Source organism: Cnephaeus nilssonii (genome assembly GCF_951640355.1).
Source record: "Cnephaeus nilssonii genome assembly, chromosome: 1".
Lineage (NCBI taxonomy): Eukaryota > Metazoa > Chordata > Mammalia > Chiroptera > Vespertilionidae > Cnephaeus > Cnephaeus nilssonii.
The window spans coordinates 48547106-48797723 of NC_137072.1; the positions used below are offsets into that span (position 1 = coordinate 48547106).

General features: G+C 42.0%; 1 protein-coding gene across 4 annotated transcripts; it reads right to left on the minus strand.

Annotated features, from left to right (window-relative positions):
• Positions 1–5331: 5331 nt before the first annotated feature.
• On the minus strand, positions 5332–134462 carry NFKB1 (nuclear factor kappa B subunit 1). Of its 4 annotated transcripts, none has more exons than XM_079774498.1 (24): positions 134352–134462; positions 113583–113628; positions 108542–108617; positions 105288–105325; positions 100745–100843; positions 62011–62159; positions 48228–48391; positions 46332–46490; positions 44536–44640; positions 42441–42532; positions 40427–40565; positions 33767–33910; positions 32384–32473; positions 30233–30418; positions 28947–29088; positions 23871–23985; positions 17262–17463; positions 16583–16752; positions 16145–16247; positions 12888–13012; positions 11428–11494; positions 10938–11110; positions 9736–9916; positions 5332–6193 (listed from the first exon to the last, which is right to left on the minus strand). In XM_079774498.1, exons 2-24 carry the CDS (start codon positions 113619–113621, stop codon positions 6039–6041), a joined length of 2913 nt encoding a protein of 970 aa, XP_079630624.1. In that variant the 5' UTR covers positions 113622–113628; positions 134352–134462; the 3' UTR covers positions 5332–6038. The 4 variants fall into 4 exon arrangements, with proteins under 4 accessions (XP_079630624.1, XP_079630623.1, XP_079630626.1 ...); XM_079774497.1 differs by having other exon boundaries at positions 105288–105328; XM_079774500.1 differs by lacking the exon at positions 113583–113628 and having other exon boundaries at positions 134352–134454.
• Positions 134463–250618: the final 116156 nt, after the last annotated feature.

Here is a 250618-nt window from a genome sequence, read left to right on the forward strand (position 1 = left end):
CATCTGAAAATTGGGAATCAAAGTCCTACCCGTTCTCTGCAGATCACAGATGAACTGGCTTGCCCCTCTCCTATGGGCAGGGTCTCAAGGGCCATGGCCCCTTGCAGACCTTAACCTAGACACCAACAAGCCCGCGGTCCCTTGGAGACTGCAGAGCAGGAGTCCTCCTTGAGTCAGTGCCAGGGCAACAAGTCTTCACTGTAATTCCCCATTTTACCCGGCCTGATACCCTTGGTCATCTCTGAGGATTTCCTTACGAGAAACTGACTTTGTCCTTACAATGTAACTTCCATTCTTAACCCTGGGAAATGAACTTGCCTTTGGAGAGGGCCATTTACCATGATTGCAGACGATTTTCAGAGTAAGTGAGTATTTGCATACCAGTTGGAACTAGCAAGAACCTTCAGGTTCAGCTTCCATCATTCAGGTAAGGAATGTTGATCTGTGCAGAGACTGGAACCTGTTCACCAGAATCACCTCTTTCTTATAATGGGAACAAGCCCTAACTGGTTTGGCTCAGTGGATAGAGCGTCAGCCTGTGGACTCAAGGGTCCCAGGTTCGATTCTAGTCAAGGGCATGTACCTTGGTTGCGGGCACATCCCCAGTAGGCAGCTGATTGATGTTTCTCTCTCATCGATGTTTCTAACTCCCTATCCTTCTCCCTTCCTCTCTGTAAAAAATCAATAAAATATATTTTAAAAAAAATGGGAACAAAAGTAACCCCTGTAGCCTCCCTGCTCTTAGTGTGGCCTGGGACTAAAGCTTTCCCCCAGGGCAATGCGAAAGGAAGTGACTCCTACATGTACTCCTCTATGCTCCTTTGTCCTTCCAGCTTACTAGGACCATAACCTCTAGCAAGACCTTGGGAGCGAAGGGTGGGAGGAAGAGTGACTGTCAGCCTGGATCCCCTCATGACGAAGTGGAAGAGAGACAACCTACCCGCCCTGTTGCTTCCTGCAAGTGTGCTTCATTAGCACATGTTCCACTGGTGTCAGTAGATCCTGCAGTTAAATGGTTTATGTGTGCCTCAGTTTCCTCATCTGTAATATGTAGACAAAATTCTTACTTCACAGGGTTTTTGAATAAGTAATCCTATCTAATAAAGAGGGAATATGCTAATTTACTGTCATGCCCTCACAAAGATGGCGGCGCCCACAGCCACAAGATGGCGGCGTCCAGTCCCCTCAGCCCTACTGGGGCAGCAGGCCTGCAGCACGGCCGGGCCCACCCCCAGGCCGGTCTGGCAGCTCCACGCACTTGCCTCCAGAGTCCCCCAGTTCCCTCAGCCTTCCAGCTGCCCAGGGCTGGCCCAAGGAGCAGGCAAGCCTCAGATGGCAGCTGCCCAGCCACCCAGGGCCGCCTGAGGCTCAGGTAACCAGGCCCAGCTGAGGCTTGCGCTGCTGGCAGTGGCAGCAGCAGAAGTGTGATGGAGGCGTCGCCTTCCCCTGATCGCCGGGTCACCTCCCACCCCTGAGGGCTCCCGGACTGTGAGAGGGGGCAGGCCAGGCTGAGGGACCCCCCGTCCAGTGCATAAATGTTCATGCACCGGGCCTCTAGTATAAAGTAATGAATGATGACCACCCATTGTAGTGCCTCACATGTAACAGACGCTTAAGAAAACTTGTTCTTTGAGGGCTGTTGTGATATTTCAATGAAATAATCATTTTGAAAAGAGATAGTGACATAGAAAAGGTAGTTAATAGAAGTGAGAAGCAGCCCCTATATCCCTCTCATTCTAAGACGCTCCAACAATTTGTGCAACTGGTCACTTGTCCAGGGTAATGGAAGCAGGCTGTTGTAGACATACTGGGATCCATAATAATGGAGAATGACATTCCTTTAATTTTAAACCCCTCCTCAGTGTCTCCCCCAACCCCTAAGCCAACCGACGACCTAGGAAACCAGCGGACAGGAACTTGTTGTCGCTGGGACTGGTGTTTAAACAAGGCAGCAGGCCTGTAGGGAGGGCTGTGTGAGGAGATGTTTTCCCATTGTGGGTGTTTGAACACGATGGCCACAGGGGTGAGTTATGTAGGTGATCTTTGAGATCCTGTCCAGCTCCAAGTTCTGTGATCCTTAAGAAAATAAACAGAATTTCAGTTTCATCTTCTCTTGACTCCTGTGCCTCCCCAAGTCTACGACCTGGGGAAGCACAAATCAGAAGGAAAATTCCATCAAAAGCACAAAATAAGGAGAAAGGGATGAAACCACGGGTGTCCGGTCTCTGAAAAATTCATCGCCTGTTGTTAGGGAAGAAAAGCAGGTCATGTTAATATGTAAGCAACATATGCTTTTAGTAATACTCTCTTTTTGCCTTTCGGTTGGAGTATAAGTTCATCATCTTTGTACAGATTCGTATGGGTTTTCTTCCTCTTTTAAATGCAGCATCTTTTCTTCAAAGGACTTCAGACATCATTAAAGAATAAGCTGCAGAATCAGATAGATCTGGATTTGAACCTTGGGTGAGTTAGTTACTATTTCATTGATGTTTCTTTATTGTAAAGTTGGGGTTTACTATGTACCTGATAAGGTTGTCTTGAGAATATCAGAAATCATTCATGCAAAGGGGGTAGCAATGTCATAAATGCTCAAATCCGCCTGGCTCCTTCCCTCCCTTCCTCCCGCTAAGCTGCAGAAGGGCTGGTCCGTGGGGCTGCACCCCCTGGGGGAGGCCAGGAACATCCACGCCACCTGTGACTCCTGCAGGGCACTCAGATGGGTGAATGAGCAGCAGCAGGGCTTCCTTCTGCCAGAAAAGAAAGACGGCTGATCCTGAAAAAGCCTAGGTTAGGCCTGCAGAGTACGGGGACATCACGAGGAGGCGGAGGTTCTGAGGAAGCTATTTTTAAGTGGCTTCCTGCCGAGAGACTGAGCTTTCAGGGCAGGGTTAGTTCAGCCCATTGCAGCTTTCCACCTGAGCCGGGCGCCTCCTGGCACGCATCCCCATCTGCTGGTACAAAACGAAAAACTCCTGCCTCAGAGGCACAGCTGGCATCACTAGCCTTTTCTTTAGAGCAGCATGCAGAGGCCCAGGTCAGCACTGAGATCTGGGGGCAGGGGGGAGGAAGAGGAAGCTTCTGGAACTGAAGAGAAATGCGGCTTCCTATTGAAAAGGGGGATGTTATTTTTAGTCTCAGCATGAGTTGCTTCGTTGTTCCTCCTGAAGTCAGCTTCTCTTTAAAGTGACCTTCTGGTGGGGGAACTGCCAGGTTAGAGACCTGGAGAGTGGTAACCATCGACTCTGCACCCAGGGCTTAAAACATCAATCATTACTTCATTTACTCATGAGCTCCGGCTGGGCTGAGCAGCCTGACTCGACTTGGGCAAGGTCAGCTGAGGTAGCATGAAGGCTAGTCAGGTGTGACTCAATGGCTGGAGGCTGGAATCGTCTTACTTCTTCCCTGCCTCACACATCTGCTGGTTGAATTTGGCACTGGCTGTGACCTCAGTGAAGGCTGTTGGCTGACACCTCCACGTGGCCACATGGCTCCCTCCGAGCATGGTAACTGGGTTCCAAGAGGGAGTGACTCAGGGGGACTAGGCAGCAGTTGCGTTGCATTTTCCGACCTGAGCTTGGAAATCACTTCTATTCTTGTCACAGGTCCTCCTAGGTTCACAGGGAAGGGGTGGGCCTCCTCCGTCAGCGGGAAGGGTGTCCGCGTCGTCCTGTGAGACAGGGGCCTCATGGTGGCCAGATGGGAAAGGACCACCTGGCACAGAGGAACTGTGGAGGAGTGGAGGCATGGGTTTGTTGGAGAATTAAAGTCAGATCTATTTCTTTTTTTTTAATTTAAAGATACAACTTTCAAAAACTGGAGTAATTAATTGGGATGTATGGAGAAATGGCAGTGTAATAGACAATAGAAGAATTTTAAAAAAACTCATTCATTTGGGACACACTGTAAAATCAACTATTTTACACCATTGAATAGTCTTGCTTAGAAAGGCCTTCTCTGTTTCAAGGTTATTTGTCCATGATTTTTAGCATTTCTAGTATTTCTATGGTTTAATTTCTGATAGACTTGGAAATTATTTGGATGAAAGGAGGAACACAGGAGTTCAGATGGATTTTTTTTTTAACCAAGCAATTTACGAGTTGGAACATCCACTTACTGATTAATCATCTTTTCCTCATTGATTTGAAATTTTACTTTATCGTATACTAAATTCCTATATATTTTGGGGTCTGCTTTTGGACTCAATTATTTTAATCCACTTTCTAATTCTACCAAGGTAATTCTGCAACCCATGAGCTCTGGAGCTAAGCGGACCTGGGTGTAAACTCAGAAGCAGCTTCGCCATTGCCTACTCCAACTCTTGAAGCCTCAATTTCCTTGTCTGCAAACTGAGGGTAACTGCATACCTCATTGGGGTGCTTTCACAAACAATGACTTCACATGCTGTGAACAATTGGTCAGCACTAGCTCCTCGCGTCTGTGCAGGTTGCGTTCTCGGGGAAGCCGGCACAGGCGGAGACCCACGTGCAGGATGTTCATTTGGGAGTGCCCGGGGCTCTACCCTGTGGGAAGGAGGGGAAAAAAGAGTGCCGGGCAGAGGGACGCCTTAAGCTGGGATGCAGACCCGAACAGCACCTCAGCCACCTTGAGGGAGCTCTGGAGGTCCAACGGCCCTTCAACGGTGTCCTGGGTTGGACGGGCTTTCATCCAGCGCGTCGATCAGTGTTATATGGAGCCGCCATGGAAGTGGGTGTGACCTGCGTGACCTCTCCGCAGCTGAGGCCGTCTGCCCAGGGTGCTCCCAGCGGCTGGGCCCACAAGTCCCCTGTGAAAGAGGGATCTTGGTGGCACATCCCCGTGTCCACCACAGCACCTCATGCACTTCTCATTTCTCCGCTCCCTCATTTCCAGTTCTTTGAGCGAAGAGCAGTTCTGCAGAGCGCCGCGCTGCAAGGTTCCTTGTCCAAGGCCCTCTGGGATGCTGCAATTCCAATCCTCTGTGCACCACGAAGGCATGAGAACACCCTGGGGCGTGAGGAGGAGACTCGGGCAGGAGATGGGGAAGGGGAGGGGATCCAGCCCAAATGGAACGAGCCAAGCAAGGATTTAACAAACCCAAAGCTTTCATTGCCAGTTAGCACACTCTTCTTTTGAGAATTTTATTTCTAGATCAAAATATTGACTGTCCAGGGCAGTGGTCGGCAAACTCATTAGTCAACAGAGCGGCAAACCGCGACTTGCGAGCCGCATGTGGCTCGGGAGCCGCAGTTTGCCGACCACTGGTCCAGGGGAATGTGAATGTGAAAATCAGGCTGTGGAATGGTCCTGTGGCTACAAGAACAGTATCTGTCTAGATCCAATAAGACGAGGCCATCCATTTGCTTTTCCTTTTATTATAAAAGTAAAATAAAAAATAGCATTTATAAATCCAACATTTTTTTCTTTTAAAGTATTTGATCTAAAAACATATTTACAATAGCAAAATGCAGAAAAAGGGGGAAAATACCATTTTCAGCACTGATTGTAACCATGTTTAAATATTGACACGTACACGTTCTTTTTCAAATCACAGAGATAAACCACATTAGAAAAAGCAGGAAGCATTTTTTAATTATACACTGACCCTCATTTCAAAACACCCCATTTAAGATATCCTTGATAAAATATTAAGAATTCTCTTAATCCTTAATCTGAAAGCACAACTGTGCCGTGGGCAGCTAGAGAGAACGCCGGGTGGGGACCGTTAGCCTTTCAGTGACAGCGGGCGTGCAGCAGAGGGGCAGCGGCGATGACAGGAAAGCAGCTGGTAAGGCCCACAGGCGCCCCCCCCTCCCAGAGGCACCAGCCCCGCCCAAGGCTGTGGCTGCTAGCTGCTCTCTGCCAGGGAGCCGCACTGACATTCACTCAAGAACCAAAAGAGGCAGCCAGGTTTCTCTCGGAGGCCTGGGGTGAAGTCCAGAACCACCCAGGCCGGCCGGTGTCCCTCCAAGCACCCCGGGTGCACTGTCCCTTCCTTTTTTCGGCAAATCCAACGGAACTGCAGACCTTTGCTGTACAGGGCGTGGGAAACTGCCAGCGGGCTAAATTTTGCCTTCGATAGGTCCTTCCTGCCCGTAATCGTGGGGCATCTTGTGAAGCGTGAGCAGTGAGCTGCCGCCGGTCAGAGAGTCTGTGAAGCTGAGTTTGCGGAAGGACGTCTCCACGCCGCTGTCACAGATGCTGTCGTCGCGCTCGTCTGAGGGGGAACAGCAGGGAGTCACTAGGGTGCAGCTGGGAACCAGGCCAGCCTTTCCTTTCATACCTTTCCTTCCAGCCCAGCTCAGAGTTTCGACCGAAAAGGCATGTGGGCTGTTTTTGCCCATTAGCTTCTACAAGTCACTACATTCCACCTACACCGACGGCTGCCACTGCCGTTCACAGTGGGGTGAGGGGCCAAGAGCACCCAGAGTAATAGAAAGACTGTGAAGATACCAAAACTGTGAAGATACCAAAACTGTGAAGATACCAAAACTAGCCAAATGTTTTCACGTCTCTCTTACAACCTAGTCTCATGTTTATCAGAATCCTTTCTGAATTCTCTTGACTCAATGTGTCCCTTTCTTTCTTAGAAATCAGGTGTATTTTTCCAACCACTGTATTACCTATTTTATAGCCGAAGTAGGGGAAACTGCTGAAACTAAGCAAAATAAATTGGTGAAAGAAGCAGGAACTAAAAATAAGAGTCCCTTTCTGGACCTCATACGCTATTAAGCTCTATACACTGACTCAAAAGAAATTTTGGTAGCAAAAAATAAAGTGATTTTGATGAAAATGAGTCTATACGGGACAATTAGGTCAAAATCTTCTTGTTGAGAAGTGTCTTTATGGATTTGAATGAACAATGTGAATTATTTCCTATACAGAGAGAGTGATCAAAGGAACAGAAGTCTAATATACCTGAATCAAAATGCCCTCTTATATATTAAATTCCAATATTAAAATGAAGACTCTAATGGCAGTGACATGGCTATTGTCTTGTTACTGACGGACTTATCCAATCATCCAATCTTTATTGGGTTTCTCTTATGCGTTGGGAACTGTGAAGTATTTTAATAATAACTACAAATCAAGGGCTTCGTAAGGGCTTTTTCATACATAGTACCCACTCCTTTGTGCGGAAGGAACATCAGGTCATAAGGCAGCAGATGTGGGTTGTTTTCCTGGTGGTGACATTATTCCTGTCTCGACCCCCCTGGAAGGGCCCCCTGACAAGGTGACACGGGTGCCAAAACTGAGTGGCCAGAAGGAGCAAGGCAGGCGAGGCTCTTTGCAGGGAAGGGGAAGAGCAGGTCCCACGGCCCTCAGACTGGGTGGGCTAGTGAGCCAGGGGAGCGCAAGGACAATGGAGCAGCAGGCAGAGGGGTGGGAGGACGGGCAGAGGGCAGCCACGTGTAAAACAGAGAACGGATAAAGAAGGGACTTGCCGCCGAAACCGGTTTGGCTCAGTGGATAGAGAGAGCGTCGGCCTGCGGACTGAAAAGTCCAGGGTTCGATTCCGGTCAAGGGCATGTACCTTGGTTGCGGGCACATCCCCAGTGTGGGGTGTGCAGGAGGCAGCTGATCGATGTTTCTCTCTCATGGATGTTTCTAACTCTCTATCCCTCTCCCTTCCTCTCTGTAAAAAATCAATAAAATATATTAAAAAAAAAAAAGGAAGGGACTTGCCTTTACTGCTCAAAGCCTCCAACAGTGCTAAGCACACAGGATGTGTGCAGTGAAGATTTGTTGAATGGGTGAATGAATTGGAGAGTATACAACAGGAGTACCACAATCTCACTAAGGTTTTAAAAATAGGTTTCTATTGATTTTAGAGAGGAAGGGAGAGGGAGAGAGAAAAACACGGATGTGAGAGAGAAACAGTGATCAGCTGACTCCTGCATGCCCACTCCTGGGGATCGAGCCCCCAACCACGGCATGTGCCCTGACGGGGAATCCAACCCGTGACCTTTTGGTCCATGGGACGACGCTCAATCAACTGAGCCACACCGGCCGGGGCTCTCACTAATTTCTAAAACTCCCTGTTGTGTGAAGAATGGACTGAAGGGAAACGGAAACTGATCAGGAGCTGCCGCAGGAATGGAGACAAGCAGTGACAGGGGACTGGACGAGGGTGGTGGCTGCAGAGAGGAAGAAACGAGATGGCTGGCTGTATGGCGGTTTGGACCAGGGCGCGTTCATAGGAACGCTTAGGCTTTTGTCTGGGCCTCCTGGAGCGTGGCAGTGCTTCTGACTGACATGGCCAATACTCCGTTCAAGTGGGAACAAGTCTCCTGTAAGTAAGGGCAAGTAAGGAGGGCCCAGGACTGGGCTCTGGAGGGCTGTTACTTTAAAGGGGGCGTGCGGAGGAGGCACCGAGGTGTGTGTGCTGTGGGAAAGCCAGGAGGGGAGACTGTGTGAAGCAGGGGGGATGGCCAACTGGCATGTGTGCTGAGAGCAGTGGAGAAGACGAGAAGGACGGTGAGCAGGTGACCAGATGCTGGGCATCATGAGGTGAGCAGACCTGGTGGAGGGGGGATGGGTCCGACTGCAGGGCCAAGGGGAGGAGAGAAGGCGGAAAGAACACCTCTGGGAGGCTCTCCTGAGCAGCTCTGCTGTGTGGCGAGCAGAGGGATTGTAGATAAAGGGGAAGTGGGATACAAGGAGTGCTTTTGTTTTATTTGGACAAATGAGGGAAACCACAGCATGCTTGCTCGGTGATCCAGTGGGAGGGAGAAACCAGGAGTGCAGGGGAAGGGATGCTGGGGGTGGGAAAGAAGAAGCATTAGATGGGTGCTTAGAGAGTGGGAGAATAAAGGGAAATACAGGATTGTCGGGCTGTGAGCGAGTCCATCACGTTACATGTTTTATGTGGCTGACAGGTAGAGCCAAGAGCGATGGGAGATAGGTCTGTGTCCTGAATGTGGGGGAGGTTGAGGGGCTGGGATAGGGGGGGAAATGAGATGTCCTGAGTGGGGGGGAGGCTGAGGGGCTGGGATAGGGGGGAAGATGAGATGTCCTGAGTGTGGGGGAGGTTGAGGGGCTGGGATAGGGGGGGAGATGAGATGTCCTGAGTTGGGGGGAGGCTGAGGGGCTGGGATAGGGGGGGAGATGAGATGTCCTGAGTGTGGGGGAGGCTGAGGGGCTGGGATAGGGGGGGAGATGAGATGTCCTGAGTGGGGGGGAGGCTGAGGGGCTGGGATAGGGGGGGAAATGAGATGTCCTGAGTGGGGGGGAGGCTGAGGGGCTGGGATAGGGGGGGAGATGAGATGTCCTGAGTGTGGGGGAGGTTGAGGGGCTGGGATAGGGGGGGAGATGAGATGTCCTGAGTGGGGGGGAGGCTGAGGGGCTGGGATAGGGGGGGAAATGAGATGTCCTGAGTGGGGGGGGGAGGCTGAGGAGCGGGGGGGGGGGAAGCAGTGCCCGTGCTGTTCCCCTGCATTTCTCTCTCCATCTCTTTTACATTTAAAAGATAAGAGAAATACTATTTACCTTAACCACCCACATGTTGTTTTTAGGATTTGCTGTGAACCTAAGTAACTCACATGTAACTGTGACCATTCCTGGGGACAGCCCTTTACCTGAGCAGTGGTGTCAGGAGGGCAGGAGGGAGAACTGTGAGCCCCGGGCAGGCGGGGAGGAGACAGACACCGGGACAGGATATCCAGGAGATAATGGTGGGGAGGACAGGCTGTATCCCAAGCGACTGAACACACTGGCCTGAGAGGCAGGAGAATATCTCAACTGCTTTGTTCTCTTTACCTATCTGCTGTCTCGTGGAGGCGGGTGAGAGAGGCCGGGAGTGGGCCTGCGCGGCGGTCTTCGCGGGGCCGGGGGCGGCCGTGCCCGCGGTGCAGGAGGCGGCCTGGATCACCTCGATGGCCTCCGTGTAGCCCATCTGTCTCAGGGCCTCCAGCAGCTCTCTTACTGTCCCCCCAGAGACCTGCAGGGGAGAAAGGAAGGAAGGGCATGCTCTTGTGTGAAAACCGGTGCAGGGAACAGCCAGGCGCGGTGAACGCCACACCACACCCCTTCCCTCTCCAAGCTGCTTCCTCCTCCACCAGAGCCAGGTGGTCCTGGAGAGGTCGGCGCAGAGGGCGTCTAAGAAAACGCCGTCTCTGAGTCAAGTTTCCTGTTTCAGCTCAAAGCACTCAGGAAATTACAGAGAAGTGCTTTATAGTATGGGGGGCGGGGGGCAGGGGGAGGGGGAGAGAGGGAGGGGGAGGGATGTGTGTGGGCCGAGGCAGGGAAACCACCTCGAGCTAAGTGTGAGCAGTGTCCCTGTGGAAGCTGAGGCCCTGAAAACCACTGAGAAACAGGAGCTATCAACCCAACTTTCCAAAGAAAATAATTTCTCCCCGTGTTTTTTGATCTTTTAGTTTTAGAAATGAAAACGTCACCAGGTAATGGCTCCACTAGGAGTGGCCTCACAGAAAGCGGATTCCATGTCCTGATACGGGATCAGGCACGCTCTTGGGAGAGGAAAGGCATGAATACTGATTACAGTCTGTTGTGTTTATTTAGGGACATCAGCGTTCTGTGACCATCCTGACACTCTAGGTAGCATTTTCAAAAAATTCCTTTAAAAAGAAATTCATGTTAGAGAGGGGGAGAGAGAGAAGCGTTGGTTTGTTGTTCTATCGATCCATGCATTCATTGGTTGTCTCCTGTAGGTGCCCCGATGGGGATTGAGCCCGCAGCCCTGGCGCATTGGGATGGCGCTGCCACCCACTGAGCTACCTGGCCCAGGCCCTAAGTGTCATTTTTGCATAAAATCTCCAGGTATCTGGAAATAGCGTTCCAGGAAGGAGGGTTTTAAACTTGGCCGGGGCCACCCTCAGGACATGGGTAAGGATGGATTTTCTTCTTTATAATCAAGGGAGAGGGAAGGGGCTGTGCCCAGTAGTGACATCAACAGAGCAAAGTCAAATACACATGGTTAGCAAGGTCAGGCGATGTGTTACCTCGTAATTGTCCATGAGAGTTTTGGAAGGAGCAGGACTCAGCCGGAAGGCGTTATTCAGTATCCCCAGCCCTAATTTCTGCGCCAGGGTGGCCCAGTTTTTGTCTGGATCGGGAAATTCTAGCAACTGGTAGAGCTGCAACTTTGCATCTTCATTCAGCTGCTTCATGTCTCCTGAAGGAAACGGAGAAGAAACACGGCTGTCCGGGCTGAACCGGACACTCTGGAGGGCGGGGTGGCTGCCACACCGCTCACCCTCCAGTGCCCCCTGGAGGCCACCAAGCTCCTTTCCCGGAGAGTCCGAAGAAGCCCCGCTGAGCACCAGCCGCTTGTGCTTCAGCAGATTACAACCGGCTACTCCCTTTCATACCTCCAGGACCTTCTGATTCTGAAATAACCACTGTGCCTTTTACAGAACATCCGGATAACGCCAGCTCTCCCCACCCCCTCCAAGTCACGGTGTGGGGACAGCACTGGCTAAGAGAACTCACCTTGTGCCAGTAAATCATCAGCTGTAAACTCGGGCTCATAGGGTTTCCCATTTAATATGTCAAATACCTGGTGGGAGAAAAACAGGGAACAACTGCACATTAAAGGGACCACAAGGGAATTTTTTTTTTTTTTAATTAAGAACTCAGCGTGTCCTTCTAGGGAGGCTCTGGTACCCTGAAGATGGAAGAGTGGAGAGAGCAGTCAGTGCCATGGCCCAGGGTACGCGGGCCCTTTGGGACTTCGGGGCGGGAGGCTGTTCCACAGGAGCTGTCTGAGAAGGGCTGGAGGACGTAACCCAGCCTCAGAGAGAGCAAGGGCCAAAGGCAGTGCAGGCGGCCACGCCAGCCATGTCGTGGTCAGTCATTGGTCAGTGAGGTCTCCTCTAGAGCTGGGGTGTGGGGGGCTGCCCTTCCTCAGAGCTGTGCAGCTGTGTCCCCTCGCTGACCCCCTCCCTAGGAAAAGGCTTACGAGAAGGAGTTTTATAAACTTGTTCAAACAGAGGTACAGAAATGCTCATAAGGCCTGGTATTAGCCTTCTAGCCTCTACATTCTAACTGAGGGGCCAGAAAAGTCTTAAGTTAAAACTGAAAAAAATCCCACAGCGATAGAGGCCTTTCTGTGTCCTCTGCAGTCACGGGGCTGCTGGCTGCCCCGGGGAAGGAAGGCTTGGGTCACTGAACTGGGTTATCTTTCTGCATTCTGTGGCGAGGCTTCTGGGAAAGCCAGGTGCCGACGTAAAAGGAGAACCGTGTGGTCTCTGCCGGGGCCCTCGGCCCAATCCGCGCGGGCCGCAGGAGCCGTTTTTGGATGTGGAGCAGCGCCTCCCAGAGGAAGCCGATTTCGTTGTGTTGGAGATCTGTGTGCTGCCCACCTCCTCCCTCCGGTTCTTCTCACCGGGCCAGGAGGACCTCATACCTGCTTTTCACCTTCAGGTCTCAGATGAGTGGCGCTTTGAGGAAGGCTTTAAGTCTGTTTACTCTGTTCATATTATTGAACTCCTCAGAAGACTCCCCGGTTTCCTTCTACGTTGGAGAAATCACTTACCAAAGTTCAAGCAAACCATAGCGTTTATTCTAGCTTCAGAAATGAAGACGGAGGCAATCCTGGGGTGAGTTCAGAATGGGTACCTCCTAATGTGAATTTTGTGTTTTCTCTGGTCTAACCTCTCTCACAACTTAACTCGGATCAGATTAGGCATATACTTCACACTCAGAACTCTGCTGACCTAGATCTCTCATGGATAAGCTTTTCAAGATAAGCACACAGATTGTTGTTGGGGGCATACATATCTCCACACAACAAAACCAGCTCTTGATAAGGAGACTTTCTTAAAAAACAAAAGGCAAGGGCTTTGGAGAATAAAAACCCAGGCAGACCCTCTGTTCTTACATTCCTGAACATTCAGCTCCCACCCCCACCCGCCCCCCGGAGCTGCCATAAACACTGGGGCTATACTCACCTGCCAGTTGGTGGCCATATCGAGAGGTGTGGTTCCAGGCACAACCCCTTCATCATCTCCATCCCTTTCCCACGAGTCATCTAGGTCATAGAGAGGCTCAAAGTTCTCCAGCAGGGGATCTGCTCCTGCGAAGTCAAGTTACACAGCATTAAGTAAACCCAGACCTCTTCAACTTCCAACTGCCTGCAGGGGTCAGATTATATACATATATAAAACATTACTTATCTATACCAATAAAAGGGTAATATGCTAATTAGATCGGATATCTTCTGGACGGCCTTTCGGATGTCCTTCTGAATAAAGCCATGGTGGCGGGGCCGAGGCAGAGGCAGTTAGGGGCAATCAGGCCGGCAGGGGAGGGCAGTTAGGGGGTGATCAGGCTGGCAGGCAGAAGCGGTTAGGGGCAATCAGGAAAGCAGGCAGGAGAGCAGTTGGGAGCCAGCAGTCCTGGATTGTGTAAGGGATGTCCGACTGCCTGTTTAGGCCCGATTTCATGCACCGGGCCTCTAATATATATATTTCTACAGAAATATCCAGAGACTGTCTCTTAAATTCTAATTTATTTTGATTGTCAAGGTATCTGATACATCCATGGACACTTTTAAAAAAAAAGACTTGGAATACTCTGACTCTCACACTTAACTCCATAGGATAGACTGAATGATGCATCTTTAATTTAGGAACCAACAAAGGCAGTTTACAGGTGCTTGGGCGCACCCTCAGGATGAGAGTCCTAAAGTTCACAACTATGTGCATGTCTCAACTTCCTCCCCTAGTTGCTCAAAAGAACAAAGACGCTTGCTGTCTAGTGACAACATGTTCAGTTTTATTCTTGGGTACAGCATGCCAGGGCCCTGATCACTGAACAAAAACACCAAAAAACACCTCTGCTAGGATGGATAGTGACTGAAGAATTTACGGCTGATCTTAGAAAATCTAGTCTGTTTCTTAGCCCACAGCAAGAAAACACCAAGAGTAACTCCAAGATTAGAGCTCAAGTTATTTTTCAAAGTCTTAGCAACTCTTTTAAGGAGAGTTTAGCTTAATGTCTCAGGACAGCATTAAGTGAAGCACACCCTTATGGGAGGAGGAACTTGTTTTTATCTTGCTGGGAGAGCATGTGACTTGTGCTAACTGTAATAATAGGGAGTGCTAGATCCAGAGACATAGAAACATGGAACAGACTGTCGAATCTCAGAGGGAAGGCGGGGGTGGGTGTGGGTGTGGGAAGTGATTAACCAAAGAACTGTATGCATATAGGCATAATCCATGGACACAGACAATAGTGTGGTCAAGGCCTGAGGGGGGTGGGGGGGGGGAGCTGGTGAGGGCTAGAATGGGTCCATGGAAAAAAAGGGGACATCTGTAAATACTTTCAATAAAGATTAAAAACATAATAGGGAGTGTCTCATGAGAGTCCAAGGAGAATCTTGATGCTATTTCTTATTTCATTATCCCAGTCCTAGCCTGATGTAAGAGGCAGTGCCATCTGACAATGAAAACAATGGAGAAATTCAGATGAACAATGACAGGACCAAAGACCAGAGGAGCTGAGCTATGTAGCTTCCTTAAGTGACCTTCTTCAGGACTTTGAGCCCAAGACTAAGTTTTTCTTTTTTAAAAATAATTCTTCATTGTTGAAAGTATTATGTGTGTCCCCCTTTTCCCTCTAGACCCCCTCCCACCCCTCCGCCAGCCCCAGGCCCTCACTGCCCCATTGTCTGTGGCCATGGACCATGCATATATGCATACAAAGTTCTTGGTTAATTACCTCCCCCCCCCTACCTTACCCCCTCCCCCACCTTACCCCCTCCCCACACCTTCCCTCTGAGAGTCCACACTCTGTTCCATGCTTCCATATCTCTGGATCCACTCTGTTCAACAGTTTATTTTGTTACTTAGATTCCATATATGAGTGAGATCATGTGATACTTATCTTTCTCTGACTGACTTCTTTCACTTAACATGATACTCTCCAGGTCCAGGACCAGGTTTTTCATCTGAGTTTCCTCATTTATCTACTAAAGACACTGCTCCTTGAAACTCCTCCCATGGGATACTGAGCATTCAAGATAAAGCATTTTTGAAAGGGTTATAGCTTCTTGCCTGAAGGCATTTCTTAAATACAACCACTGACTTACCAAACTAGAAGCTTATTCAAGAGAAAGTTGAACTAGACAAAGAATAGAAAAGGCTGCTGGGATGCTTGCTGCCGAAGCCAGCACATTTATTTGGGATATGATTTTACTTGTCAGAAAAATGTGGTGCCCCAAAGAAATTCCTACATCTTTCTAGACTCAGCTTTTTAAGAAGATATTTAATCTGCTCTGTTTTCTTGAATTAATAAAGCATTTCCTTTCTAAAAATTTTTAATAACCTCTCAAGTAAATCTGAACTATCTGGGCAGATATGAAATACCAATTTCATTAAATAGACTTGGAGATTCTAAGTATTCAAGGTACTAGAGATTCAAGAATGAGCAGGACTAATTTTTCTATACTTCATAGGAGTAGAGGATTAAATGGAATAACACCTGCAGATCCTTGAGACGGTAGGGAGAGAAACATAGTAGGGAGAATAAAGTTTGGAAGTTCAGACTGTCATAGCTCAGTCATAGCTATGTTCAGTCATAGCTCTGCCAGTTACTGGGACCCTGAGACTGAGTTGAAAAAGTTTCTCTAGTCTGTTTCCTCAGCTATAAAATGGGATAATACTGATGGGATTTGTCTCGAGATAGTGCATGTGCAATGCCTAGCACAGTGCCTGGTACAGAGTTAGGTCAATCAATGCTACTAATTTTTAGTGCCTCACACATGATAGTACTCAATATACTATCAATACATGTCCCCTTTGTTTTTTCCTCTTACTTCAACTTCTAAGAGCCCTTTCTTGCAAAAGGAAATCTTTAAATTATTTCTTATACCAATACGTTCCTCCTTCTGGGGACTCCTGATGTGATGATACTGTACTGCTCAGAATTCTAGAAGGAATTAAATTTGTGTTTAAGATCTGTTGTCATGGAAGTCCACTAAACAACCCAAACCCACGACGAACGGGTGCATTAGAGAGTAAAAACTGACACGACGCTCAGGACGAAGCCCAGGATTGCTAGTGCGAACCGCGCTTTGTGGCCGTTACAGTGAGTTGCGCCTTGCAGCAGCAGGTCTGTGGCTTACGGAAGGCGACAGGGCTGCCGGGCTGCAGCTGGGTTTGCATTGCTGACACCATTTTCCACAGCGGCCTGCCGGCGGCCTTACCTGCTGCTTTGAGAAGAGCTGCCATCCGGGTGGAGCCTCTCCCGGCTGCTATGTGCAGGGGTGTCGTTCCATCATAGGTGGTACTGTCTACGTCGGCATCACCCTACAACCCGGCCCACACAGCAAATGGTGAGTTGAAGGTGCGCTCGCCCCCCTGAACCCCCTCCCCCCCCCCCCCGCCCCGGTCTCATGGCTCCTTGAGTTGTATTCCTCGCCCAGGTGCCCTGTGGGGCAGGCTCTGCCGCTGAAATAATCCCCAGTGCGAGCTCCGGGGCGGGGCCCACGGGAATGTCTGAAGCTGCGGCTCTGAAGCCTTGCGTAGACGTGAAGTAAGAGTGGAATGTAGGGAGAAAGGCTGTCACCAGCACCGTTTTTTGAAAAGATTTTCCTAAATCGCCCTTGGCATTTAATGCGAAGGCAAACAAGGGCATCCTTTACCTCCAGGAGCAGACAGCCGGCCAAGGAGATGTTGTCGTGCTCCACAGCCAGGTGCAGCGCGGTGCGGCCCGACTTCTGCTCCTGCGCGTTGACATCCGCCCCTGCGGCCACCAGCAGCAGCAGGCACGGCATGCTGCTGCTCATCACGGCTACGTGGATGGCGTTCAGACCTGCGGCCCGAGCACAGGGACTGTCACGGGGCGGGAAGGCGGTCCCAGGACGGCCCTCCCTGCAGCTGAAGGAAGTGACAAGACTGACCCACAGCGGGGAAGGCTGGCGGGTGGCAGCACGTCTGGTGCTGAGGGAGCCTCTGTTCCGGCCAGTCTTTCCAGGCGCTGTAAGTCAGCTGTGGTACCTGGAAACCCACAGTCTCCTTTTATGGTCTCAGGAGACACCGTGGGCAAATAAACATTCTCGGAGTAAATGATGCTTTCTCCAGTTCACGCCCAGTATTGTCGGGCCTCTGCTCATTCCTTCTCCTGACTAACTCTCCCAAGTCATCTCTGAAGGAATCGGCTCTGGTGAGCAACAGAAGTCCTCACAGAGATAACTCCAGGTGACTAAGGTTAAAAGCACTTCAGGTGCAAATAAAATAATAGCTCACATTTATCAAACACCGACTAACTGTTTAGAACGCAGATAGCGACGGTTATGCCATGATGTGTGAGTTTTCTCTTACCTTCCCCGTTGGGGTGGTTGATCAGTGGAGCTGCCTTCCTGTGCTTGAGTAAAATCCCGAGAATCCTATCCTGTCCTTCTTTGGCAGCAAGGTGCAAAACAGAGTTTCCCAAGCGGTCCAGAAGGCTCAGGTCGGCCCCAGCCCTCAGCAAGTCCTCCACCACAGCCTCCTGCTTGGTGATCACGGCCAAGTGCAAGGGCGTCTGGGAAGTTGGAGAAGGGGCAGGAGATAACACTGTCAGCAGCAAGCACTTATAACCCATGGGCTTGGCAGCCGTGATGGCCGTGGGTCATTTTTCATTCCCAGATCAGCTATCTCCTCACCTTTGCAAAGGAATTACTCCCTGCCCCCTATCATATAGGAATGAAGTATATAAACTGGACTTTTAGCCACGTATTAAGATTATTTTTCCATTTACCATTCTGAATAGCTTTGTTGTTTCTCATTCCAGCTTACTGATTGCTGATCTATTAACTCATTTATTAGTAAATTTAGTATTCTTGAAATTCTAGGATTCTATCTTCAGCTTATAATTCCACATGTTAACAAATCAAATCAAGGCTACAGTTTTACTGAGGTTTAAATGAACCACTCAACAGAAACCAATGAACAAAGGTACTGTTATATTGATATGGGAAATAAATTTGTTAAATTAAAAAATATTGTTCCATGGACTGGCTCCATGAGATCAATCAACAGAACTTTCTAGACCCCATAAAAGGTATCAAAGGATTATCTACTTTATAACTTAGACAACAGCACCACCTCACTAAGAGAGCTCAGATGAACAAACAAGCTGACCTGCTGAAACCTACTAGGCAGGTAAAGAATCCGTGTAAGTCCCCTGCCCATAAGTAGGACCTCAGCGAATGCAAATATTTTGAAAACTGGGTGTTTTAAATATGCATAGGACAAACAGAATCACAAAAGTATCTTTCATAGAACTGAGGTCAGAGAATAGCAATCTATCTACCTACCTACCTACCTACCTACCTACCTACCTATATATTTTAAAAATATATTTTTATTGATTTTAGAGAGAAAGGGGGAGGGAGAGATAGAAACATCAATGATGAGATAGAATCATTGATCTGCTGTCTCCTGAATGCCCCCCACTGGGGATCAAGCTGCAACGTGGGCATGTACCCAGACCGGGAATTGAACTGTGACCTTCTGGTTCATAGGTCAATGTTTAACTGCTGAGCCACATTGGCCGGGCAGCAATATGTTTTTATACAAATCAGTCTATTTCACAGGAGCCTGTGAAATCCAGCCTGTCTAGTGACAATGCACTTAAACTTCCCTCTCAGTAAGCAGCTACTGTAGCAGTGCCAGCTAGAGGTCCTGGCTGGTGTGGGTGCCCACAGCACGTGGGAACTTGGATGGAAGATCTCAGCTGTCTAAGTCTCAGTTACACTGATTAATACAGTAGAAACAGACAGGACATTTTGCCAAATTTCCATCCCCACCCCCCTTTTTTGGGTCTTTTAGGACTATATCATGGCTTGAAATGGAATGATATCCTCAAAACTTTAGGTATGTAGGCTCTTGGCTAAAAGCCTTCCTCTTGAAAAATAAATAAGTAAATAAATAAAAGCTGTTCATTAATCAGAATGCTATTTGGGGAGACGGAAAAAGAAAATAGAATGAAAATAGAAAATCTGAAATGGTAAGATCTTATATCATTCAGAGATTAGGAATTATCTGTAGTATCAATATAATTCTTTTTATCTTTTTATGTTGTGCTATTTTTTTTATTATTGCTTAAAGTATTACAAAAAGTAGTACATATGTCTCCTTTTTCCCCCCATTGACCTTCTCCCGGTCTCCCCTACCAATTCTTTTTCATATCATACAAATTCTTTACCATAAGAGAGGAGTTGTTTTGTTTTTTCAAAGTTTTATCCCATGGTCCCACCAAAAGTTTTCTGTGATATTTCAGGCTCTAGATCTTAAACCCCAGGATTATGTCTTACACCATCACACAATATGGGGACCCAGGAATCACACAATATGGGGACCCATAAACAGAGAAGTTATGCTATGCCTGTTGTCATGTGGACGTATGCAAACATTCCTCGAACCAAGCAGACAAATGCCCCAGCAGCCCAACCCCTGCATGTATGTCTGAGAGATACAAATCCACAGCGGGGCCTGGGTGAGGACACTGATCGCAGTATCGTGTACGGAGGTAGGAAGCAAGAAGCTGGCTAAGTGTCCACTGCTGGGAAACAGGTACATTACAGGTGGAAGATGGACACTATGGGGTTCTCCTCAGGAACTAGAAACAATAAACCAGCTCTGCCCACAGGTGTATGGGTGAGTCCCATAAACAGAGAGGGCAGAAATCTAGGGGCATGTATAGCACAGTCAATTTTGCATTTAAAAAAGACATTCATGAAGAACTATGCGCGCGCGTACACACACACACACACACACACACACACACACACACACACACACGAGTACATGTAAAACTGAAGCCCAAATAAGATCTGTGGATTGTATCTATGTCAGTTTCCTGGTTTTGATACTGAACTATAGTTATGCAAGATGTTACCATTGGGGAAACTGGGTGAAAGGTACATGGGACCTTCCGGTACATTTTTTGCAACCACGTATGAATCTATAATTACATCCAAGTACAAATGAAAGGAAAAGGTTAATGCAGAGCAGGATCCGTATGTATAATATACTATAGACTGTATATGAGAATATACTAAAATATCTACCTATTAGGAATTAAGCTATATAAACTTCCAGTTTTAAAAACAGTCATGGGGATGTAAGTACAGCACAGAGAATATAGTCAAAATCCTATGTAATAGGGTAATAAAAGGGTAATATGCAAATTGACCCTAAGGGTGGAATGACCAGATGACCGCTCGACCAGTCACTATGAGGTGCACTGACCACCTCTCGGTCCCTTTCCCCGGCCAGCAGGCTCCGATTGCCTGATGGAAAATGGGGAACCGAGGGTGGGTGGTGGGGGATGCAGGTGGCGCCAGGCTAAGGCCCCCACCCCACCCATCGCCCCACACACAGAGGGCAACCTGCGGCAGGGTCCGGCCAGCAAGTGGGTGGGAACAGCCAACCTATCGGGCCCATCCCCCGGCGTCAGGCTCTGATCACCTAATGACGAACAGGGAACTGGGGTGGGTGGCAGCAGTGGGCAGGGCCAGCTGTGGGCAGCAGGGGAAGATGGCTCTGATCACAGGCCAGGCCTAGGGACTGTACCCACACATGAATTTAGTGTGCCAGGCCTCTAGTGTTGTAATAACTATGCATAGTGTTAGATGGGTACTAGAATTTTCAGGGTGATCATTTTGTAAATTTATAAATGTCTAATCACTATGTTATACACCTGAATTAGTGTATGTCACTATAATAGCGTATAATAACATATGTCAACTGTAATTGAAAAATGGTGTATAATAGTATATGTCAAGTATAATTGAAAAATAAAAAAAATAAAGCTTATATGTTTATGTAGCTGATACATGAGAAAATACTTACAAACATAATAGTTCTATTTGGGGGTGGGGCTGGGAGGCTTGCATGTTGTCAGGGAGGGCAACTTGGGATTCTCCAAGGAATGTACATCCTTCTGTGCCTTTTTAAAAACTATGAATATATATTATATTTATCATAATTGAAAACATAAAAAATACAGGCACAAAAATCCCCACTAATGTTTTATAGGAACATATGCAAATAAAACAACCCACATCAAACACACTGGAGTGAGAGGAAGGGGGAAGGAAGTAGGGTTGAAAGGGAATAGATTACAGAAGTATTTTCAGAAAAACCTTAGTTCTATGGACTTGGATTATTCTGCGTGTGTCTCTAGAGGGTGGGTGGGGAGAGAGATTTGATCATGACAGATGGCCACAGAAATGTACTAAGATTAGAGAAAGGTATTTTGGGAGAATGTTTAAGACGATTGCCAAATAATCCAAATTACTTAGAGAATTGCTCAATTTCTCATCAAGAATAGTTAATAGAGAACTTTTACAGTAGCTAAGCAAGAGTCCAAAGTCTCAGTGGTTTCTAGCTCTCAAATCGAAGTTGCTGTTGGGTGTGTGTTTGAGATGTAGAAAGCATACAGGGGGTCCAGAATCTTTGCCCACTAACTAAAGTAGTGGGAAGGGAGGGAAAAAATAGGCCTGTATTCTCTCGAGAGTTCCCGAGTCAGAAGGCTCAGAAGTGGGATCGCTAGGTCAAATGGCAGTTCCAATTTTAATTTGAGGAAACTCCATACTGTTTTCCATGGTGGCTGCACCAGTCTGAATTCCTACCAGCAATGCACTTACTGGTAGGGTTCCTTTTTCTCCACACCCTTGCCAGCACTTGTTTGTTGATTTATTGGTAGTAGCCATTCTGGCAGGTGTGAGGTGATAACCTCATTGTCATTTTAATTTGTATCTCTCTGATGGTTAGTGAGGTTGAGCATTTTTTCATGTCACTTAGCCATCTGTATGCCCTCTTTGGAGAAGTGTCTATTCAGGTCCTTTGCCCATTTTATAATTGGATTGTTTGTCTTCCTTTTATTGAGTTGTTTATAGATTTTGGAAATTAACCCTTTATTAGATGTGTCATTGGTGAATATGTTCTTCCATACAGTGGGTTCCCTTCTCATTTTGATGATGATTTCTTTTGCTGTGTAGAAGCTTTTTAGTTTGATGTAGAACGACAGATCTCAGAGGGGAAGGACGAGGAATGGGAAGAGATTATGTGAACTTGTATGGATACATGCCTAGCCCATAGACAAAGACAGTAGTGTGGAGAAAGCCTGGGGCTGGGTGGAGTGGGGCAAAGGAGAGGGGGGATGGGGGACATCTGTAATACTGTCAACAATACAAAATATATATTAAAAAATAAGAAATAAATACAATTTTTTAAAAAAGGCTCAGAAGTGCCACAGGTGGTGGTTTCAGGGTTTTGTCTCTAGCACACTGGAGTCTCAATATATGTAACCAAATGATCGAGTAAGGAGGTTAGCACATAATAAATCCCAACTACGGATGCTATTGTACTGTGTCCTTTGCAGGTCCTATTTATAAACAGAAAAGCAACTCATTCCCTGAATCTGACCTACAGGCAGCGAAGTTCGCAGTCTTTGAAAGGAGGACCGCAAAGTGACAACGTCCGGTACCTAGTGTGACCTGCACAAGTGGATGGCGAAAAGGAACAGGCATTCCAAAGCCTCAGCGAATCAAGCTTTATGGCCAAATGACTTTCCAAATACTAACAACCCTCAAGTGGTATGGAAGATACTGAAGAAGACATCCTTCACATGTAGTGTATCTGAAATTAGACCTCACCCTGGTTATTTTATATCATGAGTCAGTGAGGCATCCCTAGCTTCACTTGTCCTTTGACATGAAGCCCAGCAGCCGAAGAAGCCTTACGCCCAATGGGAACTTGTGGTTTTGCCTTCTCAGGAAACACTTATTCACAGGTAAAAACCCATTGACAGCTACATGTACTAGTAAACATTTTAGTACATTTGCTTTGAGGAAATAAAAAGGATTCATATCATCTGCTTTAAAAATTGACAACTAGCCCTTTATCATGTAAATACTTGTATGTGATCGCTGTCTGTATTTTCAGTGAGAGAGATGCTTGACTCAGGCATCCCAGCACACCATCTAGGCCAAGGACTGGGTAGTCACTGTGGGTTGAGTGAAGGCAGGGAAGAAACAGGACAGCTGAGCAGGGGTGAGACCAACAGACTGGGACAGACCCTGGTGGGGCAGGACAGCATCCAGGGGAGAGCGGTGGGGCAGCCTGGAAAGTGGAAGCCCCCTCACCCCATGCCAGTGCGTCCGTAGGTCCCTTAGCCAGGGAGGCTGGCCCAGGTCTCGGGGCTCCCAGCACCCAGCACCCAGGCTTTGGTTCTGCCCAAGCAGTTTTACTCTTTCCTCGCTGACATGTGCATGCGCTCGGCAGGCAGCCTCAGGAGGCTCCACCTAACCTCTCTCTGCGCTCTGAAGGCCTCTCTAACGGAGTTCCTCATGTGGCTTCTGAGTCCACTTTGAGCTGTCTTTCTGTTTTTGAAAGACATTTTTTCTTCCTCAGGCAGCCTTTTCATCTTTTTGTACTCTGATTGCATCAGCACCTTTTGTTTGATATACATGTAATTTAAGGGTTGTCAAAATGTGTTTCAGCAGACTTCAAAATTCTCGCAAACTATTGGCTTTGCAAACTTAATCTTTTTCAATTTTATTTTTCTTGACAGACGTGATGCATTTATGCTAGGTTCTCCCTCTAAAATGGATGGACTCTTTGATGGCTTCTAAAGTTTAAAGTTCACCTTCCTGCAGCAGCTGCGACCTTTCACTGTGGGGTGATGGCTAGTACACCAGATCAAAGCATCCTAATTCATTAAAGAACATTCCTGAGTGATAGGCTTTGAGGATCTTACCTGCAAAGATGTTTTGTTGTATGTTTCGCTACTGCTAACATTATTAGAAATAACACACACACCACACACACACACACACACACACACACACACACACACACACACGCGCGCGCGTGTGCGCGCGCGCGCACGGATATACAAACCATAGCTTTTTCATTTGAATCCCTGATAGTTCTGCTTACCTGGTAGAGGTCATTCCTCATGTTGATAATGTCATCCAAAACCAAACCAGACGTGACTTCCAGCAGATCCCTCACAAGCTGAGCATGCAGGTGGATGATTGCTAAGTGTAAGACACTGGAACAAAAATATAATGGCAACAATCAGCTAAAATGTAAATGGGAAAAAAAAAGATTTCCAAGATATGATTAGACTTGGAGACTGCATCTGGCTCTCATACCTAGTTTTCTTTAGCTCCCAAATGTTCTGAATCGGTAGCATGTCTGAGTCTGAGGTGGGGTGCTCTTCTGCCTACCCAGGGCTCCTACACTCACTGACGGTGCCTGCCTTGTCTCTGGGGGCTTTCAGGTTTGATACTCCCCTGAGGCGGAAAGGCACCTGGGCTTCGAGGCAGAGAGCTGAGTTCAAATCCCCACTCTGCCCCTGTGCTATGGCTTCAGGGCACTTTCTCCTCTAACTTTCCCTGACAGGTAGACAATGCACGTAAGGTGCCTGAACTTGGATCTGTTCAGAAAATGTAGCTACCTCACCTTGCCCTGCCATCCTGCAAAGTACACTGTGGTGGCTTTTAAGATCTTCTGAAATCCTAAGAGGAAAAAATGAAGTCAGGCTTTTAATGAGTAGAAGACTCTTGAGGCAAACTTTTTAAAAAAATATTTTTATTGATTTCAGAGAGGAAGGGAGAGGGAAAGAGAGATAGAAACATCAATGATGACAATCATTGATCAGCTGCCTCCTGCACGCCCCACATGGGATTGAGCCCACAACCCAGGCATGTGCCCTGACCGGGAATCAAACCGTGACCTCCTGGTCAATAGGTCAATCAATACACAACCTTGCCAAACTTTTGAAGGAACACTCAAATGTGTTTCTCCCTCGCAGATACTCCCTTGGCCTGAAATGGTTTTGCTCCTCTCTTCTCTGCGTGGACGGTGTCTCTCCATCTCATACTCCACTTCAAACCTTACCTCCTTGGAGAAGACTTCCCCAGCTTCCTAGGCAGAGAGAGTTGTCTCCTCTCGAGTTTACCACTTGGCTGCACAACTACAATTTTCTCTACATCGCTCTCCCTCTCCGGCCTCGAAGGCCGGTTCTCTCTGGGTCAGCCTGACAGGCCTGGCACAGCCTTATAGTTTAGGCACTATAATAAGGATGACAGAGGAAACCTAGGAGCTTACATGAACAAGGTAAAAAATGTTGGCAGTTGCCAAGCATCACTCTATTTTCTTTTAATTGTTTAAAAAAACACCTTATTATTAAAATTAATTTGATAACTACTGTTTTGTTTAGAGAATCTATTTACCAGACTGCTAAACACCTGACATACATTATCTCCTTTATCGTAACAACAATCGGACGAGATAGGTAATATTATCCCCATTTTTTAGGTGATGAAACGGAGACTCATAGGTATAACAGAATTCAACCTGGGTCACAGAGCTAGAGTGGTGAAGCTGGGATTTAAGCTCAGGTCAGTCTTGCGCCGACGTCATCTCTTAATCCTGTTTTAGGGGCACGTGCGCATTGCTCTGAAGGGTTGTAGGTGAACACCTAAGAGGATGAATACGCTAGAGTGTGGGCAGACTGATGCAGGGCACACTCAAAGTGTCACACGGTGGCAGTACATCCGTGGTTTGAAGCACCGACTGGATCTGCTCTAATATAAAGATAATAGGTGTCATTTCACCCAGGCCTTTTTCTTAGCAATAGCAAGGGTATCAGCCTTAGGATTGACATTGGCACAGGAGGGCCTCAAAAACTAAGTGTGACTCCATTACTTGGGAGAGATTTTTTCAATGAATGGTTTCAGAGTTTCACTATTGTCTCTTGAAATGAGAGGCTGGAGGGAGACTTCTGAAAAAGGCCTGAAGTCTGACGCAGGCATGATGCACACATACCAAGAAAAAGGCCACACTTCAAAAACGGCCTAAAATTTTCCATGTGCAGCTCAGCACTTCACAGCAGAAGTAACTTCCCCTTCCTCCCCAAATCCTCACACCCTCATGGGAATTTCCCCAATACCAGAAGTTTTTATTACTTTGTGTCTTTATTGTATTTTCTGTGATGACTAATAGCCACAGGATTCAGATTGTTAGCTGCATATGACAAGCTCAGTGAAAACAAGAGACCTAAGCTCTGAAGGCCAAAAGGTATCCCTTGTCTACATTCCTTTGGGGACTCCTCTTTGGTCTCCCCAAGTCTCAGCCCTCTGGCCTCTGGCTCTGTCAAGCCCCTGAGAGCCTGCTTGCATGGGTATGTCTGGGGTCCTCGGAGGGGACCCTAAGTCTTGATTTCCTGCTTGGGCAGGGAAGGCCACCTCCTCAGTGCCTCCATAGATACCCGGAGTCCTGACACGTGTGTCTGCCTGCCCCTCAATGCACCCACTTCAATGCATGCGCCTTGTACCCTTCCCACAATCCTCCTTCTCACACCAGCGGCCTCTTTTTAACTGGTATGTGCTCATCTTTCTTAGGCTCATCAGTTCAGCAGGTCCCTAACAATGTCACTGAAAATGCTGCTGTCCTGCCGTGGCTCACTGCTTTCTCTTGTGGTTATACGCTATTGAGTGCTAATCGGAGAACTTAACCCAGTTGAAAAACATTCTGCTGCTCATGGCATTACACAAAGAAGGGTGCACCGGCTCCTCTCATACTGTATAACAAGGCCAGTGGTTATACCACATCCTTGGTTACGCTGCAAGGAATGAGAACAAAGGTCTCTGAAAACCTGAGATTGGCACTTCCCTAAAGCACTGGGTTCGGTTTTTAAGCGGAGGTTTAAAACGCAGCACTCAGGAGCCCTTTCACAGAAAAGGATTTCACTGTCAACACTATTTTGGGAAGGCTTTAGATAAGGCATTTGATTTGAATCTGAGGGCTGCTGTCTTGTTATTTTTATAGGCTGCTGAGATCATTTTAGAAGTCTTAGTGAGAGGACGAAGAGAACCGTTTTAGAAAGAAGCCAGGTGGCTCTGCAAATACAAGCCCAGTCACAGCAGGAATGGGAGGCATGGTGTTGGGAATGTTAGACTCCCGAGCAATGTGGGTTAGAGCGGTCATGAGCCCGAGCCAGTCACAGACTGGTGACCATTAACAGAGGCAGTAGAGAAGGAACCAGTAACCAGGAAAGAATGACATTTGCGTCTTAATCATTTTGTTGTTATGCTGTCTTTTTTTTTTTTTTTTAAAGACTACAGCACCCAGAATTTCTTGGCTGTCTCCCATCTAACTACTAGCCAGGCCTCACCCTGCTTAAGCTTCCCAGATCAGACAAGATCAGGAGTGCTCAGAGTGGTATGATCATAGGATGTGATGTCTTTATTGGGCTTTCTCTTGAGTAACTATCATTATAAATATACTGTTGGGATAACAAGTGCTTTAGAGATTTGGTAGGACTACATTTTATTATTATATTACTAGAGGTCTGGTGCATGAAATTCGTGCACTGGGGGGTGGTGTCCCTCAGCCCAGCCTGCACCCTCTCCAATCTGGGACCCCTCGGGGGATGTCCGACTGCCAGCAGTTGGACATCCCTGTCACAATCCAGGATTGCTGGCTCCTAACCGCTCACCTGCCTGCCTGCCTGATTGCCTCTAAACGCTTCTGCCTGCCAGCCTGATCACCCCCTAACTGCTCCCCTGCTGGCCTGATCACCCCCTAACTGCTCCCCTGCTGGCCTGATTAACACCTAACTGCTCCCCTGTCGGCCTTATCACCCCCAACTGCCCTCCCCTGCCAGCCTGATCTCACCCCAACTGCCCTCCCCTGCCGGCCTGGTCACCCCCAACTGCCCTCCCCTGCCGGCCTGATGACTCCCAACTGCCCTCCCCTGCTGGCCTGATCTCACCCTCAACGGCCCTCCCCTGTCGACCTGATCTCTTCTCCAACTGCTCTCCCCTGGCAGCCTGATTGCCCCCAACTGCCCTCCTCTGCTGGCCTGATCTTGCCCCCAGCTGAACTTTCCTGCCGGCCTGATTGCCCCTAACTGCCTCTGCCTGCCTGATCACCCCTAACTGCCCTCCCCTGATGGCCTGATCTTGCCCCCAACTGCCCTCCCCTGCAGGCCTGATCTCGCCCCCAACTGCCCTCCTCTGCCAGCCAATTTGGTTATGATTGGTTGTTTTCTATGCTAGTCAGAATCAAAAGCTCTGCCTCCTAGGCAGCCATTGGCTCCTCTCAGTTCACACAGATTTGGTTCTGATTGGTCGGTTTCTAGGCCAGTCAGCGTCAAAAGCTCCACCTTCTAGGCAGCCATTGGCTCCTCACAGTTGACCTAGATTTGGTTCTGATTGGTCAGTTTTTACGCCAGTCAGCGCCTCTGGGCCTATCAACAGGGCCTGATCAGAAAGGCGGGGCTGATCAGCAGCCCTGGTGGAGGCCTGGAGAGAAATGAAGGTGCGGCTGCTGATCAGGCCCGGAAAGAAAGAGAGAGGCAAGTGCTGATCAACAGCTGCCACAGAGGCAGCTGCCTGCTTCTCTCTTTAGGCCTCTCTCTGGGCCTGATTCGCAGCCCCCTCAGCAGTCAGTGCTGGGTCACTGTTCCTGCAGCCATAGCAGTCAGTGCTGGGTCACCAAGGCAACCCAGTGCTGACTGCAGGACTGACTTCTGGTTGGTTGAGCCTCAGGTCATTGCGGATGTGACAGACCCAGGGTTTTTATATATTAGGATTCCAAAGCAAATGATATTAAAGCAAATATTATTACTCTTCATATATATTTACTAATTATTATTCCAAATTTTATTTCCATAAATAAAGCAAGTCTCTTAAAAAAGTACTGCCCCACTCCCCTCCTGATACACACACACACACACACAATTTAGTTTCCTTGTCCAGAATGCTGTACTCTTAGGTGAGTATTCCAGTGATTCTAGAGTCCAGGAGGTGAGAGCCACAGGACAGGAAAAGTGAATTATGCCACTCAACCTTACTGACACATTCTTTTCCTTGAAAGATAGTATTCCAGTTACAGGATCCAGTCATTTTGCTCAATCCTCCTTTTCTCTAGCCAGCATGCATACCTTGATTAGCTTTCTTCCCTGCCCTAAAACAAACCTTGTACACAGAAGTCTGGACTTACCAGTCCCCATTCTCATCCTGCACTGCAGTGAGATGGCGCTGGACAGCCAGCAGCATCTTCACATCTCCTGTCACCGCGTAGTCAAACAGGGCATTGGCATGCCGCTTGGCGAGCTCCAGAGCCTTCTCCAGAAAGAGGTTATCTGCAAGGCAATGACCAAAATCACAACTGAGTTTCCTATACTTGCTCTACAGGTCTGGCATGCTTGAGGTCAAAACCATCAGCACCAATGCTCCTTTCAGTGCTTCTGGGTTGTATTCACCAGAAAAAGCACAGTTGGACACTGGCTCACTGGCACATACAGAGGCTGGTCTGAAAAATCTATCAACAGTTTGTTAGGCAGAAAGAAGTTTAGAGATGTCTGTTATTTAAAGAGGAACAATCAATCTTCAAATGAAGTTGATTGGATTTGGCCATCATTATAAATACTTAATCTCCTGGTGAAATAATCGATCCTCCACTGGACTCCTAAGCAACTCGCTCGTTGGGCAAGTGTCAAAAACCACAGTCCCTGCCATACACAGAGAGATTTTCCAGGAGCCATTGGTGTTTTGTACAGTTTCTTCCTGAAGGTCAGGGAAGGCACATTGTGGCCCGTGGGGGCAAATCCTGGGCGTGGCCTGTTCTTATATGGCCCCTAGTTAAGAAGGGCTTGGTTCATTTTTAAAGGGGTGTAAAAAATGTGATAGAGATCATATGTGGCCCCCAAGTCTAAATATTTACTATCTTTCCCTTTATGAGTATAATCTGGGATGACCTAGAATCCTGACATAGACTCTAATGATCATTGGTTCAAAATACACACAAAAGTACACTGTCCCTCCTAATCCTGATTATTCAACAGGGCATCAGGATAAAAGGACAAGTTCTTATTTTGAGGCAAAGTTCCACTTTAGTATGACAGTCAAGCTAGAATCTAGAGGGGAGAGACTATTAAACTTATAGAAACTACTTGTCTCTATTATCTGTGGTAGAAATGAATTAGGTTCTGTCTCAGATACTCTAAACCTGCATGATTATGACTGGAGAATGCATATGTAAATTTCAGTACTTTATATAGTCAAAGACAACACTGGGAAAACGGACATCCCAGTGTGAGTACAATGACCTGACAGGTGCTTTTCAAAAGGCACACAGGACTCTGGAGAGCACACTGAACTAGACATGGCTATGTCATCTTTACATTAACAAAACAAAAAAAATGTTTTCTGGAAACAACCTTTACACCTCGCACCGACTCATCCCCTCACCCACCATGCCGTGTAATCATCTGCGTGCTCACTTACCCTGAAACCCAGAATTCTCTTTCTTTACTCCCACTGGATACGTCAGAGTACCCTCCTCGTCCCTCTGGCCTGACCCCTTATCTGGTTCTGTGGTTTCAGTGACTTTCCCAGAGAGACGTACAGCCCCTCTGCCATCACTCTCGTCATAACCTTCAGGGTCATTTTTAGATGAGGTGTCCATGATTCCTAAAACAAAAGAAAAAACACCGACTTTTTCTCAATAAGATCTATTTGTTAAATTATAATTCACTATTTCAATGGAGGTCAGATAATTTAAAATTCTTTTTAAAATGGTCATAAGTAACATGCTTTGAAGCTATTTTAAACTCTTCTAAAACATTTTACAGTATAATGATTTGATATTTGCATATATTGCAAAATGATCATTACAATAAATCTAGTTAACATCTGTCAGCATACACAGTTACAAATGTTTTTTTCTTGTGATGAGAACTTTTAAGATGTTAAAACCCATTTTTTTTTTCACTTCTAAAAACTTACATCTCTTCTGTTTATTTTTAAGGGACAAAATGAAATAAAGCTCTTCTGGGAATTGTAGGAAAGTAAAATTTTTAAAGTTCTTTAAAGTAGAGGACTTATTTCTTTCCTATTGCTAATTAACCAAGTAAGTTGTAAAGATGTGATCTCAATTCACATTCTTCAGTGTGGGAGTGACCCAGTGCATCATTTCGGATCCTGCTCTTTCAGGTCCAACTGTGTTGTCTGACAGGCCCAATGATAGAGCACCTATGTTTTATGGGCAGACCTGGTTCAAATCCTGGTTCTGCCACTAACAGATATGTCTTTCAGTGAGTGAATAAACACTTCCCAACCTGTTCTCTGACTGTTAAATGGAGATGCTAATATTTTTCTTACAGAGCAATCATGAAGATTACTTACAACATGTTAAAGCAGCATGCAGAGAAGGGAAGACTTCATTGTATTATGTCTTCAATGGGTGCAGTAGAATAGACATGTAACATAAACTATGAATGCATGGTGTGACAGCTGCTGATTAGGGGAAGCATTTGATGGGAAAAGGCCATCCCTATAAAATTCACAATGTCTACAAAAGTATGTTTGGGGAAAAAACAAAAACAGAATAGCTAAGTTTGATGACTTTTTTTATGTTTGAACTAGAGGTCCGGTGCACAAAATTCATGCACTTGGAGGGGAGGTCCCTCGGCCCAGCCTGTGCCCTCTCGCAGTCCGGGACCCCTTGCTCCTTACCACCCGCCTGCTCACTGCTCCTTAGCGCTGCGGCGGAGGCGAGAGAGGCTCCTGCCACCACCGCTGCGCTCACCAGCCACGAGCCCAGCTTCTGGCTGAGCGGCGCTCCCCCTGTGGGAGCACACTGACCACCAGGGGGCAGCTCCTGCGTTGAGCGTTCTCCCCCTGGTGGTCAATGCACGTCACAGCGGCCGGTCGTTCTGCCATTCAGTTGATTTGCATATTAGGCTTTTATTATATAGGACTATAGGAGGGGGTCCCTCAGCCTGGCCTGCACCTTCTCACAATCCGGGACCACTGGCTCCTAACCGCTCACCTGCCTGCCTGCCCGATCACCCCTAACCACTCTGTTTGCCTGCCTGATCGCCCCTAACCACTTGCCTGCCTGCCTGATCACCCTAACTGCTCTCCTGCCTGCCTAATTGCCCCTAACCGCTTGCCTGCCTGCCTGATTGCCCCTAACTGCTCGCCTGCCTGCTTGATTGCCCCTAACTGCCTTTGCCTTGGCCACCTGCCCGCCGTGTCGGCTTCCTCTGCCTTGGCCCCCACGACTTCATCCGGAAGGTAGTCTGGAAGGACGTCCGGAAGGTTGTTCGGCTGTCTGGTCTAATTAGCATATTACCCTTTTATTATTATAGTCAAATCTCTAGATGTCCCTTTTTAATGTCCTTTTCTTCCCCCCATTCATGCCACTTACAAAGTAAATACATAAGTATAAACATAGCATCAGGAGTAGAATTTTCCTCAGGAAATAAAAATATTTTTGGAAAAGCATCTTCTTAGCTTATTTGCATTCATCATTTTTTTCAAGATGATAATGCTGTTGTGATAAATAATAATAAAAAAGGATAAAAATCCTGTTTGGCATTAAGTTTTTTCTTCCTTCCTTAGTATTAAAAAAAAAAAAAAAGTCTTACTTACCATGCTTCATCCCAGCATTAGATTTGGTGGTTCCAGGGTGGAAGGTAATTCCACTGTATGTTGGAAATCCATAGTGGGGGAAGCCATACCCTGAAATGGCAAGTAAAACAAAGGAGCCCTCATGAGTTATGTTTTTTTTACAAAGACTCAGCAACCTCAATGTCCCCCATCCAGGTGAGCACAGGCTTGGGTGTGGGAGGGCATTTGCCTGACTGACACAGTGCTTCTGTTGAGAGTTAGCAAGAAGCATCATGGGGGTCATGGATGATCAGAGTTCCATTCTGGCAAATTGACACCTGGGCAGGTCAGGCAGTGCCCAGGCTCAGGGCAGCACAGGCTGGAGAAAACCTCCCTCACCCATGCAGGAGAGAGGCTAACGATGAGTGGTCACCACCCAGAGGCAGACTTGCTGACACAGAAGACATGAAAATAGCCTCTGGAGGAGAGCACTGAGCCAAACAAAATACAGAAAAATATACTGACTTCTCAATAGAAGCATGGCTATCTGTTTATTCTCATGCATTTTTGGTAGAAGCATAAACTGGTAAAAGTCTTTGGGAAAGCAGCTGGTCTTAGATGCTATACTCTCTGACCTAGTAATTTTACTTCAAAGAATCTAATCTTTAAAAAAATCTGCAATAAAAAAAAAAGCAATGTGGATAGACGAGTTCAGTATAACATTTTACATAGAAAGAGGTGACAATAGTCAAGAAAGTTATGTTATGGTTTGTTCACCTGACGAACTATTACTGTCATTAAACTGATGCTTAAAAATATCCTTCTGTGAAGTTGATATTACCTTGGGGAAATGCTTATGGAAACCCATTAGAGAAAAGCAGCATAAGGATTCTCTACATATACTCATGATGTGATGATAATAAAGAGATAATACAAGTAAGTGGATTAAAATACAGTGCATAATAAGGATATACACAGCTGTATTTGGGAAAATGCATAAATACAGACTATAATCTAGGAACAGAAAATATTAGAAGTCATACCTTGGATAGTAGGATTTTATGTATTTTGAGACTTTCTATAATTTTCAGTGTTTCCAAAGAATACCCAAACAACTATGACAAAAAAAAAAAAAAAAAAAAGGAAAGAAGAAGAAGAGGGACTATACAAAAATGTTAACAGAGCTCTTTTGGCTAACTGGATTTGGGTGACTTTTTCTTCTTTTTAGAGTTTTTAGTATTATCTACATGTTGTAAAATGCAATGGCACTCCTTTGAAAAAGTTATATTTGTTGGGAAATTGTAATTTAATGTATCACACTCAATAATGTCACTCCACCCACAGATAAGCTGGGAAATATAGAGAAAGAAAATTATCCCCTCTCCTACGTGAAAAAGCTTTAGAAAGGGTAGACCTGGTTTGTACCTGGACCGGTAGTTCCAGCGCCCCCTCCTCCACCGCCACTGCCGTACATGCCTCCACCTCCAGCCCCGGCACCGCCACCACCTCCGAAACTGTCCGAAAAATTGGGCATGAGCTTCTGCCGCTTCCTCTGCACTTCCTCTTTATCTGTCGTTAAAGGAAGAGAAACCAAAGGAGAAAAAAAGTGATGCAGTTCCACTACTAGCCACAGAAAGAATATTGATCCTAATGGTATTTTTAAACATCTTAAAGGGAAACAGAAAGCACCCAAGGAGGAAGAGATGCCAAATTTCAAGAAGCATTATGTTTATTCCAGTGATAAGAAGACTGAGAACCAGCCTGAGAGAGACCACAGAACAGCACACACCCAAATCCCCTCTGCAACAGTCTCTTAGGTCTCCGAGGTCATACAAATTAGTGAGACACTAAATTGTCCATCAAAGATTCAGATACTGAATAAGAAAAACATTACTGAGCGTTTTCACTTGGTCATACAGAACAGCTCTGGCTAACCAGCTAACGTTAATTAGGTATGTCCCATGAGGTAAGTTTTGGGCATACAGAGAAGTAGGATATAATGTCTTTGCTGTCAAGAACCCCCTGATAGGATGTTAAGGCCTCAGGGGGAAAACTTAGAGAGACAGCACTACTATGCGATACATGTTGAACGCATGGTGCAAACCAATGTTCCAGGAGTTCAAGGAAGTGCCAGTGGGCTGGAAAATTCAGAAGAAGTCTCCTAGAATCAACTTTATGTCAGGAGAGGGCAACAGAAGGGTGTTCTGGGAAGAGGATACAGAGGGCGAGTAATGAAGGAAGAGTGTGCACTGTGTATTTACGAGGACAGCAGTAGGGCAGTTTAGCTGAAGTAAAAGTTTAATATGAGGAATTCTTGAGAGACAGCCCTGATTGGGACCACACTGCGGAGCACTCTGAGGGTGAACTGAAGGGGTTTAACTTACAGGCAGGAGAGCCAGCCAATGTTTTTGAACGGGGGAATGATGTGTGGTGCTGGTATTTGGAGGAAATTCATCTGTCACTGGTATATCAGACAAAATAAATGAGTCAAAGTAAGCCCTGACAGGTGTGGTTCGGTTGGTTGGAGCATCGTCTCATACACCAAAAGGTGGCAGGGCACATACCCAGGTTGTGGGTTTGATCCCCAGTCGGGGCATGTGTGGGAGGCAACCGATGGATGTTTCTCTCTCACATTGATGTTTCTCTCTCTCCCTCTTTCTCTCTTCCTTCCTTCCTCTAAAATCAATAATAATAGAGTCAAAGTGAGAGACAGAGACAGTGCAGACATAAGCTGACGGAGACTGTTCCTTGGTTACCATGGTAATGAAAATAGGTGGAGCCCAAAAGTACAATGGAAGAGGGGTCTGTCGCCCTTGGGGCGATGGATGAGATATAGAAGGCTAAAGGTCTGTGACCACTACTGGACTACAGTATAGTGACTGTCCAGGTCTAGGTCCTCGTTAGACCTTCCCCTCATTCCTCATGCAGTTGCTCTATTTTTCTTTCTCTTCTCACTATCAGTGCTTCTCACCAGCCCCACTGCCCCGAGTCCTGGCACTGCCTTTGTGGTCTATTGTTCCATTCTTGTTTCTTCTTTCTGTTTCCCTTTCTCTTCTGTGATTTTCCTACTATTAATTTTTTCCCTCCCTTCTCTCGTTCGGGCTGAAGGAATTAAAAAAAATTTTTTTTTGTTTAAATGGAATAGACAGTCAATATGGTATCCTTTCCCCCCATCATCAGCCAATTGTCCTAGTTCTGATTTTTCAATGTCAGTTGTGGTCTCTGTTTATGTTCAGAAATATCTTCCCTTCTTTCTAATCCTGCAGCTGTTTCCGTCATCTCAGGGTTAGAAAGAATGCTGCTGTTTACTGATGTTCTCCCGATCATCTGAGTGCAGATGAAAGCGGAAGCAGGGGAAAGTAGGGTAGCAAAGTGCACTTAGGAAATCATCGTTTAAAAACTGGTCATGTCCAGGCTTGTGAGGAAGAAAAAAGCCAAGGAGGGTCAACTCTGAAGAAACGGTGCTTCCACAGAAAGAGATGACCCCAAAGTGGAGAAACACCAACGATTTCCTTACCAAACGGTTTGGACAGACTTATCACATTTTCCACCAGTTGTACGATAACTAATCGTTATACTTATTTACTCATCCTATAAACTGTTGCACTCACAGAGAATATTATTTCATTAGGAATATGAACCACGAGAGGGACACAGGCAACTTATTCATCTTTAGAAATAAATGATATCTACTGATGTGCTTCTTAGCACAGAGATCATTTTGTATTTGCTATGTATTTCTTTTGACTTATAAAGCAGATGTCCACTGGTTATATTTCACTCTAAAATTTTAAGGGTCAACTTAAAAAAATATTTACCCTACAGCCACTAAAATTTCAACAACAAGAAATTGATACAGAAAAATTCCATGTGACAAGCTTTTTAATTAAAAAAATCTACAGTCTAAATGTCCATGGAACTGAAGATTACATGAAGATTTTCACACGGGGCTCATGTATCCTTGTGGTCTGCCTTTGACAGTGGCACCACGGGATGCATGATGAGACATCAACCTAGTTCTAGAAGGGAGCTAATTCTAGAAGGGACCTAAGTCTAGAAAGCCACTCACTATAAGCCCTTCTTTTATAGTAGAGGAACCAAAGCTAAGATGATTAAGGGACCTGTTTGAGGTCAGGGCAGAGTGAAGATCAGGTCCAAAGTCTAGTGAGCTTTTCATTTTAGTGAGCTGCTTTTTGTTGGGAAACATAATTTAACATAAACATATAATTTAAAGATTATATTGTTTCTTCCTAATCTCCATCTTTTCAGACTGAAAAGTTACACGGTCTTTCTTTGCTTTTGTATAGCTGTTCCTCACCTATTTTTTGCCCTTGCCAATCATCCATCTCTTGATTATTTTAACTGTCTCCCCTGGACTCAAACATCTCCATGGAGTTTTTATGAAGTACCATGCCAATGACCATAGAGGATGCAGAGTTCAGGGCTGGATGATTCTGAATAATGAGAAGAATATGTTGTATTTCTTTATCTAATCTCCTACGTGATGGCATTCAACAAATTATTAGCCTTTTGGATGAGGTTGGAAGCTTGGATGATCAATCAATAAGTCAGCTCTCAGGTATTTAATGAGCATCTATTATGTGACACATACTATTCTAGATGCTGGAGGTGTAGCAATTAACACGAAAAGCCAAATCTGTGACCCAAAGAGTATTTCTCTTGTTGAAGGTAGGAAGAAGACAACAGACACATAAATTAGTAGAGAAGACAATTTTATATACTGATAAAAATAATGAAGAATATAAATGTAGACTATGAGATAGGGAGTGACTGCAGGGGATGGGGGCAGTGGAAAGTGTGTCCAATGACTTCTGAGAAATGGGTTGCCTAGTTTGGATCATGTTCATACACTTACTCTTATGTGAATTGGCCTGCTATTTTTCTGACTAGTCATATGCCTGGTGTGATTGGTTCTCCTTGTGATTATTTCACTTTGGGATTTTATAATCCAGAAGGTTTTAGAGGCTAAGGTAATTTATCTTCAATATAAAGTTCTTATCTCACAATGACTCAATGTATGTTGGTCCTTCTTTTTGTGGAGCTCAACTGCTAACTCTTATTTTTCTAGATTGTTCTTTTAAAAACAATTTTGTTTTGTTAATTCTCACCTGAGGATATTTTTCCAATGATTCTTAGAGAGAGTGGAAGGAGGGGGAGGGACACACAGAGAGAAACATCAATGTGAGAGAGACACCTTGATTGGTTGCTTCATGCGGTTCCCCAACCAGGGCCGGGGATTGAGCCTGCAACGGAGCTACATGCCCTTGACCGGAACTTAACCTGAGACCCTTCAGTCCGCAGGCCGATGCTCTATCTACTGAGCCAAACCGGCCAGGGCCAGATGGTTCTTCTCTTATTGCTTGTATTGCATGGAGCTTTTAGTCAATGGTAGCCTGGAAGGTAAGTGCTGGAAGCATTTGGGTGGGATTTTGAACTTTCCAGACACCCCATCTATCTCTAAGCCCACCATCATCAGATAGCTCCTACCACGATAGGGTAGCAATGAAAGTAATAGTTTGTGCATGTGCCTCCTGTATCATATTCTTCTGATGCCTATACCACTGGGAAAGGGAGACATGCAGCCTAGAAACCAAGCTCAGCTTTTAATATTTCTAGGCTCATACATATCTGGGTTTCCCCTTTAAACACAATTTTCTGTGTTAGAAAAATTGTCACTATTTTGAAGACATTTCAGGACAAGAAATCTATTTTCTTTTCTCAGAAAGTAAAAATAAAATTTGTCTACTTTTAGAGAGGGATGTTTAAAATTTGACTTTCAAATTTTATGTAGACTGAAGCATTCAGAAGACCCCAGGCAGCTCCTGGGTGGGGAAGTGAAGAACGGCTAGAGAGCTTCCGGGAAAGGTGAAGTGTGCAGAGCCTATCAGGTTTATATACTGGGATCTATGACTTCTGAATTATTCCCTCCCGTCCTACTCAACCAGCATCTGGGTCCTCTTGACACCATCACAGAACTGCCTTTTAAACCCACCTTCTCCTCTCATTCTTTGCACTCATACCTTTAATAATCTCACCATTTCTCACTTGGATTTTTGCATTCCTCTTCTGACTCACTGCTGCCCAGATAGTTTTCCCAGTGTTTATATAAAGAAGTCAGAGCCATCATTCCAAATTCAAACAGGCCAGGCCGTTCCCCTCTCCAGAATCAACACAAAATTCTAAAGTGCAACAAGGTAACTTCCTAGGATCATCTAGGACTTCTGAATTATTCCCTCCCATCCTACTCAGCCAGCATCTGGGTCCTCCTGACACCATCACAGAACTGCCTTTTAAACCCACCTTCTGTTTTGCCAGAGCCTATCAGGTTCATATACTGGGATGGTGCATGGAATTTCATGTGAAGGGAAAGGGCTCCTCTGCTGACAATGTTTTCAAATCACCAGTCACGGAACGCACTATAAATGTGACTCATCACTGGAGAGGTCACAACCTCAGAAAAAGAAACAAGAACTCAGGAAGCATCTAAATGCTCCTGCCACAACATGAAGTCTAGGAAAGGAAAGTCCTCCTTAAAATCACCCATCATGTTACTATCACAGGATCCGACACACACGTGGATCGTTGCTAACTAAGGTGCCTTCGTGATTTCCAACCTCGGCCAGCACCTGGTGCCCTGTGACAATCATGTACTAAACTCCCCCTCGGGCCTCACTTCCCTTTAGTCCAGGGGTTTCCAATTTTGTTTGTGCCGTGGCCCAGTTTGCAGTCTGTGAAGTCTTTGGATCCCTTCTTAGAATCACAGTTTTCAATATGCAAAATACTAGATAGGACCACAACAAAACTATTTATATTAAAGCACATTTCTATCCATTAACCCTTAGGGGTCAGTGGGCACCAGAAAAAGAAATCAAATACCTGCTACACTCATTCCGAGAGCTTTCTCAATACTGAATTTCCCACCCGGCTCTCTCGAGTTCCACTCCTCTCTTTTAACTGGCCTATTAGGAATTTGCAACAACATAACTTCCTAGGACCATCTATGACTTCTGAATTATTCCCTCCCCTCCTACTCAACCAGCATCTGGGTCCTCTTGACACCATCACAGAACTGCCTTTTAAACCCACCTTCCCCTCTCATTCTTTGCTCTCATACCTTTAATAATCTCACCATTTCTCACCATTGGATTTTTGCATTCCTCTTCTGACTCACTGCAGCCCAGATAGTTTTCCCAGTGTTTATATAAAGAAGTCAGGGCCATCATTCCAAATTCAAACTGGCCAGGCCGTTCCCCTCTCCAGAATCAACACAAAATTCTTTAGCTGCCGATCCTAGCCCTTCAGAGCCTGGCCCTGGCCTTCCTGTCCTGCCTTCCTTGGCCTCAGGAGTCCATCTCAGTGCTCATAATGCTCACTTTTCTCTGAACAAATACAAATTGTTTTAGCTCCTCAAGTTTCCGAAGCCTAGGGAACCCTTCCCCTTTTTCCTTTCACACCCAAATACTGAAGGACATCCCCAATTTTAAGGACCTTGAAGAAGGCTTCTTCTGGGTGGCTTTAGAAGCAAGGGCTCTCTTTCTTCAGCAGTCTGTGTGTTTGTGGACGCTTCGCTTTTGGAACTTATAAAAAGAATTAATTCGCATCTTAACTTTTTAAGGGGACTATGCTGTCCCCTCCTTGGTGTGTCTTTCGTGAGGAAAAGAACGGTGCTTTATTCATTTTTATAGTTCTGTACTGCACGGGGGCTGAGTCTTCTAGTCCCCTGCCTGAGGCCTGTGGGTAGAGAGGCTGACTCTCCGACACAGGGAGCCTTATCTTGTCATCTCTGCTGCCTGAACCCTGCATTCCTCAATAAATGATAGCTGCAAATTCTCAAAGGTCCAAATCTCATATAAGCTTGGTGAAGATAACATTATTTTAAAAGGCTGGGCTTAATTCCATGATCCCAACTTAGTATATTAACTTCTCTCTTCTCTAAAAAAATAAGTACCATGGACCCAGGGGACAGTTACTAGGAAGTTGTTGCAAGGAGGTGACTAACTGATATCTGCTAATAAGCTTGTCCTCTTATTGAAACAGGAGCCAGAGTATAGACAACCAAGTTACCTTTGATTTCAGGGTAGTACAGAAAAGGTTTTGGTTCGCTAGTTTCTAAGTCAGATTTCCTCCGAAGTTGGACGAACACGGAGGCTGGTTTGGTAATATTGACGTCTTTATACTTTGGTGTTTTGAAGACGATGGCAAACTGCAGGATACAAAGATCCAAATGTTAGGATGCTACTTATTAAACACATTCCTTATGCACAATGTTTAGTGTACAAAAGAAAATACAGTACCCTAGAGAAAGTTATAAACTCAGAATTCTATACCCATTCATTTTAACTAAATTGCCATTGCAAAACTGAAGCAAGGTTGTGCCGATGTATTATAAATCTTTATTATTTCATTTATCTAATAATTCAGATGTCTTCACTTGTAAATAATCATGTGAAAAAAATACACTGCGTACACCTTCTCCTCTTTTAAATCAGCCTTAAAAGCTTCCAAGATTATTGGTGGCAACATCAGAAAGACTGGTTTTGGGATGAGGGAGATGAGGAAGGTGGTACTATTATCAGCCTACAGGCATATTGATGAAGAGCGGTGACTAAACCCTTCAAGGAAGACATCATCACAGGGTCGGTTTATTTTGAGGTGAGACTGGCCAAGGCTCAGGGTATATGCAGGGCATTCTGAACCACCTCTGGCATTTTTACATTTTTTTTTAAGTTTGACTTTTTTACTATAATATATTCATAGAAATAAAGTTTTTTTAAAAAAATATAAAAAGGTATATAATGGCATACATAGAAATTCCTTCTTGCCATTCCTATCCCCCGTTCAGGCAATTCTTACTGTTTTCTTGCCACCCACTCCCACTCCAGAGGTAAACACAGATAATTTATTAATTTCTTTTGTATTCTTCCAGAGTTTCTTTATGGATGTGCAAACATGAACACAGAATCTTTTAAATACACACTTTGTTTTATATTTATCTTTTAAAATGTTTTAATGTTGTATCTTCGAGATCTTCTCATATTAGTTCATAGAGTACTCATTCTTTTAACTGCATAATATTCCATCACATAGATACAACATTATTTAATTGGCCATTTATTGATGGATATTTGGATAGTGTCCTTTTTTGTGTGTGTGTGAAAACAGTATTCCTTAGTCACTCAGAGTAATCATTAAGGTGGGATTTAGCATTTTCTTTTCTTTTTTAAAATATATTTTTATTGATTACAGAGAGGAAGGGAAAGGGAGAGAGAGATAGACACATCAATGATGAGAGGGAATCATTGATCGGCTGCCTCCTGCACACCCCCTACTGGGGATTGAGCCCACAACCTGGGCATGTGCCCTTGACCGGAATCGAATCCAGGACCCTTCAGTCCACAGGCTGACACTTAATCCGCTGAGCCAAACCAGCTAGGGCGGGATTTAGCATTTTCATCTCTTAGTCATATACACATGATAACATTAGCCTCAACTAGAAGACTCTTCCTTTCAACGCTTTTTATTAGAATACCCTTTCAGCACGCTTCACCATAACTATTCGAGTAGAACACTGCTATGAACTGATTGTGTCCATCTCCCCCAAATTCATATGTCTAATGTAGCTGCACTTGGATATAAGGCATTTTATGGATAAAATTAAGGTTAAATGAGGTTATAGGGGCAGGGCCCTGATTAGTGTCCTTATAAGAAGAGACACCAGAAAGCTTACTCTCTCTACCCTGAGAGGACATATCGAGAAGGCAGACATCTGGAAGCCAGGAAGAGAGCGCTCACCAGAAACCAGCCCTGTCAAATCTTGATCTGGAACTTCTAGCCTCCAGAACTGTGAGAAAATAAATTTCTATTGTTTAATCCACCCTGTCTATGGTGTTTTGTTATAAAACATTTCCCATAAATTTATGGTAGATACCTTTTCTGAACGACCTATAAGAATCTTAAAAATAGTAGTCTTTTATGAAAGTTAAATAAATATTTACAATTTTTCCTTTTTCATATATGGAAACTAAATAGTAAATTTCAACAAGGCAAAAATGTAAACTTATCATCATCATCCACTTACTTGTCTATGAACGTCTGTTGGGGAAAAATCTCCAAATCCTTCCCAGATTCCACCATTTTCCTCCTCTTCATAAAATCGAATCTGGATGTCATCTGCAAACAGGCAGTCAGGTGTATAATTTCACATAGTGTAATTATATTTATAAACATGCTGGGAAAAAGTTGGTTCAAAATTCTACCTACTGTGCACTTAAATTTTTGAAAGTAATTAATATGAAATTGACTTTTTAATAATTTAAAATTTGTACAAATCACTGAATTTTTTATTAGTTACCGTAGTAATGGGCTCCAGGTTTCATTTACAATGACAGATTTACCTATTCAATTTGAGTTTTCTCTTACTCAATCTTTGACCTTCCCACTTCTCCATCTCTAAACCAATCCACTTCTGAGAAAGAGTTAGGATAGTGAGGAATATCAGAATCCTGAAATGTGGTTCAACTCAATAAAGATTTACATAATAATATTTAATTTATATAAATTTATTATATGGCAGACACAGTTCTAAGTGATTTATATATATATATATTAATTGATTTAATCCTCACAATAATTTTGTAGGTGTGCTATTAATATCTTCATTTTGCAGAAGAAAAACTAGGGTCCAGAGAGATTAAGTAATTTGTCCAATGTTGAATAGCAGTAAATGGAGAAACCAGGATTTGAACACAGTATAGTTTAAATATTCTACTATTAAACATTCTCCTATACTGCCTCACTATAATACTTTATTAATCCTTACTGGAAAACTGTTTAAAATATTAAGTTCGTCAAGTCCCTTCAGATTAAATTTAGAATGCCTACATTTCACACTTTAGTCATGGATTTTACTTTTGCAGAAATATGACAGTGTAACTCAGGCTGGCATCTCCCTGGCTTGCCCAGGAATCTGGAAATGTGTATTACTTGACTAGAATGGGTTAAAAAAGGTTGACAACCAGCATAAGCAGAGAAAGTGTAAATTTTTTTTTTGGATAAAGACATATACATTTACCATAAAATCTGATTTATTTTTTCAGACTTTTTACCTCAGAGCATTTAGCCTCAAATGAGAATTTTCTTCTTTTTAAAGCCATAATTCATTTATTTAGGGGCTCTATTTCCAGTTGTGTATATGCTTATTTTAAAAATGCTCCTTACTTTGTAGTGAGCAGATCTTTATTATACTATACTTTCAATCATTTTATTTTAAAAATGAGTCAAGTTTGAGAAAATAATAAAATCTCCGTAAGCTTTTGCTAACTTATTAATCTTATACTATATTTCACACGATTAGTGTCAAGAACCTTTTCTGAAAGTCAAAATTATGAAGGAAATTTGCTCTGAGAATTTCCCTATCATCCTTATTCTTGCTTTTCTTTAGCCCACATCACAATGTTCTGTGAAAGCAGCTGGAGAAGCTCTCTCAGTGTTGCAACAAAGCACTGTAAGATAAACAAAAGAAACAACTTCATACTATGCAAAACTTTAGGGAGACTAGTGGGTCTTCCAGCAAATTAAGCCTAAAATATCACTGGAGGCAAAAATGACAATACAACTTGGGCACATCATGACAAGGCAGATTCTTTGAAAAAGACAATAATGCTGGAAAGCCAGATGGCAGCCGGAAAAGAGGAAGAACAAACATGAGATGGATTGACTCCATAAAAGAAGCCACAGGCATGAATCTCCAGGAGCCAAGCAGGGCTGTTGAGGACAGGATATTGTGGACTCACTCATTCATAGGATGGCTGGGAGTCAGAGCTGACTCAATGGCACAGCATGTAATAGACACAAACATTATTGTGTGTGTGTGTGTGTGTGTGTGTGTGTGTGTGTGTGTGTGTGTGTGTGTTTGAAGCATGGACTATTTCTCATTTCTGTTAGTTTAACTAAGTTCAGATACTAAACTTTGAAGCATAAAAACATTGACATGTCACTGATTACCACCATTTTAGAATTTCTCTTTACTTCTGTTGAAAAATTTTAAATGAATTGGTTGGGTTTAAAAATACAGATACAGTTGGAAGAGGTGAAATGTGTAAATTTTAAAGGGATATCCACTGTCAAAAAGTGACTCACAGACACACTCAAAATATTTCACATCATATATTTACCTTTTTGAACCTTGTCACAGAGAAGATAAATCTCTTCCCCTCCAGTTACGCATCCAGCTGTCCTGTCCATTCGTACAATTTTCAAGTTGGACGCATTGGGGGCTTCTGTCCACAGGAGAAAAACAAAAACCATCCTGGTTTAGCCTCAGCTCCACAAACAACATGGTTTACGGTATCCACATAAGCCAATCTCTTATGAGAGACCCTGCCCTTAGCACAGATTAACCACATGAAAATTAAAATAGATGCTTTCACTCATATTGTTTTAACAAGGATACAAATAAAGCAAAAATGCCTTCTGAAGTCCACAGAGCACTCTTGGGTATAGGTCATTCATTACCACCCAAATAGAGGAGGCCGAGAGGAGCAGTCTCGGTTTCTCCCACTAACGCAGTCAGAGAGACTGAGACAGAAAGAGAGAGCTTTTCTGACGTTCTGGGAGGAACGAAGCCATGGGTTGGTGGAATTTCAATTAAGTCAAGACTTAGCCCAAGCTTATTTCCATGATACTAATATACCATTTATAAGAGTCCTGTAAATTTAGGAGAAACACAATTTTCTTAACCTATCTATTAATTTTTATTCTACAGAAAAGGAAAAATGGAGATGTTATATTTCTTTTCCCCAAACTAAATTAGAATTCTGTGTGGTTAGGGGCAAAAGTTTTGTGTGGTACTGGTATAAAGCTTCCTTTTTTCTTGTTCCCCCAACACCTGCATTTTAAGATGATCTCTGATACAGTCTACATCATTTTATAACTCTTTCACTTCCTTTCAAACTTGTTTAAATTAGAGAAATCAGTTAGTTGTCCTTGGAGCCTGGAGTTTCCTACTTAGACCAAACCCTAGAAACTGTCAATGAGCCAACGTAGTGCACTTGCAGGCTTTCTGGGAATATCCGTTTAATAAATCTCACACATACCAAAAATTTTACTACACAAATTTGTATGGTAAATTTGAAGAGCATTGTAAAACTCTTTAAAAATTCTAGGAACCACAGACTAAAATAGAAATTTGAAGCCACATACTATCTATGCTGCTCACTCAGTTAACCTGAAGTTTCTATCTTTTTAAAAAATATATATTTTTATTGATTTCAGAGAGGAAGGGAGAGGGAGAGAGAGACAGAAACAGCAATGATGAAAGAGAATCACTGATTGGCTGTCTCCTGTACGCTCCCCACTGGGGATCGAGCCCACAACCTGGACACGTGCCCTTGACTGGAATTGAACCCGGGACCCTTGAGTCCGCAGGTCGATGCTCTATCCACTGAGCCAAACCAGCCAGGGCTGAAGTTTCTATCTTGATAAAGCTATCAAGAATGTGAGAATTAGGTGGGTAAGAAAAATAGTTGTCTTTTATTAACTTTTGTTCGGACTCCCAGTGGAAAAAATTAAGATACTTTTCTCATCTAAGAGCACAAACACTATGCCCTCATAGCAAGGCCTTGGTAAGGAATGAGATTTGGCATTACACGTAAAAGACTAAAACGCACATCTGCGAGAGGAGAACTACATTTACTGAGCACCTTTTAACATTTCAACTTTTTTCCTAATTTATCTTTATTGCTGAAAGTATTACAGATGTCTTCTCTCTTCCCCCCTCACCCCCTCCACCCCGACATCAACTTTTTATATCAGATTTTAGTATTCCCATTTTGTAGATGATAAACATGAGGCTCCAAGTAATTAATTACTTGCCCGGGGACTCAGAGCTAGTAAGTAACTGCCCGGGCAGGCTGCAAGTCTGTTCTTGACATTGTACGGAGCAGCCTCCCATGAGGAGTCAAGCACTCACTGCTGTCGTAGATTGCGTCTGATACCACGGGCTCCAGGGGCCTGGTGAAGCTGCCGGTGCTGTCCGGGAGGAAAGCTGTAAACATGAGCCGCACCACGCTGAGGTCCATCTCCTTTGTCTGCTGAAGAGCTGCCTGGCGGATGATCTCCTTTTCCCGATCTAGGACCATCCAGCACAGGGCAAGGGTGAAGCGAGGGCATTTTAGACAGGGTGCTTTTATCAAGCCCCAAAAACATAAGCTTGAAATGAAAATTGTGTTGTTTTAAAGAAATTCTTCATGTTGTTAATAAAATTTTAAAATTTATCCCATATATGTCATCCAAAATTAAAGCCATCAAAAGAAGACCTGCATTTCCTGTGGATTACAGTAAAATCTGTCCTCCATGTAGCAAAGTGCCTCTCCTTTCCTATCTCTCCATGAACTCTCCCTTTTCTCTCTACAGTAAGAGTTGAGGATACAAACAATGTGATGGAATAGAATGTAATAAGCCAACTGTGCATTGGTGGTTTTGTGAAATGTGAAAATTAAGTATCCCCAAACTCTTTGAGCACAGAGACTGTGTTCATTCCACAGTGCCTAGCACCCTCCTTTGCACATAGTAGGTACTCAGAAAGTACTTTTGAAGGAAGTGAACGACTCAACTGCATTTGGCTCCTTCCTTCCCCGCTGATGGAACTTTGATGCTGATGGATATAATCATAATTATCTTATATCATAAAAGGTGATAATTCAGGTGATGAGGACACTCCAAGAGCTATAGATGAAGTGATATGGAATTCCAAAGGAGGGGAGAACCCAGAGGCTTTGGAGAAGAAGAGACATTTGCTCTAAATTTTGAAGGGATGGTAGAACTTGCACTTACGAAGAGGGTGAATAAGGGCATTCAGAAAGGGAAGATTCAAGTATAGGAAGAATGTGGCAAGGCGAGGAAGTGAGAAACCATGGTGCCTTATGGAGTAGTTCAGTTTGACATGAAGGGACATGGTGGGAAATAGAGTTGGGAATGTAGACGGGGCCAGCTCTTGGGAGACACTAAGCAGTGGTGAGATCCATCTGACCACAGGGTGTAAACTGGATTAGAAGTGAGGAGAGACAATGACAGAGCAGCAAAAATGGAGTGAGGAGTGGAGCACGAGAGACAGCACAGCATAGCTGGACCACTAGCTGGACATGCGGCACAGGGTGGAGGAGGAGTCCAAGATGGTGAGAAGGTTTAGAGTCTGGATGTCAGAAGATGGAACACAGTTAGTGGAAAATGATGACTGGATCATCTGAATGTGAGCTCATCTGGCCAGACTAAAAGAGAATATATAAAAGCAGAAATGGTGCAGGTGATGGGGGGACAAGGTTTGGGGTTGAAGGAAAAAAATATGAGTGAAGGCAGGAAAACATAAAATCGTAGCATTTTAATGACAAAGACAATAGTTTATAATGTGCCTGAAGTATCCAAAGAAAGAAAGATTCCTTATGAGTGAGTGAGCTGGGGGAGATAAAAGAGAGGAGTTGTTTTTAAATTAAATCTTGAATAATGAATTGGTTTTGACAGGTTGAAAAGGGAAGGGTGGGTTTAAGGAGAGAAATACACATACAAAGGAATGGAGATGCATGAATGTTCAGGGGGCAGAGGTGGGGGCAGGTGGGACTGAAGATGAGGCTAGAAAGGTGGGTGGGGCCAGACTGGGAGGGCTTTGTTTGCCAGGCTACGGAGGTACAGATTTTATTCTAGAGGTAGGAGGATGTCATCAAAGGTTTCTGAGCAGGAAAAGAGTGGGAGCAGCTTGGGGTACAGATTGAGAGAAAGAGAAACTTGAGGCATACAGATGAGGACATAGTCTACACACAAGAAATAAGAGCCTGAGCTCTCAAAAAAGCAAGGATGGGAGAGTGACACTCACCTGTGAGCTGCCGGTCTCCTCCACCTTCTGCTTGCAAATAGGCAAGATCCGGATGCACCAAAAGTCCGGGATTGTAGCCCCTAATGCACGCATCTGTCATCCGTGCTTCCAGTGTTTCATATACTTTTTTCTTTGTCACATGAAGTATACCTAGGTTTGCAAAGCTGGAGAAAACAATGATAACAACAACAACCCAAGGTTAGGCAGTCAATGACTAGAATATATGGTTTCACTTGAGCATAGAGAATTAAAACACACACACACACACACACAGGTCCTCAATTACTAGGGCCCACACCATAATCAAACACATTAGTATTTCTCCAGAAATATATAAAGTAGACTCACCAAGTGGGGAAATAAAGATTATAACCAGCTGTACCTTCAGAACAGGTTGGGTTTTTCCACTAAACGAGTCTGTGGTAAATTTAGCAAAACCTTTTGGCTTTTAGAGTGTATTAGACTTTCAAATTATGATTCAGGGAGTGGGGTAGACAAGTATAGATAACCTAATAGAAAATTTTACATGAACTCATTTTGAAGTATTTTCTAGGAGAGTTGTATAAAATATTTTAATTCAAATACAATACTAACTTTTCTAACTTTTTCTCAGAATAAGAGGAATATTCTATTTCAAAGAATTTTTTTGTTTGTTGTTTTGGATTATCCTTGAGTTTCTGAATGGGATTTAAAGTCTAAGTCCTGTTTGAGGTCACCCTTCCAGGAATTCCACCTCCTCCTAGGTTATCTATAAGATTGAAATTATTCATTATTACTAGAATGTTTTCTAATTCTACATGGGCTCATGCCTGAAGGTATATCTGTAATCAGGGATGGAGAACCTTTTATCGTGAAGGTTACATGCCTACAGGACAAAATATGTTAATAAGCTAAATAAAGCAATTTAAGGGATTCTAAAGAAAATATATAAAATGCTCCAACCATTTGTTTTTTAAATAAAGTATATGAAAGAAGTATCCTACCTAATAAAATGGCAATATGTAAATTACCATCACTCCGCTACGCCCACGATTGGGCCAGAGGGAGGCGCAGGGGGCGGGACTTGGGGTGGCCGGGGTAGCCGATTGGGCCGGCATCTGCGCCATGGCTGTGCTGTGGCACAGAAGGGGCCTCTGGGGCAGTGAGCTCACGTCCCACCGCGGACCATCAAAAGCGGGGGAGCTGGGTGCCTGTCCGCTCTGGCACTAGGCCTTTCGGAAGGCTTCCGAAAGGCCTGGTGCACCAGCAGACAGGCACCCAGCTCCCCCGCGATTGAAAGCGAAAGCGTGTAGGGGACCCTACACGTGCATGATTCAATCATGCACTTGGCCTCTAGTATTTAATAAATGTAATACAACAAACAAAAAAGCACTTTACTAAGGAGACTCATTCATTCAACAAATATTGACACAACTCTTTATTAGCGTCAGGCAGTGTCCTATTGCTCCTGTCAGCAATAAAGAAATCCCGAGTTTCATAGAATGTATATGCTAGTGCAACAACAGAGAAGAAATGAAGCAAATTTTATAGTGTAATTTAGAAGATAAGTGTTACGAAGAAAAATAAAGTAGGGAACAGAAGAAGTAGTAGAAGGCATGGCACTTTAAAATAGGGAGAGGCCAGAAAGGGCTCATTGAAAAGACGACAACTGAGCAAAGATTTGAAGGAAGTGAAGGGGAAGACATAGATATGTGGAAGAATAGCAAGTGCAAGCACTCTAAAGTAAGGTCATGCCTGGTGTTTTCTAAAAACAATTATGGCAGGGAGGCCAAGGTGGATAGAGCAGTGGTCGGCAAACCGCGGCTCGCGAGCCACATGCGGCTCTTTGGCCCCTTGAGTGTGGCTCTTCCACAAAATACCACGTGTGGGCTTGCACATACAGTGCGATTAAAACTTCGTGGCCCATGCGCAGAAGTCGGTTTTCGGCTCTCAAAAGAAATTTCAATCATTGTACTGTTGATATTTGGCTCTGTTGACTAATGAGTTTGCCGACCACTGGGATAGAGGAAAACGAAGAAGAGGTCAAGGGGTTCAAAGAGGGAAGTGGTGGCACAGATCTTTTAAAGCCTGGTAAGTGTTTGGAAGGTCTTTTGTTTTACTCTGACATTCACCCAAAAAGAAGGAAAAAGGATAAGTACAGAGAAGATAGAAATACATGACAACTGGATTGAATGAAGCAAATAATATAACAATGTGGAAAGACCAGATAAACTATGGTAAGAAAATATAAGAGCGAAGGCAGAATGAGATGAGCCTTCAAACAGAGGCCCACAGATAGAATGAGACACATGTCCAGACAGTGATAGGAAAAAATGGGATAGCTGAGACATAAACAGAAGAAAATATGCTAAGAGAGAATTTAAACTCCTTGAGGGCAGAGATATCCAGTATCTAGAACAATGGATATCTAATAAATATCTATTGAATCAATGAATGCATGAATGAATACAGCACAGAAAAATATACAACATGGCATACTAACATGTATGGAGGCATAGGTAATTTCTCAAAAACCAAATCTCCATTTTTTTGATCCTTATTCCTATAAAGAACATCCAAAACTATGGGAAAACCAGGTACTCCCTAGGTAATGGCAATGGCAAATATCGTCGTAGCACTTTACACTTTATCATCTACAGCAGGCGTCCTCAAACTAAGGCCTGTGGGCCACATGAGGGTGTTTTTGCCGTTTTGTTATTTTACTTCAAAATAAGATATGTGCAGTGTGCATAGGAATTTGTTCATAGTTTTTTTTTTTAAACTATAGTCCGGCCCTCCAACGGTCTGAGGGACAGTGAACTGGCCCCCTGTTTAAAAAGTTTGAGGACCCCTGATCTATAAGGTACTTTTCAGGTATATTATTTTATGTAATCCCTGTAGAAAAGGCAACATCCTTATTATTCATTATGTGAATAGTGAATTTACTCTGGTAATAAATGAAACAATACAGAAGTAAGTCTTCTGCATCAAGTGATGATGGAGTATCAGAGACCAGATTGAACCTTTTACGTTAAACAACAACAACAAAAACACATAAAAAAGTTTTCATACACTGGACAATAGGCAGCACAGGACAGTGATTCTTAAGAAAAGGGAAACAAATACAATGACTCCTGTAATTATGCTGGCTTAAAGCTTTGAGTTTCTAGGCTGCAACACAGGAAGGGGGGCCCCAAACAGGACCCGGTGATCTCCCAGAGTTGAGGAGACAGAGTTAAAAATTTGAGGAGGCCAAGGAGGCTAGAATTCACAGGCAGAGCCCCAGAGAGAAAAGAATCACATACAGAGAGACACTCAGAGGTATACAGGGGCTTCACCTTGAGTGCTCCGCTGAGTACTATCGAGCACGTATGTGAGGAAATGACCCAAGGCTGGGAAAAGAACCACCAGAGAGGAGTAGGCAGACAATTCTTGGAGGACACACAGGGCTGGAATAATTCAAGAAATTTTGAACTACATAAATCATCAGGATGAATATTCAGAAATGCCTTACTAATGGTATCAAATTAACCCTAGAGTAAAGGCTGCTTTGGTTTCCCTAACAAAGCATAAAAGTAAGTCTAGAAAGAATCAAACTGTTCTCAAATTTACCTTTATCCCAATGCTCAAAAATATTTAAAAACACACACACACAAAATCCAGCATGCAATATCCAAGATTCAAAATAAAAAAGCTACCAAGCATGCAAAGAAGTAGGAAAATATAACTCATAATGAGGATAAAAATCAATTAATAGAAACACATATAGAAATGAGAGAGCACACAGAATTTGCAGGCAAGTACACTGAAATAGCTGTTATAGATATGGTCCATACACTCAGTGGTCAAGAAAACAGAAAGCATTATGGAAGATAGAAAAGACACCACAAACAAACATGTAGAGATGAAAACTACAATGTCAAGAGAAGAAAAATACACTAGATAAGATTAAGAACATATTAGACACGACAGATAAAAAGATTAGTGAATATGAGGACATAGTAATAGAACTATTTAAAATTAAACAGGAAAAAAATAAAAAATATTTCTAAAAGAACTGATAATGAGCTGTGACACCATTTGAAATAGCCAAATATACATGTGATTGGTGTTCCAGAGAAGAGGAAAAAGAAGAATTGAAAAAATATTTAAAAAAATAATGGCTGAAAAGTTTTTGACCAGGGATCCAATAATTTTAATAAACCCTAAGGCACTAGATACATGAAGGAAACTACACTAAAGCCCATTATAATAAAATTGCTTAAAACTAATAATGCAGAAAAAATCTGAAAGGCTAATAGAGAAAAAAGGATACACTGTGTGAATAGGGAAAAAAATAAGAATGAGGAGAGATTTCTTGTTGGAAACTAAGGCCAGCCAGAACACCCTAGAGCAGTATATATCAAGGACATGTAAGAAAAACATTGCCAATATAGAATTCTATACTCTTCAAAAATATCTTTGAAAAACAAAGATGAAACAAAGAGTTTAAAGATGTACAACAACTGAAAGAAGTTACCAGTATCAGGTCAGTACTACAGAAAAATTAAAGGAGGGGCTTCAGGTAGAAGAAAATGAACTCAGACGCTTGACTATGAAACAGAATGAAGAACACTGCAAATAGTAAATATATTACATGTTTTCTTATTTAAAATTTCTTTAAAAGATAATTGACTATTTAAAGCAAAAATAAAAACAATATATTGCATCATATGTTTTAGACCAACATGTATTATCCTAATATATAAAAACCCTGGGTCCCTCACATCCACAACGACTGGAGGCTCGACCAACCAGAAGTCAGACCTGCAGTCAGCGCTGGGTTGCTGTGGTGACCCAGCACTGACTGCTGAGGGGACTGCGAATCAGGCCTGGAGAGAGGCCTAAAGAGAGAAGCAGGGTCTGATCTGTAGCCTCCGTGGCAGCTGTTGATCAGCATTTGCCTCTCTCTTTCTCTCTGGGTCTGGCCAGCAGCTGCACCTCCATTTCCCTCCAGGCCTCCACTGGGGCTGCTGATCAGCCCTGCCTTTCTGATCAGGCCCTGTTGATAGCCCCAGAGATGCTGACTGTCATAGAAACTGACCAATCAGAACCAAATCTGGGTGAAGGGGAGCCAATGGCTGCCTACGAGGCAGAGCTTTTGATGCTGACTGGCATAGAAACTGACCAATCAGAACCAAACTGGCCAGCAGAGGAGGGCAGTTGGGGGTGAGATCAGGCTGGCAGGGGAGGGCAGTTAGGGGCAACCAGGTTGGCAGGGGAGGGCAGTTGGGGGCAACCAGGCCGGCAGGGGAAGGCAGTTGGGGGTGAGATCAGGCTGGCAGGGGAGGGCAATTGGGGGTGAGATCAGGTCGGCAGGGGAGGGCAGTTTGGGGCGAGATCAGGCCAGCAGGGGAGGGCAGTTGGATGGAAATTTATTTTGACAAAAAAAAAAAGAAAGTATACTGCTCATATACTATACGTGAAGAGATGTAATGTACTTAAAGTTAGACTATATTAAGTTTATTAGTAAGATGTATACTATAAACTAACTGCTAAAAATACAAAAACTTATAAACCAAATGGGGGTAAAATGAAATCATAACAAATAATTAACCTAAAAGAAGGCAGAAAAAGAGGAACAAAAAACAGATGTGACTATCAGAAAACAAACAACAAGATGGTAAATCTGAACATAGCTATATCAGTAATTGGATTAAATATAAATTATTTAAGTCCCCCAATTAAAAGGTAGTGTCAAATGGAATAAAAAAGTATGACCCAACTATATACTGTTACAGTACATATTTACTTTGAACATAAAGACACAAATAGGTTAAAACTAAAGAATGGAAAAAAATGTTCAAAACTAACATTAATCAAAAGAAAGTTAAACTGCTATATTAGTATCAGTTTAGGTAGATTTTAGAGCAAAGAATATTACCAGGGATAAAAAGGATCAGTTCATAATGAAAAAGGGATCGATTTATTAGGAGGACATAAGAATCCTAAATGTTTATGTATCTAATAAAAGAGATTCACAATATAAGCAGCAAAAATCTTACAGAACTGAAAGAAGAACTAGGTATATCTATAAATATAGTAAGAGATTTCAACACCCTCTCTCAATAATTGATACAACAAATAGGAAGAAAATTAGTAAGGACATGGAAGACTTGAACAACACTATCAAACAACTTGACCTAACTGACATTTATGGAACGTTGATTCAACTTGACTAGGTTAATCATTCTTTTTAAGTACCCAGAATCATTTACCAGGTCAGAACATAGTCTGATCCATAAAACAAGTCTCAATAAATTGAAAAGGATTCAAATCATACCAAGTATTCTCTTATCACAATGGCACTAAACCAGATATCAATAACTGAAAGATTATCTAGACAGGAGTATATTTAAATTAAGGCTGGCTATGTAATAACTGTTGAAGTTGGGTGATGGGTACAAAGAATAGCTCAATTATATTCTTTCTACTTTTTTATGTGTTTGAAAGTTTCTATAATAAAATGTAATAGAAAATGAAGAGCAGACACTATTATTAGCACATGTACCTTAAAAAAATTGAGAATCATAAATGTTAAATACATGGGATGCAAAATGGCACAGCCACTTTGGAAAACAATGTAGCAGTTTCTTATCAACATAAATGCATCCCTAAAATACCACTAAATATTTACCCAAGCCCAAGAGAAATAAAAACTTATGTTCACACTAAAACTGTTTTTGTCATAAAAAAACTAGAAACAAACCAAATGTTTTCAACAGGTGGATTGATAAACAAACTGTGATACACCGATACAGTGCAAAACTATTTAGAAACTAGAAGGAATAAACTACTGATATACACATCAACCTGGAGGAATCTCAAATACATTATGCAAAGTGAAAAGCCAGATTTAAAAATGCTACATGTTGTATGATTCCATTTGTATGTCATTCTGGAAAGACTAAACTATAGGGCTAGAAATCAGATCTCGGGTTGTCAGGGCCTGGAATGGGAGGAGGGGTTGACTCCGAAGGGGCACGCAGAGACTTTGGGGGATGATGGAACTGTTCTATACCTTGACAGTGGTGCATATACGAGTATTTGTCAAAATTCATAGAACTGTTCACTTTAAAGGTTTATATTACAGTCTTTAAATTATACTTCAATAAAACCTGACAAAAATAAAAATAAGAAAGGTTGTGACAGCTAATAAGACCAAGACTACAATCCTGTTTCTTACTCAAAATGCCATGTTCTTCCACACCAGTGGTTTTCAAAGGGAAGTCTCTAGACCAGAGTATCAGCATTACTTAAGAACTTATTAAAATGTAAATTTGGGGGCCCTATCCCAAACCTACTGAATGAGAAACTCTGAGGGTGGGGTTCAGCAACTTGTGTTTTAACAACTCCTCTGGGAGATTCCCAATCACCCTAAAGGTTGAGAACCGCTGCTCTACACTATGCGAGACCAAAGAGATCAGCATCTCTGGGAGTAGGGCTGGCATCAGTATTTTTATAAAGTGACCTAAGGTGCCTTTAATTCGCAGCCAGGTTTGATATCCTCTGCACTGGGCCAGATGTTCTCAGCATCCTCATCAGCTGGGGACTGCTGCTGTCCTCTGGGAAGGTTTGAATCCCAGTGTCATTGGGTTGAGATTCTAAAGTTGCCCCTTTACCTGCCCATAATTCATCTCAGGACTCAAACACTGACTTCAGAGCTCACATAAGATTTGAAAGTAGTCTACATATTTTGGAAATTAATCCCTTAGCAGATATATAATTGGCAAGTATGTTCTCCCATACAGTGGGCTCCCTTTTCATTTTGTTGATGGTTTCTTTTGCTGTGCAGAGCTTTTTATTTTGATGTAGTGCCATTTGTTTATTTTCTCCTTTGTTTCTTTTGCCCTAGAGGTATTGGTAAATATATTGCTACCAGAGATGTCTGATATTTTGCTGCCTATGATTTCTTCTAGGATTTTTATGGTTTTACTAGAGGCCCGGTGCACGAAATTCGTGCACGTGTGTGTGTGTGTGTGTGTGTGTGTGTGTGTGTGTGTGTGTGTCTCAGCCCAACCTGCACCCTCTCCAATCTGGGACCCCTTGGGGGATGTCCGACTGCCTGTTTAGGCCCGATCCTATGGATCGGGCCTAAACAGGCAGTCGGACATCCCTTTCACAATCTAGGACTGCTGGCTCCCAACTACTCGCCTGCCTGCCTTCCTGATTGCCCCTAACTGCTATGCTTGCCAGCCTGATCACCCCCTAACCACTTCCCTGCCAGCCCATGATACCCCGGTCACTGCAAATGCCCTCCCTTGCATATTCCCTCTTTATTAGATAGGGTTTTTTCTTTAGCATATTGGACAGTCCTAACTGTTTTGGCTCAGCGGATGGATGAAGCATTGGCCTGCAGAATCAAGGGTCCCAGGTTCGATTCTGGTCAAGGGCATGTACCTTGGTTGGGGGCACATACCCAGTGGGGAGTGTGCAGGAGGCAGCTGATCAATGTTTCTCTCCCATAGATGTTTCTAGCTCTCTATCCCTTTCCCTTCCTCTCTGTAAAAAATCAATAAAATATATATTATAAAAAAAAGAAACATTTAAGATTCCTCCATATCTGCCTGGCTGGTGTGACTCAATGGTTGGGACCCCAGGCTGCCACTGCTGGCAGGGGATGGGGCCCTGGCCAGGCTGAGACCCCAGCCCAGGCTGCTGCCTCAGCCCAGCCAAGCTGAGACCCCTGCCCAGGCTGCCATCTCAGCCTGGCTGTGGATAGCCCGGTGGGGGTGTGCATCTCCAGCCCAGGCTGCCTTCACTGGCCTGAAGATAGCTTGGTGGGGGTGCACCACCCTGCCGCTGCTGCTGGCTGGGTGATCATGCAGTTGGGTGCCTGGCCCTGCAGGAATGAGACCCCAGCCCAGGCAGCCGCCTCGGCCAGGGATCATGCGGCTTGGGTGCCAGGCCCTGCAGGTCTGAGACCCCAGCCCAAGCTGTCCCCATGGCCAGGGGATCCTGCGGCTTGGGTGTGGGGCCCTGGCGGCCTGAGACCCCCCCAGCCCAAGCCGGCTCGGCTTGCCAGGGATCACTCGTGCGGATTGGGGACATGGCCCTGCCTGGAGGCCTGAGACCCCAGCCCAAGCCAGCGCGGCTTGCGAACCAACGCGCGACTTGGGGGCGAGGCCTGGCGGCCTGAGACCCCCCCAGCCCAAGCCGGCGGCTTGTGAGCCATCGCGCGGCTTGGGGGCGAGGCCTGGCAGCCTGAGACCCCCCAGCCCAAGCCTGTGAGGCTTGCCAGGAATCACTCGCAGGGATTGGGGGCGTGGCCTGGCGGCCTGAGACCCCAGCCCAAGCCAGCGTGGCTTGAGAGCCATCGCGCGGCTTGGGGGCGAGGCCTGGCGGCCTGAGTTCCCCCAGCCCAAACCGGTGTGGCTTGCCAGGGATCACTCGCGCGAATTGGGGACGTGGCCTGGCGGCCTGAGACCCCCAGCCCAAAACAGTGTGGCTTGCGAGCCATCGCACGGCTCGGGGGCGTGGCCTGGCGGCCTGAGATCCCCCAGCCCAAGCTGGCTCGGCTTGCCAGGGATCACTCGCGAGTCTCCACTCCCAGCTCCTCCTGCCAGCGCGATTGGCCAACCCAAGTCCCGCCCCCTCGCCTCCTGCTGGCCCAATCGTGGGCGTAGCGGAGTGATGGTTAATTTGCATACTTCCCTTTTATTATGTAGGATGACTTACATTTAAGTCTTTTATCCATTTTGAGTTAATTTTTGTGTATGCTGTAAGTTGGTGGTCTAGTTTCATTTTTTTGCATGTACCTGTCCAATTGTCCTGAGTCCATTGTATGCTTTTGTCTCCTTTGTCAAATATCAATTGAATGTAATGGCTTGGGTCTATTTCTGAATTCTCTGTTCTGTTTCATTAATCTATATGACTATTCTTATGCCAGTTCTAGGCTGTTTTGATTATAGTGGCTTTGTAGTATAACTTAATATCTGATATTGTGATTCATCCAACTTTGTTCTTATTTCTCAAGATTGCTGTAGCTATTCAGGGTCTTTTTTGGTTCCATGTAAATTTTTGGAGTATTTGTTCTAGCTCTGTGAAATATGCCATTGGTATTTTAATAGGGATTTCATTGATAACAAACAATCCAATTGAAAAATGGGCAAAGCACCTAAATAGACACTTCTCCAAAGTAGACATACAGATGGCCAAGAGACATATGAAAAAATGCTCAAAGTCACTAATCATCAGAAAGATGCAAATTAAAACAACAATGAGGTATCACCTCAAATCTGTCAGAATGGCTATCATTAATAAACCAACAAATGACAAGTGCTGGCAAGGATGTGGAGAAAAGGGAACCCTAATACACTGCTGGTGGGAATGTAGACTGGTGCAGCCACTATGGAAAACAGCATGGAGTTTAAAAGTAATTTGCTTTAGATATTCTGGATATAAATATTTTTGTTGGATTTCCAGTGTAAAGCTTGTCAGTTCCTTGCCATTTTGACATATAATTTCTTTGGCCCACAAGAATTTAAAATTTTTTATATATAAAAAAAGCAGCCTCCAACTCACACCCTAATTTGGAAGTCGGATACTTACAATCTTAGTCCATACTTTGCCTATTTCCTCCAAACACTCCTTTTGTGTGTACTAAGGCTGACCCAGATGAAATTGCCAATAACTGATTGTTTTTGGACCCTCAAAAACAACAATTTAATATGGTCTGCACTAACTCTTTGAGGGAGGCCACATTCCTCTTTTGCATTTAAAAAAATTATATATCTACTTCTAGTGCTTACTAATTGGTATATGCCATAAATTTTAGTTAAAAAAAAAAGACTTCACATCTCTAAATTAGGGTTGTCAGGAAGCAAACGGAGGGTGTGGTGATTATTGGTGAGGATAGTTGCTTAAGGCAAAGTCAAACAACAGTTTCTATTGCCTGAAAATTTCTGAGAACCAAAATGTTGTTGAACCAGATTGTTGATATTCAGGGTCAAAAATATAATACCAAACTAAGATTATATTTATGAGGACCAGCACTAAAGACTAACTAAATAAATGAATAAGAAATATAAAGGCAAAATTAAAGATAACTAAAAAAATTTAAAAGGGCAAATCCTTCAAGTTAAAGCAATCAAACCCATAATCATGAATATTTTAATATAGATAAAATATATTTGAAAATTAAGTTTTACTGAGAACCCCAAAGAAAGGCAATTCTTTTGGTTTTAATAATTTAAAGGTTATTTATCTTCTCAGGGTCCCTTTTAATGTAACTTTTTTGATGTGTTGGATCAGTGCCCTGCTTGTAAATCTACCTTTGGCCTAAGCTATATTATTGAAAACAGGTTATCTTCCATTTCTAGTATTGACAAGTCTAAGGAATAACGCTGGCTATCTTCCTAAATTTCTCTATGTGCTCTTCTTACCTACATGTTAGAACTAAATAATAATCGATGACATACCACAAATACATATGTGGCAAGTCTGCTCAAGTTACACCATAACATTAGCTAAAGTCAGTTTAGTCTAGAATTATGGAGATGTAAAAAGCCTGGAGATGAATTCGGTAGCTCAACACATATTTTAGAAGGCAAGAAATTCAAGTTCTCAAGAAGTCATGCAGATTGTCCCCAGTCCAGTCCAGCCAGGGTGGCTCAGTGGTTGAACATCAAACTATGATCCAGGAGGTAACAGTTTGATTCAGGTCAGGGCACATGCCTTGGGTTGTGGGCTCAATACCCGGTAGGGGGCGTGCAGGAGGCAGCCAACAGATGGTTCTCTTTCATTGATGTTTCTATCTCCCTCTCCCTCTCCCTTCCCCTCTTTATAAAATCAATAAAAACATTTTAAAAAATTATCCCCAGTCCTACTGTTGAGAGTGACAGAAATGAAAAGAGAATTCTGGTTTCCAAACTACTAGCATGATATTTTTTCAACTAAAATGCAACAGGTTCTAACATTGGAAACTTTAGAGGCGGGGGGAGAGGGGGGAGAAATGAATCATGAAGGAAATACTGCATTTTGGGAAACTATTTTAAGCAAAAGTTTCTGTTAAAAATCAAATTACAAAGGGAGTACCAATGTTTTGCAGAACACTGAAAAAGAGGCTACTGAGTCTATTGCAACTCTCAAGTGGCATCTCTGGATTAAATTTCTCAGGGAAATTGTATAGGGTTAGGAAGTCCCACAGCACTGTGACCAGACACCTTGATGACCAAATTTAGGAACTTAGATGGTCAAAATGTTTGTTGAATGAATGAATGAATGCAGTGTGAATGAATGTGTTCTCCCAACCATTGAACCCCACACTCCAGCACTGCAAAAGAGTAAAAGATTTCCTCACTTGCCTTGGAAACGGAATTTACTTCGACTCTGCTGTAGGTCCCCAAATAAATAGCCATTAGTTCCTTCGAGAATCCTGAAAGGTTACTAAACTAAACCACAGAAACACCAAATTACAGACAACATACTGCAAGTTTTATAATAACAAATATTATTAGTAGGGAACTTCATCCATAATTTCCTCTAAAGGACATGATGATCACACAGATTAAACAGGACCAACGAGAATAACACTTCAAACGGACAGCGGCCTATTGGAGTCAATCTGCAGAAACACTAAGTGACCAATTCGTCTGAAACTCTGACAGTCACCCAGCATTTCAAAGCTCTCACAGGTCAGTCAGGAACTGCAAGGCTATTCCAGCCCAGACCATGAACCAACCGTGACACACAACAGGAAACAGGCCAGTCTTTCAGGAGGATGTTGAAACAAGTTTATAGAAAGCACAGGTGAATTTTTCAAATCAATTTAAGCTTCTTCCTCCAATCTAGAGTCCTTTTTTTCCTAACATCAAAAGCATCAGATTTTAGTGCCTTAAAAGAAAGCTCTCTCTCTAGGTTTTTCACACTTGAATATTTTCACAGTCAAACAAAGAAATGCCTCGGAACATGAAAGCTCGGCCTCCCCAATAACAACTGACTTGAAACTTGATCGGAATTCAAAGCCTGAAATGCTACCATCAGCTTAATTACAGTTGACTTAAGCAATTCCTCTCTTTTGAGTGAACAGTCCAGATTAACTGGGATTATATCCCAAACTATTTAAACCAGTATTAGGAAACCCTGAAAAATACTTTAAAAAATTAAATAAAATAAATTTAAAATTTCTTACTGCAATTGGACTGAATTTATTTTAATACTTCTTTCACTGGTTGGTCTGATCGGTTGACCAACCTTAAATGAAGAAGTCACTTGGTATTTACATTTCGTCAAGTCTAATTAATGCCAAAACAAATTTGCATTCCTTGACTTACCTGTGGCACACTCCCTAAGTAGCACAGAACTGAAACAATATTTATCTATCCACTTCATGCTCAAAATGTTCACACTATAAATCCAGAGTCAATACTCCATTAAAGGAATCATCAAGATTATAAAACCATTCATAAAGTGTTGATTTCTGGTATAATTATTCTTTCTAACTTGCTCTTATCTTTATTTCCAGAAAAAAAAATTTTGCTAAAAGTGGCACAAGATCAAGTGGCCATGCAATCTATCAGCCACTTCTGACAGGGAAAGGAGGTGCTATAAGTAATGAGGCCAGGACCACAGGTGCAAACTGGGCTGCCTCAGGGAAACCAGGCATGTGGGTACTGTATGCCTCAGAATCCAAGAGAGGGCACACGTTTTCATTCCCAGCCTTCTGAGGGTCGTGGAAAGACCCCAAATGAAGAGGGCCTTTTCAGTCCAAGTCTTGGGTGCCATGTTCTATCTGCTCTCCATGGCATCGCATCCGCTCACTTACCCGACCACCATGTCCTTGGGTCCAGCAGTCACGGTGCAGATCCCGTCCTCGCAGTGCTTCCCCACCAGGCTGTGTGCATGCAGGTGGATGCTTTTTCCATTTGTGACCAGCTGAACAATAACCTTTGCAGGTCCCATATAGTTGCAGATCTATGTAAGAAGCACATTTTAAAAGTGAGTGCATCAGATGAGTGGATGAAAAAACTGTGGTACATCTACACAATGGAATACTATGCTGCGGTAAAAAAGAAGGAATTCTTACCATTTGCAACAGCATGGATGGAACTGGAGAGCATTATGCTAAGTGAAATAATCCAGTCAGAGAAAGATAAATACCACATGATCTCACTCATTTATGGAATATAATGAACAATATAAACTGATAAACAGGGACAGATCCAGAGACAGAGAAGCATCGATCAGACTGTCAAACCTCAGAGGGAAGGTAGGGGAGGGTGGGGGTAAGGGGGAGAGATCAACCAAAGGACTTGTATGCATGCATATAAGCCTAACCAATGGACACAGACACCAGGGAGGTGAGGGCATGAGTGGGAGGGGGTTAGGGGGTTAGGGGGTTAATAGAGGGATGAGGACACATATGTAATACCTTAATCAAGAAAGAAATTAAAAAAAATAATAAAAGCAAGTCGTATTCTAAAACAAACAAACAAACAAACAAAAAATACCAGATTTCTTGGGGAAAAAAAATAAAAGTGAGTACATCTGACTCTATTGCAGTATAGAAAATGCTTAGGACAAGCCAGTAAGTATAAAAAATAGGCTCTGTTTTTAAAAATATGTGATGAATAAATGATGGGATGGAAATACATCAAAATGCTAATGATGGTTGTTTTGTGTGTGGAGGATCTACTATTTGGTAGCAGACCAAATATAATACAGTCCGTACTGTTGAAGTTGGAACAGCACATCTTTAGGATGCTGTTTAGCCACGAAGCACCCTCTTCCTACTAACCAAGAATACATTTTCATCTGCACCTTCATCACAATTTTCAGTCATGAAAGCTGAGTAAAAGATCTGTCGGAAGGGAACTGGGATTGATGGAGAATGGAAATCACGGGAAGGAGTGATGTGAGCAGGCGCAGTGCATCCAATGTCTCTGCCATGAGATAGGCAGGAGAGTCTTGCCAGGGACCTGGCTCTGAAGGTTGTCAATGGACACCCCAGCTCACAGACTAGGGTTGCAGTGATTGGTTAGGAAACTTGAGCCTGGCACTCTCTGTTATGAGCTCCGATAACTGAGTTACAGATGCCCAGATCATAGTAGTTTTCTTCAATTCAAGTAAGTGCGCTTCCAAGGTGCAAATCCTTATATCTGACACAGATTGCACTCTTATTCCATAAAATCAGGTTTTCCCACTTAAGGTAATTTATCTTTTTCACTGTTATACCATTAAAGTGACAATTCCACTAAAAAGGAAACAGCAAGGGGATGATTACATTTTAAGCAAAGGGAGGTTGGACAACCTTTCTCCTCTAGTTGGTCCTCAGACCCTAGAGCAGACCACAGGTTCCTTCTTTGAGAGAATCCCAAAACTAAACTCATATTAACAGAAAAGACCAATGGCTTTAGTTTTTACTTCCCCAACTCCTATGAATCAGAATCCTGTCATAAATTCAGCCAAACTGTTAGAAATACATTGTAACTCCTCAAAGGGTGACCAGCCATCTTAGTTTGCCCAGAACTGAGAGGGTTTCCCGGCACACAGGACTTTCAGAGCTAAGAGTTGGTCATCCTATCTCCGAAACTCATACTGCCTCTTTTCGAGGAAGTGCATGACCTAAATCCAGGGTCTCTCAACTCTACAATCATTAGAAATATTTTAATCTGCACAAGCAGCCTTGAGCTCAGGTGGGGAAACAAGTGGACAGGAATCCCATCTGGTGAACCTGAGGAAGAACCTACATTTGCCTATAAAATTTCTTGGAAACAGACTTTCAACCAGTCTGCTTCTACTAGCATATCACCGAACAGATGCAGATTTCCTTGATGCAGGATTTCATTAGGATTTTTCAGCATGGCTTCCCCCCGCCCCCCTCCCCCCCGCCCCCACCGCCCCAATCCAATCTCTCATTGCAAGAATTGAGAAGTTGATATGAGCTGGGATTATTCCCCAGGAGGTTTTGGGGGAGAGACTACCCTCTAACCAACAGTGTGGCTCCACTGGAAACCTTAGGGCTTGAACCTTGACTCAGAGCTGCGGCAAGAGTTTGCTTCAGAACCCTCTAACCGGCCTTCCCAAGGACCACGCCACCTGTGGGTGTGGCCTCCCGTCCTCGTAGAGCCAAGCTCATCACAAAAAATATTTACGATTAAGTCAGGTTTTGACCACCTCAAAGCACAAATAAACAATTTCTTAAACAGGCATAGCATTTAAAAAGCCCTCTGGGCATAACACTAATTATGAACTTAATGCTTTACCTTTTATAACAGGCAGAAAGCCTTTGCCCCTTCAGGACAGGACAGGGGATGGAAAGTACTGGGTTTGCTCCAAAGTTGGCTGTTGTCCCTACATACTCCCTGGATCGCTGGGGCCAGTTTTGCGTTTGGTGCTGACATCTGAAGTTGGTCTTTGTTATATGAGGACACACTCCACAGGGGCTTCTTCAGCGGAAAATGAACAGTGGAAGCAGCGCTAGATGGATCATGTAATCCCGCTTTTTAAGTGCACTAAGCACAGAAATGCAACAGTGTAAGGCATGGCGAAATGCTTCACTTGGGTGAAATCAGGCAGGCTTTCCACCAGAGCAGGACAACAGAAGGAATCCAGTGATGAAAGCCCAACCACTTTGGATATCTGGGCCCTTCCATGTCACCACTAGGAAGGAATCAGTCACTGAAGGGAAGAGGTGGGAGGTGTCCCCCAAAAGTACTCACATCTTTTTCTTTCTATGACTTCACGATTAAAGGGTGGCAAGAATGAGGAACTGGGTAGTCTCTGAGGAAAGGTACCTGAAAAATCTGCCGGTGACTAATGCGCTGAGCCATTTGAAAGAGTTCAGGTCGGCATGGCATCATCTGGTTTTTACACAGACCACAGAGCAAGGACAGGGAGGCCCCTGGGTTTTGTGGACTTTCCAAAATACTGACTGAGAAGAAAGCTGAAGTGTGAGACAGAAAACACATGATACTATTTTCAGGTTATATGGTGAACTGGGATGGAGAGGGAGGGTGTGATGTACTTTATAAAATGCCAGGATAGCTGAGAGCTCTTTGCCGTTGATTCCGAAATTCCTTTGTTTTATGGAGAATGTGGGTACTTTTTTCAGCCTCCCTCTTACTTTTTTTGAATAGCAGTTCCCTTGGAAGTTAAGTTTATAGAAAGCAACTGTATCTTCCAGAAAGGTGGAATCATTTTTGAAAGAGTCTGAACATAGCAGGCTCTTAATTAAACACTAATGGCTCAAACACAAGGTAAGTTTTCAGTTACAGACAAGGAGACACAGATGACAACTTGAGTAATCAGCTATCAAGGGGGCATTGTAAGTGCAAGTGCTTGAGGGGCAGACGAGCTGGGTTTAAGGACAGGTCTGTCATTTACTAGCTGTGGCCTTGGGCTGTGTTCAATTCCTCATCTGTAAAATGGGGATAGTAACCGGACCTTACAGGTTTGTTGTGAGGATTAAATACGTTAATGGTTAATGCATGTAAAGTCTTTGGAACACTGACCAGTAAGTAACAATAGTAGACAAGTGTTACCTATTACCTTTTTTACTACTATATTGTACTTCTCTACCCAGAGATCTGTAAATAATACAACTGCCCTGAGATGATGTTTTAAAAAAAATCCTGTCTAAAGGCAGGTGGTTAGTATAAATGACGAATGAAGGCCCCTTTTGTCCCTAGGGTAAATCTTTTTTCCAGAGTGTCATATTTTATTGGGCTTCGTTAATTTTCTAGTCATAATTATGTTACTATAGTAACAGCTGCCCTTCTTGGGGGCGCTCAGGATTCTGTGGCTTCCTTGATGAATTAAACTTTTCTTCCAGGAGCTTCATGACTCAATACCTCCTGATGACCACAGGCTAGATCTGCTTTTTGAGTAAGAAGTAGAAACCAAGGTCTCAGATAATACCAAACTTAGTCAAATCACCTCCTTTCATTTAAAACAACTCTGCCATGCTTTGGCAAAGTACATGACTAAGAGAAGTAGTCTAGAATTTTCTGGGAATCAGAATTCGAAGTGGCTAGTTTGCTTGCTGAGTAAATGTGACCCTGTCACTCTGGCAGAATGTAGAGTCAACATGAAGGTAAGATGTGACACATGAAGTAGTTCTTTTTCTGCGTAGTTTTCCTCATGAAGTGACGATGATGATGGTAATTAAAGAAGAGGAAGAGGACAAAAGCAATGTGGTTAATTCCAAGAGCTCAGAGGCCAGGCTGCTGGGCTCCAATCCATCTGCTGCCAATTATTAGCTGGGTCAACAGGGAAAGATGGTTAACATCTCTGGATATCAGTTTCTCCACCTCTATATGAAAGTAATAACACACTTGGTTTCATAGGATTGTTTTGAAGGATTAAATGAGCTGATACAGTGCTTGGAACCTAATGGGATTAGCAATCTCAAATATCAACTCTCCTATCCTCACTGATAACCAAAATGTGTCCAATTATTCAATGATTATTTATTAAGCCCCTGTATGTTTCATGCCCTGCAGTAAGTCAGGGAATGAAGGGATACAGAGTGAGGGCAAAACAGACACAGCCCCTGTTTTGGGGGGAATTAAAGAGTAGGACGAATAATAATCAGAGAATCTCACAAATAAACGCAAATGCATAACTGTGAAGCGCCGACAAAGGACATACTGTAGGGATCTGACTGGGTCAGGAAGTCTGAGAAAACTTCCTGAAGGAGCAATGAGGGCTGAGCTCTGGAAGAAGGACAGGAGTGGAACGAGGGGAGAGGTGAGTAGGAGCCGAGGGGCTTGGGAGCAGCGTTTGGACAGGAAGAGCAGCACGTGCAAAGGCTCTGTGGTAAGTCTGCTTATTCGTCATACTCGCCACCACTTCTCAGTTTCCTTCAGTGGTTCCTACCCCCTGGGGGTGTCCCTTCCTTCTCTTTTCTACCTAGAACCACCCACTTCTCAAGGGTAAGACCTAATTCTCAGTCTTCCATGACACGCTCCTCACCACTTTAGTCCACAAAACCCCACTTCTGTCCCGTTCTTTGGGACTATCATTAGAGCAGGACAGGAAAACTACAGGCAACTTACTGCGATGAGAAGATGATAAAACCAGGTGGCAACCATAGGGTTCTTGTCTTACCTCCCTTGCTTGTTAAATCCCCAGAGTGCACACATCTGTATGTCCTGACTTACTGTTTTTTTTGGAAGGAAAGGGACCATGTTAACTCAGCCAGTTTTCACACCAGCCCTGTGGATGCCTGTAGTGGTACCCCATTCCACAGCCGAGGAAACTGAGGCACATGAAGACCAAGTGAAGCGCCATCTTTCCTATAACTGGAGTGAGTGGGTGGCCCTTTAAACTCGGGTGTGTCCACCTCCAAAGCCCATTCACATTTTGTATTGTACTGGGTACCACTTGGCTTGATCACTTTTATTCCCCTCTGTCCAGTCTGCCCAATGTTTTGTAGTTCTCCTTTGCCTAGCACAGTGTTGGTACATGACAGCGATTCCTGAAAAACCTGTTTTCTGGGTTTTGCTGGTGTGTGTTGTGAGAAAGAGGTCTCAGAGATTGTTGGGAGGTGGCAGAAGAACACTCTTTCAAGGAACATCACTCCTTCATAAAAAGCATCATGTCACAGACATTATTAAACTACGCATAGATTCTTCTCTGTGAGGCTGCAAGTTAGAATATAATAGGAAGAAGGAGAGGGCGTGGAAGAGAAGAGTGAGGGGGGGATGAGGAGGGAGAAGAAGAAAGTAAAATAGAAGAAAAGAACGTTGTTATAACCTATTTTCTTTCAGTGATAAACAAACAGTCAGATTTTATGGTTTCTCCTATGTTGAGCACCCAGGAAGTACAGAATAACTTTTATTAAACAAGAGAGTACAGAACCATGTCTAACACAGTCTCTGGCGCAGAGCAGGAAGATGCTCAGTAAAGTTAATTCTTTCTTTCTTTCTTTTTTAAAGGCAGGGGATTTCAGGTTGAGCCAACCTGGGGTCAAATGCCAGTTCTTTCTTTTTCCAGCTCAGTGGCCTCTCTGAACCTCACGCCCCACATCTACAACATGGGCCAACCACGTGACCCGGGAAGCAGCAGTCTCTTTCCTTCTCTTTTACGTATGAGCAGCCTGCTTCACCCCTGGCCTCTCGACGACCCTGTGAGGCAGACAGTGCTGGCATGATCACCCCCATGTGGCAGATAAGGAAACAGAAGTTCGGACAGATGAACAAGTGACGTGCCACAAGGTCAGACAGCCATGACACAGAGGACCTTGGGATGGAAGGGAGGTGCTCCCAGCAAGGTGGCACGACAGGAGAATACCTCTGCGACCCACTCACTGCTGACAGAAGTGCTCCCGGATCTCTGCTGGTTCGTTCCCATTCTTTCACCTTGTCTAATGCCCTTACTTCTTCGAACAGCATATACAGTGCAGTTGTTAGGCTGGATGAGAAGGGCAAACTGTGCCATTAAATACAACAAAATGGGCTAAGAGGGTCTCATCAACTAGGCAACGAAGACAAATAAAATCTGTGTGTACGTATAACTCTGCTTTGACAGTTTGAATTTTCTGTCATACTTTGACCTGGAATTACTTTTTTTGTTGATGTTCTATATTCAGTTTCATTACATAAAATATAGCTTTTTATAAATTACGCTTCTTTCAGAAAATCGAGGACCACTGTTGCTACCTCCCAAAATTGCTAGGGACTTGGACCTCAACAGGTGCCATTACCTCATTAATAAACTACAAATAAATCCTTACCCTTTGCATGGCCCAGTTACCCATGGTTGCTAAAGAATATGGGAATGAGTAGATAATTTGTAACTTATGGAGGAGTCATGCTACACATGTTTATTTATAAGCCACTTGTTCGGGACGCTTGGGTTTATGCTTAACAGAAAATAAAGTTTAAAATAGTGGTATTCTGGTACCATTTCTTTTCTACATCTCTTTCCCCCCTTACTACATCTATGCATATTCTCATTTTTTTTTTTCTGAACAAAGCATAAAATAGATATCTAGTCAGACCTCCAAAAGACATCCCAAATTGAGTTTTTGCTCCTAACTACGTTTCCTGTGCGCACCCCTGCCCCACAGCCCTGAGTGATCCCGTTCAAGTCAGGTCATGCCAGTCTCCTTGCTTTGCTCAGTGTCCTCCCAGTGAATGATTAGTACAAGGGGACTCATTATATTATTCTGTGTCTATATGACTAACATCTTCCACGATAAGAAGATAAAGGAAAACAACCCCGCCCTCGCCGGTTTGGCTCAGTGGATAGAGCATTGGCCTGTGGACTGAAGGGTCCTGGGTTCGATTCCAGTCAAGGGCACATGCCTGGGTTGTGGGCTTGATTCCCAGTAGAAGGTGTACAGGAGGCAGCTGATCAATGATTCTCTCTCAAAATTGATGCTACTATCTTTTTCTCCCTCTCCCTTCCTCTCTGAAATCAATAAAAATATATTTAAAAAAAAGAAAGGAAAAAAGAAAAGAAAAACAACCCCAAACCCTCCAATACTTTTCCATCTTAAAAGCCAAAGTCTTGACCACAGCATACAAAGCCCTGTGCGCTCTGGCCCACCTTTTCCTCTTCGATTTTGTTTCTTGCTAATCCCATGCAGCCACACCAGCCTCCTTGCTGTTCTGGATCTTGCCAGCTCAGCTCCCACTTGAGGGCTTCTGCGTTTACCCAGTCCTCTGCCTAGCAGCCTCTTTCCCTGGATGTCTGCATGTTCTCTAACCTGCTCCGGGCTTGGCAGGAACGCCATTCTCTCAGGGAGGCTCGCACTGAGCACCCACTACCGGCTAAACTTCCACCCCTCCCACGCTCCAATCCCTGCTTCTCTGCTCTTTCCCCTGCTTTATTTTTCTCCCTGTGTTCATTACTGCTTAACGCTCCACCTTTTACTAATGTTGATTGTTCCCCAGGAGAAGAGAGGCTCTAGAGAGTAGGGACACCGATTTCTCCCCTCTTATATCCCCAGTGCTTGCAGTATTTGCCATATTGTGGGCATTCAATAATTAATTCTTTAGTGAAGGTGTGATTAAATAACTAAGTCATGATTAAAATGTTATCTGTGGAAGGCAATTTTTCAAAAGAGTTGTGTTAGGTAGGGGGTAGAAATAAGGTAACTATATTCATTCTTTTGTTATTTTGTCTTTTTTTAAAGGCTAGATCCTAGTGTAGACTCTCAGTAGGCTACTTAAATTAGGATGTGTTATTATATATCCGAGCAGAACATTAGCCTAAGTTGGCAGAAGGCGTCTGGGTGGGGGCGCTGAGGGGTAGGCATTGCGGCAGCTGTGAGAAAGTGAGGGAAGGTGACTCTTGAATCATCACCTCTCAAAGTCCAAGACACCCCCCTGTCTTTCCCTCTTCCCTCCCTGCGGCTGTTGCCCAAAAGGCATTCTCCCATTGCACTGAAGTCTTAGTGCCTCACTCAACCATGTTCTCCATTCCTTGCCTTATTATGGCCCTCGGGGACCTAGAATTTACATTTCTGATTCACCCCAATTTCACAGTTCCTCAAACCAGAGGCACTTTCTCTGATGTTCACTCTGGTGACTGACAGAAATGCCCCCTCCCCACCCCGCCTGCAGGACCTTATCAGAAGCAGCGCAGGGATTTACACCTCCAAGATCGCAAACCCATGCAATAAAGAGCACAGCCTCTGCAGTCAGACAGCCCTGCCCTGAATGCCGGCTCCTCCCACTGCTAGCTGTGCGCTCCTGGGCACATCGCCTCGCTTTTCTGACTTGTTTCCCACCTGCAGAATGTGAATACAACTACACACTCATCCAATTTTCACGAGGATTAAGAGAGATATTTTCAAGTGTCTGGTACAGTTCTTGATACAGAGCAGGTTCAAAATAAACGACTGTGCTTCTTGTCTCTTCATGCCTTAAGCACATATTTGTAGTTGAGATTCCTTCTGACTTTAATGCGAAGACGGAAACCATTGCATGCGAGTCTCTTCAATTGCTCTTCTGCTTACTGTAACCCAGGCTCAAAATGTCCCTATTTTATCAGATATCCTCTCCTCATTCAGAGAAATGGAGAGTTGTTCCCTTTTCCAGGGCTAACCACTCTGGTCTGGCCCTTAATGCCATACTTATGCCAGACCTCCTTGAATTACCCTCCTCTTGTCCAAAAGTCCTTCTCTTTAGCCCACAAAACACTTACTCTTCTCCCTTACTCTAAACAATCCCTTTCCTGATAATGATGATGGCAACTGTAATGGTTAGCATTTACTGAAACCTATGGGCCAGGCCCTATACCAAGACCTACAGAACCATTCTTTCACTCAATTTTCTCTATAATCTAATGAGAAAGGTTCTTAAAAGATACTTACACCTGCTTGAGTGCCATTCTTTTTGTCCTTACCAAGTATGCATGAAGAGCCCTAATCACCGATGCTGAAACTCCTACTTAATCCGCATCCCTTTGCAAAGTAGCTAATTCCCTTAATCCTCAAATGAAAAAATGCTCAAAGGTGATGTTGACTCCATGTTTCCAAAACTACTAGACATTTCTTATTCTTCATCTTAATCTCTCTGGAGCCTGGGACGTGTTACCATTTCCTCCTCACAACTCTCCCCTGACACTTCACTGGACACTCCCAAAGAGGCACTGTTCTTCCTCAGAGAGTTTTGTCAGACATCCATTTGGTTCATTTCTAATCTTCACCATGATCACTCTCTTGACACTCTTATTTTTAGTCTCCAAGATTTAATTATCGACTCCATTCAAATGCTCTTAATTTAAACCTCATGCACTAATTTCCTTTGCAGCATCTGTAACACATCCAGCTGCTCGCAGGGATCTTCCTGTCCACAACATCTTCACAATTCACGTTGCCCAAGACTGAACAAATTGCCTTCCTTCTGAAACGACTCCAACCCCTATTAAATGGAGCACCATCTTCTAAGCAATTGCACCTGAATCCTCCTTTCATCTTGGAGTCCTCTGCTGTCTTCAATGTGTAATCAGTTGCCAAATGTCGGCCAGGTGGCACCCCTACCCCCCGACCTTTGACATATGTCCCTTTCCTCTATTCTCATTGCCTTAGTTTATCGATTTCAGCCCAAACTCTGAGTGTAACTCATGAAGAATCCCTGCAATTCTTTAAACTGGTCATGTGACGGGGTTCACCTCACTAATCTAACTATGAGGGATGATCTGAGGAGTTTCGGAAAAGTCCTAGGAAAAGGTGAGTACACGAAGCCAACTAACTTGTGAATTCTACTAACTCCGTGGCTTGAAATCACAGTTAGAAACATCTAACCCTGGCACTATTTTTATTTATAAGAGTATTATTATTATTTTTTGAAGCAATTGTACTCCCTTAGGTTTTTTCAATGAGAAAAGTAGCTTTTGTTTATAGACAGACTGGTGCAGAGATGCTAAAACATGTTTAATTTTTATAAATTCAATTCACAAGTAAAATTTAACTCTGACATATAGTTTGCCATTGTGCTGGGGTTTGGCCAAGGTGATAAGGTGGGTGGAAAACAACCATCAAAGGTTGGTTCCAGAGATTCAAGATTTATACTCACCTCTTCCCAGAAACAAACTGCAATTACAATGAAATTATAGAGCAATCAACTTGAATAACCAATTGAAGACTAAATGAAGAGAAGTTTTATAACCAAGGATTTACAGAAGAAGCCACAAGGAGACTGGTAGGAAGGGCAGAGAGATATGAAAAGGGCTGGTCCCACTCGCATGGGCAGGGGCTGAAATTCTGGAAGGATATCTCAGCCACAAAGGCTCCCCTTGAGAAGCCTGGGGTCTTAATCCCAATCCAGGCTCCCTACCCCAGAGCCAGGGAGAGGCACACATATGCCTGGCTGTCAAAATCAGCAGGGATTCTGTCCTCCAGGGAGAGACAGGAGTCTGCTAGAGACACAGGTACCCTCATGAAGGGCCCATACATAAAATCTCATTCACAGTTTGTGGGCTCTGGTGGAGGGAGGGCAGAGCGGACTAGAGTGCATAAGGAGACACTAGAGTTTATGGCTCTGGGGAGAGAGCATCAGCTCAGGGGAAAGCAATCGCTTCACCCTCTGGCCTCTCTGTAGATCCACCCTGCAGAGCTTGCATTCTCCTGAGGAGTGAGCTGCCTGGACCTGGGCTTAGAATTCTGGGCAGACTCAGGGGGTGTCAGTGACTGAGTTGTGTGGCTTTGGGGTGGAGGCCATTCCCCCCCACCTTTCCTATGTACCTGACTGGAGCCTCCCCCTCACAAGAGACTGGCTACCCCTACTCTCTGGGACCCCAGTGGCCCCACCCTCCCAACTCCTGGTGGCTTCACAGTGCCAAGGTCTGGGAAGAATCCAGGACAGACTGAGTTGGGTGGCTCTGGGATGGGGCCCACTGTCCCCTCCCTTTCCTTAAGCCCCACCGGATACTTCCCCTTCACGGGAGATCCACGAACCCATCCTCACTACTCTCAGCAGCCCCACTCTGTTGAGATCAGGCTCCTGGCAGAATCTGAAACAGACTGAGTGGTGTGGCTCTACAATGGAGGCTATTTTTCCCTCACACAGCTGAGCAGTGCAAAGCCCTCCTTCACACGGCCAAATCTTGGTCTGTTTGGGCCTGATAAATTCTGCTGGCCTCACCCTGATGACTCCCTGAGGTCCTGTCCCATCACAAAGGTGTGTGAACACCCAGTTGGTGGCGGCTAGACTTGGTATATGCTGGGATATTCACGGAGTGGCCTTAGACCCAGCACAGGCACTGAGTTTGAACCTGTATCCATCTGGTGAACACCACTCACCCCTACCTGGTGACTCACTCAGAACCTACCTCATGCAATTGCATACCGCCAGAGGCTATTTCAGTGACTGAGCCTAACAGGCAGCCAACAGGCAAAGGCAGATCTCGGGGTTCCTTGGGATTTTGCTGACCTGCTTCCGGGCCTGTGCTGGTAAAAGCTGGCCGTGTGCACAGCTGGGTCATTCCCACGCACATCTAGGCCCAGCAGAGGAAGCCACAAACTGTGGATCACTTTGTTGCTCTAAGCAGGTTTCCCAGGGCCAGTCACAGGCAGCATCTGACATTGGACTGCACCAGAGTCCCTCCCAAGAGACTCCAGAATCAACACATTCAATGGCCAGCTTCAGACAGCATCAGAGCAGGATTCAATTAGTTTCACAAGCGGTGTATCTAAAGGAAGATCTTGGCAGGCACCAGACCCTACTAAGGCGAATTCCACTTTGTGTGGTCAGGATATGCACAGCAGCTCAAACACTGAGGTATGGGTTGTTCCTTACAGCCAGCCAGTCTGCAGGTCGACCCAGGCACAAACAGGCCAATATAAATCAAGACTCAAGTACAACAGCAGTGCCCACATAACCCATGTAAGGGATATTCCTGGAGCACTCAGCTCAGGTGATCAAGAAGACTACACTACTGGGTCCCACAGGACACCTAGTATATAAGGCCACTCTACCAAAGACTGGAAGTCATAGCAGATTTACCTAATATGTAGACACAAAGAAGTAGTCAAAAAAGGGAGACAAATGAGAGAATAGAAGAAATCTTAAAAAAGAAAAAAGAAAAAAAAAGAGCCAAATGAAATAGAGGTAAGAAATCCAGATATAGAGTTCAAAAAAAAATTATTATAAGGATGCTCAAGGAACTTACTGAGAACTTCAACAAAGAGAAAGCAAGCATTAAAAAAGGGCATAGAAACCATAAAAAATGAAGTCAGAAATGAAGAATACAATATCTGAAATGAAGAATACACTGAAAGAAATAAACAGTGGGTTGGATAAAGCAGAGGGCCAAAGCTGCAATTTGAAAGACAAGGTAGCAGAAAAACTTAATCAGAGCAGCAAAATGAAAAAAGAATTTAAAAACATGAGGATAGTTTAAGGGACCTTTGGGACAACATGAAGCATAATAACATCCACATCATGGAAGTACTAGAAGGGGTCGAGAACCTATTTGAAGAAATGACTAAAAACCTCCTTAACATGGTGATGGAAAAAGATACACAAGTCCAGGAAATGCAAGAGTTCCAAAAAAGAAGAACCCAAAGAGGCCCACACCAAGACACATTATAATTAAAATGGCAAAGGTTAAAGACAAAGAGAGAACCTTAAAAGCAGCAAGAAAAAGTCAGTTATCTACAAAGGAGCTCCCATAAGACTGTCAGCTGATTTCTCAATAGAAACATTTCAGGTTGGAAGGGACTGGCATGAAATATTCAAAGTCATGAAAAGAAATGACCTACTACCGTGACTACTTTACCCAGCAAAGCTACCATTTAAAATTTAAGGAGAAATAAAGAGCTTCCCAGACAACCAGACAAGAAAAAGTAAAGAAGTTTGTTACCACCAAACCAGCATTACAAGAAATGTTAAAGGGCCTGCCTTGAGGAGGAGGAGGAGGAGGAGGAGGAGGAGGAGGAGGAGGAAGGCAGAGGAACACAGTTAAAAGAATAAAATGACAACAATTATAAACCTATCAATAAGCACTTTAAGTGTAAATGGCATAAATGGTACACTCAAAAGACACAGGATAGCTGAATGGATAAGAAAGCAAGATCCATGAATATTTTGTCTAAAAGAGACTCACCACAGAACAAAAGATACACACAGACTAAGAATAAATGGATAGAAAAAAAGATATTTCATGCTAATGGAAATGAAAAACAAACAAACAAAAAACGGTAGAATACTTACATCTGACAAAATAGACTTTAAAACCAAAGCTATAGTAAGAGACAAAGAAGGAAACTACATAATGATAAAGGGTTTAATCAAACAATAGAATATAACCCTTATAAACATTTATGCACCCAACGTAAGAGAACCTAAGTATGTAAAGCAAATCTTGATGGACATAAAGAGAGAGACTGATAGTAATACAGTCATATAGGGGATTACGGAAAATAAAGGAAGTGGTGCCCTTAAATGACACACTAGATCAGATGGATTTGACTGATATCTTCTGAGCATTTCACTCTAAAGCACAGAATATACATACTTTACAAGTGCACATGGAACATTTTCAAGATAGACCACATGTTAGGACACAAAACAAGTCTCAATAAATTTAAGAAAATTGAACTCTTATCAAGCATCTTCTCTGACCATAATGCTATGAAACCAGAAATCAATCACAAGAAAAAAAAAACCCTGAAAAACACACAAATACATAGGCTAAAGTAACATGTTACTAAAAAAATACATAGGCTAAAGTAACATGTTACTAAACAAATACATAGGCTAAAGTAACATGTTACTAAACAATGAGTGGGTTAACAATGAGATCAAGGAAGAAATTAAAAGATACCTTGAAACAAATGAAAATGAGAACATAACAACCCAAAATCTACGGGACACAGCAAAAGCAGTCCTAAGTGGGAAATTCATAGCATTATAGGTCTATTCAAGAAACAAGAAAAATCTCAAATAATCAATCTAACTTTTCACTTAAAGCAACAGAATAAGAAACAACAAACAAAACCCAAAGTGAATAGAAGGAAGAAAATAATAAAGATGAAATAAATGAAATAAAGTCTAAAAAACAACAACAACAAAAGACCAGTGAAACCAAGAGTTAAATCTTTGAAAAGATAAACAAGATTGACAAACCTTAATCAGACTCACCAAGAAAAATAAACAGGACCCAAATAAATAAAATAAGAAATGAAAGAGGAGAAGTAACAACTTACTGCCCAGAAATACAAAGGATTGTAAGAAATATTACGAACAACTATGTGCCAACAAATTAGAAAATCTGGAAGAAATCAATGAATTCCTAAAAACATACAATCTTTCAAAATTGAATCAGGAAGAATCAGAGATTCTGAATAGACAGATTACAACTACTGAAATTGAAGTAGTAATAAAAAAATACCTAACAAACAAAAGTCCTGGACTGGATGGCTTCACAGCTGAATTTTACCAAACATTCAAAGAACTAACACCTATTGTTCTTAAATTATTTCAAAAAAATTCAAGAGGACCAAGCTCATTTAATGAGGCCAGAATTATCTTAATTTCAAAAACAGAAAGAGACACTACAAAGAAAGAAAATTATAGGCCAATATCCTTGATGAACATAAATGCAAAAATCCTCAACAAAATATTGGCAAACAGATCCTCCAATACATTAAAAAGATCATATACCATGATCAACTGGGATTTATTTCAGGGATGCAAAGTTGGTACAATATCTGCAAATCAATAAATGTGATACATCACATAAAGTGAAGGATAAAAACCACATGATCATATCAATAGATGCAGAAGAAGCATTTGATAAAATTCAACTCCCATTTATGATAAAACTCTCAGCAAAGTGGGAACAGAGGGAACATACCTCAATATAATAAAGGCCATATATGTCAAACCCACAGCCAACATTATATTCAATGGGCAAAAATTAAAAGCATTTCCCTTAAGATAAGGAACAAGACAGGATGTCCACTTTCACCACTTGTATTCAACAGAGTACTGGAAGACCTAGTCACAGCAATCAGACAAAAAGGAATAAAAAGTATCCAAATTGGAAATGAACAAATAAAGCTGTATTTATTTGCAGATGACATGATACTGTATATTGATAAAGATTCCACCAAAAACCTACTGGAACTGATAAATGAATTCAGTAATGTAGCAGAATACAAATAGATATATTCAGAAATCAGTTGCAATTTTTACACACCAATAATGAGCTATCAGAAAGGGAATGTAAGAAAACAATCCCATTTCCAATTGCATAAGTTACTAGGAATAAATTTAACCAGGGATGCAGAAGACCTGTACTTGGAAAATTATAAGACACTGAAGAAGGAAAGTGAAGATAATACAAATAAGTGGAAAAATATACTGTGTGCATGGATAGAAAGAATTAACATCATTAAAATGTCCATACTACCCAAAGCAATCTATAGATTCAATGCAATTCCTATTCAAATACTAATGGCATATTTCACAGATCTAAAACAAATACTCCAAAAATTTATATGGAACCCCAAAACCCCGAATAGTCTCAGCAATCTTGAAAAAGAAGAACAAAGCTGGAGGGATCACAATACCAGATATCAAGCTATACTACAAAGCCACTGTAGTCAAAACAGCCTGGTACTGGCACAAGAACAAGCATATAGATCAATGGAACAGAAAAGAGAACCCAGAAATCAACCCTAGCCATTATGCTCAATTAGTATTTGACAAAGGATGCAAGAAAACACAATGGGTAAAGATAGTCTATTTAATAAGTGGTGTTGGAAAAAGTGGACAAATACCTGCAAAACAATGAAACTAGACCACCTCTTATACCATACAAAAGAATAAACTCAACATGAATTAAAGGCTTAAATGTTAGACTTGAAAGCATAAAAACCCTAGAAGAAAACATAGGCAGTAAAATCTCAGACATTTCTCATAGCAGTATATTTTCTGATATTGCCTCGGGCAAGAGGGGGGAAAAAATAAAAATAAACAAATGGGACTACATCAAAAAAGTTTTTACACAGCAAAGGAACCATCAACCAAATGAAAAGACAACCCACACTGAATGGGAGAACATATTAGCCAATGATACATCTGATAAGGGATAAATAACAACAATTTATAAAAACTTATAAAACTCAACACCAAAAAAACAAACAATCCAATTAAAAAATGGGAAAGGACCTGAATAGATACTTCTCCAAAGAGAACATACAGGTATCCCATAGACATGAAAAAATGCTCAACATCACTAATCATAAGAGAGTTGCAAATTAAAACCACAATGAGATATCACACCTGTCAGATTGCCTATCATCATCAAATCAACAAACAAGTATTGGCAAGGATATGAAGACAAGGGAACCCTTGTTCACTGTTGATAGGAATACAGATTGGTGTAGCCACTGTGGAAAGCAGTATGATCGTACCTCAAACATAAAAATAAAAAATGGAACTGCCTTATCACCCAGCAATGCCAATTCTGGGAATATATCCCAAGAAACCTAAAACACTAATTCAAAAGAATATATGCATCCCTATGTTCACTGCAACATTATTCACAATAGTCAAGATTTGGAAGCAGCCCTAGCGCCCATCAGTTGATGAGTGGATAAAAAAGCAGTGGTAGTACATTTACACAATGGAATATTACTTGGCCATAAAAAGAAGGAAATCTTACCTTTTGCGACAGCATGGATGGATCTGGCAAGTATATTGCTAAGTGAAATAAGCCAGTCAGAGAAAGAGAAGTACCATGTGACTTCACCTATATGTTGACTCTAATGAAAAAAATAAACTAACAAACAAAATAGAAACAGTCTCATAGATTCAGAGAACAGACTGACAGCCATCAGAGGGGAGGGGGGTTGGTGGGCTGGGTGAAAAAGTTGACGGAATTAAGCAAAGAAAAAAGAACACTCATAGACACAAACAGTAGTGTGGGGGTTATGAGAGGGAAAGGGGGGTGAGGGGCGGTAGCAGAGGGTAAACAGGAAGTGAATGGTGATGCAGATGATGTATTATAGAATTGTACACTGGAAACCTATATAATTTTATTAACCAGTGTCAGCCCAATAAATTCAATAATAATAATAATTTTTAAAAAGCTGGTTCCAGGTAAAACAGAAATGAGACTGGGAGAAGCAGAGGAGCTGCCGTTGCCTCAGGTGCTGTGTAATCTGGACAGCTGATCTCATTTATCATCCCACCTGGACTTTGCCCAGGCAGCTGTGCAGAAAGGCTTTTCCCAGCAGCACCCCAAGACATACTTCTCCCTCCCACTGGAAAACAGTCCTAACTTCAAGTATCAATTTTCACCTCTAAGTCACTGAAAAATATCCCAGGTGTGCAAATTCAGGAAGGTTTACCCTATCCAAAGTTGTAATTTATTTTCAAGTATGATTCTAGGTTTGGAGAAAACAACACAATCTATAGCATTTGAAAAAAATTGTACTGAATATAAATGCCTCAAAATTCTTAAATTTGTAGAAGAATGTGCTCCTGAAATCTGCAAATTTTCAAATAAGAACATCTGGGTTAATTTGTAGTGCTCCAGTAAATGGCGAGAGTTCTAGTCACCAGTTACTGCTATGATCTTGTGTTAGTCACCTAACCTGTTTGGGCCTCTCAATTCTTCATTTGCAGAATCACTAGACAGCGTTTAATGAGTCTTCCAGCTCTAAAATTCTATGATTCCTAGTCATCAATATAGGACATATAGGACAACACCCAAAGATCACACTTTACCAGGAAAACTGAAAACAAACAAACAAAAGTATAAAATCACAGAATTTCTGAGTTGGAAGAAACCTAATAGGTAAACTTAATTTTTAAATTGTAAACATTTTACATTTCACCACAATTACATACTGAGAAAACATACAATCAACACTCAAATTACCTGTTGTAATGGGGCCTCTGATAGCATGGAAAATCAAAATTTAGAGACAAAGAAAAACCTTTATGTTAGGTAAAGATTTCAACTTTTATCATTAAAACTAATATTAAGTACCCAAAGTGTTTATTCTCAGAAAATCCAAGGAGGGGCCTTACCTGGGCTTTTAAGCCCTGATAATGAAGAATTGTCTTTACTGGGGATATGTCAGAAATGCTTCCATTACACAAGTGTGTGTGTGTGTGTGTGTGTGTGTGTGTGTGTGTGTCTGGGGGGGGGGGGGGGGATAGAGGAGACAAGCAAAACAAAGACAGAATGAGAAATTTTAATCTACAATGTTTTAAAAAAATCTTTACAAACTACATAAAAATAATTAGAAGAATCAGATCACATGTAAGGTATGATTGAAGGTTGTCCAAAATAAAAAATATTAGGTTTCTGATTTATGTGTTCTTTCAAACATAAATTATTAATATGCTTTTTAACATTCTTTTAAATAGTTTAAAAATCTCTCAACGTATTATTTTTGACCCAAACTTAATTTGAGATTAAGGATATCTTCTGCCTCTGTGATACTTAAATTTACTTGAGATTAAATGTCACTGATTTATTAGAAAGACAGTCCATGTTCATGGATTGGAAAAATTTACATTATTGAAATATTATGTGGCAAAAGCAATCCATAGATTCAACACAATCCCCATAAAAAGCTCAATGGCATTTGCCACAGAAATACAACAAAAAAATCATCTAATTTGTATGGAACCACAAAAGACCCCAAATAGCCAAAGCAATCCTGAGAAAAAGAACAAAGCCAAGGTATCACACTCCCTGATTTTAAATTCTACTGCAAAGTTACAATAATCAAAACAGTATGGTATTGACAGAAAACCAGACACACAGACTGATGGAACAGAATTGAGAGCCCAGAAATAAATCCACATAAATGGGCAAATTAATTTTCCACAAAGGAGCCAAAAACATACAATGGAGAAAGGAGTCTCTTCAATAAATGTTGGAAAAGCAACATGCAAAAGAATGAAACGAGAATGCTATCTAATGCCAGAAACAAAAATTATCTCAAAATGGATTAAAGAACTGAATATAAGACCTGAAACAATAACATACATAGAAGAAAACATAGGCAATAAACTTAATAAACCTTGGTCTTGGAGGGATTTTTTGTGAACTTGACTCCAAAGGAGAGGGAGGTAAAAGCAAAAAGAAATGAATGGGACTACATCAAACTAAAAATCTTCTGCACAGCAAAAGAAATCATCAACAAAGAGGCAAACAAGTGAATGGGAGGAGATATTTGCAAATTATACCTCTGATAAGGGGCTAATATCCAAAATATATAAAGAACTCATATAACTCAACAACAACAACAACAACAAAAATTTGATTGGAAAAAAATGGGCAGAGGACCTAGAGAGATACCTTTCCAAGGAAAAAATAGAGATAGCCAACAGAAGCATAAAAAGATGCTCAAATTTACTAGCTATAAGGGAAATGCAAATTAAAAACACAATGAAATACCACCTCACACTAGCTAGAACGGTTATTTTCAATGAGAACAAAAACAAATGTTGTCGAGGATGTGTGGAAAAGGGTACCTTTGCACACTGCTGGGAATGTAAATTAGTGCAGCCACTATGGAAAACAGTATGGAGTTTCTTCACAAAATTAAGAATAGAGCTAACATATGACCCAGCAATCCCTTTTCTAGGTATCTATCTGAAAATTTTTAAAACAATTATTTGTAAAGACATATGTACCTCTATGTTCAATTATTCAAAATATCCAAGAAATATAAACAACTTCATTGTCCTTCAGTGGATGATTGGATAAAAAAGAAGTGGTACATATATACAATGGAATATTACCCAGCCATTAAAAAGATGAACTATTGCTATTTGGAACAACATGCATGGGTCTTGAGACTATCATGCTAAGTGAAATAGGTCAGATGGAAAAGGATAAAAACCTTATAATTTCACTCATATGTGGGTAAAAAACAAAAAGCAACAAATGAACAAACAAAATAAACAAATAAAAACATAAACACACTCATAGATACAGACAACAGAATGGTGGTTACCAAAGGGGAAGAAGGTGGGGGAAGGATGAGGAGGTAAAGGGGGTCAAATACATGGTGACAGAAGGAGACTAGACTTAGGTGGTCAATACACAATAGAGTATACAGATGTATTATGATGTCATATACCTGAAATTTATAAAATGTTATTAACCAATGCTACCCCAATAAATTTAATAAAAACATTTTAAAATATAATAAATAAATAAATAAATATAACAAATTTCTGTCTTCTTAACAGCATACAACCATCCTCATGATATATTTTTCTTGCTTGGAAAACCTATCCTATCACTTTCACTGAAAGCCACTGGTTAGAGGTAATTAAATAATTTGGCTCTCAAAGACTGAAAATATTTAGAGACATCATTTTATGAAGCATTCAATTTGTACTATGGTAAATACAGCTGCCTATACAAGAATTTGGACCACTTTGGAAAGAAAACAATGAACTGTTCCTTTCTTCAGAAGGAAAGTACATAAGATAAAGAATTTCAACTATTCTTCTGTGATTTCCTCTGGAAAACCCCTACTAAATTAGGAGAATTACGAGTAGAACTGGGAAATTTTCTTTGTCTGATTTCTTGTTGCCATTTGTTGGTTAATTTACATCCCAGACACTGATAGGGCAAAAGAGAAAACTGACCTAAGTGTCAGACTGAGGTTAACCAACATATTGTACCTTCTACATATTATGATGTAAGCAAAAGGAGGAAGGGGGAAACACCAAAATTTCTTACACGCTCTAGGATAACATCAGCCAGTAACTTGGGGAAATGGCAGCACTTTTAACCTGCCCCCAAACCTTCAATGTTGTTCAGCCTGTATAAGTAGACTAAAACAAAGTACATGAAACAAATCATAAACTGTGATGCTTGGATGAAGTGTTCTGCAAGCTGTTAATTTCTATTATTTTTAGGGACTTGCCAGAAAATTTTAACGGCCCTATACCCAAATCTTGATTTTCTCTTACTATGAAGTCACAATTTATTAAGCAGAAAGTCTTTTTAAAGGCATAAACAAAAATAATTTACTGATCATAAAGGATCTTAACACATTAGTTCCCCTGCCCTGTGGTCTTCCAGTTCACTTTTGAACCAGTATCGTGACAGTGAACTTCACCCTGAGGCTATACATTCCACCCTCAGGCAGCTGACAACTGATACCTCTCTCTCTGGGGGCTTCCCCTCACTGCTCCTTATTTCAGCCTTTTGTGAAAGACAGGATATATCTTACCCTTCTTTCCCATGAAAGTCATTCAAGTATTTGAAGACAACCAAATTCTGCAGGCTATAAATATTCTCAGGCTCAATGACTACTCCTGTTTTGGGAAAGTTTAAGTTCTGCTCTGCACATTCTACAAGTGGAATGTTCTAGGTTTAGATGGATTCAGGCTTCTAAACTGACAATCCAGAACACCATTTAAATCAAGGCTTGGACTGATCCATTTTGTGTTGGCTTCTATTTTCTGCAAAGGTGATGCCCAGCAGTGTGCACAGTATTCCTGACGTGGCCGTTCAACACAGGGTGGGAGTGAAAGCACCACTCGGTCTTACACATGCACTTATATTAATGCAGCCTAAGGTGTAATTACTTGTCTGGCAGCCACACTGCACTGCTGGCTCGTGTTGAGTTTATCTTTAACTAAAACGTCTAGATCGCTTGGCATGCTATCCCTCCCACCCAGTACTGGGGTAATGTGTTTTCTGGATGCATTCATCTCTTTTAAATATCACTGCTTAAGAATTTAGTTCTTTGCCCCAGCTTTACAAAATTAGTTCAAACTCAAATTATTTGTTATCTAACACTTCATGTCACTGCAAATTTGGTAAGGCCTCCATGGAAGGCACTGATAAGATATACTGAAGTGGCTGGGAAAGAAAGATCCCTGGGGCTGGAAACATCCCTCCAGTTGATATCATCGACAGCATGAGAAATACTGTTAACTCCTGAAGTACCAAACCATACATCTCCACACCTCACTATTTCACCATTCCAGAATCCCAAAGTAGACAGTGAGGTACGTTTGGTGTGACTGGTTCTTACTAAGGTGCCTGAGATGGATACACAGCTCTCCAGTCTCTTGTTTGGAAATACACCTATCAAATGCCATGATCATTTGTCACAGATAGAGATGATCTCAAGTAAGAGTGCATTTTTTCCCCTGGCTCTCCCCAACACACACACACACACACACACACACACACACACACACACACACACACTGCAGATCATCTGACAAGGCATTCCACCAGCAAATCCTGCGTAACACCTGCATTGATGTCTGTCTGTCTGTTTCCTGGCTGTTCCAGGTAACCCTGGGGGCAGAGGTGATCATATTCAGGTGTGTGACCACAGAGCTCAGCACTGTGCCTGGCGTGGGGTGTGCACTAGATAAATATGTACTATGTGAATGTGAGGAAGTAAGTAAGGCCAAGAAGGCTCTGAAATCTACAAGTGGAATGTTCTAGGTTTAGATGGATTCAAGTTTCTAAACTAACAATCCAGAACACAATTTAAATCAAGGCTCTGACTGATCCATTTTGTGTCTAGATATCTATTTTAAAAATTAATAAAACAACCTGACTTATAATGACTTCTAAGGGTTGAATTAATTTAATGTAAATAAAAGATTATGAGGTTGATAAATAGCAATATTAAAAAAAATAAGATCAATAAGGTTGGGAAATTCCTAAAGCTGAATGTAAACAAAAACTGAGTAACTATATATCCCAATGGTGCTGTAACTATATACAAGGAAAAGGATTTAATCCAAGACATTTCTGAACACATTATTCTGACTGAACACTCTCTCTTGAATATATTTAAAGGTCAAAAGAACTATAAATGAATTCTGACTGTATTTAGTAAGTTTGTATCTAGTGCTCATATTGGTATAGCAATTCTGAAACTATTACGTATGTATCATAGAGTTGAGCAAAATGGATAAGTATACTGACATCACTGGCAACTAGGGTTTTCATTATTGGAGAAAGACAAAATAAATATAGAAAGGTAAGGAAGAAGCCATTGTGTTGGACCGGAGTTAGAGGCATCAGAATGAATTCAAGGAGACATTTCTCTAACAAAAGGAACCAGGGCTTTTTGGAGAGATAGATGATTCCAGGACTGGGGCAGGGGAGGCCTGGGGTGAGCCTAGAGCAGCGATGGGCAACCTTTAGAGCTTGGTGTGTCAAACTTCGCCAAAAAACTGAGCATAACTCGGGTAGTGTGTCACTTTGAGGAAAAATCATTATTTCGCAAATGTTTCATCCTCAGGAGCAGCAACGGCTACGCGTGTCAGTGCTGACACGCGTGTCATAGGTTCGCCATCACTGGCCTAGAGTATTATTTCAGAAATAAGGAAGTGTTCAAAATCAAGCAGGGACATGTCAAAAGGAAACAGGAGCTAGAACAATAGACTCCCACTGGCCAAGATGGGGACAATTGAAGCATTAAAATAAATGATGACAGGTATGGCTTATAATACAGTGAATAACAAAATAATACTCAGTATGTAACAGTGAGTACATACTGTTATTTAAAAAGTTTTTAAAGGAATGTGGAGAAGAGAAAACTCCTTTTTTGAACATAGGAATTCCAAGTAACACAAAGTACAAGGAATGATATAAATAGAAATTCACAAATTTATAATCATCCATTACTAATAAAATTGATTCAGGAAAGAATCATCTCTGGATCTTAAAACCTTTGGGTAAAAGATGCTGAGGATGGTTTCTTGTATTAGGGTGGCAGCAGTAAAGGAGGTGGCAAGTGATTCGACTGAAGTCACAGCCAATAGGATTCCTGATGGATCAACTGTGGGGTACGAGAGCAAGAGAGGAGTTCAGGATAACTCCAACGATTTTGGCCTGAGCAACTGGAAGGATGGAGCTGCCGTTTTCTGAGAAGGGAAAGATACTAGGAGGAGCAGATTGGTGGGGAAGATTTGGAATTCAGATTTGGCCACACTAAGTCTATCAGACATCCAAATGATGACGTCTCTGAAGCAGCTAAGGCATGGAGCTTTGATTTCAGAGTGGAATCTAGGCTGGAGAAAAGAATGTGAAGTCATTAGTATAATATATATGCTACTTCAAGTCAGTAAGAGGGAGCAAACAAAGAAAGAGAAATTGTTCTAGGTCAATTTTTAGCTAAATACTTTAAAACTAGTTAAACAAGTTAACTTTCTTAACAAATTTAAGTTTAAATTTGTATTTTTAATTGGTGAGCAACCATTGAGTGCCCAAAGAATGAAAAAGAATTTAGTTCAATTCAGCAGGAGAATATATCATGAAAAATAAGACATGGTGCTTGCCCTCAAGAAATAAAGTCTAGAGATGATGAGACAGGTGTAGTAAATAACTGTGAGGCAATGTGAAGAACCGTAATAGAGATATGCAGGAATATCACAGGCCTATTAAATAGGAACACTAAAAGGCCATCTAGGTTGAAATGACAGCCAATCAGGGCAGATCTTCCAAAGGAGTCCTTAGACTAAAAAATATGGCAGAAAACTACATAGGAAATAAATTAGAAGACAAGGAGCTGAAATTATATTCCAAAGAACCAAAAATAAAGTCAGGATGAAACCTCCTCATAATTCAGAAGAAATGAAAAACATACATTAAAACTTCATAGCTATTCAAAGATAACTTACTGACAAAATACATTTTAAAAATGTGGAGACCCAGTGTAAATGAGAAATTGGGATCAAGTAGGATTATCAAGGTCGGCTTTTCGAGCTTGTCTTTGATAGTGAAAAGGAAAGTAAAAGGATTCAGAGGCTGCAAACGATGGTATTTACAAAAGAAGTAATAAGAAGCTGCATATAAGCAACCAAATGCCATGCACTCTTCACAAAGAATAAGGTAGCTACCCAAACTTGACACTCACAGAGCACTTACCACTGCTCTCTCCAAACACTAATTCATTTTAATTTTCCCAACAACACTGAGAGGTAGGTACTGTTTTTATCCCCCTTTTAATGAGGCACAGAGAGATTAACCAACATGTCCAAGGTTTCACAGCTTATAAGGGGAAGAACTGGATTTGAACCCAGGGTAGTGTGCTCTCGAAGATGTTATTAATCATTTTGCTTTATCAATTCTCTATAGGTCTATATGTTGCTGAGGAATGTCCTAAAAAATTCATTAAAGTGAAAAACACAAGGGGAGAGTATTTTATAAATGAACAGAGTATGTGTGCATAAATGCATATGCTTTAGAGTTTATGTTTTATATGTATTAGGTTGTACAATGAGCTTATCCATAAACATACACATGTAGGCATGTATATGCATGAAGTATTTTTGGAAGTCTATTCAAGAAATTCATAATAGTGCCTCTTTCTGGGGAGGAGAGGGATCTTGAATAGAAGGGAAACTTACTTTTCACTTATACATGTCTTTGTATTACTTGAATGTTTATTAAATGGATCTGATACTTTTAAACAAATAAGGAACTAGTTCTTATTTTAAAAAAATGAAACAATGGGAATGTCACATAGACATTGTCCAGTCTGGTCTAAAGAGGGAGTACACAGGGTTACACAATTTCAGTAATGAAGGGGGTTTACAAGTCTTCTCTGTTCATTGGCAGAGGAATTAATTGATGTTTGTTATTCTGAAATTTTTAATTTTACCAGTACTCATGTTTTTTGTTTGGGTATCTACCCACCCTTCATTCAGTCCACATGTTTGAAGCTTACCCACTGCCAGATCCAGGGGTGTAGCCAGGAAATGGCTGTTACACAATCACTCTGTTGCACACTCCCTGTCCCCAGTGACACCTCCAGGGGTGGACCAGGAAACAACGCAGACCAATGAGGACCTAGAAACCTCCATCCTGGAACCTCTGACACCTTTGTATCTAGGAACACAGGCTCTCTGCTGCAGGACCTGGTTCCCTAACAAGCTGCTGGGCCACCTTCTGGAGCTGAAGATGGGAGCCTACACCACAGAAGTCAGGGCTGAGAGATAGAGAGAAGCTACGTGGTCTAGTGCCATCTCTGAATCCAGTGACGTCTGATGCTAGCTAGCTCTTCCTTTGGACTTTTCAGCGTTTTAAACAAATAAATTTCAATTATTGCTTAGTTTTACTTGTTTTTTTTTCTCTTACCCGCCATGGAAAGATTCCAATGTATAGAGAAACTGAGGCAGAAAAAGCCCATTTAAACTCAGAAAAGTTTCCTAACTTGTTTAAGGTTTAAGTTCTAGTGTTCTAACTCGTTGGGACTAGCACACAGGTGGCGAGGTAGGGGAGGAGATGGAAAGGAAGGCTAGTGAGCTGGGACGAACAAGATGGAACGTAGATGGAGGAGCCTTGAAGGCTGCTTAAAGACTCTTACTGTTTTCAATAACAACCTACATTATTAGATCATGCCATCTGTCTCTTCTTTAGCCATATCTGATAGTATTAGTGCTTCTTCTGGGAAGATGGTTCCAGCATCTACTACAGGTAATCCTACCTAATAAAGAGGGAATATGCTAATTGACCCTCACGCCATCGCAAAGATGGCGGTGCCCACAGCCAATAAGGAGGGAATATGCTTGACTGCCACGCCCTCAAAGATGGCGGCGCTCACAGCCACAAGATGGCAGCACCCAGTCCCCTCAGCCCCGCTGGGCAGCAGGCGCGTGGCAAGGCCGGGCCCGCCCCTAGGCGGGCACAGCTGCTCCACGCACCTGGCTCCAGAGTCCCCCAATCCCCTCAGCACCCCCAGCTGCCCAGGGCTGGCCTGAGGCACAGGCAAGCCTCGGATGGCAGCTGCCCAGCCGCCCAGGGCTGCACGAGGCTCAGGTAACCAGGGCTGGCCGAGGCTTGTGCTGCCGGCAGTGGCAGCAGCAGAGGTGTGATGGGGCGTTGCCTTCCCCTGATCGCCAGGTTGCCTCCTGCCCCTGAGGGCTCCTGGACTGTGAGAGGAGGCAGGCTGGGCTGAGGGACCCCCCCCCTCCAGTTCATGAATTTTCATGCACCAGGCCTCTAGTATTATATATATATTACCTAGATATTATTCCAGTACTGGAGATATAGCAGTAAACAAAATAGAAAAAAATCATCCCTGCCTTCATGGAGCTAACCATCATTTTATAGGCATTTTTCATGGTTTTTTTAAATTAAAGACATAAACATGTCCAGAATGAACATTTAATGCTATTGACGTGCCAGGGATGGTGCTAGGTGCTTTGATGTCAATTCCTTCACTTAATCCTAATGCTATTCCTGTGAGGTAGGTATTTTTATTTTCATCTTATAAATAAGCAAAAGAAAGTTGGAAGAGATTAAGTGACTTGTTGAAGATCACACCGTATGTAAGGGCATAATCTTGAGTAAGATCTAGCTTGTTTTCAAGTATGATATTTTGCTCACTAAACCACAGCTCATTTTAACTACTATGTCACACATATCTCCACTTTAGCAACTTATTGGGTTTACTCAGATCCTGCGAAGTCCCTGGTATTATATAACACACAAATAAAGAACCTTATGCAAAGCAATTTATTATCTTCTCTTGATCTGACTATTGCTCATTGGGGTGATATCTAGGCTGTGATCTCATATCAGTTTTCCTTTTGAACTCTTGCAGTGGTATGCTAGAGTTGGCTTGACCTGCTCACAAAAGTTGATTGTTAAATTTTCAGAAATTTTGCAAGCCAGTTGACTTCATGCTGATAACTTGAAATCAGCCATGGTGGGAATATTTACATCAAGGAAATAGACAAATGCTACAAATCAGGGCTTATTTTGTTTCGTAGAGAACCAGTTATTAAAGATTTACTAACACACCACAGTATTTAAGGCCCATCATCCAGTCAAAGGAGAAATAAAATACGAATTACTTTCTTAAATAAGTTATTAAAAATACTGGAAAACTTTTCCAACTTGAAACATTTTCTACTACTCTCTAAATATATAATAATGATATATAAGGGAACATCATGGGTACATGTAAATGTCTTTCCCAGTGCACTGTGGGCTAAAGTGGTCATTATCTTATACTTTCAGGACCACTGGTTTTTAAGCTTAATGCTATAATATACTTGTAATGGGTTGACTAGTGTCCCCCCTTCCAAATTAATGTCCACCCAGAACCTCAGAATGTGACCTTATTTGAAAACAGGGTCCTTGCAGATATAATTAAGATGAGGTCAACTGGATTATGGTGGGACCTCAATGCAATGATTGGGATCTTTATAAGAGAGGGGAGAGGGAGATTCAGACAGAGCGACAGAAAGAGGTCAGCCATGGGCAGACAGGCAGAAATTGGAGTGATGAAGCCAAGCAATGCCACGGATCGCCAGCACCACCAGAAGCTAGGAACAGGCCAGGAAGGATTCTTCCCGAACCATCAGAGAAGCATGGCCCTGTAACAACTTGATTTTGGACTTCTAGCCTCCAGGTCTGTGAAAGCATAAGTTTCTGTTGCTTTAAAACACCCAGTTTGTGGTAAATTGTTATGGCAGCCTTAGGAAACTAATACAATACTCGTGCAAATTTGTATATGTATAGTGCGTAAGAGAAAACAGCTCAGGAGCCTAACAATCCTATATAATAAAAGGGTAATATGCAAATTGACCAAATGGCAGAATGACCAGAACGCCCTTGGCCCCTCCCCCTGGCCGGCCCCGTTCCCGAGTGGGTCCCCCCACCCCATCAGGGGCGGGGCCGGCCAGCAAACCACCTGCGGCCCCTCACCCCAGCCAGCCTACCTGATAGCCCTCATCAGGCGGGCCAGCTGGACCCCACCAGTACACGAATTCGTGCACCGGGCCTCTAGTCATTTAATAAATTCCTTTCTGGACTCCTGCTACCTATAAGATTTTCATAAGAAATCATGTGCTACATCTAAAAGTCAGCTTCTGGCACAGCATCTGGATTCACTCTCCCACCTTAATAATTAATAACCCCAGAGAAAAGAAGGACATGGTATAAACAGAGTCGAAGCAAAACTGAGTAGAGAGGTTGCACTGAAAATAAAAGGGAACTGGTGAAGCTTCTGTGTAGATCCATGTTCCATAAACCAATCAGCAAAGCTGCCATCCAATACTCAAAATAAAGTATGCGGGCATATAAAAATAGAAGCAACTATCATTTTTAAGTATTTACTAGGTGCCATGCATCGATCAGCTCAATTTATACAAATACATATGAAGTACATAGTATTTATCTCAACTTTACATATGCAGAAACTGAGGCTTGGCCAGGTGAAATAACACCACTGGTAAGTTGCAAAACTAGGAATCAACATCATGCCCAGCCCCGACTAACTGACGTCAGAGCTAATGCTTTAAAACCTAAAAGTGTGGTCCACAAGCCATCGGAACCTCACCCCAGACCTAGAACCCCTAAGTGTAGGACCAGCAACTGCAGCTATATTACCTCCTTCCAGCGCTTGAATTAGACACTGGTTACTTTCTCCTGTGCCCTGCATCTCACCCTTCCTTTCAAGTTTCCTGTCTCTCTGTGCTGCATTCCACAACATTACTTCAGATTTATTTTTCATTTTGATAATTCTTTCTTCCACTGTCTGTAATCTTGATTTTAACTTTTTCACTGAGTTAAATCCTTTCAGTGATTATGATTGCAATTTGGGGAATCTTGCTTCCCCCACCTCCCCCCAGCATTAGGTCATAAGCAGTTTCCCATGTTGTACAGAGACTTCATAATTACCTTTTAAAACTGTGGCATAATATTCTACCCCTGATTATACTATGGTTTACCCTAGTCCTTCATCTGTTGTTGTACCTTGTCATTGTAAGAAATGAATCCTTAGAAATTATCATATAATCCCAGGTTGGCTAAATGACTCATTGTGATACAGTGTGTGTGGAGTGGGTCCCAGGCATCTCTGTGCTTAGACTATTCTTGGTGATCCTGACGCACACCCATGATCAAGAAATGCAGATTTAAAGGACCTCCATGAGCAGAAATGGACCCTTAACATGATGATAATTCATGGCTAAGAGTGTAGAATCTTAAGTCACACTGCTGAACTGAAATCTTGGGCTCCCTCTCTGAAAGGCTGTGAGATCCAGGGTAAGCTTTTTTATTCGCTAGGCTTCCATTTCCTCATTTTTCAAACGAGGACCATAGAACCTACCTCAGTGGGCTATTGTCATGATTAAATGAGATGATGTAAGTAAGCACAACAAGCTATCCTTGTCATCATTCTGTTGGGTAGATGAGGACCTAAAAGTGAGAGGTATGTCTGTGAAAGTCTGCACACACTTCCAGTCCACCCTCCTGAGACCCCAGAGAGGTAAATGGAGGCTAGAGGATTCTGATCTGGCATCCACCTGGAGTGCCAGGAGAGGAGACTGCGATTGCAGGGTAGTTTACAACCTCACCTCTACACCTGCTGACAGGTTGAAAACGTTTCTCTGTGAAGGAGGAGGGATTACACATTCAGGGCTGTAGTACTTGGGTATATTCTCACCTTAACAAGAAGAATAATCACTATGTGAGTTAATGAGACCCAAATTTCTGAATGGAATGAGGAGATGCTATGCAACCTTTACTGGGACCACTGGGGTTAGAAGAAGCCATCAGAGATTTGCTTCAGCATGAACAATGGTCCTAGGAACAATCATGCATTTAAGGGAGAAAAATGGGAATGGCCAACAGAAGAAGGTCCCCAAGCCAGGACCGATAAAATTAAACTAAAATTCAGACAATTTGTAAATTCCAGGAGCCTATGGTTCTAATCACTTCTATGGGCTAAATTTTCATAGCTATGATCTGTGCTCGAGGTTTCCCCTAGCAAGTAGCTTCCTCTAGTTTATAATGGAGACTATGAATACATACAGTAAACTTAGAATTTAGAGGGCTATTTTAAAAAACATTCTACAAAGTAATTTTGTTAGAGCAGGAACTGACACAGTGCTCAGTGAATACCTGTTCAGTGAATTTGTTTTCTGTCCTTTGGCTTCAACCATTATTGGATAACTTCATGCTGAATCTATGGAAGAGCAAGAGAGAAAAAGCAGGGAAGCCTATTCACCTTTATTGGCTGTTGATACCAAGTCTCCCCTCTTTTCTACCCTACAACTGAAGTGAGGGGAGGCTTTGCTGGGCTTTGCGTTGAGCAACCTGAAGTATTTCAACTTGCCTAAAACGGGTAAAAAATGCAAAATTATAAATATAAGATTAAAAAGTACCAAAATTAAAAATAAAGACATTTATATATACACTAGAGGCCCAGTGCACGAAATTCATGCACGAGTAGGGTCCCTAGCAGCTGCCGGTGGCCTGCAAGGGCCTCCCTTCCCCTGGGGCCTCCCTTCCCCCGCTGCCTGCTGCCACCGCTGACCGGGGCAGGGGTGGACAGGAGGGAGGGCTGCGGGCGGTTGGCCGGCCCCACCCCCTGGTCGAATGCCCTGTCGAACTCCTGGTTGAGGGGACAATTTGCATATTAGGCTTTTATTATATAGGATTAGTTTTTTAACTAGCTACTGTCAAAAAACTAAAGTAACATGTACTCTATGACACTGGTCTTTAACTGTGTTTGAATCCTTCCCTTTGAAAATCTGATAAAAGGACATACTTATATCCCCAGAAAAGTGTATACATACATACACAAAATGCTGCATACAAATTCAGAAATCCAAAATCCTTCTGAAACCACCCAAAGGGATGCAGATTACAAAGCCCTTCTCTTCAATATACACTGAGTGGCCAGATTATTATGATCTCTGAACGCATAATAATCTGGCCACTCAGTGTGTGTGTGTGTGTGTGTGTGTGTGTGTTAGAGGCCTGGTGCAAGAATTCGTGCATGGGTGGGGTCTGGCCAGGGGGAGGGGACATGGGCTGTTGGCCGGCCTGCTTGCTGGTCGAACTCCTGGTCGAGGGACAATTTGCATATTAGCCTTTTATTATATAGGATATACACTGAGTGGCCAGATTATTATGCGTTCAGAGATCATAATAATCTGGCTACTCAGTGTATATATACACAGGGCTCTGTCCATAGGGAATACAGTGATTTTCCATTATTAACATATGCGAACAGCTTCGGAGTGTTGATGGAAATTTTAATAAATGCTATGGACCAGGTTCTATATGCTTTCCTAATTGATTGTTGGTGATCTTCCCTGTTGTTTTCAGAATTGAATCAGATTACATTATTCGAAATTGGTATTACAACTAGTTCCTTAAAATGGCAAACCTCCCAAACCAGACAAGTCTACACAAAGGAAAGGAAGGTTATGCAAGGATATGTGATATCCTTAAATGCCACAGCAGATCAGCCAGTCTTTATTTGACCTGGACAGAAACTTAGCATTTAGGATTTTTCAGTGAGAGGCACCAATAATCGATTTGAAAATAATTAGTTTTGGCAGGGGGGTGGGGAAGGACAACAAAATAGCTGCTGTTGACCATTCACCATATGCCTCCTGTTCAACCTAAAACACTCAGGAAAGAAAACATAAGTGACAATCGGCTTTCAGAAAACATGTGATTAAAATAGTCACACTGCCCTAACCGGTTTGGCTCAGTGGATAGAGCGTCGGCCTGCGGACTCAAGGGTCCCAGGTTTGATTCTGGTCAAGGGCATGTACCTTGGTTGCGGGCACATCCCCAGTAGGGGGTGTGCAGGATGCAGCTGATCGATGTTTCTCTCTCATCGATGTTTCTAACTCTCTATCCCTCTCCCTTCCTCTCTGTAAAAAGTCAATAAAAAAAAAAAATAGTCACACTGCCCTCACCAGTTTGCTCAGTGGATACAACGTCGGCCTGCGGACTGAAGGGTCCCAGGTTTGATTTTGGTAAAGGGCATGTACCTCGGTTGCGGGCACATCCCCAGTAGAAGATGTGCAGGAGGCAGCTGATCAATGTTTCTCTCTCATCGATGTTTCTAACTCTCTATCCTTTTCCCTTCCTCTCTGTAAAAAATCAATAAAACATGTTAAAAAAATAAAAATAGTCACACTTACATCAGTGATGTTTCCAGTTGTTGTCCATGCATTTGATACTGATAACTAAAGAGAAAATAAGAATACCACGGGCAAGCTAGTTGTATGTTAGAGTCAAGGCCGGGTGCTGATTTCTGTTTGGCATGGGGTGAGCCCCACTAGAGGATGCCACCGCAGCTGCGAATGGGTGCTTTCGGGAAGAGAAGCAGGGAGGGTTCTGAAGCCCTGTGGGGCTGCTCCTGCTGGCACCTGTCCACCTCTGTGAAGAGGAAGGCAGTGTGTTTGATTAATAAAAATCTCCTGCATAACTTTCGGGAAAAAGAGGGAAATGAGCCTTCCCTGGCACTCCTTGTTGAGTCAAAGACAGGCAGGGACAAGCTTGGCCTCAAGGAAGGTGCCTGTGCTTTTCTGCCAGCCTCTGCCATTAGGAGCTCCCGATGAAATCAGAACTGAGGAAACTTTAAAGGGAAACTTTACAGGACAGCATAATAGATTATTAAATGTTTAACAACAGGAAGCTTTTATTTTATTTTTTTAAAAGAAAATCAAGACATAAGAGTTAGACTGCATATTTACTTTAGATTTTTGTCTCTATTATTATTATGATTTGCTGTAAAAGTCAGAATGCACTGCACATTGTGAATGAAAAAGTTTTATCTAGATGATAAAGAGGAATCAATAGGATCAAAGTGAACACTAATCTTCAATGAAGCCCAGTTTTAACTCTTATTTGCCTTGGAAAAGGACGAAGCCAGTGAAAACATTTCAGAGAATGAAAACTCAGAATAGAAGTCTATGCCTGAAGAAGGAAAAAGTGATGAATGGGTGAGGCTTTAGCTGTAACTAGGTCTTATTTTAGAAAGAGGGAGAGAGCTCAGAAGCAAATACGGTAAAACGTTAATATGTATTAAATTGAGATGGTGATACCAGGTGTCTGTTATTAAATGAACAGTTTTTAAGTGTTCTATATGCTTGAAATCCTTTATAATTAAAACAGTTGTTAAAAGAGAATGTGACGACTTACACAGCAAAACTCTAGAAAGCTAACTGGGGTTCTCCGACCTGAAATAAACATGCAGAGCACCGGGTGGTGCGGTAGCCTGAGTTCTAGAAATAATCTCGACAGAGTAAGAGAGTGTCTAAGCCGAGCCTACACCGAGCTTTTCTGAAACAGGGTTTCAAACACGGGACAAAATTCAGTAGGAAAAGGAGGGTCGGTGCAGCCTCCTAGAGTTAGTTTTAAAATGACTTAACCTGAGGAATATGTGGACAATCAGCAAGAGGCTAGGCCAAGCAGGTTATATATTTACATGGTCTGTAAAGCACAGTTACGGATCTGCACCCCCAACCTCAGCCAGTCCCTACAGCTTTCAGGTGGCCCCGACCCTTTGCTGCTGCCTGCATATGACTGAGTACACGCTGAACCACGGGCCTCTCAAGGGAGTGGTGTGATCTCACAGAGGCATGATGGGAAGAGGCAGGGAGGCTGGAGTGGAGAGAAGAGGAAGAGGCTGTATGAGTATGTAGGTGAGGAAAAGGCAGAGCCCATAACATTTTACAGTTAAACCTGACAAATGTACTTTACTAAATATGTAGTGTATGTAAATCTCAGAAATGTTTTCCCCCCAGTAAATGTAAATGCCCTCCCTTTGAAGTCCCTGGGGAATGGATTTTGGAGTGAAAGTGGGGCACTCGCCCTTATACCTCCCTCCACGGAGGCTGGATGAGGACCACAAGGCTCCGCAGGGGCACTGCCTTGACTGAACCCCTCTCCACTTTCACTTTCTCTTCTGTAACAGTTTATGCCGAGAGCCAACGGAACTCACATGTTAACTTTCAGATATGCAGTTATCATAGAATATGGAATATTTAAGATATGTTTACTTCTCTTTTCTTTCTCCTTAATATCCACCTCTGCTAGTTCAGAGGTTCTAGAAGAAATTATAGTCACCATGACCATCATCTTGAAAATAAGTATCTACCAATAATCAGGAAAGGTACATTTGCCAAATAATATACCTAGGCAATCCCCTGTAACCTATGGCCACAGCTTTCGAGTAGCAAAGCATGCACAGGACAAGGTTAAGGTTGACTGGACACTGCATCTGGATGGGTGGTTTATAAGCAGGGTGATTTTGCCTTCCAGGGGACATTTGGCAATGTCTGGAGATACTTTTGGTTGTCACAGCTGTAGGGATGTTATTGGTATCTAGTAGGTAGAAGCCAGGGATGCTGCTGAATATCCCATAAGGCACTGGAAATCCCTTTACGACAGAGTTTTCTGGCTCAAAATGTCAACAGAGCGGAGTTTGAGAACCCCTGGTCTAGCCGTGTCTGTCCACGCTTTCCTCACAGCCTCACCTGGAGTGGGTGCCTCATGACCTATTGCAGACCACAGGGACAGCTGTGAAGGTCCTCCTGAGAGGAGACACACAATGAGAGTAAGTCTTTCCTCCGCCAAATTTTTAACCTTTTGCACTCGGATGTCGAGTGTGACTCAACACGGTTAGCATTAGAATAAAGGAATCGAGAAAAAAGCAAGCGAGTGCAAAGGGTTAAAGGGATTTAAAATCCCCTTTTAAACTGAAAGGTCACCCTCATCTATTCATTATGAAAAGACTACTGAAAGTGATATTGGGAGAAGAGCTCTGGGAAAAATATCTCATGGTTGTCGCTTTCTCTTCCTCCTCCCCATCCTTCTGCTCAAGAGCTTCTAAGATAAATAAAATTACTTCCTTCAACTGTAACGAACAACAGAGTCATTTAAACTCTCAGTGGACGAGAACAGGCTAGAAGAACAATGCCAGCTTGTAACAGATCTCTACACTGTTCTTCCTTTTCTTATAACTGGATTAAATGCTTAATGCTTAATACATATATGTGGAATAAGTGAATAAGAAATAAATGGGTAGCTGGAATAATAAAGCCATTAGCTGAGGTTTAATAATGACCAATTTACACATGCGTATTTTGACTTCCTTTAGTATCAGTTGTTTATATATCTGTATCTCCCACTGAGTATTAAACTCACTGATACAGAAACTATAGTTTGAGAAGAACATCTAAGCACCATTGGGTTGTTTCATTTCTAATTATTTTGTAAATGTAAGGCAGCAACCACCACGTGAGAAGACTGCATGAAGACTGAGCATAAATGGATGCATGAAGTTTTTAAATAGATAACACACTTACAGCAAAGTTAATGAATGCCATATACTTGTTAGTATCAAGAATGGCTACTCAGAGCAAAAGAAGTAAATCGTTCATGAAAATACTACAATTTATATTTTTGTACAGAGCCAGGCCAGAAAAAACTCCCAGTTTTTTCTTCTTAATGTTAATTCTTCAGTAATTATAATCGGTGTCAATGCTGATAACATGTATCTTTCTATTATCCTATCACAAGTACACACATGAACACATACTAAATATATATATATATGTATATATATATATACACAGTATATACAGTGTGTATATATATATATATATATATATATATATATATATATGTATATGGCACACAGATACATATGTTGAAAAGATAAGTGCTGGATCTGATTCCCTAATATCTGAGGACCCTGAGCCTCTCTCTCCCTTTTTTCCAGAGTTATAATTCTCTGCCCCTATTTCACCATTGTCCTCCCACGTCCTGCCCCCTCGGTCCTTGCCCCCAGCAACCCAAATGCACACATTCCATGAGCAATAGTCAGCTGTAGGATAAAGAGCCACAGTCTTGTGAGAAAGGCAAGTTATTTCTTCTCTCGGAGCCTCAACTTCCTCATAAGCATTACACTTTTAACTTACCAGGGTTGTTATGAGGATTAGAAGAGGTAATAATATGCAAAGCACTTGGCAAATCTTTGGTGCTTAATAAATGCTAATTCTCTTGTTTAACTGCTGCTCCTCTTTCCTCATCTAGATTCCAAAGGACTGTGACCATAAGACTGTCATCTCCTGTGAACTAAACACATCATATTTACCCTGCTCAATGACCCTGAAAAAGGAAAACATCTTTCATTCCACAGGAGAGCTAGAAGACTTAAAATGCAAATGTGATTGGTAGAATCCACACTCGATAATATGGGTGGGTTTCCTTCAAAAGGTAAAGAGTGACATCACAGTATTCTGTGTTTTGTTTCAGAACAGGGGTAAGAAATTAGAAAGATCTGGGCTAGAAGTGGGGAGGAGGAAAGGGAGGAAACAAGATGCAAACCTGGCAACCAAAGACAAATGTCCTTGGCATCGTGATTGTCCTGAGGGCCTGTCCTGCTGTCCCTCACTGATTCACAAGAACAAACACAAAAACTGAGGCCAAAAGCGTGTCATATCCTAAGGGGTGCACACACCTTAGTGGGAACTAAGTTGGTAACCTTTTGCTGAAGCCTTGAATTATTGAACAATACGAATTTTTATAAACAATGAAATTGTAATTGTTGGCAGGTTTATCTGCAAAACGATTATCAGTCAGTCAGTGAAACATGGCACCATTTATGAAAATAAAAAACTCAAATTAACTTAAACAAAGATATTCTTCTTAAATTAACAAACAGAGAAAGAACCTGAAGGTGTGTAAAGGGCTCGACCAAGCACACCACAGGCACATCATCAAGCGGTACATTCCAGGGACCTCCACGTGTGGGTGGACATTTGCTCAAGCAGAGACCCTGTGGTACTTCCAGTCTAAGAGACTCTACGAAGTATATACCATCAATATTTCTGCATTTTACATATTAGGGTACTGAGGTTTAGAAGTGAATAACCTAGTCAAAGACATGCAGATAGTAACAGTCTGGACCTGAATGCGTGATCTTAAATATTATGTTATACAATCATACACTCAGTCATCTGTTTCAGTTTTCACTAAATCTCTAAAAAGCTGAAATCAAGCACTTCTTTTAAAGATTTCTTAATGTATCAAGAGGTATACAATTAAAAAATCCTTTAAAGTGATGAAGAAATAGTAAAAGTTGGTTAGCTAAGATTGAAATAATTTCTACTGAATGGAAATAATAATGTTTCAAAAATCTGTCACTTCTGTTGCTAACAGACACATTTCTATTTGAAAATTATAATAATAATAATGTGAATATTTCAGTTTAGGGGTAAAAGCAAATTGTATTCATGTAAAGCAGTTCCTTACTTGCACTGCTAAGAAATCAAATCTTCCAAAATCCACATAGGAAGTCATCATGAACTTACTTTGACCTGAGGGTAGGACTTCTTGTTCTTTTCACTAGATGCACCAGGGAGTCCGCCATGGGACGGGCCTTCACAGACATAACGGAAACGAAATCCTCTCTGCAAAGGTGAGCACAGAGCCAACACGTTTGAGACATACTTACTAAAAAGTACCAGGGCAAATTATATACAAAGTTTTAATTCTTTTGTGTATTAGATGAGAGAGAAAAAACAAGAAATGTGTGAAAGAGGATTATGTAAATGAAAACCACTTTTCCCATAATCTTACTATGAACATTGAGGTTAATTGGTATTTTGTGCACTGGTGGCTTTAAAGTGAGGTCCCTAACCCTGTAGAAACTCTCCTGCTATGCACAGGTGGGGAGTGAACTGCTGAAGAGTTTAAGCCTTGGACTGGACATGCTACAGCTTGTTTGAACCAGAGCTTCTTCATCTCAAATTGCTGCCGCCAAGCTCTGAACTTGGCCATATTACACTCCAAGTTATGCTTCTTTGACTCTTACTTAAAGGAATTCCTTTATCTACTCTGGTTACAGTTGGTTCAGCAGGGAATACAGAAATGCCTTGTTAAATATAGCATGTCAGTGTTGTAGACACATCCTATGCTGGATGCCACATTTGGCCAGTTTCTCTCAATAATTCAGAAGATAAGATTTTTGATTTTATGATTATTGGGATTATCAAGCTCAAACTCTCTATATGAACTGACCTGAACGAGTCCAAAACCAGTCTCTTCAAATATTATTAACTCAAGAATTTGAAAACTGTTGTAAATCAATGTAGAGTTAGCTGAAAGTCTTCACTATATGGACTACTGCGGGCTGAAAAACCCTAAGTCCTATATTTTTATAATCTATACAAATGAGACTGGACTAGACTACCTTTAAGGTCTATCCCAGTTCTAACATTTTATGATTTGCAAAACTAACCATTATAATTTGTATACAAAGAGTAAAACAAGGGCAATTATGAGAATGGATCTCATAATCTTAATATTAAGGGAACTTTCAATCTATTTCCTGAAAGATGCAACTTTATAATGATGTAAACCAATGTGTGGTAGCATCAGTCGTTTATAATTATACAGTCACTAACTGGATGGTTTTTCATTTCTCAAATCCACCCTTTGGTGAAAAGAGTTTGTTAATATCCTTTAAGTAATAACCTCACCTGTCATTTATTTTTATTGTGGGACTGACTTCATCTAAACAGCGCTAGATCACTAGGCCATAAGGAGCTCGCACACCCACTGCTCCCTGGTGGGGTTTCTACCCTGCACAGTCATAGCAACTCTGTTGTTTTTTTAATATATTTTTATTGATTTCAGAGAGGAAGGGAGCGATAGAAACATCAATGATGAGAGAGAATCGTTGATTGGCTGCCTTATTAGGGCCCCCCACTGGGGATCGAGCCCACAACCCGGGCATGTGCCCCAAATGGGAATCCAACCATGACCTTCTGGTTCATAGCTTGACGCTCAACCACTGAGCCACACTGGCTGGGCAAACACAAAGGTTTTAACAGCTTTGAACTCATCAATCAATGTAAAATTTTCACCCTCCTTAGCCTGCACTACATTTCATTATTCCTTGTGTAGGGTCCTGGGAAACAGTCTCTGAGTGGTCCAGGGGTCCCGAGTGAATTTAAATCTCTGGCATCTGGAACTCTCTGTCCCCATACTCTCTGAGATTTTCCTGATTTGCAAAGAGGCTCAGCCCTACAGCATGTTTCAGGGGACAAATAGGGCCTGAAGTAAGTTCTCTAGTGAAGGAAAGCTTCTCAAGTCACAGGTCTGGAGGTGTGATCAACTTGTCAAAGTGGGACCTAAATACCAGAGAAGACTTTTGAGGTGCAGTTAGTCATTTAGGGGCAATTCTTCTATTTTGCCTCTCAAAAAATTAAAACTAAAAAAATACAAATTCAGCCCTATACCTTTGGTAGACAAAGGCTGTTGCTTATTTTTAATAGTTAAAGTATCAGCATATGCAACAATTAGCATCCAGAATAAAGGCAGAAACTCACTTGACTGCTACTCAATTTAAATACAACTTCAGTTTTTAAACAGTATTAGATAATTACCAATGAATAATTTGCAACAGAACTGGATATTTTAAAGATTAGCAGTCTATGCTATGACTCATCTCTGTCAGAACTGGGGAGAATTGTGGCAAAGAGACCTCAAAGGACAAAAAAGAACATTTTTCTAACTTTTATTTTTTAAAATGCAATAAAATAATTCATTATCTTGAATCACAAAATTCCTTTAGGACAGTTGGAAAAATATAGCATGTGTACTTTTATGTTTTATTGGGAGTGGTATCAAATAGAATATGAGTAAAGAGACGTGTCTTAATAGCTTGCTTAAGTTTAAAAAAATAGATATTTTTCATGGTTGCATAAGAGTATCTAAAGTTCTGAAGGAATTTTAACCTGAGGGTAGAAATTTCTTACTTTTTTAAAAGGAAGATAGAGTGTCTTCAAATGCATAGTCTAGATGCATTTCTGATTCTGTGTTTCTGAGATTAAAGGTTTGTGAATCCACAGCCATTCATCTCAGTATCTCCATTTGCTTAAAATGAGTCATCAACCTCAAAGCCAAACCTACATCTACCCAGTCAGAAAGTCTGACTTGAATACAACTTTCTTACTTTCACTGGAGTCAGACATCAAAATAACATCAGTTTGGTAAATAAACACAGTGTTTTACTCAGATGAGCTTTTACATCTCCACATATAGTGAATTATGATTTGAATTTTGGAAATACCTTAAGGTAAGTTATAAATATCAATTTTTCCTTATAACTGTTAGAGCCATAATAAGAAATGCATTTAAAATTCTCATTGTGGTGCTATGCTTATGAAAACAGGTATTTGAAAACATGCTTTGGTATGCAGACAAATAACTTTTAGTTGATTTCTCATTTTCACAAATGACCCAGATCTTCCAATTAGAAAATTTTCCAGGAGGCCAGACCCCTGCACAAAATTTTAGGGATAAAGTTCCCCTGGGAGGGTCTTTGAGGGAATTGGTGACCAGCTGTGAGAAGTCACCACTATGGAATTGGACATAAGTAAAGGAAAGAAATGTTGGCAGACTGTGGAGTCTGGTTGTGTCACCTATAAGCTACTGGAGCAATGCCCCAAAATCTCATGTGGCATTCCAGTCCCTACACCAAAAACTTTTATCTAAGTTCAGCCTTATAACGATAGTCTATTGGTCATAGTTAAGATATTTATACCCTTTAAATCTTGACCAAAATCCAAATACATATGTAATGCCACAATTATAGTAACCACAACAAATGCTTTAAGTTCTTGACCTAGTTAGCATTTGCTAAATGCTACACTCACTCACCTGAGCTACTAAAAACATTTAGGAAAAGTATTGGGTAATGTAAGTGCAGGACACCAGGTACACAAACCCACCGTCTCACACAAGTTTGGTAAGCACATCCATTCAGAGATTTACTGACTGTCCTCAATCTGTAGAGGCCTATACCAGTGGTCAGCAAACTCATTAGTCAACAGAGCCGCAGTTTGCCGACCACTGGACTATACCATCACTTCTATCTCCTAATAACTGAAATCTACAGGCAGATGTTAAAGATTCTCTTTCTTCCTCTTTCATAGCACCCGTTCCACCCGCTTTCCAATCACTATTATCGACAGATTTGAAGCAGGGTGAGGAGGCCACTTCTATTCCCAGAGATCCTCTACAGAATCCAGTGGAAAGAGGAAGAACCTGAGGAAATAAAATGCTCCTTCTCTTGACTACAAAGAGGCTGAGTCTAAAGTTAACACCAGAAGGAAGAGAACTCAACTGTCCATTCTAATACTATTCATCTCCCACTGGTGATTTTAATACCTTAGGGCCATGGTCGGCAAACTGCGGTTCGCGAGCCACATGCGGCTCTTTGGCCCCTTGAGTGTGGCTCTTCCACAAAATACCACGGCCTGGGCAAGTCTATTTTGAAGAATTGGTGTTAGAAGAAGTTTAAGTTTAAAAAATTTGGCTCTCAAAATAAATTTCAATAGTTGTACTGTTGATATTTGGCTCTGTTGACTAATGAGTTTGCCGACCACTGCCTTAGGGTACATGTTCTAAAGACAGCACAGAAAAGGCTGGAGCTACTAAAGGTGGGAGGAAGGCTAAGAAGTACTGCATGTGATGGACATGACTGATGGATGTAATTTCATGTATGTGAGCTGCATGTATGTATTATTTCTGTATGAATGGAGAGAGCCTATCTTTCCTAGGAGTGGCTGGTAAGCAAAGTTGGTGGAGACAGCAAGATACCAAGGATCTATAATTAACGGAAGTTTTCCGGAACTACATATTGAGGCTCAGGACGGTCTGCAGAATGACTAAGAGAAATGTCAAATGGACGAATGAAGTTGCTACCATTTGGCAAGTTGTTGGTCTTCTAGATCAGCTACTTCCTTCACAAAATTCAGTGACTATTTTTTGGTGCTTGATATATTAATATTCGACTTATGGATCTAACATTTAAAGAGAAAGTTCCCACTCCTTTCATCTTCTTACCTGTTTAGGTTGCTCTAATATTTGAAGGTATGGGCCATCTGCTAAAAACAAAAACAACAGACAAAAACCAAAAGAATGTGAGGCTTCTCAAATTTGGTATAAAATATTAAGCAAGCAAAAAATTGAAATTATGTTTTAAAATAAAATTTTCAATGAAAATTTTTAGCTAAGATTCCACAAGGATATAATTTACCTTCCTCATTTGAATATTAAATTTATTATTATTTTAACAGTTTTATACCTTTAGAGAACCACAATAAAAAAAACATTTTTTGAATGGTGATGGTACATTGTACAACCTAACAAAAGGCCTGGTGTTTGGTAAAGATTAATATGTGAATAGCTTTCATAATCTTGTGTACTAACAAAGCATTTTAAAAATGACATAAATGCCAATTAAAAGCAGCAATGACTTCCTAGACTCTATGACTTCTTTTTTTTTTTCCTTTCCTTCACAGCATTAGATACTGACTTCTTTCCTTCAGAGGGGATGTGCTTCCTGTGCCATTACCAGACTGAAATGACACCTACATGTGTGAAACACACAGGTAATGGTCTCAGGCTGCCTGCTTTTCCTTATGTTACATTCCCGGCTCCTTTTCCTTACTTGAATCCATAGAACTAGCCTTCATTCCCTAACTAGCTAGCTTGTTCCCGCTCCTTCTCAAATTTAATTTGGTCTACCAGGTATGATGGACTTTTCTAATAAATCTATAGCTTTTGATGTTTGTATACAATTTCTGAATACTGTGCTCTGATATAAACTTTGATCTAAAAAAGCAGAAGCATTTTGTAAAATCCTGAAAATAACTTAACATCTTTTATTTATTTTTCAATTACAGTTGATAATATTCTTTTATGCTAGTTTCTCACTATTAATTCTTCTAAAAGCACTTGAAGTTTTCCTATTATTTTCGCTAAATGATGATATTTCTTTTAAAAATGTGAAATTTTTAAAGGTTTGGGAATTTTGTTAGTGAAATGGGGCAATTTTTCTTTCAGGGAACACACTCAAAACTTAAATCAACTAGAAAATTAGATTTGATACCCATATAATATTTGTTTTAATGCTAAATTTTTTTGGTCACATGTCTATCCAATGATGTGACACCCACTTTTATAGAGAAATGTAAAAAACAGCATAATGTTATAGATTTTTAATATATATATTTATTAACTTCAGAGAGGAAGGGAGAAGGAGAGAGACAAACATCAATGATAAGAGAGAATCATTGATCGGCTGCCTCCTGCATGCCCCCTGCTGGGGATTGAGCCCGCAACCTGGGCATGTGCCCTTGACCGGAATCGAACCCAGGACCCTTCAGTCCGCAGGCTGATGCTCCATCCACTGAGCAAACCAGCAAGGGCAATGTTATAGATTTAACAGCTGTACTATATCTCATAGTTTTCAACAAGTAATAGAACTACTTATGATTTTATATAAAATAGTCTATGTGAAAATTACAACATTGGTATCCATGATCTTTCTGCCCTTTAAAACGTGAATAAAATAGCATACATCTTGGATTATAAAAACTTGAACTATGCTACTGCAATAGAGAGGAAATATAACAATAAAAATGACGAGGTAATAACTGGGAAATAAGTCTTTTTGGTATAATTTTAAGAGCTTTTCTAATATGGCAAAATAATTTCTACAATGTGAAACTGACTACAGAATATTTACTAAGATAGTTCTCTTGGTAATCTTATTTCTACTTCCATAAAACTTGATGAAATAAAGACATGAAAGCATTTGCCTCGGGATACTGTTTGGCATCTATAGGCATTAAATGGAAAGGTTTATGTTCCCCTAAGGGCAGAACCAAGTTCTGATGTTTTCAATAAAGCATTAATACTAAGAAAAACACTTTGATCCCCAGAATTGAAAGTTGACAGGAAACACAGAAGCTACCAAGATATTTACTTGTTCTTCACAGGAAGCTGACCTAGAGTTCAAATTGGACAGCAGTTCAGGAGATCTTAAACTCAGGAGTCTACAAAATGTGTTTTCTGGGGTAAAGAGAAAAAGACCTCAGCAATACAACTTTTGATGGTGAAGGTGAAGGAAAAGCAGATTTATTAATATCCTCCCATGAAGTCCCAGAAATAATAGAGATTAAAATGTAGAAAAACATTCTGATCTAAAAGATAAGTACCAGAATAACAATAATAGGTGTTATTATTGTTTAAATGAGAATGATACAAATTCTTCCACTGAGGCCAAGCAAGTCCATGTTAAATCGAAGAGCTGAGGTCCACTTCGGTGATTACGAAACACCCTGTTTTATATACAGCTCCCATCATTGACTCACACTGTGCTTGTGAATGTGCCCCTCACATCACCAAGGTACCATTGGTGATGTGAGGGGCACATAAAAAGAACCATCACACAGAGCTTACATACAAATCAATAAATTAAAACAAGCTGTGTGTGGAGATGATTAACATAGTCACTTTAGAAGGAAGGATGATTATCCTATGTTTTATCCAACTGGGCAGAATGTAAAGCTAAAAGCTTTTTTAAAAGATTATTTTTTCCTACTGAGCTGATTTTTATGATTTTTGTACACTTGTATCCCCAGTGCCTGGCATACACAATAGATACTCAAATGAGTGTTTTTGTAATAGATCAGAGGAGTTGAAACCACCCGAGTCTGGGACAAAACAAAGAGGAGTTAAAAATAACTCAGAGATGGTAAGATTGGCTAAAAGGGAAAATCCTTACATTGAGTGAAGAAATTCCTTCTGAGCTGTCTTAGCAGATATTAGCAACAACTGTAAGTCATACAATGGGAAATGGGGGTGAAACATTTTTTGTGCAAATATATTTCAAGAAAGTATATTAAAAGATTGTGTGTGTTTTTTAAATCCTCAACCGAGGATATTTTTCCATTGATTTTTAGAGAGAGCAGAAGAGAGAGGGAAAGAGAGAGAAATATAGATGTGAGAGAAACACATCGATTGGTTGCCTCCTGCATGGGCCCTGACCAGGGCCTGGGTCAGGGAGAAGCCTACAACCGAGGTACATACCCTTGACCAGAATTGAACCTGGGACCCTTCAGTCCGCAGGCCAACGCTCTAACCACATACTAGTAGCCAAACCAGATAGGGCTAAAAGATTGTTTTTTAGAACATAAGTCATCATTTCCTTTGCAGGTATATCACTGAATTTCTAAAAGAGACCACTAGCAAATCCTGAATTTAAAAAAGTAAAAGCCAAATAACAGGGTAGTGGGAGTGAGTTTTCTTACCCGTTGGCATTGGCATCTCTGGCTGAAATATTTCTGAGTTAAATATTGTATGATTCAAAGGCTCCAAATGAAACATCTGTAACAAAGAAAATTTAAATTTTCAATCATCATTTTTCCAACCTGTATTAAACATTTGATGTTAATAGACCTACAATCAATGACAAGAACAAAAACTAAAGCCAAATACAAAAATCTGAAAATATTTCAAATCAGATTTTTAAAAATACCTTCATGAGACCTTGCTAAATTTGCATGTGTATGAAACTTTACATGGGGCTGGACTGTGTTTACGTGACAAAGGATTTTGAAAAGAGTAACCTGGCTCTAAAAGAGCACAGAGGGAACTTGCTTAACTTTTATATCATTGGGGCCCAGCCTATGTTTATCACACAGTGGATACTTAATAGGTATTTGCTGAATGAATGACTTGAAGCTCATACTCTCTTAGATATATAAGCATAGAATAGAATCCTAGAGATTTCTTTTATGATGGTAAACAACCCCCTACTCTAGACATTCGATTTCAAGACCTGAAAAAATTAGACAGCAGCCCTGGGTCAATATACAAAAAGAGGGACACTATTACTTACATTCCAAGGAGCAGAGGACTAAACACTGAGTTCCCTCACCTTTTTTATTTTATTTCATTTACCTAGTGCAATGCAAAAGCACCTGGAATTTAGTGGGTGTGGTCAGCTGAATAATGGTTCCGCAAAGACATCCACATCCTAATCCCCAGACCTGTGAGTACTATCTCATATAGCAAAAGGGATTCTGGGATAAGTAATTATTAGTAACTTATTAAGATTCTGCAGATGTTATTAAAGTAAGAAAGCCGAGCTGGGGAGGCTCCCCTGGATTAACCAGATGGGCCTGATAAAGGGATGCAGGGTATCAGAGTGAAGAAGAGGAGATGTGACAATGGAAACGAGAGGTTGGCGTGATGGAAGGGGTCACAAGCCAAGGAGGGCAGGCAGCCTCTCGAAGCCCACACAGGCCAGGAAATGAAAGCTTCCGGGAGGAAAGCGGCCCTGCCAACACCTTCATTTCAGACTTCTGACCTCCAGACGATACGAGAGTAACTCTTGTGTCGTTGGAAGCTACTAAATGTGAGGTACTTTGCTACAGCACCAAGAGAAAACCATGAAATACATTTTGATGGAATTATGTTCTATCTTAATAAGTTACTAATCATTACTTATCCCAAGAAAAATTTTTTCTTTCCACTTAGTTTATTCAAGACTTTACATTCATATTTCTAGTTTGGTTCTATTTCAACCTAAGTCAGTCATCTGTTTGAAATGTCTGTGGACAACATAGAAACCAACCATATTTCACTTTTTATGATATGCTAGTTGGTAAGCGTGCTGGAGCTGGTATTTGAAACAACAACAACAACAACAACAACAACAAAACACACACCAGAATTACAATTTACTCCTTTTTTATTACTAGGTTCTTGAACCTAGGTGTTAAATCAAGAGTCACAAATAGTGTTTAAATAAAGGACACTTCATATTCAGTTGTGAGGTATGCACATTTTCAATTGAAGAATAATAAATGTGCTTCACTTCACTGCTTAAGAGTCAAGTTCATCTATGCTTTTCATCATTTGCTGGAAAGGAAATACAGGAATAAAAAAACAAGATATTGTAAAAACAGGCCCCAGCTTGCAGAGTATCAGCAGAAAAGATGACCAAGCAGAAAAAAAGTCTGTGCGATGGTCCTGCAGGTGGCTAAGTAACGAGGAGCGGGGCAAACACACCATCCGAGGAGCGAGACACACACTCTACCTCCATGAAGGGAGCAGCTGTGCTGGGCGGCAGCTTGCTGTGTGGATTAGGTCAAAGGTGGAGTGCAAATTCCAGAATATGCTACAGCATGGAGGATATCTCACTGAGGACAAGGAAACTTCAGGAAATCTACGCCAGCAAGTTTGAGACAAGGGAAAAAACCCCAAATTTCAAGGAACTTTCCCCTCAAAAATTGAAATATCAGAACACGCCCCATTCCTGTTGCTGATGATCACAAAAATGCCCACATAAAACAAACTTTCGAAATGAATGTTTTCAGCAGATTTTACTCTGGTGTGGCATAAAGGACTATCTCGTGTTGATAAGATTTCCTGTATGTAAACAGGATGGTCTAAAACCAAGAAGAAACAACTCTAATGCTGGTTAGACTCTGCCTTTAATTGTTAGAGACGGCATATTAAAAACGAAAGGTAAATCACCGGTTTTTGATAATATGAGTAGCCAAATGTCTTTCATGCTGTAATCAAAGGAATTGTACCTGGATTTACCCTCTGTCACCATTTTTACAATAAAGTTCAAAAGGGGCATCTTATGGGGAAAAGCACTGCATACTCGTTCCTTCTAAATCAATCAGAACATTACCAAGAGAAATGAATGCTAGATAGGTCTATTTTATTTTAAAAAGCCATAACTCGCCCAGCAGGAGTGGCTCAGTGGTTGAACCAGGAGGTCACGGTTCGATTCTGGTTAGGGCACATGCCCAGGTTGTGGGCTCAGTCCCCTGTGGGAGGCATGCAGGAGGCAGCCGATCAATGATTCTCTCTCATCATTGATGTTTCTATCTCTCCCTCTTCTTTCCTCTCTGAATATATATGTTTTATATATATATATATTTTTTAAAAATATATATTTTATTGATTTTTTACAGAGAGGAAGGGAGAAGGATAGAGAGCTAGAAACATCGATGAGAGAGAAACATCGACCAGCTGCCTCCTGCACACCCCCCACCGGGGATGTGCCCGCAACCAAGGTACATGCCCTTGACCGGAATCGAACCTGGGACCCTTCAGTCCACAGGCTGACGCTCTATCCACTGAGCCAAACCAGTTTCGGCTGAATATATATATTTTAAAAAAAGAAATCCTAGACCTCTTGAAACTATTTCACTTTGGGTTTTATTTTTCTGACTGATTGTTTGCATGTGTAAATTTGGGAAATCCACTTTTCAGGTGGTTGCCACCAAATATTAAGTGTGAAATGATTACGAATCTTGGCCCATGGTGTCTGGTGGCCCGTGCTCCCTCTCGGTGTCTAGCCTAGCTAACTACATTTTCCAAGTAAATCTCAGCTTACCTAGACTTCATTTGGAAAGTGCACGAGGCAGCACAGAGGGACCCTGCTCTGTGCAGACGATTACAGTATTTATCACCATAGCAAGCTATTTGTGTCACTGTCTCTCCTGTTAGAATCGCAGCTTCTGAAGTTAGGGTCTATGCATCACTTATTTTTGTACCGCCTCCTTAGCTTATGTTCTGCTACATAGTAATGCCTGAATAAATAACTGATGAATGAGTAGACCTCTGTAGTTTATATAATTCTTAAAATCATTACATTAAATTTTTAATGTTGCCATTGTAATTACCCTAGAGTCTGAAATTGCTTTCAAATGGTTCATTTAACGTCTATATAGTATAGATATAAATATTTAAAAGATATATAAATAAAAGAAAATCATTAATAATCAACAAAGATTTGTTAGACTATTCAACATTTCTATAGGATTCAAATTTTTCCAAGTAAAAAACTAAGAGAAAGAGAAAAAAAAAGACACTGGCATCTCTTCATAATTGCCAACATAATGACGTTTTATGCTCCCAAAGCACAGTCACTGCCATTAAGTCTTTCAACACACCTGTTAGTGTGGGGTTAGCATTCCTGTTTTGCAAAGGAGAAAAGTGAGGATCAGAGGGTGCTAAATGATTTCTCAAGTTTTTTTTTTTTTCTTTTTTCTTTGTTAATCCTCACCTAAGGATATTTTCCCTATGGCTTTTCAGAGGGAATGGAGGGATGGATGCAGGAGAGCGTGAGGGAAGAGAAACATCAATGTGAGAGAGACACATTGCCTCCCACAAGTGCCCTGACCAGGGTTGGGGAGCAAACCCACAACCAAGGTATGTACCGTTGACTGGGAATCAAACCCATGACCCTTCGGTGCACTGGCCAATGCTCTTAACCATTGAGCAAAACCAGCCAGGGCTGATTTACCAAGTTTTAAGAGCTCATTAGTAGCAGCCAACGCTTATATAAAGACCTTCAACTTCTAAGTCTAAGAGATCTTTGCACTATACCAGCCTGCCTTCTCATTAGATGAGTTTTGAGTAAATATTGTGTGTTCCCCTTGTACCTGTGACTTTACTTGGAAATAGTGTCTTTGCAGATTGTAATCAAGTTGAGACCTAGTCATACTAAAGGGTGGGCCCTAAATCCAATGACTGGTGCCTTTGTAAGAGAAAAGGAAGGGCCCTAGACGGTTTGGCTCAGTGGATAGAGCATCGGCCTGAGGACTGAATGGTCCTGGGTTTGATTCTGGCCAAGGGCACATGCCCAGGTTGCGGGCTCAATCCCCAGAGGGGGGCGTGCAGGAGGCAACCGATTAATGATTCTCTCTCATCACTGATGTTTCTATCTCTCTCTCCCTCTCTGAAATCAATAAAAAATATATTTTTTTTAAAAAAAAGAGAGAAAAGGAAGGGAAACTTGGATACAGAGAAATGAGAGATACATGGGGAAGGCGGCCATGTGCTGGAGTGATACAGTTACAAGCTAAGGAATGTCAGGATTGCTGGCCACCACCAGGGACTAGGGGGGTGGCACGGGAGAGATTCTAATTCAGAACTTCTGGAAGTAACCAACCCTGTCATCATCTTGACTTTAGACTTGTAGCTTCCAGAAATGTGGAAGAGTATATTTCTGTTGTTTTAAGCCACCCGGTTTGTGGTCATTTGTTACAGCAGCCCCAGGACACTAATACAGTATTTATTATTTGCCCTGTAGCCTACATGGTTTTTATGCAGCAGTGTGTGTGATAACAGGGTTTAAGTTACTCATTTTAAAGACGTATCCTCTCTGACCTTCCATGGAGGGAGAGGGAAACTGCAAAAACAATTTAAAGGAGAGTTTTACCAATTTTAGAGTTTGCCTGATTGTTACTATTGTTACTTCTGTATATTTTTAAATATGAATATATTTATAGAAAATGAGCGGTGAGATGATATTATAATACCTACTTGTTCATGCCCTCCCAAATATGGATCCTCTTCTGCCATTCTGGAGCTGTACAGCAAAGCAAAACAAAAGCAAACCGTAAGCCTGAAATGCACCTTAACAATTCCACCATGCAGGAGTAAACTGTATTATGCCAGTAAGACCCAACATAATTCTTTTTCAAAGACTTGAGGAGGAGGACATGGTGTAGTTCTTTGGGACCTAAATCTAACAGCAGAAAAACTGCATAATCCAGGAATCAGCACTTATGTATAATCCAAAAACCCTTCTGCCAGGCTCTGAACAGTGTCCTGGAGTTTGGTATAACTCATCTTCATCCTCCGTATAAAAATCGTGTTTGGATTCTTAGAGGCCCTTTCTTTTTTGTCACCATGTAGACTTCAATGACTTAGTCTTAGCTCTTTGCGTAGTTTATTTGCTAACCCTGTGTGAACTCTGTGCTGGTGTTAGAACTGCCTCCAGGCTTTCTGCACGCAGCTCCAGTTGAGAAGCTAAGAGGCAGTCACCCTGCTAACAAAAGGGCGTGGTCAGCGCATCAGGCTGCTACAGTGTGCTGTGCCCATTTCCTGCCACTGTCAAAACGGGGCAGCCGTCCCCTTATCCACGGTTCACTTTGCGCAGTTTCAGTTACCCGCAGCTGAAAAATGTTAAATGGAAAGTTCCCAAAAGAAACAATTCACAAGCTTTAAACTGTGTGCCTTTCTGAATAGCATGATGAACCCCCCTGCCATCCCACTCCGTCCCACCCGGGGTGTGAATCATCCCCCTGTCCAGTGTCTCCACGCTGGACACCCCATCCACCTGCTAGTCACTTCGTAGCCATTTAGGGGATCAGATCGACTGTCACAGCATCGCAGCGCTTGAGTTCAAGTGACTCTTATCTTACTTAATAACGGCCCAACGGGCAAGGAGTGATGCTGGCCATTCGGATATGCCCCAAAGAAGCCATAAAGTACTCCCTTTACGTTAAAAGGCAAGTACAGCCCAATAGGATATTTTGAGAGATAGAGATCACACTCACATAACTGTTATTATAATTCATTGTCCTACTTTTTCTATGACGTTATTAGTTATTGTTGTTAATTTCTTACTGGGCAATATTTATACATTAAACTTTACCATATGTATGTATGTATAGGAAATATGTAATATTGAGAGTTTGGTACTATCTTTGGTTTCAGGCATTTCCCTAGGGGTCTTGGAACGTATCCCCCATGGGTGAGAGGGGACTACTGTATAGGAATGCTGTAATATTAAAACTTCAAAAGGAAGACATAAAAATATGAGCCCTTATTATCAATGCTATAGTCTCCAACTTAATCAACTGCAGCCAACTATTGATACATTGCCAGCCTAGCAATCTTCTATTAAATGGTAACTGCCCGCCAAAATCTGTTCTCTCCTTTTCCAGTGACAGAGCTGGAGCTGGAAGTGTGGCTGCTCAGCTGGAGCATGCCCCGCACTTCCTGGGAGTCAGGGATGGCCAGCCGATGAAATGCTCACCAGGGGAATGTCAGAACTACTGTGTGTCACTGCCAGGTCTGGGCTTAACATCCTTCCTCCATGTTTTTGTTTTTTCTCTTTCCTGTTGGATAAAACCAGACACGGAGAAGGCAGAGCTTCTACCACACAGGTGACGATGAATGGCAGGCGGCTAATACCGCTGGTGATGGGAGAACAAAACGTCTTTGTTCTTTAACCCGGTGTACTCATGGATCTCCTTGTTAAAACAGTTTAGCCCTCACCCTAATGCAGTGGACGGCAAACTCATTAGTCAACAGAGCCAAATATCAACAGTACAACGATTGAAATTTCTTTTGAGAGCCAAATTTTTTAAACTTAAACTATATAGGTAGGTACATTGGTTATTAACTTAATTAGGGTACTCCTAAGCTGGCCTTTGCTAAAAACTCAAGGGGCCAAAGAGCCGCATGTGGCTCATGAGCCGCGGTTTGCCGACCACTGCCCTAAAGAATACATCGCCCAACACTTCAATAAGGACAAAAACCATCCAAAGGAGACCCTAATATGCAATGAAATCCTCTAGATATCGGCTAGAGCCCTGTGTGACCGGTGAGGGGAGAGAACGCCTCGAGAGGGTGCCTAGTGGGATCCAGGGTGGGTCCAGCTTCAACACCAGGGGAAATGGCAGCGCTCAGCCCCAGAGAACAAGAAGGCCATGCCGATTTGCAAGAAAGTATTTGTCTAAAACAAGAAATTACTGCTTGAAGATTTATAAACAGCTGTACTCAATTAAGACAAGCCGTCAAAAGGGGGGAAATGGACTTGACACAATAAAGAGGAATTAAGTCATTCGAAATTCAAGAGTTTTGCCATTGCTGAGGGTGTGACTGGATATACAACTAAACTCACTGTGATCTGTCTCTTCATCTGCAAAATAAGAGACTTTGATGGGTTGGACTTTTGAAAAGAACTCAGAATGTTAGTGAGCTAATTGATGTTTATTCAAAGAACAAATCACCTACATCATAACTCTTTTTGTAAACTTGGATTTTTAAAGGTATTCAGATATATAACTATATTAAAGAATCAGCAGCACGATTTTCAGTTATATGAAGAATACAAGGAAAACAGTATTGCAACATAGTGGTAATACCAGTTACAACGTTCCATATGAAAAATCCTTATTTTTAGAACACCACAGGAGCCAATTTCCAAAAATAATATTAAAACCCTTTTTTCTTTTGCCTTTAGGCTTTCTATTATACTGGGCTGATCACCTGAGTCCGATCAAACAATCTCAGCCCACAGTCTTCAAAAGCAGAGGTAAGACTGTTGACTTGTTAAACTGACAGGACACATTCAGTACCTCTATTACATTCAATATATTTATAGTTTTAAACTTGTGGGTGGTTTCCTGGCCTGCGAATGCATGGATTCAATATGAAGCAGCCCTCACCCTAATTAAAAAAACCTCAACTAAATCTACTTTATAGAACCGATGCAGGGCTATTATCATGATCACAACTGTAGTTAAAACCTTAATGAACCTAAATTGTAGGCACTGGACAAACTGCCCAATTAAATGCAGTCCTCCCTCCAACAAACTCCCCATGCACAAATGTGTGCCAAAAGATCACAATTTTAAAAGCCCAACCGCAGCCCCAAAGATACTTGGGCGATGGTTAAATCTAAACTTTTACACACTTTGTAAGACAGTTTAAGTTCACCGTGAAGAGCTGAGGTAACAGGAACCCTAGAGTGATGTCAATGTTAATTCATAATTCAAAACCAAATGTCAAAAGAAACCAAGACTTATTTGGAAAGGATGAATCACTGAGTAATATTTGCATTAATTGCAAAAGCAGGTTTTATTTCAAAAATTTGAGCCTACAACAAGCCCTTGGAACTCAGGGGTTAGGAAAGGCCAGGGAAAGCCCCTTCTGCACCCCGCTCCCCAGCCCTTCCTCTCACTTTTCCTTCGCACCGTTCTGTGCTTTTGAGGAAGGACCTTGAAGCAGAAAGGGAGGGACTGGGTGGACTGCTGAGAAGACACTCCTAAACTCTGCATCGCCCACCCCCCCCTCCGTGCCCCCTCCCCCACAACGGTGAGGTTTGAAGAAAATTTTTCACACCATGGAAAGAAAAATAGAAAATGTAGCTGCCTAGCAAATAAATAAAACATCTTCTCCAGTGAGTTGCTTGTATTTCCCAGGTGAGAAGCATATGTTATAACTAAGTTCTGAATATGTGGTGAGTTCTACATGCAGTGTCTAATGAATTATTTTCTGCACATGTTGTCACTGCACATGTGACAACCCCATGTCTGACATCAAAGGCCAGCAGGAGGACGTCTTAGTGGAGGCAGCAAGACCAAGACCATAGGGGTGGACCATTAAGGTTGGAGTTGGAGGCACTATATTCATAATTTTTAAGCAGGACCCACTATAAGAAAATATATTCTTTTTATTCTACTAGATTTCCTTTTTTAAAAATCCTAACATGTTTTAAACCCAGTAAATGATTTTAAGATCCACTAATGGGTCACAATCTAAAGTTTGAAAACAGAATCTGAGGTGCCATCCAGTGTGCAGGTAGGAATCAGAGCGAGAAAGTTTCTCTATTTTTAAGATTATATATAGCCACAACAGACACCGCTGCTTAGGTGTAATTTTAACACCTCATCTTGGATAGCAAAGAGGATAAAATTTCAAGCAAAAGAGTGACTTTTCAACATTTCTCTGCTGAATAATCCTATCTAATAAAAGAGTAATATGCAAATTGACCGTACCTCTGCCACACCCACAAGCCATGCCCACCAGCCAATCAGGAGCAAATATGCAAATAAACCCAACCAAGATGGCTGCGGCCACAGAGAGCAGAAGGGAGGCTTGGGTTTCCCCGGCAATGGAGGAAGCCAAACTTTCCGCCCGCCCTTGCTGGCCCAAGCCTCCACTCAAGGCTACAAAGTTTCAATGATAGAAGATAAATAAATCGCAACAAAAATTGTGGCAGCCACAGAGCTGGAGAGAGCAGGAGGCTTGAGTTGCCCCTGGATATGGAGGAAGCCAAGCTTTCTGCCTGCCCTGGCCGGCCCAGGACTCCACTCCAGGCTACAAAGTTTCAATGATAGAAGATAAATAAATCCCAACAGAAATGGTGGCAGCCATGGAGCTGGAGAGAGCAGGAGGCTAGGGTTGCCCCCGGAGATGGAGGAAGCCAAGCTTTCTGCTCACCCAGGCCTCCACTCCAGCTACAAAGTTTCAATGATAGAAGATAAATAAATCAAAACAAAAATGGCTGCGGCCACGGAGCGAGCAGGAGGCTTGGCTCCACTCAAGGCTACAAAGTTTCAATTATAGAAGATAAATAAATCCCAGATACCAGGGCCTCCGCTTGGGTTGCCAGGGGGTGTGGCTGGCCTGCAAACCACCACAGGCTCTTCACCCAGGCCACCCCACGCCCCAAGGGAACCCCCACCCTGATCCGGGACAATGTTCAGGGCAAACCAGCTGGCCCCTACCCATGCACCAGGCCTCTATACTATCTAATCCTATATAATAAAAGAATAATATGCAAATTGACCATCACTCCAACACACAAGATGGCTGCCCCCATGTGGTCAAAGATGACTGCCCTAATGTGGACACAAGATGGTCACCACAAGATGGCCAGCAGGGGAGGGTAGTTGGGAAGGACCAGGCCTGCAAGGGAGGGCAGTTGTGGGCAATCAGGCCAGCAGGGAAGGGCAGTTGGGAGGAACCAAGCATGCAAGGGAGGGCAGTTGGGGGCGATCAAGCCTGCAGGGGAGGGCAGTTAGGGGTGACCAGGCCGGCAGAGGAGGGAAGTTGGGGGCAACCAGGCCTGCAGGGAAGGGCAGTTGGGGGGAGGGGGACCCAGGCCTGCAGGGGAGAGCAGTTGGAGGGGGACCCAGGCATGCAGGAGAGAGTAGTTGGGGGGGACCAGGCCTGCAGGGGAGGGCAGTTAGGGGCAAACAGGCTGGCAGGGGAGCAGTTAGGCATCAATCAGGTTGGCAGGGGAGTGGTTAGGGGGTGATTAGGCTGGCAGGCAGAAGCAGTTAGGGGCAATCAGGAAGGCAGGCAGGCGAGCAGTTGGGAGCCAGTATTCCTGGATTGCGAGAAGGATGTCCCAGATTGGAAAGGGTGCAGGCTGGGCTGAGGGACACCCCTCGCCCCCCGTGCACAAATTTCGTGCACCCGGCCTCTAGTCTACACTAATAAAAGAGTAAGATGCAAATTGACCATACCTTCGTGACGCCCACCAGCCAATCAGAAGTGAGTATGAAAATTAACCCAACAAAGATGGAGGGTTAATTTGCATACACAGGCACTGAGCAGATGGGGGGTGGGGCATTACACACTGCCCCAGCCGCTCTGGGCCTCTGGGCAGCGTGGGAAGGCAGAAAGGTGGCTCTGGTGTTTCATTTGGGTGCAATGTGACCAACTAACATCTAGAATAGCTACCTAGAGAGTACAAACACATTGTGCTTGGAGTTGGTATAAGATAAGGTCCCTGTTCACAATTTAATGTCAGTCTAATAGGGATGGCAGATATATATATATATATATATATATATATATATATATATATAACATTCAACCATTAATTCATTCAAGTTTAATGGTCTAACCATGTGGCCTTGGTCTTGCTGTCATCACTAAGAACTCCTTATGCTGACCTTGATGTCAGTTAGTGATACAGAGCATATGTTAGCCATTTTATTAGTTGGCATAATAATGTTTATAACAAACTAGTGGCCCAGTGCATGAATTCGTGCACATTGAAAGAAAATTAATTAGAAGGTTGCCGCTGGGGCAGGACTGGGCAAGACGGGCTGAACACGCCCTGGAGCCAACCTGGGGTGGCACCATGGCTCGAGAGGCGCCTGTGCAGTGCACAGGGTCCCTCCGGCAGGTGGGGTCCCTCAGCCTGGCCTGTGGGGATCAGGCCGAAACTGGCTCACATCCCCCGAGGGGTCCTGGAGTGTGAGAGGGTACTCTGCAAAGTTGCTGTCATACAGGGTGTGGAACGCAAACTCAAGTGTGCAGTAAACCAGATTCAGGCCGACAGTGTCCCAGCAACACATAACCCACAGCCGAGGGTGGAATCGTGCAGCCCTGCGAGGAACTGGGCTCTCTCCTCTCTGGTTTCAGGGTGTGTCACCCAAGAACTGCTGTTGCCAAGTCACTGCAGCTCGGCAGCTCCTGTGTTGGGAATCTGCCCCCTGGTGATCAGTGCATGTCATAGTGACTGGTAAGATGGAGGGACACTTAGCATATTAGCCTTTTATATATATAGATTGGGAAGAGCAATTGAGATAGTAAAAGTTTTTGGCATTCTGAGAAAAATAAAGTATTTTTATTTCTTTTCCATCCTATAGTTATGGGTATATCGCCACATTCCCTCTTTATTCCTATCCTTATCACTGCTGAGTAAAATGTTTGCATTTTTCCTCCAGGGACATTTGGCAATGTCTGGAGACATTGTTAGCTATCACAGCTGGGTGGGTGGTCCTAACGGCATCTAATGTGTAGCGGTTAGGAATATTGCTAAACATTCTATAATGCATAGACAGTGCCTCACAATAAAGAAATATCTGATCCAAATGTCAATGTGAAGAATGAGAAACCCTGATGAATGCCATTGCTTCATGTCCAGTGCTTGGGTTCACATGGAGAAAGAACTAAACTTGATTGACTACCTCCCATGCTTTACGTATTTCACTTAATTCTCACTATAATCCTGAGAAATACTGTCCCAGATGAAAAGACTCAGGTTTAGAGAGAGTAAGGCATTTGCTTAGGTTGACAGAGTAATGCTGGTGAATCTGACTCCATAGACTATGGTTTGTTCATCTGTCTAAGAGGCAGAAGTGATTTTCCTCCTTGACTTACAAATGTATTTATTTTAATACAGTGTCTTGCTCCAGGTCTCCTGAATGTTCAGGTTTGAGCTAGTCTACCCACAGCATGGCCTGAAAAGCAAAAGGGAACTGACAATACACAAAACTCAACTGAGGTCTTCCTCAGACAATCAAACGTGAAGGTAAAAATACCAAACAATTTAACTCAGCTTTCTGTTTTGTTTTACTTATCTCCTTTGGCCAACGTCAGAGTACAGATGGAGGATAAAGAGGTTTTCCTGAAACACAGAAACATATCCATAGAAAACACCATCTTCACTAATGGTATAATCAAAGTATGTCCATATTTAAAAATAAGATATATTTAAATGCTCCTTGAATATTTCATTAACTTAGTCATTCATTTAAAAAAAAAATACGTGGGCCCTAGCCGGCTTAGCTCAGTGGATAGAGCATCAGCCTCCGGACTGAAGGGTCCCAGGTTCGATTCCGGCCAAGGGCACATGCCTGGGTTGCGGGCTTGATCCCCAGTAGGGGGTGTGCAGGAGGCAGCCGATCAATGATTTTCTCTCTTCATTGATGTTTCTATCTCTCTCTCCTTCTCCCTTCCTCTCTGAAATCAATAAAGTAATATATTTAAATAAATAAAATAAATAAAAATATTTGGGCTTATGAGGCTTACTGTGTGTCAGCAAAGACACCAAAGTAAACAGAGTGACACAGTCCCTGTACTCACAAAGCTTATAGTTGTGGTAGATTGAAAGCAATGGACAAAATTCTTTACAACTCCACCCCACGAAAGGTAAAATCTATGTCTCCATGCCTTGAATCTTGGCGGGCCTGTAACTTTCTCTGACCAATGGAATGAGACCTTGCAACAACATTCTTGCTTTCTTGAAACGGTGCTGCCATGTAAACAAGCCTGGGCTAGCCCACTGGAGGATGAGAGACCACGTGGAGCAGAGGGAAAATCCTAGCTGAGGCTCCCCTAGACCAAACAACACCTACTGAGCAGCCAAAAGATTTCAGAGATCAGCAGAGGCAGCCCAGACTACCTAGATAGCCCACCACATGGGGAGAAATACAAATGTTTGTGTTTTAATGAACTACGTAGTGATTTTTTATAAGCAGCAGAAGATAACTAATGTGAATAGGCATTAAGCTGAGTAAGTAGAAAGACAAATAGGCAAACTCAATGCAACCTGGTGTGTGTTGTGGGAAATGGAGGATATGTGTGGCATGGGTTAGTTATCTTGGTAACTCAGTAATTACATTTTCTTTGTTAGGGTCCTATTCAGATAGCATAGTAAACAATATGTTTATAATAAAGTGGGAAAAGAAATTGAGACATCAAAAGTTTTACTGTCCTTTTTACTCTATTGGCTTATTCAGTTCCAAATGAACAAAAGAAACAACTACATTAGTAAAAACAAAACGAAACAAACAAACAAAAAAAACAACACAAAAACCTGTGGTATAAACAGAAATAAAATTGGTTAAAAAAAAACTTTAAAATGTCAATATTAATAATTCCTGTTAGCTTTAAGTAGTGATACCATTATAAACAAGTTCATCATCTTTTCAAACCCTCCAATTCTCCAATATCTAAAACCAAATTCATCATTCCTGCAGCAACAGACCCTATTCTTGCCTTCCCAATTTCTGCCATTATATCAATCATTCTGTCAGGTACTCAAGTTCAAAATTTCAGTCACCTTTTTTTTTCTTTTTCCTCACTCATATCCAGTCAATAATCAATTTCTGCTGATATTGGGGGGTGGGGTGTATTATTTCTTGTATCTCCCTCTCTGTTCCATTTCCACTGTTTCATCCTACTTAAACCTTCATTGTCTCACCTCTGAATGACAATAATCTCCCTACTGTTCTCCCTTACTGTGGTGTTACTTTTTCCTTAAAATTCTTTTACATTATTGCCATATTACTTACAAGATAATCAAAAGCTCAAAAACCACTCAGCATATTACTATATTAAATCATGTCATAAGCATCCTACATAATAAAATGGTAATATGTAAATTACCATCACTCCGCTACGCCCACGATTGGGCCAGCAGGAGGCGCAGGGGGCGGGACTCAGGGTGGCCGGGGTAGCTGATTGGGCCAGCAGGACGCTGAGCTCGCTGGCGCCGTGAGCTCAGCGTCTGTGCCATGGCTGCGCCGGAGGCTTTCGGAAGGCCTGGTGCACCAGCGGACAGCCAGCCAGCTGGTGCACCAGGTGCATGATTAAATCATGCACTGGGCCTCTAGTCTCCTATAATTATATAGCAACCAAACCCTCTACTATAAGCAGACTGGTCATTCAAAAACACCTTGGTCATTTCCATCTTGTATATTTGTTGAAAGTATGTTCTACATCCTGAAATGCCATATTTCCTACTTAAATACTACTGATTCCTCAAGCCTCTACTCAAATCCGACCTCTGCCAAGAAACCCTGTATTTCCCCTGTAACCTATAGCTCTGTAGTCCACCGAAAGGCTATCACACTTAAGTATACTGGGGATTTTACAGTTGACAAGATACTGTTTTACAGAAATTAACTTTAATCTCTATATTAACATCTTCTTAAGTGGATATAAATGTCTAAGAGTAGACATGATGGTTTCTTTTTTTGTATTTCCAAATCAGTTAAGTACTTTTTAAACAGTTGTTGCCTGTTTAATTTTATTTTTTAAATTGTTTTAAATTTATTTTAGAGAGAGAGAGAGGAAGAAATAGAGAGAAAAAAACACCGATTTGTTGTTCCACCTCTTTATGCATTCATTGGTTGCTTCTTGTATGTGACTAAATAGAGATTACCCACAACCTTGTCATACTGGGACAGTGCTCTAACCAACTGAGCAATCCAGCCAAGGCAACATTAAGTACTTTTTAATTAATATTGCATGAATAACAAGAAATACTGCAACTTCTTATTTGTCAAAATGTGAACTTCTGGTTTTAGTCATGTCAGAGTAACAGTTAATGAACTTGCCTTTTAGCCATACTCAACCATAAAACTATACAAAATAATTGAAGCAATAATCTACGACAGAGGACAAAAACAGCATAGGGATGAACACCATAAGAGAATGGAAACACTTGAGGTGAGCTTCAAATTCACTTTTGATTGACAGCATGTTCCAAACCATGACACAAGGAAGTAGAGCACCAAGAGAGAAACAACCTCACTAGGCAGGGTATCAGAAAGGAAGGATTCACATAGAAAAAGAGGCTTAGAAATTTGCAGAGGGGAATCCTCTAGTCCTTAGCCAAATATTAAGCCATGCTTGTGTAGGACAAGACTCTGCAAAGCCTACTAGAAAACAGATTCTTGGGATCTAAGAGCTGAATAAAAATTCCAGAAGTTCCTGGAACTTCTGAGACACCGAAGTTCCAAATATCCAAGGTGAAGAGACATCAATGAACAATCTGAGCATTCAGTTGGGATTCCAGAAGGACTATGCAATGGGATTAAGGGATATACCCTACAATAAGGGCCACTCTAAATCCATTTCAATAAAACCAGGTGATTCACCAGTAAATTTTTTGCTTGTTACAAGAAAACTCAATGCTCTTTTAAAAAGACAAAAATCTATACTCTGTACAATGTACAAAAAAAATATATATATATACCAAAACATGTAGAGAAGTAGGAAAATATGACTCAAAAAATGACACAAATGCTAGAATTAGCAACCAATGACTTTATTTTAAAAATATCTTCATTAATTTTTAGGGAGAGGGAGAGAGAGAAACATAAATATGAGAGCAAAGCATTGACTGGCTGCCTCCTGCACACCCCCTACTGGGGATTGAGCCCACATGCCCAGGCATGTACCCCGACTGGGAATCGAACCAGCAATCGTTTGGTACATGGGATGATGCCCAATCAACTGAGCCACACCAGTCAGGGCACAACCAATGACTTTAAAATTACTAATAGCAATATGTTTGAGAATGTAAAGGAAAAAGTGGACATAATGAATGAACAGATAGGAAATCTCAGCAGAGAAATTAAAACTCTTAAAAAATAAAAAGATCCAATGAAAAATTCTAGACCAAAATGAAATTTCACTAAGTGGACTTATCAGCATATTGAACACTGTAGAATAAAGGATCAATAAACTTAAAGAATGGCCAATAAAATGTATCCAAACTGAAACATGGAGAAAAAAGGCAGAAAGAATTAAACCCCTTCAGTGACCTATGAGACAATATCAAGTGGCCTACAAGTTAGAGTCCTACAAAGAGAGAGAAGAGACAAATGTTGAAGAAATAATCATCAGAAATTTTCTTTATTTGATTTTTAAAAAATCAAACCATAAATACAAGAATCTCAAAGATCCCCATGTTGGATAAAGACAAATAAAACCATGCTTGATCCCATTACAGCCAAACTGTTAAAAACTAATGCTAAAGAAAAAAATCCTAAAAGCACCAAGGGATAGGGGGAATTAAGATAATTATAATGGCTAACTTCTTATTGGAAACAATAATGCAAGTGCTGAAGGGAATAAAAAAGATCAGTGTATGATTCTATATTTAGAAAAATATCCTTTAAAAATAAAGGTTAAATTATCATTTTTCAAATATCCAAGAGCTGAGAGAATTCGCCATTAGCAGGCCTGCTAAAACACATGCTAAAAAGAAAGTTCTTCATGCTAAAGGGACATGATACCAGATAGAAACTTGGACCTACATGAAAGAATGAAAAACGCCAAAGATAATGAATATGTAGGTGAGTATAACACTTTTTTTCTTGTTTGCTATTAAAAAAATACAATCTATTTGGGGGTTTATAACATATACATAAGTAAAATGTATAATAAACAGCACATTGGAATGGAAGAAGACAAATGGAAGCATAGTATTGTCAAGTTCTTATATTATACTAGAGGCCCGGTGCACGGAGAGTTCCTTATATTTATTACATTGGTAATCAAAAATTGTCTTTGTAACTTGTCACATGCATTTTTCTTAAGTTGATCTATCTATCTCAATATGTTAAGAAAATCTGAAATCTTCCAAATAACACTATTATATTAAATAAACAATTTTGGAGGTAGATACTCATTTAATTCAACTCTCATTTTTTTTTTTTTACTTTTTATTTGCACAACACCCAGTAAGTTTGCTGAAATGAATATGTAAATAACTAGACAAAATATCAATAGACTGTGCAAATAAAAAGTAAGACAAAGTCCCTGCCCTGAACATATTTTCTGCCTGGATTGCATAAGAAGTCAAGAGAACATGGATGGGGGGCTCATTATTCGTTAAGGGTCGGTCAGGGAGAATGAATAGGAGAGAGAAATGGGGATGCCTGAACCACGCCTGAAGATTGTGCAGTTAGCACTATGGCTAAGAAAGAAGCGTGTATGTAGAGGCACTCAAAGTGAGAAAATATGGTGGACAAGGAACTGAAAATTGATGTGGATGATATGAGAAGGAGGGGGATGGGCGAGGAGCAAGGGTGGGAGGTGAGGTGTGCAGCAATCAGCTTGCGAAGATAACGAAGAACCATTTCAGAAATATAAAGATCCTGACATGATTAGACTTGCACTTTAGAAATGTGACCCTTTTGCTGGACTAAAGGATGGAATAGAAGCAGGAGATAAGGTATTAGGAGGCAGTGCAAACATAAAACTAGAAATTCAGTGAGGAAGAAATGAATTCTGGAGATGAGGAGGCAGCTGAGTTGATACCAGCGTAGAACTTGGGGCTTGACTAGAGGAGATAAGTGAGTATGCATGAAGAACGGGTTCCCAGATTTCTGGCGTGGGACACCTACTGAATGGACCACAGTGGCTAACGACTGCATTCCCTAGTGTGCTAGGGTACCACCTTGGTGCGTGGGGATGACTAATTGGATATTGGCATTCTGATGGGGACATCTATGCGATATGTATTGCCTCAGCAATACAATTATCGTTTTCTGTGGCTTGCCCAAAATGACTGGGCTCCTTCAGTGTAACAGATATTTAATAAACATAGCACAACTGCCCCCCCCCCAATCATCCATTTATTTCAACATAGGATTAAACTACCTCTTTAAACAACATGGACTATTCTAATGGACTTTCTAAGAGAAATGGGATACTGTCCCTGCCCATCATGACAAAGAACTTCAGGGTAAATGACCAATAAGGTAATGTTTTAAAGTAGTTAGGAAATATTAAAATAGTCTAAGGTGTGGTTGTTAAATTCAGTTAAATGTCTAAAACAGGAAATTGGGTAAACACATGGAGAGAAAACATAAAGATATTACTTCAAATGAATGCTATGATTTGCATGAGAGCAAGGAAGTACACTTAATTGTTGTCACATACCATGATTATGATTTCAATTTCCCAGGTATTCTGAGGTTTGCTTAATCACTTCTAAAGTGTTCTCAGAATGTGGGGGAAATGACCATTGTTTTTAATTAATTAAAAATGGGATAATTCACAGTGGAATGTCTGTACAAACCTTCTTTTCAAGGGCAGTCTCTTTCTGCTTCTTTCATTATGATCCTCCCATTCTCATCTGTGATACACGGAATTCACCCTTTTCTCTGAATTCTGATTCACTTCCTACATTATTTTCTTTTTCACATTCAAGTCAATAGTAAAGTTCGAGGTCTAATTTTATAGAGAACTTTCCCCCTAAACTTTTATCTGTGCTTTCATTGATCTTTTGTTTTGGCCAAATTTTCAAGACTCATAGGTTTGAAACACACACACACACATAACACTTAACTTACACGTACCTCACTATATATTAGCATAAAAAATAAATGCATTAAATGAATACAGTTTGGGACTAGCTATATTTTTGGCTCATTTTAATCCATCTCCTACATAAAGTATTTCCCATACTGTCTTGGTTGGCTTGAAAATCATCAGTGTGAGCACATTTCAAAAAACTAATCTTTCCTACTTCCCAGATATTTTATATTCAGTTTTAATTTTATATAAACCAATGGTATTCCCTTAAGTACTTTCCTGAAATCCAATAGAACTATAATACATAATGTTTAATTTATATTCTTTACCTTTTTCATGTTTCTTCTTTTCTACTTTGAATTTCCTCTATGTGAACAGCCAACCATACTCCTTCCACCCTTTCACATCTGTATTTTAACTGCATAAGTCATACAGGTGTTTGTAGCATACAGACAGCATTATATTAGATGCCGTAAATTGTAAGGGACTCTTTACCTTTGACCTCACCACCACACCTAGCCTACATTTAAAAGAAAAAGACACAAGTTTATACATCAAGTCTTAATGATCAAACACCAATAAATGGTTAAATCCTAGAAAATAAACTTATACCTAAGTTAAGAACTGGCAGACAAAGAAGTTCTTCAAATATCAATAAGACATGAGTCAGGATTTCATGTTAAAACATTTAAAAAATAGTCATTTCCTCCATTCCTAATATTCTTGTCTGGGAAAGCATATTTTCTAAGATAATTAAGTAATTTATTTTCACTATTTAAATGAATTGCAGGTTTGGGCACAGAACCAATAGATAAGTAGTTTGATAAGGAAGTTTGTCATCACTTTTAATTTTTTGCTTTCATGCTTGATATATGTCAGAATTTTTTGGAAGTAAGGAGGATGAACGTATTATAGTATATTTCAATGTCCTGACATTGAAATATACTATAATATATTTAATCCAAATGATAAGCAGTAATAAATAAAAACTTAAAAAGAATTGCTATTTTGACAAACAAAATTCATTATAGAGACCAAATTAATTTTAAATGTTAATTAAAAGGTGTGCTTAAAACTTTATGCAGTTTTATATTTTGAGCCTCATATATCAAAAGGCTAAAATCTAAGAGAAGTCCAATAGCTTTATTTTCCACTATAAAATGTATGGCTAGGCCCTAACCAGTTTGGCTCAGTGGCTAGAGCGTCGGCCTGCGGACTCAGGGGTCCCGGGTTTGATTCTGGTCAAGGGCACGTACCTTGATTGCGGGCACATACCCAGTGGGGAGTGTGCAGGAGGCAGCTGATCGATATTTCTAACTCTCTATCCCTCTCCCTTCCTCTCTGTAAAAAATCAATAAAATATATATTTTTTAAAATGTATGGCTAGTATGGTAAAGATTAGGACAGTGTTATAACTTTGGGTTTTTGTTTACACTTCTCTTCATGCCCACCCAGAAGCTGTAGATTGCACTGATCATGTACCAGAACACAGCAAAATTTATTATTCCCTGGGCTCTTCTCATAGGGAAGCTACAGTCAGAATATTTGGAGTGTTTTATTGTTTTAACTAACAAGCACTGCTGTTATTCACTTTCAGAGTCCTTTTTAACAATGACATCTTTACAGTGCAGTTGTTAGATAAGTAAACATTTAGTTTCTTCCTCAGTTTGTTGGCAACAACAAAAATCATTATACATCTATGTATTTGTAAACAGTTTTTAAAATTAACTTTTTAAACTTGACTGTAGGTTTAGAAGTGATTGGAAGAGAGGCCAGGGTCAGAACCAGAATGAGGTGGGCAGCAAAGCAGAGGGGACTGAAGTCGGCAGTTTTCAATAAAATGGTTCTTTCGCTCCCTGGGGGCACAATGACACCAGGAGGGAGGGTGTTGGCACTGTGCTCTGTTCTAGTCTGGGTGGTATATTTCATTTCATACACTGTGTCCACACAGAATAAACAGAGTCAGAGTTTCGAGGACGATTTTCTGAAAATGCTACAACTGAGAAGTAATAAAAACAACAACAACAAAAACTGGCATGATGAGGCCCAGGTTTTACAGTCACAAAATCATTAAAGTACAAAAGTGCAAAGTACAGTAAATCTTGCTGTCTGCTAGTTCCTGAGGTTTCCAGCTAGTAACTCCCCTCCTACCCCAGTTTTTATATGTGGTAAGTATTTAATGCATATTTGTGTTTACATTTTGATTAATTTAGATAGGCTTTAACAATCTTTGGATTACAAGGCAGTGCTTGTAACATTGTTTCCTTTCCTGGAGATACTAGCATTGAAATTACAGTTTCAATGGAGCTCAGAGGAATTCTAGCCTAGCCAAAAAGTTACTTTTTTTAAAAAACTTGCACAAGCGCCTTTTACCATTTCAATTACTTTATTACCTTGTTTGATGAGTGCCTTTAAAACTTTGAAACTAAAAGCCATTTTTTTCCAGTTCATAAACTCCTCTTTCAGAATGAAATGCTTCCCTTTTGGAAGGCGCTGGGTACTTCTGAATAAATTACTTGTTCTAGTAAACTTCAAGTGTCCTTAAGATAAGAAAGGAATATCTAAGAAGTAAGAACTAGCTTTTGGCTCCTTTTTTCCCAGAAGGCAAGGCAAAGTGGTATAATTCTTGTTCCTTGCAGAAAACGGTTGCCCTTTTTTAAACAAACAAATCTAAACTTATGTCATTCCTTCATTCAACAAATAGTTACTGATTGCTCAGTGTGTACCAACAAGCACAATGTTCAGTGTCAGATAGTTGTCAGTATAGATGTGATCTTTTTAAAACTGGAACTACAGGATTTTTATTCTCTCAGGTAGCTCTTTTTCCTCTCCTTTTTATTATTTTTTTCATACATTGGCTCTTAAAGAATATAGAATCTTTACAGTCTTCTTTAAAGCTCATTCAGAATTTTTTCATAATTTAAAGAAATTGAATCTATGGATAGTTTAAATTTATTAATATCTGTTAAAAGTATGAATCATAATAAAGCTGGTTATAAGATTTTTGGCCTCATGGTAAAATGTAAATGAAAATAAGCTAATTTGTAATGGGGAATTAAACCACCCATTTCATTATTCTAATTTCAAAACAGGCAACAAATTAAAGCAGGTAAAACTTGTTTTACTGATAATTAAATCTAGTAATGACTACAGAAAATATGAGAAGAGAATAATTAATGATTTCTTTTTAAAGTTTCAAATATATTTATTATTGATACTCTAAATAAAACAAATATTTTCAATCATCACCTATACTCTTGAGGATTCTTATAATCTTTAAGAAATCACACCTTATATTACACACTTTGGTAAAGCTGTTGACTTTAAATTATTCATAGTGCAGCAATAAGATTTTATTTCACAATTTATTTTCTAAACCATTAGCTGATCTTCAAGGGTAGGTTTACCAATCTCATCTGAAAATATGAAAGATAGTTTGTTGCACTCCTGTTGCACTCAGGAATACCTTCTTTAACACAGCAGAAACCAAAGGCATAAAGCAATTTCATTATGAAAAAAATACTACTACTTTTAAAAAATCTAGCAGTGAGGCCCTGGACACTCATTAATGAACTATCACAAAGATAAATGTCTTGGTTATGTACTCCAACTATTAACTCTACCAAATTGGCTGGTTTCAATTATTAATCTATTTTTATTACACACACACACACACACACACACACACACGCATGCACGCACGCGCACGCCCGCCCACTCGCACAGTCAAGGAGCCAGGACCGTGCCACAAATCCAAACATTCCTCTCTGAGGCTGAATGCCTCTAGTTCTTCAAACCCTCAGGGTCTCCTAAAAAGTGACAGGGTCAACTCAAAGGGGTATATATGCTTCTGATGATTTATCTTCTCACCTCTAAGAACACTATAGTGAGTTCAGTATTTATAGTGCAAGAGTGCAAATGAGATGAACTTCCAGAAAGCAGGGTAAACTGGCTCAGTGTGGTTTATTGGTCACCAAGAAAGAAGTTGTCAATTAACTCTAATCAGACATGTAGAAACAGAAGACTTAAAAGTGTCCTCCAGCACTAAATTCTATGCTTCCTTCTCTCTTCTCTTCTTATAACATATAATAATCATGCCACCTTATAGGATTTGTATTATAAACAGAAAATCAATCTAGCAAACAATACAACTTTCCTACTAAGTAAGGTAAACCAATGAGGAGTTTGTGTAGCCATTGATTCTGAGCCACTGCAGCTAATGTGATTCATGATCAACCTGCAGAAGGGCATAATCTCAATATTTACTCTATTGGTTAAACTACCTGCATTTCCAGAAACACTTCCTACTGCACTCATCTCTATGCTCAGAACAGGACATTTACCAGTAAGTTCTGGAGAAGGAAAAAGATGATATTGGACTATCAAAAATCCATATGGAAACTCAGACATTATTTTTTTTAATGTGTTGTTTTAAACTGTCAACTACTGTACTTTCTTCTCCCAAGTTCAAACTAATTGAAGGTTATACAGTAACCACTTCCCCCAGAAGCCAGAACTTTCACCTCTTCTGAACAGGGGAATACCTCTCATAAATTAGGTGAAAAATAAGGTCTTGCTGATTGAACGAGAGTCCCAGATTCCTATAACCTCTCATTCCTTATCTAGACCTCCTATCTACCACAATGAGCAGCCCCTGAAAGTCAAGTTAACTTACTGTAACTTACTTCGTCCATTATCTGGAAGTCTAAAAGCAGGAGTGAAAACAACCTGAGTAAATATTAGTTTCTCAAACTAGCTTCAATTTGTTCCAGGGAACATGACAAGAGAAATATGAGGAATAGGATCAACTAAATCTGAAGTCCTGCCTATTCCAGACTAACTGAGCTTTAACCAGCTGCAACTCGGTCATCACAGAGGCTCTTGTCGAAGAGGTAGAAGAAGGAAGTACAAAGATCAAAGCAGTGCTTACAAAGGGGAACAGCTATTTTTGTATGTATACTCCACTATTTACTAACTGGGCTTGAAAAACAGGGGCATTTAGACAACCCACGTGAATGCCAACTGCAGAACATAAGCTAAAACCGAAATTACAAGAGAAAAATATAAATTTTCAAACCGCCACCACCCCTATCTTTTCTTCTTTAAAAAGTCTTGCAAACAGGTTAAATCTACACACCATGAGTCTTCCCTTGTGTTCACATCTGTCCAGTAGGCTGTGGCCCAGGAAGACATTTTATTTAAACAAGCCCCAGAGCAAATTGAGGAGCTGCAGGCATATCCATAGGGATGAAGAATTTCAGGAGATTCCATTTGTTTTTCTCACTTTACCGATTTCATTACATAATTAAATGCAAAAGGCTACAAGACACAAATCTTTTTATTTCCTGGCTTCTCACGTTCATAAGCTCAAAAGACTATTTTGCTTTAAATAATTTACATCATTTATTTAGCACATCCAACAGTAAAAGAGTCTCTAGAAAGCACAAAATTGAAATCAAGAAAACAGCATACATCAAGGAAGGGCTTTATGATAATCAAGTGTCCTTTTTAAAGTTTGAACGAACATTCGTGCAACTTAGGAGTACTAAACAATATCCAATTAAGGTATTTTGCTAGAAAAATAAGCACTGAACATCTTGATCCCAAGTTTTACGTGTTTACCAAAGATCACCAGTTTGTAGAACATTTGTATGCCCGAGCTATTAAGTGTTTTAGTAATAGCCGTCCTTTTCTTAGATCATGGGCTTTATAACAAAGTCTTTAGGTTAAATACGCCTATTTTAATAAGCTGCAATGTTGAAAAACCCTACTTAACAAGTCCCTGAAAAACATCTTAAATCCTGATCATCAGATCCTGTATCACGAAGTCCCGTTTAGGTTTCAGGATAGACCAGTACTAATAAATCAGGGCAAGCATCTCCATCGGTGTTTGTTTTTCAAGACCACGAGAAAACTTGTATTTAGGCAAGGCGTTGTTTCTATCGTTTAGTTGTCGAGGTCACGCACAATACATGGTACCGTTGCTCAAGGGTTTTACATAACCAGAGCGTCTAAAAAGTGCTCTAAGTAGGTAATTTCTTGTCCCTCTTAAATGCCAGGCCCTGTAGGATCAGTATCAAGCCCTCCTTATGTTGAAAGTGAATGTACAGGACCCATCCTAGGTGAATATATTATGTCCTGGGTGTGTGTGTGGTGGTGGTGGCGGGGTGGGGGTGGGGGGGGGGGCGCTTCTTTCTGAAGTAGGAGACGAAGGAATAAGCCTGTCCCTTTCCATTTCGGGGAGCTGGGGAGGGCTTTCCCAGCCCAGGGGGCTGCCGCGACTTCTGCTTTCATTTCATGGAACGCCCTGAGGCGAAATCTGGTTCAGCACTGCACCAACCACCATCCCCACTCGCCTCCGAGCCCAAGCGCACCTCAACCCCCAAGCCGTGCCCCAGCCGGGGTGGGGGTGGGAATTGGGGGGAAAAGTTTGCCAGAGTTGCCCTCTGGGTCCCGCTCCCGCCCGGCGGAGGGAGGTGGGGAGAAAGGACAGCTGGGCAGCCGCGGCCTCGGGTCGCCGGCCCCGCCGCGTCCGGATGTGCCTTGCCCTCCGTCGCCAACCTCGAGCGCCTCTCCACTCCTGTCAACCTCCTCCTACGGTGCTGCCCAGCAGTTAGCGCGGGGATGAGGAAGTCCGCGGGGCCGCGGGGTGCGGGGCGGGAGGCGGCGGGACGCGGGCCGCAGGTCCCGGCGGGGCCACTCTCGCCCGAATGTGCTTACCCTGGTGGCGCGGCGGCGCGCGGCCTCCCCGCGCCTGGGGCTCCCCTCCGGGCGGCGCGGGCCTGGGGCCGGGCGGCGGCGGCGGCGGCGGGGCCGGAGCGGGGCCGGGTGCGGGCGGCTCGGGGCCGGGCGGCGGCGCGCGGTCTCGCGGGGCCGGTCAGCGCCGCGCCATGTCGCAGCGCGGGCGGAGGGAGGCGCAGGGCGCGCGGTGGCCGGGCCGCGGCGGCGGCGCCGCCTTCCCGGCCGCGGCGGCTCTGGCCTGGGCTGCGCGGGGCGCGGAGCGGGGCCGGCGGCCGGGCGCAAGCCGAGGGCGGCGGCGGCGAGAGGCGCGAAGGCCGGGAAGGGCAGGGGAAGCTGTCAGCGCGCCGCCGGGCGCTCCGGTGGCGAAACCTCCTCTTCCTGCCCCGGCCCGCGGCGCACTTCTCTGTCTTTCTCTCTTGCTCACTCTCTCACTTCCTGGCTGGAAATTCCCACTGACGTCGAGAGAGAAGACAGACGGACGGACACACGCGTGCACGCCGCGGGGGCGGGAGGTGGGGTCGCCGCCGGGGGTGGGGAAAGCCCGCGCTTCTGGGGGCGCCCTGCGCCCCGGGCCCCGCGCCCAGCTGGGCTCCGGTGCCCCCGGGCGCTGCGGGGCGGAGGCCGGAGAGGGCGCGGACGGCGGCCAGGACGTCAGGGGCCCCGCGTCGCTCCGTGTCCCCGGGCGGCGCTCCCGGAGCCCCGAGGGCAGGCGGACGGGGACGCCCCCTGAAGCGCCCGCGGGGTCAGGTCGTCCGGGGTGCCCGGCGGCGCGGAGGCGGCGGCCCCGAGCCCCTGGGGAGGGGATGTTGGCTCGGCCGGGCGCCAAGCACGCCGTGTATAAACATAAATCTCATCTCTGTGTTCCCTTTAAATGGTCTCAGTGGCACCCAGATCTTCACAGATGAAGCTGGGATTTCTGTATCAGAACTGACTTCTGTCCAGGGAAGTCTGAACTTCTGCTGGGTTTTGGTGAGGTCTTAAGCTGCTGGTTAGGACTTAGGTTGAACTCTCTCAGGGCGTTGTGAGGCCTTTATGATAATTGCTGTGGCTAGAGTTACAGCGGTGGTGGTAGCAATGGTTTTGGTCCACAGCTCGGCGTAAGGAAATATTCAATCCGCAGAAGAGAGTTTTTCTCGATTTTTTGTTGTTGTTGTTTTGTTGTTTTTTTTTTTGCTTTCTGGAAAGACCACTACTAGAACCTGCAGTCGGGTCTCCCATTGACCATCATGCACTAGACTTGAGCGTTTATACGTGTCAGGCTCTGTACTAGACTCAGGCTGGGGATGCCTTGAAGATAGATGAGCTCCGAAATGAGAATCCTTGAGTTGATATTTTAAAGTTCGTTATCTCACTGCTGAGTTCAGTGACAACTGCTGCTTTAAAACATCAGTAATCAAGCAATCACCAGGCAGTGCTGCTATGGCATTGGGTTTCCCCTAACAACTTCGCCATCTTCCTTTTATGCCTCCTCCCTTCCCTGCCCCTATCCCTTCCCAAAATTATAAGAATCTTCTTGGTGGAGTTGTTTGGCAGAGGAGTAGAGACTTTTGATTGGATCTTCGGTAAGTCTTCGCAGTGACCTAGGGACCAGACAACAATCTACTTTCAAGCGATTTGATTCAACTTCCAAGGGCTGTTTGAACAGCTGGAATTCAGATGATTTGTAAAGACTGAAGACAATGGTGTTTAGAAATCCTGTGTTCTTATGTATGGACATCGTTAGGAAATGGGCCAGTACTATATTTAAGTAGGTTAACATATAGTTTATATAAAATGATTTTTGCCATTGATGTGAGTATAAACAACAACGTATTAGGGGAGCGGTTTTATTTCTTTATGAGCATTCACACTCTTCGTTCAGGGTTGGGGGAGTCAGTAGCCCTTTGCTGGAAGAATGGATAGACATTTTGGGAATAACAATTAAAGAGTGTTATTAAGAATGGATAGACATTTTGGGAATAACAATTAAAGAGTGGTAATAATTGAAAAGAATTCAAATTCAAAATTATTCCATAGAACGGACTTAAAATTGAGGACCAGGTGTTAGGTAGGTGTGTTTAGTTTCCTAAGGATGCCTGAAAAAATTACCACAAACTGGGTGTGTGAAACAACGGGAATTTATTCTCTCACCGTTCTGGGAGACCAGAAGTTGGAAATCAAGGTGTCAGCGTAGCCATGCTCCCTCTGAAGTCTGTAGGCAAGAGTCCTTTCTTGTCTCTTCCTAGCTTTTGGTGGCTCCCAGCAATCCCTGGTGTTCCTCGGCTTTTAGCTGTGTAACTTCAATTTCTTTTCTTTGTCTTTCCCTTTTAAAGAACTTATTGGGTAAAACTGGTTAACAAAATTATACAGGTTTCAGGTGCACAATTCTAAAACCCATCATATGTACCCTGTATTGTAATGTTCACCACCTTAGTCAAGTCTCCTGCCATCACCATCTATGGCCCCTATCCCCTCCTCCCCCTGCACCCCCCCCACAGCAATCACCACACTGTTGTGAGGGTCCCTGAATTTTTTTTTCTCTCTCTCTTTTTTTTCTACTCAATACTTCCATCCCCCTACCCAATAGCACCCCCCCCCCCGACACAACTGTCATCCTGCTCTCTATCTATGGCTCTGACTCTATTTTGCTTTTTAGTTCATTTTGTTTATTAGATTCCACATATGAGTGAAATCACATGGTACTTGTCTTTCTCTGACTGGCTTATTTCACTTAGCATAATGCTCCCCAGGTCTATCCATGCTGTTGCAAAGGGTAAGAGTTCCTTCTGGAAATCTTTTTTTTAATTGATTTCAGAGAAGAAGGGAGCTGGAGAGAGAAATAGAAACATCAATGATGAAAGAGAAACACTGATCAGCTGCCTCCTGCATGACCCCTACTGGGGACCTAGCCCGAAACCCTGAGCATGTGCTGGGATCAGGAATCAAACCCTGAGCTGGTTTATAGGTCGACACTCAACCACTGAGTCATACCGAAATCTTCTATAAAAAAGAAGATTTCCTTCTTTTTTATAGACAGTACTCTTTTATCATATAAATGTACCACAGCTTCTTGATCTATTCATCTACTGATGGACACGTGCTGCTTCCAAATCTTGGCTATTGTAAATAATGCTGCAGTGAACATAGGGGTGCATATATATTTTTTGAATTAGTATTTTGGGTTTCTCGGGATAAATTCCCAGAATTGGAATCATTGGGTCTTAAGGCAGTTCCATTTTTAATTTTTTGAGGTAACTCCATACTGCTTTCCACAGTGGTTGCATCAGTCTGCACTCCTGCCACAGCCTAACCAACATTTGTTGTTGTTTGTTGATTTATTAATGATAGCCATTCTGACAGGTGTGAGATGATATCTCATTGTAGTTTAATTTGCATTTCTCTGATGATTAGTGACATTGAGCATCTTTTCATATGTCTATTGGCCATCTGTATGTCCTCTTTGGAGAAGTGTCTCTTCAGGTCCTTGGCCCGTTTTTTAATTGGATTCTTTGTCATCCTGGTGTTCAGTTGTATAAGTTCTTTATAAATTTTGCAAATTAACCCCTTATCAGATCTATCATTGGCGGAGTATGTCCTGCCATTCAGTTGGTTGTTTTTTCATTTTGTTGATGGTTTCCTTTGCTGTACAAAAACTTCTTAGTTTTATGTAGTCTCATTTGTTTGTTTTCTTTTTTTTCCCTTTGACCTAGGAGAAATATCAGAAAAAATATTGCTATGAGAAATGTCTGAGATTTTACTATGTTTTCTAGGGTTTTTATAGTTTCGAGTCTAACATTTAAGTCTTTAATCTATTTTGAGTTTATTCTTGTGTATGGTGTAAGAAAGTGGTCTAGTTTCAATTTTTTTCTATGTATCTGTCTGATAATACCAACACCATTTATTAAATAGACTAAATATATCCCTTTGTATGTTTTTTTTGCCTCCTGTGTCAAATATTAATGGACTATAAAGGCTTGGGTTTGTTTCTGGGCTCTCCATTCTGTTTCATTGATCTATATGTCAGTTTTTATGTCAGTACCATGCTGTTTTGATTACTATGGCCTTGTAGTATAGCTTGATATTAGGTAGCATGATTTCTCCAACTTTGCATTTCTTTCTCAAGATTGTTGATGCTATTCTGGATCTTTTGTGTGTACATATACATTTTTGGAATAAATTTGTTCCAGTTCTGTGAAATAATACCATTGGTATCTTGATAGGAATTGTGTTGAATCCATAGATTGCTTGGGGTAATATGGACATTTTAATGATGTTAATTCTTCCTATCCATGAACATGGTATATACTTTCTCTTACTTGCATCTTCTTCAATTTTTTTCTTCAGTTTCTTACGATTTTCTGAGTACAGGTATTTTACATCCTGGGTTAAATTTGTTCCTAGGTATTTTATTCTTTTTGAAGCAATTGTGAATGGGACTGTGTTCTTAGTTTCCCTTTCTGATAGTTCATGATTGGTGTATAAAAATGAAACTGATTTCTGACTATTTATTTTGTATCCTGCTATTTTACTAAATTCACTTATCAGTTCTAATAGTTTTTTTGGTGGAATCTTTAGGGTTCTCTATATACAGTATCATGTCATCTGCAAATAATGACAGTTTTTGTTCCTTTCCAATAAGAATGCCTTTTATTTCTTCTTTTTGTCTGATTCTGTGGCTAGGACTTCCAGTACTATCCTATATAATAAAAGGGTAATATGCAAATTGACCCTAAGGGCAGAACAACCGGAACAACTGGTTGCTATGATGTACACTGACCACCAGGGGGCAGACGCTTAACACAGGAGCTGCCCGTGGTGGTCAGTGCCTCCCACAGGGGGAGCTCTGCTCAGCCACAAGCTGGGCTGATTAGCGCAGCAGTGTTGGTGGGAGCCTCTCCTGCCTCAGCAGTGCTAAGGATGTCCAACTGACGGCTTAGGCCCGCTCCAGGTAGGAGAGCTCCTGGGCTGCCAGAGGGATGTCTGACTGCCAGCTTAGGCCTGATCTATATTCATCAGGGATATTATTCTATACTTTTCTTTCTTTGTAGTGTCTTTATCTGTTTTTGGAATTAGGATAATGCTAGCCTCATAAAATAAGATTAGAAGTCTTTTCTCCTCTTGAATTTTTTGGAATAGTTTAAGAAAAATAGGTGTTAGTTCTTCTTTTAATATTTGGTAAAATTAACCTGTGAAGACATCTGGTCTAGGACTTTTGTTTGTTTGCAGTTTTTTCATTATTGCTTCAATTTCAGTAGTTGTAATCTGTCTATTAAGAATCTCTGATTCTTTCTGATTCCGTTTTGGAAGATTGTATGTTTCCAGGAATTTATCCATTTCTTCCAGATTTTCCAATTTGGTGGCATATAATTGTTCATGATATTTTCTTATAATCCTTTGTATTTTTGTGCAGTCAGTTGTTACTTCAGCTCTTTCATTTCTTATTTTATTTCTTTGGGTCCACTCTCTTTATTTTTGTTGATGAGTCTGAATAAGGTTTGTCAATCTTGTTTATCTTTTTAAAGAACCAGCTCTTAGTTTCATTGATCTTTTGCATTGTTTTTCTTTTTTTCACTCTATTTTGTTTATTTCTGCTCTCATTTTATTATTTCCCTCCTTATACTCACTTTGGGCTTTGTTTGTTGTTCCTTATTCTGTTCCTTTAAGTGTAAAGGTAGATTGTTTATTAAAGATTTTCCTTGTTTCTTGAATAGGCCTGTAATGCTATGAATTTCTCTCCTAGGACAGCTTTTGCTGTGTCCCATAGATTTTGGGTTGTTAGGTTCTCATTTTCATTTGTTTCAAGGTATCTTTTGATTTCTTCCTTAATCTCATTATTAACCCATTCATTGTTTAGTAACATGTTATTTAACCTCCATGTCTTTGTGTATTTTTCAGGTTTTTTCCTCTTGTGATTAATTCCTAGTTTCATAGCATTATGGTCAGAGAAGATGCTTGATATGAGATCAGACTTCTTAAATTTATTGAGACTTATTTTGTGTCCTAACATGTGGTCTATCCTAGGGATTTATTGAGACTTGTTTTGTGTAGTCGATGCACTTGAAAAGAATGTATATCCTGTGCTTTGGGGTAAAATGCTCTGAAGATACCAATTAAATCTGTCTGATCTAGTCTGCCATTTAAGCCCACTGTTTCCTCTTAGATTTTCTCTCTGGAAGATCTACCAATTGATGTCAATCAGGTGTTAATAGGCCCTACTATGGCTGTATTACTGTCAGTCTCTCCCTTCATGCCCATTAAGATTTGCTTTACATATTTAGCCTTTCCTATGTTGGATGGATGAATGTTTACAAGGGCTATATCCTCTTGTTGGATTGCTCCTTATATCATTATGTAGCGTCTGTCTTTGTCTGTTATTATAGCCTTTGTTTTAGTGTGTTTTGTCAGATGTAAGTATTGCTACCCCAGTTTTTTTCCTTTCCATTTGCATGAAATATCTTTTTCCATCACTTTGTTTTTAGTCTGTGTGCATCTTTCATTCTGAAATAAGTCTTTTGTAGACAGAATACACAGGGTGTCCCCAAAAATGTATATACACTTTAACAGATGATAGTTGATAAATGAAAAGGAAATGTTTTTTTAATAAATACTGCCTTTATAATTATTCAAAGTGTGTGTATACATTTTTTGGGACACCCTATATATGCTCTTGCTTTTTTATTCATTCAGCTATCCTATGTCGTTTGGAGAATTTAAGCCATTTACTCTCAAAGTGATTATTGATAGGTACATATTTATTGCCATTTTATTCTTTTAGCTTTGTTCTTCTGTTTTTCTTCTTCTTCCTCATTCTTCTCCTCCTCCTTCTCCTTCTCCTTCTTCTTCTTCCAATAGGCCCTTTAACATTTCTTTTAATACTGATATGGTGGTAACAAACTTCTATAGCTTTTTCTTGCCTGGGAAGCTCTTTATTTCTCCTTCAATTTTAAATGACAGCCTTGCTGGGTAAAGTAGTCTTGGTTGTAGGTTCTTGCTTTTTATCACATTGACTATATGAGAATCCCTTTTTGCTTGACATGTTTCTGTTGAGAAACAAGCTGACAGTCTTATGGGAGCTCCCTTGTAGGTAACTAACTGTGATTCTCTTGCTGCTTTTAAGGTTCTCTCTTTGTCTTTACCTTTGCAATTTTAATTATGATGTGTCTTGGTGTGGGCTTCTTTGTGTCCATCTTATTTGGGAATCTCTGTACTTCCTCCACTTGTGTGTTGTTTTTTCCTTTAACAGGTAAGGAAAGTTTTTAGTCATTCGTTCTTCAAATAGGTTCTCATTCCTTTGCTCTCTCTTCTCCTCCTGGAACCCCTATAATGCAGATGTTGTTATGCTTCATGTTCTCCCAAAGTTCCCTTAAACCATCCTCATGTTTCCAAATAATTTTTTCTTTTTGCTGCTCTGATTTGGTGTGATTTTTCTACCTTATCTTCCAAATCACTGATCTGATCCACTGCTTCAACCAATCTAATGTTTAGTCCTCCCAGTGTAATCTTTATTTCAGATATTGTACTCTTCATTTCTGATTGGTCCCTATGTAGTACTCTGTATGAATTTAGTTTCTTTGCCTATAAAATAAGCATAACATTATAACTTGTATTATAAGCTGTATAGTAACTTTAAATAATGTTTTATATTTTATATTTTGTATTACTGTGGTCTAAGTGTTTGCATCCCCCCAAAATTCATATACCGAGTTCCAACCCCCCTAAGGTGATGGTGTTAGGAGGTAGGGCTTTTGGGAGGTGATTATTTCATGAAGGCTGAGCCCCCATAATTGGGATTAGTGCTCTTATAAAAGAGACTTAAGAGAGCCAGCACTTCCCTCTACCATATGAAAAGTCTGTAACCTGGAAGAGGGCTCTCGCCAGACCCATTTGGCACCTGATCGCAGGCTTTCAGATTCCAGAACAGTGAGAAATCAATTTCTGTTGTTTATAAGCCACCAGGTCTCTGGTATTTTGTTATAGCAGCCCAGGTTAGCAGATTAAGACATTATAATATGCATATATATTAACAACATATATGTTGTATGATGTATATATATTACATTATAACAATCTTATCTCACAAGGTTGAGGCAAATGAGAGAGAAAGAATTTCAAAGGTCTATACAAATGTAAACAGTTATTCTAAGAAAAAAACTTGAAATTAATTTCCTCATAGCTTTAAGGGACATAAATGCTTGCACTGTTGACCACTGGGATACACACTCATCCTTGTAGCATCTCTCCTTGCTGATAGTAGAGTATTTCATTACACCCCCATTAAAGTGCTTGTCATATTTTGTCTCCTGCTTGCAGTTAGCAGTTTTTATTGAGGGAGCACTCAGTTTAGCCTATATAAATAGTTACAAAAGAAAAGATGTAATCTCTATTCATAAGCTCAAAGCCAGAAAAAATGACCTCTTATATAATATCCAGGACAAAAGCGACCTGTGCAATGGATCATAGCAACAGTAAAACCAACAGAAGAGGACAAAGAAATCTTCTTCCTCTTAAGATTACACAGAGAATCCAGAACTTTATTCCTTGGGAAATGAACATACTAAAATGAGAAATTACTGGTCTTACACTAGTAGATACTGGCATCTTTTCTATCCGTTCCAAAGAAGATTTATGCATTACCATCACTGTCTTCAAAGAATTCACAAAACACCAAGGAGTGCATGTAATTCTAGTACTGGGCAGCGAGCCTTCATGGAGGTTTAACCAAATGCTTAGGCATAAGTAGGGAGAGAGACCACAGTGCTTGCATTATGGCTGCTGGCTAAGCTTCCAGATTGTGAAATTAAGTGTTACTGTCAGATTTGAAGCCAGTGCCGGACTGTGCCCTTCACAGAAAAGAGTTCACTGCTGTTCTGTTCTTCATAAGCCAGCGTATTGTGTGATTCTGTTATAGCAGCCCTGGATAGCTGTGTGGCCCTGGACAAGGGACCTAACTGCTGGCCTTCTTTTTCTCATCTGTAAAATAGGATGCTGACTATGCCCACTTCATAGTGGAATTGTGAGGTGTAAATGAGATAATGTGCATGAAGTGCTGACCAAGGTGCCAGATGCTCAGGAAACTCACATTTATGTTGCTTATTATTATTAAGACTGTTGTTTCTCTAAGGAAAAACGTGATGAAGAAGATAGAGTTTTGTGGACGTTGAAATGGTAAATATGATATAATGGCGAATGATCAGAAGAAAGAAAATGACAGATAAGGGGTAGTGAAAATTAAATACATGATGTCTGAGTTTAAAACAATTTATAACAAAAAGACTTAGTAAGTAGAGTTGTATGTTGTAATTATTAATGTAAAAAAAAAAATCTAGACCTTTTTTTGTCCAGACACTCACCAGCCAACATTTTTTGGTCTAATATCACCCCTTTAAAGCCCATTCATAACACTTAAAATATGTTCCATAAATAATAAAACAATGTTCAAAAAGACCAATTGTTCTTTTTTTAAACAAATGTAAGCTAAGGGCCTGATGGAAAGAGGGGAAATGCATATTATTTCACCAAAGAATTGGCCATAAAAGCATATCCCACACATGGGAAGATTCAGGAAGAAGGAGAGGGGATGGGAGAACCAGGATTTGACCTAAGTCAACTTGACACCTACAAGCAGGAGGCTAAAATGTAGGTGGTTGGAGATACGTTGTGGTTTGTGGAAGGTATGAAAGTCCTGGAATTTGTCCTTTACTTGGAGGCAGTAAAGAAAGAATGGAGTATCCATTGTTTTCCTCTTAATGGGAATCACAAAATAATATTCTTTTTCTGTGTCTAGACAATAATTGTCTTGGAATTTACCAACAATATAACTAAGCAAAACAAACCATTTTATAGCAAAATATATCCTAAATAAATACACTACTCAGGTAAAGAGTCAATAGGACATGTTTACAGTTTATAAATGCAGACTGAGTGAGAGGAAGGGTAAGAGATAGCTCTGAGTTTTCTAGTCTATGATTTTTTTTTTAGAATGATAACATCATAACTGGGAAAGAATCTGTGGGAATATGATGTATTCAGTTTTTGACATGTGAAGTATGGCAGGCTCAATGAGATGCAATGTCTCATGTTCAATTGGAAATTCAAGCTTGATGCTCAGAGAGACATAAGCCTGGAGATCTAAATGGAGAGAGAACTGCAAAGATGTGGTAGTTGTCATGAGGGTATTTCTAAAACATTAGTGACCATGGTTTGGAAGAGAAGAGGACCAAGGACAGAATAACTGTATTTTTGAGGTAGAGGTGTGTGTGTGTGTGTGTGTGTGTGTGTGTGTGTGTGTGTGTGTGTTATTATTAAGACTGTTGTTTCTCTAAGGAAAAACGTGATGAAGAAGATAGAGTTTTGTGGACGTTGAAATGGTAAATATGATATAATGGCGAATGATCAGAAGAAAGAAAAGGACCAAGGACAGAATAACTATATTTTTGAGGTGTGTGTGTGTGTGTGTGTGTGTGTGTGTGTGTGTTGCGGGAGATATGCTTAAAGGCTCCTGAGGTACCATCAAAGGCAGGAGGAAGGCTTAGAAAATCAAAGAGAGTTTGAAATGCTAGAGTGTGTTTGATGGTGCCAAATATGGCAAACATTTCTAAAAGGTGCGGATGAGAAGAGACAGTTGAATTAGGGAATTATGAAATTCGAACCATAGCTGCAAGGGATGGTTGTGCAGCTAAGGGAAGAAGTCACTCTGCAGTCTGCTCACCCTACTCACTCTCTGGAAGAAAAGGAAACTCTTCATTTTCAAAATGGCACTGATAGCAGTGGCTGTGGTCCAGGTTACTTTTGGGGAGTAGCTTCAATATAATGGTAAGAGTCAAAAACCAGATTACAGGGGGCTGACAAGTGAATGTGAAATGGAAAAGGAAAGGCAGTCAATGCGAAAGAATCTCACAGGAAGTTCAGAGTGAGAAGGGAGGAAGAGAAGCTGGTGTGATTCTTCACTTATTTGACTGACATTCATGGAGTGCCAGGTGTAAAGGAAGTTTGGAAGGGTGGTGAGAGAGTTTAATGAGTTGATTGAATTAATAAGAGAAGGAGAATTATTAGCAAAGGAGCAAGGTGCCAGAAGGAAAGAGAAGTGGGATGTGGAGGTCACAGTCTAGATCAGTGGTTCTCAACCTTCCTAATGCCGAGACCCTTTAATGCAGTTCCTCATGTTGTGGTGACCCCCAACCATAAAACTATTTTCGTTGCTACTTCATAACTGTAACTTTGCTACTGTTAATGAATCGTAATGTAAATACCTGTGTTTTCCGATGGTTGACCCACGGGTTGAGAACCGCTGTCAGGGGTCGCCTAAGACCATCGGAAAACACAGATATTTACATTATTATTCATAACAGTAGCAAAATTACAGTTATGAAGTAGCAACGGAAATAATTTTATGGTTGGGGGTCACCACAACATGAGGAACTGTATTAAAGGGTCGCGGCATTAGGAAGGTTGAGAACCACTGATCTAGATGAAGAAAGTCTTCCTGTGTGAGAAGTGAGGAGGAAGAATGAAGAGAAGAAAAGCTCTGAGGAAGAGGAAATTCAGTTCTCATCATCAGCTGAAATGCACTAAACCAAAACTGAAAATAACTGTTAGAGAGTATATTAGTTTGGTGGGGCTGCCACCACAAGATACCATAGGCTGGATGGCTTAAACAATAGGAATTGATTTTTCTCATGATTATGGAGGTTGTGAGTCTGCGGACAAGGTGTCTGCTGGGTTGATACCTTCTGAGGCTGCTCTCCTTGGCTTGTGGGTAATCATCTCCTCCCTGTGTTTTCACATGGGTTCCTCAGCATGTATGTGTTCTAATCTCCCCTTCTCCTAAGGATATCGGCCAATGACTCTAATGACTTCATTTTAATTTAATTATCTCTTTAAAGACCCGATCTCCAAATAGTCGCATTCTGAGCTGCTGGGGTTAGAAATTCAACACGTGAATTTTGGGATGACACAAAACAACCCATAGCAGGCATATCTTCTACTGATTTGCATGAAGACAGCAACTCATCCCATTTTACCCAAGACTCTTCCGATTTTAGTACAGAAATCACTTTGTTCAGGAAACCCTCAGTCCTCAGTGAACCAGGGTGATTGGTTAGGTCAGATGAAACCAACAAAATTGATTTGACTGAAATCAGACTGGTTAGTAGGCATCCCATTGAGACAGCTACCAATTACTTGTTTTTATGGAGGGTGTTTCTGTCTTCAGAAAGGTTCCATATATGGCTGATAGCTGTTAAATGAAAATAAAATGTATTTTAACAAACTCTGCCTTTATAATTATACTACAGGCCTGGTGCACAAAATTCATGCACGAGTAGGGTCCCTAGGCCTGGCCAGTGATCAGGGCCTTCCTTCGTTCTATGCCACCCCCTGGTGGTCAGTGCACATCATAGCGAGTGGTCGAACTCCTGAGGGGACAATTTGCATATTAGCCTTTTATTATATAGGATTCAAAATGTGTATACGTTTTTTTGGGACACACTGTATCTGTGTGTGGAGAGAGAGAGAGAGGTGGGAAAAAATAAATATGCAGTTGTGAGTATGCAAAACACAGAGTTTGCCCTAGCTGGTTTGGCTCAGTGGATAGTGTGTCAGTGTGCAGACTGAAAGGTCCCAGGTTTGATTTTGGTCAAGGACACATGTCCGGGTTGCGGGCTCAATCCCCAGTAGGGGGTGTGCAGGAGGCAGCTGATCAGTGGTTCTCATTATTGATGTTTCTATCTCTCCCTCTCCCTTCCTCTCTGAAATCAATAAAAATATATTTAAAAAACACAAAAATGCACAGAGTTTATTCTTTTATTATTATTTAATAATTATTTATTTGTATTACAACAGTAAACCTACCTTTGCATACCCTGTATCTATATATATTTAATAGAATAAAAATGCTTTTTCACACACATACCTCCTGACAAGCTTTTATTAGAAATCTGAAAGAACGCGTTGTAATAATAATAACCATTTTAGCAGATCTCCATTAATCATATTGGCAGCAAGACTAAGAAAACTTTTTTGGGACTTTTAAAAATTTGAACAATGCTGTTCATCTGTTGACTATTACACTGTTTCAACAACTTTTTAAAATTTCAGTTTCAGTATGGTTTAAAATTATACTCATTTCATGCAAAGAAGTTGATTTAACTGCTCTTACAGTCTTAACAGCTAAATTTTTCTGACTGTGTGTTTATGTGTGTGCACAGTTGCCGACAGATGTCATTATATCTGCTGAGTTGAGTTGGTGTTTAATTTTGAATATAAAAATGAAAAAATTTCAAAATACAATGTCATAACATTTAAAAAATAAAGCATATAAAAAGAAAAGTTAATAAATAAAAACTAGCTGAATTTACTCTGTGAGTCAGAGTGTGGACAGAAAACAGATGGCATCCTCAACAGTCAGTAACGAGACTTTAATGAAGGAATTATTTAGGGGAGTGGGGCCAGCATTGAGAGACACCAATAAGGCATGCAAAGCATCTCAAGGATGGCAAGAGCCGGGAGCCTTTGCCACTCCCAGGCCTGAAGGGCCAAGGAGGGAGAACGGTGCCTGGAACCAAAAAGGAGCTCATAGCTATCGGAGAAGAGTTTTAGAAAACAGCTGGGCACTTCGCTAGAGAAACTTACCATGGACAACTTACCACATGGCAGGGAGGGAGCCAATGGAATATATTACCCAACCTCTCCCCCCAGCCATTCACATCTCCCGTGTTTCCCAGTACGAGACACAAATGGAAGCCAGAGGCACAAAGCAGAATGGAGAGAAGCGGGGAGTGGACCTGGAGGAGCAAATTCAGAGTATCCCGAAGAGAATGTTAATCCAAAATAACTATAATTTTTTAAAAAAATGTATATTTTATTGATTTTTTACAGAGAGGAAGAGAGAAGGATAGAGAGTTAGAAACATTGATGAGAGAGAAACATTGATCAGCTGCCTCTTGCACACCCCCGACTGGGGATGTGCCCGCGAGCAAGGTACATGCCCTTGACCGGAATCGAACCTGGGACCCTTGAGTCCGCAGGCCGATGCTCTATCCACTGAGCCAAACCGGTTTCGGCAGAAAATAACTATGATTTTTTAAAAAAAAACTTAAATGGTCAATTTATGTGGTGCATGTAGGCTCATTCTGTAGCTAACTCATTATTACAGGGGCAAAGAGAGGCTGTGGGGCATAGAATGGTGTAATGCCCAGAAACATCATTATGAGTCACTTTCTCTCCCCCCCCCCCCCCCCCCCCGCCCCCATAGTGCAATCTGGCTATATTCAAGTAGTAAATCTTATACTTGAGGGTTATTTTTTTTGTGTGTGTCATTTAGTTATCCGCATCTATATTTTATTGCTGTTCTTAAGAAATTGTCTAATTGACTATGTAATTCTAGAGTTGGGGTTACTTTTGTTTACATATTAAAGATTTCATTCTGCTCTCTTTAATTTTCATTGTTGCTTTTAAGAAGTCAGCCTGGACCACCCTAGTTGCTGCTTTTCTGATTTCTTTCTTATCCTGATTTTCTTGTGATGAATGTAGATTTGCTCTATTTTTACACACCCTAGTTGGAGTTTATTCTTTCTCTAATAGGGCTTCCTGAAACTCGGAATTTAAAATATTTCAACAATTCTGGAAAAACTCTGGTCCATTATCTTTTTCAGTATTGCTTCTCCTCCATTTTTTCTAGTATTTTCTTCTGGAATTTTAATTAGATAGTACTAGTTATTACTACTACCACTAATACAATAATTACTATTATAAAAGTTATTACTGTAACTTTTATGTCTCAACATCTCTTTGGGTTGCATTCTGGATAATTTTTTTTAAATTTATCTTCCAATTTACTAATTCTCTTTTCAGATTTACCTTCCAGTTCTACAATTCTCTCCTTACATCTCATTTTCTATTTAATACATTAACTGCATTTAAAATAATAAATTATTTACATTTCCTAAAACTTTATCTTTGGAAATTCTTGGAAACTTGGGTTGAAACTGAGTACTCCAAAGAATATTTATGTTTCTTTTGGCCTATACTCTGGGTTCATTATTAACTTGGGAACACTTCAAATTAAATTCCATACGCGACAGATTTTGACCTCTACGTATAGTGTGAGTGATTATGAATTCTCAAGAGAGAATTTCTTCTCTTTTTACACAGTGACAAAGTTTAGACAAGCAACCTCTAGTTGTCATTATTAAATTAGTGGAGGACCGTGCACAAATTTGTGCATGGGTGGGGTCTGGCCGGCCCACCCCCAGGGGGAGGGGCTGCGGGCTGTTGGGGTGGGGGAGGCGATCAGGCTCCGATTGGGCTGGTTGGCCACCACAGTGCATGAAATAGTGACTGGTCATTCAGGTCGTTCCGGTTCCGTTGTTTCGGTCGCTTGGCCTTTATATATATAGGTTTTTGCTTTCAGTTTTAGGAATGTATGAATTCTTGACTTCCATGCAACCTTAGCAATGCAATAAGCTTTCAAATATGTTATGCAGCATTTCAATCATTTCCATCACTTATTTCATTTTAATCAGGAAGGGCACACTGTGAGAAAAACATGGAATTTTTTTTCTATAGTTATAGTATCTATCACATATTTAACTGTTTCTTGAACTTTAATTATATCTTGAGTAATTTTATTACTAAAAAAAGTTTTCATCTGACTCTTCCAGCAGTCCTGTTTCAATGAAACACCTGTTTGAAGTGTTTATCTTGGTTTTTCTTTCTGCCTTGCTGGTACTCGAGGGCAAGTTGTTATTTTCCATTTCCTGCTCAGACCTCAGGCTCTTTATATACTGACCTATAATTACAGGTTAAGTAGTTAGGGTCTTTTATGCAATGGCAGATCTGTAAAGGGGAAAGTTTCTACTCCTGTGAGCTAGGGCTGAGCCAACTGGCAATCTGTCAACATCCAGCTGAAGCTTTGGAAGGAAGTCTTTTCAGCCCCAGATCTCCCTGCGTGCAAGTGAGGGCTCTTTCCTAGCCTCAGGGGCTAGGAGCAACTCATCCCATGGGTGCTGCTTTCCTCCTTATCATCTGTCACCAGCTGGATTAGGTTAACCCTCCTAGAAAACAAACAAACACACACATAAACAAACAAGTGTAGCTATTTCCTAAAGGTATGTATAGGTTCCCTGCAACTAGCTTTCCATGGGAACCAAGAAATTCAGATTTTTGCTTTTTGCAGGCCCAAAAGGAAGGAGAGCAACAATGTGTCTTTTCTTTTGAAGAGCCTGGAGCCTATGAGCTCTAGTGCCCCACCCAGGTGCCCCCACTTCCCTGCCCCGTTTTTTTGTTGTTTGGGAAAATAGTGGAGAGGCGGTTGGGAAGGGAACTTCAGTGCTCAGTTGTTCATCTCCTCACAATGCTCTTAGTATCACATTCCAATCTTATTGACACAGAGAGCATGTCTCATCTGAAAGACATGAACTAAGGCGTGCCAGAGAGGTAGCTTGCTAGGGGAAAATTGGAGTGCTATCATCCAGAGAAGAAAAAAGAGATGATTGGAGGATATATACATCTAATGTCTCCTATATTGTGGCAACTATAAACATTATATACTATAGATATACATAGACTATGTTTTTTAAAAATATGTAATTTAATAAAATATCAGAAATAGAATTCCATTCCGATTGCATATTATAAATTGTTAATATGATTCTCAAATGAGAATATTCTTATCTTGGTTAGGGTGTTTTTCACTGCAAGGTATAGAATTCTGACTCAAAATGATTTAACGATTATGGAATAAGATTAGGTCATGTAGTTGAAAATCCTTAGATTAAGAGTACTTTAGATTCAGTGCAATTAGGACTTTGACTCTTTCTCTCAGAGGTATTTGTTTTTGCTTTTCTGTCTCTGTGTTATCAATATTCTCATGCTGGCTTTCCCCCTGGTCAAAAGATGGCTTCCAGCTGTACACTGGACAACATACTTTCTTTTTCACATTGAGACCTTGATAGAGGGGAGTGGGGTGGGGAAGATATCTTCTTATGTATGGCTCTCTTTTAAGATCAAAGAAGAACTTTCCCAGAAGCTTTCAGCAAACTTTTATTTGATTCTCATTAGTCAGAACTGAGTCATGCCCACATTCCCTTCCCCCAAAAGTTTCTTCATGACCTTCTGTAGTCCTTCATTCTCACTCTGCCCAGTCCTAAGTAACCTCTGATCTACTTTCCATCACTATATATTCGTTTGTATTTCCTAGAATTTTATGTAAATGGAATCATTACGTATGTGCTCCTTTTTAACTGGCTTCTTTCATTCAGCATGATTACTTTGAGATTCATCCATGTTGTATGTACCAACAGTTCAGTTCTGTTACAGTTGAGTAGGATTCTGTTGTATGGATAGATTACAACTTATTTATTTATTCCTCTATTGGTAGACATTTGGGCTGTTTCCAGTTTGGGGCTATACAAATAAAGTTGTTAAAATGTTTGTGTATAACTGTTTGTATAGACATATACTTTCTTTTCTCATGTGTAAACGTCCAGGAGTGAAATGGCTGGAACATATGGTTAGCACATGTATAACTTTTCAAGAAATGGTAAACTATTCTACCAAAGAGGTTGTATCCATTTATATTCCTATCAGTAGCTTATGGGAATTCTAGTTCTACCATGTTTTTGCAACATTTGGTATGGCAGTCTTTTTCATTGTAATCACACTAATGTGTATGTTTTGTGGTATCTATCTCACTGTGATTTCTTTTGCATTACCTTGTTTTCATATGCCTATTTGCCATTTGGTGAAATATATGCTCAAATATTCTGTCCATTTTTAGTAGGGTGTTTAATTTATTATTGAATTTTAGTGTTTTTTTTAAATATTCTGGATAAAAATCTTTTGTCAAATATGTAATTTATAAATATTTCCTTCCAGGCTGTGAACCTTGTCTTTTCATACTCTTGAAGACCAGAAGTTTCTAATTTTGATGAAGTTTACTTTATCAATATTTATTTCATTGTGTTTTTAGTGTTGGTCTAAATACTTTTTGCCTAATTTAAACTCACAAAGATTTTTCCTATGATTTCTTCTAGAACTTCTGCAATTTGAAGCCTTAAATTTTTTTGGGGAAAAAAAAGAATAAAGTAGGAAAACCAACCTACTTTTGTTGACCCCTGTATTGAAATACATTGATTGATTTTTGAATGTTAAATGAACCTTGTATTCTTGGGGAAAATCCAACTTGTTTTTTGTTTGTTTGTTTTTTATTAATCCTCATCTGAGGATCCTTTTTTCCATTGATTTTTAGAGAAAGTGGAAGGGAGGGAGTGAGTGGGAGAAAGAATGAAACATCAAGGTGAGAGAGACACATTGATTGGTTGCTATTCAAGTTCTTTTGTCATTCCATTCCATTTTAGGATAACTCTGTCTAGATCTACTAAAACTTTTGTTGGGAATTGCATTAAACTTGTGTATTAATTTGAAGAGAATTGACATGTGTACTATATTGAGTCTTACAATACATGCACACGTGTGTCTTTCTTTTTATTACCTCTTCTTTGATTTCTTTCATCAGAATTTTGTAGTTTTAAGCATACACATCCTGTACATGTTTTATTAGGTTTACATGTATTTTATATTTTTAATTTCAGTGTTCATTGCTAGTATATAAAAATACAATTATTTTTTAAAAGTATATCGTGTATCCTGTGACTTGGCTGAACTCACTTATTAGTTCCAGGAGTTCTTTTGTAGATTTCTTGGGGTTTTCTATGTAAACAATCTTGTTGTCTATATATGGGGATAGTTTTATTTCTGCCTTTCAGGCCTTTTTTTTTTTTTTTTTCTAGCTTGACTACACCAGCAAGAACTCATAGCACTATGTTGAAAAAAAGTGGTGTGAGTGCGATCCTTGCTTTGCTCCTGCTCTTAGGAAGAAATCATTTAATCTTTCACCATTAAATATAATGGGAGTTGTAGGTTTTTAAAAATAGATGCTCTTTATTAAATTGACTAAGTTTTTCTCTACTCCTTTTATTTCTGAGAGTTGTTTTTTTGCTTGCTTGTTTTTAGCATGGATGGATGTTGAATTTTGCTTGGTAAATTATATTGATTGAATTTCTTTTAATTTTTAAAATTGATTTCGAAAGAGAGGAAGGGGAAGGGGAGAGAGAGAGAGAGAGAGAGAGAGAGAGAGAGAGAGAGAGAGAGAGAGAAAGAGAAAGAGAGAGATTTGTTGTTTTACTTATTTATGCATTGATTCTTATATGTGCCCTGACTGGGGATCGAACCCACAACCTTGGTGTATTAGGATGACACTTCAACCAATTGAGCTACCCGTCCAGGACTATTGATTAATTTTTAAATGTTGAAGCAGACTTGGATCCTAGGAATAAATCCCTCGTGGTAGTGGTGTCTAACTTTCTTTAGATATTGCTAAATCTATTTGCTAAAATTTTCACATCTCTATTGATGATATTCATCTATAGTTTCTTTTTTTGTACTGTCTTTGCCTGGTTTTTGCATCAGAGAATTACTAGCTTCATAAGATGAATTAAGAAGCATTCCTTTCTCTTCTATTTTCTGAAAAAATTGTGTAACTCTACAGAGAAATCCTCTGACCATGGAGATTTCTGTTTTGAAAGCTTTAATATTATGAATTGAATTTCATGAATAGTTATAGGGCTATTCAACTATCTATTTCATACTGGGTGAGTTATAATAATTTACATTTTCCATGGAATTGATCTATTGTACCTAAGTTTTTAAATTTATGTGTATAGAGTTGTTCCCTTGTTATCTTTTGATGTTTCCAGGGTCTGTGGTAATATCCTTATATTCTTCCTGATATATCTATTAGACGCCTTTGGATTATAGTTTTGTCATGAGTGAAATGAAAGGCTTTTACCAGTTAAGATACCTTCTATTCCTAAACACCTGCCACACTACAAGCAACTGTGACCATGAAAAACATATGTTGGCACTCATTGTAAGTGGAATATTTATTTCCAGCCTCCCTCTTATAAAGCACTAATGGTATTTTTGAGGTTGGAATTCAAACTCTTAAAACAATACTACAGAGGTTATTCAGAGATTAGATTTCTAAATATGAATAACAATGAAGTAGTTAAAAGTTAAAGAGATACTCTTTTAAAATCAGTTATTTTATAGAATAATTTCTTTCATAATTTTACAAAACTGACTCAGTCATCCATTTTCAATAATTCTAAATCTGGCCTTCAACTGAAAGACGATGAAGAGTAAGCCATACTCCCTCAAACAGTTAGCATTTTTTTTATCAACAAGCTTAAATCTTGCTGAAGGAAGTTGAATACAGGAAATAACTCATTTAATGACGTGATGCATTGAAAAAATGCTATCTCTACCATCAGAACCAGCATCACAGACTTAGATCAAATATATCTCCATGCAGCCATCAATGCTGGGTCAAAATCTTTGTGTTAACTTACCTGACTTAGTTGTACTATCAGTTCCGTTCTTGTTTTCCCCCATATATATTTGTCCTACTATAACCCAGGTATTATTTTTGAGACATTCAGAGAATTGTTCCTACTCTGATCCCAACCTCCTTCCGTTCCGTTTTGTTTTTATATATTCATTTTGAAATTGCAATCTTTATATAACCACTTAGAAACAACAAGACAGGATATATGGACTTTTGAGATTTGTTGGCAGTTTGTGCAGGCTTACTGTACAAATGTTTGTTATTCTAAAATGTACATCCAGAAGAAAGCTCAATTGTAGTGGCGGTAGTTGTGTTCATGTGACAGGATACTTTGCTAGGTGACACATCATCATGGAACCAAAGGCATCTGATTATGAACCTTTGTGTTACAAGTTATTAGCAGGATAATTTAGGCAAGTTACTTAAACTCATTGAACGTAATTTTTTTAATGAAAAGTGAAATTAGTAGTAATCACCTCTTAGTGTCATGAGAATTAGAAAAAGTTTATGTAAAGTGCCCAACCCAGTGCCTGCCTGATAAGAAACATTCAGCAATTGGTAGCTATTATTATTTTTTCTACAACAATAATGATAAACAAGAAAAAGAAATAAAATAAACCAATTCTTTAGCATTACTTTAAATATTGAACTAGTCTTAAATTTAAACTAGAGGCCCGGTGCACGAAATTCATGCACAAGGGGCTATGTCCCTCAGCCCAGCCTGCACCCTCTCCAATATGAGACCCCTCGAGGGATGTCCGTCTGCCCGTTTAGGCCCGATCCCAGTAGGCCCAATCTTCGTGGCCGCAGCCATTTCTGTTGGGATTTATTTACCTTCTATAATTGAAACTTTGTAGCCTTAAGCGGAGGCCTGAGCTGGCAAGGGCAGGTGGAAAGCTTGGCTTCCTCCATCACCGGGGAAACCCAAGCCTCCCTCCTGCTCTCCGTGGCCTCAGCCATCTTGGTTGGGTTTATTTGCATATTTGCTCCTGATTGGCTGGTGGGTATAGCGGAGGTATGGCCAATTTGCATATTACTCTTTTATTAGATAGGATGGCATCTGGCTAGCAGGCACTGTTCCAGTAACTGAATTCCTTACAACCATATTTAGGAAGACACAGAGAAGGATGAAAACATAGCAATGAAAACTAAGCCTGACAGCTTTTTGCTTTTTAGATTAGTTAATCAAAGAATAATCAGACCTGTCAGTCATGCTCGAAATTCATGGCCAATGTGGGTGTTTTTTTTGTTCTTTTTCCTCTTGGAAAGGAATAAACTTAAAACCTTGAGAGTAGGTGGAGAAAGCTCCTTTCTGCTCCTCTCTCAAAAAGCAAAAAGTTACTGGTAGGTCTGTGTCAATGGATGAAAAGTGAGGAGCATGGTCCCACTATAACCCAGGTATTATTTTGGTGACATTCAGAGAATTGTTCTTACTCTGATCCCAACCTCCTTCCTGTTCTACTTTGTTTTTATATATTCGTTTTCAAACTGCAACCTTTATATAACCACTTAGAAACAATAAGTCAGGATACATGGACTTTGGGTGATTGTGTTAGGCCAAGCAAGAGTGAGAACAACATGGCTCATTGTATACAGAGAAATATGGTTCTGAGACAAGAGGAATTAGGATAGATATTGGGAGAGCTTTGGGCTGTGGATTTTGTATACTTTGTGGGAGGAAAGTGTCAAAGAAATTGGCAGTCTGGGACTGCAAAGACCCCCAACTGAAGCCTTTGAGATAAGAAGAAGAAACCAGTATATTCAGATATCAAGTTGCCTCCCAAAAGAGACTGAGATAGGATCATGGACAAATAAGATGACTGTTGGAATTAATAAGAACTGGAAAAATTTTCTCCTTGTTCAATGGAATCAGAGAGGAAAGAAAAATGATGAGTTGTTTTTTTTTTAATGGAAAGAAGAAGCCAATTTTTGTCTGAAGTTTCAGAGGGATTGCATATTTTGAAAACAATTTACTACTAGAACCAGGAGAATGTTTTGGAAAACTTTTTGGCATAGTCATTAAATACCAGGAAGGATAGTCTTTATAAAATGGCAACGTAAGTCCTGGCTGGGTAGCTCAGTTGGTTAGACTCAGCATCATCCCGATACACCGAGGTTGTGGTTCTATCCTCAGTCAGGGCACATACAAGAATCAACAATGAATGCACAAGTGGAACAACAAATTGATGTTTCTCTCTCTCTCTCAAATCAATCAAACAATAATTTAAAAAAGAGAAATTGTAACATAAATCTAAAGAGAATACCAATTAGCTTATAGAGACAGTAGTGTAAAATGTGCTGGTGGAGAAACATGCTGGAGATAAAATCAGCCGCCTGGGATGAGGAAATTGTCAAGAAAATGAAAAATCTATAGATTTAAAATCAACAATGCATTCCAGAAGGTCAGACTTGATTTAACAACAACAACAAAATTAATGACATAGCATAGCAGAGTTTCTTGAAAAAACTTTTCCACACTACAAGGGCAGAATAAAAAATATAGAAGAGAGGATGGTAGGCATAGAAGACAGAGAACAATGATCCATGTTTAAAATATGAATTTTCAGAGTAGAAAATCAGAAGCAAAAATTAAAGATTAAAAATGAAAAATAACCAACTAAGCAACCAACCAACAAATGGTTTTCTGACCAGATAAAAGAAACCCTAACATTGTATTGGTTTAAAAGACCACATTACAAAGAAAATTAGCAGAGAGAGAAGCATATCTTGACAAAAACTTCCACTTTAAGGATAAAGAAAAAGAATTTAAAATAATCATTTGGAAATAAATAATTACTTTGTTACCTATGAAACAAAAGTCAATTTTCTTTCACAGTAGTAAATATCAATTTACAATGGAATCTTTTCTACAAAATTTTAAAAGGATATAACTCTGCCTCATTAATTCTACATCTACGTAAGTTTTTGCTTATTAGCAAAGACAATAGGAGGGCACTTAAAAATGTATATAATGGCTCAGAAAACACATCATCCACATGCTTTTTTGTTTAAAAATTACTTGAAAACATGTGAAGTAAATAAAAATTAAAAAATGTGTAAGATATACTATAAAAAGACATAATATTCATATAAAAACATAATGTGTATGAAATAATTCAAACATAAAACTAGGTGTATTAGCCAGGGTTCTTCAGAGAAACAAAACCAATATTATACATATATATATACAATATTGCACATGGGATTATGAAGGCTGAGAAGTCCCATGATGCAGTCCTCAAGCCAGACATTCGGGAGAGCCAATAGTATAGTGTCACTCTGAGTTCTGATGGAGAGAGCACCTGAATCAATCTGAAAAATAACCATATTATTTTAAATCGTAGACCACATATACTTATGTGAATAGGGGGTTAAGTTTCTTATATGTGAACTAGAGGCCTGGTGCATGAAATTCTGGCACAGGTGTGGTCCCTAGGCCTGGCCAGCGATTGAAGCTCGAGCATCTGGTGTGGAAGAGCGGGTCCCAGCTGACCTCTGGGCCCTGGGCAGCACCTGGGCCCTTGCCCCCCCCCCCCCCGCCCCCCGCCTGAGTCACAGCGCCAAGTCCCCACACTGAGATGCAGTGAGCAAGGCCGAACGCCGTGGGCCGGCCGGGGCGCAGCGTGGGCCTCTGGGCTGCCCAGGGGTGCTGCACAGAAGCCAGGCAGGCACTGCGCTCTCTCCTGGCCAGCTTCGCAAATCTGTTTCCTGAAGTCCTGTACTTACTGACAAAACATAGAAGTACTGTTCTACCACTAATTTCTAATGTGACATAGGAGGGTTTTGCTTGCACTTCATGTTGCTACAAAAATGCATTCCATTTTCATCTCTTTCCTCTTGCTTTTGCAAATACTTGTACCACTGAAAGCATTTTCTCCTTCATTCAAACTACACAAGTACATAGATGTTGGTATTGTGATTTTTGAGCTTACTATAGGCTGAGCCAGATAGAATCTCATGAAACAGCATGGGAATGAAACATATTGCTACATGCTATTCATAGTTAGCATAATGGGCAATATAGCCATTTTGCTTAAAAAAAGGGAAGACTTCAAAACAAAATACTTTAAAATTTTCACATATATAATAATCATATATATGGATGTAGCAATGAATAGTTCAAAATAACATTCTTAAAATTTAAAAATATAAATATTCTTAATTAAATTCTTTAAATTTTCTCATCGGTTATGTAAAAATGATGGCTTATATTATCTCTTATGTACCCCTTCTAACTCTAAATTCTCCTTTTGAAACCTTAGTATATAAAGTAGAAGTTGGTGGATTTTTAAAAAGCAGTTTGGGTCACAAACTAGCACATTTTTTTCTGGGAAATAATATATAGCAATCCACACGTCTATTCTTTAGAATTTTGAGTCATTCCACACCACACATGATTCACAGTTCATTTTTAGTTCACTGAAAATGCAGCATTCACAAGGTGTGAAAAAGGGAAGCCATTACCACAGAATACATTTTAGCCTTTAAAATGTCGATGTCTGTTTTCAATAATAATATTACATAGGATGATGAGGTAGAATTTTTTAAGAATAGAAGAATAGTAGGACTTTTAATCTGTATATTATCCGAGTTTTAAGATTGTATGTCAACAGGATAAATACAGGTCACTCTTTTTAAGTTAAGAAAATTTCTTTTTTCTAAGTTCATCTATTCATAATTTAAAACAAGAATACATATGGTGAATACCTTTCTGTATGACAGCATGGGGTGGCAGGGGCGGGGGGACGGAAAGACCAATTACTATTAAGAAGGGAAGACTTTCACACTGAACATTGATCTGGGGCTGTGGCAACTAGAAAAATAATCACTTGTAATTATTCTGTAGATTTATTGTTAGTCTGAACCTTGCTCAGAAAAAAAAACAAAAAACAAAAAAAATCAATGCACACACCACACTTTATTCCTAACTATATGTCTCCCAGGTGTGTGTGTGCTCTTTATTAGACATTCATGGCTATTATATTTTTGATGATTTTTCTGTAGGAAAAGTATGAGGCGCAAAAATAGAACTCCTAGGGGTTGGTAAAGTAACAGTAGCCCTGGGGCAAATCTCCCTTAGTAGTGGGAATAGGTCATGAAAAGAAAATGAATATTTATTAAGTTTTCTTACTCTGTAATTGGCACCATGCCAAATCCTCCACACATCTGATGTATGAAGCGAATTGTTCATGGAGAAAGTTCTGGAACTACACGTTAGTCATATGTCTCTCAATTAAAATCTATGCTTTCCTTGTGTCCTTCTGCCTGTTGTTTGAAAATTGCAATAACCTGTTTGTTCCCACTAGCCAAGATTTTTGTTGAAAGAACACTTCGTGACACCAGGTTTGTTTCACTTCCAAAATGATATTATAATATTGTCCCGATACCCTTTAAGTCAGATTGCCCTCACCTTATTCTTGTCACCTCCCTCCCCTCCAAATCTGATGCCCTCCCTCAGAGAACCTAGGCGTCAATCCTACAATTACACAAACTGCAGGAATGCTGCCACCTGCTGGTATCTTTGGGAGACGTGAAAGCTAGTAAGCAAAGACTCGACCTTGCTTCTCAAGCTATTTGCCACCACACTACTCAGACATGGCCATTCCCGTGTTTGCTCTCCTGTGTAGAGTCATCCGTTTGGGCTGCCAATGGGAGAACAAAAACATCTTGGGTAGGTCATCTGTTCTTCTAGTATGTCTAACCTGATGGAATTTGAAAACCTAGTTGGAGATTATAGATTGCCATTGAATATGCTGTTGGGACAGTAATTGATGCTCATGTCCTATTGTTTATACTATACACAGAAGTTTGAGGCAGAGTCATGACTTTAATCTCAAACACTTGGCTATCCTCAGCCAAAATTAGGTAAAAATGTTCTTGTTACATGACTATACATATTTGTTTTAATTTTAATAGATATAGTCTGCCAACAGTTGCAATAATATAGTTGATAGTAAACTATACCGTGTGTATGAACCTTTAAAATTGTATCATTAGTTTACACCAAATAGCTAGAGCAAAGCTAGTTCATTGGATTCAATTATCAATTATTTTCAACATGTAAACAATCTGTTGAGATTCCTAAAAATGTTATGTCAAAAAAAAAAGTTAACACAAAGAACATGATTGATTAATTTTGACATGTGAATTATGAATGGTTATTGATTACTGATTTATGAAAAGTCCTTTAGTCCATGTACTATCTTGGGGGAACAGTCAACAGATTTGTCAAAGGCAGTCATATATTTAGTAGTTGTTGAATAGTTAGTACCTACCACAAAGCCTAGCGCATGGTAAACTCAATAATATTGATTAAATGAACTATTAATTCCTAGTCCTTTTATTGGTAAAAAAAAAAAAAAGCCTGAATTCTTCATATTAATTCACAAAATTGTGTTAGAACTTAACAATGGATATGACCATACAATAAGCAGCTGCATGCTCTCTACAGGCTTCTGGTCACAGTGTGCTACTGGGACCACCAGCAGCTTGTGAGAAATGCTGCATCTCGGACTCCACCCCAAGCCTATGGAGTCAGAATATGCACTTTGACAAGATTCCCAGGTGATTCCTTTGCACATTGGAGTCTGAGAGGCTTTACTTTAGAGCACCTTAGCTGCCATGCAACTACCAAGTCCATTCTCTTATAGATTTTTCTACTAGACTTTGCACTGCTTTCTAATTGAGTGTGCAAGAATAATTTTTCACATTTTTGTTTCCCTCTTTCTTTTCTAAGGGTTGCTCAAGCTTAGAAACTGTGTGAATTCCTACTCCTGAGCTGTGAATCAGAGGGCTTTCTGTAAGGGAAACTCCCTTTGGGGGCCATCTGATTGAAAAAAATTTTTTAAATAAGTTATCTTCATTGTTGAAAGTATTACAGATGTCCCCCCTTTTCCCCCCATTTACCCCTCAACCCTTCCACTGCCCCTCCCCTAGGCCTTCACCACACTATTGTCTGGGTCCATGGGTTATGCATGTATGCATGCAAGTTCTTTGGTTAATCTCTCCCCACCCCCTCACCCCCCACTTCCTCCTTCTCTCTGAGATTCATCAGTCTGTTCCATGCTTCTATGTCTCTGGATCTATTTTGTTCATCAGTTTATTTTGTCCATTAGATTCCACATATGAGTGAGATCATCTGATACTTGTCTCTCTCTGACTAGCTTATTTCGCTTAGTATAATACTCTCCATGTCCCTCCATGCTGTCTCAGAGGATAAGTTATATAATATTCCATGCAATAAATGTACCACACCGTTTTTAAAAAAAAATTAAATGATGAACCAATGGTTGGCTATTAAAACACTGCTGTTGGCACAGCTTTCTTCTTTAAAAGACTATTTGGCATGGTGCAGATCAGGCACTACATTTAAGGGAAAACTTCCTACCACAAAATATTTATAATATCTCTGTTTTAAAAATGTTTGCCTTTTTAAAATCATTTTTTATTTTTCAATTACAGTTGACATACATTATTAACTAGAGGCCTGGTGCATGAATTTGTGCACAGATGGGGTCCAGCTGGCCTGCCCCAATTGGGGCCGATCTGGCCAGGCCAGCCAGGGGGAGGGACCACGGGCGGTTGGCTGGCCCCACTCCCCAATTGGGGTGGGGAGGCTGATTGGGGGCAGGGCTGGCCCCACCCCCTGGTTGAACTCCCTGTTGAACTACTGGTCGAGGAGACAATTTGCATATTAGCTTTTTATTATATAGGATTAGTTTCAGGTGTGTACCCCAGTGATTAGATATTATGTAACTTACTAAGTGATCATCCTGATAAATCTCATACTCATCTGACACCAGACATAGTTATTAGAATATTATTGACTATATTCCCCTATGCTGTACTTTATATCCCTGTGACTATTTTGTGACTGCCAATTTGTACTTCTTAATACTTTCACCTTTTTCACCCATTCCCCCAACACCCCTCCCATCTGGCATCCATCAAAATGTTCTCTGTATCTATGAGTCTGTTTCTGTTCTGCTTGTTCGTTTATTTTGTGTATTTTTAGATTCAATTGTTGATAGATATGTGTTTATTGCCATTTTATTGTTCATGTTTTGATCTTTTCCCCCTTATTTTTATTTTTAATATTTTTAAAAAATATATTTTCATTGATTTCAGAGAGGAAGGAAGAGGGAGAGAGAGATAGAAACATCCACGACGAGAGAGAATCACGGATCAGCTGCCTCCTGCAAGTCCCCCACTGGGGATCAAGCCCACAACCTGGGCATGTGCCCTTGACCAGAATCGAACCTGGGACCGACCTTTCAGTTCACAGGCCGACACTCTTATCTACTGAGCCAAACCGGCTAGGGCTTTCCCCTTATTTTTAAAGAAGACCTTTAACATTTCATGTAACATTGGTTTGGGGATGATGGACTCTTGAAAGAGAAAGTGATTATCAGAAGTCAGTTAGGTCTTTTTTATTTTAGTATTTTTCCCCTTGAGATTTCCCATGTATAAATTTATGGAGGGAGTTGGATCACTTACTTAATCCATGTGCTTTTTAATTGTTATTTGCTTTTCACTTAATCAACAGATATTTTTTTTTTATTAGAAAGACAACTTTGGTTGTTTTTAACTTGCCTAAAATTAAGATTTGTGGTATATCAAACCACCTTCCATAGTTGTTAATGATTTTACTTTCTGATTTAACGAGCTGCTTATCTGAAGCGTGTGTTTTCCAAGTCTGCTCCAGCAGGAAAAGCAGCCTGTGCTGGTGCTGGCTGCAGATGTGCCTGGGCCAGCCCATCCTTTGCCTGAGGAGAGGCCCATACTCAAGCCTGGGGCCTGTGACAAGAGCAATAAGCACACTTGGAAAAATTAAACTTCCAATGCATTTGCAGGTCTCATTCTGGTATTTGTCACTCTTTGTAGAAATGATCTGTTTACTAGCAGGTTGTAAAGGGTCCTGGAAAGAGCCAGGGACTTTAGGGTGAGAAAGACCCAAGTCCTGGGACACCCTGGGCCCCCTAGGAACTTTAGATGGCTTTTAAAAGTTTACTCCGATCTGTTGGAGGCCGGTGTAATGGGAAGAGCTGGGCCCCTCTCCTAAGTTGAGAGCTCCTTGAGGGCAGCGACTTGCCCGAAAGGGGTGCATTTCCTTGGCCTAGAAGATGGGAAGCCCGCAGCAGCTGTCCAATAAATGCTTGTTACTGTCTTGTGGTATATTTATTTACTGGTTTATTGTTTCATTTTCTCATGAGAATGTGATTAGTGAGGGCAGGTGACTTGTTGATCTTTTTATTAGTCTATTTGCCTGGGCCTCACTCTGTTGCCTTGGGTATAGTAAGTGCCCGATGTAGATTAGTACATGAAGGAAATACTGTCTAGGGCAGTGATGGGCAACCTTTTGAGCTTGGTGTGTCAAACTTCACCAAAAAATTGAGCATAACTCGGGTAGTGTGTCACTTTGAGGAAAAAACATTATTTCGCAAATGTTTCATCCTCAGGAGCAGCAAATGTTTCATCCTCGGCATGCGGCCGCCTCAGCGGCCACGTGTCATCAGAAATGGCTACGCGTGTCAGTGCTGACACGCGTGTCATAGGTTCGCCATCACTGGTCTAGGGGCTTGCTAAGAGGTCAGGCACTACACATTCATGTTTTCTCACTGACTCCTCCCAGACAATGTTCTAAGTTCTAAGTTCTTGACATTTATTTACCCACTGATGCTTGTAACAATCATTTGATTCTTAAAGGTAGGTATTTGTGTTATTATTTTTATTAGCAGATGAGGAAACTAAGGCACAAAAGGGTGAAGTAAGCTGCCAAAGTAACATTCATAGAGAATCAAGGTAGGTTTTGAACCATGCGGTTTGGCTCCAGTAACTGTGCTCTTAACCACCATAATAAAGTTGCTCATCAATTTCCCCATTTTGTGAGTGAGGAAGTTGAGTTTTTAAATAGTTTCCCCATAATCACACTTCTGTAAATTGCTAAAGCAGGGAAATGGACATGAGTTGCCCACCTAGGCTAGGGTTCTTTCTACTACACCACAATTCTAGACATCCTATCTAATAAAAGGGTAATATGCAAATTAACCATCACTCTGTGACAAAAATGGCGGCACCCATGGCCACAAGATAGCAGCGCCCAGTCCTCTTAGCCCCGAGCCCCAGCGGAGTCCCCAAGTCTGCCCAGCAGTGGCAGTCCAGGGTGTCTAGCTGGGAGGCGCACGCCCCACACACAGCAATCCCTGCCCAGTGGCGGCAGTCCGGGGTGTCTGGCTGGTCGCCCCCGAGCCACGCGCAATCCGGGGCGAAGTGGGCCGCGGGGCTTGGGGCCGGGGTATCAGGCCGGCAGCGACCCGCCCCCCGAGCCGCGCACGATCGGGGGGTGAAGCAGGCTGTGGGGCTTGAGGCCGGGGTGTCAGGCCAGCAGCGCAGTGCACCCCCAATGCACGATCTTCAGGCCAGGGAAGGCACCCACTGGGCTATCCGCACCCAGGCTGAGATGGCAGCCTTGGGCTGGGGTCTCAGCCTGGCCAGGGCCCGAACCCCTCCAGCAGTGGCAGCCTGGGGTCTCAACCATTGAGGCACACCAGCCAGGCAGATATGGAGGAATCTTAAATATTTCTTTTTTTATAATATATATTTTATTGATTTTTTACACAGAGGAAGGGAAAGGGATAGAGAGCTAGAAACATCTATGAGAAAGAAACATCTATCAACTGCCTCCTGCAAACTCCCAACTGGGTATGTGCCCCCAACCAAGGTACATGCCCTTGACCAGAATCGAACCTAGGACCCTTGATTCTGCAGGCCAATGCTCCATCCACTGAGCCAAACCAGTTAGGACTGTCCAATATGCTAAAGAAAAAAAACCCTATCTAATAAAGAGGGAATATGCAAGGGAGGGCATTTGGGGGTGACCGGGGTGTCAAGGGAGGGCAGTTAGGCATTGATCGGGCTGGCAGGGGAGTGGTTAGGGGGTGATCAGGCTGGCAGGCAGAGCGGTTAGGAGCAATCAGGAAGGCAGGCAGGCGAGTAGTTGGGAACCAGCAGTCCTAGATTGTGAAAGGGATGTCTGACTGCCTGTTTAGGCCCGATCCCATGGATCGGGCCTAAACAGGCAGTCAGACATCCCCCAAGGGGTCCCAGATTGGAGAAGGTGCAGGTTGGGCTGAGAGACACCCCTCCCCCCCATGCACGAATTTTGTGCACTGGGCCTCTAGTTTCATTATGATCCTGGAGACAGATTTCCAAGAAGTGCCAAAAAGGTCAAGAAGATTCATCATCAGAGAGCCAGTAAAAACAAAATACACAAAGTTCCTATGTACTTCAACAAAGCCCTATGGTATCTATATACATAAAAAGCCAGTGACTGGAAATGCAATAATGACTGGAATGACCGGTTGCTATGATGCCCACTGCAGCCAGCAAACTGGCCTGATCAGGGTTGGGGCTAGCTGGCCAACCTCCCTTGGCCCCTCTCTTGGCCCCTTCCCCGGCTGGCCCCACCCCTGATCAGCCTCTCCCACCCCAATTGAGGGTGGCCAACTTCCTGCAGCCCCACCCCACAGCCGGCCCCACCCATGTTTGCTTCCCCCACCCCAATAGGGGGCAGGGCCAGCCAGCCAACCTCCTGCAGCCCCTCCCCCCACACAGCCCCACCCCAGATTTGCCTCCTCACCCTGATCAGGGGCATGGCAGGCCTGCCAACTGTCTTTGGCCCCTCTCCCAGGCCACTGATCCCCAATTGCCCCCCTCCACCCCATTTGGAAGCAGGGCCTGCCTGCCCACCGCCCACAGCCTCTCCCCATGGCTGGTCCCACCCCCAATCGATCTTGTGCTCCCCCCCCCCTCCCCAGCCAGCCCGGCCTTGATCAGCCCCAATCCGGGCAGGCTGGCTGGTCAACCTCCCGCTGTCTCCTCCTCCAGACAGGCCCGGCCCCAATCTGCTGATTGGAGCTGGGCCGGCCGGACCCCACCTGTGCACAAATTCGTGCACTGGGCCTCTAATATACTTATAATATTCTTTGTGGCTCTATTCAACACATCTTTTTTGTTGTTGTTGTTAATCCTCACCAGAGGACATTTTTCCATTGGTTTTTAGGGAGAGTGGAAGAGAGAGAGAAAGACAGAGAGAAACTTCGATGTAAGAGAAACACATTGATTGGTTGACTCCTGCACGAGCCCTAACCAGGACCTGTTGACAAGGTACATGCCCTTGACCAGAATCAAACCTGGGACCCTTTGGTTCACAGGCTGATGCTCTATCCACTGAGCAAAACCAGCTAGGGCTAGTCAACACATCTTACTAACAAAAATATGTAAAGATGCTGGAGGAGTTCAGGAATTACACAGAAAGGGAGGGAGGAGCTGCTGTGTAAGGGCATATGGCAAATGAGGGTACTTCAATCTTAGAAGACAAAACTGACAATGCATTTGCCTGACATCTAAGAATTATAAAATGTATGACTGACTTTTTAAAAATAATTATTTTTTCAATTACAGTTGACATTCAATAACATAAGAGTTTCAGGTGTACAGCATAGTGAAGAGACATTTATGTAACTTACAAAGTGATACCACTAGTAAGAATGTAGGACTGACTTTTAAAGCAAATCCCAAATACCACTATAAATTTAAAGAATTTAAGTTTTTAGAGTTTAGTGTAAACTAAAGTTTTAGACCTTGTATTCTAAACTAATGGAAGTACCTAGACCAATCAGGATGAGTATTTGAATGTGTTTTTAAAGGTTTAGGTAATGTGTCATTGAGGAAGTTTTGGCTTTATTATTGATCTCTCTCTCATCCTTGAGCTACACTTCCAATGGCCTGGTATCTGGAATCAGACAAGTTTGGGTTTGAATCTTAGTTCTGCTCCTTATTTGCTTGTGACTTGGGCAGAATTCTTGACCTCTTGATTCCTCAGTGTCATCATGTGTACAGTGATCTTCACTTCATAGCTTTAGAGACAACTGCATTAATATTAAATGGAATTAAATGAATTTAATTTAAGCACATGGAAAGGACTCCATAAATGTTAGTTTAATGTCATCATCTATTGTGAATGCACAGGATGGCATGAGCTACTACCCTGTGTTCCATATGTTCCATACCGTGCCCTTGACTGGAATTGAACCCAGAACCCTTTGATCTGCAGGCTGACGCTCTATCCCCTGAGCCAAACCAGCTCTCTCTCTCTCTCTCTCTCTCTCTCTCTCTCTCTCTCTCTCTCTCTTGACTAAGACTTTCTCCTTGACCAAACTTTAGTCAGGCTCCTCTGAGCCTCTTCTCCACTAGGCCTTGACCTTGGCTTTCAGTGTCTGTCCTGTCCCCTGGGCCTGCATAACCTACTTTAGTAATAATCCCCCCACCCTTGATTTCTCCTCTTAGTAATTTTCAATCCATTGACCTCCTTATGCTGCTCCTTGGCTATAAATCCCCATTGTCCTTGCTGTATTAAGAATTGATCCTGATCTCTCTCTTTTATTATAATATTCCTATTGCTTTTAATACATCTTTCTTACTGTTTTAGCAAGTATCAGAATAATTTTTATCTATCTATCTATCTATCTATCTATCTATCTATCTATCATCTATCATCTTTGCTAGACTAGAGACAGCCTATACATTGAATAAATTAAAAAACAAAATCTTGTCCTGGCCCGTGTTGCTCAGTGGTTGAGTGTCAACTTTTGAACCAGGAGGTAATGGTTCAATTCCTGGTCAGGGCATGTGCCCAGGTTGCAGTCTCGATCCCCAGTGGGGTGTGCAGAAGGCAGCCAATCAATTATTTTCTCTCATCACTGATGTTTCTATTTCTCTCTTCCTCTCCCCTTCTCTCTGAAATCAAGAAACATATCCTATCTAATAAAACAGTAATATGCAAATTGACCGCACCTTCGCTACACCCATAAGCCACGCCCACCGGCCACGCCCACCGGCCACGCCCACCGGCCAACCAGGAGCAAATATACACGTTAAACCAGCAAAGATGGCGGGGGAAAGGGCAGCACCCATGTCAGTGAGATCCAAGCCATGATGGTGGACCAGGGCAGGCGGCGTGGGTTAAGGCCGGCAGCCGCCTGCCCAGGTCCGCCATCACCAATCACGGACCTGGGCAGGCGGCTGCCCAGGTCCGCCATCCCCGATCGCGGACCTGGGCAGGCTGCGTGGGTTAAGGCCGGCAGGCGGCTGCCCAGGTCCACCATCCCAGATCGTGGACCTGGGCAGGCGGCGTGGGTTCACGCCCGCTGCCGCCTGCCCAGGTCCGCCATCACTGATCGCGGACCTGGGCAGGCGGCGTGGGTTAAGGCCGGCAGCCGCCTGCCCAGGTCCGCCATCCCCGATCGCGGACCTGGGCAGGCGGCGTGGGTTAAGGCCGGCAGCCGCCTGCCCAGGTCCGCCATCCCCGATCGCGGACCTGGGCAGGCGGCGTGGGTTCACGCCGGCAGCCGCCTGCCCAGGTCCGCCATCCCCGATCGCGGACCTGGGCAGGCGGCGTGGGTTAAGGCCGGCAGCCGCCTGCCCAGGTCCGCCATCCCCGATCGCGGACCTGGGCAGGCGGCGTGGGTTCACGCCGGCAGCCGCCTGCCCAGGTCCGCCATCCCCGATCGCGGACCTGGGCAGGCGGCGTGGGTTCACGCCGGCAGCCGCCTGCCCAGGTCCGCCATCCCCGATCGCGGACCTGGGCAGGCGGCGTGGGTTAAGGCCGGCAGCCGCCTGCCCAGGTCCGCCATCCCCGATCGCGGACCTGGGCAGGCGGCGTGGGTTCACGCCCGCTGCCGCCTGCCCAGGTCCGCCATCCCCGATCGCGGACCTGGGCAGGCGGCGTGGGTTCACGCCCGCTGCCGCCTGCCCAGGTCCGCCATCCCCGATCGCGGACCTGGGCAGGCGGCGTGGGTTAAGGCCGGCAGCCGCCTGCCCAGGTCCGCCATCCCCGATCGCGGACCTGGGCAGGCGGCGTGGGTTCACGCCCGCTGCCGCCTGCCCAGGTCTGCCATCACCGATCGCGGACCAGGGCAGGCGGCGTGGGTTAAGGCGGCAGCCGGCTGCCCAGGTCCACGATCACAGATCATGGACCAGGACAGCTGCCTGCCCAGGTCCATCACTGATCTCAGAGCTGGGCAGGCAGCGTGGGTTAAGGCCTGCAGCCGCCTGCACAGGTCCATGATGAGGGATCACGGACCAGGGAAGGCGGCGAGGGTTAGCGCCCGTAGCTGCCTGCCCAGGTCCGCCATCACCGATCTCGGACGAGGGCAGGCAGCTTGGGTTAGCGCCCACAGCCGCCTGACCAGGTCCTGGATAAGGGCTTCGAGTCAGCCATTGCCAGTGGCAGCTGACTTAAAGCCCCTATCAGGGATCATGGACCAGGTCAGGCAGCGTGGGTTAAAGCCCACAGCCGGCTGCCCAGGTCCGTGATCACCGATCTCAGAGCAGGGCAGGCAGCGTGGGTTAAAGCCTGCAGCAGGCTGCCCAGGTCCACGATCATGGATCACGGACCATGGCAGGCGTCATGGGTTAGCACCCGCAGAGGCCTGCCCAGGTACCGGATCACGGATCCAGGTGGCGTGGGTTAGCACCCACAGCCGCCTGACCAAGTCCCCGATAGGGACTTGCAGTCTAGCATAAGGAAAAGAATAGTCAGCAAAAGCAGGAGACAAGGTTTCATAAGTTCTCCCCCAGGTCACCACTGTTCTCTTATACATTTTAAGTATCCCAGACTTTGCATGATGGGATTTGATTTGAATTATGCCTGATAGAGATTTCATGACATGAATTGTAGGCTCATTCTTTCTTTTTGTGGTTGCCTGACTGAGAAAGGCCTTGGAATGAGAGAAGGCACTTTTATTTTCCTTTTTCATTCTTTAGAGGCTGAGGAATTACAGTTATATGAAGAAGTTAGTGAGAGAATGAAAGTCTCATGCTGTATTATTCTGTAAGTTTTATCATGTGGACTATCAAAAACTTGGTGGGATCCTTTTCAAGAGGTGTTACAAAAATTATGTTGAAATTAACATTCAAGAGTAAAAGGAGAGAAGTGAGTGGTGGGTAAAGGAAAGAACTTTGTCCTAGAAACCAAATAGAAGCCACATAAACCTTCAGATTCTTACTCATTGTGCTTTGGAGGTATCCTATCTAATGAAAGAGTAATATACAGATTGATCATCACTGCAACACACAATATAGCTGCCCCCATGTGGTCAAAGATCCTGCCCCCATGTGGACACAAGATGGCCACCACAAGATGGCCAGCAGGAGAGGGCAGTTGGGAGGCACCCAGCCTGCAAGGGAGGGCAGTTGAGAAGGACTAGGCCTGCAAGGGAGGGCAGTTGGAGGTGATCAACCCTGCAGGAGAGGGCAGTTAGGGGTGACCAGGCCGGCAGAGGAGGGAAGTTGGGGGCAAACAGGCTGGCAGCAGAGTGGTTAGGGGCAATCAGGAAGGCAGGCAGGCAAGCAGTTGGGAGCCAGCAGTCCTGGATTGTGAGAGGGATGTTCGACTGCCCGTTTAGGCCCGATCCCATCGGGCCTAAACGGGCAGTCGGACATCCCTTGAGGGGTCCCATATTGGAGAGGGTACAGGCTGGGCTGAGGGACAACCCCCCTCCGTGCACGAATTTCGTGCACCGGGCCTCTAGTCCTATATAATAATCCTGTATAATAAAAGGCTAATATGCAAATCGACCGAACGGTGGAACGAACAGTTGCTATGATGCACACTGACCACCAGGGGGCAGATGCTTAATGCAGGAGCTGCCCCCTGGTGGTCAGTGCGCTCCCATAAGGGGAGCACCGCTCAGTCAGAAGCCCTGAGCTGGGCTCACGGCTGGCAAGCACAGCAGCAGTGGCAGGAGCCTCTCCCTCTGCGGCAGCGCTAAGGATGTCTGACTGACGGTTTAGGCCCTGAGGTCTCCCAGACTGCGAGGGGGCACAGGCCAAGCTGAGGGACCCTCCCCTCCCCGAGTGCACAAATTTCATGCACTGGGCCTTTAGTATTAAAATAAAAAGGAAAAACAAAGTCTTTGAAACAGCATTCTGGCATTAATAAATAAATGTGGCCAACATTCATAGAGTACCATTACCTACATTATCTTTCGGGCCTCCAAAAGGAACTAACGGTCACCAGGAACGTAAAGCAGCAGTGTTTTCCATCTTGCATCCTTTGTTGTATTATTCTCCTCAACAGTGCCTTCCTCTGCTCCTCAGACCTCATGGCAGAAAACATGGCTTCTGTCTAGCTGCTCACATTTTCATTGAGGAGCAAACCCTTCTCCTTTTCTCTCCAGAAGGGAGCGATATTGAAGGAAATAATTCTATCTTTTATGTCCTGTGGCATGTTCCTCCCTATATAAGGAGGATTGGGTTATTTGACTCGTGACATCGAGCGGAGACTGTTATACATGGTGCTTTGTTAACCAGCGATGAGATCATGGCTTCAGAATGTGGGCAGCACAGTGGCATGTCTGTATTAACTCTAGTTAATTGGTGGACCTGTGTCACCACTCGTCCTTTGTCTCCTGGGAATACCTAAGCCATCCATACCAAGGATTGCCTCTGGCAGGCTGAGTTTAGTTCTAAGCCAGCTAATGGGTGAGTAGATCCATGGAGTTGATCTCTGTGCCAAGAGGTCTCTGTTTCAGGAGCAGTCCCCTTTCCAAGAGAGATTGTCATTTCAAAAGAGGCCTCAACTGAATATTGTGTTCCCCAACACATTACCAAAACTCTTTCTTTGGGGATTATTTGGATTTGCTTGACCTATAATGCTGGCCCACACTTTGTTCTGCAACTGGATCCTTATGCATTTCTTAGGTTTTAGAAAACAGAGATAAGGAGACAGTAGTATGCTGATAAACTGGCTCTGTGTGTGTGTGTGTGTGTGTGTGTGTGTGTGTGTGTGTGTATGTGTGTGGGCCAGATTTGTAGCAGTTGCTGAGTTTTGTAAAGTAACTGCTCTCACCATGGCATATTTCCAGCTCCCATCAGGCTGGTAGACAAAATTCCTGAGTGTTTAACCATCAGCTCTTGTGAGTGTGTTCCAGTACATTACGGGAAAAAGGAGCCATTAAGCTTCATCAGATGCAATTTACCACAATGAGGAAACAACTTTCAACACATTTCCAACTGCTGGGGAAAATTCTTAGTGGCCCAGCTGGTCTGTCAGGCTCTGTCCCTAGTTTTATCAACTGTAAACAGGGTACCATGACTATGTAGCGGAAATAAGTATGGTTGTTGGAAGTCCGCTGTAATGGGTCTGTGAGAAATGCTCACCTGTTCGAATTCAAATAATGGTCTTGGAGACAGAAGTATGGAGAAAATGAAACTTTTACTATGTCCTTGTGAGAGCGGGTATCTGTCTGGTTGTATAGGCACACATGGAGAACTGATCAGTCCCTTTAGTCCTAAGGTGTGAGAGTCCCTCCTCCGGTTCCTCATTGGCTGAGTACTATGGGGTTAATAGTTTCCTCATACATTGTCTTTTATTAGGTTATTTAAAAAAAAGGGGGGGGGCTGAGGCCTTTTCTAGTTGCCTCCCCCTCCCCCTGTCTAGTTGATGCGGGCGCCTTCAGGGTTTCCACCATGATTCTGGCTCTTGTCCACAGTTCTTTGTTCTTATCCTCTTCCCTCCTCCTTACATCCTTTTTGCCCTGGGGAAATTCAGTAACTCTTTCCATTAAAAGTTGACTATGCTGAAGGTGAATCACAGGAGCTTATTTCCTACAGGTCAGAGAGGCAATTAGGGAGTCAGTGTGTTAGCCTGGGTCTCTCCAAGCAGAACTTGAGACAAAGTCTTAGATATATAAAGTTTAGCTAAAAACATGTCCCTGGAAAGCAAAAGTACAAGACCAATAAGGATAGAGACAGAGATAAAATAATGATGTATTAGTAAGTTTATAAGTCTTCCCCTTTGGTTAATATTGGGTAATAAAGGGGCACTCTCTCCAAATAATACATAATAAGAAATAAGCTACATGTTTGCAGGGACCACTTGCTGGAGCTTGAGAACAAATCCAATGCAGCAGAGGGCAGAGCTAAGAGAGGAGCACAAACCAATAAATCCTGGTGACATCACTGGCATCCCTGCATTGAGATGTACTGTGTGTCAATCCTATGGACCATTCTCCCTCCTTCAGTTTCAATTTTGTGAACCAATTTGTTTCCTTATTGCTTAAGCCAGTGTGAATTATTTTTTCTGTCACTTGCAACCAAAGACGTCCAACTACTATACTTCCAAATAACAAAGATCACATGGTCTTCTAGCTGTTTCTTAGTATCTTTTCCAGTAGACTGTCTTCTCCTTGAGGTGAGGGCCCATGCATCTTATTCAATTTGTATCCCCAGCACCTAACAGAACATTTGGCATATAGTAGAAGCTCAGTACATGTTAGGTTGAAGGAGCAAATCTGTAATATTAATTTGGCATCTGGAATATTGATCCTTTCTAGTCTCATCAATGCTCTTTTAAAAGAATAGTTTATTGCTTTTTAGAGATAGAGGAAGGGAGAGGGAGAGGGAGAAACATTGATGTGAGAGCACAACATCAGCTGCCTCCTGCAACCCCCTATCTGAGATCCAGCCTGCAACTGGGTGTGTGCCTTTGACGGGAATCGAACCGGCAACCTTCTGGTGCACAGGATGATGCCCAACCAACTGAGCCACACCAGTCAGAGCTCATCAATGCTTTCTTAGAGAATATAAGTGGGTTAGCCTTTTTTCCTGCAGGGAAGAAAAGCAGGTGAAAATTTCCTAGAAAATTTAATGAAATACAGCCACTCAGGATAAAAAAGATGCTTAGATAAAAGAGTTATTATTTAAAGGTATTCTATCTAAAGTACATTTCCATGGAGCATTTTTTCTTTTTGACTATAATAGAGCTACAAGGTTCATAAAAGTATAGTCAAATTGATTTAAACTATAACTAATATGCACTGGTCCCTCTTTATCCATGCAGGATACATTCCAAGACACGCAGTGGATGCCTGAAATTGCAAATAGTGCCGCACACAATATATACTATGTTTTTTCCTATACATACATACCTATTATAAAGTTTAATTCATAAATTAGGCACAGTAAAAGTTTAACTATAGTAACTAATACAATAGAACAATTATAGCAATATACTGTAATAAAAGTTATGTGAATGACTTTGGGGCCATTATTTAGTTACCTAAGCATTACTTGATCGTAAGCACTGTGATATCTCAACAATTGATCTGACAACCAAGTTGGCTATCAAATGACTAACAGGTGGGAGCAGCCTGGAGATGCTGGACAAAGGGATGATTTCAGTTGGGTGGGGCAGAGCAGAACAGTTTGAGATTTCATCAACTACTCAGGACAGTGTGCTTATGAATTCTTTATTTCTGGAATTTTTCATTTAATATTTTTGGACTGTGGTTGACCATAGGTAACTGAAATTGTGAAAAGTGACCCTGCAGATAAGGAGGGTCTACAGCTATGTATCACATAAAGACCTTTTAATTAAGAAGGACCACATGTACAATAGTGGTCTCATAAGACTAGAATGGGTTATAAGCAAAAAGTTTGCACTGTGGAAAGAAAAGTCTGGACCTGACTACGATATTGAGTTTAGTGCTAGCTCTGAGTGGGTTACATAGATGAGGAGGCTCAGCATTCTGTCTACCTGCCTTGGGCCCAGACACCCCACAGCTGGGATCTGAGTTGGTGAGAGATGAGGCGAAGAGGAGGGGAGCCTGGGAGCCCAACCCCCACCCGCCATACCCCGTCTCTCCTCCCTCTCTCATTTTTGTTACTTCTCATCTCAGGCTTTATCTCTCTGGGTCTCTTTCAAGCACTGCTCTCCCTTTTTCTCCCTTTCTCTTCCTTTCCTCTCTCCCTTCTTCACTCCCTCCTCCTGAGGTTTACCCTCCTCCCAGGATGCCTTCCTCCACTGCCCTCCCCGAGTATACACACACACATGCTTTATCATTTATACCATATTTTTACTGTACCTTCTTATGTTTAGATATATTTATGTACTCAAATACTTTCAGTTGCTACCATTGCTTTCAGTATTCAGGCTTATAGTCTAGTAGCAATGGCTATACCATAAAGCCTAGGTGTGTAGCAGGCTATAGCATCTAAGATTGTGAAAGTGCCTAATGATGAATTTCTCAGAACATATCCTCATTGTTAAGTGATGCATGACTGTTCTGTCATGCAAATATTTCTTTTCTCCTTTTTTGTTTGTATGGGCAAAATCTCCATCCTATATAATAAAGATGTAATATGCAAGTTGACCATCACTCCAACACACAAGATGGCCGCCCCCATGTGGTCAAAGATGGCTGTCCCCATGTGGACACAAGATAGCCAGCAGGGGAGGGCAGTTGGGAGGGACCAGGCCTGCAAGGGAGGGCAGTTGGGGGCGATCAGGCCTGCAGGGTAGGGCAGTTATGGGGGGACCCAGGCCAGCAGGGGAGGGCAGTTGGGGGGGACCAGGCCTGCAGGGGAGGGCAGTTGGGGGGGACCAGGCCAGCAGGGGAAGGCAGTTAGGGGCGACCAGGCTGGCAAGGGAGGGCAGTTAGGGGTGACTGGGCCAGCAGGGGAGGGCAGTTGGGGGTAACCAGGCTGGCAGGGGAGGGCAGTTAGGGACAATCAGGCTGGCAGGGGAGCAGTTAGGCATCGATCAGGCTGGCAGGGGAGTGGTTAGGGGGTGATCAGGCTGGCAGGCAGGCAGGCGAGCGGTTGGGAGCCAGCAGTCCAGGATTGTTGGAGGGATGTCCCAGATTGGAGAGGGTGCAGGCTGGGCTAAGGGACACACAGCCCCTCCTCGTGCATGAATTTCGTGCACCAGGTCTCTAGTGTGAAATAAAAATGTAGCAAAGAGAAAATGCCAGGATGTTGATAATATTTTATCTTGCTTAGTCCTAAAGAGAGTTACCAAGAACAACTATGACCTGTTATTTAGAAACTCACAAAAGAAAAGCATATTGCACATGAGAAAGTTGCTGAAGAGTAAATCGTAAAAGTTCTCATCACAAGAAAAAGAATCTGTAACTACGTATAGCAATGGATATTAACTAGACTTGTGGTGATTATTTCACAATATTTATAAATATCAAATAATTAAGTTGTGCATATAAAATTAATATAACATTAACTATCAATTCTACCTCAGTTTTAAAAAAGAGAAGCTTATTCTGTAACCTACTTCATCCCTTTATGTTAGGACTGTGCTACCTCTTCCCTGTTGATTGGAAAGTTTTCTGAAAGAGAACCCATACAGTGGGAAATTCAGGAAGTCCACAATTGTATTCAACTATTTATCATTCTCTCTGCATTTCTTGCACATGGCTTGTTGAATAAGCATTTAAAGCAAACTTTATATGAAAATTTAAAACTATATGATCTTCTAAATTGAATTGTGAAGCCATTATCTGGGTTGCTTACTATATGTCAAGAAATTCATGGGCTTAGCAAGTGTTATTCAAATGTATTTTTCTAGAACAACATTTAGAAAAACTGAATGCAGATAAGCAAAAAGGAGAATATATCTTAATGGTTTGGGGAACACGATACATTTGAAGCAAGTGACAAACGCTATTTCCTTTCAGAAATCCTAACATTTCATTAAACTTGAATCTTAGCAGCTAATAAATTTCAGTCCCTAAATGAACCTCCTCCCTTAGACAAATGACAAAAATTAAAAAAAAATTTTTTTTTAGTCAAAATTCCAGACTGAATCAAAGGAGAAGGGAAAAAACCCTCCTCCTTGCTTTTTAGTAAGATTCATAAATCAGGAGCAAATTAAGTCTGAAAAAAAGATAAAGGGCCACCAGGTCAGCCCTGGCTTCCCCCCTGCCTGACAAGGCCCAGTTCTCAGATGTGCGAGTAGCCTTGTTTGTGTCTGTGCGGTCCAGGCATCCTCAAACTACGGCCTGTGGGCCACAAGCGGGTGTTTTTGCCGTTTTGTTTTTTTACTTCAAAATAAGATATGTGCAGTGTGCATAGGAATTTGTTCATAGTTTTTTTTAAACTATAGTCCGGCCCTCCAATGGTCTGAGGGACAGTGAACTGGCCCCCTGTTTAAAAAGTTTGAGGACCCCTGGTGTAGTCTATTCTGAGGCAGAGCAGAGAATTTGCAGTTGTGGACTAGACATCTATAAAGTTAGAATGAGTAGACCAGGGCTCTGCTTCTCTGTAAATACTTGTCTTTACTTGTAATGTTCACTCATATTTTCCCTTCCACTATCCTTCTGAATATAGTTTCATCTTGATTAATTGTCATTAAAGTCATTTATGTTAATTGGGGAAATTATTAAATCTGTAAACAAACAAACCTAATGCTATGGTTCTTCAATGTGAATTTATAGTGAGAATATTTTAAATTAATGAATCTCTCTGGTAAAAAAAATAACTTCATCTCCCCAACCATTTGTTCTATATGTAATAATTTTCATGATTTCATATTATTCTTCTTGAAATTTATATGCTTGAAATTTATTTACATTTTTCTTTAAATGTAAATAGCAAAACATTATATTTTGAATTTAAGATAAATAATATATTGATATCTGTTTGAACTACTTTCCCGATTTTTTAAACTATTAAAAAAGTTTATTTGTAATAAAATTTCTTTTCTGTAATTAACAAAATTTTATTTTAGGGTTAGGTAGGTACCTGATCAGAATGCAGAAAGATAACTTTAAAATTTTAAGCCTCTCTTGATTTATTAATAAATCTTCCTCCCTCTCACTTTCCCTCCTTCCCTCCCTCTTTCTCTCCTTCCCTCCTTTCTCCTTCTATCCTTCTCATCCTCTCCCTCCTCTCCCTCTTCCTCCACATTCCCTCTGTCTTCTCCTTTTACTTTAAAAAAAAAAGATGACCTCAGTCTGGAATAAACATTCTTGCGAAATTGGCCAGGATCTTGGCCAAGCCTAGTGTGTCCATGTCAGCTGTGCTCTGGGAAATAATCGCACCATGTGACAGTATCTGTTATTTTAATTAGTACCGAGGAGTGCCTCCGAGGCCTCTCATTAGGCCAGGCTTTCTCACACAGGCAAAGGCTTTGTGTTTTCTAAAACGCTGACGGAGCGGACAGAGGCCATTTGACATTCTGTATGGGCGAACAAAATAATTGTTATAATAAATAAGGCAGAATTCACAGGAGTGGTAAACCATTCCCCACGGGTACAGAAGGCCTTAGGACCTGCCTCCCGGGGAAAGCAGACCAATCTTTGGAGCGCAGTGTTCAAGCTACCCAAAGGAAGCATCCGCCAACCCGGGGGAAGGCCACTCTCTGGGAAGGCCCGTCTGCGGGGCTGGAAGAGCGCTTTGCCATAAAGCGTCCCAGGTTAGTCAGTCGTCTGGCATCTGCTCTGTTTCCAGGAGACTTGCCTATGTTGGTCTGTTAAATCCAAAAAGTGTTCATTCCAAGAACTGAAAAAAGAGCCCTTTGTGAAATGACACGGAGAACACAGAATCTAGACGTTCACCCACTTGGAAAGAAAGTGCGTTGGAGATGCTGCTGGGTGGGAAGAGGAGCTTCGTTTCCCCTTTTCACAGCTGTTCCCGGGCATCACGGATGCACAAAGGTCAGAACAGGAAGTGCTCATCCGAAGAGGAAAACAGTTTCCAGTTATTACGCGGTGTCACTCGGTATCAATGGGATTTTGTGAGAGAACAGCACACACACGTGGACACTGTTTTTGTATGTCTTCTGTGCGGACGGCGGAGGTTAGTCAGGCTGGTGGAGGCTTTGTGGAGGCTGGAAGGCCACACCCCTGTGGGTGGAGGTGATCGCTTGTCTGCTGGTGGGAATCCCCTTGTCAGTCACTCTGGGAAGAGGAGGTTTTCAGACTGGAACCGGGATGACACTGGTTGGAGGAAGGGATTCCCCTCTGACTCTGGGTCCTAGTCTCTTGGTCTCCATATGTTAGAAGACACTGGCTTTCCTGTGTAGGAGGTGGGTCTGAAGACGGCGCCCATCACTTGGATGCTGAAACCTGGTCCACCCAGGTTCCAATAAATTCAGAGAGTGCACACCACAGTAAGCAAGCCATAGCATCTAGGTGAAGAATGGCTTGGCTCTGCGTACACTCCATATTTACAAAGGCCCTGTATCTCTACTGTCCGTCTGGTTCATCCCTCCATTCCTCAGTGTGGGCAAGAAGTTCATTGCATAAGAAACCCGGGTCTTAGTCTTACTCTGGGGAAGGTCGCAGTTTCAGCCTATGACATTGTCATGATCCCTTACCATTTCCCGGGATAATCCTACAATATAATCAAAAGGGTAGACTTTGCAACTTGTGTTAAACTCAGTGACAGGACCTTTATTGAGGATTCCCAGGCCAAGTACAGGACCCAGGCTCGCATGGTGTGTTTGTGCACAAGGCTCTGCCACATGTGGGGGCTGGGTCTGGGTGGGGCCTCCCTCTCCATTTGTGTGGGGCCTATGGGAACATATAGCTTGGTTCTCCCTCTCCTCTTGGCACACTTACCTACCGGGCTTAGCCATTTAGCCCTCACTCACTGTAGCAGCCCCCTTTTAGAGCAATTTAGTCTAATCCCCTGATGCCTAATTTAGCCTAATCACCTTCCCAAAAACGCCTGGCTTTTTTCTTCTTCTTTTTTCTTTTTTTTGGGGGGGAGGGGAAGATTATTAGTGAAGATTATTCCTACTTCTTTTTAGTTTCAATACCCAAAAAGGTCAGTTCCTTGCCACCCTCCACCCCATAATACTATCTCCAAGAGAAACCATTAGGATTTCATCAGAATTTGAGATTACCAGGGTCTAATCTTTTCTCATAGGGGGTTAGCATAAAGATGGAGAAGAGATATGGTTTAATTTCCTCCTGGTGACTACTCAAAAACCAAATGACAGTTCACTTTTTTTCACATATTCGTCCCGATGGAGCTTGTGAAATTCTCTGTTTTCACCAAGTTTTCTATAGTTTGTTCTTTTTATTAAAGGTGAAAAGCATTTCCTTTCTTCTCATGTTAACCGAACCTAGTGGTGGCAGGTGTCAGAAGTGAGATCCCTAAGGAGAAATGAACCTGTCAACTAGAGATGGGGCTTCATACTCTTACTATCCTTTTGCCATTTGGGAAGACCTGAATCTTATTTAAATTAAGGAAACACACCTCTACACAAAAAACTGGCTCTGTTGGATTCCTATGCATTATGTGGCATATACTGTTTGCACCGAGGGAACCCTCCTTGAATTCATGCATCTTGAATTCATGTTTCAAGGTGGCACAGTATTTATTTCTTCATGTCAGGGGGAATTAAGAAAAATCCTTAGTCTCAGAAGCAGGATAAAAGGGAAATGGAGTGATAGTTACAGGATACCCCTTCTCCCACACTTCTTTTCTTCTTTACTTTTCAATTTGGTATATGAATTAATGTAAGCTAAACTAGTTGCATAAATTTTTCATTGGCTTTTCTGCCTCTAAGTCTTGACTTAGCAAATGTTTGTTAATTAGTAACTATATAGAGTCAATACAGCTGGGTTTTTGTGTGCTAATCATGGGACTTTGATAGAAGCAGAGAGAAAATTGGTGAGATTCTGCCGCCTAGACTGGGTGTACTAATAAAGGAAACAAATAGTTATTTTCATATTTTGATTCTATTTGAGAACTAAATGGTGACTTAAAACACACACACACACACACACACACACACACACACACACACACTGGGCAACAACAACAGTATGGTGATGACCCTAGGGAAAGAGGAGTGGGGGGAGGGGAAAGATGGCAAAATGGGGATAAATAGTGGTGGAAAGAGACTTGACTTTGGGGGTGAGCACATACTGCAGTATGCAGACGATGTGTTACGGAATTGTACACCTGAAACCTGCATGGTTTGATTAACCAATGTCACCCCAATAAATTTTAAAAATGCATGAGAAATAGGTAATTTTAAAAAAGTCACCAACCTATGTTGCAAAGAATATTGTGGAAAAAAACTTGTGGTATATTTTCTTTACTTTTGAACTAGGTTATCGCTCTTCCAATCTTTAAAAAAAGGATGAGTAGTTGCCCTTGAAGGCCAGTAAACAGTTTTCAATTCTTCAGCAAAGTTCTTAAGCCCCCTTTAAAAGGAAGTCTACTGCCACCTAGCGCCTAACTCTTAGAATAACTGAATTACTGTGTTCAGAAATATTTGTAAAACCGATAGTACCGCTTGGTGGCACTATGGACAGGCACATTAAAAGCACACTTCCAATTTAGGCACTACTTGTTTTTATCTTTGTTTATTAGAGTTCGTTAAATGTGACAAATACATTGTTTTCCATTTCAGTGTTTTATTTTCTAAGAATTCTGACCTATTTTTTGACACTGCTGTTTAAACCCTCCTAAGTCAGGAGAAACCTGTGCACCTTCAGATTGAATTCCTGATTTTTGAAGTTTTAAGTCTTTAGTTCAAATTAGATTGTTCTTTCATCCTTTCCCCCTTTATCCACATAACTGTAATCATTAAGTGAAAATAGGCAACACATTTCCCATATAATCCAAAGGAAGAAAGAAAAGTAACTCGGATGAAACTATAATGGGGCTCTTTGCATTTAGAAGGTGTGGTGGTGGTGGGATAACTTATGTTTTATGCATTAAATCTAGTGGGAAAATGTACCTCCTGATAAGAGCATCTGCCTGAGATGATCATTCATTATAAAGTGACACACATCTGGGTCCAGATAAATCAAGAATGCTACCATGGTGCTACCATGGGAATGTTTGTAATTTACATTTACTGTGAGCACACTTCAGGTTTAATTTTGTTTCTGATACCATTACATTTGGTAGTAGTAGCAATGGGGACCGAAATTCATTCCATTTCCTCTAATAGGCAGATTCTTGAAGAAGTTGTTCTAATAAGCTTACTTTCCTTATGGCTGTACAAGGAAGAGAAGGATAAAATGCATCGCTATTTGAAAACACAACAGGTGGTTAAAAAAAACATTATACCCTAAACATATCAAAACACCAAATAAAATTTTGGTACTGAGTATCACGTAGTAGTGATCCATTTATCTGTCTATCTATCTGCATATTCATTGTATTACATATACACCCATACTTCTGTAAAACTTTTGCAATTTTGTAAAACTAATATATTATTGGTAATGATGCAGTTATAATGATTCCGTCTAAGTACTGTTACCTCTGAAATAGGAAGACTAATTGCCAAAGTACTTCTTTGGTATGTTCTGGTAATGATTATCAAGATTTTAAAGACTTTTGAAAGTGAGTTCTCATTGTTATCACTGAGCAATAGAATTTGACTTGTTTGATTTGATTTTGTTATCATCCCCTTTGGCTTCTATTCCAAATTGCCATCATTCTCCTCAACCTTTTAACTCCTTGACTCTTACTTAACTGAGAATGTTTGGTGATCTGTCAATTGTCAGCCTTACCCCACACTTACTATATATGAGCATTTCCCTGCCTCCTTTTCTCATACTTAGAGGATGGTGTGCTCCTCTTCTTGCTCAAAGCCACATTTTCTTGTGGGGCTCTTGATTCCATTTCTCGCTCTCACCTTCTTGACAGATATGGCTTCATCAGTCATTCCCACCCTGCTCTGGATTTTTCAACTTAATCTTTTTATTGGCTCTGATTCTAGGTTCACAACCCAAAGTCTTTCTCATCCTTAAAAAACAGACAAACAAAATACTCTGGCAAAACAATGAAAAAATTCTCATAACCAAAAAGCCCTTTTTGACCCGAAATGCCCCTTTGACTTGAATTTCATCTGTTTCCTTCCTTTTTTGTCCATCCGTTGTTTTCACTTTTTCACCCACTCCTCACTCTTCAACTTACTGCACTCTAGCTTCCTCTCCCACTACTAGGCTGACACAATTTGTGAAAGTTGCTAATGATTTAAACTATTTTATTGGACCTATTTGCCAATTTTTAAATTTTTAATTACAGTTTACATTCAATATTATTTTGTATTACTTCCAGGTGTACAGTATAGTGGTTAGACAATCATCTACTTTACAGAGTGGTCCCCCGATATTTCAAGTACCCATCTGGCACCACCTAGTTGCCAAATTTGAGAGAACTTATCACAACCTCCTTCTTTGTAGTCTTCTAGTAATCTCTTCCTAATCTTCTTCTAATCTGCTCATTTCTTAAATATTGATTCCCCCCCCCCCTGCTTATTTGATTCTTAAGGTTTTCCTCTTCTCATTTTGCATCAGTAATTTTTAAACATGGGTTCTTTAGTGATCCACAGACCTGGAATTGTGTGCAGAATTCTGGGTGTTTGGTTATGTGCAATTTTCTAGTGGGAAAGTCCATAGTTTACAGCATATTCTCAATGACATTCATATTTCAAAAAAGGTTAGTTAGTAATTACTGTTCTAGGTTGTCTTCCAAGGTGATCTTAGCAATTAATTTAGTTTTAAACAACTCACATATATCAAGTGCTAAATGAAAATAGAATAATTTTATTAAGTAACCTTCAAAGCAGCTGTGTATAGTTGACATGATTATTCCCACTTTACAGATTAGGAAATTGAGGCATAGAAAGATTAAGTAACTTGGCTAAAGAGACACAATTAGTAGGTAATTGACATAGTTTTAACTCCCACTTATTCACTGATGATTCACAAACTCACATCTTCAGCTTATATCTCTCAAGCTTTATATCTATACTAATAAAAGAGTAATATGCTAATTAGACCGGGAGACCTTCTGGACATCCTTCTGCACACAGCCATGGTGGCGGGGCTGAGGCAGAGGCGGTTAGGGATGATCAGGCCAGCAGGGGAGGGCAGTTGGGGGCAAGCAGGCTGGCGGGTGGGGGGGGGGTCAGTTGGGGGCAAGCAGGCCAGCAGGGGGAGCAGTTGGGGGCAATCAGGCCTGCAGGGAGGGCAGTTGGAGGCGATCAGGCTGGCGGGGGGGGGGGGGCGGTCAGTTGGGGACAAGCAGGTTGGCAGGGGGGGCAGTTGTGGGAGAGCAGGCCGGTTTGGGGGCAGTTGCGGGTGAGCAGGCTGGCAGGCAGAGTGGTTAGGGGTGATCAGGAAGGTAGGCAGGTGAGTGGTTAGGAGCCAGCGGTCCCGGATTGCAAGAGGGATGTCCGACTGCCGGTTTAGGCAGTTGGACATCCCCCAAGGGGTCCCAGATTAGAGAGGGTGCAGACCGGGCTGAGGGACACGCCCCCCCCCCCCCCCGTGCACAAATTTTGTGCACCGGGCCACTAGTCCTCTCTAATAAAATAGTAATATGCAAATTAACCATCACTCTGCTACATAAGCCACGCCCACCAGCCAGGCCACGCCCACCAACCAATCAGGGTGAGTATGCAAATTAACCCCAATCCAAGATGGCTACAGCCACAGAGAGCAAGGTTTCCCAGGTAACAGAGCAAGCCAAGCTTTCCATAGCCATTGCAGGCCTAAGCCTCCACTCAAGCTACAAAGTTTCAATTATAGAAGGTAAACAAATTCAAACAAATGGCGGCAGAATGGAGCTTGAGAGAGCAGGCCAGGGTTGCCGGCAGCAACAGGGGAAGCAAAGCTTTCCACACACCCTGGCCGGGCTCACCCACTTAAGGCTACAAAGTTTCAATTGTAGGTGAATTAACTGCCACAGAAATGGCTGTCACCCCGGAGGCAGCAGCAGGCTTGGCTCCGCTCCAGGCTACAAAGTTTCAATTGTAGAAGGAAAATAAATTCCAGATACCAGGGCCTCTGCTTGGGTTGCCAGGGGGCATGGCCGGCCTGCAAACCACCACAGGCCCCTTGCTCAGGCCGCCCCACGCCCCAAGGGAACCCCACCCTGATCCGGGACACCCTTCAGGGCAAACCAGCTGGCCCCCACCCGTGCACCAGGCCTCTATCTTATCTAATAAAAGAGTAATATACAGATTGATCATCACTGCAACACACAATATAGCTGCCCCCATGTGGTCAAAGATCCTGCCCCCATGTGGACACAAGATGGCTACCACAAGATGGCCAGCAGGAGAGGGCAGTTGGGAGGCACCCGGCCTGCAAGGGAGGGCAGTTGAGAGGGACCAGGCCTGCAAGGGAGGGCAGTTGGAGGTGATCAACCCTGCAGGAGAGGGCAGTTAGGGGTGACCAGGCCGGCAGAGGAGGGAAGTTGGGGGCAAACAGGCTGGCAGGGGAGCAGTTAAGCATCAACCAGGCTGGCAGCGGAGTGGTTAGGGGGTGATCAGGCTGGCAGGCAGAAGCGGTTAGGGGCAATCAGGAAGGCAGGCAGGCAAGCAGTTGGGAGCCAGCAGTTCTGGATTGTGAGAGGGATGTCCGACTGCCCGTTTAGGCCCGATCCCACCAGGATCGGGCCTAAACGGGCAGTCGGACATCCCTCCAGGAGTCCCAGATTGGAGAGGATACAGGCTGGGCTGAGGGACAACCCCCTGCCGTGCACGAATTTCGTGCACTGGGCTTCTAGTTTATAGATAATAAGCCATTTCCATGATGTCCCATTGGCTCTTAAGCTCAACATTTTGGACACCAATTGTTATCTTCTTTCCCCAAACTTGCTTCCTGTATTTTCCATTCAGGGGCCATGCTATCAGAGTCATATTCATTGTTTTCTTTCTTCTCCTCTGTGGGACCAATCTTTAGTCCCACTGAATTTAAATCCTAATTATTATTGCTTTAGTTCAGGTCCTAATCATCTTTCACTTGGCTTTATGTAACAACTAGAGGCCTGGTGCATGAAATTTGAGCACGCGGGGGGGGGGGGGGGGGCTCCCTCAGCCTGGCCTGTGCCCTCTTGAAGCCCGGGAGCCCTTGGGGGATGTCCGACTGATGCGGAGGTGGGAGAGGCTCCTGCAACCGCTGCTGCACTCGCCAGCCGTGAGCCTGGCTTCTGGCTGAGCGGTGCTCCCCCTGTGAGAGTGCACTGACCACCAGGGGGAAGCTCCTGCATTGCTGCATTGAGCATCTGCCTCCTGGTGGTCAGTGTGTGTCATAGTGACCAGTTGTTCTGTCTATTTGCATATTAGACTTTTATTATATAGGATAATACTTAAAATACCTCTGTTAAGGGTCTTCTTTCACAGTCAACCCAGCATATTACGCTTTTATTATATAGGATGTCCTGGCTGCCTAAAATCCTTTGATGACACAACACTGTATGGTGACAAGATAATTGGGATAGGCCTTCCATGATCCAAAGCTTACCTACCTCTCTCAAACCCTCTCCCTTCCTGTTAAGTTTCCTTTCAGTTACACTGAATTACTTGGTGTTCCCTCGAGATAGCTTGTTATTTCTCACTTTTATGCCTGTGCTCATATGGTCCCCTCTGCTAGAATACACTTTACTTCCTTTTTTTTTTGTTTTTGTCTAGCTATTCTTAGATGTCACATCATGAAGATGTGTAGGTCTCCTTCCCTGTGCTAACACGATTTGCTGCTGGAATAGATGAGAAAGGGAAGAAATGAAGATGACTTCAAGGTTTTGGCCTTGGCAATTATAAGAATGGGATTGTCATTGTTTGAGATGGGAATGAGTGTGGTTTCATGGGCTAAAATAATTATCTAGTTTGGGACATAGGAATTTGAGTGACTATTAGATTTCTAAATGTCGTTATTGATTAGGTATTAGGCTAGATGACACTGAAATTTGCAGGAGCAGCTCAGACTAGAAATACACATCAGAATATAGATGTTGTTTAAAGACATGAGACTGAGTAAAAGTACCAAAGGATTGAATGACAAAAGAGTCCTAAGCACCTATGTAGTAATAATCTGTTTATGTATCTGTGTCCCCACCAAATGATGAGACTCTTGAGCTCCTGGGTTATGTTTAGTCGCCCTTTTAAGTACCTTGTATAATGTGTGCATAAGCTTTGTTTAATAAATGCTTGTTGAATAAAATGAATGAGTGAATGGATGGATGAACTGAAATAGGTGATACTAAACAGAGGTCACCAAGTCAAATATACACTGAGTGGCCAGATTATTATGATCTCATATATATACTGAGTGGCCAGATTATTATATATATCATACTGAGTGGCCAGATTATATATACATTAGAGAGCCCAGTGCATGAATTCGTGCATGGGTGGGGGTCTGGCCAGCCTGGCCATGAGGAGGGGACATGGGCAGTTGGCAAGCCTGCCTGCTGGTCGAACTCCTGGTCGAGGGGACAATTTGCATATTAGCCTTTTATTATATAGGCTATACACTAAGTGGCCAGATTATTATGCGTTCAGAGATCATAATAATCTGGTCACTCAGTGTATACAAGACTCAAGCCACAATGCAAGTAAATGAAGCAGTTTAGGGAGTGGTATTGATCATGGGAAATTGAGAAGTACATGCCCTAACAAAATGGGGAAGCCACAACTCAACCACATGTGATTGCTACCATGCACAAATGTGGGTCAAATGTAGCCACCTTTTTCCTGATTTTAAGAGAAAATGAAAATCCCTAACTTTTTAATGTAAAATTTTCTGTGAGCCAAGATTCTGCAGGTCAAATAAAATTTGTCCTGAATTCATTCATTATTCTTCAGGTCATAACCTCTGATCAAGTAACTCAACATCATTTTATAGTATATGAAAAACAAGGCTTGTATGATCTATTATTAGATAGGAAGCTAACCTTTATAGGCAGCAAATTACTCTCACCATTTGGTTAGGATTTTGGCTGTTTTTTTTTTTTTTTTAACTTCAACAGAAATAGAGAAAAACTATAACCATAAAAACTGCTTAATAAGTAGAGTTATATATGTAGTCTTCTGTTTTAACTTGATAGCTTGTCACTCTTTTAATTTGGATTCCAGAGATTTAATTGCCATATGTAATTTTTTTTTTCAGTTTTTCCATCTGAAAAATGGGGATGGTAATCTTTGCCTTAATTATCCAGCAGGGTTATTATGAGAATCAAATGAGATAATCTGTATTTAAGTGATTTGAAAGGCTTCAATAGAATGCAGCTGTGATGTGTTGCTATCACATCACTCCAGCAGGATTAGTCCAGAATTAGGCATAAATAGCTGGCTAACTTTAATAATCTTAGCCAGTTTGATATCACATCATGGGCTCTTTCCCCAGGTACTTAATCATTTTCCTTTCAATTTAAATTCTTATTGAACTGTGGCATCAATAAATATATAGAATATTGTAATATGGGGTGTCCTGCTAATGGAAAATTTAAAATATTTCTTTCAGTGCATAAGATATGACATCACTTAAGTACTTGAGAAACTAGGCAATGCAACTGTGTCACTTTGAGAGGAAAAAACTAAGAAAAGGGATACTATATGGCTAAACGAGGTTACACAATAAGTGCAACTAAAGCTTAAAGTCATTAGGGCACACATGTTAAAAGTGAAATTTTACAGCCTGGCTGGCAGGCTTAATCCCCAGTGTGGGGCATGCAGGAGGCAGCCAATCAATGATTCTTTCTCATCATTGATGTTTCTATCTCTCTCTCCCTCTCTTATAGCAATAAAAAAATACATTTTTTAAAGTGGAATTTTACAATAAAGTGTTTTGGTAACTCATTAGGAAAATATCATTGGCTGGAATCTAAGGTGCCTCTATCCTCTACAGAAAACTACTCTATATTATTTATTGATATTGTTGTGGGGTTTCACTTATTTTTGAATAAATTTTTCCCTCACTTAAAAAACATTTTATGTTCTTTGCAGAATATTAAAAAATGCTGAAACTAAAAATAAAAAAGAATAAAAATTATAAATAATTCCTATAACCAGAGATGTACACTGTACACATCTTGGGATTTTTTTTCCAGATATATGCACGTGTGTATGTGTGAGTATTCAAAGACATATCATATATATCATGTATAGAGAAACATTGTTCACAAAAGTGGAATCAAAGTAGAGTCTACTTATTTTTAGGCATTGTATTATTAAATATCCTTCAAAGGTATAATTTTAATGACTTCTTATTTTCCCACCATAGGCTGCAACCTTGTGGAAAATACTTAGCATGGGCTCTTTGATCGTCTTTTCATCTAATTGTAGGATTATCTTATTTATTTATGAATTAATATTGTGAAAGTAACCATGGGAAAGTTTTAACAAGGATAGAGGGGTTTCATACTCTGAACTGAAATCTGCACATCTCTATAGTGCTTTGTTTGATGAATCATGTTTAATCCCTCAATACCTAATTATAAATAGGATTTTTTGGTTTGAATGTATAGATCAAATGGTCATTATAATTGCTCATAAAGTAATTAAAATGGTATAGTGAGCTGGTGTTTAGCATTAAAACCTTATTACCTTATGTGACACATGATGCACTCCTTAAAGCTTTACTAGTTATTTTGTTATTTATTCTCTGAGGCTGATTTCATCCTTGTAATTACATCTCAGCAACCTAGTAATAAATACTTTCACCACTATATGATTATATGTTTTCCTGAAGTTCCAGTTCATACAATGTATCATCCTGTGGCATTTTGTTATTCATAAAAAGTCAAGTGGCTTTTAAAAATCAATGCGTTAAAAAAAAGAACATGATGTTTGTCTCCTTATTATTAATTTAGCATTGTTAAAAGTTGGTATATTTTTCTTGTTACATAGCAAGAAACATTTGTTGTCTCTCACTTTCCTTTCCATTGTTTTCTTCTAAAATTTCAGAAAAGATTACTTAACTGTCAGTGTTACACAATTGAAACTGGGTACAGATAAAGAAACTTTGGTGGATTTTTTTGTTTCATTCTTTTGCAGGTTTTGTTTTTGTAATAAGGTCTAAGGTAAAACAAATCTTAAGTGGCACCTGTTTCCCTTACCCAGAATTAGGACTTTTTTTCTTAATCTTCATTGTTGAGAGTATTACAGATGTCCCCTTTTTTTCTCCTCATTGTCCCCTTCCACTCAGTGCCACCCCACCCCAGGCCTTCATCACCCTATTGTCGGTGTAAACAGTAATGCATATCCTATATAATAAAATCCTAATATGCTAAGTGACTGGTCGACCACAGTGTAATATGCTAATGATATGCTAAGGCCACTCAACCGCTCGCTATGGTGTGCACTGACCACCAGGGGGCAGACAGTCGACCAGTCGCTATGATGCTCACTGACCACCAGGGGGCAGACAGTTGACTGGTCAACCAGTCATTATGACATGCACTGACCACCAGAGGGCAGATGCTCTGACCGGTAGGTTAGCTTGCTGCTCGGGTCTGGCCAATCAGGACTGAGCGAGATGGGGCAAACAAGCCCTGGAGCCCTCCCGATGTCCCTCCCTGGCTGCCAAACTCCCGTGTCCTTTCCTGGCCCCAATCGTGCACTGGTGAGGTCCCTCGGCCTGGCCTGCACCCTCTTGCAATCCAGGCTGAGGGACACCCCCGACCCCCCACACCCAGAGTGCACAAATTTCATGCACCGGGCCTCTAGTATGCATATAAGATCTTTGGTTAATCTCTTTCCTTCTCCACTTCCCCTTTCCCTCTGAGATTTGTCAGTCTGTTCCATGTTTCCATGCATCTGATTCTATTTTATTCATCAGTTTATTTTGTTCTTTAGATTTCTTATTAGTTTATTTTGATTTTTTATATTCAGTTGTTGATATGTATTTATTGCCATTTTATTGTTCATATTTTGTATCTTTTTCTCCTCCTCCTCCTTCTCCTCCTCTTCCTCTTCTTAAAGAAGACACTTCAAAATTTCATGCAATACTGGTTTGGTGGTGATTAACTCCTTTAATTTTTTCTTGTCTGTGAAGCTGTTTATTTGACCTTCAATTCTAAATGATAGCTTTTCTGAGTAGAGTAATCTTGGTTGTAGGTCCTTGCTATTCATCACTTTAAATAATTCTTGCCACTCCCTTCTGGCTTGCAAAGTTTCTGTTGAGAAATCTGCTGACAGTCATATGGGTGCACCCTTGTAGGTAACTAACTGCTTTTCTCTTATATCAATAAGACACATTTTCCTAAAACTATAAATTGGTTTCCTTTTAATATTAAGATACTATATATTATTGTTTTCATATAAATCAGATCATGGCTTTTAGTACTTTTCCACTTATTTAGAAACATGTGATACCTTCAGAGATTTCTATTATGATCAACACAGAAGTAGTTTTTATCAGCATTCTCTATTCTTCCTCTTACCAAATCTTCCCCACTGTACAAATACCTATGAAGCTTCCTTATCACAGGATTATGAACATTTATGAAGTTATAGCCTACTTTGTTTTAACAAAGACTTGAAATCTTATTAAATCATGCATAATACATCACAAAAATTTAAAAACTTTGTTTACAGAGAAAATAAATTTAGAATGGTGACATATAATGAAGGAAAAAGTTAATAACAGAAATATATATGCCCCAAGATCTACCACAGCTGTTAAAAGAGAACTACATATTTATACTGAGTTCCAAATTTCTGTTAGCCAAAGCCAAAATGTCAATATTATCAATAAAGAGTCATGCTGTAACAACAACAACAATAATCATAATGCAGATAAAACAAATAATAATAAATAAATAATAAAATAATATAATACAATTATTAATAATAATTAAAAAGAATAAATGCAGATAAAACTACAAAAGCTAATATATTTCTAGTTATAAGATTTAAGAAAAATTTCTCCTTATATCTAATATTTTTTATGCTTAAGAATAGGACATGCAATGCTTAAGAGCAGGACACAGAATCCTGGAATGAAAATATTAGCAACAACATTCTTAAATCAAAATAACTAGCTTTGTGTAGCTATTTCCCTTCAATGTAAGTTGAGGGCATAAGGTCAAACCACAATGTAATAAATACAATTTTCTATAAGTGTGTAGTACAAACAGAAAAACAAGACAAAACAAAAAAATGAAATAAGCTTTCTTAATGTCTGGAATGATCCAGCGATAAAAATCTAAACTATTTATTGGCTTGGATGGACTCTATACCGTTTAATTAGTAATTTATGAATATTACTTTTTGCACTTTGACTTTTGATAAAGCTGGATAGTGACAGGCATTTTATTATCTGACTAATGCCTCAGAGTAATTATTTGGCTTTACCTATTGAAATACATGTATTTTTAGAACTTGTATACTTCAAAAAGAATAGTTCACAGAACTCATAAACTATCACAGAATAGTTCTTTTTCTGGTTTCTTTGCAAGAAGAACTGGACATGGATTATAAAGTTGAGATTGTTTCTTTTCAGCTTCTGATAGTCTTAATGAAATTGCTGTTAACTGGGTATTTGTCTACAGGTTATTAACAAATAACTTGTTTAAAAAAAATCAACTGAGCAAAGAGAATAAAAGTGAATGTTCCCTTATGAATTTTAAGATGCCTAACCTAGAGTTTATCTTGATAGACTTTGCCTTGAGTAAGCACTGGCCCACCTCTGCATAGAGGAGGCCTGGGGAGCACTGTAGACATTATAAAGATTTTTCTCAGAAAACAATTCTGGGTCTGTTCCAGGATAGAGCAAATCAATAAACAAGGTTCCAAAGTTCTATATTGTAGACGATGGCTTTGGAAGTTTTAGCCTGGAAAATTTTCCAAGCAGAATTACCCATAAAAAATTTTAAAAATCCATTTGAAATATCTGAGTTTGAGAGCTTCCTAGTGAACCTTATGGGGAAAATTGCTTGTGAAATGTACCCCATACTACTAATAATGATTGATGTGCTGTTTAGAGTTGCTGGTCATAAACCAATTAAACCTTGGAGGACATCTGCCCCAAATGTGAATATGTGTTTATAGATAATTGACCTTAAGGGAACTCTTTCTGACATGGTAGGAATATTGTGTATTGAGCCCAGTACTATCACAAAATAGTTCTCTTTTTAGCTTCCTTTCAAGAGGAATTGGACTTGGGTTATATAATTGAGATTGGTTTCTTTCAGCTTCTGATAGTCTTAATGAAATTGTTTTTAACTGGATATTTGTCTGCAAGTTATTAACAAACTGTAATTGTTAAAATTTTACAAACAATGCCCAAGAAAGATGGGTAATTAAAACAAGAACTCGGAGGCCTTCTTAATTTCTACATCCTAGCAATGGACCAAAATTTTATGCGTTCGAGGAGCTCTCAGTAACTGAACTTGTGTATAAAGAAATAAAACTCAGTCACTTAAAAATGGCTCCTGTCCTCTACCAATGACCTCACATCTTCTTTATTTAACATTTCAAATTCTAACTCATATGGTATGGCATGTAGAATTCTAGGAGTAGATCAACAAATATAACCGGGGTGCGGGGGGGGGGGGGTGCGGGGGCGGGAGAAGGATAAAGAAAGTTGACATGGTCTAAGGCTTAAAAACATAAAAACAACTTTCCCCCTTTAATTTCTCTTCAAAAATGTAAAGGAAATGTGAGTTTAGTACAATGAGTGAAATAGTACCAAGATAAAGGAAAAAAATGAGCAATGAATAATTTTCCCCACCCCCTCTTACTCCCCACTTCCCATGTCCTGGGTCCTTACAAGTGACAAATGTTGACAACCTGATCATTCCTTCACAAACATACACATACAGTGAAATACCTTGGGTCTTGATTTCTGCTTCTCCACTCTTCCAATTTACCTGGATTTGGACTCACTTTTTTCTCACGGACACCAAGTAGTTGCTATTAACAGTCTAGGCTCTGAAATGGGTTTAGTAAGAAACTTGGACAGAGCATAACAGAGCTCTGGGATCTTAGTTAGGATGACCCAGGTGGCTGCGGGTGACTTCAATGTTTGGGGCTGGAAATCTACTTCCAAGGCAGCCTCTTCACTTGCACATCTCTCCTAGGCTGTGATGGGTGAAGAACCAGCTCAACTGGGATTGTTCATGGAGGTTCTGTCTGTACCCTTTTCAGCATGGTGGTCTCAGGACTTCTGTGGGATCTCAAGTGGTTCCACGGGTGAGCAAAGCAGAAGCTGCATGATTTTTTTATGATCTCACCTTAGAAATTACATGGTATTTCCTCCTATGTACCCTATCAGTCAAAAGAGTCACAAGCCTGCCCAAATTTAAGGGATGGACACGTGGACTCAATCCCTTGATGAGAGGAGAGGTATAGAATTTGTGGCCACTCCCGAAGAGTCCTCATGTGAAATATTTATATGAGAAGCTCATATTTGAATTGTATCTAAGCGGCATATAGAAAAGTAACAGGTCAATAATTTTGTGTTGCTCTTTTAGAAATAAGACCGACTACATTCTGAGTCTAATCAGGCCAGACCATATTCTTAGAGATAATAAGCACCAACAGAGATTATAAATGTCAAAGTCATCCTGTCAAAGAAGACATTGACTAAGTCATAACAAAAATTCTTCATTTAGTTTGAGCTGTTCATCAGCTCTTTTGAAGGTGAAAAATTTATTGGGACTGAGTTAGAACTAGGCCTGGTCACAAAGTTCAGGGTCATTGCCCTAAAAATAAAGCAGAGAAAAGCAAGCTTCTCAGGTGTCACAAATGATTGGAACTTCCATAATTGCACTCAGCGTAATGATATTGTTGAATTCTTTATCTCCAAGTCTGCCTTCATTAGTAGTTCCAACAGTAAAACTCAGGATCTACACAATTATTAATTATTAGAGGTCCCGTGCACTGGGGGTGGGGGTGGGGAGGGGGGTGGCGGGGGCAGGGGGAGCCCCTCATCCCGGCCTGCGCCCTTTCACAGTATGGGAGCTCTCGAGGGATGTCCAACTGATTGCTTAGGCCCGCTCCCCTAAGCCGGCAGTCGGACATCCTTAGTGCTGCCATGGAGGTGGGAGAGGCTCCCACCACCACCACTGCACTTGCCAGCCATGAGCCTGCTTCTGGCTGAGTGGTGCTCCCCCTGTGGGACTGCACTGACCACCAGGGGGAAGCTCCTGCATTGAGCATCTGCCCCCTAGTGGTTGGTGCACGTCATAGTGACCAGTCATTCCACCATTCAGTCAATTTGCATATTAGCCTTTTATTATATAGGATACCTAAGGTTTTATGATGCAGCAAGAAGTTTACAGTAAAACCATGACTAAGTGGTAGGCACATAGTACCAGGTGGTGCTCAGATATAAAGATGGACAGAGTGGTTTGCCTTCAAAGAACACACAGTCGGGTGGGTCTTTCAGGCATGCAAACAGATAAATTGCAACACAAGACGTTACTTGTAAATGCCATATACTCTCAGAGGGGAATGATCTGCCTGGGTGTTTATACATGATTAGCACCTGTAACTACTCCCTCCCTGTTGCACCTGAGCCTTTGAAGTTTCTCTTTTATCTGGCCTTCTAGGCTGTCTCTTTGATAGACTTCAAACCCAGTTTTCCCTTCTGCCTAGAGTTTTTGCTTTAATAACTAACTTGGATTTTAGTTTCTTTCTCTAACACTTCCCCTCCCCCTAATAGCTTGTCTCAATCCTGTTGTTTGTCTCTGTGCTCCAAAGCCTGAGGGCAATAGATTCATTCCTTAAGATATATATAAACAGAACAGTGACTATATGCTGGGGAAAATATTAGCTGCTGGGGATGCAATGATGAGCCAGTTAGGGACAGTTCCTACCTGTTGCAAGGAGTTTCTTCTGAGTATTGCCTCCTACACTCTTGGGATTATGTTCCTGGCTTAGTCAAATATGGGGTGGTTTCGACCCTGAGAAAGTCAGGGAAGCCTTTCTAGCCTGGTGACATTTGATATATTTTTTAAAAATATATTTTATTGATTTTTTACAGAGAGGAAGGGAGAGGGATAGAAAGTTAGAAACATCAATGAGAGGGAAACATCAATCAGCTGCCTCCTGCAACACCCCCTACTGGGGATGTGCCCTTGACCGGGATCAAACCTGGGACCCTTCAGTCTGCAGGCCGACGCTCTATCCACTGAGCAAAACCGGTTAAGGCTGATCTATTTTTTTTTTTATGAAAAATTAGAAAATTTCCAGATTGGGGTGATGGAAGAGTGGAGAAGATCAGACATTTCAGACAGAGGGTACAACACATACAGAAAAATAGAAATGGCGTGGTCAGTTTGGGAGACAGAGAGATTCATTTGACAGTGTAGTAAGGAATATCAGCAAGTGAAGTTAGAGAAGTAGATTGGGGTCATATTGGGAAGCTTGTAGGGCCCTTCTGATAAAGTTTGGACTTAATACTGTAGGCAGGGAAAAGTCAGCAAAAATTTATAAGCAGGGTTGGGACAAAATCAGATTTGTTGTTCTTTAGGAAGATAAACTCAGGAGGAAGGTCGTAGGAGTGAGGAAAAGACAAGATCTGTTAGGAGACTCTCACATCAGCCTAGATTAGAACTAATGAGAGCCCATTTGAAGAGATGAAAAAGAGGGGGCAGAGAGCAGAGGTTAGTTCTGCAGTAGAATTTTGAGGTGGAATCAAGAACTCTTGGCCCTCATTATTATGGAACTCTTGACAGATAGTAAGATTGTGAATCTAAGATGAAAAAAAGAAGGGAAAGGAGCAGATTTTGTAAGATGGTACCAAGTTTTGTTTTGGATACATCCTTATCCAAGTGAAGACAAGCAGAAGGCAGTTGGAGACTTTGATCTGAATTTAAAAAGGGAGAGATGATGGACCAGAGACCCATATTTGGAGATCATAAAATAAGCAAATTGACAGAAAATTAAACACATATTTGAGAAATGAGGAGAAAAAAGTCAACAAAGATTAAAAATCAGTGAAGCAGGAAAAGGACCAGCAAAATTAGTCTCCTAGAGTAGAGGAGAGGTCAAATAGATGAGGAGTGTTACTTTGTTTTTGACCAAAGTTCTATGAGTATCTGAGGCAAGTGTTGACAAAGACGAGGGAAGGTCAGTTGTCAGCCTTTCTGCCACTGATGGTTGCACCAGAGGTGATGTCCTGTGTGGTTTCTGGCCCTCCCTTTAGTTCTTGCCAGCCAGGAGTCAGAATGAAGTTAGAGCACTTCCCATATTGGTCTCACTTCCAAGAAAAAGAGTACTCTAGAAACTTGATTCGTCACTTACCAAGAGTTGAAAAACATGGGAGACATCATCTCTGCATCTTAGGAGATAACAGCACTTTAGTTTTAGCTTTAAGCCTATTTTTCCATTTCTGTGCCTGAATTTCATTTGTCCGATGCATTTGGTTGAATATCACTTTTTATTTTCTGTTGTTTAAAGATGCTTTTGAGTAGACATGTTATATAATTTTGTGATAAAAAATATTTCAGATTGTTCTAATTACCTCTTCCCCAAGAAAATTATAAGAATATTACCTTTCACCCTGGCTGGTGTGGCTCAGTGGATAGAGCGTTGGCCTGTGGACCAATGGGTCCTGGGTTCAATTCCAGTCAAGGGCACATGCCTGGGTTGTGGGCTCCATCCCCAGTGTGGGGCGTGATGGAGGCAGCCAATCCATGATTCTCTCTCATCAAGGTTGTTTCTATCTCTCCCTCTCCCTTCCTCTCTGAAATAAATATATATTTAAAAAAAAAGAATATTATCTTTCCTCATCAAACATAAATACACAAGCTGGCCTGAGAGAAGATTTTTGTCCGAATGTTATTTGTTTTCATTGTTTATTCATTTAATTTACATTGGGAAATATCCTATCTAATAAAAGAGTAATATGCAAATTGACCGTACCCTGCTACACCCACAAGCCACGCCCACCAGTCAATCAGAAGCGAGTATGCAAATTAACCCAACCAAGATGGCTGCAGCCACAGAGTGAGCAGGAGGCTTAGGTTTCCCTGGCGATGGAGGAAGCCAAGCTTTCTGCCTGCCCTGGCCTGCTCTGGCCTCCACTCAAGCTACAAAGTTTCAATTATAGAAGATAAATAAATCCCAGATACCAGGGCCTCCACTTGGGTCGCTGGGGGGTGTGGTCGGCCTGAAAACCACCACAGGCCCCTTGCCCAGGCCACCTCATGCGCCAAGGGAACCCCCACCCTGATCTGGGACACCCTTCAGGGCAAACCAGCTGGCCCCCACCTGTGCAGCAGGCCTCTATCCTATCTAATAAAAGAGTAATATGCAAATTGACCATCACTCCAACACACAAGATAGCTGCCCCCATGTGGTCAAAGATGGCTGCCCCCATGTGGACACAAGATGGCCACCACAAGATGGCCAGCAGGGAGGGCAGTTGGGAGGGACCAGGCCGGCAGGGGAGGGCAATTAGGGGCAAATAGGCTGGCAGGGGAACAGTTAGTCATCAATCAGGCTGGCAGGGCAGTGGTTAGGGGTAATCAGGCTGGCAGGCAGAAGCGATTAGGGGCAATCAGGCAGGCAGGCAGGTGAGCAGTTGGGAGCCAGCAGTCCTGGATTGTGAGAGCGATGTCCGACTGCCCGTTTAGGCCCGATCCTACTGGGATCGGGCCTAAACAGGCAGTTGGACATCCCTCGAGGGGTCCCAGATTGGAGAGGGTGCAGGCTGGCCTGAGGGACACCCCCCCACCCTGTGCACGAATTTTGTGCACCAGGCCTCTAGTATTAATTATAAGTTCCAATAGTTTAAAATGAGTCATTTAATTTGCACAGACCCTTGTGAGTAGTGCTTGGTATCAAAGGATCTGGGCCCAGTCTAGATGCTAAGGGACACTTACTGGGGTGTGGTGGGTTAGTTTGAGTGATGCTGGCTCAGTGCCCTACAAGGATTAATATCCAAAGACCAGATTATAAAGCTGAATGAAAGCACTGCTTGTATATTAGAAGAGAGTAGTAGCCAGGTGACCTGTAAATAATCATAACAGGGAAGAAAGTCACCATGAAATAAACCAAGCCAAGTGAAACCAAACACTTAGTCTGCCCTAGAGAAGGTGATATTGGGACACAGTTTAAGGGAGCCCCGAAATTCACTTCCAAGATTTAGTCTCTGCTCCCCTTCATTGTTAATAGCATTTTCATTTTTTATTCCTTTCGAGCGACACAATCTATGTGATGACTCCTTCTTTCTTTTTAAAATCAGGTGTTCATCAGCAGTGTAATTGAAACCTTTCCTGTTTGGCTTATAAATGAAAGCGCTCCATTATATGCATTTAACTAGGGTTTCTTTCAGATCAGAATCTCTTTTGTGAAATCCAGTGGCAATCACGCAACCTCTACTGATTTGTATCTACTCAGCTGTGTACAAGTTGTATTTTTCTTACCTGATAATAAGTACCTTGAGAGCACGAAACACTAGCTTTTCATCCCTCTGTCCATCCATCCATTTGTTCATCATCTACTTATTGAACATTTGAGCATCTATGTGTCAGGCACTGTGAAGAACTTTGGAATGAACATGATATAGCCTTTCCCTCAAAGATCTTTTAGTTCAGTTAGAGCAGCGGTTCCCAGCTGTGGCTGCATATAAGAATCACCTGAGTTGCTGGCTCCACTTTCAGGAAGTCTGTTCTCATTGTAGTAGAGTGTGGCCTGGGTATTGGTGCACAAAATTTGTGCACGGGGAGGGGGGGTCCTTCAGCCCGACCTGCACCCTCTTCAATCTGGTAGCCCTCGGGAGATGTCCAACTGCCAGTTTAGACCTGGGATAGGGCCTAAACTGGCAGTTGGACATCCCTCTTGCAATCTGGGACCTCTGGCTCCTAACCGTTCACCTGCCTGCCTGCCCTAACCACTCTGCCTGCCTGCCTGATCCCCCTAACTTCCCTCCCCTGCCGGCCTGATCGCCTCCATTAACTTTTTTAAAAAAAAATCTTATCCCCTTCACACAAAATTGTATTTGACTTTCTTATTGGCTTCTCCCTCTCACACAATTTTTCTCTCTCCTTTATGTAACACTTTTTTCTACTGACTCATCATTTATAAACTTTTCTTTCCTCCTTATTTCCTACTTCTGTTCCATCATCCTTTTTCCCATCTTTCTCCTACCCTCCCTCCCTCCCCACATTCCTTCTTTCCTTTATCTTTACCCCTGTCCTCCCTCCCCTTTTCCTTCCTTCCCACCTTAATTATTTTCTTCACTTCCTCCCTTGGACCTACTTTGCTCCCTCCCCCATTTCTTCCTTCTTCCCATTCTCTTTTTAAGCTTCACCTTTAAAACTTTTCTTCCCTCCCTCTTTCTCTCTCATCCCACCTTTCCCATACATTCTTCTCTACTTACTTCCACTGTTTTAATATCTATCTATCTGCCTAATTATTCACTATCATTTATCTTTTTTCTTTTCTGACTCCTACTTTTAAAATCTGTCCCCAGTACACAACTATACTTGATTTTCATTATAGTTCCTACAGTTCACTCATACATCCTCTTTCCTTCTTTAACTCTGTTCTCTACTGACTCCTTTATGAAGTTCTTCCCTCCCTCCTTCCCTTCTTACAGCTTCCGTTGTGGAGGGTGGCAGGAGCATTAACCCCCAGCCCAGGGCTCAGCCCCGGCCAGGTGTTCACCACCACCCCTTCCCCGGCCTCCCTGCTGCCATCCTGCTCCCATTCCCTGCCCAAGACACCTGGCCCAGCGAGGGTGGCTGAGGCCCGGGCGGCCGGGCACTGCTGCTGCCACAAAGCAGGAGCGCCTCCATCCAGAAGGACTCAGACCATCCACCACTCCGTCCCAGACACATGGGCGCCTCCCTGCCAATGGCCCTTGCCAGGGGCCACCACCCTCATCCTGCGTCTTGGGGGGGCTCCTGCCCCGCCCCTCCCGAGTGCAGCCCCGCGTTTCCTTTCCTTTTCCATTCCTGCGTCTTTTTCTTGTTCCCTTTCTGTATTTCTGTTTCTCCTGTGGGCCTGTCTGCATGCAGGTCTGCCTCCCTCTCCCTCTCCTTTCTTATCCCCTCCTAGCATATCCTATCCTGCCTGGGCCCTACAGCTGCCTGAGCAGAGGGCAGGGACGCAGCCTGCTGATCCAGTCATGATCTGACACTGTAATGGATAATTTGCATATTTCTCTATTATTAGTGTATATATATATATATATATATATATATATATATATATATATGATATATATATATTATAAATATATATATGTATATATATATTAGAGCTTTCAAGGTGATTCCATTGGGCAAACAGATTGAGAACCACTGAGTTAGGCAGATAGACTTACATTGTGTTAAGTTCTATAATAAGAAAAAAAAAACCCAAAAAACAGAATTTTCTTGGCACACAGAAGAGAAAAATATTCATATACTTTTCCCCCCTATTATTCCGCATAACATCTATCACTGGGCACTGAGTCTTGAATATGCTAGATTAACTATTTCTTTAATGAATGGACTTATCATTTGGCTCAATCACCTAGTTTAATATCATGGGTGATATTCTGTGTCAATTAAATTGAGACAATTCTTTCATTTATTAATTGAATTTCTTTCCCAAATTAAAAAGGGGCTGGGGTCTTTTTCTGAGACATAATGGATTTAGTTGTTTCTATATTTAGCTTTATACATTTTGGATTCTTGATTTTATTTGCTGAAATCTAATTCATCTTTTATGGGCAAAATCCCATTTTGACTTTGAAAACCTGATTTCTTTTTCTTATCAGCTTCTCCTAGTTTAGTCAGGTAGTTTTATAAATTAACGAAATTCATGCACGGGGGCCAGGGGGTCCCTCAGCTCACCCTCTCGCAGTCTGGGACTCCCTCAGGGGATGTCCACCTGCCAGCTTAGGCCCGCTCTCCTAAGCCAGCAGTAGGACATCCCTCTCACAGTTCGGGACCCCTTGCTCCTTACCACCCGCTTGCTCGCTGCTCCTTAGCGCTGCCATGGAAGTGGGAGAGGTTCCCGCCACCACTGCTTCACTCGCCAGCCATGAGCCTGGCTTCTGGCTGAGCGATGCTCCCCCTGTGGGAGTGCACTGACCACCAGGGGGCAGCTCTGGCATTGAGCATCTGCCCCCTGGTGGTCAGTGCACATCATAGTGACCGGTCGTTCTGCTGTTCGGTTGATTTGCACATTAGCCTTTTATTATATAGGATTATGACACATGTAAATTACCTATTTTAACATACTTCATAGGCTTTAAATTATAATTGCAACTCCCATAGAGTAGATATGAAACTGTCACACAATAAACTCCTGACCTAGGAAGAACATTTGAAAGGGTCATTTATTATGTTATTGTGTTTCTCTTCAATAAGGAATCCACTTCTGTTCAGACACACAATCTGGAAATTTCTCTTCTTACTCAAGTTAAAATGAGATACAATTCTCCTGTCTTGACATAAGCATGAGATTAGAGAGCACACACACAGGGGCAGACTGCTGAGTGCACAGATCAGAGTCCAGCTCCAGTTAGTTTTGGGGGAACCAGTAATTAGTGACACACTTTGTGGTGTATTGAAGGTAGCCAACCTCATCAGAAATACTACTGATCAAACATAGTTCTTACAGTGAACGTTTCACAGTTTCAGAACAAATGTAAAAATCTGCGAGTAAGATGTTGACATCGGAAAATGGCATCTTGACACTGTTTTCTTGACTCCTTTGCATCTTGGCGTGTCCATGTGATTCATTTCTGGTGAAGAGGATGTGAATAGAAGATATGTATACAACTTCCAGCTTCTGTTCTGGAAAAGAATGGGGGTTCCCTCCTCTTCCCTGAGTCTTTCTTCCCACTGGATGATTGTAGAGGTGATGGTGAGCTAGCTTGGACCATGTGGATGAAGACAAAGATAAAAGAAACCAGAGACCTTGATGATTCTACATAGCAGAGGTAACAAACCTGTTTAGATTTTTATGTGAGAGAGGAATAAACTATCAAATTTAAGCCACTGCTACTTTGTGTCTTTGTCATATAAAGCCTGTGCCATATACCACCACCCCTCCCCCCACCCCCAACTTCTTGGTCAACCATATTGAATTAAATTCAGTTCGTTGAACTTGCAATGTGTTTCTTAAGTCTTTTTACCTTTACCCATGCTGTTCCCTGTACCGAACTGTATTTTCAAATACATTTTCTCCATCAGCCAGGTAAACTTTTACTTATTTTCAAGATTCTGGGAAGTCTTCTTTGATATTTCCATGTTGAGGCGATAGTTCTTTTATGATTGCCCTTGATAGACTCTGTACATAATGACAATAATGACAACAATGATAATCTACACACTTTATTGAATATCTACTATGTGCAATATACTTTAAATTTGCTTTACAGAAAAACAGCTCATGTATTCTCACAACAGTTTTATGGGTTGTATGTATCCAATTCATTTAAAAAAAAATCAAGGCTTGGAGAAAGAGGCTAGGTGATTTGCCCCAGTTCATGATGTTAGAGTAAATAGTAGAGCTGGAATTCAAAGACAGATTAACCTGGTTTCAATTCCATGTTCTATCATCTCTGCCTTCATTTCAGCCCTTGTTGTCTGGCATCACATGTCTTTGTTTACAGGTACATCTTGTTCAATTATACTCTACCTTCCCCACATCTAGCTCATTGTGGGAGCTCAATAAGTACAAGTTAAATAACTGGGCTCAATTTTCCTCACCAATTGCCTTCCAAAGTTATGGTAGAAGCTCCAGGAATAGTACCATACCTTAAATGCAAGGCCAAGAGCAATCACTGTTTCATGATCTGATTTCTCTTTGGATCATGCAACCATAATTGATCTGTTGCTCCATATCCTAGGCTAGCTTTGGTCACTGCTAGACAGTGTCTTAGTCTGCTAGGGTGGCCATCATTAAATATCACAGACTGGATGGCTTCAACAACAGAAATAAATTTATTTTTCATAGTTGTGGAGGCTGAAGTCCAAGATCAAGGTGCTGTCAGGGTTGGTTTCTGGTGAGAGCTCTCTTCCTGGCTTATAGATAGCTGAATTTTTGTATCTTCATATGACATTTTCTCTGCATCCCTGGTGTCTCTCTCCCTCTTCTTATAGGAACATCAGTCCTATCAGCTTAGGGAATACCTCCCTTCAGACCTCATTGTTGAAATAAATTTCTAGGCCTAAGATGGAGCCACTCCTGACTAGAAAGCCAAGTCAGTATACTTAAACTTAGACAACTTTCATGTCCCAGGAAACATTTCGCTTGACCAGAAACATAGTATATTCGGTTAACCAATTCCTAATGCCAAGCCAACTCTGGGCTCTATACTTACTTCCTTGTTTCTTACTCATTTTCTGTTTTTCTTTTTCTTGTTCCTTATTTTTCATCCTATAAAAGCTTCCTACTTTTCACCCCATTTTGCAGCTTTCTGAATCCTAAAATATGGAGACTGCCTGCTTTATGAAGTGTTAAGTAAAATTTTTATTACCCAAATTGTCCTTTTTAGTCATTTTTAGCACTATCCACACACCAAAAAGTTTTCTTCTCCAATATGTTCTATGTAAGCTACTGAGGATGTAAAGTTTGCTTACTCAGCCTACCTGATCCTCAGTTTCTTAATCTTTAAATTGGGTATAATAACAGTCCCACCTATCTCACAACTGGCTTTCTTTTCTTTTGCTTTTTTTTGGGGGTATTAAATGCAGTAATATTCAGAAAGTACTCTATTAACTGATGGTGCTATGTCTGAAACATTCTTTCCCCTCTGTCTGATAGATGTTGACTCATTTTTAAGACTCACCTCAACTATGAAGCAATTATTTTTGCTTATAATTGTTGGCTGGTGGATGGGTGAAGTTTTTGCACCTCCAGGGTCCAGATCTAATACAGGAGGATTTGAGAAGAGCATAGCTGCTTTGCTGAGGTTTGTAAGTAAACAGCACTTGCTTCTTTAACTTTGGAACTACACCATGTCCAGACACGAGCTGACTTCTTGGTCCTTCCTTCTTATCACATTTCTCATCAGTGTCTTATGGAAAAAGTTTAAGATTTGAAGTCAGGCCAGTCAGGGTTTAAATATTGATTCTTCAACCACCTTCTTACTTGACCTTGGGCAGCTCCCTTTACCTCTATGTGTCTTGTACTCCATGAATCTAGAAAGCACTTTAGCTAGAATTGCTTTCCTGATTTGGTTCCTACCTCTATGTGGGCATAAAGTGGAGGGGCTGTGTGTGCAAAAGAGGAAAGGGAGGTGGTAGAGAGGGAGAGGGACAAGTATTGAGAGGACTAGGGACCTTTGTGACATTCTTTGTGTTTTTATTGTCACATCTGTCCCCCCGTTGAGATCTATATTAAAAATCTATGGATCTTTTCTGTTAATGTCTCACTAAGTAAAGTCGGGCTTCTGTTATTTTTTTCCAAGTGGTGCTTTTTGTGTTTTGAGGAGGTAGACGTCATAGCTTCTGTGCAGACTTCCTGGAGCTCAGGAGGAAGCAGGGCCATTTCTGGTAAAGAAGGGAGGAAGGCTGCAGATGCCCATAAAGCGTGAGTGTGGGGGTGTCGATTATGCATTGACCTGGCTTGGAGTATAAGAGAGCTTGAATTTTCCAAGAAGGAAAAAGAAATTTTTGGCACTTGGGACTGAACAAAATAAATTAACCATCTCTGATTGGTTTCAGATTTGCAGATCTCTAAGGAATTTGAAAAGAATATTAAGCAATAGAGGAAACTCCACATCCTGGATAAACTAAGTATTTTGAAGCTTGCACAAGTTCTGAATCTGGTCCAGGCTTTTTCCGTTAACACCTATTATATTTCCCAAAACTGAGATGACTGAAGAAGAAGAAAAAAACAAAACACCTTACAAGAAGAAAGAACCAATTGATGAAAGATAGAAAAGGCCTTTATCATAAGACTTTCAGTAAGTGCTGTTTTATTCAAAGATGATCTGAAATGAACATTAGTGACTTAGAAACTTGATTTCCTTACACCCACCCCACTATTAGGTATAAATTAATTCTTTTTTAAAAATTTATGAGAAAGAGAGAGAGAGAGAGAGAGAGAGAGAGAGAGAGAGAGAGAGAGAGATTTGTTGTTCCACTCATTTATGCATCCATTGGTTGCTTCTTGTATGTGCCCTGACTAGGATCAAACCCACAACCTTGACGTATCAGGATGATACTCTAACTAACTGAGCTAGCTGGCCAGGGCTTATAAATTCATTCTTTTATTGGAGTGATATCTTGTTAAATGGACAATGTTTATCCTTACCTATATCCAGTGATACATTTAAAATAGGCAGTGTAGAAGACTTGAGAGGCTCCAAGTAAGTGAATTAAGAGCAAAGTACATAGTGGTAACTGGGCTACAAATTTTGTATCTGTGAAGGGTGTTTTAGCTCCAGGAGAGAGGAGAATAGAAGAAGATGATGAGAAATGGGAGGTATTAAAGACAACTATCTCCTAATCCAGACAATATTTTTCCTGGCCTATGGCCTGGCCTATCCTGACCCCTGAACCACTGTCCTTGGAATATCTTACTTCAAAAAGCAAAATCAAGCACAGGTGTATCAATCAAAAGGTGACTGCACATTGAATAACTGTATTTTAAATTAAGGATTCATATGGCCTTGGTTTATATTCTTTTAAACCTCAGTTTCCTTCTCTGTAAAATGAAGACAATAATAGCTATGCCTTATTGGGCATGTGCCAGGTGTTTCACATTTATTATTTTTGTTCTTCAAACAACCTTATAAACTAAGAACTGTTTTCTCTGAAGGATGCATTGCCAAGTGCCCCTCCCAACTTGGCAATTATCCTTCTTCAAAAAATAAATTAATTTAGAGAGAGAGAAAGAGAGAGAAAGAGAGAGAAACATCAATCTGCTGCTCCACCCATCTATGCATTCCTTGGTTGACTCCTGTGTTCTTGTATGTGCTCTGACCTTGGGTTGAACCTTCAACTTTGGCATATGGGGACGATACTCCAACCAACTGAGCTATCTGGCCAGATCAAGAACTATTTTCTATGTAATAGAGGGGGAAATTAGTACAAAATGGTTAAATAATACACCTGAAATCATAATGAGTGAGTGGCTAAGCCGGGCCTTCTGGACTTGATGGCCGGTTGTTGTTCCACTGTATGCCAGGCCTCGGTAACACTGCTCTGTCTGCCACACCCTGCTGCCATGAGGACTGAAGAGGAAGCACACCATTTACAAAGCTGGCACACAGTAGGCATTTTTCAAATGTTAATTTCCTTGTCCTTTACTTCAAGTGCCCAGACTCTGCCCATATCAAAATTATCTCCTTCTTCAAGAAATGTGTTTGTGTGTAATAAAATGCAAATGTAGGTGCAGTATCACAATAATTAATCATGAAAAAGATGTTCAGCTCTGGATCATTTAATTTTAATTTATTTAAGAGACAATAGGTTTTATTTTTATTATTGTACTAGTAGCCCATTTGCAGGATTCAATCCTGCAAGCGGCCGCTTCAGCCACGTGCACTGCCGCTGCCGCAGCCTTGGGACCACCACACCTGCACCCGCGCGCCACTGCCGCCCGCCTTGCTCCGCCCCGCCTTGCTCCGCCCCGCCTTGCTCCGCCCCGCCTTGCTCCGCCCCGCCCCTCCCCGCTCCGCCACGCCCGGCCCTGATGGCGGGTGGCCAGTGGAAAACTGCTGCTGGCGGAAAACTGGTGCTGGCAGCCACGCAATTGGCCACCCCGAGTTCCGCCACCAGCATCTTCCGCCGGCCGCATGGGTCCTTCCGCAGCGTTGGCCGTTTAGGCTGGCGGTAGGAGCGGGGGGGCGGGGACTCGAGTCCCCGCCCCCCGCTCCTACCGCCAGCCAATCGGCCACCCTGAGTCCCGCCCCCCGTGCCTCCAGCCGGCCCAATCGTGGGCATAGCGGAGTGATGCAATTTGCATATTGCCTTTTTATTATGTAGGATTTGGGGCATAGATGTAAGAGGAGGCCTAAAATTGGGGGTTAGGGGACAATACATGCTTAAAATGTAGAGTGACACCATGTACACTATACAAGGAGGCAGGCCAGGGGCCTCTTTAGTGGGTTTCAGGATGAGGCAGAAAGTGGCTAATGTGAGGAGTTAAGAATGAAGTGAGTATTTCTGGACAAGAGCTCAACAGGCTGCTGTGAGATAAAAGTTGCATCTTGAGGACTGCAAACTTGTAAGCCAGAATCTTATGGTGCAGCAAGACTTTTAATTTGAAAAAAGGACATACCTTCTAGGGAACTGGTAGTAAGGCCAGATTCCTCAGGGTCAGTGGTGACTTAGGAATCCAATAAGTATGATCTGTATCTAATCTCTAAAGGGACTTTGACTATATCCATCTAATAGACTAGCTCTGTCAATTTTGAGCTTGTGTGTTGACTGATATTCTCTTTGAAGAGAGTTTTGAACTATAGCTTCAAACTAGGGGAAAACCATCAATAGTCAAAGAAAAGCAAGGCAGGTAATGAGTCCCAGTATTAGGCTGCAGAGTAGATAAATGTGTCACAAGTATTTGCCAGGAACTTACACCATGGAGTGAACGGGAATCTGAACCTTCCTGGAGAAGTTTTCAGTAAAGACTCTTGCTTCTTTCTTTGCTTCCTGCAGGAGAAAGCATCTATTTTCATTTTTACCAAATGGAGAAAATAGTGCACTAGCAAAGATAGCCACGGTGACGGCTGAGTTCTGTACAGTACAATCTACTGCCATCACCTACCTAGCACATTACCGTGGGACCCAGCTCTGAGCTTGGCCAGTGGTCAATCTACTAATCAAGGAAAGAGCAGATGGGGTTGACAAGTCTCTCTCTCTTCTTCACAGTGCACCACCACCACAAAACCCCAAACAGGAACAAATAAAACACAACTGACAAAAGCAAAACCCCACACCAGACATGAGCAATTTACCTCTGTGGGGATGAAGGATGATAGAGGCTGAACTCAGGACCCAATGAGTGTCTGAATAGCTGTCACTGTGAAGCTGTGGCCGTTTTTTAGGCTGGCCCAGACACGCTCTTCAATTAAAGAAGGCACTAAATCCAGGGATTCGGGTTTGGGGCTATAATTACAGGTCGTAATTCCTCTGTGGGCCTTCAACATGCCTGAAGCAGGAGTGAGTGATGCCGGCCAGGGATCTGAGCACCCGCCCTTGCATCTGGGCTCACTGTGGCCTCTTGTCTGAGGAACTCTCTCCAAAACAACCTTCCTCACAGCTTGTTCTCAAACGCTGCACCTTGTGATCCAGGAAGGGGGCCAGTGCTTGAATATCCCCTTTAAAATTTGTATCTTGGTGGTCTGTCTCAGAACTCAATTTTATATCTGATAGATTTTTTACCTTGGGTCTTTAATAGAGACTTCCAATTTAATATTCTGTGGTATATGTGTAGGGTAGGGAGAGAGAGAGAGAGAGAAAGAGAGAGAGAGAGAGAGAGAGAGAGAGAGAGAGAGAGAGAGAGAGAGAGAGGAGAGAGAGAGAGCTTTGGTGATTATTTTCTTCTTTTTTTAAAAAATATATTTTTATGGATCTCAGAGAGGAAGGGAGAGGGAGAAAGACTTAGAAACATCAATGATGAGAGAGAATAATCAATCGGCTGCCTCCTGCATGACCCACACTGGGGATTGAGCCCTGACTGGGAATTGAACTGTTTCCCTATCATTGATGCTCAACCACTGAGCCACACCAGCTGGGCTATCATTTTTTTCTTGATGCTTATATGTACTTTTTATAAAACCATATATTACTTCTTTTAATTGTGGTAAAATACACATAAAACTTACATTATTAATCATTTTTAAACTTTATTTTTATTTGACACTATTACGAATGTCTCTATTTCCCCTGCACCCTTTGCCCACCTCCACCAAGCTCCCACTCCACCCCCACCTTCCCTCTGGCCATCACCTCACAGTTGTCTGTGTCTATGGGTCATGCACGTATGTTCTTTGGCTAATCCCCTTACCTTCTTTCGTCAAGTCCCCCTTCCCTCGGAAATCTATCAATCTGTTCCGCGTATCCATGCTTTTGGTTCTATTTTGTCCATTAGTTTATTTTGTTCATTGGATTCCACATACAGGTGAGGTCATGTGGTATTTGTCTTTCTCTGACTGGCTTATTTGAGTTAGCATAACTCCAGGGCCATCCATGTTGTCACAAAAGTTAAGAGTGCCTTCTTTTTTACAGCCATGTAGTAACCCATTGCGTAAATGTGCCATACCTTTTTGTCCACTCATCCAGTGATGGGCTGTTTCCAGATCTTGGCTATTGTAAATAATGCTGCTATGAACATAGGGGTGCATACATTCTTTCTGATTGGTGTTTCAGATTCTTAAGATATATTCCCAGAAGTGGGATCACTGTGTCAAAGACAGTTCCATTTTTAATTTTCTGAGGAAACTCCACACTGTTTGCACCATTCTGCATTTGTACAGCCAACCATCCCCTCTGCAGGAGCAAGCTCAGCCACCCTGGGCTCAGGGGCTAGATCCAAAGAGTCTCCCATGGAGAATGATGCTAGCCCAGTCCCCAGGAGGGGGCTAAGCACTTCCTCCAGGTCCCAGACAATGGCCTCTGAGGGTCTCACACTTTGAGCTCTCTGCTCTGAGCCTGTCTCCCTTTTCCCTATGGAGCTGTGCCAGTGGTGGTATCCAGGACCTGGCAGGGCTGATCCAAACAGTCTCCCATTGAGGGTGGTGCCTGCAGCATGAAGGAGAGGGGCGGGCACTTCTTCTCTTACCCTGGGTAGTGCAGGCTGAGCTTGCAAGGGAGCCTGGATTTGCCTTCCCGCAATGCAGCCACACAGCCCCCCATCCCTGCCTATCTGGCTCCTACGCAGAATCCTGCCCTGGAGACACAGTCCAGAACTCCCAGCTCTGTGCAGCTCCCTGGCACCGCCCTCTTTCCCCCTCCCCAATCCTGTGCCACTGAACCAAGCAGGACAAGCGGAAGGTCAGACTTGCATTACACTCTGATCTTTCCATACGGCTGGTCTCAACAAGACGGGGACAAAAGTCTGGCTTCCCTGCACCACCAAACCCAGCAGGATGGGGCAGGCTGAGCAGCCTAACAGGTTGGGAGAGGGATGGCGGCTGTGCGCTTGAGGTGGGGGAGATGGTTCCTTCTTCCCAAGCCATGCAGTTTAGTCACTGCCAGGGTCTTCATCTAAAGCCTCCTCAGCCCCACTGGTGTGGCTCAGTGGTTTAGTGTCAACCTATGAACCAGGAGGTCATAGTTTGATTCCTGGTGAGGCCAAATGCCCAGGTTACAGGCTTGATACCCAGTAGGGGGCAGGAGGCAGCAATCAATGATTCTCTCTTATCCTTGATGTGATGAGGAATCTATATATATATAAAGAGGTAATATGCAAATTAGGCCAGGACGCCATAACATTCATGACCAGTCAGGAGGAGGTTGCATGCGCAGATGAGGCCCAGAGAGGAGACAGAGACAGAGACAGGGGGGCCTGCCTGAGTGGACACAGGCAGGGGGCAGGGAGGGCCTGGGGTGGAAGTCAGGCCCGGGTGCCAGCAGTGGCAGTCAGGCCCGGGTCCCTGGTGGCTGGCGCTGTGCAAGTCAATACCCGGGTCCCAGCCGCCCGTGACACCAGTCAGGCCTGACTTCTGCACGGCCTGAGAAGTAGGCAGAGGACAGACAACTGAGGGTCTTATATACCATAGCAGGGAGCTTAGATTTTATTCCACAGAAGGAGGAAAAGTGAAGAATGTCGAGCATGGGAGCATCCTGGTCTTGCTTTCATTTTAAGTGAACCATTCTGGTGGCTGTGGGAAGGATCAATTTAGACAGCTGCAGTGTTTTTGGGCCCAAGAAAAAGAGAGACTGATGTTGGGAGCTAGGACTAGACAGAGGCAGTGGATCAGAGACATATTTATGAGGAAACCTGATGGAACTATGTGGCTGATTACACAGGGATGAAAGCAGACAAAGCAAATGGTATTAGCCCAGGTTTTCCAGTTTGGGCAACTTCATTGAATGGGTGATTCTAATAATTGGGAGAAGGTATTGAGGAAAAGGAACAGTGTAAGGGAGCTTGCTTAGTTCAGCAATAGCCAAACAATTAGGACAGAAGACAGACTTAGTGCTCTTTTTTTGCTGCAACGTTTGTTTTTCTGCCTTCAGCCACCACCATGTAAGGCTAAAGTGCCATCTTTTCTCCTAATCTAGGATATTATCTATCTACTACACATTCCTATCACCTAAATTAGCTTTCCTGCATGATCCCTTAAAAATACTTATCGAAGTCATTCAATGCTCTGTGAGTATGGGGACTTTCAAGATGTGGAAACATTATGAGCCTATGTAGATTGATGAAGAGATATTGGGTGCTCAGTTTTTAACAATAAAAATCAGATACTGAATGTGGTTATGCCAGAGGCATAATTTTAATGAGCCAATGTCTCTTTACTGAAGTGTCACACTTCAAAGGAGATCCTCTCAAATAATACAATGCATAACACTCATCTGGGTTGCCTGTTAAAATGTAGGACCACACCTTGAAAAACACTCCTTCTAGAGCTCATTTTGGTGGATAAATCTCCCTCCAAGTAAAGCAATCTTATATAATAAAAGTGTAATATGCAAATCAACTGAACAGCAGAACAACCGGTCAGTGGGGGGCGGGGCTGGTGAGCAGGGGTCGCCAGGCCAGCCAAGGCTCATGCCAGCAGGCAGAAGGAGGGGACGGCGATGGGGTGGGGGTGGGGGTGGGTGGCAGCAACCAGCTGCAGTGGGGCGATGGTGGCTGGCATCACCCCTTGATCCCCCAACTGGTCGCCTCCCACAGAGGAAGGCCATGGGGGGTAGCAGCGGTGGGGCGATTTGGGGCAGGGCCACCAAGCACCATCCCCAGATAGGCCTGCTGGGGTTGACTCCACAGAGGGAGGCCACCAGTGGCCATGGCACAATTGGGGGTGGGGCTGGCCGCTTGCTGCCCACATCCTGATTGGCCCGCCAGTCACCTCCTGCAGAGGGAGGCCAGACTGCGGCTTAGGCCCGCTCCCTGCTCCCCTAAGCTGTCAGTAGGACATCCCCCAAGGGGTCCCTGATTGGAGAGGGTGCAGGGTGGGCTGAGGGAACTCCCTGTGCATGAATTACACTAGTACTAGTATAAGACATTTTTGGGGGATAGTAATCTGAATCTGTGCCAGTAACCTAATGTACATTCTTGATAGCCTATGATTAAGTCACTGCCCCTTTCTCCACAATCTGGTCTTACAAGACCTGTTTACCTAATTACTCCCAATTTACAAAGGGGCCATAAACAAAGAAGGTAACAGCTTAGCTACAGGGGAGGTCACTAGCACCACCCAGACCAGGCGTCTACGTAGATACAGTCTAACTTCCCCATTCTGACTCAGGAGGGGCTGTGGAAGCCCGCCACAGAAGCCTGGTAGTTAGGAAACAGACAGATAACAAAGAAACCAAAGGGTATAAAGGACAAGCTTCCTCCATATTGACTCACTCAGGGATTTGGAGAACTGACCCCCTGAGTCACTGTACTAGTATATCTGAAACATCTGAAAACAAATGGGTTTATCTTGGATCTCTGAGTACTCCCTGTGTGTTTTTCGGTCACCTGGAAAATTCTGTAACAGATGAATCTCTCTCTCTCCCTCTCTCCCTTCCTCTCTGAAATCAATAAAAAAAATATTAAAAAAAAAAAGCCTCCCTAGAGGGCCCCTGTAGCCAGTAGATCCCTGTGCAGGACTGACTGTGGCAGCAGGGCCTCTACCACAGTCGGAGTCCGCAGTGAGCTCCCCCGGCTGGGGCCGTCACTTTAGGAGTGCTCTTTCCTGGGAGGGTGCCATCCGCGACTCCCAGGTGGGCCCAGTCCTCACTGACTCCCACTGCCAGAGACCATGCGGGCTCCTTTCCCATCTCTGTTGCTCTGGGTTGGGGATCCCTGAGTGGAGTTGAGACGCCCACAGTCCTAGGGGGAGGGAGTGCTGCAGCCACGGTGTCCCTCCAGCTTGTGTGAGGGGCTCTCCCTTTCTTCTCAGTCCTTCTTAGCAGGCTCTGTGGCTGCTTCTGTATTCCTTGGTATAATGTTTCAGATCAGCTGGGCTTCAGTTGGCTTTTCAGGTTGATTGCTCTGTAATTTAGCTGTAAATTCCACTTAGGGCTGGGAGCAAGTGGGCGCAACTTCCAGCTACTCTGCAGCCACCATGGAATCCCCTATATTACTTTTATAGTAAGAAAAATTCAAATGTCACTTACTTATTAATTTATTTTTAAGCTTCAAAATGTTCAATAAGTAGACACATTTATAACCAATACTAATCATGTACAGAAATGAATGATGCTTAAGCAAGGTAAAACAGTCTGAAGAAGTACCTATCTATCATAATTTTGAAGTAATTTTAAGTTTACAGAAAAGTTGCTACAATATTACAAAGAACGTCCATATACTTTAGTCCAGATACCCCATGTAAGTTACCCATTATCATAACAGTAGCTTTCACAGCAAAAGGGTCCTATTCAGGACCATGCATTGTACTCAGTGTCATCTCTCTAGTCTACTTCAATCTAGAACAACTCCTTGATATGTTCTTCACTTTGAAGCCCTTGATGTTCTTGCACTTTGTAGATTTCTTTCATCTGGATTTGCCCACCGTATCCTCATGATTTAGAGCCATGTTTTGCATTTTTGCAGAATTTCACAGAAGTAATTCTGTGTTCTTCCCCTTGTATCCTATCAGGAACACACTATGACATTTGTCCCGTTACCAGTGGAGTTAATATGGATTACTTTATCAAGATGTGTCTACATGTTTTTTCTGCTGTGAAGTTTTCTTTTCATCCCAATTAATAAATATTTGTGAGGAGACACCTTGAGATGAGGCAAAATTTTGTTTCATCCTACCTTCCCCCATCAGTTTTAGCATCTATTGATTATAGCTGTAAAAATTATTACAATGATGATTGCCAGATTGTGATTTTCTAATTTCAACATTCATTTTACATTGATGAGTTGGTGTTCTACTATAAAAAAGGAATTCTCTTTTCTCCCATTTTTACTCATATATTTATTAATATCCATTGTCCCTTGTTTTAATAAACATGTTATGATTCATTACTATTATTACTTACTAGAAGCCCGGTGCACGAAATTCGTGCACGGCGGGGGGTTGTCCCTCAGCCCAGCCTGTACCCTCTCCAATCTGGGACTCCTGGAGGGATGTCCGACTGCCCGTTTAGGCCCAATCCTGGTGGGATCGGGCCTAAACGGGCAGTCGGACATCCCTCTCACAATCCAGGACTGCTGGCTCCCAACTGCTTGCCTGCCTGCCTTCCTGATTGCCCCTAACCACTTCTGCCTGCCAGCCTGATCACCCCCTAACCACTCCGCTGCCAGCCTGGTTGATGCTTAACTGCTCCCCTGCCAGCCTGTTTGCCCCCAACTTCCCTCCTCTGCCAGCCTGGTCACCCCTAACTGCCCTCTCCTGCAGGGTTGATTACCTCCAACTGCCCTCCCTTGCAAGCCTGGTCCCTCTCAACTGCCCTCCCTTGCAGGCCGGGTGCCTCCCAACTGCCCTCTCCTGCTGGCCATCTTGTAGTGGCCATCTTGTGTCCACATGGGGGCAGGATCTTTGACCACATGGGGGCAGCTATATTGTGTGTTGCAGTGATGGTCAATCTGCATAGTACTCTTTTATTAGATAGAATAGAGGCCTGGTGCACGGGTGGGGGCCAGCTGGTTTGCCCTGAAGGGTGTCCCGGATCAGTGTGGGGGTTCCCTTGGGGTGTGGGGTGGCCTGAGCAAGGGGCCTGTGGTGGTTTGCAGGCCGGCCACGCCTCCTGGCAACCCAAGGGGAGGCTCTGGTATCTGGAATTTATTTTCCTTCTACAATTGAAACTTTGTAGCCTGGGGCGGCAGCCATTTCTGGGGCAGCAGCCATTTCTGTGGCAGTTAATTCACCTTCTACAATTGAAACTTTGTAGCCTTAAGAGGGTGAGCCCGGCCAGGGTGTGCGGAAAGCTTTGCTTCCCCTGTTGCCGCCGGCAACCCTGGCCTGCTCTCTCAAGCTCCATTCTGCAGCCATTTGTTTGAATTTGTTTACCTTCTATAATTGAAACTTTGCAGCTTGAGTGGAGGCTTAGGCCTGCAACGGCTATGGAAAGCTTGGCTTGCTCTGTTACCTGGGAAACCTTGCTCTCTGTGGCTGTAGCCATCTTGGATTGGGGTTAATTTGCATACTCACCCTGATTGGCTGGTGGGCGTGGCTTGGCTGGTGGGCGTGGCTTATGTAGCGGAGTGATGGTTAATTTGCATATTACCATTTTATTAGAGAGGATTTTGATGCTCAAATTGTTCAAGTTATGTCCAGTAAGGGCTTTTCAAACCGGTCTCTTGAGTCTGTTTGACATGTTCCTGTCATTTATTTAATATCTTCTAGCTCATCTTGTTCTTTCCTTGTTCAAATCCTGGAATTAGCCACTTTTTCCAGGTATCTCAGTTCCATTTAGTGGAGAGTGATATACAAAAGCCAAAGATCTGGGTGATAGGTGTGCTTATTGCTACTGAGATATTGTTTCTCCACACTCTTTCAGTGGACAGTATCAGAAAAAATATATATATATATACACATTTATATCTATATTTATTTCTATGACTATCTTTTTATATTGAAAGACATGAGTTTACATTAATGCCTCCCATTTCAGTTCAGTACTATGAGATACATTCTAGCTTTCCTCCTTTTAAAAAATTTTTGTATTTCTTTTCTGACATTGAGAAAGAGTTGCTCCCATCACCCTCAGCATGTTTGTTCATTTTTTCAATCTCTCTGAATATCATTAACCTCTTGACTTCAATAGGCTGCCGCTCCATTTGGACACTCTCTTTGCATAGGCCCTGTTCCACTCAGACACCCTTCTTGTATGGACTTGGAACTCTGCTGGACTGCTTTCTGGGACCCTCGTGTGGGCCCTGGCCAGCCCAGAGGATGAAGGAAATCAGAAAGGAAGGTTTCATTAGCACTGAAGAAAAACATTCAGTGCTAATGATATTCTTAAAAGCCATTTATATTGTCTTGTTGTTTTGGAAACTCAAGTATAGATTGTGTTCCTTTGTAGCCATTACTATGGAATCATTGCATTGAGGCCTGAAGAAAAAGTTAGGGTTTCTAGTCAAATTCTCTTATTTAACATATATGAAATACATGTTCTGAAAGGATGTTATTTGGAAAGGTCATATGACTAATTAGAAGCTATATGCTAAATAAGAAGTCAAGATATCTAAGTCCCTAAAAGTCTGCCTTCATCGAATCATTCTGGTGCATTGAAAATGGTTTGTTTGTTTAATAAAGTATCACATGTAATATCCATATTATAATGGACTAGAGGCCCAGTGCACAAAATTCGTGCATGGGGGTGTGTGTCCCTCAGCCCAGCCTGCGCCTTCTCCAATCTGGGACATCCCTCTCACAATCCAGGACTGCTGGCTCCCAGCTGCTCGCCTGCCTGCCTTCCTGATTGCCCCTAACCACTTCTGCCTGCCAGCCTGATCACCCCCTAACCACTCCCCTGCCAGCCTGATTGATGCCTAACTGCTCCCCTGCCAGCCTGTTTGCCCCTAACTGCCCTCCCCTGCAGGCCTGATCACCCCTAACTGCCCTCCCCTGCAGGCCTGGTCACCCCTAACTGCCCTCCCCTGCAGGCCTGGTTCTCCCCAACTGCTCTCCCCTGCAGGCCAGGTCACCCCCAACTTCCTTCCTCTGCCAGTCTGGTCACCCCTAACTGCCCTCCCCTGCTGGCCATCTTGTGGTGGCCATCTTGTGTCCACATGGGGGCAGCCATCTTTGACCACATGGGGACAGCCATCTTGTGTGTTGGAGTGATGGTCAATTTGCATATTACTCTTTTATTAGATAGAATATTTGTTGTTTTGGCTTCCTCAGTATACAGTAGGTCCTCAGGTTACATAGAAGATCCTATTTTCGCCATGAGTCGGAACCCACCTACATAAGCAACTACGTCACTCACATGGAGCACATACACAGCAGTAATGAAGTGAAACAGTAAAAAAAAAAAAATTAAAAGAAAGATGACAATTCCTGACCTTTACTTGTGGTAAATAAATAATTAAAAACATAAAGCACATGTGTACATATGTCAAAATGACGGAATTTTTTTTTATATAAATAAATGGGAGATGGCGATGTAACCACAAAACAACGTACAATGAGTCTGAAGTATCCCAAGAACTGCCTGTAAGTGACTATGGAGGGGGCAGGGGAGAGCTCCCAGAATGGAATGGGTTTTCAGGGGCTTAAAACACCTCTTTCCCTGATTTCAAAGCCCACAGGCAGTGCTGTCAGGGTGGCAGGACAGTCCAGTGTGAGATTCCCCCATGGTGGAGACTATGTGTGGTCTCTAGGCTCATGGACCCCATGGCTGTCTTAAAGGGGCTTGGCGTCCCCATATTGCCGCCTTCACCAATGGTTAGGAGACAGCCTAGGACCAGAAGGTGATCTGGGGCTGTGGGTATTAAGCACTTAACCCAACTTCCAGAGACTGGGAAGTCCATCCCTCTGTGTGAGGCAGTGGGGCCACCTGAATGCAGAGGAGGGTCACAAGAGGATGCAAACGCCACACCTTCCTGTGGTCCAGACTCTGGATGGCAGCAAGAAGTCCCTGTCCTTAAGGAAGGGCATTTCCGGTGATTGAGGCCGAAAGCTGGCCCTCAGGGGCCAACGACTAGTAAGTAACTCTTGAAGGGGGTGGGGGGGGGGGGGTGGGGGGGAGAGGGAGCTCCCAGAATCAAATGGGTTTTCAGGGGCTTAACACAGTTCTTTCCCTGATTTCAAAGCACACCAGCAGGGCTGTCAGGGTCACAGGACAGTCCATTGTGAGATGCCCCCATGGTGGGGACTATGTGTGGTCTCTAGGCTCACGGACCCGCACGGCTATCTTAAAGGGGCTTGGCGTCCCCTGTCTTGCGCCTTCTACACTGGGTAGTGGGGCAGCCTATGACCACAAGGTGATCTGGGGCAGTGGGTGTTAGGCACTTACCCAACTTCCAGAGATTGGGAAGTCCACCCTCTGCATGAGGAGCAAGCAGCCCGTCCAGTGTGGCCCAGTGGTCAGGTTAACAAGGGGGCAGGGTCTCGGGAAAAAGAGGGCGGGCCCAGGTGACCTGTCGGAAGTGGTCAGGTAGAGGGGGGTGGGGCCAGGGGACCAGTTGGAAGTGGTCAAGTGGGTAAGGTGGTGGGGCCACCCGAATGTGGAGAAGGGTCACAAGAGGATGCAAACGCCCCACCTTCCTGTGGTCCAGACTGGATGGCAGCAAGAAGGTCCCTGTCCTTAGGAAGGGTGTTCCCTATGAATGAGGCAGAAAGCTGGTTCTCAGGGCCCGGCGACCAGTTAGTGACTCTGGAGAGGTCTGGACAGAGCTCCCAGAATGGAACGGGTTTTCAGGGGCTTAACACAGCTCTTTGATTTCAAAGCCCATAGGAAGGGATGTCAGGGTCGCAGGACAGTCCAAAGTGAGATGCCCCCATGGTGGGGACCATGTGGGTTCCTTAGGCTCATGGACCCCCAATGCTATCTTAAAGTGGGCTGGCATCTCCCATGATGCTGCCCTCATTGCTGGGTAGGAGGCAGCCTATGACCAGAAGGTGATCTAGGGCTGTGGGTGTTAGGCACTTAACCCAACTTCCAGAGATTGGGAAGTCCACCCTCTGCGTGAGGAGCAAGTGGCCCATCCAGTGTGGCCCAGTGGTCAGGTTAACAAGGGGGCAGGGTCTCAGGAAAAAGAGGGCGGGCCCAGGTGACCTGTCGGAAGTGGTCAGGTAAACAGGGTCCAGGTGAACAGGGGGGTGGGGCCAGGTGACCAGCCAGAACTGGTCCTGTGGGTGAGGCAGTGGGGCCACCTGAATGTGGAGGAGGATCACAAGAGGATGCAAACGCCCCACCTTCCTGTGGTCCAGACCCTGGATGGCAGCAAGAAGTCCCTGTCCTCAAGGAAGGGCGTTCCCTATGAGTGAGGCAGAAAGCTGGTTCTCAGGGCCGGATGGCTAGTACTGTAGGTCCTCGGGTTCCATCGGAGATCCGTTCCTACAGCGACGTAACGCGATTTTCCCCGTAAGTAGGAACCCACCTACATAAGCACCTACGTCACTCCCTTGGAGCACACACACAGCAGTAATGAAGTGAAACAGTAAAAAAAATGTAGAAGAAAAATAACAATCCCTGACCTTTACTTTTGGTAAACACAGTAAATAAGAAAAAAATAAAGCACGTATGAACATTCATCGAAATGATGGAACTTTTTTTTTTTTTAATAAATAAATGGGAGATGGCGACGTAACCACGAAACGATGTACAATGAGCCTGAAGCAACCCCAGGACTGCCTGTACTATTTCTTCCTTTTGGGAGAGGCCCCATTGCACTGTTATTTGTCTCTGACCATCACCAGTTGTGGGGCTGACTTCACTCTCTGACTCCAGGGTGGGCCTGGACTCAGGTCTGGCTAATGAGAGCCACTGGGGCATCCGTGGAGCGTCAGGAGGGAGGTTCTCTCTGCTGGGGCTGCTAAACTAGTAGGAGGTAAACTGCCGTGGCCAAATGCCCCCAAAGATGGCCTTTTTTACAGTTTAGGAAAAGGCTGCCTATCCATGTAGTCAAGAGATGAAGAGAGCTTCCTGATGACATCCTCACGCCCAGATCAATTTTTGTGTGAAATTGTGTTGCATCCCTGAACTTTATCACTGTTTGATCCATTACATTCTTTTGTTCGCTTAAGACAATTTGAATTGGGCTTTTGCTCCTCGAAACCAAAAGAGTCATTTGGTCCCAGTTAAAATCTCTATCTCTAAAACTGTCAGTCAGTAAAAGCAGAGTTGACGTCTAGGAGTTCTTCCTTAGTACTTTGGTACAGGAGAAGGGACTGAGGAGCATTTTTTGAAAGCCTGATCTATCAAGAAGAAAAGCAAGCCTTTTTTCTTAATGAAACAACCCTGAGTTCAACTATGTGAAGTTTCTAAGTGGTGAATATTATTATTTAACAAGTTAGATCTTCCATGGTAAACCACATCATTTTTTAAAAATTAAATTTATTGGGGGAAACATTGGTTTCTTCTTTGAATAGGCTGTTCATAACTTAAGCCTTGTATTCTTTTTGTTTTTGAAAGAACCCTTGTTCATTCCAGATGTTAGAGCCTTGTAAATTTTACATTTTTCTCTCAGTCTGCCTCACATTTGCTTACTCTGTCAACATTGTCATTTGCTGGAAAGACATCTTTATTTTTTATTTAATTAAATTAATCAAATTTTATTTTATGGTTTGTGCTATTGGAATTTTACTTTAGAAGTCCTTTTTGTTTCATGAAGAAACACTCTTATATAAGCCTCTCTAAAGTGTATCATTTTGTTATTCACTTTTGGGCCTTTAATTCATTTATAATTTCATGTTGCATGTGGTGTTAGATCTTCTATCCACAGTGACTCACTTTTCCACAGATACCACTGCAATAGTTCTTCTTGTCCCCTTAATTTGTGGTGTTTTATTTGTATATTAAATCCCCATGTAAGTAATGACATGTTACTGAGTTGTCTGTTCTGATACATTGTTCCACTTTCTATTCTTGCACAATAGTGTATTTTCTTCCATGATAATTTAATCACTGGCAAGAAGATCCTCTCCTTAGCTCTTTTTTTTTCAAAGTTGTTTTAATTATTTGGGGGCATTTATTCTTTCCATATAAATTTTAGAATTACTTCACACAGTCCCTAATAAAATCTGGTTGGCATTGTTATTGGCATAATTTTGACATCATAGATTAATTTGATGAAAATTGACAACTATATAAAATTAGGTTGTCTCATCCAATAGCATAGAATATTGCTTCATTTATTCAGATCTTTTAAAATGTTTTCTCATAGAGTCTGAAAATTATTTTTCTAGGGAAATAATTTCTCACCTGCAATTCTTATTTTCTCTCTTTCTGGGATTGTATTTTCAAGATGTTGGTATTTCTACTTCTGTTCCTGTGTCTCTTAGATTTGTTTTTATTCCCTTAAACCTTTTTGATACTTTCTAGAAGAAGTTCCTTCAATTTATCTTCCAGTTTATTGATTTATTCTTCAGTAGTATCCAACCTATTTATCCAATTTATTATGTCTTAGTTCAATTATATTCAAATTCAAAGATTTCTTTCCCCCCATTCATATTATTAACATTCTCTGTATGTCATTGAAGAAATGTATTACGATTACTTTAAAATTCTCTTCATGTGGTAGGTTATTTTCATTTTCCTTTTTTTTTTTAATGTTGGTTGTATTCCTTATGTGATTAGTTGTGTAGGCAATTAGCTACTATTTCTCTGGGTGTATCAGCTATTTGTCTGGAAAAAACACTAGATCTTAGGCAGTTCCCAATGAATAAATAATTTTAGTGAAGGCAAATGGTATGCAAAAAATAAATCAGGCTGATGTGATAGTGTGAATACAGGAATGTTTGGTATGCTAGCATCAACTGGTTCAGTGGAGGGGAGAGTAAACTAAGAAAGAGCAGCAATGAGCAGATCTGGAAGATGAGGACAAATATGCTTGGTATATACTTGAAGAATAGGCAGAAGGCCAAGGTCATTGGAGCCTGATGATGGAGTGCTGGAGTGATATTGGGTGATAACAGAGAGATAGGTAGAGCCCAGATTATACAGGGTCTTGTAAACTATGCATTAGGAGTTTGTCTTTTATTCTGAACTAGAGGCCTGGTGCATGAAATTCGTGCATGGGGGGGGGGTGTCCCTCAGCCCAGCCTGCACCCTCTCCAATCTGGGACCCCTCGAGGAATGTCGGACATCCCTCTCACAATCCAGACTGCTGGCTCCCAACTGCTCGCCTGCCTGCCTTCCTGATTGCCCCTAACCACTTCTGCCTGCCAGCCTGATCACCCCCTAACCACTCCCCTGCCAGCCTGTTTGTCCCTAACTGCCCTCCCCTACAGGCCTGGTCACCCCTAACTGCCCTCCCCTGCAGGCCTGGATCCCCCCAACTGCCCTTTCTTGCAGGCCCGGTCGCCCCCAACTTCCCTCCTCTGCCGGCCTGGTCACCCCTAACTGCCCTCCCCTGCAGGCTTGATCGCCCCCCAACTGCCCTCCCCTGCATGCTTGATCGCCTCCAACTGCCCTCCCTTGCAGGCCTGGTCCCTCCCAACTGCCCTCCTCTGCTGGCCATCTTGTGGCGTCCATCTTTCACCACATTGGGGCAGCCATATTGTGTGTTGGAGTGTTGGTCAATTTGCATATTACTCTTTTATTAGATAGGATGAGCTGGTAATCTTCCTTAGGTTTCTAAATAAGGAATGCAATGATCTCATTTGCTCCCCTGACCAATATTTTATTATGATAATTTTAAACGTACAACAAAGTTGGATGAATTTTACAGTGAACACCACAAATCAATTCTACTATTATCATTTTATCAAACTTGTTTTATCATTATCCCCTATTCACCTATCCATCCATTAATCTATCAGATTTTTACGTATTTCATGATTTATAGACCCCAGTACATTTACCTCTAATTAATTCAGTTATATATATTGTTACCTAAAGTTTTAGGTGGTTCTTTTTATTTTGATGAAAAATTTACATAACAATGTGTAAATTGATGACATTCTATAAATATTTCCACCTGTGCAAAACAAACCCTATTGAAATATAGACCATTACCATTACACTAGAAACCTTGTGCTTTTTCCCAGTTAATAATAATCACTGCCCCAGAAGCCAGTACTGTACTCATTTATTCCCACCATAGATTAATGAAGCCTGTTGGGAAACTTCATATAAGTATACTGTTCATATAGCGTGTGCTCTTTTGTGTCAAGTGTCTTTCACTCAAGACATTCCTTTTGAAATTCACCCATGTGTTGAATAAGCATCCATAATTTATTCCTTTTTGTTGTGGAGTAGTATTCCATTGTATAAATATACCACAGTTTATTCATTTTACAATGAACATCTTGGCTGTCTGCAGTGTGTGGCAATTATCATTAAAGCTGTGATTAGAATTGTTGCACAAATCTTTTAGTAACATATACTTTTTGTTTCTCTTAGGCAAATCTCTGGAGTAGAATTAATGGGTCATAAAATAGGTGAGTTTTGTTTTACAGGAAGCTAGCTGACTTTTCCTAAAGTGCATGTACCATCCTTAGTTAGTTTTTAAACACAATCATTCTGGTTGTTATCTGAAGATTGTTAAGGGAACAGGAATAACAAGCCAGGAAGCCAGTATATTGTCATAGCCTATAGCCAGAATCTATGTGTTCGTTATATCTCTGTAAATGTACAACAAAATTGTATGATTTACTGTATTCATATCAACTTAAAAATCATATGATTTTTAATTGCTAGTAAAGCTGATTTACTGTAATCATACCAAGTTAAAATCATATGATTTTTAATTGCTAGTAAAGCTGATATCTGACTCAGAATGCTATAACCACAGGGCTGACTACAGCTGTGTACTTTGAAGATATGGGAGAGATTAAAACCCAAGTTCTACTTACAGGAAAGAGTTTTTCATTTTAGAGAAGGTAATACCTGTAAATCACGCAGAAAATCCCATGAGCCTCGGTGGCATTTTCCATGTGAATGATGAGGTGTCAAGCAAAGTTGTATTAATTTTCCTTTTTTTAAAAAATCATGAGGCTTGTAGATTTTTCTTTTTTATTAAAAAATAAAACACAGATTTAGAAAAGCCACACGAAAGAATTGTATAACTTCTAATTATTATGAGATGAATGCGCTCTTTACTATCACCCAGGCCAAAGAATAAAGTTTTGCCAGCCATCCAGAAGCCCCTCCAGGCAACCTGTCCCAACCAGAGCATTCCCTCCTCCAAAGGTAAACACTGCCCTGACTTTTATGGTAGTCACTTCCTTCTTATTATTTTACTGCTTGAGTGTATACTTTATTAGATACTATAGTTGATTTTGTCTATTTAAAAATTTGATATGGCATCCTCCATTCCATTCTTTTTAAAAAATGGTTAATTCCTTAATTACAGCTTATATTCAATATTATTATGTATTAGTTTTACGTGTATAGCATAATGGTTAGACAATCATATACTTTACAAAGTGGTCCTTACCAAATTTTTAGTGCCCACCTGGCACCATACATAATCCTATGTAATAAAAGCCTAATATGCTAAGTGTCATCCGTTCAACCAATCAAAGCATAATATGCTAAAGATATGCTAAGGCCACTCAACCGCTCACTATGATGTGCACTGACCACCAGGGGGCAGACGCTCTGACTGGTAAGTTAGCTTGCTGCTGGCGTCCGGCTGATAGGGACTGAGCGAGACGGGCCGGATTCACCCTGGAGCCCTCCTGTGGTCCCTCCCCGGCCCTGATCAATTGTGCACTGGTGGGGTCCCTCGGCCTGGCCTGAGCTCTCTCTCAATCCGAGATCCCTCAAGGGATATCGCAGAGCCAGTTTCGGCCCGATCCCGCAGGCCACTCCCCTTGGGAGGGCGCCTGATTCAGAGCTCATGGCTGGTGAGCGCTGCTGAGATGCCAGCCTCTTCTGATCGGGACTGATTGGGTGCGAGCTTGTGGCAGGTGCAGTGGGGCTGGGATGAGTGTGGTGGCAGGTAGGAGCTGCAGGTGGTGTTGGACTATGGGTTTTGACGCAATCCTCACAGGCCACCCAGAGGTGCCCTACCCATGCATGAATTTGTGCACTGGGCCTCTAGTTATTGTAATATTATTGACTATATTCCTTATGCTGTGCTTTACACCCCAGTGATTTGCCAATTTGTACTTCTTAATCTCTTCACCTTTTTACCTAGTCTCTCTGGCAATCAGCAGTCTGTTCTCTGTATCTATGAGCCTGTTCCTAGTTGTTGTGTTTTTTTTTTTGTTTACTTTGTTCTTTAGATTCCACATATAAGAGAAATATATGTTATTTGTCTTTTGCTGACTTATTTCACTTTACATAATGCCCTCTAGGACCATCCATGTTGTCTCAAAAGTTAAGATTTCATTCTTTATTATGACTGAGTAGTACTCTATTGTGTATATATACCACAACTTTTTAATCAACTCATCTGTTGATGGGCACTTGGGTTGCCTTACAGTTTATCAGTTGAACAATCTGGGCCACTTAACATACAATGTGTCTCACAGCCTGGACTTTTTTGATTGCATCCTTATGGTGAAGTTCAGCACCCCCTGGAGTGTCTGCAGGAGACAGTGCTGACAAGGTCAAAATGGGTTAGATGGTGAGGACCAGGCTAAGAAACGCAGATTTTTGTCCTGTAAAGTTGTGAGAGTTAAAGAATGGGTTTGAAGAGGGAACTGCTAACACCCAGAAGAACAAAAGAGACTGCAGTTATGTAGACTCTGAGATTATTGCAGAACTTCAGAATTGAAACAAAAAATCTTAGCTATGTTAATAGTGGTGGAAATAAAAAGTGGGGGTGGATATTAGTGAAGTCATACAAGAAGAATCAAAAAAATTTGCTGACTTAGAGGCAAGGGATAGGCAAATCTCAAACTTTTGATAATCACTATAAAATGCATTTGCATATTTCATATATAAGTACATCATATATAATAAAAGCCTAATATGCTAAGTGTCTGGTTGACCATTCAACCAATCAAAGCATAATATGCTAATGATATGCTAAGGCCACTCAACTGCTCACTATGAAGTGCACTGACTACCAGGGGGAAGACACCCCGACCAGTAGGTTAGCTTGCTGCTGGGGTCCGGCTAATCGGGACTGAGCGAAACAGGCTGGACATGCCCCAGAACCCTCCCCAGCTGGCCAACCTCCTGCATCCCTCCCTGGCCCTGATCGTGCACTGGTGGGGTCCCTCGACCTGGCCTGCGCGCTCTCACAATCTGGGACCCCTTGGGGGATGTTGGAGAGCTGGTTTTCACCCAATCCCAGAGGCCAGACCGAGGGACCCCACTGGTGCACGAATTCGTGCACTGGGCCACTAGTATATGTATAACAGAATTGAAAATTCTAAGAAACAATATTTACTTTTACTCTGATTGTTCTATTTTCTTCATTTGATATTTCTATTTACTTCATTTCTATTTTATTTCAAAATAACCTGGTCTTAACCCACTAAGTGAGTTATCCCCAATTTGAATACTATGTCCTAAGGAATATGATTTAAGACAGATCACAAAGGTATCACTTCCCAATTCCTTTTACTGATGTTGCATTTCTAGCATTGGAAATCAAGATTTTGATTCTCTGTTAAAGCAAATGTCTTTGGAAAGGGGCCTCAACTTTGCTAATATTATGCCTTAAAGTCAATGATTTATTAATTTTTTCTGGAAAGCCAGTGTGTTAGAGGGGAGAATAGAGAAATGCAGGAGCCTGAAATGGAACAATGGTGAGAAAGTTCCTGAGAGAGAAGTGTTACCGTTACCATTTTACCTAAAGGTTACTACAGCTGGTCCAAAAGAAAATGAATATTTACTGCTAGAAATGACCTTAGCATCTGGCCAGCATGACTCAGTGGTTGAATGGTGACCTATGAACCAGGAGGTCATCGTTCGATTCCCGGTCAGGGCACATGCCCAGGTTTCAGGCTTGACCCTGAGGAGGGGGTGTGCAGGAGGCAGCAGATCAATGATTCTCTCTCATTGTTAATATTTCTATCTCTCTCCCTTCCTCTCTGAAATCAATAAAATAAATATATATGTATATATACAGTACATATGTATATATACAGGTGTATATACATACATATATACATACAGATAGCTAGCTAGCTAGCTAGCTAGCTAGATAGGTAGGTAAAGAAGAAAAAGAAAAGACCTTAGCAGTTCATTCTCTGAATGAGGAGGAAAGAATCCAGAAGAAGGTTAAACCAGGATTGGGAAACACAGCAATCATGCATCATTTGTTAACTCTGCAGATAAGGTATTAACCAGTGCGGCTGGAAGATGGAAGACAGGGAAGGGAGTGGCCTGGAATTACCTGGAAAGGAGGGGAGTGTGGTGTGATTATCTCTTTTAAGCAAGAGGTGTCAATGGACCTTAATAAACTCTGGTCCTCAGGTTTAGGCAAATTGCCTAGTCTGGATCCTTACCTGTTGTTGCCAAAACTCAATCCCACTAGAATAATCTGTCCAAACAAATCAATACACAAATTAAGAAAACTGCTTCAAAGGTCATCAATGGTATTATCAGGCAGTCATTGTTCTCCTACTGGGTCTATAGATTGGGGGAAAAAAAGCATATGGGAAAAAGAGCACATACCAAAATGTGTGTGTGTGTGTGTGTGTGTGTGTGTGTGTGTGTGTGTGTGTGTAGAAGGTCTTTCTCCTTTTTTGTGAGCATCCCAGGTGGGCAGCTTGAATTTCATCACCATGCTGGGATGTTCTGGGCCAACATGATTTTGTCTGGGCAGAGGTGTCACTTACTAACACTGCAGGGTTATTTGCACCAGGTCTGTATGTAGACTGACAATTTCACCCTCAAACTTGAGGTATGAATGTAACACAAACAGCACTCAGTATATGAAGTAAAGAAAATTTATTTATTTATTTATTTTATTTTTTATTAAGGTATTATATGTGTACATATCTTACCATTGCCCCCCCCACCCCACTCCCATATATGCCCTCACCCCCCCAGAGTTTTGCATCCATTGGTTATGCTTATATGCATGCATACAAGTCCTTTGATTGATCTCTTATCTCCCCCACCTCTCCCTAACCTTCCCCTTGTAATTTGACAGAAGTAAAGAAAATTTAAATGCACCACAATGTATATATTACATTTTATCATATCCCTGACCTCTCATCAGTTGCATAAGACTACTTTTCTCTGGAAGAACCAATACCCTTAGAAGAAAGATCAGTTTTCTCTTATTTAATCCATAGAGGCATTAAACATTATTTGCAGTGTTTTTGGGCCCAAGAAAAAGAGAGACTTTTCCTTTGTTTGGAATTCTGTGGGGCCGGAATAACCAGAGGAGTTCACCCATTTTCTATTTGTCAATTTCTAGAGAAGGAGTCAGATGAAAATATGACCATACTGCTTTCTTCCAAGAATAATAATCACTCAAGTACCCGAGGAGAAGCCCAGCACAAAGTTCAAAGTATTTCTAATCTCTGGAGAGAGAGAGAGAGAGAGAGAGAGAGAGAGAGAGAGAGAGAGAGAGAGAATGTGGAGAGAGAGAGAATGTGGATCTGTTCTTACCTGCCTGAGATTGAAGAAGAGACAGGTGTGTGTGACTCCCTCCCACCTCCAGTGACTTTGCCATTAGAGCCCTGCATTAGTGCAGGAGTCCCCTCGTGGCTTACACTCAGAGAAAGAGAATTTAGTTGGGCTGTAGGATCAGGAATGCCCCTGAATGTTATGCCTTAAAAAAAACTTAGCCATGTCCAATCATCATGTAAAATAAGGCACGACTAACAGATGGCTGTGACCCCTGCCCCTCAACACAGATGCTCCTCACTCCACTCCTTTCAGAGCAGAGGTAAATGCTGTGTAAGCCACACCTGGCAAGGCTGCGGGCCTGGGGCGGAGACCAGAGCCTGCAGAGGAAGCAATGGACTGCAGTACTGGATCTGGAAGTTCTGTGCTTCTTCCAGGTGAGGGGCACGGGATACCCATTTGAAATCCTTGGTGAGTAACAACATCCGCCCCCTCTTTCAGTACTCGATCATCGCCTCATTGATTCTGCAGTGAACCGTACTCTAAGGTTTTACCAGTGAATCTTTTCTGTGAACATATACTTCCAGTTCTGTTCCACTGGAACAGGTGTGAGAACTTCAAGGATATAAGCAAACAAAATGACCACATTAGGTGCTACACAATGACAGCATTTTCCTATGATTTCACAATAATATATATATCTACACTAATAAAAGAGAAACATGCATATTGACCATCACTCCGCTACACCCACCAGCCAATCAGGAGCGAGTATGTAAATTAACCCAACAAATATGGCGGTGGCCACAGAGCTGGAGCTAGCAGGAGGCTTGGGTTGCCCTGGTGATTGAAGAAGCCAAGCTTTCTGCCCACCCTGGCCGGCCCTGGCCTCTGCTCAAGGCTACAAAGTTTCAATTATAGAAGGTAAAATATCCCAGTTACCTGCTTCCAGCCAACTCTGGCCTCTGCTCAAGGAAGCACTGAAAAAAAAAAGAAAGAAAGAAAAAAAGGAGGGGCTGGGAGCCTGGATCACCGGGGTGTGTGGCCAGCCTGAAAACAACCCTTTGCTCCTCACCCAGGCTGGCCACACTCCCATGGGGTGAGGGTCCCCACTGAGGGGCTTGGCCAGTCTGCAAACAGCCATCAGCCCCTCACCCAGGCTGGCCAAGCACCCCAGTTTGGATCCCCACCCTGAAGGGGGTGTGGCCAGCTTGAAAACAGCCCTCAGCCCCTCACCCAGGCTGGCCAGGCACCCCAGCAGGACACCTCACCCTGAAGGGGCTGTGGCCAGCCTTCAAACAGTCATCAGGCTCTCACCCAGGCTGGCCATGCCCCCCCAGTGAGGACTCTTACCCCATGGGGGAATGGCCAGCCTTCAAACCACCACAGGCCCCTTGCCCAGGCTGCCCCACGCCCCAAGGGAACCCCCACCCTGATCCTGGACACCCTTCAGGGCAAACCAGCTGGCCCCCACCTGGGCACCAGGCCTCTATCTATATTAATAAAAGGGTAATATGCTAATTAGACTGGGAGACCTTCTAGGAGACCTTCTGGACATTCTTCTGGACAAAGCCATGGTGGAGGGGCCAAGGTAGAGGTGGTTAGAGGCCAAGAGAGGAGGGCAGTGGTGGGTGATCAGGCCAGGATGGGACAGCAGTTGTGGGTGATCAGGCTGGAGGGGGGCGGGGCCGTTGGGCGTAAGAAGACAGCAGGGGGGCCAGTTGGGGGTGATCAGGCTGGTGGGGGGGCATTTGGGAGCGAACAAGCTGGCAGACAGAGTGGTTAGGAGTAATCAGGTAGGCAGGCAGTCAGGTGAGCAGTTAGGAGCCAGCAGTCCTGGATTGTGAGAGGGATGTCCGACTGCCAGATTAGGCCCAATCCCTCTAAACCAGCAGTAGGACATTCTTCAAGGGGTCCCAGATTGGAAAGGGTGCAGGCTGGGCTGAGGGACACCCCCTCCGTGCACGAATTTTGTGCACTTGGCCTCTAGTGTATATGTGTGTGTGTATATATATATATATATATATATATATATATATATATATAGAGGTAATATGCAAATTAGTTGGGATGCTGTAACAGTCACGACCGGCTCAGGAGGAGGCTGCGCGCACAGATGGGCAGGAGGGGTCTGAGTGCACAGTGAGGCAAGCCACGGATGGCGCAGGCCTGGAGCAGACACACACCTGTGCAGGCCCGGAGCAGACACACACACAGGGGGTCCGCCCCAGCCGCCACGGCGCGGATGGAACAGGCCTGGAGCGGACACACACACACATACAAGGGGGCCTGCCCAATCGCTGTGGCACGGCTGGAGCAGGCCCAGAGCGGACACACTGTGGTGCACCAGGAGTCCCACTTCTGTGCGTGAGCTGCAGAGGAAACACCTTTTCTGACCGCTCATTGGCTAAGCTCCCTGTATGCCACTCACAGTGTTCTTGGTAACTTGGGTAATAAGAATCCAAGAAGGTGATTTAGGGTTTTCCACCTCACTCCTGGAGGAAAAAATGAAGGTCCACTGCTGGAGGGGCTAAGAAATGTCATATCCTGCCCTAGCCGGTTTGGCTCAGTGGATAGAGCCTCGGCCTGCGGACCACAGGATCTGGGTTTGATTCTGATCAAGGGCATGTACCTAGGTTGCAGGCTCCTCCCTGGCCAGGGCCCAGGTCAGGGCTCATGCAGGAGGTAACCAATTGAAGTGTCCCTCTCACATTGATGTTTCTCTCTGTCTTTCCCTCTCTCTTCCACGCTCTCTAAAAATCAATGGAAAAATATCCTCAGGTGAGGATAAAAAAAAAAAAAGAAAGAAAGAAATAAAGAAATGTCATATTGTATGAAAGAGACATCTTGAAAATGCCTAAAGAAAGTTGTCATTTTTTTGTGATGAAGGGACTGGAGTCTGTGTTGATGAAAACACCTTGGCGGCTGCGGCAGCTGGCAGTGGCAGCAGCAGTGGAGTGATGAGGGTGGCGCCTTCCCCTGATCAGCCCAGTCACCTCCCACAGAGGGAGGCTAGACTGTGGCTTAGGCCTGGGGAATGGGCCTAAGCCATCAGTAGGACATCCCCTGAGGGCTCCCAGACTGTGAGAGGGGGCAGGCTGGGCTGAGGGACCCCCAGACCCCACTCCAGTGCACGAGTTTCATGCACTGGGCCTCTAGTGATAAGTAATAAAGAAGAGTGTGGAACATGCAACCAGCCAACTGCTCAAGAATGGCTAACCTCAGGAGATTGCCTCTCCAACCTGTGTGAGATCAGGCTGAAGAGTACTGTCTTTTGTAACACATTCTTCTCATTCCTGGGCTACAGCTGGTTAAAACACTGGGCCACGTACCGGTGATTCCCACCCTACAAGTCCAGGTGTTCACAGGGCATAGTGAAATGAGTCAAGTGACAAATTGGGGTAGGTTTTTTGTAAGGCCAAGTGTATTACCTTTAAAGGACTTACTATTTTAAGATTATGCTTTTACATTTTAGTTGATACAATGCCCTTCCTTTTTAAAACAATGGAGAGAGTAAGTGCGTATATGTGTGTGTTTATGTGTGTACACATATGTATATTTAATGTACTTACTCCACAAAGAAAAAGTAAAAAACACTTTGTCTTTTTATGACTCTTTGGGAAATTTACTAGTCCCTGAAATTTCAAGATCAGGGAGCCACTATTTTGTATAGTGGTTTGGATACTATACCACCAGAAGGTCAAAAAAATAGAGTTCATTTTAGCCTATTTATTATAAAAATAAACTTATTTTAGAACAACTTTAGGTTTACAGAAAAACCATTGGAAAGTACAGAAAATTTTCATGAACTCCCTCCTATTTCCCATTTTCACTATTATTAACGTCTTGCCTTAGTGTGTGGTATAATGTTACAATTGATGAGCCAACATTGATATGTTATTATTAACTAAAGCCCATAGTTTACATTAGGGTTCACTCTTTGTGTTGGACAGTCTATGGGTTTTGACAATATATATAATGACATGTACCCACCATTAGAGTATCACCCAGTATGGTTTTATTGCTCTAAAAATCCTCCCTGTTCTGCCTATTCCTCCTTTCCTCTGCCCCAAACCCTGACAACCACTGTTTCCATAGTTGTATCCTTTCCAGAATATCATATAGTTGGAGTCATACAATATGTAGCCTTTTCACATTGGCTTTTTTCACTTATCATTTGTACTAAGTTTCTTCCGTGTCTTTTGTGGCTTGATAGCTCCTTTCTTTTAAATCACTGAACAATATTTCATTGTCAGTTTGTTTACCTATCATCAGACCTCTTAGATGCCTCCAACTTTTGGCAATTATGGATAAAGTTTCATCTTAGCCTTCTTTTTACAGTTAAAAATACACAATGTAGTATTCTTCTGCTATTCTTGAAAGGATATTCATTATAAAATTTTAGAAAGTACAAGAAACATAAAAAAGAAAAGAAATATTATTAACAATCTCACTTCAAAGATAACACTAGTAACTGTGAATGTGTATCTATAATTTCTTTTTCCCCCCTAAATTTATATCTAGTTATATCAGTCTGGAAGCTATATCTATGTGTACACATGCACCAATTTATTTTTATAAGTTTGGAAATCATACATATATAGTTATATGATACTTGTATATCCTGTATGTGTAAAATATAATATTTTATATCCTAGTTTATCACACTTAACATTGTGTACATATTTTCAAATATTTAAATTTAATTATTTGGGAAAGTGATATTTAAAAATTATACAGTGGTTCATTGTATAATGTTTTAAAAAATGCACTGTACATATTTTTTCATTCTACTACTACTGAAATACAATCTCTAAGAAGGCAAGGATATTAGTCTGTTTTGATCACTGATGATCCTTTAGTACTTAGAAGAGTGCCTGGTAGGCACATAACAAGCTCTCCAAAAACATTTGTTGAATAAATGACAAAGTTGTGTTTTTGAAATATGTATGATTTCCTTAGCTACTCCTTAGAATCAACACAGAACTTACTTGTGGTGAAAGTTATTGCCTGCTAACTTGAGGACCAAGTCTTCAAATGCAGTGCTTCTTTTTTTTTTTTAATCTTCACCCGAGAATATTTTCCATTGATTTTTAGAGAAAGATGAAAGAGGGAGGGAAAGAGAGAAACATCAATGTGAGAGAAACATAGCGATTGGTTGCCTCCTGCACGTGCCCTGACTAGGGCTGGGGTTGGGGATGAGCCTGCAACTGAGATATGTGCCCTTGACCAGAGTCCAACTCAGGCCTACTGTCTATCCACTGAGCCAAACCGGCAAGGGCAAATGCAGTGCTTTTAAGGAACGGGTGCCTGCAGTGGCTTTCTCACAGAGCCAGTGATGAGAATAGCTCTACCACTCGAGAGTTTTGCAGTGACATGCTGCTTGTCCGGCTCCTTCTCTTGAGAATGATGGCTAAGAGGCTGGTGAGGGTTACTAGTAGAGCTTTGTCTTGGGCAGAGCAACACTATCTGAATTACACTGGAAACAAGTTTACCTGGTGGCAGTGACATCCTGATTATAGGGTCCCTGCTAGGAAGAACTTCTTCAAGATTCCTGGATGGGAACAACTTAGAGCAACTGGCGTGATTCTTCGAGGCTATGCCTCCACACAGTCTCTGTAGGTGGTCCCAGAAATCAACCTCGTTCTCAGCCTTAGCTGACATGAATTTCCCAATTGTGCACTCAAGTGCTGGCATTTGTTTGTGTCCAACCAAGTGCCACATGAGGAGTGGCGGTGACTACATGCTGCTTAGATGGCTGGTGGCAGGAAGGTAAGTTCCCCATGGCAGTGGGCAGACATAGGGAGCCTCGGATTTTAGAGCAAGGACCTGGGGTGGAGGCAGGAGAGGGGAAAGAGCACTGTCTGAATGAGAAGTTATGGAGTGAAAAGCCTGGAACAGATTTTACTTATAGCTCAGTCTTACTCAAAGGTTAATCCTAGTCAGCATCTTATTCCATTGAATGAGGTAAAAATTTGAGTCAAACTGGGTAGGGCAAATGCATTTCATTAAAAAGTTACTTAAGAAATTTGCTAATTTATGGTATTGATTTAATTTTCCATTTAAAAATGCCTTCTTTGTATTACAAACTTAAAAACAATTGCTTTCTTGACCTAGCCGGTTTGGCTCAGTGGACAGAGCGTTGACCTGAGGACTAAAGAGTCCCAGGTTTGATTCCGGTCAAGGGCACATGCCCAGGTTGCAGGCTCCATCCCCAGTGTGGGGTGTGCAGGAGGCAGCCAATCAATGATTCTCTCTCATCATTGATGTTTTGATCTATCTCTCCCTCTTTCTTCCTCTCTGAAATTAATAAAATATATTTAAAAAATTGCTTTCTAAGTAATGGATTTTTAAAACATCTGAGTGGGCTGTATCGATGGTTACCTCATAATAATATCAAAGATTTCTGAAGATAGAATTTTTGTCCTAGATTTTTATAGAGTTTCCATTTATTAACCTTCCTTCTGTTTTGCTTCAACACTTTCTATATGATTTAAAAACTTATTTGGCACTTTTTTGTTGTTAAAAAATTTTAGTAACATTATTAACAATTTTTACTTTATTTATTAATTTGGGCAAAGACCCTGAGGTAAGAGATTGTGTGGCTGAAAGCAGCTTAGTATGACCAGTCTATCAAGTAAGAAGAAAGAGATAATGTTGGGGAGGAAAACTATGTCTAAAAGACCTTGCAAATCATGTGAAGGAAATTGTACCTAAAACAATGAGGAATACTTGAAGGTTTTTATGAGTGAGTAAGTAAGATCAGACAGTTGATTTAGAAAGCACACACTGACTTCCCTGTGGAGAACAATTTGGTGAGGGGCAATTTACAAGGCAAGCAGATCAGTTAGAAGACGGTAGCATGGTCCAAGTAAGAGTTGATGGTGGCCTAAATCCAGGATAGAGACAGTGATCTTGGAGAGAGTAGATTAATTTGAAAGCCATGGTGGAATAATAAATGGCCAGGTAAAATGGATAAAGGATAGAGAGAATGACATTAACTATCTGAGTCTGGGTTCCCCCTAAAGGCAAGTCTGAGAAAAGGACTGTGGTTCAAGAGGTTTGTTTTAGAGGTGACCCCAGGAAGTAAGAATGAGGGAATGAAGGGAATGAGTCAGGAAAGGAAGAAAGCCAGTTTAAGGAAGAAGAAAATCCAATCAGTGTGCATTGCTGAGCTGTTTATTGCTGTACAAACTCGGGCATAATCTTGGGAGAGATCCGCTGAGGAACCACGTTGCAAGCCCCCCAGAAGTGTTCCTTGGAAGACTAGAGACTGGGCCTTCATGCCCAGATTAGTGTCTCTCTGGCTTGTGGAACCTGCAACCTAGGTATGTTTCCTGACTGGGAGTTGAACTGGTGACCTTTTGGTGCCTGGGACCATGCTCAACCTATAACAGTGGGGATTGCAACCCATCCCACCCTTCTTCTAACATGTTTCTGTAAATGCTAACTCTGACTAATATGTAGCTTATAGATAAACAACATCTATATATATAAAAGCCTAATATGCATATTGACCCAGAGAATGGGTGTTTGGGTGTTTGGTTGCTCACTATGACGTGCACTGACCACCAGGGGGTGGTGTGGGATGAAGGGAGGCCCCAGCCGGTAGCCCAAAGGCCCCGATCCACCCTGATCACTGGCCAGGTCTAGTGCATGAATTTTGTGCACCAGGCCTTTAGTGTTTATATAAGAAGCATAGGAACTAATCAGAAGATTCAGTAAAACCTTGATTTTTCAGACCTCTATTTAATGGACTTCAGATTTAATGGACAAAATTTCTGGTCTATAACATAATAATCTCATATGTTAAAATTAACACCCTATTAATTTAAAAATGCTTTTAACCAAGATTTGGTTATAATTAAATTAACAGGCTATTTTTCTTGTTATTACTTCACTGTTTTTTAAACAAATGTTAGCAAATAGGTCATATGTTGGAAAAAATACTATATTAATATCACCAACATAAACAAATATTACATATCTGCAACAATAGTCTACATATTTGAATCCAAGAGTAACAGCTTATAAACAATGTTTGGCAAATGATTAGCATGTTATCTCACTGCATGGTGAGTGGTAATTGATTCTGTTGTCGCATGGTGTGACTTTCTGCAGCAGTTTTTTATGGTGTGGGCTGATGTTCTGATGTGCTCTAAGTCATGCTCAACCATGTGCATTAGTTTACTTGCAATGACTGGTGAATGCAGGCATTTACTAGACCTATTCGGTATAAATTTAAAATTACTGTAATACAAATAGAAAATGTTTATGTGACATCAAACTTTTCATACATACTTAATTTTTTAAATATGTTTTTATTGATTTCAGAGAGAAGGGAAAGGGAGAGATAGAAACATTGATGAGAGAGAAATATCAATGAGAGAGAAACATGGACCAGCCGTCTTCTGTACACTCCATACTGGGGATTGATCCCACAACCAGGGCATGTGCCCTCACCGAGAATCCAACTGGCAACCCCCTGGTGCAAGGGATAATGCTCAATCAACTGAGCTGCACTGGCTGGGCCATACTTCATTTTAATTACACAAATGTGTCTACACAATAAAAACAGGTTAACTAATTTGTCAATTTTTTAACATACACATTCGAAAAAACTATTTTATTATATATGGACTAGAGGCCCAGTGCATGAAATTCGTGCATGGGGGTGCAGCGGGGGGGGGGGGGGGGAGCATTGTCCCTCAGCCCTGTCTTGGCCTGCAAAGATGCCAGCATCCCTCACCACAGCCTCTAGCCAGAGGTTCCTCCCCTCTTTCTGCACAGCCTCTGGGAAGATGCTTATCCTGGGGCCTCCTCAGGGCCCTGGCCCACGACGCCCTGCAGCTCGGGTACTCGGGGGCTTGGGCTTTCAGGTCTGGCTTCCTCACCTGGCATGGTGAGCATCAGCTGCCATGGGAGCCTTGCCTTAGGAGTCACCCCCTTGGACCATACTACTTGCGAGTGTGTGTGGGGGAGTGGCCTCGGTGGCAGTGATTTGATGTCTGTAGCATGCCCGCTGACACCCACCACCGCGGCGCCACACTGGTCCCGTCTGGACTGCTGGCAGGGGGCTTCCAGTCTGCGACTGGGGCTGATGGGCTGCGACTGGGGGCTGCAGGTGGAGGACCCCGGCACCCATAGGGCTGTCAGCATCAGGAACTGGAAAGATCCATTTTTCTGGTTCCTCCCCTGCCGCACGGATGCTGAGCTCCGGGCCCCACAGGCCCCTTCCCTCCCGCTGCACGGCCGGCCGGGGCAGGGACGTGGGCTCGCTGCCCCAGAGGCCCCTTCTGTGCCACAGCACAGCCATGGCGCGGATGCTGAGCTCCCAGTCCTCTGGCCAGAGACCCCTTTGCAGCCAAGGAGCAGATGCTGGGATCCCGTTGCCGGAGCGATGCCTCCAGCGTCTGCTATGGGCGCCGCCATTTTGTAGCAGAGTGATGGCTAATTTACATATTACTCTTTTATTATATAGGATGTCCAGCTTTAACCTTTTGCACTCGGATGTCGAGTGTGACTCGACACGGTTAGCATCGGTAGCAGCTCTTTTTATACTCTTTGAATGTATCAATAATTTGAAATATAAAAAAATCCAAATAAATAAGTTTGTATGAAAAGAAACTCCAGTTTTTTATTCTACTGCCACGCTTTGTAAAATCTGGGGTATTTAAAAAATTAAATCCTGAGTAGAATAAAGGAATCGAGAAAAAAGCAAGCAAGTGCAAAGGGTTAATGGACACCCCCTCACTCAAATTAGGCCCTTATATTGAGGTTTTATAGTTCCAGGAGATTTGCTGACTCCTGGAACTATAAAACCATAGAACTGGGATGACTTAGAAAGAGGATGACGAAGACCAGGATGACACACACCAAATGATCACTTGACCAGTTTCAAGATCCTTATTAGAATGGCCTGTGCTGGACTGCATGTGGAGAACTTTTCAACTCCCTCCCCTTGACTTCTTTGTTCTGCTTAACGTCTCCCTCCTTTAAAAACCTGTCTGCACTGAGATGTTGAGATGGACTTTGCGACAGGAGTCCCCATCTTTCAGGTATCCGGCACTTGAAGAAACCACTTTTCCTTTTCACCAGCTTCTGTCTCATGAGTTTGGTTTTTGTGGTGACAGGCAGCGAAACTTGGGTTCCAGTTACAAATGAGTCACACTTTCCAGGGCAGATCAAAGGAACTTCTAAGAGAGAATGTTTTCTGCTCATGGGAATAATGTAGTACAGAGTGAAATAATTTATTAGTTTCGTAGGGCTGACATAATGAAGTGCCACACTTGATAGCTTAGAACAACAGAAATATACTGTCTCACACACAATTCTGGAGGCTAGAAGTCTGAAATCAAGTTGTTGGCAGGGTCATACTTCCGCTGGAACCTGTAGGGAAGTCCTGCCTTGCATCTTCCTGGTTTCTGGTGGTTTGCCAGCAATCTTTGGTATTCCTTGGCTTGGATCTGCATAGCTCCAATTTCTGTTCCATGATGTTCTCCCTGTGTGTCTCTGTCTCCACAAGTCCATTTTTCTGTAAAGACACTTGTCACATTGGATCAGAAGCCCACCCTATGATCTCATCCCAACTAATTCAATCTGTAACAACTTTATTTCCAAACCAGGTCACATTCTCAGTTACTGAGGGCTAGAAATCCAACATATAGTCTTTTTAGGGACACAATTCATTCCATAACATATACAGTGATAGCTTGAGAGATGTGTAGGGTGATAGGAACTTGTAAGTCTAACAGACAATGTTTTCTGCTCACGGGAATGATCTAGGGCAGAGGGGAAAACTGATGATATGGTGAGAGAGAGAAGGTATAATCATGGGAACAAAGACCTTGGATGAACAAGAGAGATGCATCATGCCAGTGGTCTTGGGAAAAAAAAAGCTTGAAAAGTTTATTTGCAATAACAGGAGAAAAGGCAGGGTTTAAGAGTTAAGATAAGGGTGGGCTGTAGATTTGATGGTGGAAAAAATAATTTCTCTTCTGAGTGTTTATATTTTCTCAGTGAAAAAAGAAACAAATGTTTCTGATTTGAAATTCAGATCAATGTTATCATCACAATTAATATTGTTTTAGGGAATTGTGGTACATATTGGAAAAAGAAAGAGATATATGAAGGTATATTTGAAACGCACATAAACCTTTATACTAGATACTTTAAGTGTATTATTTACTTTAATCTTTATAACATTTGGCACAGGTATTTTTTGGTGAAAGGACCTTTTTCTCCACATACCGTAATGGTTGGGTTCAGTATTAAATATGTTCACATAGCAGTCCAGAGGTTCAGCTATTAGCACAGGGCCATGTCAGTGGGGCCCTTGGTTGTAGGCAGGTAGGCAGACCTGAGCAGAGCGGGGAGGATGGGCCAGGCGCAGAAAGTCACCAGGGCAGAAAGCCCCAGGTGCCTAACAACGGGCAAAACTGAGAAAACAAGGACCTTGCCCCCAGGGAAACCTTTCCTCCCCGAGCATATTGCTGGTCCTGACTTTCCATCTCACTGGTCATGTGGTTTGGACCCTCCCCGGACCTTTCCTCCCCTGGCATGTTGCTAGTCATGCAGTAGATCCCCTTGGAGGAGGAACAAGGGGCTGTAGAGTGGCTTCATGTGACTACCACGGGGGCCCTTGCATGACCACTCCCTTAAACATTAAACCCGAGAGATAACATCTAGGCCTCAGTTGTGTTTCAGCTCCAGGCCCAGAAAAGCAGCAAAACCGGACAAGCGATGCCTTGGCTGACCTCAGGACCAGCTACACTGACTAATGACCCCCTGCCCTGGCTACAACCAGTAAGTGGAGCCCAGGACCCTGAAAGAGCACACAGAGACAACTGGTGACTATTCTGCTAAAAGCCTTCCTGAGACCTTCTTATAGATAACCTGAAGACAGAGGATCCTGGGCAGTTCCCCTTCCTGGGAGCACGCCTGAGCCTTCCCCTTTCTCCTCTTTTTTTCTCCCAGGTGTGTTACCTTTACCATTCTTTCTCCTAAGCTCCAGGGGCCCTTCTTTTGCCTCTCTAACTTGTTTCCTGAACCTGTTTCTTCTACAGTTGACTACCTCTAGCTCTGTGACCTTCTAAACAAACTTCCTCTTGTAGTGTGAGTCTTGTATTTGTATATATTTTCACTATTTTGTGCTTTGACAAACTTTATTTACCCTGCCTTTTATGAAATTGTTATTTTAAAAATCATCTTTCTTTTTCTTCCTGTTGGTTTTAAAGTTACATATTTGTCTATCACTTTTTAGTGGTTATCTTAAATGTTTTCAAACATACATATTAAAGTATAAACTGAAAGGTAAAAGAAAAAAGAGTCTTGCCCAGCTAGTGTGGCTCAGTGGTGGAGCTTCAACCTATGAACCAGGAGGTCACAGTTCAAATCCCCATCAAGGCACATGCCCAGTGTGGGGTGTGAAGGAGGCAGCCAATCAATGACTCGATCTCATTATTGATGTTTCTCTCTCCCTCTCCCTCTCCATTTCTCTCTGAAATCAATAAAATATATTAAAAAAATAAAGAGTCTTGACTCTGAATTCTTTCTTAACCACAACTCAAGTACTGAGGTTGCTGAACCAAGGTCAGGTTTGACTTCACTGGTCTAACACCTGGTCCCATTCTCACCACCAACACTTTGAACTTTGTAATTAGTCAGTACAAAGCTGAGAAGAATAGAGTTTAAAAAAATATTTTTAAAGAAATATTTAAGGTATAGATTAAAAATCAATTAGTAACTATTTACCAAGAAACAAATCATCTTATTAATATCACTGCTTATCAATATGAGTCATGTGCTATAAAAGAAAGAAACCAAGTAGCCTAAAACAATGAAACAAAAAATATCTTGTCATTTAAACCTTTAGGAACCTTCATATTAGTTTTTTTATTATGTATTTTGGATAATAATTACTTGTTAAAAGAATCCAGGCCAAGAAAAGAAATGCTACTCTCCCCCCAAAAAACCCCACCCCCAAACAAAACCCATTTAAACAGCTGTTAAAGGGCTGCAAGTACAAATGCACTGAGACTTTTGGTTTTGCAGTGACCAGCTTCACCAGCTGATCAAACACCAATGGCCCTTTGTACTTTAAGGAGGCTTCTTTGCGCACAGCCCCCTCAGAAAGCATTGTCTCTTTGTTTTTACTTCTCAAGCACAGATCAGTTTGTTAGCAGAGGTCTTTTCCATGCTTATCAATCTTTATATCAACAGAAGTTTAGAAATTTGAAATGTATACTGCTCTTTATTGTTGGTCTTCTAAATGAGTCAACATTTAAAACCAATTTACTTTTCTGTATTTTGGCTCTCTTTGACTTAACATCACTCCTAACATTTAAGAATATAAATTATATGTGAAGCGTTCTTGTCTGGTTAAGGCAATGAGTTGATTTTCCAATATTCACACACTAGAATTTAAATGTCAGATAATAATTCAAGCAAAGGTTATATGACACAAATAACATCTGTAAGGAGATGATGGCATTTAGCCAACTACATGTGAATCTGGATGATATAGTGAAAACACTGTTATCTTCAGTGTAGGCTTAGATCAGACCTGCCCCATAGACCAAATTGTCCCAGATTATGTCTTCATACTAGCTATAGATTAGAGTGTAGAGATATTGTTTTTGTTGATGGAATTGGAGCTATAGTCATAAATATTGACTTCTATAATGTCAGCAGGAGTGTAGATGAATAAAAAAATGACAGGAATATAAATATTCTCTAATTATATTAAAAGTCAGGCATCTCTGGCCTGGCCAGTGTGGCTCAGTAGGTTGAAGGTCATCCCACTCCCAGAGAGGTCACAGGTTCAATTCCTGATCAGGGTATATGCCTGGGTTTCAGCTTGATCCCCAGTAGGGGGTGTGCAGGAGGTAGCTGATGGATTTTTTTTCTCTCTCCCTCTCCTTTTCTCTTTCTCTCTAAAAATCAATGGAAAACATATTTAAAAATAAATAAATAAAAGCCAGGCATCTCTATACCTACTCTACTAAAGGTTTTGATATGATCTGGTCTCTGAGGGCACCCAACCCCAGTCTTTGGTGCTATAGCTACAGCAGAGCCCATGCCCAGTGCATGCAGACACTAATGCTATGCATACCTCTTCCTTGTCTGATCCAGTCATTTTGCTAATCTTACTCTCCAGCCTTGGCCAAGATGGAGCATTAAGAACCCTTTTCAAGATAAAAAGCATAAAGGACAATAAAGCTTATGAGCTTTAATTTTCATTCTACATTATCTGGATGACAAATTTATTTTGGCTCCAAGTTTATTCCAAGATTTTTCTGAGGTCTTTAAAAATTCAAATCTTAGAATTAAAAAATGATGAAGAATAAGATAGGCAGTGATCTAATAGAGATGACTTTGCATTATAAAGATAAAAAACTTGAATATAATATTGGTAAAAATTTGCTTTGAGTTGACTTTTAAAAAAAAATATTTTATTGATTTTTCCAGAGAGGAAGGGAGAGGGATAGAGAGTTAGAAACATCAATGAGAGAGAAACATCGATCAGCTGCCTCCTGCACATCCCCGCAACCAAGGTACATGCCCTTGACTGGAATCGAAACTGGAACCCTTCAGTCCGCAGGCAGACGCTCTATCCACTGAGACAAACTGATTAGGGCTGAGTTGACTTTTAATAGATTAAGTAGGAAGAAACAACTTAGAGAGGTTACACTTATTTTGAGTAAAATATTTTAGATTATTCTATTTTTGATTAAATTTTTAGTTTTATTTATATGTTTTAATGTTTAGATAGTTATATTTTACATGAAAACTCTCTGAAGTAATTATTATTCCTATCCAATATTTTAGATCAAAGCTTACACAGTGGTAGCTACCTGGAATTTATTGGACCCTCTATTGTATTTTAATCATTTGGATTTTAAAGTTTCAGTCTGTCTTTTCCTTTACATGTGGGAGGGTACAGTTACAGTTGGAAAGCCTTATGAAGCATAAAATTCTGGCCTTGGGGTATTTTTCCCTGCTAAATATTATTTGCAGGCTCAGTCCTTGTTCTTAATGTGAATCTGTAATTCACCCCGTAAACAGGAGAAAGCAGGGTTCTTTCCTCAAATTAAAGAAAATCACATGAAATCCAGAATGGGAAAGTTTCTCCACGCTCAACACTGGCTTTTCAATAAAAAGGTGTTTATTCTACTTAACTCTCTAACATTTTTACTTCATTGTTGTTGCTATTTTAAAATTAATACTAAAAACTTAATTGTGAAATAATTTTTTCAGAAGTTTAGAAAATATAAAAAATCAGAAAAAAATGTTTACATTTCCACATTCGGATATGATCAGTGTTGATGATTTTGTGCACTCAATTCTTTTTCTCTAAGAACATTTGATACAAAAATGAATTCAAGCTCATTTAAAAAAAATTAAGATTATATCAGCAACACTTTCCTATGACATATAAAATAATGAAAACTGTATTGAAAGGACAACTGTAGTAGTAGGATGAGAGCTCAAATATATGATAAACCCTAACATTAGTTTGAAAATAAAACAATGTAAAAGTTACAGTTTGGAGATTCAATTCCATCTTAAAGAATAAAACTAATTGAAAAATATGAAACGAAATAAACACTTAACATGTGAAACTCACTGAAATAGGAATGTTTAGGGGTGAAATAGGCAGGTTTAGGGAATTTTTAGACTTGGGGGTCTATGGGAAAAAAACACAGGGCTACAGAGTTGCAAAAGGGTACATTTCCATAAGACAAGGGAGCAGGGAGCCAGCAGAAGTTACATTTCCTTAAGATAAGGGAACTGGGAGTAGCCAAAGGTCTATATTTACAAAATAAAGAAGGAGGGTCTCACAGGGTCCATGTGAGGTTTGACCTTTGAGTTCAGGAGTTGCTATAGTGACCAAATCAAAGGAGAATAGTGGCCAATCAGAGGGGATATCAAGGCACAAAAACTGCAGCCTTTATAAACTGGGGTAAAAGAAACTTGGTGGGACTCTTTCCCCCTCTCCAAATGGGAGTCTGTGCTGTGAGATTCTTTCTCCCTCCCCACGTGGGAGTCTGTGCTTGATCTTCAATAAATTTCCACCTTTGCTATCCCACCTTCCATCCGTGGTTTCATTCTTTGACTCCAAGGGACGAAGAATCCAGGGAAGCCATCCTGCCCAGGGAACACCACATGTTCCAGTCCCCAAATCCTGTCTCATCACGTTATCAAAACCATACCATTTACTTCTCCCATCCTTCGTCCTCCTTGCCTCAAGGTCACAAATGATAGATAATAAAAGATTGAAAAGGAATCTATATGTATTCAGTATTTTTCTGAATTAATCTCATTATAACAATTCTTCTTTTAGAAATCTAGGTGACAGTTATGGGACATTGGAATAAAGCATTTACTTTCTTTTGCTTATATCAACCTTGAAAAGACCCATGGTGCTTTTGTTTGCATAAATATTTGGGCTTCTTTTAACATGAAAATTTTTTCATATAGATTTTAGCTCCCAAACTGCAATGAAAAATATATTTTCACTTGCAAAAAAGAACAAACATGTTTTAGGTAATTTGAATTGAGAACTATGTTACAGGATTCCCAGAAGACAACCAAGGCTCATTCGTTGTCCACAAACTTGAAGAAATACACATCTAACAGATAAGGCATTTCTAGAAATTGTGCTTGGAACAAAAAATATCCTGGACATTTGTAAATCTGTTATTTTCTTAGTGTCACCAGACTTTATGTCTAAGGAATCTTTCCTCTATCACAAATACACGTTGAACTCTTCCCTACAGTTCTTAGGGTGTTAGGATATGTTAGTTGGAGAAGTAAGTTTCCTGTGTATTCAAATCATTGTCTTTCCCTGTAATATTGTTAGGGGCAGAAATAGAATATTGAGGACTAGCTATAATTATGGGAAATATTAATCATGCTCTGTTAACAGTGATTTTTTTTCTTATTAAAAAGAAAAGCACATTCTAACCTGGCTAGGAGTTGTACGAGGGACCTGGGAGCTTACCTGGAAATTCAGCGCATCCTCCTCATCAGGGAGCTGCCTATTATCATGGAAAGATTAACAACCTTGTTTCTGAAACCAGAGGCACCAGCCCTTTGCAAGCCCCAAGTCCCCATTGCCTGTAATTTGTAAACATTATACCTATTTTTATTCCTTTTTGCCTGCCTCCCCATGCTTGCATACCCATTTTTATTTTGCATACCCATTCTTATTCCTTCTGTCTACTTCCCCATGTAATCTTTGTCCTTGTACCCCATATAAGCAGCTGGTTTATGGGAAACGGTAGAGCAGATTTTCGTGGGTGACCTGCTGCTCTCCCATGCTGCCGGCATTATTGGAATAAACATTCATATATGATTCAACCCTGTCTCTGCTTAATTGGCTCAAGTAGTGACAGGCAGCCTGGACCCCTTGGTTGTCTGGTTCCCATATTTACCCTGCTTTTATATTATTTTTGAGTAAGTCATATTTTACTCCAAGTACATTTATCTACATTAAGACCTTCCCATGCGTAAAGGCACAGGTACTAAAGTTTGTTTTTTCAGGTGTGTGTGCCAAGAATAATTTTCCTCCTTCGGAGACATACCCAACACAGGCATCCGAACAAGAAATAGAACTAGAAAATGTTACAGTTTCTACAAAATTACAAATCCCATCTAAATTTAAAAAAAAGAAAAGAAAGAAAGAAAGAAGAAAGAAAGAAAGAAAGAAAGAAAGAAAGAAAGAAAGAAAGAAAGAAAGAAAGAAAGAAAGAAAGAAGAAAGAAAGCAAGCAAGCAGCATTTTCTAAAGCGGCCTCTCTGGACTAGGTTCAGCCCAACAGAGAAGTCAGTTTCTGAGCCAGAAATGACTACCTCACCTGTTTGATGTTCTGTGTGCCCAAAAGACAAGTAGTGTCACAGTGCGTAAACCATGCTCAAAATGACATCAAGATCTGGTTTGACTAGTTTGAAGTGTTAGTTTTCCTTGGCTTTGCAGTTATAAAATACTTTAATTTGTGTTGTCTCTTTGACCTCTCATAACAACCCCATGAGATACATGGGAAAGCTAAGGGATATGACAAAACTGTTTACATACCTTCAGTTAGAAGGAGAACTCGAGTCTTCTGATGCCCATCCCATCGTTCTTTCCTCTGTGCTGTGCTGCCAGGAGACTGGGGTTGGAGGAGTCAGTCTATGGTGCATTCCTTAGAGACCTGGCAGCTCTTTCAAACAGGGCTTCCTTACTTCCCAGGAGTCCCAGGCGAATGCCTCCTCTCACTGTAGGGAGAGTACTCCTGCCTCAAGAATATGGTGTGCATGAAAAGGACTAGACGTGAATCTGGTCAAGAGAATTCATATGGAGATTTAAACTCCTAATCCTGCAGGCACTGAGGAGAAAACACTTGCTCTGTTTTGCTTTTTAACTGTTAATAATGAAAAAACTAAAAACAGGAAGGGAAGGCAAGGGAAGCAATGTGGGTCCCAGGTACTGAGGAGTTGAGAACCCTGAAAAGAACTTCTTGTTATATTTTCATTCCACTTATTTGTCTAAGGCTTGGCTTTGTTGCTAAGCTCTTACCTTGAAAACAAAATTCTTTATTGTTCTCACATAATTATATTTCCCAGCTGGTCAATTTCACTCAACCACTGGGACTCTACCCTTAAGTGTTGGGAGAGTTGAGATATGGCAAGTACACTTTAAAGGAGAAGTGTTTATGCCAGTTGCCCCACTTAGCCCATTGGTCATCAAAGACTCTGGTTAGTCAAGATTCAACAGAGTGAGAGGAGTTAGATGCCTTTCAGGGCTATTTTAATAAACCTATGCTATTTTTGTTAGCTTTCCGATACAGAATCATGCCAGACACACTGGATTCTCATCACTGAGCACATGAAGACACACTGACTGATTCTAACTCCCCATTTTAGAGCTGCCCAGACTTCTACATTTTGATAAGTTTTTATTCCTTTAATTATAAAAGTAAGACACACCTTTTGAAAAATTCAAATGCCAAATAAATGTGTAAAGAAAAACATACATTTCCTTAGGAGGAAAACAATGTAGATAGCTTGGTGCATATTCCCCCATTAAAATGTGTTAATGTTAAGTGCGTGCATATGGGTGCATACATGTTGTTTATGTAGTCTTACAGCATAGTCTGCTGTTACTTTTTTTCATTAATTTATTTAACATCTTTCCATGTTAGACATCTACATTTTACAAAAATTCTAAGAATATGTTAAAAAATGTATGGAATTATGAAGCACAGAAACCATAGTGAGGTCATGCTGGGTGTGCTGAGCTGAATGGGAGCAAAAGACCTGGGGATATGGGTGCATTAGAAAAGTGCTAACAAGAAAGGAGGAAAAAGCCCTCAGAAGAACATGGGCTAATGTAGTTTCCAGTTTGATTTACTCAATCCAATTAAAGTCACATACTATTATTCTCAAAACATTGACCAGGTATTGTTTTTGCTGGTATAATGGAAAGAGGCAGATCCAAGAGTTTCCAGGTTCATCTTGTTCCAGTCTAAATGTGTACTTTACCGTGTACTTTACTGTGTACTTCACTAAACTCCCCTGAGCTTTCCTTTCCTTACTCAAAAATGACTAGATTAGACTCGATGATATCTTCAGTTTTTCCCATGTCTGCTTTAATTTCCTGGACAACAACCTCAAGAATGTTGTTAGGCATAAAGTAGTCTTTGTCCCAGGGCATTCTTGGTTGTTCTTGTCATTGCTCAATGGCAGTTCACTAGGCTGATTACACAGGTCACATTACCCTATCATTTTAGCTTATAATACTGCCCTTCTGTTTTCCAGATTATAAAGAGTTTTCACACACCTTATCACATCTGATTTTTAGTTTTTCAGCTCTGTCGATTGAGCAGATATTACTTTAATCCCCATTTTATAGATTAGGGATTAAGTACAGTGTGGACTTGCACAAATGTGATTCCTACCAGCATCATCTGTAGCATTGATGGCTGAATAGACATATATGATTTGGATAGAGTCACCACCTTGCTCTTATTTGAGAGTTTTATGTGTGGCATATTTGTAATAATAAGGAATGAATATTAGTTGGTATTTGTAATACAGGAAAAAGGAGGTTTAAATTCACCAAGGAGATTTTTACCGCAGATGAACATAAAGAATCTTCTGGCACATCGCTAGATAAAGATATTTTTGATCCAGTGGAACTGTTAGTGGAAGAAATAGAATACTGGGGACCAGCTACAATTATAAGAAATATTAATCATGCTCTGCTAACTGTGATGGTTCTGTTCTGATTAGAGAAAGCACATTCTAACCTGGCTGGGGGTTGTACACCCTGGGACATGGGAGATAACATTGGAATGCAGTCCATCCTCCTTTCCCAAGAACTGCCTTTCATTATGGAAAGATGAACAACTTCGAGGCTGAAATAATCTAGTCCTGGAGGCACCTGCCCTTTGCAACCCCCAGCCCCTATTGCCTGTAGCCATTATACCTTGCCTACTTTCCCGTGCCTGTAATTCCTACTCTCCCACATAATCTTTGCTCTTCTACCCAATATAAGCAGCTGGCTTATGGGGAGAGGCAGAGCAGATTTTTGTGGGTGACCTGCTGCTCCCTCATACTGCCGGCAGTATTGGAATGAGCACTCATCAATGATTCAACCCTGTCTCTGCTTAATTGGCTCAAGTAGTGACAGGCAGCCCAGACCCCTTGGTTGTCCAGTTATAGAACTTTGAGATTGTTTTTCATTCTGTCAGATTCTGCCTACCTGCTCCAGACTCTCCAGTTCCAAAGACCCTGTTGTAGTTCTCGCTCTTCCAGGTCTCCCAGGATTTTATTTTTATTTTTTTATTTTATTTCTCATCCTGGAATGTGCTTCCACTCCCCCGTCTTTCTGTCAAACTCCTAGTTATCCTTCAAGCTCAAGGGTTACCTGCTCTGTCAATTAATTTCTCAGCATCTTCTGCGGACATAGGTGCTCCTTTAAAATCTTCATTATAGCAACCATCCCACTTCTAACCTCAACTACAAGCTTCTTAATGGTAAAATGAAATCCATCTTCTCACATGAGTATTCCCTGACAGTATGGACTGTGACCCAAAAGTTAAAAATAGGTTGAAATTTTAGCAAAATTTTATTTTTAATTTCCATGTAAATTGTTGCCAGAACTTTCTCTTTTAGTAAAACTCAATGTTTTATTATTTTTTTTAAAA

Excerpts from the sequence above, each read along its gene's own strand:
- NFKB1 (XM_079774497.1), bottom strand. The coding sequence starts at position 113,621 with ATGGCAGAAGAGGATCCATATTTGGGAGGGCATGAACAA. Across the intron at positions 100,844-105,287 it reads TATTAGAGCAACCTAAACAG|AGAGGATTTCGTTTCCGTTA; the intron begins GTAAGAAGATGA and ends TCACCTTTGCAG. Across the intron at positions 48,392-62,010 it reads CCCAAGGACATGGTGGTCGG|CTTTGCAAACCTAGGTATAC; the intron begins GTAAGTGAGCGG and ends TGTTTTCTCCAG.